Source organism: Pleurodeles waltl, chromosome 9, assembly GCF_031143425.1.
Source record: "Pleurodeles waltl isolate 20211129_DDA chromosome 9, aPleWal1.hap1.20221129, whole genome shotgun sequence".
NCBI lineage: Eukaryota > Metazoa > Chordata > Amphibia > Caudata > Salamandridae > Pleurodeles > Pleurodeles waltl.
This window is the reverse complement of record NC_090448.1, coordinates 1,096,176,126-1,096,464,483: the sequence shown is the minus strand read 5'-3', so window position 1 is coordinate 1,096,464,483 and position 288,358 is coordinate 1,096,176,126. Positions and strand designations below refer to the sequence as shown.

At 44.5% G+C, this 288,358-nt stretch overlaps 1 protein-coding gene across 1 annotated transcript; it reads left to right on the top strand.

Moving 5' to 3' along the window:
• The first annotated feature begins 53,811 nt into the window (after positions 1–53,811).
• On the top strand, positions 53,812–192,119 carry LOC138258786 (carbohydrate sulfotransferase 9-like). The gene is made up of 3 exons (XM_069206027.1): positions 53,812–54,261; positions 174,954–175,129; positions 190,696–192,119. The coding sequence occupies exons 2-3, from the start codon at positions 175,021–175,023 to the stop codon at positions 191,505–191,507; spliced, it is 921 nt and encodes a 306-aa protein (XP_069062128.1). The 5' UTR covers positions 53,812–54,261; positions 174,954–175,020; the 3' UTR covers positions 191,508–192,119.
• The last annotated feature ends 96,239 nt before the right edge of the window (positions 192,120–288,358 follow it).

Below are 288,358 nucleotides of genomic sequence, written 5' to 3'. Positions count from 1 at the left end.
AATGTGCTCTCATTTTGAGTGGCTGTATTCTACTTGCAGCATTAACTCCTGTGCTTACTTTGAGCGGGTGGTTGCCGATCGGGAATACCAGCGCTTTTTTTTTAGGCCCGGCACTTATTTCTCTCCACATCAGACATTTCAAGAGAACAACTAAGGGAAAAACAAACAAGAATTTTCAATGCAACAGGTCTCGCATTTGCTCGAGTTTAAACTATTAGCGTTGTGAACTCCTAACTGGACTTTTCTTGCCACACAAATAAATAGAAAAAAAAAATGCAGTGTGATCGCGCTGGGGTTTACATAGCGCGATCGCCCTGCGTTTCTTTTCATTTGTGTGGCAAGAAAAGTCCGGTTAGGAGTTTACAAAGCTAATAGCTCTAACTCGAGCAAATGCGAGACCAGTTGCATTGAAAATGCTTGTTGTGACTTTGTCTCTGCACAAACACATTGCAAATCTGGCCCCAATTTCCCGTTAAGAATGTTTGCCTGCCAAATTATTAAAAAAAGATTTTTTATAAGAAACATTATTATGGAAGGAATCTCGACTGTCCCATTCACTTCAGAGAAGGCTCCTTGGAAGGTGGGAAACATGGGCAACTGAGCACCTTGCCCATGACTTAAAACCTCTTTGCACAGAGAGAGAGAGAGAGGGGAGACAAATACAGAAATGAGGTTGTGTGACAAGTGAAGTAAATGAAGAGAGTTACTGGTACGTCAGATGGAAACTTGCATTGGCAAAGCAAATAGGTCTTGTCTATGCGAGATCTTTTGGCTTTGACAATGTTTTTTAGCCATGTTGTAAAGCTGCATGGTGGCAGCTATGAAGCATGCCAAAAGTAAAAGAAAACCACTATGACGCTATGAACATTCAAGGTAATGCATGAACTTTGAACAGGATGGCTCATAAACAGAGATTGCCTCCCTCTGTTTCCGATCTGTTCTATCTAAAGTTCATGCATTAACTCAGTGCAATTCTATGTTTGAACTTTACACATGACAAACGCAAAAGAAACTTTTATTTTTTCTGTGCAGAGCAATTATGATATGGTCCTTTGTTCTCCAATTATACAATTGGGGCAAAGTGATTATTTTGTGTGTGCCCACGCCTTAAAAGGTCTCTGGTAAGGTCATCTATGTATGGTACTGGGCTCTGGAATGGCCATTTGGTTTGTTTTGTCAAAGTTATGTGTGTATTTTAGCCCCAGAGTGACATGGGAGCTAAAGGTCTAGAATGAGATGCATTGGCAGAGCAATGTTGGCATCTCAGTTCTGCAGAGGTTGAAAAATGCTGGTAGAAATTGAGCATTGACAGAACTAATGGCTAGCGTGAGCACTGGGTTACTTTCGGTACTGCTGAATATTTCGTCTGATTTAAATGGCAAGAGAATAGAGGGGGCATGTCAAATAACAACAAAGAAATGAAATCTCACATCATTTGCATATGTTCATCATCATAAAGCAAAAAGATTTGAGAGTAAGTAGTCTAGCGATAAATTGTCACTTTGCATCTATGATTCCTGATTTGCTCACCCGGATTTCCTGACTTGTGGGGTGTTATAAAGAATGGACAAAGAAGAAAGACTTCTTTCTAGTACTCTGGGCAAGGAGGATAGATAGTCTGTGCGCAGTCTAGCAGTTAGTTTGCTTATCTCTGACCAAGGGTCGACCTCACCAAATTTTCAATGTGACATTGAAGATTATTAGCACTATAGCTTTATAGCCCACTGTAGCGGGCTTTGGCAGCCATTAAAGACCCGCTCCAGCGTTAAAGGCCCGAGACGATATTTTTAAAAAGTGTGCAGGACTTTCATGCTGTTATAGCCTGTCTATGGAGGGCTATAAGGCTATTAGAACATTCCACCACTAGAGGGCAGAATGTTCTAATAAATAAAACAAAGGCCTCAAGGAGCTCGAGGGGCTTGAAAGCTCCCCAGACTCAGTGAGGCCATTGTTCATAGCAACAGCTGTGAACAAAAAAATTGGAATGTTGTAGCTCCGGGCTTCTACCAGCCATTAGAAGCCCAGAGCACTCCATTGAGCTCCCAATATTCCAATGTTGTAATATAATGAAAATTGTCTGTGAGTATCGTGGCCATTTGGTAGCATTTTTCTAAAACAATTGTCTTGGAGAAAAACACCTGTTCCCAAAACTATCTAGTGGAGGGTCAGGCTTGCTCCACAACATATGAAATATTGCAATACATCATTGGTAGCCATTTTAAAAATATTTTGCACAATCTGTTTTTCTCAAAATTGTTTTCTGAGGGAACATTACCCTCCCCCTCTGCTGGAGAGCTTTGGGCTCACTTGCTTGTCCTCTTGTGACACTATAATTTAGTGGCACACCTGACTGCATACAGCTGGGGTTATCTCAGTTGAGGTATGTAAGTCACAACTTACAAACATATGCTTGTATAATTAAAGCTTCCAGCAATGTTCATTTATTGGAACAATAAGTTGCTTTACAAACACGGTTATATCTTATAACGTAAAGCGATTTGGCCTCGGCATTTGTAAGAAAGAAAAGAGAGAGAGAGAGAGAGAGAGAGAGAGAGAGAGAGAGAGAGAGAGAGAGAGAGAGAGAGAGAGAGAGAGAGAGAGAGAGAGAGAGAGAGAGAGAGAGAGAGAATGAGAATGAGAATGAGAATGAGAATGAGAATGAGAATGAATATTTTTGCCTGGGCTGCTTTTGGCTTCTCAGTTTGGCCTGCCTCCACTAGCCACATTCTCTAAAGATGCCGCCTAAGGGAACTAACTGAACTTGGATGGAAATCAAGTCAAGAGTACAAGAGTAGAAGGGAGAGACACAGAAGCAAGCAGCTGGTCGCCATGGTATTATTGGACTTGTTATCGGCAGGCTTACCGGTTCAGGCCTGCTTCTAAGGACACCAGATCAGCCACGCCCCATCAATCCCCACATCTTCGTTTGCCAATTGAACAGGTAAAATGACCTAAAATGCAAGTCATTTGTGTGTGTGTGTTGTAAAAATGATGAAAAGATGGGCGCTGATTTTCTGGTCAGCTGATGCCCTCTGTACTACCTCCAGCCGCCGTGTTTTGTGTCTTCATCTTTTACATATACCTTTTCGGTTTAAAGTCACATTTGAACATAGTCACTTTTTATTTCACTGCAAAGTTTCACTGATAAAGTGTTGTGATTCTAGTTATTATGTTTTTTTCGCTCTCGCCCTGATGTTCAGTTTGTCATAGCTGGCTGATTACCTTGGCTTTAATTAATCAAGCGCTTTGTGTGCTTGTCGATGATAGTTTAACCACTTTTAGCTATTAAAAAACATCACTCTTTAGCTATCCATATTAAATGTTTTAGAATACATAGGCTGACAGCTTTTTCTGATGAATAAAGCAGTAGGTAAAGCATACCTATCTCCAGTAGAGGAGCATGTGTGATAGTTAAAATAACAACAGAACATATGCAAGTATTTTAACCTTTCTCAGTTTTGAAGAAACGCAGTACATTGTTAATATTTCCCGAGATGCATGTCTGCAGATATCTCCCGACTTCTTTGGGAAGTTAGAAAATATAAGAGGTTTTCAGCAGTTTCACGGGACTTGCAGATCGCTCATGGAAATTCACAGTTTGGGGTTTTGCACTCTTTATTTCCAAAAAAGTGATCAGGAGTCATTGGCTAGAAGTCTTTTACATCTTTTGTAAAATCTGGTACTCGAGTTTGCCGACTTCTCCTTTACAATGTCAGCCCCCTTAGTGCTCCTTATGTTCCCATAGCTACCAAGTTTCACAAACCTGCTAGTTACTGGATCGTTCAACAAACAATGAGAGAAAAACAGTAGCCACCGGTCATTGTGAAGACCCCCCTGCAGAAATGATAGTCACCTTTATTCCAACAGGGATACTGGCACAAGATGAGGAAAAAAGTATTCTTGCTTCAAAGATCATGAAAGACGATTGGCCCCGCGTTAGAGGCAAAACTGCTCTTATATTGGTGAATGTTCCTACCTTAAAGTGCAAAAATCCACAGCTGTCTCTGAATCGTCTTATGCTCATATATGCCACAATATGACGGCAGAAACAAGTTTCAGGCCGCCAAAAGCTCACATAGATCGTCTATGTGAATTCCCTGAATGCCTAAATGGCAGAGGGCTCTGACTTATGGAAAAGTTTTCTGTCTTCTTTTCATGTCCCTAGTATTGCGACAAGGCAGAAATCTATGCTCTCTTGAGGAGCTTGAGATCAGCAGACGGTCTCAGATGCTTACTACATTAAGAGCTGGTCCCACTAAGCACAAAGGATACAATATATGTGTGGTTTATGCTAATGGGTCTTTTTGGGTTGGGCCCAAATGAGAAATTCCAGAGAGGGAGCCCATCAGAAGGTCTTTGGCACGTGGTTTGCATTTCTTCAACCATTCTTGAAAACCACATCATTTGCAGGCATCTGCTGGATAGTGGATGAGGGGCTGTCCAGATGAATGGTGGCATTTTAAACCATGTTTTGGATAATTTAAGAAAGTGGTTCCCAACCTGTGGTCCGGGGACCCCTGGGGGTCCGCGAAGCCTTCTCAGGGTGTCCGCGAGAGCCTAGAAACTTAAAAAATATTAACAAATATTGACAAATTAGGTCCCCAGCTTCCAGTAATGACTCAGGCGGGGGTCCCCGGATTCCCATGATGATTCAGTGGGGGTCCCTGGGTTCCATTAATGTTAAAGTGGGGGTCCACAGAAATCAAAAGGTTGCGAACCACTGATTTAAGATATTATCTCACAAAATGCATGTAGTATGTTAGGTTTTTCGTGTCACCACAAAAAATATACAACAACCCAATTTTATATATTAGCCAATACCAACATGTTTTAACTAATAACGTGTTTTTCATTACATTAGTCTGCTCTCATGTAAATACCAGACTGTATTATCTGTCTTACGGCTTACTCCTGTTAGCAGTGTGGGTGCTTTCTAAGAGAAAGGGTGGTCAGGAACATAACACTCAGTGGAGTTCAAAATCAGAGTGTGGTAGAAGCCAAAGGGTTAGTGATTCTCATATAGACAAAGATATTTCTTTCAACTGGCCTAAAAAATAAAATTGAATTTACTAAACATAAATTCAACAAGATGCAGAAAGGAGGTGGGTGAACGCTAATACTGTATCACATCAAGTATTTATTCTGAAGAAAATATTAAGAAGTAGGAAACAAACTGTTGTAATACAACACGTCATTATCATGCTATGAATGTAAATTGGAATTTGCAGGCCAAAACCTTTTCGTGGATGGAATTAAAAAAAATAAATAATAACCTAGCTTCTTGCCAGGCACCCCAAAATGTAAGTCTTGCAGACCCCAATTAGAAGTAATATCGTACTGCAGAGAACCAAAGGACTAACTTTGCCTTCTCATCCCGAGATTGAAGTTTCACCTGAAGCAATCTTTATTTTCATTGCATTGCTTAGGGCTTCTGTGTCAAAGTGTATAGTTTATTTTTTTACAAAACGTTTTATTGATGGTGTTGTGTTCATAATTAGTTTTGTGGTACAGATTTGAATCACTTTCACCCTCTTTCTTCCATCCCTTTCTATTCCACGTAGGGTTGCCTAGGAATAGGGTACCACTTGGTAAACCTGTATGTAGTAGCATTAGCCCTCCTACCCTAAGACTCTTAGGGCAACTACTGAATCCGAGTCACCTGCTTGTTAGGATTGGGCTCTCCTTGGATCTAGATCACCTGCCTCTTAGGTTTCAGGCTTAGTATTAGCATTGACTCTAGGGCAACTGATAGCTTTCTCTTTCAGTTTAGGCAGGACATTTAGAGTGTTCAGCCTGGTTGTCGAGGTAAAAGGCAGTAGGTCAAGAGCGTTCATTGTTTGGATCTGGAAAGGGCCTAGGGCTGGAAATGCCGCCTCTCCATTTCCACCTTACCTGGTAAGCAGCCACTGAACACCACTAACCTCCATTAGGATATAGGCAATTACCACATCTGAGTAGAAACAACCAGCTACAACCACAGGGTGAGAATTTCTGTTACTGGGCAGCAGGGAATAATAACTCATACAGCCCTACTTCCTACCTCTGACCTCAAGATGGAGGACAGTAACTGCAGTCTTTTGACAGCCCTGCCAGTCTCATTCTGATACAATACGTCACCATATAATAATATACATCAATTGCCCAACTTTGGTGGCACTGAACCCTTCCGTGGCCGAGTTGTGCCAATACCCTAGGTACTGGTCAGTGCATGTCGGACAACAGGAAAACAGCTTACCCATTCCTGCAACTGGACCAGGAGGAAGCCCCTGCCAAGGAACTTCAGGAACACCCCTGACCTCTCGCCAGAGTGCCCTAATCATCCTGCAAGGCTCCCGGAAGAAGACTTATCTCCAGCTCCCAAGAGTTCCATTGTGCATAGCTTCTAAGACCTGCAACTGGCCCTCCATCCGGCCTCCCTGAGCTCTGCATCATGGAACCAGCTGTGTGCCACAGGTCCCTAACCCTTTGCAACCTTGACAGCCCAACCGCCAAGAGACTTTCCCACTCTGCTCCTGCCAGAACCAGGAGCCGCCAAAGGCTCTCCAGCTGGCACAAGGTGCTCGCCAACTGCATTGACCATCCTGCAAAAGTAGAGACTGGTAACTCAACTGTACGATTTTTAATGCATTTTTTAAATTTACTGCCTATTGATTCCTATGGTGTTTAATTACTCACGAAAGACTAACTTTGTTAAAATTTTGAAAAATCATAACTCAGAAAGTACTTAACCTATCTTAACCATTTTGGTCTTAAAAATTAAATAAACATCTGAAGTATATTCATAATGTCTGGTCTCGAGTTATTTATTGAGTGTATGTAGTGCATGATTGATACTGTGAGTGCAACAAATGCTTAGCACATCTCCTGGATTAGCTTAACTGCTCGGCCAGCTACTTGAAAAATTGGAGCATTAGGTGTTCTGATTTTTACCTCTGGAAACCAATGTATGGTTGCCTGGACCCCCTGCACAGTGTGCCTAGCTTTGCACACAACATAGAGGGCCAGCCTCCTACATCCATGAAGTTGGTGCCATAATAAGTGGGAATTGCTTGGTCAGTTTTTTGATCGCCAAATTTTCATAATGTAAATCAAAAAAGAGTAATTTAAAAAAAGGTGCATATTGGCACAAAGCATATATGCGGCAATAATGGATCTGAATAAAGCTCTGCATCACATAAGACCTACAAATACACATAATTGATTAAAATCATAGAATATATCCCCAAGCCATTTTTAGTCTGTAATGCCAACAAACACAGACTTAAATTAAGACAAATTAGAGATGTTTCACCTAACATATTCCCCACTTATTTGTAGACTGTAACACCAACAAACAGACAACCCCAAAACAAGAGTAGAATTGTTAGAAATGTGGTTTCTGGTTGGCTAGGGTATGCACCTAAGCCAGGCAGAACCCAACCACTCTAGTCAGGGCAAAGGAGTTACACGTCCAAGATAACCCCTGCTCACCCCCTTGGTAGCTTGGCACGAGCAGTCAGGCCTATCCCAGAGGCAATGTGTAAAGCATTTGCACAACACACACAACACACGTGATGCACTATCCCCACAAGGGAACACAACACCAAGTTATATGAAAATATACTGTATTGTACACAATGCAATTATTAGACCAAACACAACATGTCAGTAATATCCTGTTACCTTAGCAGTTGTCAGAACGTTACACATTAGTTACTCTGCAAAACCAGCAGTAGTCACATATAACACACAGGTTACTTAGTATTCTGCAATATAAGCAGTAGTCAGAGTCACATTACTAAATAAACCCACTTGTAATAAAAGTATCATAAATGCCTGTACCAAGAGCATTATACAACACATGGCAAGTAAAGAAAACATATTAGCATGTCATGCCCATAAAAGGAACATTTGCATACATATATGAAACATCATAAACATTGGCAGATACACATATGAACCATTGATGTCCATATAAGAAACAGAGGAAATATGTCTGTCCAAGGAAAGTACCTGCATTTATGAAGAAGGGCACTTCCAGTGCCACAAGTTATCTATAAGGGGCCCCCGGTGCTCAATTGCGTGAAGCACGGAGGCCTCACGATGCTGTGGGGGGAGAGGGGCAGCACACACCCTCTTGGATTTTTATGACAGGCCCCTCCTGGGGCCCCTGATCTCTGGGTCCCCCAGGCCTCAACTGGCCCTCCGGGGGGGATGGGCTAAAGCCAGCTGCATGACTGGGGAAGGAGGAGGGCACCGCAAACCCCCTCTGGTTTAATAACGGGCCCCTCCTGGTGCCTGCGATCTCTGTGGGCCCCTCTGGGCCTCCGCCTCTACTGTCCCTCTAATGAGGGGGAGGTCCAAAACCATGAAAAACGATTGGGGCCACTGATGCTCCATGCGCTCATTCTGGGGGCAACTCTGAAGAATAGGAGAGAAGGGGGAGCAACACGCACCCCCTCTGGTTTTATAACAGGCCCCTCCTGGGGTCCACAATCTCTGGGGGCCCTCCCTGGGCCTTCACTGGCCCTACCACAAGGGGAGGTGCACAACAGGGCCCCAAAAGAACAATAGGGGCCCCAGCGGCGCGGGGAGCCTTCCGATGAGGCTTATACCCTGCCCGCCCTTCACAACACAAAGATATGAAGCTCGGCCCCTCCTGGGGCCTGCGTTCTCCGGGGGTCTCCCCCTGGGCCTCATCCGGCCCTCCAAAAAACCACAACAAGGGGGCCCAGCCACTACTGGGGCCCCCGGGCAGAGTAACTGGAGCTTTGCGCTCATTTAGCATTGACCAGGGGGAAGGGGGACTCACCCTCACCTTCTCCCCGCGTCCTGCACTTTTGTGCAGCCCTGGTGGGCCCGGAGGGGCATCCGATGAGGCTCCTCTCCCTCCTGCGCCGTCAGCATCTCACTCGCCCGCACCTGACCTGGTGCACGAGTACACCACTGGCTCCTGGGCCGCTTCTGTGGTATCGGCCCTAGTGAGGGCCTTCTAGTGCCCGGGGGGGGCTCCTCGGAGCGCACCCCTCCCCGGGGGCACCGATAGGAATGCGCTCACTCCTTCTCTCAATTTTTTCGTGCCCCGGGGGCACAAGGCAGAGCGTAATTCCAATGTGCTCGTTCTCCAATGGCACCTGGGTCACGGCGGTGAATCTTTACATGGCAACACGCTTTTAAGCGCAAGAGACACACAAGGAAAGCGCTTTCAAAGCACTGAATGATGATTGCAGCAGAGCGCTCCTCCCAGCGCTTACACAACCTTCAGCAAAGTGCCTTCCAGGCACTATAAGGTGAAAAATGAAGCACTCCTCGTGCCTAAGTAGTTGCAGGGTTCCGGGGCCACAGCACCCCGCTCCTGGGGGACAGGGATCATGGAAAAGGCACACAGGTGACAGGGCTCAGCAGCAGGCCAGTGCAAGGGGGATGCAGGCAAGTGTCAGTTCCTCCACGTGACCAAGCAGGTCATAGGTCAGCACAGCAGAGGCAGTCCATGGCGGTTCCTGGTGAGTCTCTCCAGCAGCATTGTGTCCAGTTCCAGGTAAGTTCCAAAGTGTTTCCCCATTGTGGGAAAAATTCCCCTGTACTTATACTCAGTTTTACAGTGTGTCCACAAAAGAGGGGAGGGGAGGGGAGGCTCCAACCAGTTACAACTGGTTCTGGGAGTGCCCCCTCTCTCCTCCAGCACAGGCTCCAAATATCAGTTGGGGGTAAACAAACCTATTGTGCGAGGCCAGGGCACAACCTTTTCAAATGTAGGTGTGCCCCGCCTCTCCCTTCTCTCAGCCCAGGAAGAGTATTCAGTATGCAGATGCACCTCTGTGACACCTCCACCCTCCCTGTGTACAACCTGTCTGAAAAGTATGCACAAAGCCCAACTGTCACTCTGCCCAGACATGGATGGGAGTCAAGCTGCAAAACACCAGAGTCATAACCACAGAGAAAGGCTCACTTTCCAGGAGTGGCATTTCTGTAATAGTAATACAAAATACACCTACACCAGTAAGCAGCATTTGTTATAACCATTACAACCATACCAAACATGCATACTCTACCCCTCATAAATCAGACAATACCCCCTACATGTAAAGCAGGGCATTTCCAATGCAATCCTATGAGAAGGCAGCACACCAAGCAGTGAGACACCAATTTAGGCTGTTTGTCACTACCAGGACAGGCCACGCAACCTGGCACATGTCCCGCCTTCTACATACATGACACCCTGCCCACAGGGCTAGCTAGGGCCTACCTTAGGGGTAACTTACATGTAGTAAAAGGGGAGTTCTGGGCCTGGCAAGTAAATTTAGATGCCAGGCCCCTGGGGCAGAAAAGTGTGCACACAGGCCCTGCGCTAGCAGGCCTGAGACAGGTTTGAAAGGCTACTTCAGTGGATGGCGCATGCAGCCCTGCAGGCCTACTAGTAGCATTTAATTTACAGGCCCTGGGTATAGAGGTATCACTGTACAAGGGACTTACAGGTAAATTAAATACGCCAATTAGGCATAAGCCAATCATACCAACTTTAGATGGGAGAGCACCTGCACTTCAGCACTGATGAGCAGTGATAAAGAGCTCAGAGTCCTAGAGCCCACAGTGAGAGGTCAGAAAAAATAAGAGGAAGGGGGCAAAAAGTCAGGGGATGAACTTATCACAAGGGCCAGGTCCAACAAGAATCAAAAAAATGCACACATCCTCCCAGTGCGTCTGCAATAATGGAATAAAAGACAATGGAGCGTCTGTAAAGCACGTGTTGCTATTAGTGTGAAGTGCTTGTTCCCAATTTCAGATCCAAAATGCATATGTTACAAGGATATTGGGTGTTCAATGTTGATGAAGCATGTGCCACTTGTTTAAAGCATAAACCAAACACAGCAAACACTTGAGAGAAGTGGTCCTTTACATAAATGAGCAGTGGTAAACCCCAAAAAGTATACATTAGTTTAACTTTGTGCAGAGAACTGCATGTATGAAGCATGTGGAGAAACTGATAAAGCATAAACAAAACACAGTAAGCAAACTCTTGAGGAAAGTGATTAATTATATTGAAGCGCTGCAGCTGTGAATGTTGTGCCGGGGTAAGTAGAAAGTGCTCAGTGTAAGCAAACACTTGAGGGGATTGCTCGATTTAATAACGTGCCACGGTGAACCCCACAAAGCATATGCATAAATTAAAAGTAAATTGCCCAAAGTGTGACGACCCTGACCCGAGCGCCGCGCTAAGTGGAAAGTGCTTGGTCTGGTCAAACACTTCAGAAAAGTGCATGGTTACATGGAACTGCAGCAGCTGTGAATTGGGTGCCATGCTAAGTGGAAAGTGCTTTGTTAAAGAAAACATTTGAGGGAAGTGCTCAGTGTTATTACTGTGCAGCAGTGAACCTCAACAAGCATACACATGCATCAAAAGAAATTCACATAAAGTGCAGCATCCCTGAATCAAGTGCTGCGCTGAGTGGGAATTACTCGTTCAGAGCAATCACTTCAGGGTAAGTGGACAATTACATTGAAGCACGGAGTCCGCGATTCATCTGCTACGCTGAGTGGGAAGTGCTCCGTCCAAGAAAACTCTTGAGGGAAGTGTTCGATTTCATTAAGACGAGGCTGTGGTACCCAAAATGCATGCAACTACATTAAAGGTAAATCGCACAAAGCTCGGCATCCCTGAACCGAGTCCCACGCTAGTAAAGCATAAACAAACCACACAAACACTTGAGGGAAGTTCATGAAGCCCAGACTCATGAATGGTGTGACAAATGAAGAATGCCTGGAAGTGAACTCCTGTCAGGTGAAACCATAGAAGAAGTAACATGACATTTCAAAAACAGGGGCAGAAAATTATACATCAGAATACCAGCTAAGGCGGTAAACAATTAAAAGAAGAGTTCTGCCAAACAACAGACAAACAATCAAAGAGTAAGAGAACTGTACTTGCCCGTGCTCCCCAGCTTAGAACGGAAGTGATGTACCGGCTGTGCGAACCAGTTAGGAGGCAGTAAAGAAGAGCGACACCAGAGTCAACCCATGGTAAGCAGCAGGCGGGATCAAAGTTCTGCAGGTCTTGCAGACAGCGTATGCGGCTGCCTAAGCTTGCCCTAAATAGTTTAGGTGGTTCCCCTTCTTGGGAGATGACCAGAAACATGCAACATGTGAATAGCCCTTACAGGGAATTTTGGGCTGCTCCCTGAAGGAGCAATCAATAATAAATGAGTAGCTGTGGAGCCCTTATTTTATATAAAATGTTTGTGTTTTTTTGAAAAAACAATTCTGGGTGTCCTGTCCTACCCCAATACCCATTGCTTTTTTCCTAGAAGGCTGCTGAGGGGTGAGCCCCAATGCCCCGCAGCCACTGACTTCCTGCAAGCGGCCCTATTTCTCAGGGCCATGCAGGAGCTGGCCTTTTTTTTAAGGTGCTCCCCAGATCATTATTCTTGTTGGGGACAGAGAGAGGAGGAGAATAACTACAAAGGGGTTCCCTGATAAGATGAGCGTAGCTCGGACAGGGAAATAACTAATGTAGGAAAACACTACTAAACGAGCTACAACAATAAACCTGAAGAGATAATTGTCTTCAGGTATGGATCACTATGGATACGGATAATTATAACATGATATGCTGAAAACTAACAATGACACATAATTAAACAGGACAGCTGAACATGGATAGAGAATAACAAATGAGAATGTTCTGTCACAAAATTATATAGTTTTATTAAATAATTTTACAAAAGGTTAAACTACATGGAAGACTAACCTAGATATGAATCAATGAAAAACTGAATACCTAACTCAGACATACCACAGCGAGAGGAGCACCAGAGGCTCCTGCTGGTGACTTGCTACTGCAGGAGCCATCATTTTTTATTTGTTTTAGGTGAGGAGCCCCGGTGCCCACTGTTGCACCCCACAGCTAGTCACTCATTGAGTGCTGCGATGAAGTCCAGGGCTTCTGCATCCACGTTGACTCCCCTTCTGCACCCATCCTGTCATTGCTCCAGCCCCATTTTACCAGTTTTCTTTTGCTCCCACGAGGCGGGAGCAATTAGCTCCTTTTCCCTGCCTGAGAGCATGGGAAGGGAAATGTTTTGTGCTCCCACCAGGGGGGAGCAGCTTTGTGCTCCTGCCAGCTGGGAACACATTGCACTTTCCCTGCCTGAGAGCAATAGAAGTTTTCTGTAGTGGGTTTCCAGGTGACACCGTCCCTGACTGGGCCTTGGGGTTCCCAGGACAGTTGATAGCTCTGAGAGGGGTAACACGAGGCCCCTGAGAGCCCACTCCAAAAGCCAAATTTGTTTTTTTTGGGGAAAATAGTGCTGTAGAACAAAGCATCTGTTTTTTCCCTGCTAATGGCATCAACAAAGGGTTTGTGTTGCTAAAATCACCATCTTCCCTGCCTTCAGGAATGGGCAGACTTGATTCAGAAAACCAAATTTTTCAACGCAGTTTTGGCATTTTCCTGGAACATAGCCCGTTTTTCCTATTTTTTGTGCTTTCAACCTCATTCCAGTTAGTGGTAGAAATGGTTATGAAACCAATGATGGATTCTGGAAAGCTATACATTTCTGTAAACTAGACAAAATTCTGAATTCAGCCAAGATCATTTGTGTAGATCCTTTAAGGTCTTCCCAAATAAAGTAACAAGTGAAATGAAAAAAAATATTGAAATTGAGTTGAAAAAAAAAAGCAATTTGTGACTACGGGCTAGATACATCAAAGGATTTTGCATTCGCAAGCGGTGCAAATCGCTATAATCCACTGTTTGCGAATGCAAAATCGCCTTTCACGATGTATGAAAGGCATTCGCAGTGCAAATTTAAGGAATCGCTAAAATAGCGATTTCTTTAAATTGCAAGAAGATAAGGTGATTCGCACACTGTGATTCGCAAATACCGCATCGCAATTCAATGTATCAAGCATTCGCAAATTCCGATTAGTAGCGAAATGGGTTTTTGCATGTGCAGTTTACCGCAAATTGAAATCAGGTGGTAAACAGGTGCAACCTATATAAAGAGGCCCAGAATGCATCAGTCCTTTTCAATAATGGCTGCACTCTACATCCTGGCGAGGAGGATGAGGATCCTGGCAGGTTTGAGGAGAGGATGGAGGAGACAGGAGCACATTTTTAGAGTGCGTATTACCCCATTTGAACAGACAGAGGAGGAGATTTTTGATAAGTACAGGTTACACTCAGCCATAATACTTGACTTGATAGCTGATTTACAACCCCTACTGCAGCAAAACACACACAGAACCAATGCCATACCCACTCATGTGCAGGTATTATGCTCCCTGCACCTCTTAGCCTCAGGAAGCTATCAAGGGGTCATAGCACCAGCTGGAGGTGTCTCTCAAAGTGTGCTTTCACGCTTATTCAATGCATTCCTAAATGCTATGCTAACAAAAATCCATCTGCACATAAACTTCCCTAACACCCCACAGGATTTGGAGAAAAAATGTGATTTCGACCAGGAAGCCCAATTTGCACATGTCATTGGCTGCACTGATGGGACACCATCTGCCACAGAGTATGTTTATTGGAACAGAAAGAGTACACATTCCATGAACATACAAGTCATATGCAATGCCTTCAATGTAATAACGAATCGTGTGGCCAGAAATCCAGGTAGCACACATGATTCCTACATCTTTAGGCACAGTGGAATGCACACAAGACTTCTTGCTGGGGAGTTTGGCAAAGGATACCTACTTGGTAATGTAACAGTTAATGATGCATAACGTCTGTGTGATGTCACAGATAATAACTTATTTTACTTCCCTGACATTCTAGAAGACAGTGCATATGCAGTGCGGTCCTTCCTCTTAACACCCTATCTCAATCCTGCCACACCAAGTGAAAGGTGGTACAATGCAGCACACAGGAGGACACGTAGCACTATAGAAAGGACCTTCGGCCAGCTGAAGAGTCGTTTCAGATGTCTGCACAAAAGTGGGAGCACACTGCAATACAGTCCGGAAAACACCCGCAAAATCATGGCCACATGTGCTATGTTGCACAACATCGTAACAATGAGAGGCATACCAGTGGAACCCACAGAGCCTGACTCCCTGTGAGGCTGACAATCCCTTGCCACCCCTTCACCCAGCAGAGGGAACCAGTGCAGCAGAGGGCAGACAAAGATGTGCTGAGATCACGCGCAACTATTTCTGATGTAAGTAATGACAACACCACGTCTACTTTCATTTATTGCTGGAGGTAGGGCATTTATTGCCTTGACTTCCGGTAATATATGTGTGAATAGGACATAGGTATACAGTATAAACAATCAGGTCCCAGTTACAGTGTGACACTATTAACATCATAGTATCACTGCATTGCTACATGATATGCAAGTACCCTATACTTCTCCACATTACTTTTTATGTCCACGCACTCCACTTGAACGCTCAGTGGTCTCAGTGGCACCTCTTGTTGCCAGTTCAGAGACAGTACCGTGTCTGGAACTGCGACGCCTAGGATCCATCACAGGGACTGTGACACTGCTAAGGCTAAAGAGTGTCTTACGATTCCCACCACCCAGTTCGCTGTTTGTAGCACTCCGGGCTGTCTGCATTGTCTCCAATACATTGATGATTTGCACCAATCCTCGTACAATGTCCGGACTGCAATGTGCCATCTCCACTTGCATACCCACAGCACGTCGTGACACCAAAGCAGTTGTGGTAGTGAGACGATTGACAGATCTGCTGAACCCATCCAACCTGTCCATCAATTGGTGATGGCGCCTACTGTGGGTGACATGCTCCTGCTGCATTACAGTGCAGAGTTCCCTAATGGCATTTGTCATCTCCCATACTTGTTCTTCTGCAGCTTGCTGTCCCTCATGCAGCTTGCACATGTTGTTAATGAGAAACTCCAACTGCTTGTGCATTGAACCCGTGTTGTTATTGATAGACATCAACTGCCTGTGCATTGATCATATGTTGAGATCGATTGACACCAACTGCCTGTGTATCGATCTCATGTGTTTACATTGCAGGCACTGCACTTTCAGCATGAATGCCTCAAGGCCACCAAAAAGTGATGGGCCCTCACCTTTCTCTGTGCACTGTCTGCCTTCTTCGTGACGCCTCCTGAGGGGAGTGGACTGACTCTGGGACAGGGACTGCTGCCTGTCGGTGCTTCTACCTTCTGGAGGTGGTGTGGGTACTTCTTCCGGCAATTCATCGGAGTCCAGAGTAAACTCAGGGAGGGGTAGCACTCTTGCCCTCTGTCTAGTTGGCGCTTGTATGATGGACTCACTGGTGTTTGAATCGGACTGTGGCTGACTTTCGTCATTCCTCCCATTCCCACTTTCTTCTGCATTAGGGCACGGACATCTGCAACAACAATGTGCAGCATGTCATTCTTGGATTTGTACTCTCACAGTTACTTAAATGATAAACATTTACCCTGGCATAGTATCTCTAATTGTCTATTGTGTCATTTACTGTTGGGTTTTACACTATCTTGCTATTTATGTAGTAGATGCACTTTAGGGGGTATGGACTACCACTCCCATAAGGCATTGTTGTGTTGTATATAATATGTGGCATGTACTACTTATCACTGTGCAAAGTGCCATTGCAATTTTCTAAGGGGCATTTGTACATTCACATATGGTGATTCAAAGCAGTACTGCCCTTACCTTTGCTGGTGCCAGGTGTGCCTGAGGTGTCAATGTTAGTGACACCCCTAACAGCTTCAGGCAGCAGTGTTGACTCCACCATGTCTTCCAGGGGGGTGGATGTGTCTGGGTGTGTGGTCCTCCTCCAGTGCTCCTTGCTTCCCTCAGCCTGCTTGCTACCCACTCTTTGGCACGTGAACGCAAGTCATACCAGCGCTTGCGTATCTCCACGATGGAACACTGCGCAACAACCATCGCACATATTTTGGTCTGGATGTCAGTCCACGTTTTTCTCTTCTCACTTTCTGGGACCTGTATTTAGTGTTTTCCAAATAACTGGTCATGTTTCTTGATCACGTCTTCTACGAGCACCTCCAATTCCTGCTCACTGGATTTCAGTTTGCGCTTCCTCTCTCCTTTGTCCTTCCATTCCCATCAGTGGCCACTGTATTTTCTGCTCCTGACTGACTCTCCTGACTGCCACCCTGGTGCTGTGCTTGGTCTTTCTGCCTGTTCCTGTGGCTCAGGCTTCTGGAAACAGCATGCACTCACTCACTTCCTGATTGCGATGTCATCAATCTGTTCCAGATCACAAAAATCGCAATTAGCAATTTCAATACCGATTCGCTATTTTACTGAATCGCTATTTGCTACTCGCTATTTCCGATTGCGAATTTTAAGAAATCGCAAATAATTTTGCGATGGTTTTGTTACATCGCATTTTGCGAATCCCAGTTAGCGATTCGCTAAAAATCGCTATTTGGTATTTGCTAATGCGAACTTTGACATATCTAGCCCTATGTTTTTATCTGTAACTTCTTTCATCTATGGCAGATTTTTAAAAGCAATATACCGTTAAGTCTGCTAGACCATTTGGTTGCTGAGATATATAGGGCTTGTAGGTTCACCAAGAATCTAAGATACCCAGGGCCAATAACTGAGCTGCACCTTGCTATGGTTTTTCATTGTGTACCGGTTATACAGCAATTCATTTGGTAAAATATAAAGAGTGAAAATAGCTGTTAGACTTTTCATCCTTGGCGTGGTCTCCCTTAACTTTTTGCCTCTGTTCCCCAGGTTATTGATGTGTGCTGGACTCTGATTTTGCTGTTTTTATTACTCTGGGCACTTTACCACTGCTAACCAGTGCTAAAGTGCAAGTGATCCTGTTTAAAATGTGTATGCAATTGGTTTTCCATGATTGGCATATTTGTTTTACTGTTAAGTCCCTAGTAAAGTGCACTAGAGGTGCCCAGGACCTGTAAATCAAATGTTACTAGTGGGCCTGCAGCACTGGTTGTGCCACCCACGCAAGTAACCCTGTAATCATGTTTCAGACCTGCCACTGCAGTGTCTGTGTGTGTAAATGTGCACTGTAAATTCGACTTGGCAAGTGCACCCACTTGCCAGGCCTAAACCTTCCCTTTTCTTACATGTAAGGCACCCCTTAGGTAGGCCCTAGGTCGCCCCAAGGGCAGGGTGCAGTGTATGGTTAAGGTAGGACATATAGTAATGTGTTTTATATGTCCTGACAGTGAAATACTGTTAAATTTGTTTTTCACTGTTGCAAGGCCTGTCCCTCTCATAGGTTAACGTGGGGGCTACCTTTAAATCTGATTAAAGTGTAGATTCCCTTTGGGAACGGATGGACATGTGGAGTTTGGGGTCTCTGAGCTCACAATTTAAAAATACATCTTTTAGTAAAGTTGATTTTAAGATTGTGCGTTTGAAAATGCCACTTTTAGAAAGTAAGCATTTTCTTGCTTATACCATTTCTGTGACTCTGTCTGTTTGTGGATTCCCTGTCTGGGTCAGTTTGACAGTTGGGCTGGTTGCACCTCACACTAGACAGTGACACAAAAGGAGCTGGGGTGTAGTCTGCATTTTCTGACGAGCTATCTGTGCTAGGTGGGAGGGGAGGAGTGGTCACTTACACCTGAAAGGGCTGTGCCTGTCCTCACACAATGCAGTCTCTGACCCCCTGGTGAGTGTCTGGGGCCTGGCCTGGGCAAGGCAGGATTTCACATTCAGAAGAGACTTTACTTTGAAGTAGGCCTACTTCAAAGGAGAAATTGGGTATAAGAAGGGCACCCAAAACCACAGACTTTAGAAACACTTCTGGAACCAAGAGGAACCTCTGCCTGGAGAAGAGCTGAATAGCTGAGGAAGAAGTGCTGCCCTGCCTGTGACTGTGCTTTGTGGAGCTTTCCTGCAGTGCTGCTTCTGCCAGAGTAAGAGGGCAAAGACTGGACTTTGTGTGCCTTCCATCTTGTGAAGAAATGTCCAAGGGCTTGATTTAGAGCTTGCCTCCTGTTGTTTGTCTCAGGGACAGCAAAGACTTCTCTCTGCCAGCACCTGGAGTCTCTAGAGAGACTCCTGCTCTGACAAGTGGTGCCCTATCCAGTCCCTGGGCCCTTGAAAGGAAAGCTGGTTGGAATCCAAGGAAATCGACTTCGGACGACTTCGGACCGCCGCCGCTGCTGAATCCGGTGACACTGCCTGCACCCGACGCTGTGACCCTCGCTGGAACGCGACGCTCTTCGCAGGCCCGACGCCGCTGCAGCCTCGCTGAAGTCCATGACTCCGTGGAAGTCACCGCACCACGTCGTGACCGACGCCGCTCGAAGTGCGCAGATTCAACGTTTCGCACAGACGCCGCGATCCCCGACTTCGCGCATCGGCTTGTTTTCACTCTTCACCAAAGGTACTGTACTTGGGGGGTCTACGCGACTCCGTGTCCGGCGCCGCTGGCGTCGGCTTGTTGGGAACGACTCCGTCACAACGCCGTGTTAACACCTCATCGAAGCATTTTTGTTTCTAAGTGCTATTTTTGAGTTTAATCTTTAAAAATTCTTAACTTGACTTGTGTATGTTGGATTTTTGTCATTTTGGTCTTGTTTTGTTTAGATAAATATTTCCTATTGTTCTAAACTGGTGTTGTGTCATTTTGTAGTGTTTTCATTAAGTTACTGTGTGTGTTGGTACAAATACTTTACACCTAGCACTCTGAAGTTAAGCCTACTGCTCTGCCAAGCTACCAAGGGGGTAAGAAGGGGTTAGCTGAGGGTGATTCTCTTTTACCCTGACTAGAGTGAGGGTCCTTGCTTGAACAGGGGGTAACCTGACTGTCAACCAAAGACCCCATTTCTAACAATAGGTATCAAGGAAATCTATGTAATTCTGAAATAGGAACAAGATATGGAGTTTAGAAGCAGTGGTATTTTCACATCTCTTGACTTCGCATGAATTTGAGGGTACCCATACTAGCATGCGTATTAGAGGGCATTTCTCAAAATGACTTCCTTCTTACACACTGTCTCACATTTGCAAGCCACAAATGCAGAGAAAGACAATTGATAATAACACTTGTTCTACTATTCTTTGCTTCCTTATGACTCTTGATAAAAATGGTACCTCACTTATGTGGGTAGGCCTAGTGCTGATGACAGGAAATGGCTCAAAACGCAATGTGGACACATTTTTCCACTAAAAATTGACCATCTTTTTGCAATGGGCCTAGCTGTGGCTTTTGGGCTCTAGGTCAGCCAACACCTTGAGAAACTTAGCAAACCTGTATGTTTTTGAAAACTAGACACTGAGGGGAATCCAGGATGGGGTGACTTGTATTGCTCCCACCAGGTTATGTTACCCACAATCCCTTGCAAACCTCAAAATTCATCTTAAAAAACATTTTCCTCACATTTCTGTGATGAAAAGTTCTGGAATCTAAAGAGGAGCCACAAATGTACTTCCACCCAGCATTTCCCTAAGTCTCCTGATACAAATGTTACTTCACTTATGTGGGTAGGCTTGTGCCTGCGGCAGAAAATGGCCCACACAACATGGACACATCACATTTTCCCACCCACAACTGACCTTCTTTTTGAACTGTGTGAGCTGTGGATTGTGGGTCCTAGGTCAGTCAGCACCTAGGGATATGTAGAAACCCTGTATGTTTTTAAAAACTAGACACCCAGGGGAATCGAGGATGGGGTGATTTGTATTGCTCACACCAGGTTATGTTACCCAGAATCCTTTGCAAACCTCAAAATGTGTCTTAAAACACATTTACCTCACATTTCTGTGATGGAACGTTCTGGAATATGAAGGTAGCCAGAAACTTACTACCACCCAGCGTTCCCCTAGATTACCTGATTAAAAATGCGACCCAAAACTTTTTGTGGACATATCACAAAACAACGTGTTTTGCAGAGGGGCACCTGCGTTTTTGATCCTATGCTCGGCAGCCATTTAGGAAAATTTACGAAACCCAGACATTCATGAAAACTAGATACCTGGGGAGTCCATGGAGGTGTAGCTTGCATGGACCCCCCAAAGTTGTCTTATTCATAATCCCCTGCAAACCTCAAATTATGCTAACAAATAATGTTTTCCTCACTTTTCTGTGTGGGATCACCATGTCAATGCAAGTTTCCTACCACCCAGAATTATACTCAGTCTCCCGATAAATATGATGCCTCACTTGTGTAGGTGGGCCAAGTACCTGCCATAGGGAAGGGCCAAAAAGTGTAGAAATTGAGGGGGAACCAAAGCTGGTCCAAAAGGACAGTTTTTTAATACGTTTTTAGGCTGACTTTGCTTTGGGCACCCACACAAATGGGGCAGAGTTTTTATCAGAACAGATGGGGCAATGATGGGTGGTAGAACTTTTGTTTCATACTACCCACCCATCCTTCCTGCGGATTCCGGAAGTTTCCATCAAAGAAATATAGGGGAAATTGTGATTTCAAGCAAAATTGGAGGTTTGCAGGGCATTGTGGGTAAGACAATGGTGTGGGGTGCATGTGAAGCACACCACACTGGACTCCCCCAGATGTTTAGTTTTCAGAAGTGTCTGGGTCTGGTAGGTTTTTCTAGGCGTCAGCGTACCCAAGTCCATAAAGTGTAGCCGCTCACCATTGCAAGTGGGAAGATATAGCCCTCTTGGCCCATATGTAAAAACAAAACCCGAAAGAGTCAAATGTCCTCTTGATTGCCAATGGGATGAGATGCTTTAGTCTACGGGGGGCAGAAAGACTGTTGAACCTTCAGCTGGGGTGACGGCATAACCATGCCCTTGGTGGTGGACAGCCTCTATCCCTCTATTTTAAAAAAGTGCTTCCCTGGTGTCTAGTTGGCTTTCTGCCTGGCTTCCGGGGCAGATCGGGGGTAATAATCCCCATCTGCTACCAGGGGGGCAGAAAGGCTGTGCCCATTTATTTTGAGAGGGGGCATTGCCATGCCCATTCTGGGCAGCTCCTACCCCACCAAAAAAAATCAGTGGTGCATACTGGTCTTTCTGGCATCCCGGGGGGGGGGGTGAGAAAAGGGCTTATTGCCCCATCTACCCCCCAGGGTGGGCAGAAAGACTGTGTTGACTTTTTTGGGGAGGGATGGGGGCATTGCAAAGGCCATTCTCATCAGCCCCCCTACAGATGAACAACAGAAATCCATGGTGCCTAGTGGACAATCTGCCTTTTGGGGGGGTCAGAAAGACTGTGCTGATTGGGTAGGCATTGCCGTGCCCATTCTGGACAGCCCTCACCCCTAGATGTATTAGAAAAAGAGCTGTGGTGCCTAGTGGGCTTTCTTGCCCTCACCAAGGTTTCGGAAAGACTGATTGTTGGAAAATGGGTTATTGGTAAGGGCAGGTAGGTACCTACACCTAGCAACAAGCCACTAACCTCCACCTAGGTACAGTTAGGTCTCAATAAATTAATCCCAGCTCAACCCTTGGTAGCTTGGCAACGAGCGTCAAGGCTTAACTTAGGAGACAGTGTGTAAAGCATTCAAATATCACAAAACAGTATTCAAATAAAACACAGGAACAGTTTAAAAATCCAAAACCAATTTATAAAAATAGTTTATATTTTTATCTTTTAAATGACACAAAAACGAATAAAATTGGTTCAGGGGAACCGGAGATATGAATTTTTAAAGTATTATTATTTTTCTAGCGCTTAGAAACAAAAAGCGCCAATCGGGTCATCTGGTTGCACCAGGACCGGGGCAAAGTCAAAGTTTCAGGCTGACCGCGATGGAGCCCTGCTCGGCTACAAGTCGCGGGAGGCCTCGGTTAAAAAGTTACCTTCTGACTTAGTCTTTATTTTGAAGTTTTTCTTCACCGGGACGAACCTGCCAGTTGAATCCGACCTCCTGGAGCCCTTGTCCGGATACGCGAAGTGGGTTTCCTCGGTGGTGATTTTTACCTTCGGACTTAGTCGTTTTTTCGAGATGAAAATCCTTCGACCGGGGTAAACCTGGATCTTGATCCGACGTCCGTGGAGCCCTTCTCGGATACGATGGCTGGGAGGTCCCGGTCAACTTTTTACCTTCGGACTTAGTCTCTTTTTTGGAGGTTTTTCTTTACTGGGACGAACCACGAAGTCAGGCCGGGTCGCGGTTGAGGCAAGCCGGCTAGAATTTCCGCGGCGGGTCGGTCCTTCTCTGGAGCTTTTTTAAAAAATTCTCAAATCTTTTCCAAACTTCTGGGGCTTCACCCAGATGTTCTTTTAAGGTTCTTTTGGGGTCCACAGCTCACCCCAAGGGTCCAGAAGTTCTGTGATGGTCCTTGGGGGGTGCGGACTTCAACTCCCAGAATGCACCTGGCGCAAACTCCTTTTTGGCCACTGGACAGTGGTCAGCTGGTCGCTTTCTTCAGGAGTTGGTGCAGGGGACTCTGGTTTAGCAATTTTTCACCTGTAGCAAACAGGGAGTCCCTCCTTGAACCAGTTGAAGCCAGGCAAAGTCCTTCTTGTGGTGAAGCCCAAGTGTGCAGCTGGTGCAGTCCTTCTGAGTGCAGGTTCCAGGTGAAGGCCAGGGGTCCAGCAGGGCAGTCCTTCTTCTCGTTTAGTTCTTTCTTCTTGAAATTTGGTGGGGATCTGAGGTGTGGGTGCAGGTCTGCCAGTTTTATCCTTGCTCCTGGGTGAAAAGCAGGGGGGTCCTGGTTCTCCAATCAGGGACAGGGTCGTCCCCCTGTGATGACCACTTCCTGGGAAGTGTGGCAAAAATCCATCCCAGAAGGCAACAGTCTCTAAAAATCCAACATGGATGAATCTGATTTTTGGAGGTTACATCTGGCTGAGCCCACCCACTGGTGTGGCTAAAAATCATAAACATCCTCCTCTCCTGCCCTCTCCTAATCTAATCAAGGGGGCACCTAATTGTCTGGGGTTGCAGGATGTGGGGGTGTTGCTGGGTGCTCCAAATATCCTTCTCTGCCTTTGAAGACCAGTTTGGCCGCCCTCCCCCTTCCTGCCTCACCATCTGCTGAGGGGAGATTCTCTCCCCCAAGCACATTCCTTTGTGTGAAGCCAGGCCACTTCACACCTCATCAAGGCAGCCTGGCAGAAGCTGCTGCAGGCTGGCCAATCAGAGCACAGCAGCAAAAACAATGCAGAGCTGAAATTGGCAACTTTTTAGGTAAAGTCTAAACTTTTTACCTAAACAAGTTATATTAAATCCCACAACTGGAAGTTGTGGGATTTATTACAACAATTAATTTGATACCAAATTCTTGGTATGTAACATTTAAGGAGACTTTAAAATTTAAAATAAAGTCTGCCCATTCTAGCCTATGAAGGCCATTTACTTCAGTGAGGGGAAAACGAATTTGGCTGTTTTTACCTCACCAGGGCTTATAAATCTATTTTTATTAAGTCCCTGCTTATAGTTACATGGCACCCAGCCCTAGGGGCACATAGGGCACACCTTAGGGGTGACTTATATGTAAAAATAAGGTAGTTTAAGACTTTGGAAGTACCTTTAATTCCAAAGTCGAATTTGCATATAACTTTAATTTAAAAGCAGCCAGCAAGGCAGGCTTGCTTTTAAAATGACACTGGGCACCTCAGCAGTGCACCTAGGTGTGCACCACCAATGCTGTGGTCCCTAAACCTACATGCCCTACCATATACTAGGGACTTATAGGTAGGTTAACTTAGCCAATTATAATTAGCCTAATTTGCATATCTATTTTACACAGATCACAGGCCCTGGGACTGGTTATCAGTACCCAGGGCACCATCAGAGTAAGGAAAACACCAGCATAAAGGGGAAAATGGGGGCAAAAAGTTAGGGGGCCTCTGCAATCAGCCCTGTTTTCTCACACTGATTATAGCCAAAAAATTAAGGGGAGAGCAAAAGCCCTTGCTCAAGGGCTTTTGCCTCCCCGCCCATTGTATCTAATGGTTTGACCCCTGCTTAGGGATCACCCTCCTGCAGCGATCCCCAGGCAGGGGTACACTAGGGAGGGCTACCATTGGAAAAGGGAAATTCCACCCATTGCAATTATATCCTTCAACCTCTGCCTAGGTGCTGAAAGTCAGTGAAGGTGAAATGAGCCAGTCGGCTCATTTCACTGTCATTTTTAGTGCAATGACGTCAGCATGCTGTTTGTGCTGATCCTCATTTCACTGAAAACCCAAAACAGTCTCAGGAGCTCGGGAAGCTATCCCCCAGCTCCAGAGGCTGTTTTGCCAGAAAGCAAATCCTTCCAGTGCCTGCACTAGAGGGATATCCTGTGCCCCATGTGTGGATGGCAGGGTGCCGTCCTATGCTCATGAACCCTGTGGCGGATGACGGCTACCAGATGTCCTCTGCATAGAAGAAGTTAATTGCTTAAAAACTACTGAAGAGATTTCCAGCAACTCACAAAAGCACTCTTTCTGGACCAAGATCTAGCTATCTGCCTAATTGATTGTAAACCCATTCATTCATTTTGGTTGCAGCTGCGTTTAAAGTACCTATAGAAAAATGAATGGGGAAATTTTGTTTTGGGAAAGCCTCTTTTTCTTGGCCTCACTTGACGGATCTACTTGGAACTAGTTCCAAGTATATATATATCTAAAACTCAGGGCCATATTTATACTTTTTGACGCAAAGCTGCGCCGTCGCAGTTTTGCGTCCAAAAAATTTGCGCCGGCTAACGACATTTCGATGCGCCGTGCGGGCGTCAAATTTATACTTTGACGCACGGCGGCGCAACCAACAGGTGGGAGTCATTATTTCGTGACGCACACAGCGGCGTCAAGTCTTAAAGGAAACCCACGTTAACGCAACGCAAATGACTGTGGGTCGATTTACGACAGCGCAACCCGGAAAGCGCTGTTTATCTTAACGCAATAGCGTCAAATTTACCCGCGAACACTGCCCTTTCAGCAGAGGAGAGCCAAAATGGATCCCAGATGGCACAACAGACCCCAGGAAGATGACAGCAGACCAGGAACCAGCCAGGATGATCCATACAGGAACCAGGACATTTTCAGAAAAAAAAGAAAGTGTCGCTTCAGTGCAGAGGAGCAGGAAATCCTGGTTAAAGAGGTGACGGAACACCAGCACCAATTGTTCCTCACCTCTAAATTGCCTATCAGTAGGAGAGAGGCCATATGGCAAAAAATTGTGGACAAGATCAACAGTGTGGCTGAAGAACGCAGAACAGTCACCGAGTGTAAGAAACGCTGGCATGACTGCAAACGTAGGACAAAAGAAAAAATGGCCAGGAACAGGAAGGCAGCACTGCAGACTGGAGGGGGGAGTCCAGTACACCAGGAGGCCCTGGACCACATGGAGGAGATGGTCGCAGCCGTCATCCCTGAGGAGATCGTCACAGGGATTCAAGGACAGGACAGCGCAGACTACCACGACACAACGCACATGCAGGGTAAGTCGCATGGGGAATTATAATGCAATAATGATACATGCAACCTGGGGGGGGGGAATACCTACTACACAATGCATGTAAGTCAGCATATACTGTATATGAAGTGGCATGGGTAAAGGGGCACGGCAGGGGGGCATGGCCAGCACAGACTGAAGCTGGGGCACGACAAAATCCAGCACCAACAACAGTCCCATGGGGCCGTCCTGTAATTACAACAATGGAGCCAAGGGAAAGCAGCGACAGGTGGGAAGGCCTCTATGTCAAACTTAGATCCAGGCACTCGTCAGTCAAAATGTATCCTACATCAACTAGGTCCCTATCAGTAATCCAGTAGCCAAAACAACAACTGCAATGTAACTGCGACAACAGTTGACAATAACACCTCTGATCTCTGTGCAGCTATAGTAGCAAATGGCAGGAACCTCCCCATGGAACATACATACCTAAATTAGGGGGTGAGGATGACATCTGCAACTATTTATAGAAATAAGACAAAGGCCCCAGTACACTCAAATGCCAATGCCCATACTTGACACATACATCAGCCAAAGTAAACAGCAATAGGAGCCACACAGCACTAAGGACACACACATGCTGCATACGTCAGGGTCCCTCACGTGCCTGGCTAACAAGGCCACATCACTAATGTCATACTGCTCAGACAACAACATTGAGGAGGGGACACATGCAACTGGTCACTGAAACACACCTGCACAATCTGAGAACCAAATAGGACTTTGATACGATAAACAGGGCAATCCAATTAAACACACATTACCCAACATCATCTCGAAACATCAACAATGTTTACATCCATACCACATCCTAACATTGCCATGCATAGGATATGCCACATTACATGTACATTTAGGTCAATGCGAATAAAAAGTGTTTGGGGCAGGTCCTGAGAGGCAAGTGTGCTGCCAGGGCATTCACAACACCCACAGCCAGTCAAAGTGTAGTGTGGTAAGTTTTACGTATACTTTGCGCATTAGCTTCAGGCTTTATGCCTTTGTGCACCTTGCCCTGAATGTACTTTTACTCATTTGCTAACAGCTTAGAGCCTCTGTGCACTTTGCACTAAATGCTTTTTATTAGGCTTCGTATCAGTTATTTTGCAAATAGCCAGTTCTACGGTTTTGTTTTTCAGTCATATCACACTGTTTTGCCTACTTCAGCACTGCAGTTCTCCAGAACATATTCACTCTGTGCTCCAGTCAAGGATACAGTCTGGTACATTGCCGATAGACGTGGTAGGAGTTCAGATTTGGCATTCCTGCGTAGGGACACTTTGTCATCACGATGACATGTTACTTATAAAATCACTTCCTTGTCCCAATACACGCAAGAGGGAGTTTCCGAACAGAGAACCACAACTAGACGCTGGCTGCCTTGCTGCAGATGCTGAACCAGATCACAGGCCATTGCTCAGATATGAGGGCTGATGTCTCCCCAGTGATTCAGACAGGCAAGCTCGAAGCTTAACATGCTGTGCTCCAAATAGAACAAGCAGAGGGAGAGTGGAAACAGTTAGGCACCATGATAGCTTTGTTCAAATGTTTTACTCTCCTGGTGACTATTTCAATTCTACCATGTTGTATTGTTTTGGTTATTGTGGCTCACACCTAATTATCTAAAAGTCAGTTGTTTTATGAAATCATCATATAAAACAAATACTGTCTTTGTCATTTGTATATGAGATCATACTGGAAAAGAGAGAATTGGTTTGGATCTGAGTGACCACGACTTCCCTGAGAAGTTCCAAAGATGTCATGCGCTCGGCTATCTAATCATTTCTTTGCCGTGGGAGACATGAGGCACTGCTAGTTAGCCAGAGCAAAAAGAAAGAATTAGGGTGACAGAGTAATTTACAAGTGGGTCAGACTCAGTCCCCCACACTGTCGCGTGGGCTCTCATTATCTGAAATGAGACTACTGGGTTTCTAGGCGGCAGGATCTATAACTGTCTGGGGGACTGAGTCTGACCCACGTGTAAAGAAATATGTTGCCCTAAATCCGGTTTTGCTCCGGCTAACTAGCAGTGCCTCATTTCTCCCTCGGGGAAGAGATGATTGGGCAGCCGAGCGCATGACATCTTTGGAACTTCTCAGGGAAGTCGTGGTCACTCAGATCCAGACAAAACTCTCTCATTTACAATATGATCTCATATACAAATGACAAAGACAGTATACGTTTTATAATGCTTTAATAAAACGACTGTATTTTAGAGAATAAGGCATGAGCCGCGATAACCAGAACCATACAACACAGTAGGATTGAGATAGTTACCAGGAGAGTAAAACACAAAAATAAAGCAATCATTGTGTATTAGAATTTCTACTCTCCCTCTGCTTAATTTATTTAGAGCACAGCATGTTAAGTGTCTAACTTGCCTATCGGTATCACTGCGGAGACATTAGTCTTCATACCTGAGCAAAGGCCTGTGATCTTGGTTCAGTATCTGCAACGAGGCAATCAGCATCTAGTTGTGGTTCCCTGGTAGGAATCTCCCTCTGCCGTGTATTGGGACAGAGAAGTTATTTTATAACCTATATGTCAAAGTGATCACCAAATACGCAGAAATACCAAGTCTAAACTTCAACCACGTCTATCGGCAATGTGCCAGACTATATCCTTGACTGAAGCACAGAGTGAGTGTGTTATGAAGAACATCAGTGCTGAAGTATGCAAAACAGTGTGATATGAATAAAAAACAACACAGTAGAACTGGCTATCTGAAAATAACAGTACTTAAAAAAATAAAAGCACGCAGAGCAAAGTGCACAGAGGCTCTAGGCTACTAGCAAATGAAATAAAATACATCTAGGGTAAAATGCACAAAGGCCTAATGCCCAAAGCTAACGCATAAAACCAACCATACTACACCCTCCCCTTGTCGGTAGCAAGTGGTTCTAAAAACATAATAATATGCCCTAAATATAAGTGAATTTTGAAATTACAGATCCATTTCGACAAGTTCAGAGAACAAAAAACTTTTAATTTTTTATTAATAAGCCTAATAGAATATCAATTTAGTAGTGATTGAAAAAAATCCAATTGTTCAAATAGAAGCAATAGAGAGAAGGAATTCCTCCACTTCGACGTATGTTAAGATCGGAAGATTTACGCCACAAAGAATCATGGAGCAGGTATGTTCCAAAGTTCCAAAACCATTCAGTGCGGCACCCCGTGTAGGGTCAATGATCGAGACAAACCCATCTTCCTCCTGGAAGGGAATCTCATAAACTGCCTCACGAAGCAAACGCAACCGAAGTGCACAAGTCTGGGAATGAGCCCTAATCGGGAACATCAACAGATCAAGATCGACCACCTGAGAGCGCTGCAGTGAGAGACAGAGAGCTGGTGCATGTTCAAACGAGCACCAAAGGCACCGAAACACGGGTTGCACACAGTCCAAGACCGGTCTGAATGAAAGAGACCAGTCACACTCCAGGTTGCCCAAGAGTGTTGCTCCAAAATGCTGCATCATGCGTTCACGACACAGCTGTGCTGATGGGAGCAGCAATAGTGGATCTCGTTGCGGTGGGACAGCCATTGCGAAGGAAGAGCAACAGCAGCAAAACTCCAGCCAATATAGCCAAAGTAATTGGGAAACCCCCAAAAACGCTTCCGAAAATCGAATGTATAGCCGCAGGTATCAAACCGAATATAGAGGAGAAGGTGTGAGCGAAACCAACACCAACGGCCTGGTAAAAATGTGCAATACCAGTAGCTCTGGATGCATTAAATATACGTCCCACAAGTTCACCGAAGTGACTCGGAAAGTTAGTATTCAAAAGGGACTGTATTTCTGCCGATGACCTTGCCACTTGAAGTGCGTAGGTCTCGCTAGCAGATGTAAGGGCTACATGCTTTTGAAACAATAAAGCTTTCAGTCGACTCAACTTGTCGAAATTAACCTTGGAAGTAGCAATATGAGGCCAGATGTCCGCTACCTCCCTAATTTGAGTGGGGGGATACAACACATTCCCGCAGCATGTAACGGCCTTGCTGACAACGACAATGTAAACTATTCCGGGACGCAAGCCACAGCAGCGCTCGCTGTTGAGAACAATGTAACTGCCGTTAGAAAGCACCTGGAAAGTGTTTTTAATCACGGGGACTGGAACTCCCTTCAGATAACAAGCTAAGTTAGCAATCGAAGCATTACAAGCTCCGTGCAGTGACAGCTGTTTACAAACCATGGAATGGCTGACAGAAGCTTCGCATTCGCTTCCACTAAGAAAAACCTCCTTCAAACCATTGACACATCTGTACTGAAAGGGAAGGTCCCACACCTCATGTATATAACTGTCTCCCAATAGTTCATATCTACCCACCGGAATATGTTTCAAACATGATGTAAATTGTAGAGTGGAAATAGGCATATTGATAACTCCATGTATCAACCATTCAGCTGACGGAATCTCAGCCACCGTAAAAGGCAGTTTTTCCAATTTTTCAATATTTAACATAACATAAGTCGCTTCCTTTTTAGCCATCAGTTGTTGTTGACGAGTCAAATTAAACGAGATAAAAATCTCCTTGGCGCGAATATGCTGCCATGGAACGCGACCTGCCTTCAAGGTCTGAAGAGTCCAACCCAGCTGCATGATGGACCGTGTTTGACTCTGCCCATGATATAAAGAAGACATATCTGATTTAATAATGTCGATAGCAGAGGAAACAATGTTGTCAATCGTGTAAACTCGGTCAGACAGCGTATGCATGCCATTGTCAACAACAGACAAAGCTTTCATCAAATTTTCTTGATCAATCTGCCGTAATCGGGCCGCAGCTTCCTGTTGTGAAAGTTTCCAAATCTCATTATAAACCTCATATATGAACCTCTTCTTTCGTGGCACCCTGGGACCTGACAAGAAATCTTGTAAATCAGTATCATTAGACAGTAACGTGAGGTGTAACTTAACTGCATCCAGCGTGGACGTCTTCAACCATTGCTGACAAAGCTTTCCCACGCTGTATGTAGTTATAATATCAGCATGCTCTGGTGAAACATAGCGAGGGTCTGCCCTACTAGTCCTGAACCCCCCTGAAGAGGTGACAAAACGTTGATGACACTCATTAGTGTCTACAGGCCATAGTAACCACCCGCCGGGATGCAACAATGAAGTGTTAAGCATACCATTCTGGACCCAATGTGTAAATTCACCAAAAGTAGCGTTCACATAGTGCTGCCAATTCTTTAATTTAGAAGGGACCGGTATTCCAGGCAAATTCAACTCTCTAATTGTAGCCAAGCCTAGACAACTAGTTTGTTGTACTGTGTCATTGAGGAAAATCATTTGCACAGGGATTATGCACGCCCTAAATAATGTGTCCCTGCCTTGCATTTGCCAATTTTTTGTTCCCCAAACACTTTTTAGATCAATAGTCCTAAACCAATATTCATATCCTTCGACCGAAAGTTTTGAAACAAACATATTGGAATATATCAATTTAGTATCGGTCAACAACATTTGCTTATTAGAATATGGAGTAACTTTGAAATAGTAAGACTTAGCATTACGTTGATCATGCCCAGAAAAATATGCAAATTTATCATAATAAGTTTTCGAACTTCCTTGTGGAGGAGTTGAACAATGTTCCCATTGCACATAATTAAAAATGGACTTAGGGCTACTAGCTTTGTGAATAAAATAGTGTCCATAATAGTTGTAGCAAAACATGTCACCATGATTATCTCTAAACTGGTAAGCATCTTCATCATCATAAACAGTATAATACTGCAAGTCTGATAACATCGAATCTACTGTCTTCACATCCCAATCATCAGAGACAATGCCTGGGATAACAATATCATTCATTGACAACTTGAGGACATACGGTATTTGAATTAATTCAGTCGGACCATATATATCAAACATTACTTTATCCCACACAATCCCGTCCGGAACCGGTATCGCAGAAATGTTTACATTGGAAAGATCTCTTCGAACCATGTGAGATGAAAAATGTGGTTTTAGCACAGTCTTGACGTGTTCAATGTCAGAACGATCAGGAAGAAAATGACCATGTATTACTAGAAAAAAGGTAACTACAAACCCCAACCATAAAAATATAGTCATGAAGGCCATAAAAAACCACAAATAGTTCCAAGGAAAAACAAAATAATTGTATTTGAGCCAGGACAGTAGCTTACGGGGACCTCGGACCGAAGACACGGTGGACACAGAGTCGGACATTACATCCTCAGTGTTATTAAAGCAGCCAGAGGCAGTTCTTGCAAAAGGTGCAACTGTGAATATAGAAGCAGATGGAGGCTCCCGCCGAGGTACACTATAAACCACATGTTCAGCAACATCAGTTGAACGAACAGCAACCTGATCGCAAGATTCCAAATTAATCGTTGTCTGTGGAACAATCGCAAGATCATCTTCCACCCTCCCCATGCACGGAGAGGTAACAGTATCGGTGTAAATCACCTGCAGCGGGACTTCTTCCCCAGTAGTGAGAGGGATTCCGGAACAACTGGGTGTCCCTCTTGGTCTGCTGTGCAGAATCGGCCACATGTTGTAACTTGACATTATCAATAGAAACACAACGATTTCCTTTGGCCCCTCGCAGCGGTGGTAAAATCACAGTTCTTGTGCCGCTTACCCCTAACACCGGTACTGGTGCTCGATAAGAAGGACCAAATTCTTTCCTTACTGCGACCTTTTCACGCACTAGATCCCCAATCCTGGGTATCCAACCAGTAGGTGTTACTGGCTCGTCCTTAATTCCTGAGGAGGCAGCATTCGCAGAAGAGTTATCTTCACGGAATTGTTGTAAATCCTGCAAAACAGTGACACGATCATTTATGTCAAAGGGCGTATCTGCCGCCTCCACACCAGGACCATCTAGATCAGGAACATACATTCGTGTTCCAAACAGGCACTCATATGAAGTACGACCCCCCAGTGACCTTCTAGGCAAGTTATTAAGTGCTCTTTGTACTCCATAAAGGTGGGCTAGCCAACTACGACCCGTACCTATAACTCTGGCCGTTAAGGATTGCTTTAAATCACGATTTAATCGCTCCACGACAGAATTTCCCGCGGGATGAAATGGAGACGAAAATTGGAGCTGGACCCCCAACGAAGCCATAGCGTCCCTGAATGCCTTAGAGGCAAAAGCAGGGCCCTGGTCCGAATGAAAAGCCACAACTGCAAATGTATCGACAAAGATGCGCAAATCTTTAATAACAGTTCGAGCGTCAGCCGAGCGTTGTGGCCAGACCCACACAAATCTGGAGCATGAATCTACAGCAACCAACATATATTTGTATGCACTATCTGGTGTCAGTGGACCACAGTGATCTAAGTACACGCACTGTAAAGGTTTATTTGAAATCAGAAGGGGCGTCTGCTGCGGGCGTTTAGCCGACGAAGCTTTAATTTGTTGACAAATGTCACAACAAAGGACATACTGCTTTGTCTCCTTATATAGACCAGGCCACCAATAACGGGCCTGTAACAGTGAAATTGTGGCTGCCACACCAGCATGTGCAGATGCCGCCCCCTCATGTGCTGCAGATATTAATCGAGATCTCTCAATTTTATTTGGTATTTCACGTACACCAACGCCTGGGATTTGAACAACAGCGTTCAGTGTACTATTTAAGCAGTAACTATATTTGGAAGGAAATCCTTTAGGAAACGGCTTGCCATCAGCAGAAGCTTTTATGGCAGCCGAAATCTCTGTGTCTGGTTTTGAACTTGAACGAGTTACAGCGGCCACAGTAGCTACAGCCACTGCTGATTTCGCGGCTTCATCTGCCATTGTATTCCCAGCAACGTGTATTCCAACACGCTGGTGCCCAAGTGTATGCACAACATGGACATTAGGAAGCGTCTCCTTTAGATCCGCAACCTTACCCCACAACAATTTATGTTTAATGGTGTTGCCTTTAGAATCTCTAAACCCATTCATTTTCCAATAGTGTAGATATTCATTGAAAGACTGCACACAATAGTAGGAGTCACAGACTAACAAGGTCAACATCGTTGGCTCTGCATGCTCCAATGCTAACAATAGAGCTTTGAGCTCAGCCAGCTGTGCCGTACAATCTCCCAAGGTTTTAGTGTAAGTATGTCGGGGGCAGAATATGTCCCCCTCCATCGCGCCACTCACCACTGCACATGCAGCAGAATACTGTTGATTAGTCCCCACCGCTGGCTGTGCAGAGCCATCAGTATACATGACCACCTGGTACTGGTCAATAGGCAATGTGCCAGCAGGGACTGGGTATTCTATTTCATATTGTAGAAATTCTTGAGTCTGCAGTTTTGGGTCAAATACATAATCTACATCAGAGGCCGTTAAAGACGTAGCCCATTGCATCCATCGCGGGTGTAAAGCTTTCGAATTAGGAACACTCGCTTTAGTAACAGCCTCTAGGGCCGGTACTGGGGAAACAACAATTATGCGTTGGCCCTGGGCAAGCGGTCTTTCTTTAATCACAGCCATCTGTACTGCAGTGAGTATTTTTTCGGTTTGTGCAAAGCGTTGTTCTGCAGAAGAATACAAGTGAGACTTGTATGCTACCGGGACTGTCTCACCTTCATTAAAAGTGACATACGTAAAACCCAAAGCCCCAGGTATTACCCTGATCACTAAATGTGTCTTATTGTCCCGTGTATGTAAGTGTTTTACTGATAAAAGATCAGTCTGTAATCCTCGTAATATTTGTGTATGCTCAGTCGTCCAAAATCTACTTGAAAAATTTGTACGAATCAATTCGTACAAGGGTTTGATACGCATTGCATATTCAGGAATGTACGTTCTGCCAAAATTCAGAAACCCCAACAATGACTGGAGTTTCCGAACCGTATTTGGAGGCTGCAATAGAGCACACTTCTCCAGAAAATGTGGCGCTAAGCTCTTGCCCTCACTTGATAACTCATATCCCAGGAAAATGACACTGAGGAAGGCAATGTGTGATTTTTTAAAATTAAATTTATATGCAATATCTGCAAACCCCACAACAATGCGCGATACACGCCTTAGATGTTGTAGAATCTCATCGTCCGTCAGATATATTGTCATCAACATATGATAACGCTTCAGGGTCCAACCCGTGCAGTATTTCTGTCACACGAGCTGAAAACAGTCCTGGGCTGTTTTTATACCCCTGAGGCAAATGACAAAAAATTTTCTGGGAGCCAAACGCACTGAAACTGGTATAGTCCCGACTTTCGGGTGCTATATTTTGGCAGAAAAACCCATTCGAGATATCCAATGTAGTTTTGTATTTTTTACGCACTATATTGTTCATAAGCGCTGCACTATGTGAATTTTGTATCGCATATGTGCGTGAATGACTATTCAAATGTCTGTAATCCACCACTATCCTATATGAATGGTCCGGTTTAGAAACTGGAAATAAGGGATTATTCATCGGCGAGACACAGGGCTGAATTACACCCTGGTATTCTAATTCTATCAGAATTTGCCTAACCGATGCCCTAGCCTCAAATTTGATAGGATACTGCGGTTGTGGCTGAGGTTCGCCCTTTACTGGAATTACATGATAAGGTGATTGTTTATCCCACCCCACGTTATTTCTATACAAGGCGGGGGCTTGTGCCAGAGCCTATAATTTACTATAGGACTCCGCTAGTTCTCTTGGAACAAGTGGTGAGAAGGAAGGTTTAATAACATCCTCCCCAACCGAACAGTCGCGAACAAAGTCAGGTGGCCAATCCTGTTCGGCCAGTAGAACATCATATGATTTTACCATATGGTCCCAAAAAATGGCATGTACAATGCGGTCAATGTCCCCTTCTAATCTCAGAGTCACTAAATATAGTCTATCAGGATCAGAGACCCGCATATCCGCCGTTTCGACTTGTATGAAGTCATCAGTTGCTTTCACCTCCAGATGCTCTTGAAGACTCCAGCGAACTATTGTGACCTCTGCCGCGCTGTCTAACAGTGCTAATGCCCATGTCTTGTTCATCAAGAGAACTCTCTTCTTGAGTGGCATGTCTAACAGAGACTGCTGCCACTTTCTTCTTTTTAAACTGTTGTTTTTGTTGCAGCGGTTTCTCTTCTTGTTTAACAGAAACCTCCGCTGAGCGTTGTGAATCCTGTCTCGGTTTCACGTACTCCGTTCGTCGCTCTGACCGCCCGCCTCTCTCACTTCTCTTCTCTGAGGAGTCCTGAAAGGAACGAGATTGGCGTGTATCAGTATTTTGATATCTATCAGGTGTTTTCAAATTATCCCTATTCCTGAGATTATACCTATTCTGCGGGGTCTCCGGTTGCGGAGACTGTCCCTCATTTTGTTTAGGTTGCTGTTTCTTCTCCCAGCGCTTTTTTGTACCCTCAGATTGCTGTTGTTTAGCATTATCTTTACTATTTTTATTCTGCAACTGAGGTTTTTGCGGTCTAGCTCCTAGGCTATCGCGACCGATACTAGAATAGGTTTCTGCTATTATTCTCGGAAGTTCCCTCTCTTGATTAATCTGTGGAACCTCCCGAAGACGCATTCGCACTGCTAGCGCTACTGCCTCTCCCTTAAGATTACTCAAAATAATAGAAGAAACTGTGGCAAAATTGCCTAACAACTGCATACCCAAATCCAAGGCTGGTGCAGCTCCATATTCATCTTGAATTTGTTTAAGTACGTCCGGTAAATTAGCTAATGTCGGCGTACCATGTGCCGTTGTATAGAGCGCGGCAAAAACCGTGCCCCATGTATTACAAAGGTCCATCGGAGGAACCATCCCATACGGCAAACACATCGTTAATATTCTATGTTTATCCTGAGGGCCCGTATGGGGAAACACTGCTTCCAGCGTATTGATTTTTTGCGCCAGCCAAAATGGAGTTTCCTCTCGCTTAGCTGGTATCTTACGCATAACTGAATGCACAGTGGCCGGATTAATACCCGGAACCATTGCCTGTGGGTGTGCTGGAGCAGCTCGCACTGCATTTGTATTCAAGCTTTGCATTACAAACTGAACTAATCTTCTATATATATTTGTTAACTCTCCATATAAACGACGGACATCAACCACTGCCAAATTACCAACCGCAGGATATGGTGTATAAGTGGCCAATAAAGGCCAGGTTGGACCATCATTACTTAATGGACCTAGCCTAACTTGTGCCACGGTGTGGGGGAGGGCGCCATCAAGCCAATTATGGTGTTCTTGATAAGAGAGAGGTATCTCTAAATATGCATATGCCCTGTATTGTCCAGGGGCATTCGCAACTGTATATTCATGAAACGTATTCGTACCCCCATCAACTGCTGGAAAAACGACCCAAGAATAAAAAAGTTCTGATCTATAGGCTGCATGAGCATCCACCACAAAGGTGACTGGACCCCCTTGGACAGTTAGTCCATTTGCCAGCAAGTGTCCTGTGAGTGGGTGACGCATATTGATAGCTATATTAACTACAACAGGGTTCGCCATTTGTCACAAATAGCTCGAGATCAAAAAAGGGCACACCAATATCGGGGTTTTTTCCTTTCAAAGTTCAAGCTTGAACAACCAACCACTTTCGTGATGGCGGAAACCCTCAGCCCACGGACGTCTCCGTTTACGGAACCGAGGAGCCAAATTATATATGAGATCGAGAGAGTCAGTCAGACCTAAACATTAGAGCCAGACCAAAACGTAGGCGGCGCCATGTCGCGTGGGCTCTCATTATCTGAAATGAGACTACTGGATTTCTAGGCGGCAGGATCTATAACTGTGTGGGGGACTGAGTCTGACCCACGTGTAAAGAAATATGTTGCCCTAAATCCGGTTTTGCTCCGGCTAACTAGCAGTGCCTCATTTCTCCCTCGGGGAAGAGATGATTGGGCAGCCGAGCCCATGACATCTTTGGAACTTCTCAGGGAAGTCGTGGTCACTCAGATCCAGACAAAACTCTCTCATTTACAATATGATCTCATATACAAATGACAAAGACAGTATAAGTTTTATAATGCTTTAATAAAACGACTGTATTTTAGAGACTAAGGCATGAGCCGCGATAACCAGAACCATACAACACAGTAGGATTGAGATAGTTACCAGGAGAGTAAAACACAAAAATAAAGCAATCATTGTGTATTAGAATTTCTACTCTCCCTCTGCTTAATTTATTTAGAGCACAGCATGTTAAGTGTCTAACTTGCCTATCGGTATCACTGCGGAGACATTAGGCTTCATACCTGAGCAAAGGCCTGTGATCTTGGTTCAGTATCTGCAACGAGGCAATCAGCATCTAGTTGTGGTTCCCTGGTAGGAATCTCCCTCTGCCGTGTATTGGGACAGAGAAGTTATTTCATAACCTATATGTCAAAGTGATTACCAAATACACAGAAATACCAAGTCTAAACTTCAACCACGTCTATCGGCAATGTACCAGACTATATCCTTGACTGAAGCACAGAGTGAGTGTGTTATGAAGAACATCAGTGCTGAAGTATGCAAAACAGTGTGATATGAATAAAAAACAACACAGTAGAACTGGCTATCTGAAAATAACAGTACTTAAAAAAAAAAAGCACGCAGAGCAAAGTGCACAGAGGCTCTAGGCTACTAGCAAATGAAATAAAATACATCTAGGGCAAAATGCACAAAGGCCTAATGCCCAAAGCTAACGCATAAAACCAACCATACTACAACACCATTAGCTATCCTGCTGCCTACAAATCTAGTAATCTCATGTAGGATAATGAGAGCCCACGCGACAAAATGTCTCTCCATAAGAATAGATATACACGGAGGGACGAGTAGGACAAAAAGATGGCTATTCCCAAATTGGTACAAAGCAACACCTAGAGGCAATTAGGCAGACAAGTCTGATAACTCTATATCATACATGTGACACACAGGTGGGCCATAGGCCTATAACAATGCCCATATGAAGGACAGCAGATACCAATACCAAACCAGAGCACAAAGTTAAGTCATCCAAAGGCTTGCATCTTATGGCAAAATTGTCACAACACAGACACACTAATTGTACCCTGTTTCATTGCAGAGGAACATGGATCTCCTGCCGATATGCCTGTCCCTGATTTCCCTGATGACATGGATGACGAGCTCATAAATATTTCACAGGAGACCATCCAAAAGGTCCTTGAAAGCCTCCAGACCCCACCTTCAGTCACAAGGAGGAGCACAGAAGAAGCAGCCATCACAGAAGAACCACCCACCACCCCAATTCTAAGACCTGCCAGCTCCAACACAGCTGAGGACTCTGACGACACTGGCACCAGCTTTGAAAGAACTGTAGTTGGGGTACAGCGGGAGCTGGCCAAGGAGGTGCGGGTGGGGATGCAAAACATGGCAGCCAGCCTTGAGGGGTGCGTTCGTGCATGATGTCATTTGCAGATCAGGCAGCTGCTACGCAAGCCCAAACATCTCTCTTGCAGGAACTTGAAAAAACACTGAAGGAAATCAGCACAGCTGTCATCCAGTTGACACAACAACTACAACTGCAATCCAGTCAACGTGTACACGAATGCAACATTGAACCCCTCAGGGCCGACCTGGCTGCCTACCATCGTGATGTGGCTGCCATTCTCAAAAACCAGCAGGCCCTCCTTGCTGCAGTACTGCCCTTAATAACTCCACAGGGAGCAGCCCCCGGGATGTCTGCCTCCACGGCTTCTAACACTGAGGTGTGTGTTGCCCCTTCACAACCAAGAACAACAAGGACAAACCAGGCAACACACACATCAGAAGAAGAAGACATGGAACAGATCACATTCTCACGGAAGAGTACCCGGAAGCACTAGTCCCTGCACCATGGCCTACTTTGACCAAGGTCCTACGTTTTGTCAAATGCCAGTCTCACTACAACTACACTCAATGACTGTTCTGCAATCCACTGTATGACTTGTCAGCATTGCCAGTGAATGTCTCTCTCCTATTATTTGCCAATTCCTGTCCCTCTGCACTGTCTGTGACATCACCCCAGCATGTCAGGAGCATCATCCACACCCCTTCTGTAGGATCACCATGTAAGAATGCACCAGAACGGACCCAGCAAACATGGACAATGGACATTTTGCACTACAGCACCTATAAATAAATAGCACTTGCACACCTATTATGTCTCTGTGTTATTTCACAGTTCAACTGTGCAGTACATAACTCCAAAGTGCCTGTGTGGCAACCATGTAGCTTGTCAATACAACTGTCCTGACATCATGTAGTCTGATACATCTGTGCAGTGGCCAGGATTGCATCATAGCCTTACCATACTGAGGAGAATAACTGATGAAGGGACTAACCACACACAATCATGCTGTGTTGGACAGAATGATGCACCATCTATAGCAATTCTAGTCAACTAATGGTGGCTGAGATATGTAGGCACCATGCAATACTAAAACATGAAATTATGCTGCAAAATGTAAGCAAATATAAACAAATAACACTGCATCAATCACCCTTAATGAGTATACTTCCATGAAGGAAAGTCATGCAGAATTAGTACACACATGATGTAGGTCAGCAATGAAGGCAACAAGACAAGAGTGTTAACAACACCTCATCTACAAAGATCTCCCTGAACATCACACTGCAGTCCGACCTATGAAATTACCCACAATAACAAGTCTGGAAGCACACTTTGTGAAGTAGAATACATACTCACCAACACAAAACCTTGGTGATCGATGCAAACTACCAATGGTGGGTCTCCCAAATGGTGGATACTTACCAAGTTATCACACGGGTAGCTGGCATGTTAAACCTCCATTTTCTGGGGATGGCTAGCATAGGACACTAATGTCATACAAAAACATTCACCTACACTGATGTCAAGGCCATGATAAAGTAGCACCTAACGCATCATGTAAAGTTTATTACTATTTATTCACACAAGAGGCAACTAAGGGAAAAGTAATACCTACACTAATCTAACCTGACTACTACTAACCCACAACTGTCCCTAACTAACCTAAGCTAAACTTACTCTACACATATAACAAAATGATCTAAACATCAACCCCCCACCCACCATTATGAGACAGGACACATGCAGGACAACACTTACTAACCTACACACATACTATACTATCCTAAACAATAATTTATTTATTATTATTTTTTTTTATTATTATTATTATTATTTTTTTAAACAAACAGGAATCCCAACATTGACCCCCACCCACCCACACAAAAAATAAAGGTAGAAAGAATAAGGACCCCCCACCCTCTTCCCTAACACTAACTAAGCTAACTACCTATACTAACCTAATACTAATCCGCAAAACCCAACTATCAGTACAAAATAGGAAAGAGGAGAGAGGGGAGGGGTAAAAGTTAAACAAGGCAAATGTCCTAGAGGTTGGCCCTCCGTAGGGTCCGCCTGATGGAGCTAACCCTTTTTTTAATATACGCCACATCCTGGCTTAGCTTGTCCACCTTAGTAAACAACTTGTCCAATTTCCGGCTCAATGCCAGGAATGCGGCTGGGTCCACAGGAGGGGCTGATGCTGTCTGTGTGCCCGCCGAGGTGGATCTTGTGCTAGCTGTTGAATGCCCACTGGACTGTCCTGGTTGTTGAACATGGCTGGGTCCAGGTCTTGATGAGGAGCCAGGGTCAACTGTGCCCGACGTTGCTGGGGCCACTTGGGGAGACCTGGTGGATGTGGTGGTGGTGGCTGTTGTGGCCAATGTAGGCCCACCCTGTGGTGAGACCCACCATGCCCCGGAGGCCCGATCTGATTGATGTTTTCGGGCCATCCTCCTGTACCCCGACTGCACCTGCAGGATGTGCCGGTATCGCATGGCTCGCCTCTCAAATTGGTGTCTATCTGCGGCACTCATGTTTGCAGCTGTGAAGAGAAATGGCAATTATTTACCTTTGGAATTGCATTGGGTGGAATAGCACAATGGGTTATTTGTACATTACTTGTACTGTATTTGTTACAGCAATTGTCACAACATAGTTCACTTAAAGTCTCTGAGGAAGTACATGTGAAGCATGCATACATAAGGGCATCTCACACCTAGCATATTCATGTCTCTACATGATGGATGACATCAGCCTAAACTACTCATCCAAATAATGCCTAATGCAGCTGACATTATGGCTGAACCTCTTCCGCATACTGACTTCACTACATATGTCACTCTATGTGCTAACTATCACAACCCTCACTCAATGCCATTTGTAATTTGTTGTTTGCAAATATTGAACCCATGGGCCATAACCGAATGTGTACACTAGAGGCCAGATGTAGGAAGACGGCAAATTGCGACTTGCAATTTGCTATGCAGAACGGTGTCTCAGACACCGTCTGCGAGTCGCTATGGGGTCGCAAAGACCCACCTCATTAATATTAATGAGGTGGGTCCCAATTTGCGCCCCCATAGCGACTATGGGCACTCACGGGCATGGAGGCCTGCTGGGAACAGCAGACCTCCATGTCCGTGACTGCTTTTTAATAAAGCAGGTGTTTTTTTTCCAAGTGTAGCCCATTTTCCTTAAAGGAAAACGAGCTGCACTTAGAAAAAAAAGCCAAAACCTTTCGTTTCGGATTTTTTCAGGGCAGGTAGTGGTCCCTTGGACCACTGCCTGCTCTGAAAAAATATTTTTGGGTCCACTCACAAAGGGGAAGGGGTCCTATGGGGACCCCTTCCAGTTTGCAAGTGGGTTACCATCCACTTCAAGTGGATGGTAACTGCGACTCCCTTTGCTACCGCGTACTCGGTCGCATATGGAATTGCATACCACTGCGAGTTGCAAATAGGACGGGAACACCCCTTCCTATTTGGGAGTCGGAAATGCATTTTGCGAGTCGGTTCCGACTCACAAAATGCAGTTCTGCATAGCAAACACATGTTTGCGACTCGCAAACGGCGATTTTCGGCGTTTGCTACTTGAAAACTGTTTGCTACATCTGGCCCTAGGTTCTAAACAAAGTTGCAAAAGGTCACAAGTACGTGTAACATACTGGTTGCTACAGTCCTAGGTACCCTATTCCCAATCACATGGCAGTCTTTGAGGGTGGGGTGGGAAGAACAACCAACAATCCCAGGTTCAATGCACACCCAGGAGTGTATAGAAAGGTCAACAAGTATGTGCCTCCACACACAACACCAATGAAGGGCTAGCAACACGTTGGAGTCAGCCAAACATTGTCATATCCAAGGTCCACACATGTCAAAATGCTCTGACTCAGGCCAACATCACATACTATCAGTGAGGCATGTTTTACAACACACACAGAGGAGCAAGAACACCCATGATCATGAGTCGACTGAACACCTAGGCCATTGCACTCTAGTCACACACACTTCTAGTTCAACTTGTGGAAGTACATGCCCCCGGAAGATCCAACCTACAGTGTACACAGTGCATCCTCAACTAGGAAGCTGCATATTTCATACAAGCCATTTGCCAAAGCTATCTGGGAGAATGTCAGTCTGATATGCAGGCTCAGTTCAAGCCAAGTCCAGGAGCAACTCTTACATTAACCAGTGTATTCCTCATGACTCATCCCATTCCCCATAGCGGGCCGACTGGAATGACCTACAGCCCCTAAATCTGAGAGATGGCTAAGTATTGGTCTACAGAAACAGAAGTGATATTTGAAATCCCACTAAAGCAACAATGCCAATGAACGGACAGCCCATCAAATCATGAATTCTGTTGAACACACAGTAGTCCATCATGCATCACCAGCAAACAATAAAAATAGCACTCAGGCCACACTCACTGTAGGTATCGGGGTCCTCAAAATGTGCCACCTCTCCCACGGTGTACGCTGCTGGTCCACCTGTAAAGCATGAAAGGAAGAATACACTCAGACTCCGTGCACTGACAAATAATTGCAGTTACTATGACACTGTGTGAATATGACATGGTAATGATACACTTTCCCACATGCTCATACTGCATGGATGGATTTTCAATCAACATTAACATTGGATGAGTCTCCTGCTACAGTTACACACCCTACTACACACATGCAGTGGCCAGGACAGTCATGTGTTGTCAAAGATACACCTCCATTAGTATGCCCCTACAATAATGGCTTGCATTCATCTCATAATGTGCATCCCAGAGAGACATCCAAAAGCTGGTTACTTGAGGACTTCATGACTCCTCAAAATCAAACAGGCTAGGTGGACATTTTCAACACACAGCAACCAGACACACATGTGACATATGTGTGGACAACATAGCTAACTTCATGTGACGTGAAGGCACCACACATTTATAGCATCATCATGGGTTTACAATTTTCTGTCTAGCTATGGCGTCCACATATGTAGGTATGTTGTTTCAACATAACTTTCTCACGGGCCAATATGACCTGTAGAGTTCAAATAGAGGCATTAACGTGTCGCTTGTCTGACACAAAGGCAACACTACATTACATACAGCTACAGGCATCCGGTATGTGTTGAAAACATGAGCCATCTGACAGCTTGCATTGGTCTTCCTACACATTGTGCAACAAATACACATTAGGTTTCCCTAGCATTACACACAGTCAGCTACTTATCTAGCAGATTGGGTAACAATCATCACATGTCCCCACACACATTTCATTTATTCACATGTAATTGATTTGTACTCACCAACGTGGCCACCAATCCTGATTCCCAGGTGGTCCAGCAGGTCCTGCTCCCTGGATATGAGATCAGCCTAGCGGTGCTTTAGTTGATGCTCATTCCTAATGCTCCCGTACACCCGGACCAGGTGATGGCGCACCTTCCTCCACCGGACTTTTACGTGCCTCCGTGTGATACCCCTGTATCACACGGCCCCCAGCCTCCAGCATGAGTGGGAGGAAATGGCAAACAAGCCAAATGAATCCCCCCAATTCCTCCTCACCCATCCTGGCAAGCCGAGGCCTACCTGACATATTAACTAATTGAAAGGTGAAAAATGAGACAAATAAGTAAAAGTGGGAAATGGGGAAAAGTAGAGTAGTGAAGGAAAAATAAAACTTAAGAAAAATAGCCCAACTAACCCCAAAGTTAAACTACCCAGAACAGACTCCCACAGACAATACAAACAAAAACAGGATCGGACAAAAGTATACTAAACAGACTAAGACAATATTAGACAACAAGACTATGATAACAAAAACACAAAATACAAGGTACACAGGACACAAAAGCAGTTAAACACAGGACTACACTTTTCACACAACCACACAGTCTAGATAAATCTGAGACTGCAAAGTGAAAGTGAAAGTTAACTCACAGTACAGATTTTGTAAACAGGATATCCTATTACATCACTTCCTGCATAAAATGGCCGCCGTTTTTATTTTCCCATTATGCGTCATATTTTCACGCATACACATTGTGCGTCATATTTTTTTACGCATAACATTGCACATAATGCAGAGTCAAAATTAATTTCTTCATTGTTCCCTTACATTATTGTGAGGCTGAGTTTACAGTTCTAGTGTAGAATTATAATTTTCATATCATATTTTTTGACTCTGCATTCTGTGCACTCCTGTACGTGAAAAAATTATGACGCCCATGCTGTATGCGTGGAAATTTGACGCTTTTTTAAATTATGTCTTCATTTTTTAAAGTTGGGGAAGGAAATTTGTCATGACCAAACGGTGCTATGTGATACACATTTGTGGTTAGCTATGACACATGTCCCTTATTGGATGTATAGAAGGCATTCACACTGTAATATTTATGATACCTCAAAAAATGTATAAACCATATTTGTACACATATTTTGGGTAATTGCTGATGGCTATTTTGAAATGATGAATGGCATACCATGATGTATTCCTTCTCAAAAATGTGTCCACATTTATCATGGTAATGCATTTATCGATAGTCCAAACAGTGAGTGCAATAGTCACTTACAGTTTTTATGGTGCTAACCATGTCCTATTATGATTGTGTGTATCTGATTTGTGTTTGACTTTTGACATGTAGGCCACACATGCGCCTTATGAATGTGTTTAGTTCACAAGTACATGATTCTTGTATATTTGGGGGGCGGTAGAGGTGGACTTAGGCCCCCAGCACCCTAGGGTTTCCCCTTCCAGATTTGCAAATTTATCCATGGCTTTCATTTATTCTGTTATGCAAAACCTGCAGCAGCAGGCTAATGTAAGGCCATAGGGTATGAATCACTGTTAGCCATTCATTCATCTCATTAGCCCATTTGACGTTTGCCCTTTTGATTATTTGGAGCAATCTGACATACCATTTTGCTATGACTATGTTGGCAACATCTCAGCGTTCCTCATGTGCTGATGACAAATAGGTTGTTGATGTATGTGGCCCTTTATGCATTACCTGGTTTAGTGGCATGTTACATTCTTCCTGCTAGGTTCGAACTGGGACACTACTGTGATGGGCTGCTTGCAAATATTTGGTTGATTGGATGACATATGTTTATATGTGTGTGCGAATGTGGATCCACTATCACCTGTCTGGGTGTATGTTGTCACTGTAACTTCAAGGTCTCCTCATGAGTTAGTGGCAGCTAATGTTGTTCCAATTGGGTATTGTTTATATCAAAAACTTGAGAGAAGCCATTGAGGACATGGTCACGTACACATGGATGGTCCCACCCTGTCACTGAACACGTGTAATGAGACTTTCAAATGATCTACATTTTTGGGCTGAGTGAGAGACTGTCTCAGGTGTCTGGATCAGGCATGTGTCATTGCCACATTTGTACTCCTGTTGGCCTCTGTGGATGGTAATGTATCAAGTAACATCCTACCCTCTGTGCAGACATTTGTGATTTTTTTTTTGTGTGATGAGTGTTATGTCATTATTGCTCAATGAGACAACATTCTTTTTCAGCAATTTCGAACTAAAGGTGGGCAGAAATGAATAGGCCAAAGCATGATGTGGTGTTTGTTATCTGTGTTTATTTACAATTGTGCAATAAGTGTTGTTATAAGAAATTATGAAAAAAAAATATTTACAAGCTGTTGGCACCTACGCACTCCTGCTGCCGTGTTTGGTTGTTCCCCCTCCTGTTGCAGGCCAGCATCCTCCTCTTCGTCGTCCTCAGGCATGTCTGGTTCAAGGAGGGGAATGCTCCTTTTTACACAAATATTGTGCAATATGGCACAACTGAGTATGATCTTACAGACCATCTCTGGGGAATAGAGTAGGCTACTGCCAGTTATGTCAAGGCAGCGGAACCTTGACTTTAGGATCCCAAAGGTCCACTCAACTATGCAGCGTGTCCTCTTGTGGGTGTCATTGTATGCCCGCTCTGCAGCAGTATTTGGGTTCCCAAATGGTGTCATTAGCCAAGGCTGGATGCCATACCCCTGATCAGCTGAAAGAGAAACACAGAATGGGATCAATTAGATGTAGGAGGCACTGTTGTACAGACCTTTGATGGCAGTAGTTGTCTTGTGTTGTCTGTGACTCTTTTGTGTACTAATGTGACAACCTATAGTTGTTGGAGAAAACTTTTGCATTGAGTTTTTTCCTTGGCTGAGCAAGTGTTTGTTAGCTAACCGTTTGTCAGCAGTATGTATTTGGTTTTTCAGTACTGTGTGCCCTCCCTAGCATTGTGACTTGTCATACACGTGTCCGTGTGTCTTCACTGGGGGTGAGATGATAGTTCCATGCAGAGTTAAAACATGAAAGTGTAGTTAGCACGTTCATATGACAGTACCCTGGACATCCCATCCCTTAAAACTTATGCAATGTATTAATGTACAGGTTATTGTGACACTTACAATTTGCAAGGTGACATTTAGGCAACCACACTCATTAATGTCTTCACATTAAGCTGTAGAGTAAATTCCAATGTGTGACAGGTTCAATGGTGACTTCAGAAACATGGCTAGTGATGTGAGGACCTCAGTGTGTTCCTGGCTAGGTTTTGCTATTGTGGTGTATGTGTTGTTTGTCCTAGAGGGTTGCTGTGCAGTGTGTATATAAGTTGGATTTTTGTACTTACCAACAAGTAGTCCATTGCCATACCGTCCATCCTGGAAGTGTTGGTTGATGGTAGAGTGACAGAAGATGAATGCGTCATGTACACTCCCAGGATATTTAGCCACAATGTTGCTGATCAATCCTTGGTGATCGACTATGGCCTGCACGTTGATTGAATGTGTGTGCTTCCTGTTGCGGTAGAGGTGTTCTGTTGCAGCAGGTGGCACAAGGCGTACGTGTGTGCAGTCAATTGCACCAAGGACGTGCGGGAAGCCACTGATGGCGTAGAACCCCTGTTTTGTTTCCTGCTGCTTCTGCAGTGTGTTAGGGAAGCAGATGTGGAGGGGTGTCAGGCGAATGATGGCATCCAGTACTTTTGGCAGGAATGCAGAGAATGATGGTTGGGATATTCCACCAACCAGGGCACCAGTTGTCTGAAACGAACCACTTGCCAGCAGGTGAAGTATGGCAAGCAGCTTTGTTTCTGTTGGTATGGTGTGGGGTGTCACCAAAGTGGGGGCCAACTGCTGTTCAATATTTCTCAGCAGCTGCTGAATGGCCTGCCAGTTCTACCAATACCTCTGGATGATGTCCTGTTCCCTGAGGCCATGCAGGGTTGTTCTTGGGTGGAATATCCTCTCCTGCCTTCTGTGCTGCCTTTGGGGTCCCTGCTGTTGTTGTTGTAGCTGCTGTTGTTGCTGCAGGGCTCTGCGTCTACGTGCACGCTGAATCAAAATCACCTCCATGTCTCCCTGTTGCTGCTCTGCTGCTCTGCTGTTTGTTCTGTGTGTTCTGATTAAATACAGGTGTTTTTGCCCCATTTTAACGCCTGCCCTGACCCAGGCGTTAAATTTTGACGAACATCAGACTTTGCGCCATTTTTTTGCACCGCATCCCGGCCGGGAGTCATTTTTGCCTGGAAGCATAAATACGGCGCACGGGTGTGGGCGTCGTTTTTTTGGATGGGAACGCCTACCCTGCATATCATTAACACAGGGCGGGTTGCCGCATCCAGAAAATGACGCACATTGCGGATTTTTGGCGTGCGCCGGCTCGGGCGTCAGGGTTTAAATATGGGGCAACGTTTGCGCTGATTGTGCGTCAAAACTTTTGACGCACATTCGGCGCAAACGGAGTATAAATATGCCGCTTAGTGCCAGTCGCCACTAGTTAGTTACAGTTATGATCTAGTTTATACACAAAAAACATGTTTTGTTTTGCTAACAACTTTGGCACAGCTTGATGAATCTTCACAAATGGTTTCAAGAAAATACAAAGCTCACTTTAGCGTTGTGTGGAAAGTTTTGGGGTGATCCATCAAGTAGGGGCAGAGAAAAAGGGGGGTCACAAAACGTGTTTTTCCCATTCATTTTTCCATAGGGATTTTGAATAGCGCCCAAGGTAGCTGTTGATTCAGAAAGTGCCCTGTTTTTTATATGGTGTAAATCTGTTCAGTAGTTTTAGAGAAATTAAAGAATCCCTGTAACCTTTTATATATATATATATATATATATATATATATATATATATATATATATATATATATATATGACCTGTGATCAAGGAAACTTTGTTTCCGAAACGCGTTGGGTTTACACGCCTATTAAATCCTAATTTCAGCTATCCTGTGTGACGGAGACTCATCTTTTCACGTTCGGGGGGAGTCAACTTGGTCCCCAAGTGTTCGGATGTTTATTCTTTGAGTTATTGGGGGTCGCGACCCCGTCTCCGTCTGCTGCGTTGTTCGCAAAGACGTTGCGATCCATTCCTTTATTTCATAAATATATACATATATATATATATATATATATATATATATATATATATATATATATATTTATAGATAGATAGATATTTTTTTATCTAGTATAAAATATCAGTAGGTAGTTATAGTTAGGATCTAGTTCCTATAGAAAAAGCTGTTTCTTGCTTGCCTATATCTTTGGTGCCGCTTGATGAATCTGCATTAAATTTTCCCAGAAAAATCAGCAATTAAGTGAGCTGTTATGTGAAAAATGTTGGGGTGATCTGTTAAAGCGGGGGGCAAGATTAAAGGGGGTGATGTTTAAAGCATTTTCAATGGTAATTCCTGTAAGATAAAAATTGAACAGTCATAGCGCAAAAAACACTGGATGGAATTACACCAAATATGGCCGAAAGATGGCTCTTTGTCCAGAGAGAGTCCGTTTTTGTTATTTGGTGTAAATCTGTTCAGCAGTTTTTGAGAAATTTAAGGAAATCCAAATATGTATATCTAGGGATGCAAAGGATTCATGACCCCATCCAATCTTGTGCTGAGATCTGATTGGCCTCCAACACTTCAAACCAGGCCATCTTGGAAAAAGAGAATACAAAAAAACAAAAGGGGGCAGGGTACTAATACCCGACCCCTAGCTCTGGTGTTGGGGTCCCAAAGGGACCCCCAGGGCTAAAAAGCATTTTTTTAAACTGTTTACTGATTAATCGCAATGGGGTTGCCAATCTATGGTAAATATTGAAAAAAAAACAATCTTGGGCTCCATCTCTTGTTTGTTTATAAAAAAGCCCCCGGATGGGCAAGGTCCCAGGGGCACTGATTACTTTTTAATAGGGAGGGGCTCCTGGCCCTTCCACAGACCCAGGGACCACCACCTCCCCAGGACAAATAATAAAACATGAGCCGGGCTGTGCACCACCCGCGCCCTAGGGACCACCACCCCCGGGACAAAAATGCCTTTCATATGTGGGGGAGGCCCGTTGGCCTTGGACACAGCCCCAGGGACCACCACCTTCCTGGGGCTACAATGAACAATGAGCAGGGGGAGTTATAGTTATCTTAGGGCACGAGTTATAGTTAGTTGAGGTAACTCTAACTATAACTATAACTGGTGAATTTCTATGGTTTTGTATGTTTATAATGTAAGCCTAACTCCTAACTGTAACATACCTGTAACTTTTGGTTTTTAAGTGTATATACATATATATATGTATATATATATATATATATATACATAGGCAGTCATAGTTAGCTCTGCTTTTCTATGTTTATCCTTCTCAGTTCCCTTCTGGAAAGTTTTGGGATGATCCGTCAAGCAGGGGCTGAGAAAAAAGGGGGGGTCCCAAAAAAGGCGAAATCCTCATGCGTATTCCATAAATTTCTTTCAGACGGGCTACAGCAAAAACTGCTGCACAGAATTACATCACATTTGGCAAGAAGCTAAATCTTGGTATACAGATTGTGCAATTTGTGATTTGGTGTAAATCCATTTAGAACTTTGTGAGAAATTAGGTTTAAAAAATAATATGGAGACAGTTGGATCTGGAAGAGTTTCAAGAGAGTTTCACAGGAGCGGCAATATAAAGTAGAGTGTTCTGATTGGCTCAGGGAGCTTTATTTCCATTGGGCCTTCTTGCTCCTGCGGGAACCAGATTCCAGGGAGAGCAAGCACTCTAATTGGCTGCTAGCAACATGAGAAAAATGTTGCTGGCAGTCATTGCAGGACTCTGGGACTTAGTCACCTATACTGAATTTTTTTTTAAATAGTACAGAAATACCCTCACCTCCTAGGTCCCATGGAGGGAACCAAGAGAGACCTACCCGGGTGTCAAAAAAGAAAAAAAAAACAGCAAAAAATACCATGATCCTGTGAGACTCTTGAGGGGTCGAACCTCCCCCATTCCCCCAAAAAGGTAGCTGGGCTGCATTTCTTGTTTATGCCCCAGGTAGTCCACCCTTGGGGCTGCATTCATGGAGGGGGTTCATCCACGATGGCTCAGTAGCTATATGCCGGGTAGACAACCCCCAGGATGCAACAGTTTCCTGTGTTTGCTTTTGCCTGGTGGGAGCATTTTTTTATTTCCCACCAAGCGGGAGCAAACACCAAGTCCACTTCTATGGGGTGGGAGCTTCAAAATTCTCCCGTTCACTGGGAAGCCGTTATGGCTTGGGAAGGGTGACGCATGGCTCCCAGCCTTTTATTTTTAGAATGGCCATGTGAAATTGTGCCCCAGGGCCTAATAAGGCTTGGGAGGGGAGCTGCATGGCACCCCCCCTTTAATAAAAAAAGGTCCTAGTGGTTGGAGTTCCAGGGTCAGGCCATATCGGCAACTTCTTCAGCTGTGCACAGCCGGGGATTGCATTTATAGTAATAACGATTACTTTATGTTAAAGAAAACCTTGGAAATTCACTGAAAAAAAGAAAGATTAAAGTAACATTATAGTTAGGTGAATATGTCAAGGACAACAATAACATTTTGAGCTAAAGAAAAACAGAAATTTAACAGTTATAAATAGAATTGCTAACTATAACTTACACCTCTCCCTTGCACTGTTACTACTTCTTGGTCCAGAAAGAGTGCTTTTTTGAGCGATTGGTGCTCAAAAACGTTGTATATTTCACGCTGCAGAGGATTTGAGGGGCTGACAGATCTCATGGTGAGAGGTGATTGGCTGCCAGCACATTCAACAAGCATTTGGTGGTAGCCATCTTAGGACCTAGGACTCAGTCCAAAGTTCTAGGAAAAAGGATTAAAAAAATAAGGGGCGAGGGTAGGTGTTCTCAGACCCCCTAGGCCTGGTCCCATAGGTACACTCAAGGGGCCAGAACATTTTGTAAAAGAAATGTTGCCATGAATTTGTAAAGGAAAATAAAAGTGTTCTATTAACAAAAAAAATAAAACACAGGGTGGACGGGGTGGTTGGTTTGTCTCAAAATACCTCTTTTGGGGAGGGGATTTGTGCCCCCGAGCCTCAAGGAGGCCCCAGGGACCCCATTAACTGAGGCCATAGTATAAAATGAGGTGAGGAGGGTGCGCAGCCCCCATCCTTGAGCATTAATGGACCTCGGGGTCCCCTTGCCCTGGAGCTGAATGTAATTAATAAGGTGAGGGGGTGTGCAAAGCCCCTCGTCAGCCTTAATTTTCCCAGGGACCTCATCTTCTTGGGCTTAAAGCCACAGAAAAGGGAACCCATAACCCCACTGGCGCCCTCGTTATGCTCTGCTAATTGCCCTGCATATTACATCGCTCATGAAATTGTCTAACACATCACTGATAATATCACTGCAACATTTGCAATGACATTATTAATTAATTTTTTATAATATTTAATAATTTTCTGCATTACAATAAGTGTATTTTTATTGTCCCCGATATTCTTTTTGGAAATAAATGTGTCAATCCATTTGTTAAAATAATTCGGAATGTATATCAGGGGATACCTCACCTTGTGGTATTTAAACAAATATATATAATTACTTTTTGATGTATTATTTGTATTATATCTTAATAAGAAAACGGTGCATGGCAGGGGTGCGTGTCTTACCTCGTGAGTTATAGTTACTTAAGATAACTTTACCTGGTGAATTTCAGTCTTTCTTTTTGGTTTAAAACGTTACCTTGTCACTGACATTTTCACCCAACATTAATGTTACTATATATATATATATATATATATATATACATATATATATATACACACACACACGCACAGACCAGACACATATGTATCTTCTGGTTAATACTAAACTGCCTGAACACGTTGAACGTGGCTTATTTCGCAAGTGGGGCGGCACGGTGAGTAGAAAAGGCGTGTGTAAGCAGCAGAATTATTGGTCCAGATGCTCGGGTCATAAATTCTAAAATGTTAGAAATGCTGGCTTGCACAAGACGTAGCGCACGCCTTCACTGAGAACAGGGGTAGACAAGTGCTGAGAATTGGTTACACTTTTCATTAAGGCTGTCCTAAAGAAATGTTAGGTTGTATGAGAATTCACTTGAAAAAACGAGTATGTAAGCAGGTCTAATCCTCACAAGGAGAGTGATGTTGTATGGCCTTGTTAAGAGAGTGAAGGTTTAATAACCTTGATTTCTCAGGTGTGTAACTTGGAATGAGACTCTCTCTTCTTTAGGGTTACTAACCTTTCAAGAGACACTGTCTGCCAGGCCGACCAGCGCCTCTGCAACGCTGGTAAGACGGAACACATACGTCACCTCTCGGGTGTGCCTGAGAGGGAACAGACTCCGCCCTGGCAGGCTCTTCAGACATCCTCAGGACGCGCTGGCGTTTCATCCGCCGCACCTGCCAGTTGCCTCCTTTCCTGGGGACCTCTCCTGCCTGCCGTTTCTTTGCTGTTTATTTCAACTACCGTTTCCTTGAGGTAAGGTTCCTTCATTTTCAGCATTACTTCGCCTGCCTCTGCCTGTACTTGCTATTTCCTCGTGGCTTATGGTTTTTTTTTTTTTTTTCCTAGTGACTGTAAATTATTTAATTAATGTATTGTTTCCTGAATATTTCTTTAAAACTGCCCTTTCTTTTCTTTTACTAATTATATTTTATGTTAATTAAGTTCTATTTTGCCTCACCTTGCGGGTTTTAAACAAATATATATAATTACTTTTTTGATGTATTATTTGTATTATATCTTTATGTTGTTTGATACTATTATTATTTCGAATAATACCTAAAGAAGGGGATAAACAACCCTGGATTCCACAATATTCCTTCACACTTATAAAACTAGCCACAACAGTATAATAATTGTTTAAAAACTAGTTTATTCATGTAAAGGTGTAATGATATTCTATTTAAATTAATTTCTCATGTTTAAATAAATATAAGTCTATGTTAGCATATAGTTGATGGTATCCTAATACTTACAAGGAAATGGTGAATGAGCAAATGGCTGAAGGTGTGACCAAGGAAACATCCAGGAAGAAAGACCATGGTCAAGGGAATGACTGAGAGAATGTTCCGACCTTCCGTCCTCCGTCAGACCTTTATATTTTAAGTCAGTTTTGAAATGTTTAGTTCATAACGTGTGTCAAAAAAATTGAACTTTCAACGGAGCTCATGGCTGATCCGACAGCTGTCGCGTCTCTTGATCGATATTCCAGGTAGATTTTGCATTCTGATTGGCTTATTAAAGTCCACCCCAAGCCTCTTGACGAATCGTAGACCTCCATAAGCCATGCAGCACGACATTCGGTCAGACTCAGTCTGTATATACAAGGGAGTAACTATTTAGAACAGATTATTGTTGCCTGGGGGAACAAAATATTTATGTTCTAACCATTCTCTATTCTACTATTTAATTGGTACTTTTTGTGTACCCAAAATGTCAAACATATATTTCCTAACAAAAACTGTAATTAATTATCCCGTTTGTTTAAAAACTGCCGTTAAACAGTTGATTGTTCTGACAAAATACATTGCTGACTGTCCTCCAAAATTACACGAGTACACCAGTTAAAAAAAAAAAAAAACACAATCATTAATAATTTCCTCTTACTGCAGGTTTTTATATTTCAGACCGCCAAGCCTGCCATCGAAAACTCACACCTGTCTTTTGGTTTCGCATTTGACTCAGCTTAGTTCTAGCATTTATGAATTTGTGGATGATATTTTAATGGAAGCGTGCAATTTCGCAAAATCTTCTAATGCTCGAAGTTCACCCATGCCAGTAAAAATCATTAAACATTAACGCGTGCGCCAGGTTTGTTCCTAGTATAAAATTCAGACGGGGAGACTCAGACAATTGACCAGGGCTGCCATAAAACTTTTTTGCGTCACTCTCGTCCAGGTGTACTATAAAGTTTCGAGAGCCTTCCGACGCAGTACATCTGAGGAGGCTCTTAAAGTCCCTCTAGTGACTTCTGGGCTGAAAAAACTAGGACAGCCATTTCCGTTCTCTGCTTCCTCCTACAAGAGGCATCAACTCTTCAGGGGCGCCGAATCATGTTCCCCCTGCTGCGTTCCAAAGCCTGAACCCGCCATCAAAGGATTCCCTCACCAGCACCCCAAATCACCAAACCAGGGGATACCCCACTCTTTTACCTTACTTCAGATTCAACTCGAAAGTGCCTCCAAGGTGTGATCTCCGAAGAATCACACATCTGAGACAAACAAGAGAAAATCCTCTGCATCCTATCATTTCAGTGCAGCTGGCAAGCAACACAAAGCTTCCTTCCATAGCAGTTCAGAGTTCATTATGGACGAGCGCAAAGCACTCCGTCCATTCTGTAATCTCTTTTTGGGCTTCAAATCATGCCCATGTCACGTCAGTCACTTACATTGGTTTGTGGGCTTGCCTTTTAAAATCCGTTTGCTTTCATTTGTAAAAGGCATGCATAAGTTATGCCTTTCCCGGTGTTTAGCCCACCTACACAGCACCGGTAAACTACTAAAAACATGCGAGGCTCGATGTTTTCATCCTGGGGTCTGGACTACTTTATCTGTTTATTTTCCACGCAGCACGATCGCGCTGCATTTTACATAGTAATCGAAAAACTCGTGAACAGCCAACTATCCCGATTCCTGGAAGACAGCAAGGCACTCAACACATCCCAATCCGGATTACAAAAACACCACAGCACTGAGACCGCACTCATCGCTGCCACAGACGACATCAGGACCATGCTCGACGAAGGAGAAACAGCAGCACTTATCCTCCAGGTCCTCTGCGCAGCCTTCGACACGGTTTGTCATCACACTCTCCACACATGCCTCCATAACGGCGGAATCCGCGACAAAGCACTCGACTGGATCTCATCATTTCTTTCAGGCAGAACCCAGAGAGTCTGCCTTCCACCGTTCATATCAGAAGCCTCCAATATTATCTGTGGCGTCCCCAAGGCTCATCTCTCAGCCCCACGCTCTTCAACGTGTACATGGCCCGACTCGCCAACATCGCACGAACACACCACATCAACATAATTTCCTACGCAGACGACACTCAGCTAATCTTCTCCCTCACAAAAGACCCTACAGCTGCAAAAAACAACCTCCACAACGGACTCCAAGCCATCGCCAGCTGGATGGAAGCAAATTAAATTAAACACAGACAAGACAGAGATCCTCATCTTCGGAGCCAACTCCTCATCATGGAACGACTCCTAGTGGCCCACCTCCCTAGGATCTGCCCCACCTCCCACCACCCACGCACGCAACCTGGGATTCATCTTGGATTCCACACTTAGCATGACTCAGCTGGTCAACGCCATCTTCTCTTCTTGCTACAACACCCTCCGGATGCTCCGAAAAATCTTCAAGTGGATTCCTGTCAAAACCAGGAAAACTGTCACCCACGCCCTGGTCAGCAGCAGACTGGACTATGGAAACGCCCTATATGGAGGAACAACAACCAAACTCCAAACAAAGCTGCAAAGAATCTAGAACGCATCCGCCCGACTCATTTTGGACGTCCCATGCCGCCACCACATCACCCCCCACCTCAGTGACTTACACTTGCCACCAATACCAAAGAGGATCACCTTTAAACTCCTCGTCCATGCACACAAGGCCCTCCACAAGAGAGGCCCAAACTACCTCAATGAAAGACTCACCTTCCACACCCCCACCCGCAACCTTCGCTCCGCCAGCCTCACCCTCGCCTCCGTTCCACCACCGGAGGAAGATCCTTATCCCACCTGGCCACCAAGACCTGGAACTCCCTACCGCTCCACCTTCACCAGACCCAACTCCTCTTAACTTTCAGGAAACATCTAAAAACATGGCTTTACGACCAGTAGCTCCCCCCCCAGCGCCTTGAGACCCTAACCGGTGATTAGTGCGCTTTATAAATCTTGTGATTGATTGCATTTCTTTTTTCTTTACAACGCTAATAGCTCTAACTTGAGCAAATGCGAGACCCGTTGCATTGAACATGCTTGTTTTTAAAGGGTGAGCACAAAGCCCTCCGTCCCATTCTGTAATCTATCTTTAGGCTTCAAATCACACCCATGTCACGTCAGTCACTTACATTGGCTCGTAGGCTTGCCTTTTAAAAACCGCTTGCTTTCATTTGTGCATACGTCATGCCTTTCCCGGTGATTAGCCCACATTCACAGCACGGGTAAATTACTAAAAACGTACAAGGCTTGATTTTTTCAGCATGCTATCTGGACTACTTTATCCGTTTATTTTCCACGCAGTGCCATCGCGCTGCATTTTACATAGTGCGATAGTGCTGCGTTTTATTTCTCCTTTACAACGCTTATAGCTCTAACTCGAGCTAATGCGAGACCCGTTGCATTGAAAATGCTTGTCTGTAATGAAGTCAATACTAAGGTCAGACTTTCTATGAATATATATTTACAGCCGTCACCCACCCTCAAAAGAAAGTGAGGTGTCGAGTGGGCCCCTTCCAGGGCATAGACAAGTTACATGATTTTAGAGGAGTTTCAATGAAAATATATTCGCAGGTCTGATACAATTTTAAACCAGAACTCCAGAAGAAAGAACGTGTCTGCTACTTTATTACATACCATGCGCATAGAGAAAGCTCATATCCCCTATGTGGTCAAATCACCTGCCATGACATTACCCAGAAAATACAGTAAATTTAATCAAGTGTCAGCCAATTAGATTTTTTGACCACCACGTGGTACCACTGGTAGGTGTTTTTCAATCGAGATTCATGTGGTTTACAAGTAATCCACAATATAAAGTAATCCAGGACGGAAATGAACTCAAATGTTATTAGTGAAGAATGTTAGCTGCTTGGTTGCACTGATTTCAGGAAACAGGTTAAATTTCGCTAATAACACATTTGGATAACCTCCTTTTAGTTCATCTCAATTGCAAGTGGTATCACTTGTCACATAGGTAATCGATGAAAAATGCAAAAGCAGTTGAAAATGGAGATTGGGCAGATGAAGAGGGAAAAGGGGATGAGAGGAGTGGGAGGGAAAACACAGATGGCAACCAAGTATGGGAAATGTACGATAACCAGAAGGGAGAGCAAAAATACAGATGTTAGGAGGTGTGCAATTTAGTGTTACGCCAGAGCGCCAACTTTGGAACAGGTAAATCAGGTTCAAGTCCTGGTGACAGTTCTACAAAATCATGTGATTCTGATGGATACAACTACCTGTGGATTCCTCACCTAATGAATACTCCCATGGCGCCAGCATTCGACGGAAATCTTCTTACTAGTCTCTGCACGTCGACGAGGACGTCATTCTAGCCCACGCGACGCCGTCTGACGTCATACAGGCAATAAGAGGTCCTCGCCGACGTGCCGATGACAGTTCCCTTTTTTCCGTGCATTCGAAACGGTTATCTTCGAGGGAGCTACTGTTACCTTCGTGGTTACAGTGTATTGTCTGCTGCGTAGTCTTCTCTGCGGTAATAATGTCTCAGAGGAAGTCGGGTTTCAAGCCCTGTCGAGAGTGTGGGGGCAAGATGTCAGTTACAGATCCTCACTCCGACTGTCTATGGTGTTTGAGCTCCGACCACGACGTCTCGACTTGCGATTCATGTCAACACATGAATCCGAAGGCCCTCAAAGAGCGTGAGGCCAAGTTATTCATGGCAAAGTCAAAGAAGAAGGAGAAACATCATAAGAAGTCTTCTTCGCCAAGGTCTCACCGGCGTCATCGAGACTCCCGGCGCCGTAGAGACTCACGACGTCATTCCAGCAAGGAGTCTCGTTCGAGGTCATCTTCGGCTCGGCGTCGGAGGACTTGGGAGGTCAGCCCCACGGTCACGCCGCATCCATCGACGCCGTTGCCCTCTCCGGCGTCACCGACTTCGCCTGGTCAGGCGTCGGTGATTGAGGTGGTGCAGCCTCTTGTGTTTTCTCCGGCGTCGCAGACGTCGAGGCCGGCGTCGGGGTTGCCCTCGATCCAGGCACCCCAGTATCCGGCTTTTCCCACTCCTGGAGCCGATAGTACCGCGTTTCTTAATGCGATGTATACCATCTTTCAGCAGATGGCTCCAGGAGCTGCTCTGGCTGGTCCTTCGGGGCCCTTGGCCTTTTCGTTGGGTGATCCTGCGCCTCTTCGGCCGGCACCCTTTATGCCCTTTCTCCCTTTTGGGAATGTGGGCTCGGCGCCGGTGCCGGCGTCGGTGGCCGCTCCGGTGGCTTCGGATGTTTCGGCCCCGGAGGTTGCCCTTCCGTCGAAGTCAGGATTTTGCCCTGTGACTCCGGTTGGTCCATCGGCTCCAAGACCTCGTCCTCCGGCTCCTGCCTCGGCGCCGAAGCTGCCTGTGGCGCCGGACGCGGCGTCAGATGCTTCTGGAGATCGGCGCCGTTCTTCGACGTCGGCGGAGGCCATGTCGACTCCGCGTATCGAGGAGAGACTTCATTCGAGGAGGCGTGCTCTCCGTCTTTTAGAAGAGCAGGAGTACCAGCGAGTCTTAGAGGAGGGAGAGATTGAGGACTCTGGAGACGGACTACATGGTCTGGATACAGCCAGTGGGCTGGACACTTCCCCTGAGTGGGACCTTTCATCTCCAGGGGAATATACGGAGGAGGCTGCTTCCTTTCCTGCTGTGGTGAGGAAGGCAGCGAGCTTTTTGGACCTGCCTTTGCCGGTGGCAGAGGCGAAGCAGAATTTGCTGACAGAGGTATTGCATCCGGCCTCTGCTGCAGCTGAGCCTCTCTTGCCATTTAATGAGGCTTTGCTGGATCCGGTGTTGGAGGTGTGGAAGAAGCCGGTGTCTTCCTCGGCCGTTCATAGGGCTGTGGCCAGGAGGTATCGAGCTGCACCATCTGACCCTGGCTTTCTCTCTAGACACCCTACGCCGGAGAGCTTGGTGGTGCAAGCCTCCTGTTCCTCAAAGTCAGCGCCTGGTTCCTTCCCGACTGTGCCTGGAGACAGAGACTCCAAGAAACTGGATGCGCAGTCCAAGAAAATATTTTCGTCATGCAGTTTGGCGTTGAAGGCCACCAACGCAACGTGCATTCTGGGGAGGTACATCCATGCTCTGATGGATGATATTTCGTCTTCATTTACGGAGCTCCCCCAGGGTCTCTTGGATGTGGTCTCGGACGCCCAGGCTGCCGCGACCCAGATTATCCAGTCTGGGCTGGACACGACCGACTCGGTGGCCAGGGCGATGGGCACGGCTGTGGTGGCAAGAAGACAGGCCTGGCTCCGAAACTCAGGGTTTTCTGCGGATGTGCAGTCGACCCTGCTGGACCTCCCGTTTGATGGGGACAAACTGTTTGGAGCCAAGGCTGATTCGGCCTTGGAACGTTTTAAGGAAAGCAGGGCCACGGCTAAGTCGTTAGGACTGCAAGCTCCTTCTTCCTCTGCCTCTTCTAGATTTTTCAGGAGGTTTCGGGGATTTGGGCGTGGCTCTTCTTCCTCTTCCTTTCGGGGGAGGTTCCAGCAACCCGCCTCTTCCCTCCCCTATAGGTCATTTAGAGGGAGGGGGAGGGGTGGAGCCTCTCAACAGCACTCTGCCTCTTCCTCGTCCTCTGGAGGGGTGCAGCAGGGGAAGCAGCCTTAGGCTTCCACCGTTTCCCACTCACTCCTCTCCTGTAGGGGGAAGATTACAGCATTTTCTCCACAAGTGGAAGTCTATCACAACGGACACTTGGGTTCTCGGCATTGTGGGGAAAGGCTACGCCCTTCCCTTTCGGGAGTTCCCGCCCCTCATCCCGCCCCGCCCATCTTATTGTTCAGAAGAACACCTCCTGTTGCTAGAACAGGAGGTTCAAGTCCTCCTTTCAAAGGGCGCGGTAGAGTTGGTCCCAGAGCAGGAAAAGGGTCGAGGTTGTTACTCAAGATACTTCCTGATTCCCAAAAAGGATGGTCAGTTGAGACCAATCCTGGATCTGAGGATCTTGAATTGGTTCCTCAAACAGGAAAAGTTCAAGATGCTGACCCTAGCACAGGTGCTTTTGGCGTTGAACAAGGAAGATTGGATGATGTCTGTCGACTTGCAGGATGCTTACTTTCATATCCCGATACTCAAGTCGCACAGGAAGTATCTCCGGTTTGTGGTAGGGTCGCAGCACTATCAGTTTGCGGTCCTCCCGTTTGGTCTTACTTCAGCACCTCGAGTCTTCACAAAGGTGATGTCAGTGGTTGTGGCGGAGCTCAGAAGGAAGGGGATAGCAGTATTCCCTTACTTGGACGACTGGTTGATCAAAGCCAAGTCCCCGGAGCTTGTGTCGCATCATCTGCAGTCAACAACCCAGTTGTTGTTCGGCCTGGGCTTTTAGGTGAACGTGCCCAAATATCACCTGGAGCCCTCTCAGCGCCTCCTGTTCATAGGGGCAGTACTGGATACAACATTGAGTCGAGCCTTTCCTCCGCCTCAGCGGATTCAAGATATTCAGGAATTGGTTCCAATGTTTCGAAATGGAGCGGTAGTTCCAGTCCTCAAGGTCCTTCGTCTGCTCGGTCTGTTCGCCTCCTGCATTCTGTTGGTCACGCATGCTCGCTGGCACATGAGGGCTCTTCAGTGGTGCCTCCGAAGGCAGTGGTCTCAACACAAGGGAGATTTAGAAGGTACTGTCAAGATCTCCAGAGATGCTGCTTTGGAATTTAAGTGGTGGATTGCGGGCAACAATCTTTCACAGGGAAAGCCGTTCGCGCAGTCGCCACCAGTGGCCACGGTCATAACGGATGCTTCCACCCTAGGATGGGGAGCTCATCTGGGGGATCTGGAGATCAAAGGGCTTTGGTCTCCAGAGGAACAGGTGTTTCATATCAATCTGTTGGAGTTACGGGCTGTACGTCTGGCTCTCAAGGCCTTCCTCCCATCCCTTCGTGGTCAGTCGGTACAGGTCCTGACGGACAATACTACCACGATGTGGTACATAAACAAACAGGGAGGAGTAGGGTCGTACCTTCTCTGCAGAGAAGCTCTTCGGCTATGGTCCTGGGCAAAGGACCATCAGATTTGCTTGGTGGCAAATCATCTGGCCGGGGTCTTGAATGTACGTGCGGACAGTCTCAGTCGCCAATTCTCGGCAGACCACGAGTGGCGTCTCCATCCAGATCAAGTCTGTTTAATCTTCCAGATGTGGGGGTTTCCTCGGATAGATCTGATTGCCACTCGGGAGAACGCGCATTGCCCGTTATTCTGCAGCCTCCAGTATCCGATGCAGGGAGCGTTGGGGGACGCGTTTCAGATAACCTGGTGCGACCAGTTGCTTTACGCGTTTCCCCCCATACCCTTGATTCCTCGAGTGTTGAGGAAAATTCGCCAAGACCGGGCCCAAGTCATCTTACTAGCTCCGGATTGGCCAAGGAGGGTATGGTACTCCGACCTTCTCCAACTCTCACTGTGCCCTCCGCTCCGTCTCCCTCTCAGGGCAGATCTCCTCTTGCAGTCGCAGGGGCAGGTTTTACACCCCAACCTCCAGAGTCTGCACCTACATGCTTGGAGATTGAACGGGGCAACCTGAGTTCCTTCTCTCTCCCGCCTGATGTAGTGGATGTTATCTTAGCGGCCAGGCGACACTCCACTAAATCTATCTACGCTAATAGGTGGTCTAAATTTGTTATGTGGTGTGGAGAGAGACAGATTGATCCCTTACATGCTCATCTGTCACATGTTTTGTCTTTTGCACTGTCTCTAGCACAGAAAGGTTGTGCAGTGGCTACCATTAAGGGTTATTTATCGGCCTTGTCAGCCTTCATTTGTCTTCCAGACCAACCATCGTTATTTAAATCCCCTATTGTTCTCAGATTCTTGAAAGGTCTTCTGAATCAATATCCTCCAAAACCATTTGTTATGCCTCAATGGGATTTGTCCTTGGTCCTGACTTTCCTTATGGGGTCCCCTTTTGAGCCTATGCATTCTTGCCCCTTAAGGTATTTGGTTATTAAAACAGTATTCCTGGTAGCTATAACATCTGCAAGGAGAGTGAGTGAGTTGCAGGCCTTATCGGTTAAACCCCCTTATATAACGTTTTATGGGGATAAGGTGGTGTTGAGGACCAAGGCTGCTTTCCTTCCGAAGGTTGTTTCACCCTTCCATTTGGCTCAGACAATCACTTTGTCCACGTTTTATCCTCCGCCTCATCCTTCAAAGGAGGAAGAAAGACTACATCGCCTGGACCCAAAAAGGGCGTTGAGCTTCTATATCGAAAGAATGAAGGATATTAGGCTGGAGGATCAGCTGTTTGTCGGATACGTGGGCAAGAGGAGAGGAAAGGCAGTCCACAAGAGAACACTCTCCAGGTGGGTTGTTCTTTGCATTAAAATCTGTTACTCTTTGGCAAAGAAGGATCCGCCTGAGGGCATTAGAGCTCACTCCACCAGAGCTAAGTCGGCCTCTTCGGCCTTGGCCAGGGGTGATCCTGTGGTCGACATCTGCAAGGCCGCAACTTGGTCGTCCCTTCACACTTTTGTGAAACATTACTGTTTGGACTCTGAGGTCAGAAGGGACGGTCATTTTGCACGGTCAGTGCTGCAGGATTTCTTGGTTTGACCATTTAGGCACCCACCGCCGGGCGTGGTACTGCTTTGGGACTCTATTCATTAGGTGAGGAATCCACAGGTAGTTGTATCCATCAGAAGAACGAGTTACTTACCTTCGGTAATGACTTTTCTGGTGGATACATTAGCTACCTGTGGATTCCTCACGGTCCCACCCGCCTCCCCGTTGCCCTTTTGGTCTCTCCAAGCAATCCTTGAGTGTGCTCCTTTTGGTCTTCAAAGTTGCAATACATTTTGCATATATGATATTTGTATATATGTGCATATTTATATATAAATCTATATATATTATGTATATACATGATTCGTATGTATAAATATATTTATTTGTTTAAAAAAAAAAAAAAAAAAAGAAGGTTATAATAAATCTACAGCTATTTTATTGCAATGTTTCGTGATTTACAATATTAAGAGATGTTGCTTTGCTCTTTCATTACATTGGGTTATTATTATTCTCATGCACGTAAAAAATGTTGGTACTGTCATCGGCACGTCGGCGAGGACCTCTTATTGCCTGTATGACGTCAGACGGCGTCGCGTGGGCTAGAGTGACGTCCTCGTCGACGTGCAGAGACTAGTAAGAAGATTTCCGTCAAATGCTGGCGCCATGGGAGTATTCATTAGGTGAGGAATCCACAGGTAGCTAATGTATCCACCAGAAAAGTCGTTACCGAAGGTAAGTAACTTGTTCTTCTGGGCTAATCACCTAATCTCCCTGTGCCTAAAAATATGAATCTGACCTTGAGTAATGTAACTGGTGCTCATGTAGATTTGTCAGTGCCCTTGGGGCGAGTTTGCGGTCAATAAAACTTCAAGTAACTAAATACATAAAAAGAATCTAGGATGTAAGACATGCACATTGTTACGGGTATGGGGGAGATGGGCGTCAAAATGGTTAGAAGCAGGAGTTTCACCTTGCAACATTTACAGCGGGTGACAGGAAAGTAGTATAGTTGACAGAAGACTGGATAGTGGAACGATACGGGCAAAAAGTGGATGGTGGAAGAAGACTGGATGGAGTAGTGGGTGAGACAGCTAAATATACAGGAGATCGAAGGGGATTGGACAGGGAAAGTGAGTGATTGAAGGCTGTGAAACGGCAACTATGGGTATTGGGGAGTGGAGATCCAACGAGTTCCACAGAGGTGTCCTCATGCAAGGTGGATCACAAGGAGCATCCTCATGCAGATGAGGCCAACACGAGCAACAGTCTTGAATGAGACATAGAAATAAATTTGACATTTATTATAAGTAAAAAAGACTCAAATGCCAATATTAAGATATAATAAGGCATTTCACAAATATACAGATAGTCTGACAAGAGGTTTACTCAGGTCGTGTTGCTAGAACGTGTGAACAATAATGGCTGTTAGTAGCCTGACCCCACAATTATCAGCCAGAACCATAGGTGAGGGTGCATAACAAGGTAGTCTACAATGGCAAGCAATGCTGGTGTGGCGTGGAATTGCTTGTTATTTATGAGGACAGACTCCCAAATAAGGGGGGATCAATTTTTGGAAAGTCCATACCAAATGTCCACTATGCACTGCTAATCGCCTCCCACTGCTTAAGGCATCCATGTTTATGAGGTAGTCCCAGAGGAACAAACATTGGCAAAGCCAATAGGTCTGGCTATTTTAAAGGTCAAAGTGCTTCTCCTTTGATTGGCGAGTTCGTGTGTTGGTTGTGTGGCTGTGTGATTTTGTCATTGCAAAAATAAGGTGGGGGAATGAATGGATGGATAGATGAATGAGAGAACGACGTTGCTGTGTGTTTGCATGTGTGCATGTTTGAGTACTGAGTGCATGGATGGATGAAAGCCTGGATTAAAGGGTGAGTGAGTGCATGGCTGGACGCAGAGAAGTTATAACAATCTTATAAGCTGAAACTCCCGAGACCATTAGACTGTTTAACAATATGGTGCATCTGTAATCTGGTTACTCTAGGTGTGAACCCTGGATCTCAATCAACTGTGATTAGATATGTTCTCACACATTGCCCATATCTGGACAGTAAGCAGACGTGCTAACACAATGTACCAGATTCAATAAAATACACCACAATACAGAGCCATATTTACAATATATGGCCTGCTGCTTCTCTCTTCACCTGCACTGGTCACAAACAGGCTGCCTGGCACACAACTTTGCACCATGGTGCAGAGGTGAATGTGAGGTTTAGCATAGATTTTGTACTAGAAGTATCCCTTAAAGCACACAATTCTATACAATTTTAAAAATATTTCACACATTGGATGCATGCTGTACAGTTGTGTGAACTGTTTGGAGAAATACATATATTTCTTCAACTTTAGGCCTTCCTCAAGGAGACATTTGTGTACACAAAGCCTGGTGTGACAATTTTAGTAAGCTGGGGATTTGCATGAAAAATATGGGTACTTCCACTGGAATGCCCAAGAACAAACCAAGTAAATCCCCTTTGACGCAGAGTGGTGCAAAGCAGCACACATCACTAATCATTTGTCCAGCTCATAAAGGGTCCGGACTGGAAAGTAAATGCCCTTTTCAAGACTTATGCACTGCTTTGTATGACTTTGCAGTGGTGCCAAGCCTTGATTAATCTGCCCAAAGTATCTGAATGACACTGAGTAGAAGTGTATTATTAAACTGCCCGGTGGCACCTGAAAATATCTATGACCTTATCTGAGTCTCTAAGCCAGTGACGTGTGAACGTCTTCCCTCGTATGCCAAACGTCACAGGATAAAAAATGCCAATAACAAATGATGTAAATGCTGAAATTCAAAGTGGTGTGCCAAGCTTTTGTTGCCATTTGCTTACACGCTGTATTCTCACAGTATGAAGTCCTCAAATAAGTTCGCCATTTCTTGAAGATGGTAAGTATGGCTGAATTTCTTTGCAAACCTGGTAACAACAGGTAAGAGTATGCAACCTTGCAATACCAATGCTCTATAAATATTAGATTGCCTGCTCAAATGTTACATACAAAACACCGAAGAGGGTTGGTAGATCAAAGAGATCATTCATATGTGCTTTTCAAACACAGTAACACAAGTGTGCAACAGTACTGACAACAACTATTCACAAAAGTATTTCTGAAAATGTTTAAATCTTTAATTGGATAGCAATCACCTCAAATTTCCTAGTGAAGTGTTAGCTTAATTTTGCACATGGAATTTTAGAAAATGGCAAAGTCATTACTCCACTCTTGCAATAAAAAAGGATGGACGATTTAGTGTTCCAATGATCCTTTCTGTTCTTTAAGACGTGTTTTCCAAATTGGAGATAGCAGATAGTATATTGGCTATGTCTGGTTTGACTGCAATGCTACCAAAAGCACAATTTCTGCCAGTGATGTACATGTGCATTGCTATAAACAGTAGTGTCTGTCTTACTATTATTTACTAGTACTTTAATTTCTCATTGTCGAAGAGAGTGATTTTGTAATGGAAAACAACATACACTTTTTTGCAGACTGGACCACTAAGACGTCTATGACGTTGTGTATATTAGGAGCGTTCACAGGTAGCTGTTGCTTGGTGGACTGCATGTAGGGATCTGCCAGACCTGTCCAAAAATAAAATAAAAGTCAAAGTAATGTTTCTAAACATAAAAAATAATGAAATAAAATCGGAGAAAACACTGACCCACAACCTCTATTTTTGAAAGGGATTTCTTTTAGGGTGGATGTGCACATGTGCAGGAGAAAAATACCATTAGTGACAGTGGGGAAAGCCAAGTGACAGAAGTGGGCTCACCCACTGTCCTATGCTGTATAGTGTGGTGGGTGAAAGCAGAATGTGAATGGCAGTTTAACATACTAGTAGGTGAATACCATTGGCCTAAAGCCCATTTTTAGACTTGGCTGTTCTGCAGGGTCATCCCCGGACATTTTTCCTTCCTCCTTCAATTTTTGCTGGCTTCATATTTGTTGGCTTTAGGACTCTGCATACCTTACAACTGCTAACCAGTGCTATAGTATGTGTCCTCTCTCATCGAAACATGGCAGAACTGGCTTATACTCAATTGGCATATTTAGTTACTTATAAGTCTCTAGTAAAGTGGCATTACCTGTGCCCAGGGCCTGTAAATTAAATGCTACTAGTGAGCCTGCACCACTGGTTGTGCCACCCACTTAAGTAAACATGGCTCAGGCCTGCCATTGCAAAGCTTTTGTATGTAGTTTTCAACTGTCATTTCCACTTGGCAAGATAAACCCTTTGCCACCCCAGACCTTCATTTTTAATACATATGTCACCCATAGTATAGGCCCTTGACAGCCCAGAATGCAAGGTCGAATGTATTTAAAATGTTGGACATGTACGTTTAAGTCTTACATGTCCTGGTAGTGAAAGACTACTGCTGCAAGGCCACCTCTCCCTTAGGGGAACATTGCAGTTAACTTATTATTACATTTTATAAGTGTATTTTCGGAATGGGAACAGGTCACCCCTTCATGTTTGATGTCTCTGGAATCACAATTTAAAATCCTAACTCACGGGTGAAGTCAGATGTTAACTTGCAGTCCTGAAAATGCCACTTTTAGAATGTTGTCATTTTCTTGCCTTAGCCACTTGGTGCCTGCAGCTTGTCTCTGGGTCAAATGGGAGGGTGACAGTTGGACTTTGTGTATTTCTCCTAGACAGCCACACACAGTGGGGAGCTTAAGTGTGACTGGATGGGACGTCAGTGGGAGGATGAGAGGGAGGGGATGGACGCAGCCCCACTTACACTTAAATAGGCTGTGTTCTATCTCCACACAAAGGGGTGAATAGCACCTATAGTTAGTCTGGACCCAGGGCCAGGAAGGCAGATCACCTGTGTAAATCAAACCCAAACCCAAATCTCTAAAAGCTTCTCCCCACTTCCCAACTGGGTATTAATGCTGGACCTCAGACACCACCACTTCAGTCACTTCAGGACCTGTAGGTACTGCGCCAAGAAGGACTGCTGTGATGCTGAAAGGACTGACACTCTGGTGAACTGCTACACTGAAAGAACTGTTGTCCTGCTGTGCTGTCCTGATGGCCTCTTGCCTGGATGAGAGGAACCTGCATCTCCTGAACACAGAACACAGAGTGACTCCAAGGGCTAGTTTGCTGGCCTTCTGATCTGAAGCCTCAGAGACACAACAGGCTTCCAATTGCCTTGCATCTGTACCTGCACTCTGTCACCTGTGAGTCTACCCTGCTAAGTGGCGCCACCCCAGTCCTGGACCTTTGAAAGTAGGCTTAAGGTGCACTGTCAGCCTCTGTGGTTTCAGTGGAGCTGATACATCTCCTCTGCTGTATGGCACAAACCCAAGTAGAACCAGTGCACCTACACTGCTGTGTGTATTGGCCTCGTCTCAAAGACCCACATCACCACCACAGCTCGCATGGCCTTCATGACCCCCGCGCTTTGATACATCTTTGGCACAGGCCTTCACATCCCTCATCATCAGCAGCCTCAATGACAATGTTGGACTCCACATCGCAGCCTTGCAGCTCTCTGTTACCATTGCATTGCCCTGACTGTGTGCCATATTCTTGATGCCAGACTTTTCATCGCAAGCCTTTTGACTAGATTCACGATGATGACACAGGCCCTCACATCACTACCTTGTCGCATTTCAGAACTGAGGCATCGCTTTGGCTGTGTGACGCATCGTCAAAGTGGACCTCCGCAAACCAGGATTTAAGGTACTTTGTTCAGTGGGTCTCTGTAACTGGCCCATGCTCCATTGCAGTCGGCCTGAACTTGTGCCTCTGTCCCTGTGTGTCAGTTAGCGCAGTGTTATTTTTGGCACCATTTTCACTAAAATATTTAAACTTGAATATCTATGGTTGTACTAATTGTATTTTTGTTGCTTGGTCTTGTTTTATTTATTAAAGAAGGTTCTTTTTTTCTAACTTGGTTTGGGGTCCTTTTTTAGTTTTGTTGTCACTTTATTACTTTTTGAAGTGATGCACAAATACTTTACAGCAGAGGTCTTCAAACTATAGGGCCTCAAGTGGTCCCGGGGGGGAGGGGGCAGATGCTGGCCAAAAGAAGCATTATACAGATAACACTTTTTGTTTTAAGCAGAAGCATGTTATTGCTTTTTTAAAAAGGTAACAGTACTTAACTGCAATGTTTAAATAGGTGTAGACATATTTAAACATTGCCATCTTTATAAAATAATTGTAAAAAATTCTGAGGAGGGGCAATGATTTTTATTTTTCAACTGGGGGGGGCGCGGCATTAAAAAGTTTGTAGACACCTGCTTTACACATTGCCTCTAAGTTAAGTCGGACTGCGCTGTGCCAAGCTAGCAGAGCGTTAAGCACAGATTCACTTAGGGGTTAACGTGTGGCTTACCATGACAATGTTTTGTGGTTACTGCTTAACCAGCGCTCAAATCCCAGATAACCAACAACCCAATTTCTCACACGACTCTATGTATGTATGTATGTATGTATGTATGTTTGTGTGTATTTTTTAAGATTTTGTTTTTCCAGAACACCAAACCCAAAAATGCAATCTTTTTCATTTAGCAGAGCATCGGAGAAAGGTTGTTTGCTATAGCAGTGTGTTATGTATACTACAAAAACAGTAATGGATGTAAATTAACCGCTTCTGTGCCTTGGACGAGGTCACCTCGTCCAAGGCTACAGTTCCCGTGTGCCTTGGACGAGGTCACCCTGTCCAAGTCACAGGAACTTGGGGGAGCGCTAGCGCGCCCCCCCGTGCAAAAAGGTCGGGATGGAAGGGGAAGCCCTTCCCCTTCCACCCCGACCCCCCCCACAGAGCTTCCAGCGCGATTGAAAGAGAAATGCTCAGCATTTCTCTTTCAATCACGTGGGGGAGGCCCGGAGGGGATTCAAAGGGAAGGAAATGTATTTCCTTCCCTTTGAAGTCTCTCCCAGGGTTTCAAAAGCCGGATTGCAAGCAATCTGGCTTTTGAAACCCCACTAGACACCAGGGATTTTTTTTCTGAAAGTGACATAAGGGAGCGACCCCTTGGGCAAGGGTCGCTCCCGGGGGGGGGGGCATTTTTTTGGGAAGGCCTTTTCTGCCCCCCCTGGGGGAGAGAAACCTCTCGGGCACCAGGGATAATTTTTTTTTTTATTTGTTTTGTTTTTTGTATTTTTAGGTGGGGAGCGACCCCTTAGGCAAGGGTCGCTTCCCCTAGGGGGCAAATTATATTTAGGCCATTTCTGCCCCCCTTGGGGGCAGATTGGCCTATTTTGATGAGGCCAATCTGCCCCCAAGGGGGGCAGAAACCACTAGACACCAGGGAGTTTTTTATGTTTTCGTAAATTTCACGCAAGGGGAGGGGAAAATTTTATTTAGGCCATTTCTGCCCCCTTTGGGGGCAGATTGGCAGTTTTTTGCTACGCCAATCTGCCCCCAAGGGGGGCAGAAACCAATAGGCGCCAGTGATTTTATTTTTGGCGCCAATGTCATGCAGGAGGAGCGACCCCGTAGGCAAGGGTTGCTCCCGTGTTGTGGAGGGGTTGGGGGGGCAAATTTATTTTAGGCCATTTCTGCCCCCAGGGGGGGGAGAAACCTCTAGGCGCCAGGGCACATTTTTTTTTGTGTGTTTTTTTTTTTCGTTTGTTTGTTTTTTTAGCGATGGGGAGCGACCCATTAGGCAAGGGTCGCTCCCCTGGGGGGCAAATTGTATTCAGACCATTTCTGCCCCCCTTTGGGGCAGATTGGCCGATTTTAGGTCAGAAACCACTAGGCACCGGGGATTGTTTTTTTTGGCGCCAATGTCACGCAGGGGGAGCGACCCCGTAGGCAAGGGTCGCTCCCGGGTGGGGCGGGGGTTGGGGTAGAAAATTTATTTTAGGCCATTTCTGCCCCCCTGGGGGCAGATCGGCCTATTATTTGGCCGATCTGCCCCCAGGGGGGGCAGAAACCACTAGGCGCCAGGGCAAAATTTTTTTTTGATTTTTTTTTTTGTTTGTTAGTTTTTTTACAGATGGGGAGCGACCCATTAGGCAAGGGTCGTTCCCCTGGGGGGCAAATTGTACTTAGACCATTTCTGCCCCCCTTGGGGGCAGATTGGCCGATTTTAGGTCAATCTGCCCCCAAGGGGGCAGAAACCACTAGGCACCGGGGATTGTTTTTTTTTGGCGCCAATGTCACGCAGGGGGAGCGACCCCGTAGGCAAGGGTCGCTCCTGGGGGGGGGGGCGGGGTTGAGGGGGCAAATTTATGTTAGCCCATTTCTGACCCCCCAGGGGGCAGAAACCTCTAGGCGCCAGGAAAAAAAAAAAATATTTTTTTTTGTTTGTTTGTTTTTTTAGAGATGGGGAGCGACCCATTAGGCAAGGGTCGCTCCCCTGGGGGGCAAATCGTATTTAGACCATTTCTGCCCCCCTTGGGGGCAGATTGGCCGATTTTAGGTCAGAAACCACTAGGCACCGGGGATTTGTTTTTTTGGCGCCAATGTCACGCAGGGGGAGCGACCCTGTAGGCAAGGGTCGCTGCCGGGGTGGGGGGGGGGGTGGGGGTTGGGGGGGCAAATTTATTTTAGGCCATTTCTGCCCCCGTGGGGCCGGCTGAGCTAGAGACCAAAATCTACAGGTAGGCACTTTGCAAAAAACTCCTCTGTTTTCTTTAAAAAAATGTGATGTGTCCACGTTGCGTTTTGGGGCATTTCCTGTCGCGGATGCTAAGCCTTCCCACACCAGTGAGGTATCATTTTTATTGGGAGACTTGGGGGAACGCTGGGTGGAAGGAAGTCTGTGGCTCCTCTCTGATTCCAGAACTTTCTGTCACCAAAATGTGAGGAAAGTGTGGTGGAGGGGGTGGGGGGGCAAATTTATTTTAGGCCATTTCTGCCCCCAGGGGGGGAGAAACCTCTAGGCGCCAGGGCACATTTTTTTTTGTGTGTTTTTTTTTTTCGTTTGTTTGTTTTTTTAGCGATGGGGAGCGACCCATTAGGCAAGGGTCGCTCCCCTGGGGGGCAAATTGTATTCAGACCATTTCTCCCCCCCTTTGGGGCAGATTGGCCGATTTTAGGTCAGAAACCACTAGGCACCGGGGATTGTTTTTTTTGGCGCCAATGTCACGCAGGGGGAGCGACCCCGTAGGCAAGGGTCGCTCCCGGGTGGGGCGGGGGTTGGGGTAGAAAATTTATTTTAGGCCATTTCTGCCCCCCTGGGGGCAGATCGGCCTATTATTTGGCCGATCTGCCCCCAGGGGGGGCAGAAACCACTAGGCGCCAGGGCAAAAAAAATTTTTGATTTTTTTTTTTGTTTGTTTGTTTTTTTACAGATGGGGAGCGACCCATTAGGCAAGGGTTGTTCCCCTGGGGGGCAAATTGTACTTAGACCATTTCTGCCCCCCTTGGGGGCAGATTGGCCGATTTTAGGTCAATCTGCCCCCAAGGGGGCAGAAACCACTAGGCACCGGGGATTGTTTTTTTTTGGCGCCAATGTCACGCAGGGGGAGCGACCCCGTAGGCAAGGGTCGCTCCTGGGGGGGGGCGGGGTTGAGGGGGCAAATTTATGTTAGCCCATTTCTGACCCCCCAGGGGGCAGAAACCTCTAGGCGCCAGGAAAAAAAATATATATATTTTTTTGTTTGTTTGTTTTTTTAGAGATGGGGAGCGACCCATTAGGCAAGGGTCGCTCCCCTGGGGGGCAAATCGTATTTAGACCATTTCTGCCCCCCTTGGGGGCAGATTGGCCGATTTTAGGTCAGAAACCACTAGGCACCGGGGATTTGTTTTTTTGGCGCCAATGTCACGCAGGGGGAGCGACCCTGTAGGCAAGGGTCGCTGCCGGGGTGGGGGGGGGGTGGGGGTTGGGGGGGCAAATTTATTTTAGGCCATTTCTGCCCCCCGTGGGGCCGGCTGAGCTAGAGACCAAAATCTACAGGTAGGCACTTTGCAAAAAACTCCTCTGTTTTCTTTAAAAAAATGTGATGTGTCCACGTTGCGTTTTGGGGCATTTCCTGTCGCGGATGCTAAGCCTTCCCACACAAGTGAGGTATCATTTTTATTGGGAGACTTGGGGGAACGCTGGGTGGAAGGAAGTCTGTGGCTCCTCTCTGATTCCAGAACTTTCTGTCACCAAAATGTGAGGAAAATGTGTTTTTGTAGCCACATTTTGAGGTTTGCAAAGAATTCTGGGTAACAGAACCTGGTCAGAGCCCCACAAGTCACCCCATCTTGGATTCCCCTAGGTCTCTAGTTTTCAAAAATGCACAGGTTTGGTAGGTTTCCCTAGGTGCCGGCTGAGCTAGAGGCCAAAATCTACAGGTAGGCACTTTGCAAAAAACACCTCTGTTTTCTTTCAAAAAATGTGATGTGTCCACGTTGCGTTTTGGGGCATTTCCTGTCACGGGCGCTAGGCCTACCCACACAAGTGAGGTATCATTTTTATCAGGAGACTTGGGAAAACGCTGGGTGGTAGGAAATTTGTGGCTCCTCTCTGATTCCAGAACTTTCTGTCACCAAAATATGAGGAAAATGTGTTTTTTTAGCCACATTTTGAGGTTTGCAAAGGATTCTGGGAAACAGAACCTGGTCAGAGCCCACAAGTCACCCCATCTTGGATTCCCCTAGGTCTCTAGTTTTCACAAATGCATAGGTTTGGTAGGTTTCCCTAGGTGCCGGCTGAGCTAGAGACCAAAATCTACAGGTAGGCACTTTGCAAAAAACACCTCTGTTTTCTTTAAAAAAATGTGATGTGTCCACGTTGTGTTTTGCACATTTCCTGTCGCGGATGCTAGGCCTTCCCACACAAGTGAGGTATCATTTTTATTGGGAGACTTGGGGGAACGCTGGGTGGAAGGAAATCTGTGGCTCCTCTCTGATTCCAGAACTTTCTGTCACCAAAATGTGAGGAAAATGTGTTTTTGTAGCCACATTTTGAGGTTTGCAAAGACTTCTGGGTAACAGAACCTGGTCAGAGCCCCACAAGTCACTCGATCTTGGATTCCCCTAGGTCTCTAGTTTTAAAAAATGCACAGGTTTGGTAGGTTTCCCTAGGTGCCGGCTGAGCTAGAGGCCAAAATCTACAGGTAGGCACTTTGCAAAAAACACCTCTGTTTTCTTTAAAAAAATGTGATGTGTGCACGTTGCGTTTTGGGGCGTTTCCTGTCGCGGGCGCTAGGCCTACCCACACAAGTGAGGTATCATTTTCAGCGGGAGACTTGGGGGAACATAGATTAACAAAACAAGTGTTATTGCCTCTTGTCTTTCTCTACATTTTTTCCTTCCAAATATAAGAGAGTGTGTAAAAAAGACATCTATTTGAGAAATGCCCTGTAATTCACATGCTAGTATAGTCACCCCGGAATTCAGAGATGTGCAAATAACCACTGCTCCTCAACACCTTATCTTGTGCCCATTTTGGAAATACAAAGGTTTTCTTGATAGCTATTTTTGACTCTTAATATTTCAGCAAATGAATTGCTGTATACCCGGTATAGAATGAAAACGCACTGCAGTGTGCAGCTCATTTATTGTCTCTGGGTACCTTGGGTTCTTGATGAACCTACAAGCCCTATATATCCCCGCAACCAGAGGAGTCCAGCAGACGTAACGGTATATTGCTTTCGAAAATCTGACTTTGCAGGAAAAAGTTACAGAGTAAAATGTAGAGAAAAATTGCTGTTTTTTTCACCTCAATTTCAATATTTTACTTTTTCAGTTGTTATTTTCTGTAGGAAACTCTTGTAGGATCTACACAAATGATCCCTTGCTGAATTAAGAAGTTTGTCTACTTTTCAGAAATGTTTAAGTTTCTGGGATCCAGCATTGGTTTCACGCCCACTTCTGTCACTGACTGGAAGGAGACTGAAAGCACAAAAAATTGTAAAAATGGGGTATGTCCCAGTAAAATGCCAAATTTGTGTTGAAAAATTGGGTTTTCTGATTCAAGTCTGCCTGTTCCCGAAAGCTGGTAAGCTGGTAATTTTAGCACTGCAAACCCTTTGTTGATGCCATTTTCAGGGAAAAAACCACAAGCCTTCTTCTGCAGCCACTTTTTCCCAATTATTTTTAAAAAACCGAAATTTTCACTGTGTTTTGGCTAATTTCTTGGCCTCCTTCAGGGGAACCCACAAAGTCTGGGTACCTCTAGAATCCCTAGGATGTTGGAAAAAAAGGACGCAAATTTGGCTTGGCTAGCTTATGTGGACAAAAGTTATGAGGGCCTAAGTGCAAACTGCCCCAAATAGCCAAAAAAAGGCCTGGCACAGGAGGGGGAAAAGGCCTGGCAGCGAAGGGGTTAAATAACATGCCACACAAAATGAAGAGGTTTGCCGCAAAAATTTCATTTTCATGATGCAAAATGTCAATTTCTTTGCCACAATATCTTGGCTGGTCTGATCTATGAGCACCAGAATAGGGTTTTGTTGCTCGAGGTCATTCGCCATGACAGAGCCTGCTAAGGGTGACTAAAGCAAAACATAGTTATTACACAGCCAGCCTGAAAATCAGTAAGCCTTAAAAGGAAATACAAGGAAGTAAGACTTGGCTAAGCACCAAGTCTATAAAATAATACCACACAGAGCTCGACTGCCCAGTCCTACATTTCAGAAAGGATCTGCTACACTTCTCTTCAAGCAGCGATTCATCCACTCATCTAAAGTCTATAAGAGTTCAAGCTTTGCTTTGTCCCCCAGGCCAACCAGAAGAGAACACATTCCTCTCTACACACGTTCCTGAATCCTTCCTCTGTTATGCGTTTAGAGTTCTGCTGCTTGCCAACCAGATGTGCGCTTTCTAAGTACTGATAGATGCCTGGAAGTGTCAAATGAAACCACCTTCATTAGTGTAATTGGATCCATTGGTGGGAAAAATAGCCAAAGGCATGTTCATTGCACTTGCGTAATACTCGTAAACACACTCAGGGGTAAATGCATAAAAATGCAGGGAGCTGTAAGAACAGTCAGTAGCTTACACACTTGCTTTTTCCTCTCAATACAGGCAAAGCTGGCATAACATTAGGGAAGAAGTTCTGTAAAAATGCACCTTACTGGCACAGGAACCTGCAATGCAATGCAGAAGGGTGGAGCCATAAATAACATTGGCCATCACTAACCTTATGTAAAACATGAAGAGATTTTGATTTTCTATTGTTCTCTATATCAGTTGTGTGATTTATCAAGGTCGGGACGGACCAGGTGGGTCCCTGCATCGGAGAGTGCCTCAAATGCTACTCTGGTGTCGAGCAACAAAACAACATAGATACTACTGGTCTGCAGTTAATGCGGGGATGGCACAGCAGAAACCAGGAGCGTGAATGGCACTGATTTGAAAAGCAAGTCGAAGCCTTCACAAGTTAATGCAAATTTCTTTGCCTGACAGTGCATGCAACTTTAGGGTGACTGAGATCAGAGACAAGCCCACCTTACCTGGCCCTCAAGTAGCCCTACGTTTGAGGTGGATGTGCAAATTTGCTTAAGCAAAATGTCTCCACTCACAATAAAGAGTGGCAGTAGCTGAAGTGGACTGTGTTACTCACCCAAGCTGTATGCTGTGGTGGGCGGAAGCTAAATGTGAATGACATACCAACAGACCAATGGATGAAGAGGTCTGACTGAAAGCCCTTCTTTGTAAGTATGTATATATTTTTCCTCCCAAAATATTAATAAATATAATGATATATATATATTTTTATTAATATTTTGGGAGGAAAAAAATAAGCTCTCTGTGGAATCTCTGACTCCATCCCTGTCTGTGATGTATGCATGCAATGGCTTTCATTATGACAAATCCAGTGGTGCTCCATTTGTGGGAAAACCAAGGGCCAGATGTACAAGGCCCTTGTGCCACAGGAGCATCACTTTTTTGTGATGCTCAGGTGGCGCTGTGCAGTGTGCCACATTTATAAGGCAGTGCTAAGCCAATTTTTAATGCCACCTTGTAAATATGGACTCCTCCAACCCAGTTTTCTGCATCAGTGTGGCGTGCAGTGGGTGTTGCTGTGGCCGTTCCACTATAACACTCATTGCTTTTGATGCTGCTCCAGATGTACATTAAGGGCCTGATTCTAACTTTGGAGGACGGTGTTAAACCGTCCCAAAAGTGGCGGATATACCACCTACCGTATTACGAGTCCATTATATCCTATGGAACTCGTAATACGGTAGGTGGTATATCCGCCACTTTTGGGACGGTTTAACACCGTCCTCCAAAGTTAGAATCAGGCCCTAAGTCTGAAATCTGTGGCAGTGCCAAAATCTAACCTCACCCCAAGGGTGACGTTAGCTTGGTAACACGAGGAGAAATATTTCATTCTGCATCGTTTCTGCTTTTTCCATGTGTGCTGCATCCTGCAGCACACATAGAAATGGTAAAAATCCATGAATGATTGTTCATGTGTAGGACACCTTCCTGCACATAAACAATCATTCATAAGTGACGAGACGGTACTTCAATGTGTGCTGAAGATTGCAGCACCCATAGAAGTGCCAAATTGCAACTGCAGATTGTTTGTGGGCAGGAAAGAACACCTTCTTGCACATAAACAGAGACACTCTTGCACTATGGTGTTGGAGTTTGTTGACAAGGATGGGGAATCAGCAGTAACAGCTTTGAGGAACTTTGTCAGAGATATCTTTTATTGTGTGTGTGAAAGTTTGGTTGGACCAAACCTTTGAGAAGGTTTTTGATTCCTGTGATGACATTTCAATGTTGAATTAAATATAATCTGTCCAAGTGTTGATGATGTAGGTGAAAGCAGCTGGAGTGTATGACCTATTATGTGAGTTGATTCTCATATGGTTTGAATGAAAACTAACACTTAAAGGCAATCAACCATTTATGTGGCTGGTTTATTTGGGACATATACCAACAGCTTGAAGTCACCCAACAGCATGATGTTGTTAGGTAATGCTTTTTTTGCTATTGTGGGGACTGTTTGTAGTATATGAGAGAGGTAATAATTGATGGTTTGTAGCAGGGGAACACACTGGTCCACAGCTTGCATCTGCTATTTTTAAGCACTTAAGAGATTCAGAAGAAGTGGGCAGAAGATGTGAGGCAGAAGACCAAAATCCAGAAAGTCCACTGCGTAAGATGGGAACCAGGTCTCAGTTATCTTAATCCTTTAATTTTGTACTTATATTTTGTCAATGTGGGCCTTACATTGATTATGCTAATCTTAAGTTTCTCACGGCTTGGCGTAGCCACATTTGTTTGTTCAGCCTGGGCGCTGAATTGATTCTTTGCTGAGTATCCACATGAAGGTTGGTCTTGGGTTCTTGCTGCTTTAGATGTAGGTAGACTGGAGCATCTGAAGTATGTTCATAGTCAGCTCACTGTATTAGCTGGCATCAGATATGCTGAAATTTGTAGAAGGCAACATCTTTAGTTCTTCCTTACTTGTAATTCCAGCTTTAAAAAATCCTTAATAACTTAGGTAATGCAGATAGTAAGGGATTCCCCTGCCTCTGGGGGGCCTCATTGTACACAGAAGCCTTTGTCTATGCCAGGAATATGTCAGTAGGCTCCTGCTTGGTAATATCTTTACCCATAATATCATGGAATTGTTAGAAATGGGGTCTTAGGTTGGCAGTAAGTTGGCACTCTGTCCAAGCAAGGACCCTCACTCTAATCAGGGAAATGGAGATACACACTTAGGATAACCCATGGTCACCGCCTTGGTAGCTTGGCACAAGCGGTCAGGCTTATCTCAAAGGCAATGTGTAACGGATTTTACCAACACACACAGTAATACAGAGAAAACAGTACAAAATGGACACCACACCAGTGTAGAAGAATAGGGAATATTTATCTGAATCAAACAAGACCAAAACAACAAAAAAGAGTCTTACTCCATAGAATACAATGAAATGTTGATCTTACAGAAAGTACCTGGTTTGCATAAAAAAATAAAGCCGCACTTGCGTCAGAAAAGTCAGCAATGCATCGATTCTTTACTCACAAGTGAGGCTGTGCATTGTTTCTTCTCCGGTCGGGTTCTCGATGTGTCAATTTCCGGACGGGCATCTCGGATCCATGCAGGCTTGCATTGATCTTTGACGCCCAGCGATGATGTGTGAGAAATCCAGCTGTACGGTGTTGGAAAACCATGCTGCGTGGGGTTAGCATCGTTATCAGCAGCCGCAAGAAGGTGTTGTGTCGTTTCTCCAGCTGCGATGCGTCTATCTCCCAGCCGTGATGCAGGTGAAGCATCGATTTTAGCCACAAGGCTGGTGGCGTGCTGTTTTTCAGCGATGTTGCAGGTGGTGGGTTGAACTTTTCCCTGCATGTTGTTCTGTTCATGGATTTCAGTCTTGGTTCTGCCAACTTCACCTTTCAAGGGCCCAGAGACTAGATGGGGCACCACTTAGCAGGGCAGGAGTCTCAGCAGAGTCCAGGTGTTGGGAGAGAAGGTCTTTGATGGCCCTGAGACTTTAAAACAGAAGGCAAGCATGGGGCTACCTAGGGCCTACCTCAGGTGTGCCTTACATGTATAAAACGGGAAGATATAGGCTTGGCAAGTGGGTACACGAATTAGCAGTGCAAGACTGCACACACAAACACTGCAGGGGCAGGTCTGAGACAGGTTTACAGGGCTAATCATATGGGTGGCACAATCAGTGCTGCAGGCTCACTAGTAGCATTTGATTTACAGGCCCTGGGCACCTCTAGTGCACTTTTCTAGGGACTTATATAATTCAAATATGCCATACATGGAAAAGCCAAATATGTATACAATTTCACATAGGGAGCACTTGCAATTTAGCACTGGTCAGAAGGGGTACAGCAAAAAGTCCAACACACACAAGCAACCTGGGAAGCAGAGGCAAAAAGTTAGGGGAGACTACGCCAAGGATGCCAGGTCTAACAAGAATCTTATGCCTGAAAGCCACAGCTGGGTGCACTTGGTGGAACTGGGCCCAGCTAGGTATTGGGTATATACCACCTCCTCAAGTATCCTCTTCCATCGGCAAGCAGCAGGGCTCACTAGAAAATCCATGACAATACTTACTGGCCTTTAATAAGCCACTACCACCATTCAATGAACGTGCACAATTCTGGCCTTCTACCTACCTTTAGTTAACCACTCAAGAATGGCCCAACCAGGAAAAGACACTGGCACACAGGAAAGGCTCCCTCCCAGTTCACCAACCAATGTAGTCCACTCTACACTTGTTCCAGAGAGCTACCCCTCCTTGCCATTCATGTCTTTTTTTTATGTCCTTATTGATGGTGCTTCCACTTTGCTGTATATTGGCCTACAGTAACAGGCTACTTTGATTCAAAACGGGAAATGGTCGAAACTCCACATTTGCCATTTGAACACCTATTTTTCCTGGAGCTCATATCGCTATGACTCATACCATCTCATCTATTTGTGTTCCTCTCTGGTGTTCCCAGTCGTGATCTCCCTCAACTTTCATCCTTTGTCCTCACTGTGAAACTTGCTTCTGGCCATGGGCCTATATGGTATCTTACCTCAGACAGACTTTCTGGCCTCGAAGCAACACTGTTATTGCTCCTGGTGGACTATTGCTTTGGATTGGAAAAATCAGTGGAGACCCGAGCACTGGTAGAGGGCAGCCATCTTACCTGTGCCATGAATTAAAACATTTATAAATAATACTAAAACACGTTTCAGAATTTTTATTCTGCGCTGAAACTTTCTTGCCGGGATTCGAGGAGGAGGAGGTGGGCAGCAGCTGTGTGCTGCCATCAATCAGGGCAGGAGTCCTTTAAAAACTCGCAAGCGCTCCCGCTCCGCGGGACGCGCTGAAACTTTCTTGCCGGGATTCGAGGAGGAGGAGGTGGGCAGCAGCTGTGTGCTGCCATCAATCAGGGCAGGAGCCCTTTAAAAACTCGCAAGCGCTCCCGCTCCGCGGGACGCGCTGAAACTTTCTTGCCGGGATTCGAGGAGGAGGAGGTGGGCAGCAGCTGTGTGCTGCCATCAATCAGGGCAGGAGCCCTTTAAAAACTCGCAAGCGCTCCCGCTCCGCGGGACGCGCTGAAACTTTCTTGCCGGGATTCGAGGAGGAGGAGGTGGGCAGCAGCTGTGTGCTGCCATCAATCAGGGCAGGAGCCCTTTAAAACCTCGCAAGCGCTCCCGCTCCGCGGGACGCGCTGAAACTTTCTTGCCGGGATTCGAGGAGGAGGAGGTGGGCAGCAGCTGTGTGCTGCCATCAATCAGGGCAGGAGCCCTTTAAAACCTCGCAAGCGCTCCCGCTCCGCGGGACGCGCTGAAACTTTCTTGCCGGGATTCGAGGAGGAGGAGGTGGGCAGCAGCTGTGTGCTGCCATCAATCAGGGCAGGAGCCCTTTAAAACCTCGCAAGCGCTCCCGCTCCGCGGGACGCGCGCGGGCGGCGCCCGGGCGAAGCCCGGGCCAAGGGCGGGGCCGTCCTTGCCCGTCATTGCCAGGAAGAGGCAGGGCAGGGCCACCCCCCTGACATTTACTTTAAACTGTGGTCCCAGATAACCACTTTCTATTTGACTGCCCGAAGGACAAACTCAAGCCTATTTACACTGTGGTGGGGTAGCTTTCCCCCAAAGCTCTAGGCCTCTACCTAGTTAGTGGTCAATTTCCAATATTAACCTGCCTTTGCTCGCCCCGCTGTGATTTTACTTGATTCTCCCACTAAATCCAAGACCCCTGGTTCTTAGCAAAATGGGTCGACGACGCGGGGGGGGGTTGGATGGGAAATTGCACTCTAACCAAACCCTGGACGGCTTTTTACAAAAGGCCGTTGGGGAACTTGAAAGAGAAATAGAACTAGTACAACGTCGTCTTGCTGTCCCTCCTTCTGCATCCATTAGCTCAGCCCATGATAGCCCAGTCTCACAGCCCCACCCGCGACTAGAGCTCCAGTCTGCCCCGATTATCCATTCCCCTTCTCCGTCCAAAATTTTTCAAGAGATCCAAGATGATACTCCAATTGCACCTGCCATTTGTGCCGCATCAATTTCATTGGCCCAGTGTCCCCCCATAGAAGGTTCCCTTACTTTAACTGAATCTAATACCAAAGGGAAAAGGAAGCGTAGGGAACCTGTCCTCAAAAATAAACGATCTAGAACCTTGAGTCCCTCCAATCTGGCCCAATCTTCTATTAATGAAATGGCATCAATCTCCTTACACAATACCAATAACTCCCATGCAAACGACTTTATTAGGGATCTCATAAGAGATGAGCTCTCTAAACTACTTCTTCCTATCTCCAACCGTCTCCAAAGAATTGAGGACAAACTTGAAAGTCTTACGAGCAGTCAGCTACCAACAATTTCTTTACCTGTAGAAATTCATCCTAATCATGACTCTACTGTTGCCATTAGTCACACAGGCCAAATTCCCAAAACTTTTCCTCCTACTCTAAATCACGTCTGGCCTAGTCCTGCTAAAACCCCCAGCATCCTGACGAACAAACCCCATATGGCCTTAGCTCCCTTATTAAAAGGAACCGCCTCATGGAACAATCCAGCAACTAATTCACGAGACGGCCCCCCCTTTAGGGAATCCTCACAGCCAGCATACCAGAAGAAGAATAAGAGTTGGGACTCTCAAGAACCCAAAGTGCTTCATTTACCACCTGAATCATGCCCTTATGTTCTTATTATATCAAATGTTCCTGAACTCAAACCTTATTTTTCCGAATCCTTCACCGAACTCAAAAATAAGGTTATCCACTGGTTGCATGTGAATGCGGGGTTTGCTTTTTCCATGTCATCTTCAATACTGATGGTGAGAAGGGTGGGTGGGCCCTGGGTGGGTGGGCCCTCTAGCGAAGATCGGTTTTGGGGATTGTATTGTCATTAATTTTAATTCTCCCGATCTAGTCCAACGACTTTCTCTTAATGCCAACAGACTTTACCCTACAATTGGCAAAACTTCTCTTTGCAGGTTACAAGTGTTCTATCCTCCTTCTATGTCGTCCCGGAGTACTCAATCACCACCATTACACGGGGCCGGCTCGGCCTCTCACACACTGCCTACCCCTGTAATTGGTTCTAGACGTCCTCTATCCTCCCTCTCCGAGGCAGACTGACTAGGAGATGCCTTTCAGGATGCGGTTTTGTCTAACTGCGAAGCTGAGTCCATTTGCCCTATTGGTCTTAACATCTCGGCCGATTTTGTTGTCCCGGGTTCACCCAATAGTTTAATATGCCAAGCATCTGAGGAATGCATTTCTAATCAGTCAAACGCTCCCTATACCTTGGGTCACATCTGCATGGCCAACCCATCAAATCCTAACACTATTGAGGATATACCCAGCGAGGTTTTAAAGACTCAGAGTGAGAAACCTTCTGATCTTAATCCACCCGAGGGAAGCACCATGGTCCTTGACAGTCCCTCCCCTAGTACTCCATATGCCCAGAATAGAGTTGGGTCCTCATGCCCACAGGATCTCGATAAGGTGCTCAGCTGGAATATAGCTGGATTGGAAAGTAAATTACACAGCCCAGGTTGGGGTAACCTTATTGATGATCACTTGATTTGTCTTTTTCAAGAAACATGGGCATTAGAACCCAAATACAGACTCGGTTTTAAAAGCTTCTGGGTTCCGGCCCGTAAGTCATCTTCTGGGAGACCTTCGGGAGGGTTGCTCGTGTGGCTAAATATTTCTCTCAGGTGCAAGATAGAAGAATTAGACACTGGTTGCCCGGACTTGCAAGCCCTATTGTTAATGATTTCTGAAGAAAAACCCCTCCTTTTAATTAATATCTATAACAGGAATGTGAGTCCCCACTCTGAGTCTGACGTTCTCTCAAACTTGGACTATGTTCTTAAAAGTAATTCCCCATCTTTTGTTTTAATTGGTGGAGATTTTAATGTTACCTTCGAACCTAATCCTTTAGTCCAAGGAATCTGTAAAGAAGAGGATGCCCATTGGGGCATCCCCCAGTTAGTCTCCAACAAAAAACCAAGATTGAACAAATCTGCACGCTTTTTGGCTGACATCGCACTAGCTCATGGCCTCCGAGCCTGTAATGGCCGCTCACACTCGGATGCTATTTTGCGACCCACTTTTAGGCGCGGAGTACATAGCAGTCGCATTGACTACATACTTCTTGATATCCGTCTTTGGTGTTACATGGTAGATATGAGGGTAGATGAGCAGCCTGTGAGCGACCACGATCCCCTGATTCTATCAACCAGAGGTCTTTTTCCTTCGTTTATAGTGCCTCACTCTAGGTCCAACGTGTCCCAACTGGCCCTAACCAATAATAGACGCAATCTAAAATGGGAATCTGTTATCTCCTCCCCTAATCATTTAGCATCTATCTACAGTTTGCTTGTGAATCAAATGGAGTGTATGATCCGGTTAGATGAGTCCGAGGAGGGCGATAGCCTTCTTACAGCCCACACTGATCTGTTCCAATCTTTAAAACAATTTTTTACAAAAGAGTCTGTTAACAATTCCAATAAAAAACACAATGCCCCTTGGTTCAATAATTCCTGCAGATCAGCACAACTAGCTCTCCTGGATGCAATTAAAGAAGGCCATGCTGCGACGTTGAGAATAGCCAGGGCCGCTTATAAGAAGGAATGTTCAAAGGCACGCAGAAGTTGGGAGGAGGCCAGATGGGCCACTATCCTGGTTTCAGCCTCATCTAATAATACTTCCAAGTTTTGGAAACTAATAGCTGATAATGACAGTGACTCTCCAGCCGCGCCTGGCTCTACAATCCTCTCAGCAACTTGGGTAGAGCATTTTGGGCAACTTTATGGAGGTCCACCAGATGTTTCTCTGTGGCCCCCCAATGATTCATCAAACCAAGAGATCATTCCAATTTCTTTTTCTCTTTCCGAAACTAGAGCTGCAATAGACTCCCTGAAATGGGGGAAGGCGCCTGGCCCAGATAAAATTCCAGGTGATCTATATAAATCTAGACCTGATATATGGGCTCCCTACCTCAATTTTATCTGCAATACTATTGCAGCAGGCGCTCCAGTTCCATCTACTTGGAAAGGGGCAGAAATTGTACCGATCTTCAAAAAAGGAAATCCAAACATTCCGGCTAACTACCGTCCAATTAGTCTCCTCGATAACTTCCAAAAAATTTATGCTAAACATCTTCTGTCCCACCTTGAGGAATGGATTATTGAGTCTAAAGCCCTTTCTGATTTACAAGCGGGCTTCAGACCCGCTGTGAGCACAGTTGACCAAGCTCTAAGATTTATGTCAATAAAATGGAAGAATGTTGACCTGGGGGGGGGCAACCTTTACGTGGTCTTTATAGACCTAAGAGCTGCATTTGACCTGATCCCCAGGAATCTGCTGTGGTCATCATTATTAAACATGGGAGTGCCATTTGGCCTCCTGAAACTCATAGCCCAGTTGCACCAAAATACCTTTGCCCAAATCAGGTGTGGACAAGGGGGCGAGCTGACTGACCCTGTAGCTATCAAAAAAGGAGTTAGACAAGGTTGTGTTTTGGCACCTACTCTTTTTCTGCTCTACATCAATAATTGCATCCACTACCTAGAGAACTGCATAAATGATTCTCCAAAACTAGGTGGGAAAAAAATCCCCTGCCTGCTTTATGCAGATGATACGATCCTACTATCAAAATCACCAATGGGAATTCAACACCTAATTAACCAGTTCTGTGCTTACTGTAGTGATTATGGTTTAGATGTAAATATTAAGAAAACTAAATTTATGATATTCACTACCTCTAAAAAACGACTGCGTACTAATATTGAGATGAATTCGACCCCATTGGAGAAAGTTGAAGAGTTTGATTATTTGGGTTTCAGACTATCTACATCGGGTAAATGGAAGGCAGCTATTGACAAGGGGGCTCTGATCATAAGCCAAAGAGGTGGGGCCTTAGTCCGCAGATCTAGAAAGGCACCGAGCCCCCCTCTGAACATTCTTGCGGAGATTTATAATGTTCAAATCAGAGCAGCAGCCCTATATGGAGCGGAACTTTGGGGGTCCCACAAAAACCTGGACATTCTGCAAACTAAGGAAAATATCTTCCTTAGGCAGGTGTCCAGGCTAGGTACGGGCACTCCAATGACCCCTTTAAGGCTTGACCTTGGTTTAAATGGCATTAAAACTATAGCGGCCTTAAGACCCCTTTCCTACTGGATTCGTCTATGGAAATCTGCTGAACTAGAACCATATAAGCTGGCTGTAAGAGAGTTGATAGCCGCCCCTAAGGCACTGGAGAGAATCCCTTGGCTGAAAGAGATGAAAACTGCCTGGGACAAAATGGGTCTTCCCCATTATTGGAATCACCCGGATCAAATCTCTGACAAGGCTAGGAGATTTGTTACGAACAGATATTGGGAGAAAGTTAACGAAGATTCCCTGCACCAAAAGAGGGCGGGTAGGTTAACTATGGATTTTCTCCAAATTAAGCATGAACCCTGGGCTGAGATTTTCCTGAACCTCCCTATCCCTCCGTATGCCCGTGCTCTATACCTGCAGTTAAGATATGGCACATTGCCTACCAATGGTTTTACGGCCCATTGGCCATCTAACATCGCTACAAATGATAGGTGTATCTTCTGTCAACTTTGCAAAGAAACATCAGAGCATGTATTATTCTTCTGCCCTTTGTACAAGACACCAAGAAAGAGGTGGATTATTCCCCTCTGTAAAAACATGTCATTTCAGGACAGAGTAACAGCCATTAGAATCTGTACGCATGATTCTTCTCCCAGGGTTGCCATTCCAGTTACCAAATATTTATCGGAGGCCTGGTACATCCGTCGCAAGTTCATAGCATCCAAAGGCTCCTGAGCCATTTCTATATTTGTTTTCAGAAGGATTTTAATCTTCTTTTTTTATCCTTTTTGTATTGTTTTTAGTTGGAAATTTCCATTATGAATTTGTTGCTTTCTCTATGACTACCAAGACTGCACAAGCCCATATAGCCTTCTCATATAGTTATCCTGTTGTTTTCTTTGATTGGTACTTTGATAATGTCGTCTTTTAGTCCAATCAGACTATCTTTTGTCTTTTTTGTCTTTTGGTTGTGCATACTGGTCCTCCAGACAAAAAAGTCTTATACTTCAGTTTTTAGCCCTGTCCCCTTTTTTACTATATTTATTCATGTTTTATTTTATTGTATTTATATATTTGATGAAATGCTTTGTTTTGTTATTCTTATTGTTACACTGTTTTGATGTCTATTGGTTTTACATTGTTACCATGTTTTTATTACATCCCTTTTTAAGTATGATTGTTATTATTATTTTAAATGGTCTAGATTTCTAGACCGAATGAACTTAATAATAAAATATTCTGCTAACTACAACTTTTTGAAACTATTAAGCTACTGTTTAACTAATTCCAACTTTATGTATATTTAGGAGAAATCGCTCAACATATCTCAACGGGAAATATATGTAACTGTCAAAAACATTTTTAGAAATCATATTTTCCATTGTCAATTAATTAAAACCATTGGAATATGTAGAATGGTGAACACAGCATAAATCTAAAAGCACAAGAGTTCGTTTAAAGTACAGAAACTAAATACAGTGTTCATCCCAGGGACGGACGAAAATTAATACAAGGCATCAGTGTTGCTCCCAAAGATGAAATGTAAACATTCTTAAACACAACACCCCAAAATCTAACAAAATTTCTAAATTTACCCCAAAACACACTATTAAAAACAGTAATCTCGCAAATATATACTTTTGGAGTCACAATCAGACAGATGTCTATTAAATGCCATAAGGTCTCTATAACATTCATGCAGTGTCTGCCTAGCTCAATGGTTGATCTAGTCCATCCCTCTTTCTGAAATTCACACATGGCATTTGTCAAAAACAAAGCCAAATTGACAATAGATTTTGTGTAGGGTGGGATATTTTTGGTGTGGCTGAGGTCGGCTGATGGAATGTGAAGATAAAACCTTCATATCATGCTTTCCTTGTTAAAAGGCCTTATAATCTCTATAAAAAGAAATAGATTTTAACGGATCCAACCGTGATGTTTTAAATGAGGAATACGTGGTAATTTACATCCAGCCACCTTCGAGTTTTATTTACATAATCACATCTGACAGATGTTGTTTTCAACTCAGCTCATATAAGTGGGTTCATTGGCCCATGAGGGCAGCCCCACTAGAATTATGTTGCAGGGAGGACCACATTATGTGGCAGGGTTGATTAAATTATGGAGCAAGAAAAGGCAAATGATGCGACCTAATATGGTACATTTTATAATAGCAACACTTCATAATTTTGTTTTGTTCATATATTAAAAGTGTCTGGGCAAAGGTTTTACCTCATTAGTACCAATTTGACATCCAGAGTAATAACCAACTGAAGGATGATCAGTAAACCTTTGCATAGGGCTGTCGACTGAGTGAGGACACAGACCTCCATGATTTTAGTAACTTCTGATCAGTTTGAGCTAGATTTGTTTTTTGCTCAAATCTGCAGATTATCCTGAGGATGATTGATTATGTGGCAATTGCTATAAAGCCATTACTGTGCAGAAATGTCTATGGTTCCAGAATTGTATAAGTTCAGACGTCTTGCATCAGGAGTACTCTTTATGTGGACCGGAGCTACATATTTGTCCGCAAGGCTTATGTATGTTAAAGAAAATGAAACTCAAGTCTCATTTGAGACTGCCACAATTTGGTTCCGAAAACGTCTTTTGTATTCTCTGCCAGGGGCGGCTCCTCTGTTAGGGCGGAGGAGCGTTTACCCTCCCACTAGCGGCAGCAGCCGCAAGCCTTTTACTAAAAAACAATGATAAACTATGTTTATTATCGATTTTAGTAAAAGGGGTGGGCCACGTGGAGCCCCTCAGAGCGCATGTGTGTTTAGCCAGCTTTATTTCCCTATTTCCCCCCAGCCCCCTGCCCCCTGCGTGGCGCCCTCCCCTTCTGCGTGCCGCGAGCCGTCAATGTTCACTGCACTGGGCAACATCCAGCAAGCATGACAGTGTTTTGGGGAAACTTTCATACTTTCATGGTCGTTTGTCAAGGTCAACATGATTTTACTTTTAATTACTTTTAACTTTGGTGACACTTGCTAAAGCAGAAATCAGGCTGTATTTTAGTCATAGCAGGGTAGATAGTCTACCCTAGGCTGACGAACCAAACCGACCCTGCTTTAAAGAAAACTTCACTAGAAATACGCCATAGACAATGTAAATTAAGCATATAATAATCAATTAGTACATCAATAACCACACCAGTTTATTAAGAAGTTAAACATTTATTTCCCCACAGTAACAATGCTAGAGTCATGAAAATAATTCTCAAACTCAAATGATACATGTATAGAAACAACAAAGGCTGATTTAGTTGGCGCATGAATCTAAGCTTAAACAATGCAAATAAACATAATGGTGGTCATTCTGACCCTGGCAGTCTTTGACCGCCAGGGCGGAGGACCGCGGGAGAACCGCCGACAGGCCGGCGGTGCTCCAATGGGGATTCCGACCGCGGCGGTAAAGCCGCGGTCGGACCGGCACCACTGGCGGGGTCCCACCAGTGTACCGCCGCCCCATTGAATCCTCCGCGGCGGCGCAGCTTGCTGCACCGCCGCGGGGATTCCGACCCCCCCTACCGCCATCCAGATCCCGGCGGTCGGACCGCCGAGATCCGGATGGCGGTAGGGGGGGTCGCGGGGCCCCTGGGGGCCCCTGCAGTGCCCATGCCACTGGCATGGGCATTGCAGGGGCCCCCGTAAGAGGGCCCCTACATGTATTTCACTGTCTGCTGCGCAGACAGTGAAATACGCGACGGGTGCAACTGCACCCGTCGCACAGCTTCCACTCCGCCGGCTCGATTCCGAGCCGGCTTCATCGTGGAAGCCTCTTTCCCGCTGGGCTGGCTGGCGGTCTGAAGGCGACCGCCCGCCAGCCCAGCGGGAAAGTCAGAATTACCGCCGCGGTCTTTCGACCGCGGAACGGTAACCTGACGGCGGGACTTTGGCGGGCGGCCTCCGCCGCCCGCCAAGGTCAGAATGAGGGCCAATATCTCAATGGTTATACAACCATAGCAATAGAATCTGAGCAAGAGAAATTGAATACATTGAAGTAACAAACAAAAGGAAATCAATGAACATGCATGAACGCGAGAGTAGTCCCTCCCTAAACACTAATTAGCATCAACATGTTGACCTTCATGTAAAAGAACTTAGTAACACGAATTTGGAAAACATCTAGCTAAGGCGCTAGCAAAAATCGCAGCAGTATTATGATATTAGCAGTTGGTACCTGAGAAACAAAGACAAATAACAATGCACACTTAGGGCCATATTTATACTTTTTGACGCAAAGCTGCGCCGGCGCAGCTTTGCGACAAAAATGTTAACGCCAGCTAACGCCATTTCGATGCGCCATGCGGGCGTCAAATTTATACTTGGACGCACGGTGGCGCAACCAACAGGTGAGAGTCATTATTTTGTGACGCACACAGTGGCGTCAAGTCGTAAAGAAAACCAACGTTTACGCGACGCACATCACTGTGGGTCGATTTACGACAGCGCAACCCGGAAAGCGCTGTTTTTTTTTTACGCAATAGCGTCAAATTTACCCGCGAACACTGCCCTTTCAGCAGAGGAGAGCCAAAATGGATCCCAGATGCCACAACAGACCCCAGGAAGATGACAGCAGACCAGGAACCAGCCAGGAGGACCCATACCGGAACCAGGACATTTTCAGAAAAAAAAGAAAGTGTTGCTTCAGTGCAGAGGAGCAGGAAATCCTGGTTTAAGAGGTGACGGAACACCAGCACCAATTGTTCATCACCTCTAAATTGCCAATCAGTAGGAGAGAGGCCATATGGCAAAAAATTGTGGACAAGATCAACAGTGTGGCTGAAGAACGCAGAACAGTCACCGAGTGTAAGAAACGCTGGCATGACTTCAAACGTAGGACAAAAGAAAAAATGGCCAGGAACAGGAAGGCAGCACTGCAGACTGGAGGGGGGAGTCCAGCACACCAGGAGGCCCTGGACCACATGGAGGACGTGGTCGCAGCCGTCATCCCTGAGGAGATCGTCACAGGGATTCAAGGACAGGACAGCGCAGACTATCACGACACAACGCACATGCAGGGTAAGTCGCATGGGGAATTAAAATGCAATAATGATACATGCAACCGGGGGGGAATACCTACTACACAATGCATGTAACTCAGTATATATATGAAGTGGCATGGGTAAAGGGGCATGGCAGGGGGGCATGCCCAGCACAGACTGAAGTTGGGGCACGACAAAATACAGCACCAACAACAGTCCCATGGGGCCATACTGTAATTACAACAATAGAGCCAAGGGAAAGCAGCGACAGGTGGGAAGGCCACTATGTCAAACTCACATCCAGGCACTCGTCAGTCAAAATGTATCCTACATCAACTAGGTCCCTATCAGTAATCCAGTAGCCAAAACAACAACTGCAATGTAACTGCGACAACAGTTGACAATAACACCTCTGATCTCTGTGCAGCTATAGTAGAAAATGGCAGGAACCTCCCCATGGAACATACATACCTAAATTAGGGGGTGAGGATGACATCTGCAACTATTTATACAGGGAGTGCAGAATTATTAGGCAAATGAGTATTTTGACCATATCATCCTCTTTATGCATGTTGTCTTACTCCAAGCTGTATAGGCTCGAAAGCCTACTACCAATTAAGCATATTAGGTGATGTGCATCTCTGTAATGAGAAGGGGTGTGGTCTAATGACATCAACACCCTATATCAGGTGTGCATAATTATTAGGCAACTTCCTTTCCTTTGGCAAAATGGGTCAAAAGAAGGACTTGACAGGCTCAGAAAAGTCAAAAATAGTGAGATATCTTGCAGAGGGATGCAGCACTCTTAAAATTGCAAAGCTTCTGAAGCGTGATCATCGAACAATCAAACGTTTCATTCAAAATAGTCAACAGGGTCGCAAGAAGCGTGTGGAAAAACCAAGGCGCAAAATAACTGCCCATGAACTGAGAAAAGTCAAGCGTGCAGCTGCCACAATGCCACTTGCCACCAGTTTGGCCATATTTCAGAGCTGCAACATCACTGGAGTGCCCAAAAGCACAAGGTGTGCAATACTCAGAGACATGGCCAAGGTAAGAAAGGCTGAAAGACGACCACCACTGAACAAGACACACAAGCTGAAACGTCAAGACTGGGCCAATAAATATCTCAAGACTGATTTTTCTAAGGTTTTATGGACTGATGAAATGAGAGTGAGTCTTGATGGGCCAGATGGATGGGCCCGTGGCTGGATTGGTAAAGGGCAGAGAGCTCCAGTCCGACTCAGACGCCAGCAAGGTGGAGGTGGAGTACTGGTTTGGGCTGGTATCATCAAAGATGAGCTTGTGGGGCCTTTTTGGGTTGAGGATGGAGTCAAGCTCAACTCCCAGTCCTACTGCCAGTTCCTGGAAGACACCTTCTTCAAGCAGTGGTACAGGAAGAAGTCTGCATCCTTCAAGAAAAACATGATTTTCATGCAGGACAATGCTCCATCACACGCGTCCAAGTACTCCACAGCGTGGCTGGCAAGAAAGGGTATAAAAGAAGGAAATCTAATGACATGGCCTCCTTGTTCACCTGATCTGAACCCCATTGAGAACCTGTGGTCCATCATCAAATGTGAGATTTACAAGGAGGGAAAACAGTACACCTCTCTGAACAGTGTCTGGGAGGCTGTGGTTGCTGCTGCACGCAATGTTGATGGTGAACAGATCAAAACACTGACAGAATCCATGGATGGCAGGCTTTTGAGTGTCCTTGCAAAGAAAGGTGGCTATATTGGTCACTGATTTGTTTTTGTTTTGTTTTTGAATGTCAGAAATGTATATTTGTGAATGTTGAGATGTTATATTGGTTTCACTGGTAATAATAAATAATTGAAATGGGTATATATTTTTTTTTGTTAAGTTGCCTAATAATTATGCACAGTAATAGTCACCTGCACGCACAGATATCCCCCTAACATAGCTAAAACTAAAAACAAACTAAAAACTACTTCCAAAAATATTCAGCTTTGATATTAATGAGTTTTTTGGGTTCATTGAGAACATGGTTGTTGTTCAATAATAAAATTAATCCTCAAAAATACAACTTGCCTAATAATTCTGCACTCCCTGTAGAAATAAGACAAAGGCACCAGTACACTCAAATGCCAATGCCCATACTTGACACATACATCAGCCAAAGTAAACAGCAATAGGAGCCACACAGCACTGAGGACACACACATGCTGCATACGTCAGGGTCCCTCACGTGCCTGGCTAACAAGGCTACATCACTAATGTCATACTGCTCAGACAACAACATTGAGGAGGGGACACATGCAACTGGTCACTGAAACACACCTGCACAGTCTGACAACCAAATAGGACTTTGATACGATATACAGGGCAATCCAATTAAACACACATTACCCAACATCATCTAGAAACATCAACAATGTTTACATCCATACCACATCCTAACATTGCCATGCATAGGATATGCCACATTACATGTACATTTAGGTCAATGTGAATAAAAAGTGTTTGGGGCAGGTCCTGAGAGGCAAGTGTGCTGCCAGGGCATTCACAACACCCAGAGCCAGTCAAAGTGTAGTGTGGTAAGTTTTACGTATACTTTGCGCATTAGCTTCAGGCTTTAGGCCTTTGTGCACCCTGCCCTGAATGTACTTTTACTCATTTGCTTACATCTAAGAGCCTCTGAGCATTTTGCACTAAATGCTTTTTATTAGGCTTCGTATCAGTTAATTTTGCAAATAGCCAGTTCTACGGTGTTGATTTTTTAGTCAAATCACACTGTTTTGCCTACTTCAGCACTGCAGTTTGCCAGAACATATTCACTCTGTGCTCCAGTCAAGGATACAGTCTGGTACATTGCTGATAGACGTGGTAGGAGTTAAGATTTGGCATTCATGCGTAGGGACACGCAAGAGGGAGTTTCCGAACAGGGAACCACAACTAGACGCTGCCTGCCTTGCTGCAGATGCTGAACCAGATCACAGGCCATTGCTCTGATATGAGGGCTGATGTCTCCCCAGTGATTCAGACAGGCAAGCTCGAAGCTTAACATGCTGTGCTCTAAATAGAACAAGCAGAGGGAGAGTAGAAACAGTTAGGCACCATGATAGCTTCGTTCAAATGTTTTACTCTCCTGGTGACTATTTCAATTCTACCATGTTGTATTGTTTGGGTTATTGTGGCTCACACCTAATTGTCTAAAAGTCAGTTGTTTTATGAAATCATCATATAAAACAAATACTGTCTTTGTCATTTGTGTATGAAATAATACTGGAAAAGAGAGAATTGGTTTGGATCTGAGTGACCACGACTTCCCTGAGAAGTTCCAAAGATGTCATGCGCTCGGCTGTCTAATCATTTCTTTGCCGTGGGAGACATGAGGCACTGCTAGTTAGCCAGAGCAAAAAGAAAGAATCAGGGTTACAGAGTTATTTACAAGTGGGTCAGACTCAGTCCCCCACACCATTAGCTATCCTGCTGCCTAGAAAGCCAGTAATCTCATGTAAGATAATGAGAGCCCATGCAACAAAATGTCTCTCCATAAGAATAGATATACACGGAGGGACGCGTAGGACAAAAAGATGGCTATTCCCAAATTGGTACAAAGCAACACCTAGAGGCAATTAGGCAGACAAGTCCGATAACTCTATATCATACATGTGACACACAGGTGGGCCATAGACCTATAACAATGCCCATATGAAGGACAGCAGATACCAAGACCAAACCAGAGCACAAAGTTAAGTCATCCAAAGGCTTGCATCTTATTGCAAAATTGTCACAACACAGACACACTAATTGTACCCTGTTTCATTGCGGGGGAACATGGATCTCCTGCTGATATGCCTGTCCCTGATTTCCCTGATGACATGGATGACGAGCCCATAAATATTTCCCAGGAGACCATCCAAAAGGTCCTTGAAACCCTCCAGACCCCACCTTCAGTCACAAGGAGGAGCACAGAAGAAGCAGCCATCACAGAAGAACCACCCACCACCCCAATTGTAAGACCTGCCAGCTCCAACACAGCTGAGGACTCTGACGACACTGGCACCAGCTTTGAAAGAACTGTAGTTGGGGTACAGCGGGAGCTGGCCAAGGAGGTGCGGGTGGGGATGCAAAACATGGCAGCCAGCCTTGAGGGGGTGCGGTTGTGCATGACGTCATTTGCAGATCAGGCAGCTGCTACGCAAGCCCGAACATCTCTCTTGCAGGAACTTGCCAAAACACTGAAGGAAATCAGCACAGCTGTCATCCAGTTGACACAACACCTACAACTGCAATCCAGTCAACGTGTGCACGAATGCAACATTGAACCCCTCAGGGCCGACCTGGCTGCCTACCATCGTGATGTGGCTGCCATTCTCAAAAACCAGCAGGCCCTCCTTGCTGCAGTACTGCCCTTAATAACTCCACAGCGAGCAGCCCCCGGGATGTCTGCCTCCACGTCTTCTAACACTGAGGTGTGTGTTGCCCCTTCACAACCAACAACAACAAGGACAAACCAGGCAACACACACATCAGAAGAAGAAGACATGGAACAGATCACATTCTCACGGAAGAGTACCCGGAAGCACTAGTCCCTGCACCATGGCCTACTTTGACCAAGGTCCTACGTTTTGTCAAATGCCAGTCTCACTACAACTACACTCAATGACTGTTCTGCAATCCACTGCATGACTTGTCACCATTGGCAGTGAATGTCTCTCTCCTACTATTTGCCAATTCCTGTCCCTCTGCACTGTCTGTGACATCACCCCAGCATGTCAGGAGCATCATCCACACCCCTTCTGTAGGATCACCATGTAAGAATGCACCAGAACGGACCCAGCAAACATGGACAATGGACATTTTGCACTACAGCACCTATAAATAAATAGCACTTGCACACCTAATATGTCTCTGTGTTAATTCACACTTCAACTGTGCAGTACATAACTCCAAAGTGCCTGTGTGGCAATCATGTCGATTGTCAATACAACTGTCCTGACATCATGTAGTCTGATACATCTGTGCAGTGGCCAGGATTGCATCATAGCCTTACCATACTGAGGAGAATAACTGATGAAGGGACTAACCACACACAATCATGCTGTGTTGGACAGAATGATGCACCATCTATAGCAATTCTAGTCAACTAATGGTGGCTGAGATATGTAGGCACCATGCAATACTAAAACATGAAATTATGCTGCAAAATGTAAGCAAACATAAACAAATAACACTGCATCAATCACCCTTTCTGAGTATACTTCCATGAAGGAAAGTCATGCAGAATTAGTACACACATGATGTAGGTCAGCAATGAAGGCAACAAGACAAGAGTGTTAACAACACCTCATCTACAAAGATCTCCCTGAACATCACACTGCAGTCCGACCTATGAAATTACCCACAATAACAAGTCTGGAAGCACACTTTGTGAAGTAGAATACATACTCACCAACACAAAACCTTGGTGATCGATGCAAACTACCAATGGTGGGTCTCCCAAATGGTGGATACTTACCAAGTTATCACACGGGTAGCTGGCATGTTAAACCTCCATTTTCTGGGGATGGCTAGCATAGGACACTAATGTCATACAAAAACATTCACCTACACTGATGTCAAGGCCATGATAAAGTAGCACCTAACGCATCATGTAAAGTTTATTACTATTTATTCACACAAGAGGCAACTAAGGGAAAAGTAATACCTACACTAATCTAACCTGACTACTACTAACCCACAACTGTCCCTAACTAACCTAAGCTAAACTTACTCTACACATATAACGAAACGATCTAAACATCAACCCCCCACCCACCATTATGAGACAGGACACATGCAGGACAACACTTACTAACCTACACACATACTATACTATCCTAAACAATCATATATTTTTTTGTATTTTTTTTTTTGTTTTTTTTTTTTAAACAAACAGGAATCCCAACTTTGACCCCCACCCACCCACCCACACAAAAATTAAAGATAGAAAGAATAAGGACCCCCCACCCTCTTCCCTAACACTAACTAACCTAATTACCTATACTAACCTAATACTAATCCCCAAAACCCAACTATCAGTACAAAATAGGAAAGAGGAGAGAGGGGAGGGGTAAAAGTTAAACAAGGCAAATGTCCTAGAGGTTGGCCCTCCGTAGGGTCCGCCTGATGGAGCTAACCCTTTTTTTAATATACGCCACATCCTGGCTTAGCTTGTCCACCTTAGTAAACACCTTGTCCAATTTCCGGCTCAATGCCAGGAATGCGGCTGGGTCCACAGGAGGGGCTGATGCTGTTTGTGTGCCGGCCGAGGTGAAGCTTGTACCAGCAGTTGAATGCCCACTGGACTGTCCTGGTTGTAGAACATGGCTGGGTCCAGGTCTTGAGGATGAGCCAGGGTCCACTGTTCCCGACGTTGCTGGGGCCACTTGGGGAGACCTGGTGTATGTGGTGTTGGTGGCTGTTGTGGGCAATGTAGGCCCACCGTGTGGTGAGGCCCACCATGCCCCGGAGGCCCGATCTGATTGATATTTTCGGGCCATCCTCCGGTACCCCGACTGCACCTGCAGGATGTGCCTGTATCGCATGGCACGCCTCTCAAATTGGTGTCTATCTGCGGCACTCATGTTTGCAGCTGTGAAGAGAAATGGCAAATATTTACCTTTGGAATTGCATTGGGTGGAATAGCACAATGGGTTATTTGTACATTACTTGTAATGTATTTGTTGCAGCAATTGTCACAACATAGTTCACTTAAAGGCTAAGAGGAAGTACATGTGAAGCCTGCATACATAAGGGCATCTCACACCTAGCATATCCATGTCTCTACATGATGGATGACATCACCCTAAACTACTCATCCAAATAATGCCTAATGCATCTGACATTATGGCTGAACCTCTTCCGCATACTGACTTCACTACATATGTCCCTCTATGTGCTAACTATCACAACCCTCACTCAATGCCATTCTTAATTTGTTGTTTGCTAATATTGAACCCATGGGCCATAACCGAATGTGTACACTAGGGGCCAGATGTAGGAAGACGGAAAATTGCGACTTGCAATTTGCTATGCAGAACGGTGTCTCCGACACCGTCTGCGAGTCGCTATGGGGTCGCAAAGACCCACCTCATTAACATCAATGAGGTGGGTCCCAATTTGCGCCCCCTTAGCGACTATGGGCACTCACGGGGATGGAGGCCTGCTGGGAACAGCAGATCTCCATGTCCGTGACTGCTTTTAAATAAAGCAGGTTTATTTTTCCCAAGTGTAGCCCGTTGACCTTAAAGGAAAACGAGCTGCACTTAGAAAAAAAACCAAAAACTTCAGTTTCGGATTTTTTCAGGGCAGGTAGTGGTCCCTTGGACCACTGCGTGCTCGGAAAAATTTTTTTTGAGTCCACTCAAAGGGGATGGGTTCCTATGGGGACCCCTTCCAGTTTGCGAGTGGGTTACCATCCACTTCAAGTGGATGGTAACTGCGACTCCCTTTGCGACCACGTACTCGGTCACAAATGGAATTGCATACCACTGCGAGTCGCAAATAGGAAGGGAACATCCCTTCCTATTTGCGAGTCGGAAATGCATTTTGCGAGTCGGTTCCGAATCACAAAATACATTTCTGCATAGCAAACAGACGTTTGCGACTCACAAAGGGCAATTTATGCCGTTTGCAACTTGAAAACTGTTTGCTACATCTGGCCCTAGGTTCTAAACAAAGTTGCAAAAGGTCACAAGTACGTGTAACATACTGGTTGCTACAGTCCTAGGTACCCTATTCCCAATCACATGGCAGTCTTTGAGGGTGGGGTGGGAAGAACAACCAACAATCCCATGTTCAATGCACACCCAGGAGTGTATAGAAAGGTCAACAAGTATGTGCCTTCACACACAACACCAATGAAGGGCTAGCAACACGTTGGAGTCAGCCAAACATTGTCATATCCAAGGTCCACACATGTCAAAATGCTCTGACTCAGGCCAACATCACATACTATCAGTGAGGCATGTTTTACAACACACACAGAGGAGCAAGAACACCCATGATCATGAGTCGACTGAACACCTAGGCCATTGCACTCTAGTCACACACACTTCTAGTTCAACTAGTGGAAGTACATGCCCCCGGAAGACCCAACCTACAGTGTACACAGTCCATCCTCAACTAGGAAGCTGCACATTTCATAAAAGCCATTTGCCAAAGCTATCTGGGAGAATGTCAGTCTGATATGCAGACTCAGTTCAAGCCAAGTCCCAGAGCAACTCTTACATTAACCAGTGTATTCCACATGACTCATCCCATTCCCCATAGCGGCCCAACTGGAATGACCTACAGCCCCTAAATCTGAGAGATGGCTAAGTATTGGTCAACCGAAACAGAAGTGATATTTGAAATCCCACTAAAGCAACAATGACAATGAACAGCCAGCGCATCAAATCATGAATTCTGTTGAACACACAGTAGTCCATCATGCATCACTAGCAAACAATAAATATAGCACTCAGGCCACACTCACTGTAGGTATCGGGGTCCTCAAAATGTGCCACTTCTCCCACTGTGTATGTGCTGGTCCACCTGTAAAGCATGAAAGGAAGAATATACTCAGACTCGGTGCTCTGACAAATAATTGCAGTTACTATGACACTGTGTGAATATGACATGGTAATGATACACTTTCCCACATGCTCATACTGCATGGATGAATTTTTATTCAACATTAACATTGGATGAGTCTCCTGCTACAGTTACACACCCTACTACACACATGCAGTGGCCAGGACAGTCATGTGTTGTCAAAGATACCCCTCCATTAGTATGCCCCAACAATAATGGCTTGCATACATCTCATCATGTGCATCCCAGAGGGACATCCAAAAGCTGGTTACTTGAGGACTGCATGACCCCTCACAATCAAACAGGCTAGGTGGACATTTTCAACACACAGCAACCAGACACACATGTGACATATGTGTGGACAACATAGCTGACTTCATGTGACGTGAAGGCACCACACATTTATAGCATCATCATGGGTTTACAATTTTCTGTCTAGCTATGGCGTCAACATATGTAGGTATGTTGTTTCTACATGACTTTCTCACTGGCCAATATGACCTGTAGGGTTAAAATAGAGGCATTAACGTGTCGCTTGTCTGACACAAAGGCAATACAACATTACATACAGCTACAGGCATCCGGTATGTGTTGAAAACATGAGCCATCTGACTGCTAGCATTGGACTTCCTACACATTGTGCAACAAATACACATTAGGTTTCCCTAGCATTATACACAGTCAGCTACTTATCTAGCAGATTGGGTAACAATCATCACATGTCCCCACACAGATTTCATTTATTCACATGTAATTGATTTGTACTCACCAACATGGCCACCAATCCTGATTCCCAGGTGGTCCAGCAGGTCCTGCTCCATGGATATGAGATCAGCCCAGCGGTGCTTCAGTTGATGCTCATTCCTCATGCTCCCGGACCAGGTGATGGCGCACCTTCCCCCACCGGACTTTCCGTGCCTCCGTGTGACACCCCTGAATCACACGGCCCCCAGCCTCCAGCATGAGTGGGAGGAAATGGCAAACGAGCCAAATGAATCCCCCCAATTCCTCCTCACCCATCCTGGCAAGCCGAGGCCTACCTGACATATTTACTAATTTAAAGGAGAAAAATTAGATAGACAAGTAAAAGTGGGAAATTGGGAAAGGTAGAGTAGTGAAGGAAAAAGAAAACTTAAGAAAAATAGCGCAACTAACCCCAAAGTTAAACTACCCAGAACAGACTCCCACAGACAATACAAACAAAAACAGGATTGGACAAAAGTACACTAAACAGACTAAGACAATATTAGACAACAAGACTTTGATCACAAAAAGACAAAATACAAGGTACACAGGACACAAAAGCAGTTAAACACAGGACTACACTTTTCACACAACCACACAGTCTAGATAAATCTGAGACTGCAAAGTGAAAGTGAAAGTTAACTCACAGTACAGATTTTGTAAACAGGATATCCTATTACATCACTTCCTGCATAAAATGGCCACCGTTTTTATTTTCCCGTTATGCGTCATATTTTCACGCATACACATTGTGCGTCATATTTTTTGACGCATAACATTGCACATAATGCAGAGTCAAAATTAATTTCTTCATTGTTCCCTTACATTATTGTGAGGCTGAGTTTACAGTTCTAGTGTAGAATTAATAAATTAATAAGGTACATGACATGTCCACCATATTGTCCATGTTGCGTCAAATTTCCACGCATACAGCATGGGCGTCATAATTTTTCCACGTACAGGAGTGCACAGAATGCAGAGTCAAAAAATATGATGTGAAAATTAATAAATTAATAAGGTACATGACATGTCCAACATATTGTCCATGTTGCGTCACATTTCCACGCATACAGTATGGGCGTCATAATTTTTCCACGTACAGGAGTGCACAGAATGCAGAGTCAAAAAATATGATATGAAAATTAATAAATTAATAAGGTACATGACATGTCCAACATATTGTCCATGTTGTGTCACATTTCCATGCATACAGCATGGGTGTCATAATTTTTCCACGTACAGGAGTGCACAGAATGCAGAGTCAAAAAATATGATATGAAAATTAATAAATTAATAAGGTACATGACATGTCCACCATATTGTCCATGTTGCGTCAAATTTCTACGCATACAGCATGGGCGTCATCATTTTTCCACGTACAGGAGTGCACAGGATGCAGAGTCAAAAAATATGATATGAAAATTATGATTTCATGGCAAAATATGAGAATTTTTTTTTTAAATTTATATTTAACTCTGCATCCTGTGCACTCCTGTACGTGAAAAAATTATGACGCCCATGCTGTATGCGTGGAAATGTGACGCAACATGGACAATATGGTGGACATGTCATGTACCTTATTAATTTATTAATTTTCATATCATATTTTTTGACTCTGCATCCTGTGCACTCCTGTACATGGAAAAATTATGACGCCCATGCTGTATGCGTGGAAATGTGACGCAACATGGACAATATTTTGGACATGTCATGTACCTTATTAATTTATTATTTTTCATATCATATTTTTTGACTCTGCATCCTGTGCACTCCTGTACGTTGAAAAATTATGATGCCCATGCTGTATGCGTGGAAATGTGACGCAACATGGACAATATGGTGGACATGTCATGTACCTTATTAATTTATTAATTTTCATATCATATTTTTTGACTCTGCATCCTGTGCACTCCTGTACGTGGAAAAATTATGACGCCCATGCTGTATGCATGGAAATGTGACGCAACATGGACAATATGGTGGACATGTCATGTACCTTATTAATTTATTAATTTTCATATCATATTTTTTGACTCTGCATCCTGTGCACTCCTGTACGTGAAAAAATTATGACGCCCATGCTGTATGCGTGGAAATTTGACGCATTATTAAATTATGTCTTCATTTTTTAAAGTTGGGGAAGGAAATTTGTCATGGCCAAACGGTGCTATGTGATACACATTTGTGGTTAGCTATGACACATGTCCCTTATTGGATGTATAGAAGGCATTCACACTGTAATAATTATGATACCTTCAAAAAATGTATTAACTATATTTGTACACATATTTTGGGTAATTGCTGATGGCTATTTTGAAATGATGAATGGCATACCATGATGTATTCCTTCTCAAAAATGTGTCCACAATTATCATGGTAATGCATTTATCTATATTCCAAACAGGGAGTGCAATAGTCACTTACAGTTTTTATGGGGCTAACCATGTCCTATTATGATTTTGTGTATCTGATTTGTGTTTGACTTTTTACATGTAGGCCACACATGCGCCTTATGCATGTGTTTAGTTCACAAGTACATGATTCTTGTATATTTGGGGGGCGGTAGAGGTGGACTTAGGCCCCCAGCACCCTAGGCATTGCCCTTCCAGATTTGCTAATTTATCCATGGCTTTCATTTATTCTGTTATGCAAAACCTGCAGCAGCAGGCTAATGTAAGGCCATAGGGTATGAATCACTGTTAGCCATTCATTCATCTCATTTGCCCATTTGACGTTTGCACTATTGTTGATTTGGAGCAATCTGACATACCATTTTGCAATGACTATGTTTGCAAAATCTCAGCGTTCCTCATGTGCTGATGACAAATAGGTTGTTGATGTATGTGGTCCTTTATGCATTACCTGGTTTAGTGGCATGTTACATTTTGCCTGCTAGGTTCGAACTGGGACACTACTGTGATGGGCAGCTTGCAAATATTTGGTTGATTGGATGACATATGTTTATATGTGTGTGCGAATGTGGATCCACTATCACCTGTCTGGGTGTATGTTGTCACTGTAACTTCAAGGTCTCCTCATGAGTTAGTGGCAGCTAATGTTGTTCCAATTGGGTATTGTTTATATCAAAAACTTGAGAGAAGCCATTGAGGACATGGTCACGTACACATGGATGGTCCCACCCTGTCACTGAACACATGTAATGAGACTTTCAAATGATCTACATTTTTGGTCTGAGTGAGAGACTGTCTCGGGTGTCTGGATCAGGCATGTGTAATTGCCACATTTGTACTCCTGTTGGCCTCGGTGGATGGTAATGTATCATGTAACATCCTACCCTCTGTGCAGACATTTGTGATGTTTTCTTTTTTGTGTGATGAGTGTTATGTCATTATTGCTCAATGAGACGACATTCTTCTTCAGCAATTTCGAACTAAAGGTGGGCAGAAATGAATAGGCCAAAGCATGATGTGGTGTTTGTTATCTGTGTTTATTTACAATTGTGCAATAAGTGTTGATATAAGAAATTATGAAAAAAAATTATTGACAAGCTGTTGGCGCCTACGCACTCCTGCTGCCGTGTTTGGTTGTTCCCCCTCCTGTTGCAGGCCAGCATCCTCCTCTTCGTCATCTTCAGGCATGTCTGGGTTTGGTTCAAGGAGGGGAATGTTCCTTTTTACACAAATGTTGTGCAATATGGCACAAGTGAGTATGATCTTACAGACCATCTCTGGGGAATAGAGTAGGCTACCGCCAGTGATGTCAAGGCAGCAGAACCTTGACTTTAGGATCCCAAAGGTCCGCTCAACAATGCTGCGTGTCCTCTTATGGGCGTCGTTGTATCCCCGCTCTGCAGCAGTAGTGGGGTTCCCAAATGGTGTCATTAACCAAGGCTGGATGCCATACCCCTGATCAGCTGAAATAGAAACACAGAATGGGATCCATTGGATGTAGAAAGCACTCTTGTACAGACCTTTGATTGCAGTAGTTGTCTTGTGTTGTCTGTGACTCTTTTGTGTACTAATGTGACAACCTATACTTGTAGGGTAAAAGTTTTGCATTGAGTTTTTTCCTTGGCTGAGCAAGTGTTTGTTAGCTAGCGGTTTGTCAGCAGTCTGTATTTTTTTTCAATAACAGTGTGCCCTCCCTTGCATTGTGACTTGTGATAAAGGTGTCCGTGTGTCTTCACTGGGGGTGAGATGACAATTCCATGCAGAGTTAAAACATGAAAGTGTAGTTGAAACGTTCATATGAAAGTACCCTGGACACCCCATACCTTAAGACTTATGCAATGTGTTAATGTACAGGTTATTGTGACACTTCCAATTTGCAAGGTGACATTTAGGCAACCACACTCATTAATGTCTTCACATTAAGCTGTGGAGTACATTCCAATGTGCGACAGGTTCAATGGTGACTTCTGACACATGGCTAGTGATGTGAGTACCTCAGTGTGTTCCTGGCTAGGTGTTGCTAATGTGGTGTATGTGTTGTTTGTCCTAGAGGGTTGCTGTGCAGTGTGTATATGAGTTTGATTTTTGTCCTTACCAACAAGTAGTCCATTGCCATACCGTCCATCCTGGAAGTGTTGGTTGATGGTGCAGTGACGGAAGATGAATGCGTCATGTACACTCCCAGGATATTTAGCCACGATGTTGCTGATCAATCCCTGGTGATCGACTATGGCCTGCACGTTGATTGAATATGTGTGCTTCCTGTTGCGGTAGAAGTGTTCAGTCGCAGCAGGTGGCACAAGGCGTACGTGTGTGCAGTCGATTGCACCAAGGACGTGTGGGAAGCCACTGATGGCGTAGAACCCCTGTTTAGTTTCCTGCTGCTTCTGCAGTGTGTTAGGGAAGCAGATGTGGCGGGGTGTCAGGCGAATGATGGCATCCAGTACTTTTGGCAGGAATGCAGAGAATGATGGTTGGGATATTCCACCAACCAGGGCACCAGTTGTCTGAAACGAGCCACTTGCCAGCAGGTGAAGTACAGCAAGCAGCTTTGTTTCTGTTGGTATGGTGCGGGGTGTCACCAAAGTGGGGGCCAACTGCTGTTCGATATTTCTCAGCAGCTGCTGAATGGCCTGCCAGTTCAACCGGTACCTCTGTATGATGTTGTGTTCCCTGAGGCCATGCAGGGTTGTTCTTGGGCGGAATATCCTCTCCTGCCTTCTGCGCTGTCTTTGGGGTCCCTGCTGTTGTTGTTGTGGCTGCTGTTGTTGCTGCAGGGCTCTGCGTCTACGTGCACGCTGAAGAAAAATCACCTCCATGTCTCCCTGTTGCTGCTCTGCTGCTCTGCTGCTCTGCTGTTTGTTCTGTGTGTTCTGATTAAATACAGGTGTGTTTCCCCCATTTTAACGCCTGTCCTGACCCAGGCGTTAAATTTTGACGCACATCGGGTTTTGCGTCATTTTTTTGCTCCACCTACCGGCCGGGAGTCCTTATTGCCCGGAAGCATAAATACGACGCGCGGCCGTGTGCGTCGTTTTTTGGACGGGAACGCCTACCCTGCATATCATTAACGCAGGGCGGGGTGCCGCTTCCAGAAAACGGCGCACACTGCGGATTTTTCACGTGCGCGGCCTCGGGCGTCAGGGTTTAAATATGGGGCTACGTTTGCGCTGATTGTGCGTCAAACTTTTTGACGCACATTCGGCGCAAACGGAGTATAAATATGCCCCTTAATACATTTACCCAATCAGTAAGTATTAGACTTTTCATCCTTGGCGTGGTCTCCCTTAACTTTTTGCCTCTGTTTCCCAGATTGTTGATGTGTGCTGGACTCTGTTTGTGCTGTTTTTGTTACTCTGGGCACTTAGTCACTGCTAACCAGTGCTAAAGTGCAAGTGCTCCTATACAAAATGTGTATGTAATTGGTTCATCCATGATTGGCATATTTGATTTACTAGTAAGACCCTAGTACAGTGCACTAGAGGTGCCCAGGGCCTGTAAATCAAATGCTACTAGTGGGCCTGCACCACTGGTTGTGCCACCCACATTAGTAGCTCTGTAAACATGGCTAAGACCTGCCACTGCAGTGTCTGTGTGTGCAGTTTTAAACAGTAAATTCGACTTGGCAAGTGTACCCACTTGCCAGGCCTAAACATTCCCTTTTCTTACATGTAAGGCACCCTTAAGGTAGGCCCTAGGTAGCTCCAAAGGCAGGGTGCAGTGTATTTTTAGGGTAGAACATATAGTAATGTGTTTTTTACAGTGAAATATTGCTTAATTCGTTTTTCATTGTTGCAAGGCCTGTCCCTCTCATAGGGTAACTTGGGGGCTACCTTTAAATATGATTAAAGTGTAGATTCCCTTTTGGAGCGGATAGACATGTGGAGTTTGGGGTCTCTGAGCTCACAATTTAAAAATACATCTTTTAGGAAAGTTGATTTTAAGACTTTTAGAAAGTGGGCATTTTCTTGCTTAAACCATTTCTGTGACTCTGCCTTTTTGTGGATTCCCTTTCTGGGTCAGTTTGTCAGTTAGGCTGGTTGCACCTCTCACTAGACAGTGACACAAAGGTAGTTGGGATGTAGCCTGCATATTTTGATGAGCCATCTGTGCTTGGAGGGAGGGGAGGAGTGGTCACTCACACCTGAAAGGGCTGTGCCTGCCCTCACACAATACAGTCTCCAACCCCCTGGTGTGTGTCTGGGGCCTGGCCTGGGCAAGGCAGGATTTCACAAACAAGAGAGGCTTTCCTTTGAAGTAGGCCTACTTCAAAGGGTAAAATGGGTATAAGAAGAGCACCCAAAACGACAGACTTTAGAACAGTTCTGGAACCTCTGCCTGAAGAGCTGAGGAAGAAAAGCTGCCCTGCCTGTGACTGTGCTTTGTGGAGCCCTCCGGCAGTTGCTGCTTCTGCCTGTGCTAGAGGACAACGACTGGACTTTGTGTTGCCTTCCTTCTTGAGAAGATCTCCAAGGGCTTGATTTAGAGCTTGCCTCCTGTTGTTTGAAGCCTCAGGGACAGCAAATAATTCTCTCTGCCAGCACCTGGAGCCTCCGGAGAAACTCCTACTCTGCCAAGTGGTGCCTATCCAGTTCCTGGGACCCTGAGAAGAGAAGAGAAGCTGGCAGCCCAAGAGTGAGAAATCCACACACAGACTGCTTTGCACGGAAAAGATTGACGCAGCTCCAATCTGCCGCCGGCTTTGTGGCTGAAAATCAAAGCTTGCCTGCAACACAACCGGAAGATCGATGCATGCGGCTAGAGAAACGACGTGCAGCATCGCTAACGGAGATCGCAACCTGCGCTGCGTGTTTTTCGGATCATTGTGCAGCTAAATTTGTGACGCAAACACCGCTGGGCATGTAAGAACAATGGAAGGCCTGCCCGGACCCGGGAGTGCTGACCGGATCGATGCAACACTCTGCTACGGAGAGAGGAACCTGACTAAAGGAAAAACAACACATGTTATCGCTACTGAGTAAAATCGACGCATTGCAAGCCCTTTTTGACGCACACTTGCCCGTGCAGGGTTATTTTTGATGCACCCAAGGTACATTTTCACTCTAATAGCGTTAGCGTTGTGTTTAAAATTACATGAATACTCTTTTTGCATTCTTAGTGATAACTTGACTTGTGTATTGTGGATTTTTGTCATTTTGGTCTTGTTTTGTTTAGATAAATATTTTCTATTTTTCTAAACCTGTGTTGTGTCATTTTGTAGTGTTTTCATTTCATTACTGTGTGTGTTGTTACAAATACTTTACACCTAGCACTCTGAAGTTAAGCCTACTGCTTGTGCTAAGCTACCAAGGGGGTCAGCGGGGGGTTAGCTGAGGGTGATTCTCTTTTGCCCTGACTAGAGTGAGTGTCCTTACTTGGACAGGGGTTAACCTGACTGCCAACCAAAGACTGCATTTCTAACACTAAGGTATACAGCAACAACGTCTACTTCATCAAGGGGGACAGCAACACCAGACATCAAGATTGAAACAGGAACAGAGTGAGGGTTATGGTTTAGATTTTGGACTTTAAGACTACTAAACCGGCAAAGCATTTGTTCCGTAAGAAACTGATGGCGTACACTCAGAAAATAATAAACACCAACATCTTAGTAGACTAATTGGCACAGTACGAAATGTCAAAGTGACAGATCATAGAATGTAGGATCTGTGGAACTCAGGATATGCGAAAATCCGTAAGAAGAATCAACTCCCAACCAATGGTGACTGTACATTAAATTAAACTTGTTAACCACACTGATTGGTTTAGAAAATCAGATGAGGAAATTATGTCCAATCAGAACACTAACAAATATAAAAATTATGTAAAATGTTAATAAGCCTTTCTATTTGCTTTTATTTAATTGACGAAACTCAAACTAAAACATTTTTAGCTTGTTCATTTTTTTCTTCCGTTACATCTGTAGACTTAGGCCCGTATTTATACTTTTTGACGCAAAACTGCGCTAACGCAGTTTTGCGTCAAAAAAATTAGCGCCGGCTAACGCCATTCTGAAGCGCCATGCGGGCGTCGTATTTATTCAATGACGTTAGCCGGCGTTAGCCGCCGGCGCTGCCTGGTGTGCGTGAAAAAAAACGACGTACACCAGGCAGCGCCGGCGTAGGGGAAAATGGAGCTTGGGCGTCAAAAAATGGGGCAAGTCAGACTGAGGCAAATTTTTCGCCTCAACCCGATTTGCGTCATTTGTTTCGACGCCCAACCCCCATTGAAATGACTCCTGTCTTAGCAAAGACAGGAGTCATGCCCCCTTGCCCAATGGCCATGCCCAGGGGACTTATGTCCCCTGGGCATGGTCATTGGGCATAGTGGCATGTAGGGGGGCACAAATCAGGCCCCCCTATGCCACAAAAAAAAAAATATATAATACTTACCTGAACTTACCTTAATGTCCCTGGGGTGGGTCCCTCCATCCTTGGGCGTCCTCCTGGGGTGGGCAAGGGTGGCAGGGGGTGTCCCTGGGGGCATGGGAGGACACCTGTGGGCTCATTCTGAGTCCACAGGTCCCTTAACGCCTGCCCTGACCCATGCGTTAAAAAACGGCGCTAGCGCGGGTACACGTCATTTTTTTTGACCCGCCCACTCCCGGGCGTCATTTTTGCCCGGGAGTATAAATACGACGCATATGCATCGGAGTCATTTTTTTAGACGGGAACGCATACCTTGCATATCATTAACGCAAGGAAGGTGTTCACGCTAAAAAATGACGCAAACTCCATGAACTTTGACGCTAGACGCGTCTAACGCCAAAGTATAAATATGGAGTTAGTTTTGCGTCGAATTTGCGTAAAAAAAAAACTACGCAAATTCGGCGCAAACGGAGTATAAATATGCCCCATATTGTTCAACCTCTTCAATTACGTTGTCACCGGATAGTGATTTCAAATTATGGAAACATTTCTCATCACGCCATTCCTCTCCTCGAGGAAAAGAACATAGCTTAGAAACATAACTACAAACAAAATATACAAATACAATGAATAAAGTCTGTTAGGCCACAGAAATACAGCTAAAAAACAGAACACACTAGAAACATTTTTATACAGATAACGTTGCACAGTGACCTTGCATTTGCTTCAGCCCAGCAGAGGCCACTAAATACACATTTCATTCTGACATTTATTTTAACAAAGAAACACGCTCTTAAAGAGACCAAATCATTTTATCAATTTTACTTGACATAAGAAAACAATTATAGGCCTTACGTTTGATGGTAGCCATTAAGTTGGTCACAATTTTCAAGTTAATATAAAATGAATACATAATGATTGATATATTGAAACACAAGTATGATTACATATGTGAAAAATATTAGTTTAAAATGTACACTCCTACAATCCCTCCTCTGATGACTATATATGTCATCACACAAAAACCCCAAATAAATGTATTTATTTCATTTCAAAATTCAGAATTTAGGGCCAGATGTATGACATTTTTTTGCACTCGCAAACGTTGTGAATTGCAAAATTCGTCCGTTTGTGAGTGCAAAAAAGTGGTCTGCGATGGCTGAAAGGCATTCGCAGACCAAAAATAAGAATTTGCAAAAATTGCGATTCCTTGCTTTGCGACCTGGTTTTGCGAATCACAATTTGCGATTCGGTATTTCCAGTAGGAAATTGCGAGGAACAAATTGCGAGTCGCAAAATCCAAGTCGCAAAGAGATGCATCAAAAAATCGCAAATTGAATTTTCCCCATAAAGTTTTTTGATCTGAACACCTACCCTCCTCTGATTCTTTTCAAATCTTTTTCTTTTGATCATTTGAAATAATGTATATATTCCCCAAATTACAATTAGACAAAACACAGTAATTGAAATTCATTTAACTAAGTTTAATATAATACCTTCACCTGGGATGCCAACCCAATTTCACACTGAAGCAATTCCCTTGCTAGCCTTTTCCCAAATAGTAGTGTCAATTAATTTCGTTAGTTCTGTTTTGTCCTTTGTTAAATTGTTAATTAAACCTCTAACTAACTTACTATTGTGGGGAATGTATGAACAACAGTGACGCGGACCAAGTAATTTACTAACGCCCCCCTTTTTTGTTAAGAGAATGTCTAACACAAAGTGGTTCTGAAGAAACTCTTGTTGCAGCCATTTCAGTATCTAGGAGTAAAATAGCTCCTGAGTGCTCCATTAACATGTTATCTACAACTGTAGACAATTTCTGTATTTTTATTGAATTCAGAACAGCTCCCACTAAAGGAATTATTGTTCAAAATATGTCTCCTACAGTGCTGGAAATTGATTCCTGCTTGTCTCTTGGTTGATTTTTGTAAATTTAGGAAAATTATTTAAGTCATCCAGTTGGTAAATTTTCAGAAAGACTATTCCCAAATTTCATGCACCATACCATCCTCTAGGAAGACAGTAATAAGCATTTTTCCCACAAACATAGTAGACACCAGGCACAGGACGATCTTGACCATTCAGCTTAAAGGTTCATTTACTCCCAAATGAAAACACATCTACATTCACATGTTCCCACATATACTCTATCTACATTAGACTGCGGCCTGTACATACAAAGCTTGCCTACATGCAATGCATTTAAAATCAGCTTCCCTTGTTTAATAATGTCAGTGTATACATGATCAGTTCTAGGACTTCGAAGAACTAAACCCTTATCTATTTTAGCTTTAATTGCTCTTCTCCTATTATCTGTGTTATCTAGAAAACTCTTCTCTACAGGTGTAAGTAAACAGGTAAGATTGTTACGATGTGTGAATGCAGTCCCAAGGTTTAATGTAGGTTCTAAGAAACCCTTTACTATCTCTATGTTGTGATCCCTAGCTATCTTACTAAGATCTTAAAAATAGGCACAAAGGAAAATACAATATCTAAATTCGACTACAAATATTGACTATATTCTTATTTATAGAATTGTGTCAGTAAAATTCTACAACTTATGGCATAAGTAAGCCATACAATATGATAGGCAATTCCCTCTTCAACAGAGGCTGGAATCTGTGTACAGACATAGCAATCTTTTGCATCCATTACATCAACATACTCACGCAATAAGCGATAGAAGACATTAGAAGAAAGTTATTTCTCTTCGTGTAAGTATTTCTCATCTATTTTAAATCTATCTATCTTTGAAAGAGCTGTAGGTGATTTTGAAGGAGTAACAGTGTAGGGTTAGCTATGGTATGGTTGGCTTCATTTGAATCAAAGACAAGCACACTCACAATCAATAACAAACATACTATTGCACAAACAATTGCCAAGCCAATACCTATACCTTTACAACGACTGTTATTAGTGTGTTGATTACTAAAGTTTCCCATGGTCTGTAAAGAATCAAAAAGTAAGAGCAAAAAACAAAATATGACTATACAGCAAAAATCAAAATAAAAAACAAAAACAAAAGACAAAAATTTCTAAAATCTTCGACTTGCAATCTTCAAATTCAAACCCTCCTAACTTTAGCACTTTTTTTTTTTTACAAAAGTTCATTCACACTATCAGGACCCTTTATCAAAGTTTGGTAGAAATTGACAAAATCAGTTTAGCAGCCCATCAAGTTAAGATATCAAAGTCTTTTCCAGGTACTATTTCAACAAAGTCTTTTCACCCTTGTTTTTCAAAATTCAATTTTCCCCAAAAATGTTCATCAATTTTCTTCACGTACCAAAATATAAACCTGGAATGTCTCTGTCAAAAGAAACATTTTAAAACTCTTCTTGCCATTCATTTGTAGTCTGCCTGTCTTCCGCCTGCTGGCGCCTGGAGCTAGGCGCCTCTCTCTGGCTCACCTCCCGTTCTGTTCCGGATCCTGCAGTAGCCCTGCGGCCCTGTGGTCCTATGTGCAAAGTCGTGCAACTTTGACTTGGAGGAGAGCAGATTGGGGGCAGTTGGTGGCCCTGAGTTGTGGGGAGAATTGGAGTATTGGGCGATAATTCTCGGGGTTGGTACAGTTGCTGCCCTTAAAGATCGGGTGAATAATGGCCCCCTTCCAGGGTTTGGAATCACTTTGAGCTCCACAGGCTTTGTTAAAGGGCTGAGAACACCTGTAAATATTTGATCACTTACCACGATTATAGACAAATGTAAAAAGAAATAAAAAACTGTACTTATGTTTAGTGGATTTTAAATCCACTTTCGATTCGGTACAACGCAGCCAGTTATGGGCAAAATTAACCTCCTGCGTCATACCAGCGAAGTTATTAAAAGCAAAAAGCACTAAAGATGCTATACAGAGATACATGGTTTATAGTGAAAATTGGGGATTGCTCCTTCCTATCAAGGAAAATTGGGACAGAACATGGCCTAAAACAAGGCTGCGTGCTTGCGCCTTACCTCTTTAACCTCTTTGTATCGGACTTGTCCTCCCTGTTAGATGAGGTGAATTCTCACCCTCCAAAGATTGGTGACTTATTCTTTTCAAACTTGCTCTATGCTGATGATGTAGTCCGTTTAAGTTATACCAAAGTTGGTCTACAACGTCTGATAGTGAAATTGTCAGAATTCGCAGGAATAAACAGATTGGAAATAAATAAGAAGAAGTAAAAGACCATGGAAATAAGCAACAGAATACACAGATCTCAGAAGTGGTTCCTCCAAGGCCAAATACTTGAACAAGTTAAAACGTACATGTACTTTGGGGTTCTATTTGATGAGAAGATGTCCTTTTCTCCCCAGAAACTTGACCTAACCTGAAAAGGAAACAGCCTGCTATTCGCTTTCTGTACCCTACTAAGTTTGCTTCATGGCCCTAGCTACAGACCACTGCTACAAGTGATTACCGCCAAACTAATCCCAAGTGTCACCTATGGTAGAGAAGCTTTGGGAGATAGGGACACTATTATTCTGAATGGGATAGTTGGGAAAGTCTTTGGAGCTCTTTTCCATTTCCCAAGAAAAGCCTCTCAGGCCCAAATTATGCTGGAGTATGGTTACTCGAACCAAGTAATAACAAGACAGGGTGCGTACATTAAAATCTGGAAACACGTACAACAAGCTTAGGGAAATGGGCTAAGTCAAGCACTCTGAAAAGAGATTAGTATGAACCCGAGAGCCCCATCACAGCTATATTTAGACCAGGCCCTTGATGATCTGGGGACCCGCTCATTGTGGGAGAAGTCTCTTTTAAATTAACCATTATTCGCACTGTGAAAAGAAAATCTCTAGCTGTGGACAAGAGTCTTTTTGCTGGTAGATCTCATGCGTGGGTTATAAAAAACGAGTACAAAACTCTAAAACGTCAGTCATATCTGCACTTGGGCTGGTCAAAAAAAGAAAAAATTATTTACCAAATATCGATTTGGTCTTTTTCCAGGGGCCTAAGCTCTGCTCCACGGGTAGGCTTTGACATTAATTCTCCTTGCCTTTCATGTGGAAGCGGAGTCAAGAACCTACTACATTTGATTGGTATAAGTCAAGGGCTAAGGCAAGAATGTAGAAAATATCTTAAGGTTACCTTTAACCAGAGAGTCATACGCACATGCAGGCAAGCAGTGATTGCCAGTTTCAATTCCTCGGACACCATGCTGAATACTAATTAAATTTTTTAGTCAGGCTTCAAAAAAGTTGGACGTCCAAAACAATTTAATTCCAGTTGAGGGTGCAATAATGAGTTCGTGTATTGGCAATTCATATATTTTGTCTACATTTTAGGCTCAGGAGTAACGTGGTTTTAGTGGATGTATAGTTCTCCTTTATTATTTGGGCTTCATTTAATACTTTTTTGGTTAAGTCTGGATGCCCTCTCACAAATCAATCCTGCGGTTTTATGATGAAAAGATAAGCAATGGCTGCTTTTATAATTATATTTATCACTGGATATGGCAACAGAATTTTATACATGTGTAAAGAATTTTATTAATTAACACAAGGGCTTGTATAGATAACATTTTGAAATGAGTTATGGTTCTTTTATATGAATTGTGCATTAAGCTTGTGTATGTAGTATGAACGATGCAACAGTTTTGATTAACCAAGCATTTAAATAAAGAGAAGTACTCAGTGTTACCATTCATTTGTGGTTGCATATGCCCATTCAGGACCAGAATAACTTTTATTGGCAACTCTTTTTCTTTTCAATCTTTGACCACTATAAGCTTCTCCTTCACTCAGATCTTCTTCTCCGTTTAATCTGTTTTCTTCTTGAAATGGTGGTACTATGTTGATCTTCCCTACTTCTGAGCTTTTCTCTGTCCAGTTATCACCTTTCAGTGGCTTTTTCATGAATACTCTTTTCAGACTGGAACTCAAACTCTTCTCCTTTGATGTTCCCTCAACTGGTTCAGGAGGAGTCAAACACTTTTGGCTTATATCTGTCTCAACTCCTTTTCCATTGGCGTCAGTCACTTGTTCAGTCTTGTTTGTCAGACCATCTGCTTCTGAGGACACCCTTATCTGAGCAGGTCTTCTCTTGACCGGTACTCTCTCCTGTTCTCCTTGAACCAGATCTTTTATTGTTTCAGTTGAAGATGGTGCATCCTAATCCAGGATACTCTCCACTTCGTCTGACACAGTGGTGGGTAATTCAACTGGAGGTATTCCAGGTGCTTAGGTTCAGGTAATCTCAACAGCTCTTCTTCTTGCTCTGGTGGATGATTCACTTTCCAAGTATGACTTGCATGAATCCAGTTCACAAGTGCTGCACACTTCACAGCTATAATCGTGAAAACTATCACCTGATAGGGTCCTTTCCACCTTGGCTCCAAACACGATTTCCTCACGTGCTTACCAATAAAGACCCAATGACCAGCTTTAAAGTTGTGTCCTTGACCTTGAGACAATTGAAGTGGGGTAGCTTCCACCTGATTAGAGAAAGATCGTACCACATCAGCTAGACCCTTGCAGTAGTCTAATACCGTATCATCTGTAATGTTCACAAGTGCATTTGTAGATACAGCTGGTAATCTCATGAGGATGTCATGGGGCGACAGTCCGGTTTTTCTGTCATGGGTGCTTCCCATTGACATTAGAACCAACAGTAAAGCATCTGGTCATTTCAAATTTGTTGACGCACACATCTTGAATTTAGAGTGCCATTCATTTGCTTTACAAGTCCTGAGGCTTCTGGGCGATAACTACAATGGAGTTTCCGTTCAATGTTTAAAGCTGAACGTAGCACTTTAATCACTTCATTGCTGAAGTGGCTTCCCCTATCTGATTCGAAATAGATCGGGAAACCGAAACGTGGTATTCTTCGCTACTGTAAGGCTAGCATTTCTCCTTGTAGGATAAACCTCAATCCAGTGCCTGAAAATACATACAATCACCAACACATACTTCAAACCAGCACACGCAGGCATCTCAATGAAATCCATTTGCATTCTGCTAAATGGTCCTCCTGCCATGCCAATGTGGCCCATATTGACCACTATCGTTTTGCCAACATTCATCTGTTGACAAATAATGCATCTGTGGCAAATTGTTTTGGCAACCTGTATACATTTTGAATTGAACCAATGTTGTTTGAAACTGCGGACCATGGCATCTCTCGCTATGTGAGCTTGTCCATAGTACTATCTAGCAATTTGTGTCAGTAAACTGTTTGGCAGAACTACCTACCCTTCTCCTGTCATCCAGACATCATCATCTCTCTAAACACATTTTAACTTCAGCCATTCTTGGCGTTCCTCTTTAGGGACATTATCTTGAATGGCTCTTCCAAAGTATCAGCAATTTGCATAGTAAAATTCGCTTAGACTTCATAATTTTCAGGTAATAATTCCCAGTTTCCTTTGAAGGATTGCCATTCAAGGCGCAAAACTTTGCGACTTGATCTGCATATGCATTTCCCAGTGACACATAATCTTGTGATCTCTGATGTGCACTGCATTTCACCTTAGCAACATTCTTGGGTATTTGAATGGCTTGTAATAACTCATGAACTCTCACCATTACTTATTGGTGAACCAGAAGAAGTTAGGAAACCTCTCTGTGACCAAATCTGGCCAACGTCATGCACAATACTGAATCCATATTGACTATCCGTGTAAATTGTCACTTTCATCTGCTTTGAAATATGGCAGGTTCTAGCAGGAACTACCAGTTCTGCTACTTGTGCAGAAAACAGTCCATGAAGCCATGAAGCTTCCAGTATGCCAGTGATAATACATACTGCATATCCTGCTCTCAATATGCCCACATTATCTCTCAGGAAGGAACCATCAACAAAAATTATTTGATCATTTTCATCCAGGCAGGTATCTCTAATGGCTGCTCTGAATTGTGTGCATAACTCTGTAATTTCCAAACAATCATGGTCTGTATCAAGCAAGGTTGCTGGGTAAAGCACTGTACATCTCTTGATTGACACAGTTGGAGTCCCCAAGATTGCTGTCTCATATCTGGTCAGCCTTGAACTGGTCAGAATCTGTGTCTTGGAACGTGTAAGCAAAATCTCTATTGAGTGAGGTACCATTATAGTAAGGGGATTACCCATTACTATGCTTTCACTCTGAGCGATACTCTGCTCAACTGCTGCAAACAACCGCAAACAACCAGGTAAAGCTGCTGCAACCGGATCAAAAGTAGCTGAAAAATATGCCACTGGGTGATTTACACCACCATATGTCTGAGTCAAAACGGACAAAGAATATGCATCACGTTCATGACAAAACAACAGAAAACTCTCAGTGTAGTCAGGCATACCTAAAGCTTGACACAAACTTTCTTTAAGATCAGAAAATGCTTTTATACAAGCTGCATCCAATATTATAAGATTAGAAAAAGCTTTATGAGTCAGCTTCTGTAATGGCTTTGAAAGAACTGAAAAATTCTGAATCTACTGATGACAGTAACCAACCATTCCTAGAAACATCCTCACATCTTTTTTTGTACTTGGTACTTTCGCTCTCAATATTCTCCTAGTTCCTTTCTCAATTAGATGACCCAAATACTTCACCTCTTTTTGACAATAGTGCAATTTAGTAGGGGACACTTTATGTCGATTGTCTCAAAGGAAATTCAACAAAGCAATCATATCATATTTGCACCCTTCTTTTGTCTTTGGTGAGATCAACAAGTCATCAATGTATTGCACCAATGTCGATTGGTATGGTATCACCAATGACTCCAAATTCTTTTTCAAGATCTGATTGAAAACGGATGGTGATTCTGAAAACCCTTGTGGAATTCTACACCAACAGTTGACATTGCTCAAAAATTTAAAACAAAATATATATCTGCTGTCCTCATGAAGAGGCATGGAAAAAAACACTTGATTTAGGTCTAACACAGTAAACCATTCAGCATCGCATGGGATCTGAAACCTAATCGCAGCTGGATTTGGCACAATTGGACAACATTTAATCACAATGTCATTTATTTTCCTCAAATCCTGTACAAGACAAATATTTCCACCTGGTTTCCGTAAACCCATTATTGGTGAATTACATGGGCTACTCAACACTTCTTTTAGAATTCCTTTTTCCACAAACTGCTCTATCGAGGTTTTTACACCTTAGAAGCTTCAATCGTTATTGGATATTGTGGAGTCTGAGGGAAAGCTACATTTGGCTTTACTAATACTCTTACTGGTTCTACTCCATTAATCAACCCAATGTCCTTTCTTGAAAGATCCCGAACATTAGACTTAAACAGTGTTTTGCAAATCAACAGGAAGATCTTTCACTTCAAAAACTGGAAAGAAACTAATCAAAGGAGCGTTTTCTGGCTCATCAAACTAACCAACGGATGTTCCTCGGACACCGACTCATTGCTGACAGTAAGTGTTGGGTCTTCTTCATCATCATTGTTTGCCTGAATTTCAATTCATTCATCTGAACAGGTACTTGAACATCTTGTTTTGCACAATAAATCTCTTCCCAGTAATGACACTGGACTGGAATCACACACCACATATTTGTGTAAACCTTTAAAATTACCAATTTTAACCAAAACTGGCTCTGTAATGGGGTTCGTCAAATATTGATTTGCAACTCCCACAATTTGAATTGTCTTTCCTGATAAGGGCAAATCTGGAACCTCTGCAGATCTTACTGTTGAGCGTGTAGCTCCTGTATCTGTAGCTCCTGTATCAACCAGAAAAGAAACTTTGTGACCAGGCACTTTTCCCTTAACATAAGGACCTTTCTGATCCTCTTCTAATGAAGCAGCCATCATACATTCCTTCTCATCTGAATTATCCGACAGACCATCGTTTATTCCATTCTCACTATGTAAGGGAAATTGTTGAACTGCATTAGTACTGTTACTATGATTTATTTTCTGACCTGTGACCACCTGAGAAAGCATCACATGTTGCTGATCCATAGGACTCTGTGGTATTTGCAATTGTCTAGGTATTTGAATTTGTTGTGCAGGCACCATTTGCACTTGTGGCTGCATCTGCTGTACCTGAGGTTATTGTACTTGTTATACCTGTGGCTATACACTTTGTACATGCCGCGTGGGTTGTAAAGGTTGAACACCCTGCATCGGATTTACATTATTCTGGAAATTTTGAATCTAACCTCTCATCTTGGACCTCTCTTATTCTGAAAAGCATTGACACCACTCATTTGTTGAACAACTGTCTTTTCCAATGCTCGATTCCTCTGCAAACCTGACAGGGTAACATTCTTCTTCCCTGCGGCTCTCCTTGCATTATCACAGAATTTGAATCCACACCTTGGTTAACAATCTGAAGTGTCATTCCACCACAACCTCTACTTCTGTTTCCATTCTGAAACGTACCCTGATTCTGGAACATGCCATTTCTCTGCTGTTGTTGAGGCTGAAACCTCCCCTGAATACCTGTCTGTGCAGCTTTGATCTGCATCACCATCGCATTCTCTTTCAACTTTTTATGTTTCAGTTCAATCTCATCACTACAGTATTTCACATAATGCAACACCTTATCAATTGGCTTTCCTTGCCAGAAAATCAAATGATTCTTAATCATCTGGCTCAATCCTTCAACACTTGTCTGCTGGTACCATTCCACTGGTTTCTCCCTCAACCTGGGATAGTAATTTGTAAATGTCAAGATATCACTTTTGCTCAAAGGGACATGAACAAAATTCCCTCCTGGAATCTCTCTCATTGGTAAAACCTTTACTGGCTCTTTTATCTGTGATACATCTACAAGAGGAGTATCTGAACCTTTTCTCTGTCTTTCTCTTTTCTTGACCCATCTGTCTTCCAATTTTTCTAAGGCTCTCCAAATTTGTACTCTCTCAAGTAATTCTCTAAGATGTGTCTTCATCCTTTCAGACCTCATGTGTTCAAATTCTTCAGCTTCTAGATTAAGGGCCAGATGTAGCAAAAAAAAATGTTGTGACTTGCAAATTGCGAGTCATACCGACTCGCAAATTGCAACTCCCAAAATTGTATGCAGAAAGGTGTCTCAGACACCTTCTGCGACTCGCTATGGGGTCGCAAAGACCCACCTCATGAATATTAATGAGGTGGGTCGCAAATTGCGACCCCATAGCGAGCCCCTGCACTCACAGGGATGGTGGCCTGCTGGAGACAGGAGACCTCCATGTCTGTGACTGCTTTTTTTAATAAAGCAGTTTTTTTTTTAAATTGCAGCCCGTTTTCCTTAAAGGAAAACAAGTTGCAATTCAAAAAAATAATGAAACCATTTGGTTTCATTTTTTCAGTTTTTCAGAAAACATATTTTCAGCGACATTCACATTCGAATGCGTTACCACCCACTTCAAGTGGGTGGTAACTGCGAGTTGGTTTACGACCGCATTCGCGGTCACAAAGCAACTCAGCATGTCGATGCGGTCGCAAATAGGAAGGGAACACCCCTTCCTATTTGCGAGTCGCATCCTCAAATTGCGAGTCAGTTCAGCCTTTTGCATGCCGCAAACTGCGTTTTTCGCAGTTTGCGACATGCAAAAGGCTTCCTACATCTGGCCCTTAATCTATAACTTCTCTTTAGGCATTTTGTTTTTGTAAGATCTATCTCATATTTGTCTGCTACTTCTTGTAATGGTTGATGTACTTCAGCTGCTCTCTCTGTGATTAATGGACTCAAATATCTCAACTGGGCTTCAGTATAGGATTCAAGTCTGTTTATTCCCATTGTTTCTTCCAGAAGCTCACCCACTTCCACTGACAATCTCATTTTACTTATGTACTCTTTTTCCTTAAACTGACTCTCTGGAACATTTTTAAACACTCTCTCGAATGTTTGAAACACTTAATTCTTCCAACCACATTGTTAATTGCTGTGCAGTCAAACCATGTAATGAAATATTACCAGGTTGTACACTGTGTAACTGTTGTTGCATTGGGCTCACACGTTGAGGTTTTAAAGGTTTTAAATCAGGACCTTTACCTAATCCAGTCAGTTTCATTTTGATTTTGAACTCTTTGATTTTCAGTACTCTTTTTACCCTGAGCATATAAAGACACAAGTGGACCAAATGTAATTGGTACTGAAATTGCATCTGGGCTCCTGGTTTCTACATTCTGAGAATTTTCTACTCCTGCATTCTACATTCAAGGCAGTAACATCGGAGTGGGTTCTGTCTGAACCAATTTTAGCTCCAGTAAATTCTGATCTGAAGATACTACTAAATTAGTAGTTGTGTTCATAATCGGCACATCTGGATAAATCTCAGGAATATTAATCTCTGGCAGCTGTCTAATGTCTGTTGACTCATTGAAGCTGCTGTGCATTGATATTTGCACTGAAGGACTAGTCTGAACTGAGCTCTGACTCGCTTAAGGAATAACCTGTATGGAACTCTCAGTCATGTTATGGTTATTCTGTACTGGACTCTGTGTTACTGCAACTGATATCGGTGCAGTAGGATTTGTACCTGTAGTACTCGAGCCTTCTTGAACCACATAAGGTGGCAAACAATTTCTCAAAATCTGTGTAATAAACTCATCTTCGTCCAATTCCTCATCATTAATCAGAGACCTTTTAGGCTCTTTTGATGTCTGCTCTTTGACTGCTGAAGAAGAACTATTTTTAGATTTCTTTAAAACCTCCTTACTGTCTTCAGTCATTGCTGGAAAAAAACTAACACCTTGTAAGGTATTGAGTCTCCACTGTCTCTGCTCACTATTCCATTGAGCTTCTGCTAGTGACTTCTCTGCTCTTCTCATCTTTCTCTCAAATTTTAATGATTGTTGCTGTCTAGCTACTAGCTCCCAAATCACTAATGCTTCAAACTGATCTGGTCTTGGTGGAGGTCTTAGACCATACATCACCTGTCTCAAATTCTCCAAAATTCTCAAATTAAATGTACCATTTTCAGGAAACGCTAAACAACCTTCCTTATTTGTAACCTTAACCCAATGTTGTCACCAAAGACGTTCCAGTGCCTTTTTCTTCAATTATGATGTATGCCGGAGTACTTTCTGGCGGACAAATTTCTCCTTGCCTAGCCGGAATATATTAACCTCCTCCAAGGGCACTTTTTAAAGCTTTGAAGAACTTCACTTTCACAAAATCTATTTAAAAAATCAATGATCATTAAGTGACTACAACCCCAAAATTCGTCTTCCTCCTCCACCAATTGTGCTTCACTGTTGTCTACCAATCCGTGTGCGACTATCCCAGCGCAGCGGCTTGTCCTCTTAAACTCAAAAACACTCAAAACTAATGCAAAATAATTGCAAGCACTTCTTCAAAACCCATAATAAAACAAATGTGTCTATTTAATATAGGCAGGGAAATGCAATCACTTCAGGAACCTTATAAATTTCACTGACGGCTTTCGCTCTTGCAGCTATTCTTCCTTCTCACTTCGCCAAAATCGCAAGCAAAATTCGACCCACAAATTTTACTGTCAACTAATCAATAGATACTGTCCTGGTGCACATAGAACTCCCCAAATCTCAGTTGAAAATTCCAAACATTCAACTTAACTCACAAACTCGATTTACCAACCACGCCCGATTGGCCTACTAAATAGACAAATTACAACAAAATTCAAGTGTCTCCATATACTTTTAATATACTCCGGAGTCTTAGACCTACCCTGTGAGGTCCGTCTTATCAAAAACCACGTGAACAATTGTTTTCGAGCACCAAGTGCCACACAAATGCGAAGTTCGCCGACTTCCCTACTCTCGCACTTTAGAGTATGCCAACTCTTTCATTATCCTCTTCTGGATTATGCCAACTGCCACAAATCTCACAAACAACTCAATTAACTTCAAAATTAGCTAAAGCTGTGCAAGAGCATAACCTATACCCACTCAATCTAACAACAGAACACTGAGAACATTCACTTTCAACCTAAGACAACTGCGAGAACCGGGGAAAGTCACTTTAAGCATTCAGAAAATCTTTTTATCAAAATTGAACAGCATCTTCAAAAAAAATAATCAGATACTAACCATCCTCTGCTACCAAAACTGCTAAAGCAGAAATCTTGACTATATTGTAGTCATAGCAGACTAGACAGCGAATTTCCTACTCTAGGCCGATGAACTGACCCGAACCTGCTTTGAAGAAAACACCACTAGAAATACACCAGAGAGAATGTAAATTAAGCATATAATAATCAATTAGTACGTAAATAACCACACCAGTTTTTTAAGAAGTTAAAGATTTATTTTCCTACATTAATAATGCTAGAGTCACAAAAATAATTCTCAAACTCAAATGATACATGTATAGAAACAACAAAGGCTGATTTAATCGGTGCATTAATCTAAGCTTAAACAATGCAAATAAACAATATCTCAATGGCTATTATACAAAACCATAGCAATACTGTTGGACCTGGCCCTTTTACAGGGTCATTCCCCAGACTTTTTGCCTTTTGCCTCCTTATTTTTCTGACTTTTTTGGCTGACGGTTTGACTCAGAGCACCTTTTCACTGCTAACCAGTGCTAAAGTGCATGTGCTCTCCCTTACAAAATTGGTATGATTGGTTTATACCTAATTGGCATATTTAATTTACCTATATGTCCCTTGTTAAGTGGTATCCCTATACCCAGGGCTTGTAAATTAAATGCTACTAGTGGGCCTGCAGTGCTGTTTGCGCCACCCACTGAAGTAGCCTGTCAAACCTATCTAAGGCCTGCTAGCGCAGGGCCTGTGTGCGCAGTTTTCTGCCACAGGGACCTGGCATCTAAATTTACTTGCCAGGCCCAGAACTCCCCTTTACTACATGTAAGTCACCCCTCAGGTACGCCCTAGCTAGCCCTATGGGCAGAGTGCCATGTATGTAGAAGGCAGGACATGTGCCAGGTTGTGTGGCCTATCCTGCTAGTGACAAACAGCCTAACTCACTGCTGTGAGTGCTGCCTTCTCATAGGATTGCATTGGAAATGCCCTGCCTTATGTGTAAGGGGTATTGTCTGATTTATGAGGGGTAGCGTAGGGCTGTTTGGTATGGTTGTGATAGTGATGAGAAATGCTGCTTACTGGTGTAGTTGTATTTTTTATTACTATCACAGAAATGCCACTTCTAGAAAGTGCCCATTTATCTGTGCTTATGACTTTGGGGTTTTGCAGCTTGCCTCCAATCCACGTCTGGGCAGACTGACAGTTGGGGCTTTGTGCATACTTTTCAGACAGCCTGAACACAAGGAGGGTGGAGTTGTCACAGAGGTGCATCTACATATTGTATAGCCTTCCTGGGCTGAGAGAAGGGAGAGGCGGGGCACACCTGCATTTGTAAAGGCTGTGCCCTGGCCTTGCACAATAGGGTCGTTTACCCCCCACTGATGTTTGGAGCCTGTGCTGGAGGAGTGAAAGGGCACTCGCAGAGGCAGTTGTAACTGGTTGGAACCCCCTCTCCTCCCCATTGCAAACCACACTGTAAACCTAGAATAAGTACAGGGGAATTGTCCCCACAATTTGGACATCACTTTGGACATTCTTGGAGGAAATGCCACTGCTTGCACCCCCTTGTTGTGCTGACCTGCTGCTGGGTTCACCAGCCCTGTGCCCTCTTCCTCATTTCTTGTCTCCAGAGGCAGGGTGCTGTGGCCTCTGACCTCTGCAACTCCCTCCAGCATGGGGAGTGCTACTCTGACTGGCTAAAGCTCTGTGGAAGCGATCCTGTGTGACTTGGCGCTTTTTAAAGCGCTCCCAGGCAACCAGAGATCACCGCTGCAGCCCGGGGTCACCGTGGGGCCCCTCGCACTCTTCAGGAAGTGCTCTCTGTGCCCAAATCACCACCGCGGCCAGGGCCAAAACACAAGGCATTTGCGCTTTTAAAAGCACCTTTTGAGGCCCACAAATTCACCGCCACAGCCTGGACGTCTTCTGTGCCCAAAGAGCGAGGATCGCGCTCCCTTCAGTGCACCTGGGGCACAACCAAAAGCAAAGCGGACAAACGTGCTCCTGTCGGCGCCCCCGGGGCATGGTCCGCTCCTTGGAGCACCGCTGGGGTACCAGCTGACTCCAATTCTCCAGGAATCACTGCCACAGCCTGGGAACCTCCTTACACACTTGCGCACCACATCGGGTGCGGGCGAGTGTCTTTTTGGGCTTCAGGAGGGGGCGGAGCTTCAAAAGCCTCACGAACAGGACTCAAGGGAAGGCGCGGGGAGCACCCCCTTCCCTCAGTCTCTGCCTGAGAAGCAGGACGCTCCTTTTCCTTTAAAACCGGCATTTTGTTTCTCCTAAAACAGGGAAGGGAGACCTCGACGGAAGCACCCTTCTCTTCGACCCCTTACTATTTGATTGGGCCTCGCACGGCCACCACCCCGTGGACAGGGTGTGAGGAGGCCGAGGCTGGCCCCCACTAAAAGTGCAGGCCCGAGAGGGGCCCATTTACCGTGAGGAGAGGGTGCCGACCACACATCTCCCTGAGGAGCACCGCGTGGCCCCCGTTGTGCACACAGGAGTGCCAGGGGCTCCCCTATGCTCCTCCTTTAGGCACAGGGAGTGCCTCTTCTTCAGGACACTAGGTACTTCCTAGAAGATATTGGCTCCAGGAGCCTAGTATAGACCTTGGGGGTTTATAGGTTTCCTCCCTGCTTTCCTGCCATTACATATATGTGCTGATGTTCCTTTTATGGGCATGACATGCTGATATGTATTTTGTATGACTTGTGATATGTTTTCTAATGTTCCTTTTATGGGTATTTATGAGGTATTCATGACAATTGCACAGAATTCTTACTGTAATTCCTGACTACTGCTTATGTTGCAGAATACTTACATGCTCTAATGTGACAACTGCATATTCTTGCAGAGTATTAGTAACTTGTGTAACGTTCTGACAACTGCTAAGGTAGCAGGGTATTACTTACGTGTAATGTTGGTCTAATGATGTTTTGTGGAATACAGTTTATTTCTACATAGCTCAGTGTTGTGTTTACTTTGTGGTGTACATTTTGCGTCAAATGTGTTCTGTTTGTTGTGCAAACGGTTTACACAGTCCCTCCGGGTTAGAACTGACTGCTCGTGCCAAGCTACCAATGGGATGAGCAGGGGTTATCTTGGATGTGTAACTCCCTTGCCCTGACTAGAGTGGGTGGGTTCTGCCTGGCTTAGGTGTATACCCTAGCCAACCAGAAACCCCATTTCTAACAAATAGAATCTGAGCAAGATAAATTGAATACATTGAAGTAACAAAGAAAGGAAATCAATGACCATTCATGAACATGAGAGTAATACCTCCCTAAACACTAATTAGCATCAACATGTTGGACTTCATGTAAAAGAATTTAGTAACATCAATTTAGCAAACATCTAGTTAAGGCGCTATCAAAAATAGCAGCAGTATTGTGATATTAGCAGTTGGTACCTGAAACACAAAAGACAAATAACAATACACATTTCATACATTTACCCAATCACTAAGGTATTCTGCAACAACGTATGCTTCATCAGAGGGACAGCAACATCAGACATCAGAATTGAAACAGGAACAAAGTGAGGGATATGGTTTAGAATTTGGACTTTAAGATTACTAAACCATCAAAGCATTTGTTCAGTAAGGAACTGACAGAGTAAACTCAGAAAATAATAAACAACAGCATGTCAGTAGACCAACTGGCAAAATACGGAATGTCAAAGTAACAGATCATAAAAAGTAGGATCTCTAAACCTCAGGATACGTGAAAATCCAAGAAGAATCAACTCCCAACCAAGGGGGACTGAACATTAAACTAAACTGATTGGTTTAGAAAATAAGATGAGAAAATTATGTCCAATCAGAACACTAACAAATATCAAAATTATATAAAATGTTAACTCTAAGCCTTTCTATTTGCTGTTATTCCATTGATGAAACTCAATCTAATACATTTGTAGCTTGTTCATTCTTTTCTTCCGTTGCATCTTTAGACTTATTGTTCAAACTCTTCAATTACGTTGTCCCCGGATAGTGACTACAATTTATGGAAACATTCCTCATCAGGCCATTTCTCTCCTTGAGGAAAATAACGTAGGTTAGAAACATAACTTCAAACAAAATATACGAATACAATGAATTAAGTTTGTTAGGCCATGGAAATGCAGGTAGAAAACAGAACACACTAAAAACATTTTATACAGATAACATTGCACAGTGACCTTGCATTTGCTTCAGCCCAACCGAGGCCACTAAATACTCATTTAATTCTGACATTTATTTTAGCAAAGAAACACGCTGTTAAAGAGATGGACTAATTTTATCAATTTTACTTGACATAAGAAAACAGTTATAGGCCTTACGTTTGATGGTGGCTATTAAGTTGGTCACAATTTTCAAGTTAATATAAAATTAATACATAATGATTTATATGTCGAAACATAAGTATGATTACATATGTGAAAAATATAAGTGTACAATTTACGCTCCTACACACTAAAGGAGCTACTCATGTTTTTTGTAATAGTAAGAAAACGCAAACGTTTGCTACAGACATTTTGGTTAAATTGCAGCAAGATGGAATTGATGACCGCCTCTCCTCTCCTGGTCTACGCCGTTCAAATATTTCTAGTTTGTAGCACATTCCATTTTTTTGCATTCAAAGTGCGACCCACCTACCTTGTTTAGCTTGCAGCCACATTTTTCAAAGGTGACCCTCAATTTATTAACTTTGCAGTATTCCTTCAAGGTGTTTAATAGTCCTTTGGGCCTATCCTGTACTATTGAAAGCGATGGTATGGTCAGTATGTTGTAGTGTCACAACCTCGTTGCCCCCTAGTGTGGTCAGATGACTATTGACCTTGTTCATAAAGAAGCCCAAGTTTGGTACCTATAAATTGCCTAGGCTAAGTGCTAAAACGCACCCTTTTTCAGTACCTCATTTGTGTTGATTTTGCAAGGAAGGGCCATGCCTAGATAAAACCTAATTCGTGTACTAGAATATATAGGTTCTTTATGTTTTTTTTTAACCAAAATCAAGATAGATGGTTTTACTTGAGTGCTACATTACACTACCATTTCTTTAGGTCCAAGGAACTTAAGTTATTCACCTGGGATCACGGGATGTTGAGTTGAGACATGGACTCAAATGTGATTCCCCAGTTAAAAAGTCAACAGATCTGGCCATGAGTCCACCTCTCCTCCCATATCTCGCACTTGGACCACGAAAGAAAGCTATAAATTGGCCTGGAGAGCTCTGAAACAAGGATACATGTGAACTTTGATAGAATGTATTCTGCAGTACACTAGGGCCTGAATTTAAGAAAAAAGGCGCTTCACCCAATGCAGCGCCACTTTTATTCCACCCCTTAGCGTCCCCTCTACCACTACCATGTGTTTGTTGTTTTTCATATACTGCACACCACGGCGCAGGGTTGGGGCAATAACTTCAACATTTTTGACGCTATTGATGTACTGTGCAGGATTGGCACCAAACTGTTGGTGCTAATCCTGCAGAGTTTAGTTAAGTTTAGGAGTTTGTAAAGTGCAGGGTTACTCGAAGGCCTCCCAGCACTAGAGCGGAAGCAGAACAACAAGGAGACAACTTATGCTGTGAACAGAAGGGTCTTCAAGTTCTTGCAAAAGGGAATTTCTTGACTATCCTGACGGAGCTCCAAGGGAAAGGAATTCCAGAGAGCTGAGGCTCTAAATGCTAAAGATCGACCTCTCCATCTTGCTTTCTTAATCCGTGGGACATTTGTTAGGGAGGCCATCGAGGATCTAAGAGCCCTTTGAGGAATGTAAGGTGTTGCAATCTGTTTTAAGGAAAGCCGGACCCTTATTATGTTGAGCTCTGTGCAAAGTGCGGAGGGCCTTGAAGTTGATCCGATGTTCCTCAGGCAGCCAGTGAAAGGGAAAGAGGGAAACTAGAGCAGGTTTTGCAGATAGATGTCTGGGGATCTTCATGAGTAGGCAAGCTGCTGCATTCTGCACCACCTGAAGCCTTTTTAGTACATATTGAGGTGACTTCAGATAGAGGATATTTCCATAGTCCAGGTGTGAATTGATGAGAGCTTGAGTGATTAGTCTTTTTGCTTGAAATGGAAGTATCTTAAAGTCTTTTCTAAGAAGTCTCAATAGGCTAAAACAGGTGGCTACCAGCTTTTTATATTGATAGTCCATAGTAAGGTGGGAGTCCAGCCAGACACCCAAGGACTTTATGTTGTCTCTTGGTGGAGGCAGGCCTTCCAGCCCATTAGGGAGCAAAAAGGGGGATCTGAGAGGGCCATATTTACCCACCAGCATGACTTTTGTTTTTGGGGTCCTTTGAGAACAATGGTATGCCACCTTTTAACGCCTGCTCAGTGCAGGTCTTAAAAATAGCCATTAAAAATGGCGCAGTGGAATCTCTAAGATTCCACTGCGGCATTTCTGCGGTCTCCCTAGTGGATGAAGGTCCCCCTTGCATACATTATGCCTGGGGCAGGCATAATGTGGCTCAAGGGATTACAAAGTGGTGCAATGCATGCATTGCGTCACTTTGTAAATATGGCACTGCGAATTTGGCCTCGCTGGGCCAAATAAACTTCATGAAAAATTATGCTAATGTTGCACAAGGAGGCGCTAGGTCCTCTTAAATCTGTACCTAAGAGAGCATGTCTACTGCCAGAGGTGGCATAAACTGATGGTAAACCTGTGTGATACCAAGGCACTAGTTTGTTTGCAACCAACCCAAAACTCTTCCAACTGCCCCTTAGATGAGTGTTTGGCCTTTATGTCCTGCAGGGCTACTATGAGGTGATAACGGAATGGATTAGAGGGGGGTTCTTGATTAAAGATTATGTGTAGTATGGCCTCCTTGCAGGATTAGAGCAGTATGCAAATAACAAAAACAATTATTGAACAATGGAATTAGACAATTTAGCAAGTAATCAGGATCTTCCCTGAACCCAACAACTGGTATGCCAACAGGCCCTAGTGTGATATTTAATTGGCATCCCATGATTATAGTCAGTACCTGGATTGGAACATATTTATGGGGTGCAATTAGGGCTATAATTTATGGGCAGCTCAATTATAGGGTCACTTTTTTACAACATATTATTGCTCAATATGTTTGCAACAATCTGTATTATTGTCTTGTTCCTCTTAGCCTTAAAGGGCTATAGCAACCCCTAAAACAAGTACAAAAAGATACAGCATATAAAGAAAGCATTGGCAAAGCCTAAAGGTCTCCCCTATGCAAGAGCTCTGGCTTTGCAAATGTGTTCTAGCCATGTTGTACACTGGTGGGGCTGCTGTTCAACATGACTAAAAGTTAATGGCATAGAAGAGAGGGGCATGGACTGTTGTAGAGTGGAATAGCGAAGAGTGGACTAGAATATTGTACAGTGGAGTGGCATAGAGTGTTGTGTATTGGAGTGACATAGTATGGACTCATGTAGAGTGGCATACAACGGAGTGGCATAGAGTGGATTAGTGTAGAGTGCATTGATGTAGAATTTTGTGGATTATAGTGGTAAAGAGTGCAGTAGGGTAGAGTGCAGTGGCACAGAAAAAAGCTGTGTACAATGCAGTGTCATAGTATTCAGTGGTATGGATTAGTGTGCTGCATATTAGCATAATAGAGAGCTTTGGCATAGAGTGCAGTGGTGTAGAGTGGAGTGTTGCGGGGTAAGGTGGCATAGAGTATAGTAGGGTAGAATATAGTTGCATACAGTGCAGTGGTGTGGAGTAGAGTGGCAGAGAGTGCAGTAATGTAGGGTGGTTCAGAGTGTGGTGGTGTAGGTTGCAGAGGCATAGAGTGCAGTGATGACGAGTGCAGTAGGGTAGAGTGCAGTAATGTAAAGTAGAGTGGCATAGAGTACCTAGGCATAGAGTGCTTTAGTGTAGAGTAGAGTGGTGTAGAGTTCAATGGCGAAGAGTGCCATGTTTCAGAGTAGAGTGTTGTAGAGTGTCTTAGAGTAGAGAGCAGTGGCATAGAGTGCAGTGGTTTAGGGTAGAATGGTTTAGAGTGCAGTGACATAGAGTGGAGTGGCGAAGAATGAAGCAGAGTGGCATAGAGTGAAGTGGCATAGAATGGGGTGGTGCAGAGTATAATGGCGTTGAGTAAAGTTTTGTAGAGTACAGTGATATAGTGTGCAGTGGTCCAGAGTTGATTAGATTGTCATACAGTGGATTGGTGTAGAATGCAATGGCGTAGAGTTGAGTGGTACAGAGTAGAGGGCATTGGCATAGAGTGCAATGATATAGATTGCGGAGTTGAAGAGTAGTGTAGAGTAGATTGCTGTAGAGTGAAGTTGTGCAGAGTAGAGAGGAATGGACTATACAAAAGTGGTATAGAGTGCAGTGGCACTGGTGGAGAGTAGCGTGGCATAGAGTACACTGGCATATAGTAGAGTGGTGCAGACTAGTAGGGTAAAGAGGTGTAGAGTGAAGTGACATAGAGTGCAGTGGTGTAGACTGGAGTGGTGCAAAATGGATTAGAGTACAGGGGCGTAGTGCAGTGGTGTGAAGTGGCGTAAAATGGAGTGGTGCAGAGTAGAGGACAGTAGCGTTGAGAGGTACAAAGTAGACTGGGGTGGCATAGAATGGAGTATGCATGGTGTGAGAGAAAGAAATGTTAAGTTTATGTGGACCGTAGACCACTAAACGGAGCCTTATTCAAACATATCACAACTTCTTATACACAATATATATATAGATACTAAAAATACCCAATAAAATACATTTGATCCATTCATAACATTCAAAATATTAATAACATTCATAAATCTGAATATCACAATAATAACGTATCCCTGCATACATCTTATTTGCAATACATCTATTCTAAAAATATCCATAAAATTAATGTTGCAATTATTTAAAAAAAATTAATGCTAAGCATCTGAAAGTCTCAATAATAATTAATCATAAAATGCATTCGCAGTAGCCACCCCTATACACAAGAGAAATACAAACTTTAAGAATTCCGATTGTTGGAGAGATCATTTCCTTCCCCTCTGCTTATTCCAGCTGTTAAAATAAGCCTGCTGAACTGGTGATTTCTAAAAAGGGCATCTCACACAATATTTTTATGGCATCTAGCCTTGTGCGTAATCCGTATTTAATTAACGTAGGCCATATAAAATATCACCTAATTTTAACAAAATGAAGTAAATCTATTAAAATATGCTTACTGGAGCTTTTGGTTTTCACCTCACACTCACAAAGGTGTTCTCTATCCATCATTCTCCCACTATTCTAGAAATAGTAAAATCCATGAATTAACCTCTCCTGGAGTTTCAAGATCTCTGTGCGCCATATTGGATTTGGGAGCTCTGAGATATGGGAGATGTTTGTGACTTCTTAAGAGGAATTTCGTAAATATAGTGTTGAGCTCTTTGTGTTAAGGTACCTTAAATCCTTATATCTGGACTCAATGGTGACCTTTCCTTAGTACCTTTGTGATATAATTATTTAACATCTCATTACTAAAATTCTCCAAGGCTAATGAGAGAGCCAAATCATTTAGCCTGTGCCTAGCATCTCTTGCCCAACGCAATGCACTGCTGCAGATTTCTTTCTTACAGAGCAAGGATACTTTGTCTTTTGAGGATGCTCACAAGCTTTGCCAAAATTGTACAGTTGTATTGGCAGAGATATTATTCCAAGGTGTTAAACCAAATTCAACAGAAATGGCTTGTGTCCTCAAGGATGGGGGGAGAGGGAAAAGATTTTTAAACACCTGCCTTCCATTTTATTCCAATCGCGAGCTAAGACTTAAAATTTCTGTATCATAGAGCTTTTGAGGGGATACTTTAGCTTTTAAGTTCCAATCACTGGGATTAAAGATGGGCCACCAAATTCTCTCTTAAACTTCTTTAAACCTCCATAGATGTACAAGCTCTAACTTTGAAGGAGTTTAGATGAGTGTTCCACAGCAGATTATTCAAAAACATCATGCCTAGGTAGTTGAAGGTTGAGGCCTCTTCCACTGACATGTCCTTGATATACCATTTATGAGTTTTAGTTTTCCTCCTATTTACTAAAACATTTGTTTTTATCTCTCCATTTCTTATCAAGTCATTTGATTTGCAATAACTATTAAAAGCTTGCAGTTTACTTTGCAGAACCACTTGGGTCACATCTAGAACAACAAGGTCATCTGCACGTAGTAGGCATGAAATATAATGACTGCCCATCTTTGGAGAAAAAGAGAGCATCATATTTAAATAAGCGAGTATGTATGGTGTGATAGCTCACTGCCTTGACAGAAAACACATTTTCAATTAAAATGACTGTAACCGGGCCGTCACAGCCACGGCTACAATTCAAGCCCCTGAACCGTCCAAGTGGTGCCCAGGGGGTATGCGTCAGGATGCCAACAACCCTGAAGTAATTCCGAACCCGGATATCCGGGTTGAAACAGTGTCGGAACAGGGAGATAAAGGGCCACTGTGGAGAGAGGAGGCACGCAACTCCAGGGAGCCGGAGGGGAGGAGGGACACGAAGCCGGAGGACGAAAAAGACGATTCCGAGACGCAGCTGCAGAAAGACCTGAATACGGAGAGGCCGACCAAACCCGACAGGATACACGGGCGGACCCGCCACGTCGTCCCCAGAGGGGCGTTGCTATCCCAGGTACGATCGTGCCTCTGTGTTAACTATTTCCCACTGTGGGCCCGGAGTGGGAGTGAAAGGGGTTTTGCAGGGGAGGGACCAGGAGGAAGGGGACTCAGGGGAAACTGACGAGAGTGCATGTAAATATTAACAACCCACGGGAAAGAATTGTGATATAAAACAACCCAGTGACGGAACTAGAGGACTATACCTAATTTGATAAGTACACCAAGAACACTTGGGATTGTGGTGCATTTACCAGCTCTGACCCGCTCACCTATCACCCCTGCACGGTTCAAACCAACCCCATTTGACCTCACTTCCCCGCCTACTAACCGTATCGTGGGAGTAATCCCAGAAAACCCACACTTACCTATTTTTTCGGTTTTCCTTGGGGACGACCAGCAACGACGGGAACTGAGACATCCAGCTTCATCTCGGCTATAGCCCAACCCTTTGTCCCGATGTCCGGATGCGACGAACCTGTATGAAGGAAAAGAGAACCAAGTATTATTCTGGCAACCAGTGAGAAGAAGACCTTGGGACGTCCCCGAAGGGCATAAATAGACAGAAAAAGTATTAAAATCATGTTCAGAAGAATAATAAAGAACACTTACGCATGATACCTTGTTTACTGGATCCTTAATAAATCGCCCTAACCAAGTCCTAAGTCGAGCCCACCACAATGACCATCACATTTGCAGAGACATATTGTTTTATTAATAAAACTTTACAGCACACAAATGAAAATGTGTGGAAATGGCATGATCTAGTGCACTGATTTGTTTTGATCATGTTAAAGTATTTGTTTCCAACACACTTTTGAATTAACAAAATTGTGCTTCATTTGTGCTTTCTTAATTCTGATATATTCTGAAATACTTGCACAGTTCATTTAGTTGTTGTTTGTGCGAGAAAAAACCCTTTCCTACCCCCAGTTTACAGAAGGATTGTCACATCAATCCTCTCACTTTGAAATCAGAGAAAGAAAAGTAAACACTAAGCTACTGCAGAAGACAGAGTCTAACATTTGAACTCTATCTCTGAATGCACAGCAAAAGTGACAAGATAAAAACAAGTTTTACATGCCTATTTACAGAAAGGAGCACTCATGGAAGAATACAAGGTGAGGCAGTGTGATAAAGCTTTGCTGCCTGGGAGGGACAAACCCATGTTGGACAGTCTAAAACAAATAAAGCCAGCAAATAGAAAGCCAATAGGTTTTGCCAATTGTCCATGTCATGGCACTTTTTAAAAAAAAACTAAGTCATATTGCACAGCAGCTCAACTGCTCTGCAATATGTAAAAATAAAAACATTGACAAAGCCAAGAGAATTCATATAGGCGAAACCCATTGGCTTTGCCAAAGCGTGTTTGAAAGATAGTGTGTAGAATGGACCCCTGCCGGGACTGGAGCAGTATGCAGAGGGAAATAAAACTTATTACATAACAAGAATGTAATTAATTGCCTAGTAATCAATATCTTCTCTGAAAAAGGCAAGGAGACTCCATCCAGCCCTGGAATGCCAGTTAACCTGCATCTCATAATTAGAGTCACCATCTGGTTTAGAACAAATATTTGGCTGCCATCCGGGCTATACTTTAAGGGCAGCTCCATTATAGCTGCATTTTCTGCAGTGTATAACTGCTGATGATGTTTTTCTGAGTACCTGGAGAAATCTGTATTCTGGCCTTGATCAAACCATCTATGTAAGCCCAAACACTTTGTGAGTCATTAGCTGGCATACTAGAATCTGATTATACGATTGTTTGTTGTCATTTTCTCCTCACAAGCCTCTTTCTTGCATTTTTCCTTAGTGTGTGCATCTCGATGGCTAGATATTTTTCCCCTTTGATCCGAGGACATGGTATTTTTGGTGCAATTATTTAGGGAAAAAAACACTTAGGGCAATTAAATCAATTTAACAAACATTTTAGGAGGGAAAACAACCAGAAGGCACATTAAATTAACATGGTTAAGGGAATAAACGTAATTAGCTGATGGTAATTTTAAAGTAGAGTAAGAGGTAATTTCCAAAACAAATAGAAAGTCAGGCGCGAAATCAAGAGTATAATCTTCCATCATTTTTTTTAACAAATCTTTTTATTGTTAAATGGTTCTCACCAAAGAACAACCTTGGGAAAAGCAGGTAGAAATCTCCCACCACTAATTACAAAGGGTCTAATTATGACTAGTGGTAGGACTGAGTTAGCTGCCAAAGCTGCGATGAAGAGGCTGCTGTTATACCGGTGGCCTCCCCCCAGTCGTTATACGATGTTTTTACCGGGCTGACTGACAGAAACATCATATTACCAGGTTTCCGCCGGTCAGACCGGCGAAAACAGTGGCATTGCATTGGCTTTGGTTCCCTTCAGGGAACCGAGGCCAATGTTGTGTGCACACCAGCACCCTCGGAATGTACACAGTCTGCAGTGCAGACAGGGTGCATTCCGAGGGTGCTGGTAGGGGGGCCTGGGCCCCCCTTTTGGCCATCCAGCACTGACTTAAACCCTGCCATGAAAAGGCTGGCGGAAGGAAAAGTTGTGATCAGCACGGCGGTGCAGAACTTGGCGCTGCCGTGGCTGACCATGACTCTTACAACTACTACCCCGTCTGGAACTATGTTCCTGGCAGTGGCGGTGGTCCTGCCAGGGTCATAGTCTGGCAGTCAGACTGCCAGGAGTGCGGCGGGGTCCGACAGCCACCACAAGCCTGGCTGTCTTAAGACTGCCAGACTCGCAATGAGGCCCAAAGTAATTATTTATCCCAAAGTAAAGACATAGAACCCATCATTGGCTTTTGAAGTTGTAATGTGATTATTAAACTCTCTTTATTGTCCTTAATACCTACCTGAACCAGTAATAACTAATTTGGTTACACCCAAACCTCGTTTCCTATTAGTGGAATTTTTGTTTACCATTGAGTCCCAGTTGCCGCTTATTTCAAATACAGTGTGTTTGTCCAGAGATATGGCCCTAGTTGTGAGTTGTACCTCTTTTCACAATTTCATTTGTGACCTGTCAGTGTAATACCATTGGATGCTCTTTAACTGATAGGTTCCCAGGTCATGACCCAATTTTACAAACTGGTCATCTTAGTTTGCAGTATGTTTTATTTTAACTGTCTGAAGAACGAGGTCACTTTCGATATCTGTGCAAGACAATTAAATCATAAACCATTGTTAACATGGATTGGGAAATAAAAGTATAACAGGTCATACTGGAATTATGCCATTCTGTGTTGCTGGCATGTTCTGTATAATTACGAGTTTCCTACATTTGCCACATAATTTACCATCTGCTGTTTAATAGGCAGGTTTAACAAAAATGTTTCTAGCTCAGACGGATTACTCAAAACCTGTAACATGTGTTGCAATGCAGTGGAAAGCTCTTTCGAAAGGTTGACTAGTCACCTTTCAGTTGCTAGTGCTGTGTTTTGGTGTTAAGCTATTACTAAGGAGGTGAAACCTTTTCCCATATGGTTGTATGACATACCATTTCCATGCATGACTTTACCATAGGTTTTTACCACACATGTCTTTACCACGCGTATGCCTTTCCCACGTTGGTAGCATAAATAAGGTAAGTGAAACACCTCTCTCTCGCTCTCAATAAATATATGTGTGTGTGCATGTGTGTGTGTATATATACATATATATATGTTCGATGGCATGTGTAGCTGCAGATACACATGCTGTGCATTATCCTGCCATCTAGTGTTGGGCTCGGAGTGTTACAAGTTGTTATTCTTCGAAGAAGTCTTTTCGAGTCACGGGACCGAGTGACTCCTCCCTTTCGGCTCCATTGCGCATGGGTGTCGACTCCATCTTAGATTGTTTCTTTCTGCCATCGGGTTCGGACGTGTTCCTCTTCGCTCCGTAATTCGAATCGGGGAAACTTAGAAAATCATCAAAATTAGTTGGTATTGTTTGCATTCGGGACTGGTTTAGTATCATCACATCGGCACCGACAACAAGACCGCTTCGGCGGCCCTTCGGGGCTTCCGCACTTAACCAAGGCCTGGTCGGCCCGACCACACCCGTCACACCCGTCGACAAAGAACTAATGGACCGGACCCCTTTCCGTTTCTGTCCGAAGCATCGGGTCTGTAACCTGTGTTTATCTACCGAACACAGAGAGGATACTTGTGAGGCCTGCAGAGCGTTTCGATCCAAGAAGACCTTAAGAGATCAACTCGCAGGACGGTTACAGATGGTGTCGAAACAGTCACAACATCTCGACGCCGAAGAAGAAGAGATGCGGATAGCCATCCAGGGTTCAGACTCGGATGAATCAGACGGGGATCGACCACCGACGGCGGCACAAAAAGTGAGTACACTTGCCCCGTCCCACACCCAAGGTCAGGTCAAGAAACAAAAGGCCTCGGGGACGCCACTGCCAGAAGGCCATGGCTCAACCCACAGAAGAGACGGTGACCAAGTAACATCAGCACCGAAAAAGGCCAAATTAGTGCTGAAGACTTCCGACTCCGGTCGAGAAACCGGCACCGAAAAGAGTTGGCATCGAATAATCGAGTCGAGTAAACCTCGAAAAAGCCACTCGGAACCGAAACCGACAATCTCCATCGGGGTTTCGATACCGAAAAAAACGGCTTCGGAGCCGAAAAAGACGTCCTACACGGAAGAGCAGGGGCTCTCTCTACAGCTCAAAGAAAAGCACAGATTTGAGCAGGAACTGGATTTAGAAGAGCATGATCAAACTCAGCAAAGGCTAGAAATCCAGAAACACACAGGGAAGATACAAGCCATCCCTCCGCTCAAGTCCAAAAGAAAACTGGCTTTTCACGAGACTGAGATGCAACCAAAAGCCAAAGTGGTTAGAGAAAGGTCACCACCCCCACAATTCTCACCACAAACGTCCCCACTTCAATCACCACAGTTGTCACCAGTGGGTACACCAATGGCACAGTCACCCACACATACTGGGATGACTCAAGACTATGCGGACCCCTGGGATCTTTACGACCCACCAATTTCGGACAACAGTCCAGAGTGTTATCCGACAAAACCTTCGCCGCCAGAGGACAGTACGTCCTACATGCAGGTACTGGCCAGAGCAGCAACATTTCACAATGTAACAATGCACTCAGAACCAGTGGAAGATGACTTCCTGTTTAACACTCTGGCATCCCCGCATGCATCGTATCAAAGTCTGCCAATGTTACCGGGCATGCTTAAACATGCACAACAGGTTTTCCAAGAACCAGTAAAAGGGAGAGCCATCACGCCAAGGGTCGAGAAGAAATATAAACCACCCCGTCAGACCCTGTGTTTATTACACAACAGCTCGCTCCGGACTCAGTGGTTGTGGGGGCTGCAAGAAAACGGGCTAATTCGCAGTCATCAGGGGATGCGCCACCCCCGATAAGGAAAGTCATAAATTCGACGCGGCAGGGAAAAGAGTGGCATCGCAAGCAGCCAATCAGTGGCACATTGCCAACTCACAAGCCCTCCTTGCCAGCTACGACCGAGCACACTGGGACGAGATACAAGACATCTTCCAGCACCTTCCCAAAGAGCATCAAAAACGTGCCCAACAAGTGGTTGAAAAAGACAGGCCATTTCAAACAACCAGATCCGCTCTGCACTAGACTCTGCTGATACAGCAGCACGAACTGTAAATTCAGCAGTAACAATTAGAAGGCATGCATGGCTGCGAAGTTCTGGGTTTAAACCAGAGATACAGCAGGCGGTATTGAATATGCCGTTTAATCAACACCAACTATTCGGCCCGGAAGTGGATACCGCAATAGAAAAAATGAAAAAGGACACGGACACGGCCAAAGCCATGGGCGCGCTCTACTCCTCTCAATACAGGGGAACATTTAGGAAACCACAATTTAGGGGAGGGTTTAGACAGCAACCCTCAGAACCATCCACCCCCCAAACAAAACCCACTTACCAGTCTCAGTACCAGAGAGTGGGGTTTCGTGGTTCCTATAGGGACAGTTCCCAAGAGGAAGAGGGAAATTCCAGCCTGCCAAGCGGACCCCTGGTAGCAAGCAGTCACTTCGATGTCACACTTCCCCAACACATATCACCAGTGGGGGGGGGATTAACAAAATACCACCACAATTGGACACACATTACCACAGACATGTGGGTTCTATCAATTATCCAGCATGGTTACTGCATAGAGTTCACAAGATTCCTTCCAGATGTTCCCCCAAGAACGCAAAGAATGTCAATACAACACTTAGACCTATTACAAATAGAGGTCCACGCACTACTAGCAAAAGAAGCCATAAAACTGGCACCTTATCTCCAGAGAGGAACAGGGGTTTACTCCCTGTATTTCCTCATCCCAAAGAAAGACAAAACGTTAAGGCCTATTTTAGATCTCAGAACACTGAATCTCTTCATCAAATCAGATCATTTCCACATGGTAACACTACAGGATGTAGTCCCTTTACTAAAACAAGGGGAATACATGACAACACTGGATCTAAAAGATGTGTATTTTCACATACCCATCCATCCATCTCACAGGAAATACCTCACGTTTGTAATACAAGGTAAACATTACCAATTCAAAGTGTTGCCATTCGGAATAACAACGGCCCCCAGGGTATTTACAAAATGCCTAGCTGTAGTAGCAGCTTATATAAGGAGAAATCACATGCACGTATTCCCGTATCTAGACGATTGGCTAATAAAAGCCAACACTCAACAACAATGTCAAATTCACACGCATTATGTAATAGATACTCTGCACAAACTAGGGTTTTCTATAAATTACCAAAAATCACATTTACAACCATCCCAAATACAACAATACTTGGGAGCAACACTCAACACACAAAGAGCAATTGCCACTCCAAGTCCACAAAGAGTCCAGTCATTTCAAAATATAAAATCAAGCATGCAACCAAACCAACAATACAAGGTCAGGTTTGTGATGAAACTACTAGGCATGATGTCCTCATGCATAGCTATTGTCCCAAACGCAAGACTACACATGCGGCCCTTACAACAGTGCCTAGCAAAACAATGAACGCAGGCATGTGGTCAACTCCAAGATCTAGTGTTGATAGACCGCCAAACACACGCTTCCCTTCAATGGAGGAACCCTGTAAATTTAAACAAAGGACGGCCTTTTCAAGACCCAGTACCTCACGCCTTATCACAACAGACGCCTCCATGATTGGGTGGGGAGCACACCTCAACAATCACAGCATACAAGGTCAATGGGACAGTCAACAAAAACAACTTCACATAAATCACTTAGAACTGCTAGCAGTCTTTCTAGCACTAAAAGCCTTTCAGCCCCTTCTAGCCCACAAACATATTCTTTGCAAGACAGACAATATGACAACAATGTATTATTTAAACCAACAGGGGGGGACGCACTCGTCACAACTGTGTATCCTAGCGCAAACAATTTGGCATTGGGCAATTCACAACAATATTCGCCTGATAGCACAATACATACCAGGCATTCAGAATCATTTAGCCGACAATCTCAGTCGAGATCACCAACAGTCTCACGAATGGGAAATACATCCCCAAATTCTGAAAGATCACTTCTACCGCTGGGGGAAACCAAACATAGATCTGTTTGCAACAAAAGAAAATGCAAAATGCCAAATCTTTGCGTCCAGCTACCCACACCCTCAGTCCAAGGGCAATGCTCTATGGATCAGCTGGTGAGGGATATTTGCTTACGCTTTTCCCCCTCTCCAGCTCATTCCTTTTCTGGTCAACAAACTGGGTCAAAACAAACTCAAACTAATACTCATAGGACCAACGTGGGCTCGCCAACCGTGGTACACCACCCTGTTGGACTTCTCGGTAGTACCGCACATCAAACTACCAAACAGACCAGATCTGTTAACACAACACAAACAACAGATCAGGCACCCGAATCCAGCATCGCTCAACCTAGCAATCTGGCTCCTGAAATCTTAGAATTCGGATATCTAAACCTCTCAAAAGAGTGTATGGAGGTCATTAAACAAGCAAGAAAACCCACAACAAGGCATTCTTATGCTAATAAATGGAAAAGGTTTGTTTTCTACTGCCAGACTAATCAAATTACGCCTCTAAATGCCTCCGTACAAAACATTGTAAGTTATTTACTACACTTACAAAAATCAAATCTTGCTTTTTCTTCCATTAAAATCCATCTCACTGCAATATCTGCTTATTTGCAGATTACACATACAAAATCGCTTTTTAGAATCCTAGTTATCAAAGCCTTTATGGAGGGACTAAAAAGCATCATACCCCCCAAGGACACCACCAGTACCTTCGTGGAAACTTAATATTGTACTAACACGACTCATGGGTCCACCATTTGAACCCATGCATTCTTATCAAATCCAATTCTTGACTTGGAAAGTAACCTTTCTAATAGCCATCACATCTCTACGAAGAGTTAGCGAAATACAGGCATTTACTATCCAAGAACCCTTTATACAAATACATAAACATAAAGGTGGTCATTCCAACCCTGGCGGTCCATGACCGCCGGGTTGGAGGACCGCGGGAGCACCGCCGCCAGGCCGGCGGTGCTCCAATAGGCATTCCGACCGCGGCGGTAAAGCCGCGGTCGGACCGGCAACACTGGCGGTCACCCGCCAGTGTACCGCCGCCCATTGGAATCCTCCAAGGCGATGGAGATTTGGAGGATTCCTCCAAGGCGATGGGATTCCGACCCCCCCTACCGCCATCCAGTTCCCGGCGGTCCGCCCGCCGGGAACCGGATGGCGGTAGGGGGGGTCGCGGGGCCCCTGGGGGCCCCTGCAGTGCCCATGCCACTGGCATGGGCACTGCAGGGGCCCCCGTAAGAGGGCCCCTAAATGTATTTCACTGTCTGCTGCGCAGACAGTGAAATACGCGACGGGTGCAACTGCACCCGTCGCACAGCTTTTACTCCGCCGGCTCGATTCCGAGCCGGCTTCATCGTGGAAGCCTCTTTCCCGCTGGGCTGGCGGGCGGCCTGAAGGCGGCCGCCCGCCAGCCCAGCGGGAATGTCAGAATTACCGCCGCGGTCTTTCGACCGCGGAACGGTAACCTGACGGCGGGACTTTGGCGGGCGGCCTCCGCCGCCCGCCAAGGTCAGAATGAGGGCCAAAGTGTTTCTCCGTACAAATTCACTATTTTTACCAAAAGTCATATCACCGTTTCATCTAAACCAAACTGTGGAACTCCCAGTCTTCTTTCCACAACCAGAATCAGTAGCAGAAAGGGCATTGCATACATTAGACATTAAAAGAGCGCTAATGTATTACATTGACAGAACGAAACAATTTAGAAAAACAAAACAATTGTTCGTAGCTTTCCAAAAACCTCATGCAGGTAACCCTATATCCAAACAGGGCATTGCCAGATGGATAGTCAAATGTATTCAGACCTGTTACCTTAAAGCTAAAAGAGAATTACCCATTACTCCAAGGGCACATTCCACTAGAAAAAAAAGGCGCCACAATGGCTTTTCTTGGTAATATACCAATGACAGAGATTTGTAAGGCAGCCACATGGTCTACGCCCCATACATTTACGAAGCATTACTGTGTAGATGTGTTAGCAACACAACAAGCTACAGTAGGACAGGCTGTACTAAGAACATTATTTCAGACAACTTCAACTCCTACAGGCTAACCACCGCTTTTGGGGAGATTACTGCTTTGTAGTCTATGCACAGCATGTGTATCTGCAGCTACACTTGCCATCGAACGGAAAATGTCACCTACCCAGTGTACATCTGTTCGTGGCATGTTGCGCTGCAGATTCACATGTGCCCTCCTGCCTCCCCGGGAGCCTGTAGCCGTTTTTAGTTGCATGTAAATTATAAATATGTAAATAAATATTCCTTTAATACACACTATGTACATACATTTCTACTCCATTGCATGGGCACCTCTAGCATCCTTACTTTACCAACTCCTACCTCACCCTTTGCGGGGAAAACAATCTAAGATGGAGTCGACGCCCATGCGCAATGGAGCCGAAAGGGAGGAGTCTCTCGGTCCCGTGACTCGAAAAGACTTCTTCGAAGAAAAACAACTCGTAACACTCCGAGCCCAACACTAGATGGCAGGATAATGCACAGCATGTGAATCTGCAGTGCAACATGCCACGAACAGATGTACACTGGGTAAGTGACATTTTCCATATATATATATTATATTTAATTTGAATTTGTGTTGGGCTGTAGCCCCAGCCCACCACTTCATTAATTGCCCTTATCACCATATTACCATATGCCCCACCCCTAAACAGTAAGCATTCTCTTACTACCCCTACTGCCTTATGCCCCTACTGACCCCTAAACCCTAAAATACCTATACCACCCTATAGCCCTATCCACTTTAAACCCTAAAAACACTTTGCAACCCAATAGCCTTACCCATCCCTAAACACTAAAAATACCCTTACCACCCTGTAGTACTACCCACCCTTGAACCCTAAAAATTTAGGGCCAGATGTAGCAAAGCTTTAGCGAGTCGCAAACGGCGAAAATCGCCGTTTGCGAGTCGCTAAAGCCACTTTGCTATGTTGAAATGCATTTTGCGAGTCGGAACCGACTCGCAAAATGCATTTCCGAGTCGCAAATAGGAAGGGGTGTTCCCTTCCTATTTGCGAGTCGCAATGGTATGCATTTTCATTTGCGACCGCGATTGCGGTCGCAAATGAAAGCGCAGTTACCATCCACTTGAAGTGGATGGTAACCCAGGCGCAAACGGGAAGGGGTCCCCATGGAACCCCTTCACCTTTGTGTCTGGCACAAAAAATAATTTTTCAGAGCAGGCAGTGGTCCAATGGACCACTACCTGCCCTGAAAAATACCGAAACTAAAGGTTGCGTTTTTTTTTTCAAAGTGCAACTCGTTTTCCTTTAAGGAAAACGGGTTGCACTTTGAAAAAAAAAAAACTGTTTTATTTAAAAGCAGTCACGGACATGGTGGTCTGCTGTTCCCAGCAGTCCACCATCCGCGTGAGTGCCCTGAATCGCTATGGGGTCGCAAATTGCGACCCACCTTATTAATATTAATGAGGTGGATCTTTGCGACCCCATAGCGACTCGCATAAGGTGTCTGAGACACCTTTCTGCATTTCCTTTTGCGAGGTGCAAATTGCGAGTCGCTGGGACTCGCAATTTGCACCTCGCAAAAGGAAACCTACCTACATCTGGCCCTTAATTACTACCCTTAACTATACTTGCCATTTGCGGTAAACTTATGCATGGTAAAAGCAACAAACATTGCATGCATGGAAAAGGTATGCTTATTAAAGGCATGCATGATAAAGGCTGCATGGTAAAAACATAGATGTGAAGGACGTTTCCCTTTGCAGACACTGTTAATATGCAGAAGTGACAAAATAATAATGTAATACTATCACAAAAATGCCACTTCACCCCCTTCCTTGATGCATATTTTGGTTAATCCTGCCACAAATTTTAGCCCTCCCCAGTCGCATAATGCATTGAACCTGGGTACAATCTAGCACTACGTCCCTGAAAATCGATGGGTGGGTGTATTCCATTGGTTTGTGAGTAACAAACTTTTCTTTCAAAAGTTACAATCCAAAAGTGTGTAATCCCTCTAAAAGGCGCACATCCACTTTTTTATGACTATTAGTTGGTGCAAGTATACAAGGAATATGCCAGTAAAAATTCTGTTCAGAGATCCACTTATTATCTGAGCAACTAATTGCAAGGGTACATCATTTTGATTTTAATGGCTAAAATATGGCATACTTTAACACTGAATTACAGATAAATGAAAACAACAATAAAGATAAAAACTTCTTCGAGGGTTGATGTTTCAGTATAACCGAGACTGCAACGAAGTAAGCATTAGAAATAATGGGCCTCATTACAACCCTGGTGGTCTAATGACTGCCAGGGTCGCAGTGGTGGTCAGACTGCTGCCAATGCGGGGTCCGAGTGCCATGTTACCGCAGCGGTCGATCTGCCAGCACAGCCAGATTTCGTCTACACAACAGTCTGGTGGTGCTGAAGGTCCTAATCTGCCAGGGCAGTGCTGCAAGCAGTGCTGTCATGGAAATTACAACCCCCTTCTCTGCCAGTGATTTCATGGCAGCAACCCCGCCATGGAAAGGCTGGTAGAGACAGGGTGCCTGATGGGGGCCCATGCACTGCCCATGCACTTGGCATGAGCAGTGCAGAAGCCCCCCAGCCAGCACTGTTGCGATGTTCACTGTCTGCTTTGCATGCTGTAGGCTGCTTCCCGCTGGGTCAGCCGGCTGCCCGCTGGCCCAGCAGGAAACTCGTAATGGGCCCGGCAGGAAGGCCACCTACCCATTGGGACTTTGGCGGATGGCCTTTTCCGTCCGCCAAAGTCATATTAAGCTCCATTGTATTTCACCAAAAGTAGACAAAAAAACAGGCTTAGGATTTTACATTTATTACATTATGTAAAAGTATAATTTATTGTCTTTGCCCTCATCCAAGCCTCTTTAAAAATTCACAGACATTTCACCAATCACTTACATCATCTTCGAATTTATTATCTGTTTGTACCCTTACATATGGGTTTCCTTCAGCCACTGGCCATTCTCGAATGTCTATATGCCATGTTTTGTACTTAACCCTTTTCCTGCATCTTGTCTATTGATATGCACTTTTTTGTCTACAGGAGACCCACTTCCACCATTATTTTTCAAACAAGAATTCTTTTTCGAACAATGGTGCAGTCTCCAGATGAACTGTATTGGGGATGCTGTTATTATATTTCCTTTGCACTTTCATGGGCCCTGGGCAAAAAAAATGTTGGTGCTCCAGTTCAGAGCAACTTAGAGTGTTCTTAACTATTTTCGACTAATTTAATCCTATATGATGCCGAACGTTCACACAAATATAGTCGAAATAGAGCCATAGAAGTAGACAGAGAAGGGAGAGAGACTATGACTTCCTAAATGCCAAAATGGCAAAGGACTCTGGCGTCCTTTTTATTTCCCTGGTATTTAGGCAAGGCAGAGAGCAAAGCTACCTTGAGGCCAGCCTTTCCCAGTGCTTCTTTCACCAGGTGCTGGATTTGAAGGGCTACCCTGGTCCCAATAACCACAAAGGGGAGATTTCCCAATTTATCAAACTTTCACATACAACTCCAAGCCACCTTGCTGCCCTGCACAAAAGGGCAGGAAGGGACACCTTACTGGAGAAAAGCAATCCTTAGAGGCATTTCCTCTTTCTATGTGTATTGCAGAATGCAGTACACATAGAAATGGGAAAAAACAAGGGGAAATAAAGATGTTTCTACTCGGTACGCCTCACCTGGGGAAGCATGGCATTTTGACGCATTCCCAGGTCTACAGGTAATGGGAATGCTTCAGAATCCATGGGTGGATGCGTGGGAACACCCACGCTTTACACATGGAATGCCTCCCTGAGACAGAGTAATGCAACGCGGGGATTTGCACTGCATTTCCTGTCTCTATATATTTATCAAGCCACGCGGGACGCTCAAGGAGGCCTTGTGTGGCTTGATAAATCTAAGTACTTGTGTTGCCCTTGCACCCACTTGCGTAGTGCACGGGTGATCCAACTCAATATGCCCAAAAATTTACAACATTGTGGTGATTCATGCTAGTGGCTGTTCGTGGGTCAGGCCCAAGTGAAAAACATGACTAGCTCTATTCAACACCTTCCTGAAACCTACTGCATTTTAAGGCGTGTGCTGAATATTGGATGAGGGTCTCTCTAGATTCATGGTAACATTTTAATTCCTTATATACAATTTGTGAAACATTATTCAACAAAATTCATGTAAAATGTGTTAATGTGTGAGTTTCACCACAGTACATGCAACTTCCAAATATCATGCAATATTGGCCACCACAGTGATAAAAGTATATTTTAAATGAGTTGAAAGGGGTTTTCCTTACGGTGATCTGCTCTCACTTAAATATCAGAAGCCCTTGCCTTTCCTAGTGCTCACTCATGTTACCACTGTGATTGCTTTTTACGGGAAAAGTTAGTGTAGTAGGAGCAAAATGTTTAGGCATTCCTGACAAAGCATCCATACACCTTTTAACTGATTTTTTAGAAGATGAATTGAATATACTACATATACATTGAAGATACACCTTCTTAAAGAACACTACATTGCCTTTTTAGATTAGGTTTGTTCTAAAGAAATTTCGCATACATAAATTCAACAAGATGGATAATAAAAAGGAAGATATTTCTTCTTCTAGATTACACCAACAACTATTAGAAAATATCATGTGCTGTGAACAAGCAGTTGTAATACAACATTGTCAAACTACTAAAGTGATTGAGGGTGTGTACTATGAAAATGTGAATCCACACACCATAATAAAGGAACTAAGTAATTCTACTTTTGGTTTTATAATCTTCTTCATGAAATCAACAACTCAGATTTGTCATAGCCATTTAATGGCCCTATATTAAAAAATCTCCAATGTTCACTGATGATCAGGAGGCAATTGAAACGCTAATTTAACCCACAGAGGTCAGACAGGCTATATACAGTTGACAAATGAAAATTCCCAGCCAACGGAGTTTTGTGGGAGGTTGTAAGTAATTGGGTTATTGGTTGGGGGGAGGAGGCAAAACCCTTCTCAAGGAACAACCACAATCCTTGTCAGAGTGATCCACAAAAGCTAATCAAATTAACCTGTGTTTACCTCTCTGGTAGCTTGGCACGAAAGCAGTCTAGCCTAACTTAGAGGCAATGTGTTAAGTATTTATACAGAACACAAACAATAATTAACTCCAAACACAATACAAATAATCCCACACCAATCAAGAAAAATTGTTTCTATTTTAATAAATAAAATGATACCAGACAATGAAAATCCAATGAGTAGAACTGGGTAAACAAGTAAAAGTAATTAAAATTAGTAGAGAGAAAGAGGAAGGAAAAGACAGAGTTGTGCAGTGTTTAAAAATAGAATTTAGCAAAACAAGGGACCAAAATAGGCGTGGTCACAGCGTGAGGAAAAGTGTGAAGTGGAGGGGTGGGGAGTGGAGGAATTATGGGGAGCGTGGTGTGGTAGGAGGCTGCAGGTACTATGGTCTATGTCACATTCAGACCTTAGTTATTGTAAGCGAATAGTGTCTTTTTTGACAAGTGTTGCATAGAGGGTACACTGTTCTATATAGTTTCACCTAGATATAATGTTACTTTAACCTTTGTTTCTCTACTAAATCTATATAAGTATATATTACCTACTGGCTCTTGCCAGTAGGTAGTTATAGTTACAACCTAGTTCTCATAGGAACATGCTGTTTGGTTTGCTTATAGCTTTGGTGCTATTTGACAAATGTTCATGACATTTACCAAACTAAGGCCCTCATTACAACATTGGCGGTAAATCCCGCCTACCACCATGCAGAAGACCGCCAACACACCGCAGCGGCCACGGACTTCCGCTACAGTTATTACGACCCACAGCTCGGAATCCGCCAAAATCCAGACACCTACATAAGTCCGCAACACCAAAGGTCAGTGATAAACTGGCGATAACAAAACCTCCACCGTCACGCCAACAGGAATACGCCCACACTATCACGACCCACGAATCCACGCATTGGTCTTTCAACCGCGGTAAACCATTGGCGGTACACAGCACCGCGCTCAAAATACACACACATTTACAAAACACAACTACATTGGACAATTTGAAATACACACACCTGATACACATACATACACCACTCCCACACACCCAATACAATATAAAACACACACCCACATCACCCACAATCCCTTATGACCAGAATTGCAACAGAAGGCCAGAGAGAGACACCACCATCAACAAACTAGCATCCACAGGCACTCAACACCATCACTCACACAACATCCACACACCTCACACAACATACACAAACACATCCCCTCACACATCACAACACACACCACCTCACACATCACCCACAACACCCCATCATTTCCTTTTGTCATTGCGTTCTTCCAGGGGGGTTTCAGGGGGTGTAAATGTAATGTTTCAGCATGTATTGGTGCGTGTGTTGTTGTGAGTGAGAGTGGGGGTGTTGCGTGTTGCGTGTGTGTGTCACTCTCTTTTCCCTCCCCCCTCCCCTGTGTTGTAGGTGCAGTACTCACCGTGGTCGTCGCCGCCGTTGGTCGTGCTCCTGGTAGAGGAGCAGGAAGACTATAACAGGGAGTATTTGGAGTTCAGGCTCCATGGCGTCCGGGTTCCTCGTGGGGTGTGTAGAGGTGAGTGTTTTCCCTTCCAAGTCCTGTTTCTGCCATGTTTTTGTTTGCATTGAATCCACCCCGGAAAAGGTGGCGGATTGGCCTGTCATAATAGTGTGGGCGGTACATTGTCTTCCGCCTATCTGTTGGTGGTGACCGCGATGCTGTTTGTTTCTACCGCAGTGGCGGTAGGAGTGTTAAAGTGGCTGTCTATGTTGGCGGTTTCCTCCATGGTCATGATTCAATTTTTTTTACCGCCAGGGTTGTAATGAGGGCCTAAGAGCCCTACTTTGTTTAGTTATGAATGGAAAGTTTTGGGGTGATCCGTCAAGCAGGGGCTGAGAAAAAGGGGGCAGGTCAAAAAATGTTTGTTTCCCATCTTATTTCCATAGAGATATTGGACACAACTACAGCCCGAACCGCTGAACGGAAATACACCAAATTTGGAAGAAAGCTACATCTTGGTCTAGATAGGTCTCTTTTTGTGATTTGGTGTAAATCTGTTCAGTATTTTGGAGATATTAAAGGAAAAATAAATATATATATCTAGGAATGCAAATCCTTTGCAGATTCGACAAACCACATGCTAAGATCTGATTGGCTGCCAGCACTTAAACCAGGAAGTGCTGACAGCCATGTTGGAACTCTGAGTCAGCCAAGCTCCAAGAGAAAACAAGAAAAAAACAGAAGGGGCAGGGTAATAATACCCTTCCCCTAGGCTGGGGGCAGAGGTCCCACAGGGAGACCACCAGAGACCAAAAATGTTTTTCTCTTTGAATCTGAGGCAACATTTTTAGAAAAGGCCCAGCTCTCCTCGAGCTGCTACATCTCTCTTGCACCTGTCTTCTCCTAGCTTTTTTACCTGCTTTCTTGAGTACCTTCTCCTTGCTTTTCCCTAATTTTCACTGCAGCCTTCTTGCTTTTCCCCCTGTTTTTGACTGCCTTCTCCTTGTTTATCCCTCATTTTCACTGCTTTCTCCTAGCTTTATCCCTCACTTTTTTGTGTGCTTTCTCTTTGCTTTTCCCTTGTTCTCACAGCTTTCTCCTTGCTGTTTACCCATTTTTTGGGGTGACTCCTCCTTGCCTTTCCCTAGTTTCCACTGCATTCTCCTTGCTTTTCGCTTCATTTTTGTGTGCCTTCTCATTGCTTTTCCTCAGTTTTTACTGCTTTCTCCTTGCTTTTTGCACTGTTTTTTTTAATGCCTTCTCCTTGCTTTTCCCTTGTGGCATGGTGTTGGATGCACATGGAGAGTTGGCTACAGGGCCTGGCTGCAGGTCTGGCCCTGCGGCCAACTCACTGCTGCGTTAACAAAAACATCGGAGTTTACTGAAAAAACCCAAAGATTAAGAGGACGTTATAGTTAGGAATTAGCATTCTAAAAACCTTAGCAATTCACTAAAAAACAAAGGTTACAGGGACATCGTAGTTAGGATCAGAATTTACATTCACCAAATGATAGAAATTCAGCAGTTATAGTTATCTCAAGAAACTATAACTCGTGCCCTATCGTAACTATAACTCACGCCCCTGCTGAATTTCTATGGTTTTAGTTGTGTAAATTTGATTTGGATCCTAACTATCACGTCCCTGTAACGTTTGTTTTTATAGTGAGTTTCACTTTAACACATCTGCCCGCCATTCGCAGCTTTATTCTCAATAATTTTACTGCAAATGTTACATTGATAATATCAATGAGGTCATCAAAGATGTTATGAGTGATGTAATATGTGGGATAATTTGCAGTGTATGGCAAGGGTGCAAGTTATAGTTACCCTAGGGCATGAGTTTCAGTTACTTGAGCTGACCATACCTATAACTGATGAATTTATATGGTTTTGTGTGAGTAAATTCAGATCCTAACTATAACGTCCCTATAACCCTTGTTTGTTGTTTTTCAGTGAATTTCTATGTTTTTTGAACGTGCAGCTAGGCCTTGCAGCCAACCCGCTATGACTACACAACCCAGTGCCATGCACGGCTTTCTGCTGTGCACAGCGGGGTTGGACGCAGGGTCTGACCTGCACCCAGGTACTGCGGCCAACCCCATATACCCACCCAACCTAGCATGCATAAGTCTCTAAGTCGGTCTGTGAGTGTCTGCATGGGTGTGTGAGTGTCTGAGTTAGTCTGTGAGTTGGTGCCTTAGTGTCTGAGTGGGTCTGTGAGTGGATCCCTGAATGGGTGTGAGTGGGTCTGTGAGTGGGTGCCTGAGTGTCTAAATGGGTCTGTGAATGAGTGTGTGAGTACCTAAGTAGGTCTGTGAGTGGGTGCATGAGTCTCTGAGAGCATCTGTGAGTGAGTTCATGAGTTTCTGAGTGGGTCTGTTAGTGAGCTCATGAGTCTTTGAGTGGGTGTATGAGTGGGTACATGAGCCTGAGTGGGTCTGTGAGTGGGTGCATGAATGTCTGAGAGGGTCTGTGAGTGGACGTATGTATGTCTGAGTAGGTCTTCGATTGGGTGCATGAGTACCTAAGTGGGCCTGTGAGTGGGTGCTTGAGTGTCTGAGTGGGTCTGTGATTGAGTACAGGAGTCTTTGAGTAGGCCTGTGAGTGGGTTGCATGAGTGTCTGAGTGAGTGTCTGAGTGTGTCTGTGAGTGGATGTGTGGGTGTCTGTGTGAGTGTGTCAGCTGTGTGAGTGACACAGCTACAAAGGGCCCTCACCTGCCCTTTTATCTAACAAGAGTCCACAGCTTTGCACACAATATTTACCCAAGTGCAGTTCTTTTTGCCTCCTTGGGTAAATGTCCAGTATGTATTCTACACTACAGCTGTGTAATGAAGCACAAGGAAATGTTACCAGTGATCGTGTGTGCTTTTAGGCAACATGATTGTTTCTGGTGCGTCTTTCTCTAGAACTCTGTGATAACATGAATCCTCCTATAGAGAGGCAAACAAGACTACAAAGAAGTAAATCTCCACCAAACCAGGGTTCTTCCTCTTATCTATATGATGTATGTGCTTCTTTGTTTTGTGGAGATTCCCTCATATTCCTTGGCATCAAGAATGTGCCACCAAAATCGGTGTGAAACACACTGGGGGGCCCTGTGGTAAGCTGTCCATCATCCTGGCAAAAGGACGGGAAGACATGTGCATACTACTTAGGAGGACAGTGCGGGGCCAAGTGGGAACAGGTTCCAGGGGATTTGCACATTTGTTTATATGTAGCAAATTAAAAGGAAAACCACGTACTCTGGTTTCACCAGGAGAGGACAAGAAAGAACCCACTTATCATAGTCACATACAGATTGCGCTCAAATAGATCAGCGATGCATTCACCTCCACAAAGGATTTCAGATAGTTTTGCAATGTGGAATCACTGAGTAAAAACACTTAATAGAGGAGGGGGGGGGCTGCATACATATATGAAGTGCCCCAGGGTTGTGGCAGACTCCAGGACCGTGGAGGGGCTGTGTGGGTCCCTCAGCATTTATTTATTGAGATTTGCCCCAGGGAAGTGGCGGTCCCTGGGGCTACAATGACTCCTAGGAGAGGGGACCCATACGCCTCCCTCCATTTTTTAGCCTTCAGTGTCTACGAGACCTGGCCCACCTGGGGGCAAATGAAAGGAAGAGCATGGGAGACTGTGCTCTTTAAAAAAAAAAATGTTGGAAAATCCACGGATCCAGCAGCAGGTTTTTCTGAGATTTTTTTTTAATGCTTTTAATCCATGACAGTGTCCTTTCGGGACCTCTGCCCCAAGGCTAGGGGCTCAGGGTGTCCATACCCTGGCTCTTTTTTCTTTTCTTTTTTTACTTTTTTTCAGCCGAGTCCCAAAATGGCTGCCAACACTTCCTTGATGAAGTGATGGCAGCCAATCAGATATCAGCTCGGGGACAGTTGGATCCATGGAAGATACGCATCCTTAGATATCTATATTTTTTAAACTCTAATATCTCAAAAACTAGTGAACGGATTTACACCAAATCACAAAAGCTCACTTTCAGGACCAAGAGCTAGCTTTCTCCCAAATTTGGTTTAGTCCAGTCTCGAGGTTCAGGCTGGAGTTGTGTTCAAAATCCCTATGGGAAAATGCATTTTGGGACCCCACTTTTTCATTGCCACTGCTTGATGGATCACCCCAAAACTTTCAAGACCTCACCTGAACTGTCTAAAGTATATGTTTTACACCGTCTGGGAAAGGCTGGTGGAATAGGTGACTTGGGACCCCCTAGGGGCCCCTGCACTGCCCATGCACTTATCATGGGCAGAGCAGGGGCCCCCATGCACAGCCCGCTGTGCTTTTCACTGCCCAAATTACACTGCACCTACCGCACTGTCACTTTGGCGCTGGCCCTGTTTCCCGCTGTTTCTGCCGGCCCAGCGGGAACATCATTATAGGGCCAGCGCTGGTGGTCTTCCATTGACAATCAGCGTGGTTGACGGCGGGGTATCCCGCAGTCATCATAATGAGGGCCATAGGGCCTGATTTAGATCTTTCCGGATGGGGTTACTTTGTCACAAATGTGGCAGATATCCTGGATGCCGTATCACGATTAGGTTATATCCTATGGCAATCATAATACGACAGATGGAATTACCATCACATTTGTGACAGAGTAACCAGTCCACCAAGATCCAAATCAGGCCCTTAATCCAGACCTTCTGCTGTTTGAAGATATAGGGGGCCATTATGACTTTGGTGGATGGAAAAGCCTGTCTGCCGAAGTCCTGACGGGCAGGTTGTTGCCAGTGCGGCCTTCCCGTGGGCCCCATTAAGAGTTTCCCGCTGGGTCAGTGGGCGGAAACAGTGCTTCTGGCCACTGTCCCAGTGGGAAATGGTCTACAGCATTGTCTCCAGCTCATAACATAGCTGGCAGCAAAGCTGTAGTGTGTAGGGAGCACCAGCACCCGTCACGATGTTCACTGTCTGCAACAGATGTCAAAGTTATTTTCATGTAAAAACATATAAAGGGCTAATGGTCATTACATTCAGGAAGTAGCTACATGTTCTAGTATCATAAGGAGCTGGCCTGAACTGTTGATGCTGTTGGGATCCGTTCATGTAGCTGTTCAGTTTTTAGATTGCTTATGTGCAACATTTCCATAGTTTCAATGTATAGAATGAGTGACATTCAACTGAAATGTATGACATTTGCAGACTGGGAGCCTGTGCAGGCTCTCACCAGAGCCCTGTGTGCATGTGTGTTTGGCCGGGCCGAGACGACCGGCCAAACATACAAGCGTAGTGAGGGGAGTGCTCTGCCGAAAACTAGAATCTTGCAATGTCTGAGACTGGAAAAAAGAGAAAATCAGATTATTTGGATTAAGACTATCCATTTTGTATATGTAAATGAACTTTTGTACATTTGGGGGAGGTAAGAACATAATGGGGAAATATGGTTGAATAGAATGATCCTTGTAATAACAGTCTATGGATTTTATTGTGTTTGAGTCTGATGTGAGAATGGTAAGAATGTGATGTTTTGTGGGTGTATCCAGAAGGGAGTATGAGACGTAGGTCCTACAGGTATACAATATGTAATGCAATGAGGTGTAATTATGGATAAATAAAATGTTGTAATTAAAAAATATTTTTCTATTACACTGTTGATTATATGATTCATGCTTTACTCATTGTTATATATAAGAAATAAAGGATTCTGTGAGTGTGGAACCAAATTTAGGAGTCAGATGATTGTTTTGATGTTTTGTACCATGCATTTAGCCACCACATCTGGCTGATCAATGCTTGTGCAAATTTGAGCACAAACTGAAGTGGTGCATGGTCCGAGATACCCCTTGGGAGAATCTCGATGTGGGTGAGGTGGCGGCAATCCATTGCTGGCAAGAAAATAAGGTCTATCTGGGATTGTGTATAGTGCACTGCCGATGTATGAGTAAACTGGCGGTGCCGTGGGTGGCAAAATCTCCATATATCCCATTGCCCCAGGGACGCCAGCCAATACGATAGGCCGGAGGCCACGGGCCTTAAGTATTTCAAAGGGTATGGGAGACCACAGGGCCCATCTTCCTGAGCCTCACTGACCCTGGGGCCCCCATTCTTCAGGCCTCCTCTTTAAATAGGTGGGTGCCCTAGTGCCAACCAAGGACACCTACCATGCACAACAATGGGAGCTCCAGGGGAGCCCTAGGTCCCCATGGTCCCAGCCATCTCCCCGCATGGTGCCATAGCTGGCATTGCTCTTGCCTAGGAGCTATTTATGCTCAGGGCGGGACCAATATGTTGATCTGTTTCCATGCCTGCATCACAAGCATTTTTAAAGCTCCCGTCCACTGGGAGGAGACTTTGTGTTTACTCCCATTTGAGCAAACACATATTTTCCTGCCTGCACTGAGGTGGGCAGAGAAACTGCTGTGCTCAGGGTGTGGGCTCCTCAGCACACAGCAAGTGAGCGGCCCCATGGGATGGGGTGCATGGGTCATTGAAGTCTCTGGGAAACGTTTATTGGCCCAAGGCAGTGGTTCCCAATCTGTGCGCTGCGGCTCCCTGGTGCGCCGCCAAAACTAGCCAGGGAACCACTGGTAGGTGCTTCGAATTGGTAACTTTCATCATGGTATTGTAAACAGAAAAAGGACCCTGCATTAATTACTGTGACCAGCGGAGGGCTCCAAGGTACCATTAATAATATCCCTATGACAAAAGAACAAAAATAGTTTCCAATAAATGATTTTCAGCAACCTGAACAACAGAATAAAGAAGACAAACTGTAACTGGTGTAGGATCAGGTAAATAGACAGACATGAGACTCCAGAGCGCCCAGCCTCTGTGACTATTCTGAATGTTGGAACAATGAAACCAGAGTTCATTTCTCTGGCACTGACAAAGCAAGACGGATACCAGAAAGACATAATGTATGAAGGTGTCTGAGAAGAAAAGAGAATATCCAAGAAAAACTGAAACATAATAACTGACCCATTCTAGCACAGGAAGGAGATGTCAGAAGTAGCCGCCAGATGGGTTACATGCTTTCACCAGTTTTGTCAAGGGAGGAGAAGTGGCCTAGCAGTTAGAGCTGTTGACTTTAGAACTAGGGAACCAGGCTGGAGTCGAGGCGTCGGCTACCATCCTTTGATTCTGTGCAAATTAGTTAATCTCATCAGTGCCTATTTAAAAATAAAGCCTGACCCTATGTAGTGTCATCTGGCGCTCTTCTAAAGCTCTCTAATGCCCTCATCAGTTTCATCCCAATTATTTTCCAGGCTACAAATGGTAGTACTCCCGAGGCTGGGGTTACATTCCCCCACCCGCCAAAAAAAAGTAACATAATGGGAGCCGTGGCCAACACGGCCAATAGGTCAAAGGAGCCGGGATCGAAACAGTTTGGGAACCACTGGCCCTAGGAATCGAGTCCCTGGTGCTTTTGAAGGTATGGGGAAGGGGGTGAGTGGGGCTCTACCCTTTTGGGCATATTTCAGTCCTGGGGGTGTACTCCCCATGGCCTGTAATAGTTGCAAAGGTGGGGGGGGGGGGATGCCCCCTCCCCTTTATTGAACAACTGAACAACCACCATTTCGTTTTGTTTTTTTATCCATGGGAGTCCATCAGGATTGCAACAAATATTGCCATTTCTTTTCACTTTTGACACCTTCATTAGGTCTAAGAGGGCAGGGTAACATGACACTGACCCTTATATATTTTCTTATAAAGTTCAAGACAGATGTTGGACCAGGCCCTCTCTGCAGGGCCATCCCCAAACTGTTTGACTTAATAACTCCATGTTTTGCTGAATTTGTTTTTGGTGGCCTTAGGACTCTATGGACCTTACCACTGCTAACCAGCGCTAAAGTGCCTACGCTTTCTACTCTAAACATGGTGGAATTGGCTTATACCCAGTTGTCATATTTAATATACTCATAAGTCCCTAGTAAAGCAGCACTAAATGTGCTCAGGGTCTGTAAATGAAATGCTGCTAGAGGGTCTGCAGCGCTGTGTGTTCCATCCACTTAAGTAGCACTTAACATGTCTCAGGCCTGCCTTTGTGGAGCCTGTGTGTGCAGTTTAAATTGGCATTTCAACGTAGCAAAATACACCTCTTGCTAGGCCCAGACCCCCTTTTTTTAGAACATATAAATCACTCCATGGCTAGGCCCTGGACAGCCCAGAGGACAGGGTGCTATATTTTTAAAAAGTAGGACATGTACTTTTAAGTTTTACCTGAAAAACTCTTACATTCATTTTCCAGTACTGAAAGGCCTCTCTCTTCTGTAGGATAACATTTGAGTTGCCTTATTACATTTTATAAGTGGAATGTCTAAATCGGAAGAGATGATTGATTCAGGTTTGATGTCTCTGGAATCCGAATTTATAATCCTAGTTTATGTGGTGAAGACAGATTTTAAATTACAATTCATAAAATGCCACCTTTAAAAAGTTGGCATTTCTTTGCTTAAGCCATTTGGTACCTGCATCCTGTTTCTAGTCACATGACTAGGTGTAGCTGACAGCTGGGCTTTGTGTATTCCTCCTAGACAGCCACACACAATGGAAGCTTAGGTACAGCCACACTTACAGTTGAATAGGCTGTTCCTTCAGACAAAGGGCTGCCTACCCCCTGTGGTTAGTCTGGAGCCAGGACAGGGATGGAAAGGCATCTGTGCACTTCAATGGCATGCCTACAGAAGCTTCTCCCTATTCCAATGGGGATCGGCAGACATGATGTCAATAAATGGAAAGTGAAAGTAAATATCAACTCATTTCCTTTCACTTCCATCATTGCATAGGTGCATACCTCAGCCCCCAAGTACTGAGTACCGATTTCAATAGGAGAGGTACCTTTAGAAAGGAGAGAAGCTTCCCTTTCCATGGTATTCCTCCATAGTGGATCCCTGCTTGGCAGCTGCCACAGGTGGGCAATCCCAAAGCAGAGATCCACCCACTAGGCAACATATATATCTTTGGAGGTGGGGAGCAGCCCCCATGGCAATGAGGTAGTGCTGCAGGCACAATAACCTTTCTGCATCCCTAGAGGGCAGAAAAGAGGTCTTGAACCCCAATCTGCCCCTCAGGTGGGCAGAAATCCCACTAGACTCCCAGGGATACCATTCATTGACAAATATTGAGGAGTAGAGTTGGCCCTATGACACCTCTGGCCAAGTCCCTACCCCGTAAAATACAATAAAACTCTTTCTGCACCCTGGGGCAAATATGGACAGTTTTGCCACCAAATCTGACCCCAGGGGGCAGAAACTTTACTAGACCCCAGGGATTGTTTGTGCAATATTGAGGGATGGAGGCTGCCTCCCAAAACATACCAGGCTGAGCCCCCGCCCCTCAACAAATGGCAACACAGTCTTTCTGTCTACCTGGGGGTGAATCTGGGTGAATCTGGGGGATATTACTCCCTAATCTTCCTCCAGGGGCCAGAAATCCCAATAGGTCCCAGGTAAGCTATTATGTGACAGAAATGAGGGGTGGGCTTGTCCGCTGACACATCTGGCCCAGTCCCCAAAAATGCCACAAGTCTTTCTCCCCCCTGGGGCGACTTTGGGCAATGTTTCCACCCAATTAGCCCCCAGGGAGATAGAGAACTCACTAGAATTCAGGGCTTTTTTGGGCAATATTAATGGTTGGGGCTGCTCTCCCACACATCAGGGACAGCCCCCACTCACCACAAACAGTAATATATTCTTTCTGGGGGTGAATAGGGAAGTTTACTGCCCAATATGCTGCAAATAGACCCGAGAGAATGTTTTGTATGGCAAATATTGAGGGGTGGGTGTGGTCCTCACACACATCAGACTGAGCCCCCATCCCAAAAAGGTTAAAAAAAAGTATTTATTTTCCCTGAAGGGAAAATTTGAGGATTTGCTTCTAATCAGCCACCTGGATGGTGGGGTGGGGGCAGAAAGTCAGCTATTTTGTATATGCCATATAAAAAAGGAGGTTGGGTCACCCGCAATCTGCCACATGGGGTTCCAAAAAATAGTTGTGCGAATTCTAGACTCGGGACAAGGCACAATGCGTGGGTGAGATGTTGTAATTAAAGATTCCTTCTTTGTAAGTAGGAGTCACGTAGCCGTTTAATGTAGAACAGGTAGTAGGTTTAATGATTAAGTTACAGGTTACATAGTGATGTACCCCACCAGGAGCAGCATCCTTTCTGCTCAGCCCACTTTCTCTAACTGCCAACCAAACCCCAGTCACACATCAGCATTCCAGGACATCATACTCTGGCTGAGCAGAGCAGAGAACAAAGGCAGTGTGCCAGAACGCATCATAAGCCTAGCATACCCTTTTTTATTTTGGGTCCTATTTTTCCACTGGTGTCTAGTGGCCTTTCTTTCCACTGGGCTCAGGTTTTGGGTGTTTTAGTCCATCCCCAGGAGAGTAGAAAGACTGATGTATCTGTTCTGGAGTGGGTGCACTGTGTGATGCCTGTGTGAACCACCCTGCACCCTCTTTCATTATTTTTTTAGCCTATTTTCCCCTGGTGTCTATTAGCTTCTCTGTCCCATGGGGAGCAGATTTTTGATGAACACTCTCCCCGGGTGGGGAGGGGGGCAAAAAGTCTGATACTCCCTGTTAGAAATGGGGTCTTTGGTTTGCAGTCAGGTTAGCCCCTGTCCAAGCAAGGACCCTTACTCTAGTCAGGGTAAGTCACAGACAATCCAATTATCCTGTGCCCACCCTCTGGTAGCTTGGCACTGAGCAGTCAGGCTTAACTTAGAAGGCAATGTGTAAGGTATTTGTGCAATAAATCATGCAATAACACAGTATAGCATCACAAAAATACACCACACAGTGTTTAGAAAAATATATAATATTTATCTGATAAACTGCAGGTCAAAACAATTAAAATGCAATAAGTATTTGTTGAGATATCACTGTAAAAGTGATATGAAGTGTCTTTAGTCTTTTAAAAGCAAAAATTGTCTCTTTCAAGCACAAAGTACCTGGTTTGCGTTCAAAATCTCCGCAAAGAACCGAAGAGGAGGAGATGCGTGGAAAACAGCGAGGTGTGCGTCGATTTCCACGGCAGCACACAGGGCGATGCGTTGGTTAGATTGCACGCAGGGACGGCTGTGAGTCGATTTCCGGCACTCGTTGTGGATCCTCTTTGGGTTGCGGGGTTTTTGGATGCCCCGGGGATGATGCGTGGCTTTCCAGCGCTGACAGGACGAAGTCACAGGGGCTGCGTCGATCCGGTGGACATTTTTACCACTCAGCAGGCGCTGCATCAATTCCTCTCTGGAAGTCGGGCTGTGTCATTCCGGCTCGACTGTGCATCAATCTAGTGGGCTGGTCACTATGCGGGCGCTGCGTCGATCTTCTCATTGCGAAGTTGGGCTGCGTCATTCCGGTTCGGCGTGCAGTGAATTTTTCACCACAGTGCAGGCTGTGTGTCGTTTCTGGCAGGCCATGTGTTGATTTTCGCCACACAAGGAGTCCTTCTTGTAGAGATAAAGTCTTTTTGATCCTGAGACTTCAGGGAACAGCAGGCAAGCTCTATCCAAGCCCTTCAAGAGCACTTCTCACCACAGCCAGAGAGCAACAGGGCAGCAGGGCAACAGCAAGGCAACAGTCTTTCACAGAAAGCAGTCAGGTGAGTCCTTTGGGCAGCCAGGCAGTTCTTCTTGGCAGGATGCAGGTTCTGATTCAGGTTCTCTTCTCCAGGAAGTGTCTGTGTCTTGTCAAGAAGTGTCTAAATTGGTAGGGTCAGAGACCCTGCTCAAATACCCAAATGTGCATTTGAAGTGGGGAGACTTCAAAGAGTGGCTTAGAAGTGCACAAGGTCCCTTTTCAGTTCCATCCTGTCTGCCAGGGTCCCAGTGGGGGGTGTGGCAGTCCTTTGTGTGAGGGCAGGCTACTGTCCTTTGACATGTAAGTGTCAAGCCCTCCACCCTCCCAGCCCAGGAAGACCTATTCAAAATGCAGATATATGCAAGTGAGGCTGAGTATCCTGTGTTTGGGGTGTTTCTGAGTGAATGCACAAGGGAGCAGTCAACTAAACCTAGCCAGACGTGGATTGGAAGGCACAGAATGATTTAAGTGTAGATAAATGCTCACTTTCTAAAAGTAGCATTTCTAAAATAGTAACATAAAATCCAACTTCACCACTAAGCAGGATTTGGTATCACCATTCTAGCCATACTAAATATGACCTGGCTACTCCTTTCAGATGAGGATCTACCACTCAAACAGTATATGAGGGTAGCCCCATTGCTATCCTATGAAAGGAGCAGGCCTCACCGCAGTCTAAAAACAAATTTAGGTGTTTTACACTACCTGGACATGAAAACTACACAGGTACATGTCCTGCCTTTTGCCTACACCGCACCCTGCCCTATGGGTTACCTAGGGCTTACCTTACTGGTGACATATGTAGAAAAAGGGGAGTTTAAGGCTTGGCAAGTACTTTTAAATGCCAAGTCGAATTGGCAGTGAAACTGCATACACAGGCACTGCAGAGGCAGGCCAGAGACATGGTTACGGGCTACTTATGTGGGTGGTACAACCAGTGCTGCAGCCCACTAGTAGTATTTAATTTACAGGCGCTAGGATGATGTATGCACTTGATTAGGGACTTACAAAAGAAATTAAATAAGCCAATTGGGTATGAGCCAATGTCACAATTTTAAGGAGAGTGCATATGCACTTAAGCACTGATTAGCAGTGGTAAAGTGCACAGAGCCCTAAAGCCAGCACAAATGAGGTCAGAAGAATAGGAGGAGGAAGGCAGATATTTTGGGGGTGACCCTGCAGAAAGGCAATTTCCAACACTCCCCAGTGGGCAGAAAGACTGATGCTCCTGTTCTCAAGTGGAGTGTAGCGTGATGCCTGGGTGAACTGCACCCACACACAGATTTTACGTTTTTGGGGTCTGTGTTTCCTCTGGTGTCTAGTGGTCTTTCTGCCCCCCCCAACATCCCCCTCCCGGGGGCAGATTTTGGGTAAACACCCTCAATCTATCCCCATGGTAGCAAAAAGATTGATACATTCGTTATGAGGCATGAGCTCTGCGAGATGGATGTGTGAACCACCGCACCCCCTTTTTCATTCTTTGGGCCTATTTTCTACAATGGTGTCCAATGGCCTTTCTGTCCCACTGGGGCAAGGTTTTGAGTAAATGCCCTCAGTCCACCCCCAGAGGGGCAGTAAGACTGGTACACCTATTCTGGGCTTGGAGCACACTCTGATGCCTGTGTGAGCCACCTCCTCACCCTTTTATTTTGGGCTAAAAGAAAGGGTGTAAGGGTGGATCACCCAGGTAGCATGCTGTGCTCCTATCCCAGAGTAGGTGCATCGAACTTTCTGCCCCGCCATGGATTGATTGAAGGTGATTACACAAAATCTGCTTAACGGGGACAGAAAGGACACTAGATACCAGGGGGTAAAACAGGTACAAAAAATAAATGTGCATGAGTGGGTCTGCTTAAGGTGTTTATCTAAAATCTGCACCCAAGGAACAGAAAGACCAGTAGACACCAGCAATTTCAACATGGCCCAAAAGCAAACAAAAGGCTGAGGTGACCTACTCTGGCATCAAGCAGAGGACTCTGTACCCAGAATGGGCAAAAATAGTTTTTGCCCCATGGGACTAAAGTATCCTCATCTCTACAGCAAGAGGAGAAATTCTGATTCTTTTTCATATGGGTAGCACAGTCTGGCTAAGTCCCAAAATCATCCTACTTCCATGCTGAATGGCTGCATGACTGAACTTTTCAGCCTCAGGTCAGGTGCCACCTTGGGAAACATACTAAAACCAAGGCATTATTGAAAACTAGACAACTCTGATATAAACTTCTTGAAATCACCTTATCATGGTCCACAAAATTCATACCGCCCAGCATTTGTCCACTTGTCATGATTAAAACACTACCCTCACTGGGGTGGCTGGCCCTAGCGCCTGTGATATGAAAGGCCCCCATATGCCATATGGAGAAGTCAGCAAAATAGGTAGTTTCAGTGTTTGGGCCCACACTGGGCAGCCATACAGGTAAACCTACCAAACTTACAAACTTTTGAAAACTGGACATCTGGCAGAGTCCAAGGTAGTGCACCACGCCTGGATCCCATGACGTTTTCTTGCCACAATGTGCAAATCTGAAATGATTACTACAATCACACATTTGTCTTGCATTCCTTTGACTTAAACTTCCAGAAACCTCAGAGAACCACAAAAATCCCACCACTAAGTGTTCCCCCACATGTTCCAATATAAAATCCATCCTACTTTTGTAATTGGGCCTGGTACACCCAATACGTACAAATCAAACCAGGGTCAATGAGAGTTGTTCCACAAGACTGCTATTGACCTTGGTATAAAGCATGCCTGTTGAGAGCACTAAGCCCAGTCACACAGGCGGCAGCATTTTTATCAGGAAAAGTGGAGAAACGTTGTGTGGTAGGAATTTTGTGAGTTCCCGTTCATTTTGAAAGTTTACGTCATAGAAAGGCAAGGCAGTTTTAGGCAAAGTTCAAGGACTTCAGAGCATTGTAGGTAAGAAAACTGTGTGGGGTTCACGCAAGGCACACCACCCTTGACTCCCCGGGGTGTCTAGTTTTCAGAAATTCCTCGGTGAGGGGTGTCGATCCACTGCCAAAAAATCACTGCAACCCCATTACAAATCAGATCATTTTCATGACAGGAACTGGCGATGTCTCAGCATTATATTTTGGGCTTTTCTTGTCGGAGATACTAGGCCCACCCACACCCGTGAGGTTCCATTTTATCTGAAGACTTGGGAAAATGGTAGGTTGGGAATTTGGGCTCCCTGCAGATTCCAGAACTTTCCATCACAGGAATGTGAGGAAAATGTGTTTTTAGTCAAATTGTGAGATGGTAGGGAAACCCAGTTACAGCCATGGAAGTCACTCCACAATACACAGCTACCCAATTGCCAAAAAGGCTCAGTTTTCAGTGGAAAAATGTGATGTGTCCATGTTTCATTTTGGGGCCTTTCCTCTCGTAGGCACTAGGCCTAACCATACAAATGTGGTACCATTTTTATCAGGAGACTTTGGGGGGGGAATTGTAAGTGGTAGGAAACACAAACTGGAAGTATGTTGAAAGCACAAAAAGTATGGAAAATGAGCGAACTCTTTGGAAAATGCCAAAACTGTGGTGAATAATTCGTTTTTTGGATTTCGCTCCTAATCTCCATATGGGGTGTCAATTTCAGAAATATATGAGAAATACATAAGTTTCCTTGACACCCATTTTTCATTCTATATTTTATCATATGACTTGCTGAATATCTGAGACACAATGAAAAACCATTGTAAGGGCAGTTCAATTGTTGACTCTGGGTACCTTGGACTCTTGGACAAACTACAAACCCTATATATCCCCATAATCAGAAGGGTCTAGTGGATGAAATGGTGTACTTCATTTGTAAATCAGCCATCGTGACAAGAAGTTACATATGAAAATGTCATAAATGCCCTTTTTACTACTCATTTTTAATATTTCTTTATTTCAATAGTTAGGGCCTAATTTTAGAGTTTGGTAGAGGGATTACTCCATTACAAATGTGACAGATATCCTGTCTGCTGTACTACAATGTCTATAGGATATAATGGAATCGTAATGTGGCAAATGGGTTATCTGTCATGTTTGTGATGAAGAAACCTCATCTGCCAAACTCGAAATCAGGCCCTTAGTTTCCTTGGGAAAACCTTGAGGAATCTACAAAAATAATACCTTGCTGATTCAGAATTCAGACTACTTTTTTAGAAATCTATTGCTTTCAGAATTCACCCACAGGTTTCACATCGATTTTCAACACAAACTGGAACTATGTTGAAAGCACGAACATTAGGAAAAATGGGCCATTTCTGTGGAAAATGCCAAAACTGTGGTAAAAAATAGGTATTTCGATTCAGCTCTGTAAGTTCCTGAAAACTAGGAAGATGGTGACCTTAGCATAGTAACCCTCTTGTTGATGCCATTTTTAGTAAAATAAACTGAGTTTTTTTCCCATTTTTCCCCAAAAAACAAACTTTTGCAATATTGTCGCTATTTTCTCATTCCCTTTAAGGAGAATCCACAAACCCTGGGTACCTTTCTAATCCTTGGAATGTTGGAAGAAAAAGATGCAAAGTTGTCATGGATACCTTATGTGGAAAAAAAGTTAAGGAGGCCTAAGTGCCAACTAACCCAAATAGCCAAAAAAAGGGCTTAGCATTCTAGGTGGAAAAGGCCTAGCAGTGAAAAGATTGCAATATAATTTTGATATATATTTTTTTTAATTTAGGATTATGATTTTCTCTAAGAAGGGTAGTATTTTTTATTGATCAGTCATTTTAATATGTTTTAAAAATATTTTGATGTTTGAGACATATCTACATATATATATATATATATATATATATATATATAATATATATAGATATATATATATACATATATATTTACACACACACACACACAAACACATACATCTCTAAATCCCCAATACCATTTGCTGGCCACAAAAAGGAAGCAACACTCCAAATAGCTGCACCTATGATTTATTGCGCAAAACAATGACACATTTTGGCTGCAAGACTTTATCAATTTAAGTGAAGGCCTTAATCCCCTTTGAAATATGCTGACAACATTCTTAGGGGTTTGTAATCTATTCCTTTGTTATTTATGAAGATTGGGACATTACATTGTAGCATGCTGTATATTCTTTTGCCTTGTTTGCTAATGTTAGGGGCAATTTGGCTAACAGATTGCTCCATTGGTAGTTATTGTAGCTTTGCACTTTTTGCAATGTTTCTATTAATTTCTAGAGTGTAGGTTGGGTTCCACCTCTTGTGTATGGGAAAATATTGTGCCATCCTTCCATTGTGAGGTTTGTTTTAGCTTCATGCGCCAAGGTGTTGTCATAGACATTCCACATGGTATTTGAAATCTGGGTGGCATCTGTGCTGGGAGCGATGCAGTCTGCCAACACAAATGTCTTCGAAACAATCCATTAGGGGCTTAGTTTGTCTTCATTTCTTTGGTAGTAAAGGCTTTCTATTAGTAAATAGTAGAGGTTGGCTACCTCTGTGACAAGGAAATATGCCAGTGACATCATTTATTTTACTTAAAATGCAAATTGACTGTTTATGCAATATTTTACCCTTAGTGCAGATTTTTAGAAGTGTCTTCACACGTTATGATTGAAATGACAGTAACAGCCTTGTATGGCTGTGTGAGGGTAAATTGTTATAATGGTTTGAATCATGGTTTGTTGAAAGTCTATGATTATTTTGGGGGTTAGTAGTTATTTGTTTTTTGTTTATTGTTATGTAAGTGGTCAAGGTAAGTGCTGCTTTCTTTACTTTGTAGTAGGCATATATAAAGGTATATTTGTATTTTGATATCCTTCATGTATGGTGTATATTTGAGTGGAGGGTTTGGGATACATTTTGGCGGTCCCATCCATCATTCATGTTTGACATTGGCTAGGTTTTAGTACTTTACAGTCTGTGAAGAATATTAGGATGTTTTTCTTATTATTGAGATTGTCAAGCAAAAGGAAAGGATCTTCATTGTGGGTCATTGTTAAATGTTCAGGTATTGCTGTGTTGATATCTTCTAGGGGCAGGAGTAGTATCGCCTGAAACAATTCCTGAGAACTATTGCTTGCCTCTCTTATGTCTTATAATACTCCTTTACGTCTATTTCTGTCACTTTTGGGGGATGGTTGTACTCTATTAGGTGAATTACAACTTATTTTTTTGTTGTTCCCCTCCCATAGCATGCATTAGAACAATCTTTAGAACATTTCAAGTTCATACTTTCTGTTGATTAACTGTCTTGGCTGTAGGTGTAACCCATGGCATTTAGTAACAGTTTTTTTCTTTCTGAGAGGTGATATACTATGTTGACTCAGTCACTGTATCTGAAAGTAGTGTAATAGTATAAATCTATACAATCATTTAAAGTTGGGACGTTTATTATATAGATCTGAAAGTATGCAATCACTTCGAATTTGTATACTTGCATGTAAGTTCTGTTAATGTTTGATACAGCTTTGCAGCTTTTCTGTTCATATTCTAATATGAAATGGGTGTGTTCTGCGGAATAAAAATTTTTTAATATAATTTTAAATTTCCAATTGGTGGTAGTCTGAACTCAGCACCACCATGCTAATCGCAACCCAACTTACCACCAGCCTTTCCGTGTCCGGGACCCTGCCATGGAAAGGCTTGTGGTCAGCCAGTGCTGGGGGCCCACCTGCTCAGCATCATCGGAATGTGCACTGCCTGCTTGTGCACATTCTGAGGGTGCTGGGGGGCTACCTGGAGCCAATACCGTAGCACAGTTTCTGCCAGTCAGCCCGATGTGAATGTCGTAGTACAATGTCCCGTCGGGCTTACCGGTGGGAATATTGTAATACAATAGAGGTGGCCACCGGCATGATGGTGGCATCCACCCCATGGCTTTGGCGGTCCTGTGGTGGGACCGCCAAAGTGGTAATGAGGCCCTTAGTTTCAGTTTGAATATTGTACTTTGGCTATATCATTCTATGATTAACGCTAAATTAGGTATTTATTTTAATGTATAATATATGGTTTATAGATTTGAACATAAATATATATGTGTATATATATATGTCTGTGTGTGTGTGTGTATACATATATGGTGCTGTTTAAATGTTTGTATTAGTATGATTTAAGCATGCAGCACACATGGAAAGAGCAAAAAATGAGGAGAAATAAAAGTATTTCTCCTTGTTGTGCCACTCTAACACCACCCCTGAGGAAGTGTTAGTTTTTGGAGCTACCCCAGGTTTATGTTCCTTGTAACTATGGGGCTGAGTCAAAAAGTAATGGGTGTTGCGTGGGTACACCCACAGCAACACCCATTGCATGCTTCTTTCTGAAGAAAACTGCGTTGGGGGTAGCACACATTTACAAGGCCGAGTTAAGCCAAGAAAAGTGGCTTACTGCCACCTCGCAAATATGGAGCAGGGCACAGTGCCACCTGATCATAGCAAAAAGTGATGCTCCGGTATCGTAAGGAGCTTGTAAATAATCCCGTACATTTTCTCTTCATGTGTTGTGTCCTAGCCTGCCTTGCCCCAGCTCAGCCACTCGAGCCAGGGGGCAGGCCTTAGACCCAATTATCCGATCTCCATCTGAAAAATTAAGAAAACATGACAGACAGCCCTGCTGACATCCCTAACGTGATGATGCCTGGACCAGGGTGGGGTTGCCTCAGTGCTTAATTTGTAAATAAAGAGGTGCCGGTGCTCAAAGCCCTTCTCTTAAACACGTGGCTGCTGTAATTAAATCTGCCAGCACTGAATACAGAGGCAGCATAATCCTGAAGCCATCTCGGGCCTCTTCAATCCATTTACGGCCACCCCAGCCCCTTCAGCTCATCCTGCAACTTTCTACTTTCTCCCTTTATGACGCTTTTTAGTTTTTCCTTCTTCCGTCTTTCCTATATGTGTCTTTTGCTCGCAGCAAATGCTTGAGGCATAAGAATAAGCCCCGGCCCTCACAAATAAGTGCCGGTGCTCAGCACCGGAAACAACAAGCACAAATTAAGCACTGGATTGCCTGTGAAGACAAACTAGGCTCCCACCCTGAAGTACAGGTATATTTATTTTTAATAGTTATCGTTCCCCACTACTGACAGAAGAAACATTTTATAGCCCCTGCTCTGTGAAGCAAGTGACGGTGATGAGCACCAGAAATCTCTGGCACAAATTAACCACTGCCTTCCCTCACACCTCTCCTACTTGTTATGACAATGCTTCCTCCTCCTTGATTTCTTTGCACCTCTGTCTCTCAGATCACTCAATCTCTTAAAATTTGCTGCTCACCTCCTACTCTGAAACTCAAATTTGTTAAACTATATCTCTACCTCTTTCACCCAGTTTTATTGCCTCCCCGGCCTTTCATTCTCCCCTCCCTCCATGTATTTGTTTACTTTCAACCTGCACACCTCCCATTCTCTAATATCTCTGTTGCCCCTTCTCCCTCTCACATCTTATCTTACCTTTGACCACTAAATATCTCTCTTCAGTTCATCTCTTATTTCCTACTTTATTCCTCTCATTCTCTCACTATCATCACTCAATGAAACTTCCATCACAATCTCTGCAGCTAATCTTCTTGCTTCTGTTCCCCCTGTTTACCATCTACCGCCACCTTTACCCCTCTCTCTCATTTTCAAACTTCTATCACACTTTTTCCTTCACTGCTACCTCTTTCTTTCCCATTCACTTTCTAATTTCTCATTTTGTGTCTTACATTTATCACTTCCAATTTTCCTTTCAGCTCACTCAACTCTTGCTGCTTCCCTTACTCCTTCCTCTCTTAAATTCCATATTTTACTCTTGTGCCATCTCTCACATTCGATAACTTCACTCCATGCCCATCCATTCTATACCTCATACCACTTTGCAATCCATATATCTCTCCTTTTCGTGTTTCACCCACTCTTGGCCAGTCTCCGACCCACGGGTTCCCACTCATGCTCTGTGCCATTGTTCAGCCTCTGGTCTTACTTTCTTTATTCTTTCTGGCCCTTAATTCTTTCTTTGCAACTCCTTTGTTTGTTTTTCTAGTCAGTTCCTTTCCATATTGTATTTGTCTGTCCCTTTTATTTTACTTTCTTATTTCTTCCTCATCTTGCATTTCTAGGTTATCACCCCCTTTCATATATATTGTGGGGTTTTCCATTTTTATCACCTGCTTAATTTCTCATGTGTAATCACATTCCCTTCATTCTGTCCCTTAGAGGTGTTTTCCAAGCTTTTTCTTTCCTCTACCACTCTTATTTTCTTTCCCCATTTGTTGTCTCTCTTTGCCACCACTTCATTGTTCCTTCCCCTTGACAATGTCTTTGCTTCCCTCACCCTTATTTGAACTCTTTTTTCTTTGTCTTTTTCCATCACCCTACTGCGTCCTAACTCTTACACCCTCAGTTCTGTCACCTCCTTTGCCTCACTGGGTTATTCATGACCCTCTGTCTAAGTACAAAGGATTCTTTTCAAATCTTGCAATAGAGTGCAATAGCGAAAGCAGCAATAGAGCAAGCTTCTCGCTCATAGGACAGGTACAGCATTGAGAGGGGCAGTCCGGGTTTCTCACTCTCACAGAAGGATGGTAAGATTTCCTCATGGAGGTAATGCACAGGCAGCATCGGGGTGAGTCTTAATGCAGAGGAGATATAGCACACAGAGCTGCACTACAAGCTTCTCTGCTGCAAATCAGCCATAGCAGAGGCAGCTGTGCAAGCTTCCTTTACACAAAGAAGAGGCACACAGCGAGCAACAGAGCTGCAAACCTTCCTCACACAAAAAGGTGCAGGATGGACATTAGCATCTAAATCACTCTCACGTCAGTGCGTTACAGTGAGCAGCGGGGCAAGCCATCTTAGCAAATCAGGTTCAGCATGTGCAGCAAGCTTCTCCCTAATACAAAAATGAGCAGCAGCTGTAGAGGTCTTCTCATAACGGATAAAGCGCCAGATACAGAAGTACTCCAAACATCCTTCACAATTGTGATAATCCATGGGAAACAAGAAGAAATGACAGTCAACTTCACATGAGAAGTACAGTAGGGGCAGTAGCTGTGCAAGCATCTCTCACCTAAACAGCTGGAATACCATGGCAGCAGAACAAGCCTATTTTTAAAAATAGGTGATGCGATATGAAAAGATATGTGTGCACAGCTGCCAGCATGTTACATGTGACACCTTCAGTCATTCTTGTCATTGTATCCAACAACAATGTGCAAACAGGGATCTCTAATCCCATGTTAAATAGCTAAATACAAACCTACAAGTTCCAGAATGCACAGTGTTGTTGAAAAAAAAGATAGGGCCAGCTCGAGGTTTCTCATATGATGGTTGTAAAGCGTGGATGTAGGCGAAAATGTACACAACACCCTGTCAGACTTGCCAGGCACCAGGATCATAAAATGTGATGAAATATACTACCTTGGTGTGCCATCAAGTGCCTTTAGGTTGTACATTTAAGAAGCGTTTGTTAAACCTGTAGCTCTGCTTTGAAAGTTATATAGGTGTTTGAGATTTCTGCGTGATCAAATATGCTTTCTAAAGATACTTTATTTTTATTTTACTAATGGTTCCAATTCCCATTATGGTGCATACCTGATGCATACCTGTCTTCCATTTCACTAACATTTGTTTCGTATCTATATATTATTTTTCACCAATTCAGGTCATTTAATCTTTATATCCTATGGGATTTTTATTTCGGAGGATGGGATATCCATCTCTGTTGTGACCGAGTTATCCCTCTGCTAGACTCTAAATCAGGCCCTTAGTTTGAAGACTTCATAGTGATCAGGGTAAAGGGTAACTGAGGTGACTCTGCATCATGGAGCACTGCAAGGGCCATTGGCACTGTGTCTCACTGTCTGATTCTGAGCAAGGCCATAGAAACACCCAGGGCTGGCTTTCGCTTAGTGGCACCCGGTATGACATTCTTTGTTGGTGCCTTGCTCCACCTCCTTCTCCACGGATTCCCTCGCTACCACCCTCCATTGGTGACCTTTGTCTCTCCATAAGTCCAGTGTATCATGTGAGAGCACACTTTATACCACACACACATAGCACACAGAGACAGTGAATCATACAAATGTGTAAACCAATGTTTAGGAAATGTTACATAAGGCAGTGCAAGATGTAAGGGGCAGTAATCACATCATTCATGCTGTTACACATCATTTGTTAAGCATCCTTTATCTCAAGAAACACAAACTCAGAACACAATGGTTGGGGTTGTCTTTGCCAGTAAGAATATTTTACTACTGAAAGGAACACTTTTTAGAAATGTTAGAATGACAGAACATTGAGGAAAAATAAGGTTCTGAACCTATGCCTTGCAGTTTGTATAGAGCTCTTTGATGACAGTTCATAGCTAGGTGGGCTACATTCCCAGGGTTGTATCTTCTCTGTGACAAAAGCAGTTCATTACTGAGCAATCAACATACAATACCAATCTGCAATCTGCCTGTTACACCTTGTGCCTTGCAGCATGTTAATTAATCCTAAAAGGCGTTAGTTGCTGAGCGATGAACATAAGATACCAATCTGTGATCTGCTTGTTACACCTTGTGCTTTGCTTATTAATCCTCTGTGCTACTTTAGGATACGTCAAAAACACGACTAGACACAAACAGATCTTTCTAGCAAGTACTTTATTACCCAGAGTTATCTTGCTTTCATTGTTATGCCCTGAACATTTGAGGCACACATGGATCTCTGCAGGCCGCACTGACGTGTTCTTGACAGCGGCTGCTACCACATATCTAAAGGGGAGCGGTGGCTGCGGGGGGTGGGGACGGGGGAAATAATATATATTGTTTCTAAAACGTACATTGTCGATAGCCGCCGCTGCTGCCTGCAGCTTTGCTCTTCTTCTCTCTGGTGTCCCAGAAGTCCCTGGGACACCAGAACAGGCTCCCCATGCAACCCTGGTGCTGCTCTCATGCTAAACCTAGCATGAGAGCAGTGCCAGGATTCATCTGAGCGGCTTTTTCTGCTGCTCTGACACTGCCTGGGAGTCTGTGCAGTTTCGGCAACATGGCTATGTAACACAGCCGGGTTGGAGAAACCTAAATTTGCATGTGTGTTTGGCCGGCCTATGATGGCCAGACAAGCATACATACGCACTTAAGTGCGCAGATTCCACACCCCCTCACCCTCTCCAATGGCCCTGCCCCGCCACTCCCTTCACATGCTGGACGAGCTGACCCACCAGCTGAAAAAATAAAACAATAGTGAAATATTGTTTTATTTTTTCAACTGCTGGCTTAGGGGGTACGACGCTCCTTCGCCATTGCCAAAGAGCCGTTCCTGGTTCTTCACCCATTCATTCCCTACTTCCCAGCGCAGAATTTCCTTGGTGCAGTAATTTGAGCGCAAGCACAGCATATTTTGCACAAACTGGGTATGTGATTTTGCACATTTAAGAGATACGTTTACTCTCACACGGAAAAATCCCTAGTGATGCAGGTTGCTTACATAGCATCCTGAGATTTTAAAACTCAAAACTTGTTTCAAAATCATAGAGTGTAACAACTGGTAACGAATTGTCCGTTATTCTCCATTAGGCTATCACCAAAACTTAGAAATATCAAGGTTGTTGAATAATGAAATCTTCAGACTAACAAGGCTATGTTTTCCAGTTTGCAGAACCTTGTGATCGGTCCAGAAGAGTGTTGCTAATCACTTGTCCATGTTGTGACTATCGCGATGGGGAGTCTCCTCAAAAAGCTGTCCATTCTCTTTCCTGTTCTGCTGTGTTCCTCGCTTGTGTACTACATTCCTCTGAAACGGCCGGTCAGCCGTCCAAGTGCTTTTGGTGAGTATTTTCAATTATGCTACAGGGCTGAATATATGATGTTCTTTAACACATCACTTAATTGTCTCAAACTGTAAAAATCAAGCTATCAGTATGAAAATGCATTTTGCTAGTGTTTTCATTAGTGTAGATAAAGTTGTATTTGATTGTCTGCTTAATTGTGCAACTGTTTTATTAGGACATTTAAATTCCATTGTATTATGCAGTGATTTCATTTGTTTTTAGTCAGAAAATAAACAAATTGTGCTACTTGTGGTAATTTCTTCTATATTGGTGTTCTTAGGGTATCAGTTAGAAATTGCTGGTAACTGACATCTGCCAAAAGTTTGTAGATGTCCAGTCCACCCTATTCCAGCCTCCCCTATTTAGACTGAATATGGACATACACTCCAAATAGAGAGGGCTGGATATCTGACAATTGTTGGGAAAATACCTCATCCAAGAAGCTCGTAATAACCCCTTAAATTTGTAACAATACAGATAAATTCTTAACACTAGTGAACTATTCATGACCATGAAGGGAATGCACAAAACAATACATCTCATGGTGATATCCGTTGCAAAGACACAACCAACATAGTGAATCACGTCCACTACTGAGAAAATAATTTTTTGTCCTTCTAACCAGGGGTGGCTCCTACATGAGGGCGGAGGAGAGTCGCCCCCCCGGCAGCAGTGACAGCTGCAAAACTTTTACCAAACAACGATAATAAACTTTGTTTCTTATCGTTGTTTGGTAAAATGGCGGGGCCATGGGGGTGACGAGCACTCCCCCTCAGAGCGCATGTGTGTTTGGCTGGCCATCTAGGGCCAAACACACATGCGCCGTAGGCTCTCTCCAGCCCAGCAACACAGAGACGCGTGCAGCAGTTAAGATACGTTTATTTTTTTTAATTTAAATTTTAATTTACCCCACCCCTCTCCTGTGCTCCCCCACCCCTTCTACTTGCCGCGAGCTGTTCCTGCTTTTAACTCAAATCAGTCCTTCCCATAACTAACGCTGTTTAGCTGAAATGGAATGAGACTCAACCAGTATACTGATAGTGAAGGTTCCTGGACTAAATGATTTTACTTACGATCCATAAAGCCTGCTTATTATGTGTAAGTCCCTGATTCCATGTTCGTCGGAATCAAGGTGCTATTTATGGCCCTCATATACAATATTATTATTATTATTAATAATAATAATAATAATCATAAAAATAATAATGCCATTTCTAAAGCGCATGGCTACTTCATGTGAAGTGGCCCAGCGCTGGGAGGCTAAAAATAAAATGAATGATGACACCCGACAATAAGTTATTTATTGCTTGCAATAAATAGCGCCTATTCAGATTTAATGGGGAATAACAGGCAGATTTTGGTGCTTAGTGCACCAGAATCTGCATAAACAGTAAATACTGTAAACATTTCACCTGTTAAAATTTTGATAGTCTTTGTCTGTTGAAAGTTAACAAAGGGTGAGACTTTTAACACACTCAGTAATTAGTTGATAAATAACACCCAACTTGGAATTTCAAACCTGTGCAAACAGGAGTTTGCAATGTGGTCGGAAGACATCAGAAAACAGGAAAACCGAAAAACACTGACCCGCTTATAAGCACAGCTTTTGTCAGAACTTGTGACTTAGTTGTGGTGTCCATTGGCTGCATCGATTCCTTGGAGTAAGTGTGACTATTGAACGGTGCCCCACTTCATCCCCAGTTTTGGAGTAAGGAAATTCTGTATTTCCGAGGTGTTACAGTGCAACTGATATGATAGCCTGTAAGAGGCTGGCCTAGTTTGTATTAGGTACATTGGGTACTTACACCTTATACCAGGTCCAGTTATCCCTTATTAGTGAAATGTAGTAGTGTTCTAGCAGCTTAGGCTGATAGAGGTAGCTATAGCAGAGCAGCTTAGGCTGAAGTAGGAGACATGTAAAGCTCCTGCAATACCACTTATAGTTACACAGTGCTCATACACAAGTAAAGACAATACTCAGTGTTACCAAAAATAAAGGTAGTTTATTTGGGTGACACAGTACCAAAAATATCTTAGAGGCAATACTCCTTCTGGAGGTAAGTATTATACACAATATATACACTAGACACCAAAATAAGGTAAGTAATAAGACATAGGATAGTGCAAACAATAGGAAATGCTATAGAATGCAATGGGAGAAAATAGGTCAAGGGGCAACACAAACCATATACTAAGAAAGTGGAATGCGAACCACAAATTCCCCCCTAGACACATGTAGTGTGTAGGGAATCACTGGGAGAGTAAGAATATAGTAATGGTAAGTAAATTACCCCACCCCTGAGCCCAGAAAAGCAGGAGTAAAGTACTGCAAGTTTCCTTAGGACACACTACAAGTCATGATTAGAGTTATTGCAAGAACCAAGCAAGACTGCAAACAACAAATGGTGGATTCCTGGACCTGAAGACCTGCAAAGGAAGGAGACCAAGTCCAGAAGTTGAAAGAAGTTCCAGGAAGGATAGGAGCCCCTGCCAACCCAGAAGAGGGTTCAAAAGAAGAGTCCCTGGTTGGACAAAGACTGCAGAAATGCACCCAAGGAAGATGTCAGGGGGTTCCTGCATGATGCACTGGATGTCCCATGAAGAGAAGTTGGATGCAGGCGAGTTTTGGTGCTGGATTTCTCCAACAAGCCTTGGTTCCGGCAAAGTCACGTTTTGTGTCAAAATGGCACTATCTGGACCCAGGAGGAACCTGGGGGCCTCAACTCTGTGTGAGGAGGTAGAGGGGGTTCTCAGCACTTTAGAGAGCCCTCAGTACACCAGATAGCACCCATGGGAGTCCCAGAACATGGGGACAAAGGAGGTGCAAAATGCAGTTGGGGCAGCACTACAAAGGACAGTCCCACGCTGCCAGAGAACAACTCAGCGAGTTGAGCGTCGCAGGATTGAGTGCTGGGGACCTGGGCCAGGCTGTGTACAAAGGAATTTAGCAAAGAGTGCACAGAGGCCTCAGGAGGTGAAGAAGACGTAGTGCACAGGGGTACTGTCGTTCTCAGGGAAGGCAAGGTCTTACCTCCTCCAAATTGGGACAGCAGGACCTCAGGACAGTCTGTGTTGATGGGGTCCACCCTCTGTGTCTCTGTATTCCAAGGATCATGCCAGTTGCCAGGAGAGGAGTCCAAGAGAACCAGTCGTCAACTTAGAAGGTGCCTGCTTTAGCAGGGAAGTCACTCTGCCACTCCTCAGGAGATTTCTTCAGTCCTTCTGGTGCAGGATGAAGACGGGGAGACCCCAGAGCTTGCACACTGTGGAAACTGTTGCAGTTGCTGGCTGGAGCAGAAGTGCAGAGGAAAAGTAGCCCTTCTGGATACTTTGTTGCTGTTACATCGGTTTCTGGAGCAGTCTGCGGTCGATCCGAGGTCAGAGGATGAAGTAATAGTTGCAGAGGATTCCTGATGGAAACTTGCAAGCAGAATCTGAAGAGAAACCCAGAGGAGAGTGTGAGAAAGTAGCCTCTTTCTAGCCTTGTTACCCCCACTTTTGGCCTGTTTGTGAGTGTATGTCAGGGTGTTTTCACTGTCTCACTGGGATCCTGCTAGCCAGGGCCCAGTGCTCATAGTGAAAACCCTATGTTTTCAGTATGTTTGTTATGTGTCACTGGGACCCTGCTAGTCAGGACCCCAGTGCTCATAAGTTTGTGGCCTATATGTGTGTGTTCCCTGTGTGGTGCCTAACTGTCTCACTGAGGCTCTGCTAACCAGAACCTCAGTGGTTATGCTCTCTCTGTACAAATTGTCACTAACAGGCTAGTGACCAATTTTACCAATTTACATTGGCTTACTGGAACACCCTTATAATTCCCTAGTATATGGTACTGAGGTACCCAGGGTATTGGGGTTCCAGGAGATCCCTATGGGCTGCAGCATTTCTTTTGCCACCCATAGGGAGCTCTGACAATTCTTACACAGGCCTGCCACTGCAGCCTGAGTGAAATAACGTCCACGTTATTTCACAGCCATTTTACACTGCACTTAAGTAACTTATAAGTCACCTATATGTCTAACCTTTACCTGGTAAAGGTTAGGTGCAAAGTTACTTAGTGTGAGGGCACCCTGGCACTAGCCAAGGTGCCCCCACATTGTTCAGAGCCAATTCCCTGAACTTTGTGAGTGCGGGGACACCATTACACGCGTGCACTACATATAGGTCACTACCTATATGTAGCTTCACAATGGTAACTCCGAATATGGCCATGTAACATGTCTAAGATCATGGAATTGCCCCCTCTATGCCATCCTGGCATTGTTGGCACAATCCCATGATCCCAGTGGTCTGTAGCACAGACCCTGGTACTGCCAAACTGCCTTTCCTGGGGTTTCACTGCAGCTGCTGCTGCTGCCAACCCCTCAGACAGGTTTCTGCCCCCCTGGGGTCAAGCCAGGCTTGTCCCAAGATGGCAGAACAAAGGACTTCCTCTGAGAGAGGGTGTTACACCCTCTCCCTTTGGAAAATGGTGTGAAGGCAGGGGAGGAGTAGCCTCCCCCAGCCTCTGGAAATGCTTTCTTGGGCACAGATGTGCCCAATTCTGCATAAGCCAGTCTACACCGGTTCAGGGACCCCTTAGCCCCTGCTCTGGCGGGAAACTGGACAAAGGAAAGGGGAGTGACCACTCCCCTGACCTGCACCTCCCCTGGGAGGTGTCCAGAGCTCCTCCAGTGTGCTCCAGACCTCTGCCATCTTGGAAACAGAGGTGCTGCCAGCACACTGGACTGCTCTGAGTGGCCAGTGCCACCAGGTGACGTCAGAGACTCCTTCTGATAGGCTCCTTCAGGTGTTAGTAGCATATCCTCTCTCCTAGGTAGCCAAACCCTCTTTTCTGGCTATTTAGGGTCTCTGTCTCTGGGGAAACTTTAGATAACGAATGCAAGAGCTCATCAGAGTTCCTCTGCATCTCTCTCTTCACCTTCTGATAAGGAATCGACTGCTGACCGCGCTGGAAGCCTGCAAAACTGCAACAAAGTAGCTAAGACGACTACTGCAACTCTGTAACGCTGATCCTGCCGCCTTCTCGACTGTTTTCCTGCTTGTGCATGCTGTGGGGGTAGTCTGCCTCCTCTCTGCACCAGAAGCTCCGAAGAAATCTCCCGTGGGTCGACGGAATCTTCCCCCTGCAACCGCAGGCACCAAAAAGCTGCATTACCGGTCCCTTGGGTCTCCTCTCAGCACAATGAGCGAGGTCCCTCAAATCCAGCAACTCTGTCCAAGTGACCCCCACAGTCCAGTGACTCTTCAGTCCAAGTTTGGTGGAGGTAAGTCCTTGCCTCACCTCGCTAGACTGCATTGCTGGGAACCGTGACTTTTGCAGCTACTCCGGCCCCTGTGCACTTACGGCGGAAATCCTTTGTGCACAGCCAAGCCTGGGTCCTCGGCACTCTAACCTGCATTGCACGACTTTCTAAGTTGGTCTCCGGCGACGTGGGACTCCTTTGTGCAACTTCGGAGAGCACTGTTTCACACATCCTTGTAGTGCCTGTTTCTGGCACTTCTCCGGGTGCTACCTGCTTCAGAGAGGACTCTTTGTCTTGCTCGAAGTCCCCTCTCTCTCCTGTTCCAATATGCGACCTCCTGGTCCCTCCTGGGCCTCAGCAGCGTCCGAAATTGCTAACCACACGATTTGCAGCTAGCAAGGCTTGTTGGCGTTCTTTCGGCGGGAAAATACTTCTGCACGACTCCCCACGGCGAGAGAGATCCGTCCACAAAAGGGGAAGTCTCTAGCCCTTTTCATTCCTGCAGAAACCACAGCTTCTTCTGTCCAGTTGAAGCTTCTTTGCACCCGCAGCTGGCATTTCCTGGGCATCTGCCCATCTCCGACTTGCTTGTGACTTTTGGACTTGGTCCCCTTGTTCCACAGGTACCCTAGATTGGAAATCCACAGTTGTTGCATTGTTGGTTGGTGTCTTTCCTGCATTATTCCTCTATCACGACTCTTTGTCTTTTGGGGAACTTTAGTGCACTTTGCACTCACTTTTCAGGGTCTTGGGGAGGGCTAATTTTCTAACTCTCACTATTTTCTAATAGTCCCAGCGACCCTCTACAAGGTCACATAGGTTTGGGGTCCATTCGTGGTTCACATTCCACTTTTGGAGTATATGGTTTGTGTTGCCCCTATCCCTATGTGTCCCCATTGCAGCCTATTGTAACTATACATTGTTTGCACTGTTTTCTAAGACTATACTGCATATTTTTGGTATTGTGTACATATAACTTGTGTATAATTACTATCCTCATACTGAGGGTACTCACTGAGATACTTTGGCATATTGTCATAAAAATAAAGTACCTTTATTTTTAGTATATCTGTGTATTGTGTTTTCTTATGATATTGTGCAAGTGACACTTGTGGTACTGTAGTAGCTTCACACGTCTCCTAGTTCAGCCTAAGCTGCTCTGCTAAGCTACCATTATCTATCAGCCTAAGCTGCTAGACACCCTATACACTAATAAGGGATAACTGGGCCTGGTGCAAGGTGCAAGTACCCCTTGGTACTCACTACAAGCCAGTCCAGCCTCCTACATTGGTTGTGCAGCGGTGGGATAAGTGCTTTGAGACTACTTACCACTCTTGTCATTGTACTTTTCATAAGAGAAAATTATACAAAACAAGTTCAGTGTGTGTACACATAGCTAAAAAGTTTTGCATTTCCTCTTTTCACTCTTTTCTAAAGTGCTGAAAAGTACTTCTAAACTTTCAAAAAGTTCTTAAAAGTTTACAAAGTTTTTTTTCTGTCTTTCTAAAAAGTTCTGAAAACTTTTTTCTCTTTTTCTATCACTTTAACTCTCTCTAAAAATGTCTGGCACAGGCCAAAATGTTGATCTGTCCAAACTTGCATATGACCACCTTAGCTGGAAAGGAGCAAGGAGTCTCTGTGTAGAGAGAGGTTTGAGTGTAGGGAAGAATCCTTCCTTAGAACTGTTACTTAACATGCTTAGAGAACAAGATAAGGCTAAAAGTGCCCCATCTGTTGAAAAAGTAGCTAATGGTTCACAATCTGATTCAGGGTCTCCCCCAGGAAAAGGTTCAGGAAAGAAACTTCTTAGCCTGCCCATTACAAGACAGTCTAGCATAGTTGGTACTGAGGTGGAGTCACATCATACAGATGATGTGCTCTCACATTACACTGTCAGCCAAGCTGTTAGGGTGCCCTCTGTAAGGGACAGGTCTCCTTCTGTCCATTCTCACCATACTTCTGTTTCTAGGAATGTCCCTCCCACCCACCCTGATGACAGAATGTTAGGGAGCTCAATAGATTGAGAGTGGAACAATCCAGACTGAAGCTTAAACAGCAACAGCTGGATTTAGATAGACCATCTTTAGAAGTAGAGAAGGAAAGACAGAAATTGGGTTTTGAAACCCATGGTGGCAGCAGCAGTATTCCCCATAGTCATCCTGTAAAAGAGCATGATTCCAGGAATCTGCACAAGATAGTTCCCCCTTATAAGGAGGGGGATGACATTAACAAGTGGTTTGCTGCACTTGAGAGGGCCTGTGTTGTACAGGATGTCCCTCAAAGGCAGTGGGCTGCTATCCTATGGCTATCATTTAGTGGAAAAGGTAGGGATAGGCTCCTTACTGTGAAAGAAAGTGATGCCAATAATTTCCAAGTTCTTAAGAATGCACTCCTGGATGGTTATGGCTTAACCACTGAACAATACAGGATAAAGTTCAGAGAGACCAAAAAGGAGTCTTCACAAGACTGGGTTGATTTCATTGACCATTCAGTGAAGGCCTTGGAGGGGTGGTTACATGGCAGTAAAGTTACTGATTATGACAGCCTGTATAACTTGATCCTGAGAGAGCATATTCTTAATAATTGTGTGTCTGATTTGTTGCACCAGTACCTGGTAGACTCTGATCTGACCTCTCCCCAAGAATTGGGAAAGAAGGCAGACAAATGGGTCAGAACAAGGGTGAACAGAAAAGTTCATACAGGGGGTGACAAAGATGGCAATAAGAAGAAAGATGGTGAAAAATCTCAAGATAAGCATGGGGATAAGGGTAAAACCAAAGATCCTTCTTCAAATCTTAAACACTCTTCAGAGGGTGGGGATAAAACAAATTCTTCCTCTTCTTCTCAACCCACACACATTAAAAAGCCTTGGTGCTTTGTGTGTAAAAACAAAGGCCATAGGCCAGGGGATAAGTCCTGTCCAGGTAAACCCCCTGAGCCTACCACCACTAATACATCAAGCTCTAGTGCCCCTAGCAGTAGTGGTACTAGTGGTGGGACTGCTGGCAACAGTCAAGTTAAGGGTGTAGTTGGGTTCACTTATGGGTCCATAGTAGAAACTGGGGTAGTCAGTCCCAAGACAGTTTCTGTCACACCTAGTGGCATTGGCCTTGCCACACTGGCTGCTTGTCCCCTTACAATGGATAAGTACAGGCAGACAGTTTCAATAAATGGTGTTGAGGCCTTGGCCTACAGGGACACAGGTGCCAGTATCACTTTGGTGACTGAAAACCTAGTGCACCCTGATCAACACATCATTGGACAACAGTATAAAATTATTGATGTCCATAACTCCACTAAGTTTCTTCCCTTAGCTATAATTCAGTTTAGTTGGGGTGGAGTTACTGGCCCTAAGCAGGTGGTGGTATCACCTAGCTTACCTGTAGACTGTCTCTTAGGTAATGACCTAGAGGCCTCAGGTTGGGCTGATGTAGAGTTTTATGCCCATGCAGCCATGTTGGGCATCCCAGAGGAATTGTTCCCTCTCATTTCAATTGAAATGAAAAAGCAAAGGCGAGAAGGCCTGACAACTCAGGATCCCTCTCCATCAACAGGTAAAAAGGGTATCACAGTATCCCCTAACCACCCTACCATTCAGGATACCATTCCTGTGGTGGGAGAAACCTCTCCTGGGGTGGCACCTGTTCCAAGGGAATCATCAGTTGGCAAAACTGTACTCCCTGAGGTGGAAGTACCTCTCTGTGGGATAACTAACATTGGTGAGAAAAAGAGCACCATTTTAGTTAACATGGAGCATCCCTCCAACCCTCCCAGAGAAACTTTAGTGCAGAAACCCTGCACTGCCTCACAACACTTAGGACAGCATCCCCGCCCTAGTGTGGAGCTCATAGGACAGCATCCCTGCCCTGCTCCACCTCAAGAGAAACAGCATCCCTGTTCTCTCTTCCAGCCATATGGGCAAAGTTTTTGCCCAGCTATGGCTTTACTGAGACAGCATCCCTGTCTGGCATTTCCATCACTACAAATAGGTTCAGTGGACAATTCCCACTGCTCTAAACTAAAACTTACTGATAGAAACTCTGAAAATACATCTTCACATTGTTGCTTAGCTAAAAAACTTCAAACAGGGTGGTTTACATCCCCACAGGGAAGTAACCATATAGTGGATGATAAAGGGAGTAACCAGTCTATTGCAGAGCTACTCTCTACTTATCACCACTTAGACAATAAAGTCTCAACTGGCCAAGGTTAGCCTTATTGTCCTTCGTTTGTGGGGGGGTTGTGTGAGAAAGTAGCCTCTTTCTAGCCTTGTTACCCCCACTTTTGGCCTGTTTGTGAGTGTATGTCAGGGTGTTTTCACTGTCTCACTGGGATCCTGCTAGCCAGGGCCCAGTGCTCATAGTGAAAACCCTATGTTTTCAGTATGTTTGTTATGTGTCACTGGGACCCTGCTAGTCAGGACCCCAGTGCTCATAAGTTTGTGGCCTATATGTGTGTGTTCCCTGTGTGGTGCCTAACTGTCTCACTGAGGCTCTGCTAACCAGAACCTCAGTGGTTATGCTCTCTCTGTACAAATTGTCACTAACAGGCTAGTGACCAATTTTACCAATTTACATTGGCTTACTGGAACACCCTTATAATTCCCTAGTATATGGTACTGAGGTACCCAGGGTATTGGGGTTCCAGGAGATCCCTATGGGCTGCAGCATTTCTTTTGCCACCCATAGGGAGCTCTGACAATTCTTACACAGGCCTGCCACTGCAGCCTGAGTGAAATAACGTCCACGTTATTTCACAGCCATTTTACACTGCACTTAAGTAACTTATAAGTCACCTATATGTCTAACCTTTACCTGGTAAAGGTTAGGTGCAAAGTTACTTAGTGTGAGGGCACCCTGGCACTAGCCAAGGTGCCCCCACATTGTTCAGAGCCAATTCCCTGAACTTTGTGAGTGCGGGGACACCATTACACGCGTGCACTACATATAGGTCACTACCTATATGTAGCTTCACAATGGTAACTCCGAATATGGCCATGTAACATGTCTAAGATCATGGAATTGCCCCCTCTATGCCATCCTGGCATTGTTGGCACAATCCCATGATCCCAGTGGTCTGTAGCACAGACCCTGGTACTGCCAAACTGCCTTTCCTGGGGTTTCACTGCAGCTGCTGCTGCTGCCAACCCCTCAGACAGGTTTCTGCCCCCCTGGGGTCAAGCCAGGCTTGTCCCAGGATGGCAGAACAAAGGACTTCCTCTGAGAGAGGGTGTTACACCCTCTCCCTTTGGAAAATGGTGTGAAGGCAGGGGAGGAGTAGCCTCCCCCAGCCTCTGGAAATGCTTTCTTGGGCACAGATGTGCCCAATTCTGCATAAGCCAGTCTACACCGGTTCAGGGACCCCTTAGCCCCTGCTCTGGCGGAAAACTGGACAAAGGAAAGGGGAGTGACCACTCCCCTGACTTGCACCTCCCCTGGGAGGTGTCCAGAGCTCCTCCAGTGTGCTCCAGACCTCTGCCATCTTGGAAACAGAGGTGCTGCCAGCACACTGGACTGCTCTGAGTGGCCAGTGCCACCAGGTGACGTCAGAGACTCCTTCTGATAGGCTCCTTCAGGTGTTAGTAGCCTATCCTCTCTCCTAGGTAGCCAAACCCTCTTTTCTGGCTATTTAGGGTCTCTGTCTCTGGGGAAACTTTAGATAACGAATGCAAGAGCTCATCAGAGTTCCTCTGCATTTCTCTCTTCACCTTCTGATAAGGAATCGACTGCTGACCGCGCTGGAAGCCTGCAAAACTGCAACAAAGTAGCTAAGACGACTACTGCAACTCTGTAACGCTGATCCTGCCGCCTTCTCGACTGTTTTCCTGCTTGTGCATGCTGTGGGGGTAGTCTGCCTCCTCTCTGCACCAGAAGCTCCGAAGAAATCTCCTGTGGGTCGACGGAATCTTCCTCCTGCAACCGCAGGCACCAAAAAGCTGCATTACCTGTCCCTTGGGTCTCCTCTCAGCATGACGAGCGAGGTCCCTCGAATCCAGCAACTCTGTCCAAGTGACCCCCACAGTCCAGTGACTCTTCAGTCCAAGTTTGGTGGAGGTAAGTCCTTGCCTCACCTCGCTAGACTGCATTGCTGGGAACCGCGACTTTTGCAGCTACTCCGGCCCCTGTGCACTTACGGCGGAAATCCTTTGTGCACATCCAAGCCTGGGTCCTCGGCACTCTAACCTGCATTGCACGACTTTCTAAGTTGGTCTCCGGCGACGTGGGACTTCTTTGTGCAACTTTGGTGAGCACCGTTTCACGCATCCTCGTAGGGCCTGTTTCTGGCATTTCTCTGGGTGCTACCTGCTTCAGAGAGGGCTCCTTGTCTTGCTCGACGTCCCCTCTCTCTCCTGGTCCAATTTGCGACCTCCTGGTCCCTCCTGGGCCTCAGCAGCATCCGAAAACGCTAACCGCACGATTTGCATCTAGCAAGGCTTGTTGGCGTTTTTTCGGCGGGAAAACACTTCTGCACAACTCTCCACGGCAAGAGAGATCTGTCCACCAAAGGGGAAGTCTCTAGTCCTTTTCGTTCTTGCAGAAACCTCAGCTTCTTCTGTCCAGTAGAAGCTTCTTTGCACCCACAGATGGCATTTCCTGGGCATCTGCCCATCTCCGACTTGCTTGTGACTTTTGGACTTGGTCCCCTTGTTCCACAGGTACCCTAGATTGGAAATCCACAGTTGTTGCATTGTTGGTTGGTGTCTTTCCTGCATTATTCCTCTATCACAACTCTTTGTCTTTTGGGGAACTTTAGTGCACTTTGCACTCACTTTTCAGGGTCTTGGGGAGGGCTAATTTTCTAACTCTCACTATTTTCTAATAGTCCCAGCGACCCTCTACAAGGTCACATAGGTTTGGGGTCCATTCGTGGTTCACATTCCACTTTTGGAGTATATGGTTTGTGTTGCCCCTATCCCTATGTGTCCCCATTGCAGCCTATTGTAACTATACATTGTTTGCACTGTTTTCTAAGACTATACTGCATATTTTTGGTATTGTGTACATATAACTTGTGTATAATTACTATCCTCATACTGAGGGTACTCACTGAGATACTTTGGCATATTGTCATAAAAATAAAGTACCTTTATTTTTAGTATATCTGTGTATTGTGTTTTCTTATGATATTGTGCAAGTGACACTTGTGGTACTGTAGTAGCTTCACACGTCTCCTAGTTCAGCCTAAGCTGCTCTGCTAAGCTACCATTATCTATCAGCCTAAGCTGCTAGACACCCTATACACTAATAAGGGATAACTGGGCCTGGTGCAAGGTGCAAGTACCCCTTGGTACTCACTACAAGCCAGTCCAGCCTCCTACAGAGAGACCCTAAATAGCCCTGAGAGGGTGATTGGCTACCTTATCAGGTATGGACCTATCAGGAGGGGTCTCTGATGTCACCTGCTATCACTGGCCACTCAGAGGCCTCCAGAGTGTCCCCACACCTTGGAAAACAAGATGGCTGAAGTCTGGGACACACTGGGGGAGCTCTGGGCACCATCTCTGGGGTGGTGATGGACAGGGGAGTGGTCACTCCCCTTTCGTTTGTCCAGTTTCACACCAGAGCAGGGACTGCGGGTCCCAGAACCGGTGTAGACTGGCTTATGCAAGGAGGTCAACATCTGTGCCCTTCAAAGTAATTCCAGAGGCTGGGGGAGGCTACCCCTCCCCAGCCTGTAACACCTATTTCTAAAGGGAGCTGGTATAACACCCTGCTCCCAAAGGACATGCTTTGGTCTGCATTCCTGGAACTGAACTGCTCAGACCCCAGAAGGGCAGAACCCTGTCTGTGAGGTGGCAGCAGCTGTAGTTGCATTGCAAGCCTCAAAGAGCTGGTTTGGCAGTGCTGGGGGTCCATGGTGGAGCCCCAGGATGCATTCAATTGGCTCCCCAATACCTGATTTGGAATGGGGGGACAATTCCATGATCTTAGACACCTTACATGGCCATATTCGGAGTTACCATTGTAAAGCTACATATAGGTATTGACCTAAATGTAGTGCACGCGTGTAATGATGTCCCCGCACTCACAAAGTTCCCGGAATTGGCCCTGAACTATGTGGGGGCACCTTTGCTAGGGCAAGGGTGTCCTCACACTTAGTAACTTTGCACCTATCCTTCAGTAAATGAGGGTTAGACACATAGGTGACTTATATGTTTCTTAAGTGCAGTGAAAATGGCTGTGAAATAGTGTGTGCACTATTTCACGCAGGCTGCAGTGGCAGTCCTGTGAAAGGGTTTGTCTGAGCTCCTTATGGGTGGCAAATGCTGCAGCTCATAAGGATCTCCTGGAACCCCAATTCCCTGGGTACCTAGGTACTATGACTAGGGACTTATAAGGTGGGGTCCAGTGTGCCAATTGAAATTGGTAAATGAAGTCACTAGCCTATAGTGGCAAATTTAAAAACAGAGAGAGCATAAGCACTGAGGTTCTGGTCAGCAGAGCCTCAGTGACACAGTCAAGCACTATACACAACACACATTAGGCCATAAACTATGAGCACTGGGGTCCTGACCAGCAGGATCCCAATGAGACAGGCCAGCACATACTGACATTACCGGTAAAAATGGGGGTAACATGCCAAGAAAGATGGTACTTTCCTACATAGCCATACTACTTCTGACTTAGCAGTATGGAGGTAATAAGCAAAAAGATGAATGTGTGAAGGGATCTGATACCCTGATGAAGGCCTTTATACCCTATGTGGCTGAGACAAGGATCAAAACATGTTGGTTTGAATGAGAGAGGGGTCTAGGACACAAATATCCATAATCTACCCTCATTTAGTTTTAACCCTGTCTGGGGGGCCTGTTAAATAAAAGGCTCAGAAGGTACCCACATAGACAGTTGTAGATAATTAGGATATTCACAGCAGTTCCCTAGGGAAAGAAAGTAGTATCTGTTCTGATAATAGAACAGACAGATAAATCTCTCCGCCCAGGATGTTGGTCTGCACCTGGACGTAGTAGCATGCCCAGTGATGAAGCATGCCACTATCTAGTGGGTGTGGGCAACAATTTTAACACCTAAGGGTCCCCAGGTGATAAAGAAGGCTGGAAGTTTCAGGTTGTTAAATAATCCTCTGTGCCTCTGCATGTTAGGCTGGTGCCTCCTTCTCCTACATTGCTGTGTGGAGGAACTGGACTGGAGAAGGACAAGACATCTAGTCTATCCCTGTGCTGATTAACTCTGTTTTTCTACATAACTCAAAACTAATGTTCCTAAGCCTGCCTATAAACTCAGCCAGCAACCCCATCCTGACCTATTTCACCTGGGTACACCACGTTGCTTGTTGGGAAATCTCAGACTCACACCCCACTAACATTATTGAGTAAGCTATGCCCCTGCTCACATTTTATGGCAATACTTATTTGCTTTGCTAATGTATGTTTTTCCCCCTCCCTCACTTCCTGCAATTCCCTTCTCCCCTGTCCAATTTCTTTAATTGCTGCCCTTTCTCCCAATGTCTTTTCTACTTTAAGATCTCTCTCTCTCGTCCATCATCTCTCTTATTGCCATTTTCTTCTACTGTGCTCTGTCTTCTTTATCAAGTTTCTCTGTTGCACATACCTATTTCTCTATACACGGCCCTCCACTTCTGTTTTTTGCTATCTCACTACCGCTCTGTCTCCACACATCTGGCACACTTCAATTACCATTCCCTCCTCTCCTAACTCTACTGTAACTCAGCAGCATCCCAGCACTTCAAGCGCTGCACATTTAGCTTTAATCTTCGTAACAACAGATATGCCAGTGTGTGCCATGTAATTCCTGTCTGTACTTCAACAAAAATCCACTATTTTCAAGGGACAGGATTATGCTAAAATAACTTGTCTTGTCGAAAGCACAGAAGTCTTCGGTATTTTTGCTTCTGCTGCTATTGGCACCGCTTCCCAGGGGGCCATCAGTTTGCAACCAATGTTCCTGCAAGGGCAGACAGTTTGGCTTCTGATAAGTTGGAGCCTTTACTTCATGAAGCTGAGGAAGTGCCACCATATACTTTCCTTTGTGTACCCCTTTCTAATTCCATTGAGGGTCTCCCATGGATTCTGTTACATTCTTTTCATTTGAACAAAGTAATTTCTATTTATGTAAGTAGCTCTTCAAAAGTCCATTCTTGTCTTTTGATCATTTGAAAATATTGACATAGAATAATACATTGGCTTTTTATGTCACTTATTGTTTTTAAGTAGAACAGTATGGGCATTCCTATGATGCCCCCTCTAGTTTCTCACTTTTTTCTATTCATGAATAATAAGAGGTATTGTGACGTGTATTACATTGACGTAATCTTTAATGTAATCCTTACTTTTTGCAGAATATGAAGAAAGTTGGCTAGAGGTTCAGAAAGAGCGGAAACTCCTTTTAAAGTACATGTGCGAGAAGTACAAACTCGGCCGGAATTCTAGCATTCCAGATCCAAGTGTTGCCAATATGATGTATGTAGAACACAGACATAAATTAATCTACTGTGAGGTGCCCAAGGTTGGTTGCTCCAGCTGGAAACGGATCATTCTTCTCCTCAAGACAAACATGACCAACAATTACTTTGAGTTGTCGAATGAGGTTGTTCACTCCAGAAAATCATTTCAAATATTGAACTCCTACCCGTTGGAGAAACAGCAGCAGCTGCTCAAAAGTTACACCAAGTTGATGTTCGCCCGACATCCCTTTGAGCGACTTGTTTCTGCTTACCGTGACAAGTTCCTCCGCTATCGGGAAAGTGAATACTATACAAAAACAATGGCACAATGGATTAAATCAACAGTCAACAAATCTAAAAATTCAACTGGACCTGTCACCTTCCTGGAATTTGTCCACTTTGTCTTGGGTGAGAATCCTAAAAACAGTGACATTCACTGGAGACCAATGTCCTCCCTCTGTGATCCTTGTAATATTCATTATGACATCATAGGCAAATTTCAGAACTTGAAAGAAGATTCTGATCAAGTGCTTAGGAGCATTGGGGCTCCCAAAGATTTCCGTTACCCTTTTGTTAAAGAACCCTCAACACAAACGAGCAGCAACATTAAAAAGACATATTTCAGTAATCTGAGCACTGAAGACCTGCTGGGCCTTATGAACAGATACCACATGGACTTCATGCTGTTCGGCTATCCAGTATTCTAAAAGAAGAAGCACTTCCAGAACAATGTTACTTTGTTATTAAGTTTTATTTTCCATCATTTAAGAGGTACTGATGACCATTAACTTCTGGAACAGAAAGCTAGGCATAGTAGTTGCTAATGCACCAAGCCAACTAAAAAACCATGTTCTCACAGTCACCATTAAGTCAGTGAGGGCTTAAGCGCAATAATGACTGGATTCAGTGGTCCTTTGTATATGAACCTCTGGAAACTATGGGCTGATTTAGAGTTTGGCTGGGGGGTGGACTCTGTCACAAATGTGATGGAACTCCCATCCACTGTTTTATAATTACATTATCCCCCCCATATTGGAAAATAATTATATGATACAGAATTTTTACAGATTGTTAGGATGACCATCTTCAGATCTTCTTCAATACTCTGTGCTAATACGTTAACAGATTAAGGTGGTCATTCTGACCCTGGTGGTCTTTGACCGCCAGGGCGGAGGACCGCGGGAGCACCGCCGACAGGCCGGCGGTGCTCCAATGGGGATTCCGACCGCGGCGGTAAAGCCGCGGTCGGACCGGCACCACTGGCGGGGTCCCGCCAGTGTACCGCGGCCCCATTGAATCCTCCGCGGCGGCGCAGCTTGCTGCACCGCCGCGGGGATTCCGACCCCCCCTACCGCCATCCAGATCCCGGCGGTCGGACCGCCGAGATCCGGATGGCGGTAGGGGGGGTCGAGGGCCCCTGGGGGCCCCTGCAGTGCCCATGCCACTGGCATGGGCATTGCAGGGGCCCCCGTAAGAGGGCCCCTACATGTATTTCACTGTCTGCTGCGCAGACAGTGAAATACGCGACGGGTGCAACTGCACCCGTCGCACAGCTTCCACTCCGCCGGCTCGATTCCGAGCCGGCTTCATCGTGGAAGCCTCTTTCCCGCTGGGCTGGCTGGCGGTCTGAAGGCGACCGCCCGCCAGCCCAGCGGGAAAGTCAGAATTACCGCCGCGGTCTTTCGACCGCGGAACGGTAACCTGACGGCGGGACTTTGGCGGGCGGCCTCCGCCGCCCGCCAAGGTCAGAATGAGGGCCTAAATATCCAAAAGGAGAAGGACATATTATTGAAGCAAATTTGCTTTTTCTTGATGGCTAATCCAGATCTTTCACCTTTTTTCTGGGCTCTGGGTTTGCTGTTTTTTCATCTCTGCGCGTTACCCATGCTAATCAGGAGCTAAGAGCATGGGTCTCCCTTTAAACATGGTTGAATTAGGTTACCCTTGACCGACATATTTTACATGCCTATGCGTGCCTAATATATGAAATACAAGGAGAGACAACCTGTGCCTTGTCCTCCAGTGTTGTCCAAGGCAGGGAGAAGTGTTTCCTGTTGCTGTTTGCCCTCTTCAGAGCTGGAGGTCAGGAATCCTGCAAGGACATTAAAATTGCACCCCTTCAGGATAAAAAGTTGGCCAGGGCTGCTGAGGAGAAAAGGGCACTTAGCTTTAAGATAGACGTCATCTGGCTGGGCATCTAAGTCCAGTGATCTTGTTGGAAGTAACTGAGAACTGCCTAGGAAAGGCAAACATAGGGGCCACAACCCAAAGGATCTAGTGCCTAGATATTTGGTGGAGCATGACACTAATAAGTGGTTTGCGGCTTATCCGGTGGCCTTAAGTATGCACAGACTCCGAGATGAGAGCTGGGGGACTAGCCTGTGGCAGCACATGCCGATTGTTGGGAGAGATAACTGTTGGTTTTAGATGCATCTGACCAGGTTAAGTACACCTCCATAAAAGAGGCCATCACATTCAAATTTGATTTTAACCTCAGCACAGTACAGTTGTGGCTGGTGACTTTTGAAAGAGGTGTGTGTGTCTGTTGGGGGGAGGATAAGTCGGCTTCGAACTTCACTGAGTAAGCAAAGCAAGTGGCACCAATGGATCTAAGGAGGTTTCAGGCTGAGGGTCAATGTCTGCACATTCATTGTGCAGGTACATTTATGCTCATGCTATGCTATACATTACCATAAACCCACACCATAACTCTGAAAGTTTGGGAAGAGCAATATTGAACTGCTTAAATAGGTATATGATGGAAATCTTTTATCATAATAAACCCAGTCATTACATGCCTAGGGTAGTGTCCTTCCACTTGCATATTCTTTGCATATCAGTTACAAGTATAGTGGGACCAGCTTGTTCATATTCTAATACCCTAAAAGATGGTGTAAATATTAAATCTTAAGCACATAGACTATACCAGCTATAACTAGGAAACGTCTGTGACATGTTTATGATTTGAAATGCACAAAGCCCTTGACTGAAATGTAAGAAGGCTGTCCTTACCTCTGAAATTAACTCTTTTCCTTGACTCTGCTATAGAGTTCTACAAGAATCGTGTTTCCTTCTGCAGTGTGCACAATATTTTCTGGTCCTGGGAAGGAAATGCCTTAGGAAAATAAAGACGTTCTGTACCTGCGCACTATAAACTATTTCTGTTTTCCACACTGTTTGTTGTAATTAGGGAAGTCCGAGTGAGCTATTTAAAACACCCACTTTGTACTTCCTTTGTCCTACAGCTGCAAATTCATTGTCTATAGTGCCTATTTAATGAAGCATTAATCTGAGGCAAGTAAACCAAAGCCTGCAGGAGTACTTAGGAACACACACAGCTCAGCTGTCTGCATGGTCCTTTAGCAGGTATCTTCCTGGCTCGCTCACACTAGCTGATGAAAACATCCCCGACAGCCAATAAAGAAAGTGGCTGGTTGTTGTGCACATTCATCATGCAAAATAAAGCCACAACTATAAATGTGTTCTTCCTGCTTCTGTGCTGTCTGGCTACACGTTGTTCGAACTTGAGGAGGTTGCTTTGTGCAAGATGCCAATGCTGTCACAGCTCATTAGAAGTAAATAGTATTGAATAGCATGAGAGATGCGTCGGGATTGGCAGGACGAAGGAACCCAGCACCCAAGCGAAGTAAGGAGAGCTGCATTTGCTGCCCCCCCATCAACACACAGTGGATTCAAACTTGCAATCCTGAAGTACGCATGTCAAACTGGCCGAGTCCAGAGACCTGTCAGTCTGTCATGCGCACTGTGATTACACAGCACCGAAGATCTCTGGGACATTAGCCACCTCCACCCAAGATAACAATACAAGTGATTGTAATTTCGTGGTGTGAAGGCCTGCCAAACATGAATTTTATATTTGCACCTAATATTTAAATGCACAATGAAGACTGCTTTATTTTCTAGATGGGTGGCGAACGAAGTAGTGCTTCAGTGCCCCCTTGCCCCTAAGGAGGAACTGCCTCTGGCAAAGTATCACCTGAAGTACAGGAATTCCCAGAAACTGTTACACCTGTCTTGGGAATATGTTGTGGTTTCTTTTCTAGGCACTGGATGATTGGGTGAAGGGTAGCAAAGTAAATGATTACGATGGGCTGTATAATTTGTTTGTGCACATCTCGAGTGACTGCTCACTAGACTCCATGCTCACTCTGCCAAGGGAGCTTGGAAAGGTAGCAGACCTCTGGCTCAACACCAGAATATCCAAAAAAGGTCCTTCTGAAGGAGTGACCAGACGAAGGGTGAGCCAGGCCCCCAACAGAAGGGAAAAAGGGAGAAAACCCTAAGATCTAAGCTTTTGATCAGGGATGAGAGTCCCAACTCACTTCAGGGAAGCAGGAAGGCGGGAACACAGGGAAAGGTGGGAGGAAAAACCCTGTGATAGGGGTAGGTGCTTTGACTATCATCAGCCCGGGTATAGGAAGGTAGATACCTTGTACTCCAGGAAGCCACTCACTAGCAGGCCCTCTATAGAGATAACTAGTTTTCTGTTTGGAAGAGATTATTCCCAGGTTAGAACATACCCTAGTGTTCTTTTGTTGGAAGGTGGATTCAGCAGGTAAGTTGGTGATTCCAGAGAGTTCCAGAAAGGACTTCCAGAGGGTCACAGTGAATGGGGTCCATCCACATCACTGCTCTGCGAAATACCTGTGCCAACTGAACTCTAGTGGTGGAAATGCTGGTCTCCTTAGAAGGGTAACTGCAGGGACAGGTCTGAAAGGTAAGAATTGTCAAGGTGTTAAGGGGTGTGACTGCCCCATGGCTATATTCTCCCTAAAGTGGAAGGGGTATTTGCCCAGAGTAAGGTAGTGGGTGTCACAGCTTGCCCTTATATTGTATCCTTTACAGAGAGCCCCCACTGGTGAGAAATGAACCGGTAGGGGCAGACACCCATGGTGCATTAAAAATACAGATTTCTGGGGATACTGTTACTAAACAGAAGTTACAGAGGCCCATGAGCGGAGCAAGGGGTAGAAGGTAAATCTCATCTACAGTGAGAGGACCAGATGGCTAAGGGTTACCTGCTCTGACAGGCGAGGACCCAAAAACTGGCACTGGAGAGGCCACTTCTGGCCTGGATGTGCTGTCTGCCCTGTCACAGTGAAGGGATTCAGGAGCTTTAGACCAGACAGACCCCTGCATGACACAACAGAGTGTGTCACCCTTGTTGTGGGATGTGCTGCAGTGCTGGACTGCCAGGCTAGTATTTAGTCACAGGGTATAGACCCTAAGGTGAAGGGCCAGTCAGTGTGTTACTCATGAGAAGGGGGAAGTAAGGAAATATGAGGGTGTCTGCAGCCTGAGGTTGTAACCCCCACTCTGAAAACTCTGGGAGGAAGATGCTACGTTGGCTCTCAGTAATCTTAAAGGGATTATGAAGTGACCAAGACCTGGACTATTGAAATATCCGTACTGGACACAGCTGATCTGAGCATGTTAATGAATATTATGGATCCGGGCTTTTGTACTTTTCTCACTAGGCTGCTTTATTTTTTAACTATTTTATGTCTTATAGGGCAATTTGTGTGGTTGGTGGGTGTTCAGGGGGCACAGGGTGGCTGTCTCTCCGGGCTGTTTTAGTCATCAGCAGCTTGAGGATGAGGAAGATTCCCCTCTGCCAGAGACTGGGATGGGGTAAGTTTTTGCAGCTGGCTGGGGCTAGTCGTGGGTGGGGATCATTGGTAAGACATGCAGGTAAAGCCCTCGTACATGGCAGGATGGGGGGGGGCAGAGGGGTAAAATTAGTGAATTAATCAGAGGTTGCATCATGAGTTGATACTACTGGAGGTGCCCATAGGCATCGCTTTTTGGTATGGGATGGTATAGTCCAGTTCGGAAGCTATGCAATAATGACTTGTTTATATTGTATGTTGTGGAATGTATCTGGCCTGAACTCCTCCAATAAACAACAGCTGTTATGGAGGGTGATCAACATTTATAGTCCACACAAAATATCATTAACAGAGACACATTTGACCTGCAAAGATTGCCACCTATTTAAACAGCTTGGATACAATGTTATTGTAAGTATGTCGCAAACTGCCCCTATCCCAGGGGTAGCTATTTTGGCAGTGAAAAGTTTAGAGTTCAAGGCTCTGAGGACTTCCTCTGATGCTAGGAGCAGATGGGTGATTGTTCAGCTCATAGTATTTGGCCAGAGATTCGTAATTTGTGCTGTTTATGGGCCAAATGTAGATGACCCAAGATGTTGAATACACTCTGTTTGGATCTATTAGACTGGGAGATTGTAACTGTGTGATTGACTACACTATAGATACAACTGATCACTCCGCTTCCCCCGTATGGTTAAGACCAAGGCATTAATCTTGGAACTTGCCCAGCTGCATGGACTCATGCATGTCTGGAGGACATTATATACTACTATACCATATTGCACGTTCTACTCATTTCCACATAGGCACAATTCTAGGGTCAATATGATTTTTATCGAAAGGGGCTTCCTTGTAGATGTGGAAATGAAGGTATGTCCTAAGGTCTTGTCTGACCATAATATATTGCTATTTACAAACCTATCAGGGGTGCGGGTGCGATGGTGTCAGTTTTTGTTTCCGTGACATTTGCTTACTAACCCTGATTACTGCAAACTCTCTCACCGGATTTTTGGGAGTAAACATGGCAAAGCTTCCCCACTTGTGGTGTGGGACACAGTGAAAGCTTATATTGGGGGTATTACAGCACAGTTTATTTGTATGCAAAATAGGGACATGCAAAATAGTGTCAATCAGCTTGGCCAGGCAATTTTGCAATTGGAAGTATCTCACGCATTGCCGATTAGATCTGGGAGTCCGAAGAGCAAGCCCTTCGTGTCCAATTTATTAATAGACAATGCCAGCAGGGTAAACACTTTAGGGAGAAGGTGGCTGCCAGTTGTTCCGAAAATAAGGCTTTCCAATACGAATATATGGAACAGGTTGGTCGAGTGTTGGCTCATCAAATCTCAGACAGAAAAGCCAGGTGTTTGATCAAGCGTATTAAAGACAGTGATGGATACTCTGTGCAAGCTATTGTTGAGCAGTTCTTTCTATTCTACCAAAAACTGTATAGCTAGACCCAAACGTCATGTTTTTCTGAGCTTATGGCCGATGTTCAGGGTAGTAGACTGCCAAACTTGGAGGAATCTCAGGCTTTATTATTGCAGATGGCTATTACTTCTGGGCAGAGAGAAGCTGCTCTCGCAGCTCTGCCCTCGGGCAGGTGGCAGGGGAGGATTCAATCCCGTTGGAGTGCTATAAAACATTCAAAGACATCATAATACCCCACTCTTAATGGTAGTGCAGTGTATCAACGAGGTTAGTAAAGTGCCTGATACTTGGAATATCACTAAAATCACTGTATTTTCAAAGAAGGGTAAAACTCCAGAAGAGATGTGCTCGTACCCACCCATATCTCTCATTAATGCTGACACAAAGATGTTCGCCGAGGTACTAGCCATCTGGCTTGCCCACGTCTTAGCATATTTAGTTTCAAAACAACAGCATGGCTTTATTCCAGGAAGAGATACCACTAGCCTTATTTATACTGCAATCGCTGCTTTCAATGTAGCGGAGAAAACAGGAACAAAGCTTGGCATGATTTTACTAGATGAAGAGAAGGCATTTGATCATCGTGTGGCCTTGGACTGTTGATAGGTGATGATGGGAGCCTTTGGGATCGGTGATTCATTTTGTAAATGGGTACAGTCCCTGTACAGATCCCCCTTTGCCAAACTTGTACATTTTAAAATCCAGCGGGGCACCCGGCAGGGGTGCCCACTCTCCCCTCTTTTATTCCCAGTGTATTTGGAGCCGTATTTACAACCATAGAAGAGGGATGCCAGGATTTGGCCTATGATCTCTGGAGACTGTGAACTAAAGGTCGGTGCAAGTGCCTCTTTACTGTTGCCCCACCTCAACCGGACTTGCTATTGTGTTTTCTTATATTGTGCACCCTTTTTTTTCTTTTTCCTCCATGGTACATGGTATGTATGTGATCTGAATAATTCTGACTTAATAAATAACTAAAACTAAAAAAGAAGACTGAAAATGAATGCTGCCAGTATGCTGACCTGTCTCAGTAATTCTGCTTTATCATGCACCCTGGTCCATTCTTCATTAGCTACTTAAGCAGGTTGAATTAGCCAGGGTGCTCCTTTCCACAATATTTTCAACCTGTTGCCTTGTGAGATGAACATTTCTTTATCCTTTGTTTAGCTGTAGCTCTTCACGCACTCTTCATCCTTCTGGACCATGGCCGAGGTAGGTTTTGGTACTAGAGGGGGTGCCGATCTATACCGTATCTCTACAAGGAATGCATAATTTATTTATATCTAGACATTAAACATTACGACTTGGAAACAGTCTCATAAAGGCACACTACAAGCCCACACCTTGCCAACCAAGCACATCTTACAGAGTGCATGCTAACAATCTGCTAAGTGGTTTGGCGCGTGGCCAGGGTTATGATGTGTCATATAAGTGTAACCACAATACATTCTAGTTATAGCAGAAATTATTTATACCTTGACAGTCACTTTAGTGTGGAGGGAGTATCTTTCTGTGGATTTTAGAAGTATTTGTTGCATTATTATATGCAACTGGGGGGATGTGGAGGGGTGAGAGTGAGTTGAACAAGAAGGCTGACTGGGAAGGATCTAGGAGGACTGGTGAAGTTAAGGAACTGCTGTCACGAACTCTGTGAACTGACCCTAAATGTACAAAATAACTGTATAGCAACTATACTACAAAAGTGTTTGTCAATTGATTTGACAAAACATGAGTTGTTAATTAGGGCATTTTCTCCTTTTAGCACCGTTTTTTTACCAAGATCGAGAATAGAAAATACACATGGGTGGCAGATTACTTATATCGCCTAACCCTGTACCCCCACAAAGGCAGGAAGCTCACTGTGATGTAAGTGTTTTGTTTATTTCATTGTGCATCACAGTCTAACGCGAGGCTTCACGAGATACAGCCTTCAACATGATCACATGCCTACTCTGCCTAAAATGAAATTTGCTCACAGAAAAACATTTGTCTGCTGGTTAGGGGTTGCTTGGAGGGCCACGGGCAGAAAAAAGAAAGTTAAATAATATAAGGGATAAAGAACTCCCTGCCATATGTTATTAGGCTATTACAAGTCACTGAAGAGTTCCATAACCATGTAGAGGATTAGGTCGAAGGCAGAGCTCCTTAAAGGTTATGGAACTCTGAGGTGACTTCCAATTGCCTTATCATGTATGGCAAGAAGTACTTTATCCCATATAATTCATGGTCACACCATCACCTTTCCTACAAGCCACTTAAAAATGTGATGCATAGCTCTTTCAGAAACAAAGAGCATGTATATAAACTTCAGCATCTTCAGCATACAAGGAGACTCTATCTTCCTGACCATGAGGTCAATTAAATCCCCTTACCTGGGCATCTTTTCACTTCTTTTGGGATAAAAGCTCTATTACTAGGGTGAACAATAGGGGCGAGAGTGGAGAGCCTTACTGCATGTCCCTGTCAATGGGAAATAGCACAGGGAGCACATCATTTACTCTTACCTTGGCCCAGGTAGCTGCATACTGTGTTTCCGCATACCACAAGAATCTGGGTCTGAGGTTCTTTGGAGGTAGCACTGCAAGAGTAAAGGACCAGTGTTCTGTGTCAAAAGCCTTCTCTCCATCCAACAGTATGACTCTACAGTTTCTGTGTAAATTCTGTTTGTGATCAAGTACAGCATTAAGGCCCCTCAAAGCTTTTGGCTCGACGGATCTATGGGGTGTCTGCAAGGGAGAGGGAAGCTGATCGGAGATGTCAGGTCAGTTGATGGAAGGTCAGGTGTTTATTGATGTATGCTGGTCCTTCTTTGTGCAGCGCCTTGTAGGCATGGTTCAGCATCTTGAACTGGCATCTCTTCTGAATCGGGAGCCAGTGTAGTTTCTTGAGATGGGGTGTGATATGGCTCCTTCTGGGGAGGTTGTATTTATGAGGGATATGGGGAGATATGCTCCACATTCCTCTAGAGGTCTATTTGGTTCAGTATTACTTGTGGCTCTTTGGAGGTCATGCCCAAGCAGAGTGTCCCCATGAGCCTCTTCAAATAAATCCTTCAGAAGGCTGGTCAAAAGTGACAAATATTTTTTTAAAAAATTCCAGGGGGATGCCTTTGGGCCTCTTGCTACTTGCAATGCTGTTATGACCTTTTGAAGTTCTTCTTCTGTTATGGGCTGATCCAATTGAGTCTGTGCTAGGTTAGTTAGGGCACACATGGTGAAATTTCTTCTTCTAGAATTCTTGTCTTCAACTACTGTGATGTGTGCTGTGTGTAAATGCATATGTAGTAAGTTGCAAATGGATTTGTGAGAGCTTCCAAGAAGTAACTAGAATCCTTCACGGGTGTTCAGTGAGGTGACTATAATGATCAACTGATTTTTGTTGGCCGGCCAGTATAACAATTTCCCAGTTCTGTCAACCTTTTTGTAAATTTTATCCAAGGTATCTATTCTTTCCCATCATACTTCACCATAGATTTTTTATATAATTCTAGCTGCTGTGGATGTCAGGACTGACACCCCCTGCCAGCTCTTGCTCCAGCCTGTCTTGGTCAAATCCTAGAGACCATTGTCCATCAACCACCATGGATTAAGGTGCCAGATTCCTTCACTGCCTTGACTCAGACAGGACAGTGTTCTATTGGGCAGCGATCTAATAACTCTTGGCTACATCCACAGTTCCACCGATAACGCCCACCTCTATGGCTGAAAAAAATAAATAATTCTTGAGTGTGACCTGTGCGAAGAATAGCATGTATAACATTTAATAGAGGGGTACATTCTGTGCCGTGTTTGGCAGTCTAGTTGATGTTTTGGGGTTAGCCATGTCAAGTTCAGTGTTCATCACAAAGTGAAAGTCACTTCCTATTACTGTTACTCCTACTGAGGCTTCAGCTAACAGTTGTGTGAGTGTGTTGTCTCTCAAAGGAAGTGACCATAAATGCTCTTGATTGTCTATGATGAACCACTGAAGGCTCCACTGATCATGACCTATCCAAAAAGAAAGGCAGTCTGAACACACTGTCTCATTAATCAGAATGTCTTCCTAAGGAGGGTTGCAACCCCTGAGAGCAGCAGGTGAACCCTGCATGATAAACCTGGGTGTAATTGCCTGCACAATGAACCTGGGTGTAATTTTGTCTGCCCAACAAACTGAAATCTATGCTGAATAAGTGATTTTTTTTTGCCATAACAGTATTTCTATATCCTTGATTCTATTAATGTATCAATTGGCTTTGCAAATTTAAATAGTGTTCTCTTTCTGAGAGTCACAGATCTTTTATCTTTTGTTACAGTGAAGTTATAGCTGAAGGTATTATTGTAATACACTTTAAGGTTCTAGTTGTTTCACTCGGTACAAGCTTTGCCAGCACATCCACAGCCATCAAGCCCAATGCAAGTGACCAGCCATCCCCAGCAAGCAGACACAGTCAGGATAGTCCCACATATACAGGCACCATCATGTACGACCTAGGAATGAGGGATCCGGGCACTCCTCTAGCAATTACTCCGGCTCTGTTTGCGGTTTAGTTTAATGTCAGACGGTTTCTGCAGTTTACTCCCTGAATACCTTTTGCAATGAGCAAAGGCAGTCAGCCCATAATCTCAATCAATGGCAGGCAAAAAAACAAGTGTGGCAGGCTACTTAGTGCAATACTTGAGATGTAACACAAGAGGTTACTTTAATTACTTTCAGCAGTAAGTTGGCTTATAGCACTCAGACCCCACTCTCTAAGTTTTTTTTGTTTTCATCTGTTTACATATCAGGGAAGGAAGTGGGGCGAAAATAACCCATTGTGGTCTATCCGGGGTTGCTGATATTCCATTCTCTAGCCTTGTGAGTGTAGTGTCGCACCAATGATATTACTGGGTTGCGAGCACTACAGTGGGAGCCTGATCTGGGAGGGTGTTTTGGATTCAATACCCCTGTGATACTGTGTGTTCAAGGTGACCCCGTGGTCACGTGTCTGTCAAGAATAAATATACAAGGCTGACAGGCATGGTCAGGGAAAGCTTCTGAGCCGTAGAGTAATCACGCACACAGTGTCTGTGTCCATTCATTTCCCTGGCAGCGTAATTACCGGCCAACATAACACTGGTAACACGGGTTGTCTTACCTGTTGTGCAGTGACAGCTGTGGTGGCCACCCACCTGCATCAGGTGTGCAGTGCTCATGCCGTGTGCTGTTAGCACTTCCTCGCCCATAGTGGTGTGCCAGTGCCGTGATGGGAGCCCACCCGATCATCGAAGTGGACTTCCCCCGATGGTTTGAGCCATGTCTGGAGGTACATGCTGCTTTCTGGAGATGCGGAGCACATAAGCAGGCTGCTGTTCGACAATTGAGATGCGTGCCTTCCGGAGTGTGTACGCCTGTGCCTGAATGGCTCCGCTCTCACCCACCATGTGGAGCCAAGTGCTAGAGCAGTGTTTGAGACGGCTGCTGGAGGTTGTATGAGCCCTCACCACACCAGGTGAAGCACTGCTGTCAAGGTGAGTGGCCTGCACGAGGGAGGAATGTATAATTATAAGACATTATACCCAGATCTGTGTCTCGGGGTGAGTGTTTGAAAAGTTTCAACACTCCGTCCATCATCCTTTTGTGTTGTGTAAGTTGCCCTAAGTGGTAAGGGTATGCCGAGACGTGGGTCCCTTGCTCACTGTGCCACTGGATTCAAGCTAGCCTGGCTGATGAAGGGTGATACCCTGAATCCGGTCCCAGGATGCTTGTTTCCGGTCCAGGGAGGACCTGGCCTGGCAGTTCGGGCTTGACTGCTCCCATGGGGGAACAGGGTCAAGACTGATTTGCACATGGCTGGGTGCAAACTGGGGTGGCATGGTGAGCAAAAGAACGATGGATTAAACCCAGATCTGTGACTGGCGGAAAAGTTTCAACACTCCATCCCTCATCCTTTTGTGTTGTAATAATTATAAGACAGAATACCAGGCCCGTGAGTGGAAATAGACAGTCACATATTACAGTAAACCACTGACATCATACTGCCACCACCTTCGGTATCAAGTAACAGAAGCCAGAGAAGCAACCTGAGACCTGGGGAAGTTTGCAGGGCATACAATCTACTGGTGTTTTGGACAACCCTCACAGAAATCTGCACATCATTGAAGCAATTGCTAGTACAGTCTCATCATGGCCACCATACTGTCTATTGAGCCTTTTATTGTTGAGGGTGCCCCGTCAACTCAGGCCCCAAGGTGGAAAGAATGGGAAAGAGTCCTGCTATTTTTTTGAAGCCACTAAAGTAGAAAACGTTCAGAAGAGAGCCGTGATTTTACATTTAGAGGGCAAGGACATACACCGCATATCCAAAACAATCGCAGAAGCCACACCCAAGACACACCCCACTTTGATTGCAGCTCTAAATGCTCATTTCGAACCCATGGCAAATACTGACTATGACAGGTTTGTGTTTCAAAATGCGAGACAGCAACTGGAAGAGTCCATTGCCACTTTTTACATGCAAGAGCTCACCTGCACTTGTACGTTCACGGAGGAGAATGAAGAAATCAGAGGGCAAATCATTCAAAGGTGCACTTCGGCAAAGCTGGGGGAACCCATCCTAGAAGAATCTGGGAGATCTCTGGCAGACATCCTTACAATGGGGCGGAACAAAGAGCCTTCAAAAGCACACGCATCCCACATGGAAGCAGCGCTGCAGAAACCAATCAAAGTCAAACTGGCTAATGTGGTCACGCCGGCACCAAACAGATACCCGAAGAATACTCTGATGATGAAAACGTGTGGTCACTGCGGAGGACCACCACACCAGCCGAATGATTGCCCAGCTAGAGGGAAAAGGTATGCAGGATATGGCAAAGTCAATCACTTTTCTAGTACAGGGTGAGTATCGCACCCCGTGGTCAATGCTGCTTTCGACACACAGGAAAGGGACAATGACATGGATGATGATGATGATGAAGAAGATCATACCTCTCCACTCCATCTTCACCATTAGTACAGCTGCCTAAATAGTACAAAGGTTACCCAAGTGCCATGTTCAAGTAGGAGGACACACCATTCTTGCCATCATGGACACAGGAGCATTGATTAACATAATGTCTTTGGACCACTACCAGGACCTGACACCATCCCCGCACCTTAAACTGGCAAAAGTCAAAGTGTTTGCCTATGGCCAAGACCGACCATTAGGTATGAAAGAAAGATTCAAGATGACTATACGTCATGGATCTAAGTCAGTCGAGGCTCAAGTCTATATCACAGAGGAGGGCTATGGCACCCTACTAGAATGCCAAACTGCAGAGGCTCTAGGCATCTTGACTGTTTCTTTTGGCATGTACCAAGATTCAATAAACAACATCCTGGATGCCTATCAACAAGTATACCATGGCATCAGCTGCCTGAAGAACAAAGAGATCAAGTTGCATATAGATAAGTCAGTGCAACCGGTTGCCCTTCACTATAGGTGCATCGCCTTCCACTTCAGGCTTCAAGTAGAAAGAGAGTTGGACAAGCTTGAATCAGCAGGAATAATTAAAAAGATGGAGGGTCCCACACCATGGGTGTTCCCGATTGTGGTAGCCAGAAAACCGAAACAACACGGCGAGGTGAGAATATACATGGACATGCAATTGCCCAATGCCACAATCAAGCTGGAACGATGCTCCCACAATAGACAATCTGATCGGTGAACTGAATGGAGTGAGTTGGTTCTCCGAATAAGATCTGTCGTTAGGGTACCACCAGCTCGTCCTTGCTGAAGAAGCTGACCATATTGCCACATTTTCAACCCATGTGGGCCTGAGGCACTACAAGAGACCGAGTTTTGGCATTTCCAGCAGTGCTGAGGTCTTCCAGAATACAATCCATGAGCTTCTGGCCGATCTCCCAGGTGCTGTCAATGTCAGCGACAACATTCTGATCCATGCGCAGACCATCCAAGAACACAACGTCCAGTTGCAGAGAGTCCTCCAGAATTCAGGAATCCGGCCTCATGCTCCACCGTGGAAAATGTGAGTTTCTGAAACAGAAGCAGAATTTCTTCGCCCATGTCTTCTCTTCAGAGAAAGTCATCTCTGACCCCAGCAACATCACAGCCATCAAGGAAGTCCCCGCACCCAAAACTGTGACAAAAGTCTGCAAATTCCTATTGATGATAAATTAAAGCGGGCGTTTCATAATGAATCTCAACACCCTGACGCATCTCCTAAGAGACCTGACAAAGTCTGCAGTGCTGTGGTCCTGGGGTCCAACTCAAGCAGCTGCTTCTCGTGCCACCAAAGAAGCTCTCTGAGTGGACAGGACTCTGAGGTACTTTGACCCGAAACTAGACACCACCATTATGGTCGATGCTGGCCGAAAAGGACTGAGCGCTGGTTTGATGCAAAGAGTGAAGGATGACGGGTGGACCCCTGTAGAGTATGCCAGCCAGTCTCTCACTGAGATGGAACAGAGGTACTCCCAGATAGAGAAGGAGGCGATTGTGATTCACTGGGGGTTTTGCCATTTTTACCTTTATGTCTATGGCCTTCCAGTTACCGTCACCACGGACCATAAGCCTCTCATTCCTTTCTTCAATGGCACAACATCCAAACTGTCCAGTGGATTGAAAAATGGATGCTTCAACTACAGGAGTACAACTGTTGAGTAGAACACCACCAAGGGTCAACCAACCCTGCAGACTATCTCTCTTAGGGCCAGATGTATGAAAAGATTTTGCACACGCAAACGGTGCGAATCGCAAAAATCGGCCGTTTGCGAGTGCAAAAACGTGGTCTGCGATGCATGAAAGGCATTCGCAGACCAAAAATTCGAAATCGCAAAATTCGCGATTTTTGCGAGTCGCATTTTGCGATTCGGTATTTCCAGTAGGAAATTGCGAGGTGCAAAATGCGAATCGCAAAATCCAAATCGCAAAAGATGCATAAAAAAATAGCAATTAGCGATTTTTCGCAGAAAGGCATTTTGCACATGCAAAATACCACTAAGTGAAAGCAGGTGGTAACCAGGTGCAACCTATATAAAGAGGCCCAGAATGCCTCAGACTCTCTACCACAATGGCTGCACTCTACGTCATGGCGAGGAGGATGAGGATCCTGGCAGGTTTGAGGAGAGGGAGGAGGAGACAGGAGCGCATTTTCAGAGTGCGCATTACACTTTTTGACCTGACAGAGGAGGAAATATATGAGAGGTATAGGTTGAACTCAGCCATGATACTTGACCTGATAGCTGAGCTACAACCCATACTGCAGCGCAGAACACTAAGGACACATAGTATCCCCACCCATGTGCAGGTATTATGCTCCTTACACCTACTCGCCTCAGGGAGCTATCAAGGGGTTATAGCAGCGGCTGGGGGGGGGGTCTCACAGAGCACCCTCTCCAGATTCTTCAATGCATTTATCAACGCCATGCTAAGCAAACTCCAACAGTACATCCGATTCCCCCACACCCCACAGGAAATACAGCAGACAAAAATTGACTTTTATCAGATAGCACAGTTCCCCCACGTCCTAGGTGCCATAGATGGCACACATGTGGCAATATGCCCACCTTCTGTCACAGAGTATGTGTACCGAAACCGTAAACACCAACATTCCATGAATATACAGGTGATATGCAATGCCTCCTACATCATAAATGATCTTGTGGCCAGGTACCCAGGGAACACACATGATTCATACATCTTTCGCCACAGCGGCATTCACACAAGACTGCTAGCTGGGGAGTTTGGTGAAGGATATCTACTAGGTAATGTCACTCTTTACAGTGGCGCATAGATAACAAACCCTTTTCAGATGGCTGAGGTACTCATCAAACCTTCTGTCCCTTTCAGGAGACAGTGCCTATGCAGTGCGCACCTACATGATGACGCCCTACCTCAATCCCACCACACCGGCAGAACGCAGATACAATGCAGCACACAGGGCAACCCGCAACGTGGTGGAGCGCACATTTGGCCTCCTGAAGAGTCGCTTCCGTTGCCTCCACAAGAGTGGAGGGGCACTACAGTACAGTCCAGAAACCACATGTAGAATAGTGGCTACTTGTGCAATCTTGCACAATATAGCTACAACCAGGGGCATACCTATAGAAATCAGTGACACTGAATCAGATGAGGATGACGATCCCATACCACCTCTACAGCCAGCAGACAGGACCAGTGCAGCAGAGGGACGGCAAAGGCATGCTGACATCACACACAACCATTTCAGACGTGAGTATGTATAACAAAACTCCACTGACAACTGTAACTGTAGTGATAGAAATATTTATTACCTTACGTCAGGTTATTAATTTTGATAAAAGAAGTAAAAAGGTGAATGAGAAAAAAAAAAATAAACAAATGAACTGAGTCCCACACTATTACTTCATAGTGGGGACACCAGAGTCAATGCGGCAAGAGTCACTTCCTCCTCCCTCGCACACCACTGGGGTGCCCAGTTGACTCACTGGCACCCTGAATGTCAGCCTCAGTGGCAGTGCTGCGCCTGGCACTGCGCCATCTGGTGTCTGAAGCAGGTACTTGCACACTACTGAGGCTCGAAGTGTCCTCCGTGTCCCCCAAGGCAACCTCACTGGGAGTGGCTGACCTCTGTCCCATTACTAGTTCTATCACATTGGTGATTTGGACAAGGCCCTGGACCACATCCCTGCTGGTGTGTGCAGCCTCCACCTGGGCCGCCACAGCACGACGGGCGATAAGGGCGGTGGAGTTGGCTATCCGATTTGAGGACCTGCAGTAGTTCGCAAACATGGTTCGGAAACGGTGATCATGTCTGCGTCGACTCACTCTTTCGTGTCTCCACTCCTCACACAGGTCACGCACTGCACTGGTCAGCTCCCTAGTGTCCTGGGAGGCCTGCACCTGTCCCTCACGCAGCTGGTTGATATTTTCGTTCAGGGTGTCAATTCTCCGATGCAGGCCAACCATGTGTCTGTTGTGGACTCTAAGGTTCCTGTCCAGACTCAGTATTCTCCTGTTTTGCAGGCGCTGTTGCTGCAACGTAGCAGCCTCAAGTCCACCAAACAGGGATGTACGCTCAGCTGCCTCCTGCAGTTGCTGTTGGGACACTGTGGCACTTCTACGATGCGCTAAATGACCCCTGTCCTCTGGTACCTGGCTGCGCCTCTCGGGCGCAGATGGTGTGCCTGGCCCCTCCTGCTGCACATCGGAGTCACCACTGAGGTCTGAAAGTGGCAATGGCCTGGGCCTATGGCGCACAGTTGAGACATTGATGGACCCACTGGTGTTGGTGTCAGAGGGCAGCTGTGTGTCCGTCTCCCCTACACACGCAGTTTCTGTGGCTGCTGTGCCAGGCCCACCTGCAACAACAATATGCAGCATGTCAGTTCTGTATGTTACATTCTCTGTCCAGAAATGGCAATAAAGCTATAGGTACTGCTCTACATGGTGTAGTGTGTGTTGTGTTACCTTGGGTGTCACTATGCTTGTTTACATTATCATGCCACTGTCTGTACTAGTTTGTGGACCACGACTCCCATAATGCATTGTTGTACTGCTACTAAGATGTGGAGTGGACTACTTCACACACTACTTCACATTACATGCTAATTCCTAAGGGGCTTTTATGCATGCACATATTGGGTTCACACGACAACATTGCACTTACCTTGGCTGGTACTTGGTTGAGCGGAGGTGTCTATATCTGTGACCCCTGTCACTGCTTCCGGTAGGAGTGTTGATTCCACCAGGTCCTCCAGTGGTGTGGCAGGTGGCTCGGTTGGTGGTCCTCCTCCTGTGCTCCTGGCCTCTGCAAGTCGCCTTGCCACCCTCTCCTTTGCCCGGGACCGCAGGTCATACCAGCGTTTCTTGATTTCTTCAATGGAGCGCTGTGCCACTCCAATTGCGCAGATTTTACTTTGGATCTCAAGCCAAAGTCTTCTCTTCTCACTCTCTGGCACCTGGAGGGATGATTTGCCAAACAGGCGGTCATGACTCCTCACCACCTCTTCTGTTAAGACCTCCAGCTCCTGCTCACTGAACTTCAGTTTGCGCTTCCTCCCCTGCTTCTCAGATCCTGGACCTTGGGGCTCCATTGTGGCTCAGGTGATGCTGCTCCTTCACAGTGCTGCTCAATGTGGCTGGGCTGCTCTCACTCAGGATGCTGGTTTGGGTGTGGCACCTGTAACTGCCTGGGATGACTCATTTCCTGCTGGTGATGTCATCAGGCTCCTCCAGGTGTGCATTCGAACTTTCTCTCATTTTGCGATTTTTTACCGAATCGCAAAAAAATCGCAAATTGCGAGAATGCAAATTGCGATTCGGTAAATGGGCCTCGCAAACCACAAATTGCGATTTTTAAGAAATCGCTAATTCCGAATCACAATTTTGTTACATGGCCAATTGCGACTCGGAAATAGCGATTTCTTAAAAATCGCATTTTGCGATTCGCAGACCCCAGTTTTCATACATCTGGCCCTTAGCACCCTCGGGCTCGAGAAAAGATCTCCGGCAAAGAGCCCCCCTTCGGGGGGAGCCCGTCAGACATTGCAGCGCCGGTCTGACGAGGAGCAACTCCGATGATGAAGCATGACAACTATTTGGATGTGTGAGGATTCTTGCTCCTAAAATGTAGGTCTCCTTTGTATCCTTTTGCCTATGTTTCCTTTGGAACAGTGTATCTTGTTTAATTTCATAGGATTACCAACGGGAGGGCATACACTGGACCTTCATTCCTCCCTATCCCTCTGTTTATTATTCGACTAGTGCAAGTAGTCTAAGGGAGACTGAGTGTGGCTCTGGCATTCACATGGGTCCCCCTGGTCAGGAGTGCAGAGTTTTAGCCAAAGGCATGGGCCGTTCACAAAGTTTCCCAGTCTGTTACCTCCTGGACAGAGCATCCCTCTTTTGCTTTGTTAAAGTAGGCAAAGTCTGGTTGTTGGCAACATGGGGCTTCTCTTGGTCCTTCTTCAAAGTTGGTCAATCAGATCTGAGGTTCTGGTGTCAGGGTTGTCCCTTAAATCCTTGATTTGGGGGAGCTAGGGGTTTGAAGGCTAGTGGCTAATGGGCATCTAGTTCATACAGCTAATCTACTATTGAGGTTGCCCCACCCCACAACCGGTGGGGTGGGGCACGTTCTGCTACCCAGAGCCCTGTATTCTGCCACTCATAAGATGGCAGAAGTCAAAATTTAGCGCACAGACTGGGCTGCTAACCCTAGAGCTGTGGTCAGCCTGCTTTGGGTGTGCACCGTCCTGCATATCTAATTTTCCATCTGGCCTTCAAGTACATTAAGAAAGTTACAAGCCCTTTTGGGATTTCTTATCTTCTGGGGGACTTACTTACTTCAAGTCGATGGCAACCATGTGCAATTTAAAAAAACACCCCAAAATGCTTTTTTAAATTGCAATAGAGCACACATATGCCCCTTCGGCATGTGTGTGCTCTACATATGCACCACAATTTTTTAATGCATTTTGGGGGGCCTTTTGCCAATAGCCATCCTTGCCCACTGTCACAAACGGCATGGGACTTCTTATTTGCCATTTCCTAATACCGATTGCTTCTTTGTAGAAATAGCGATTCCGAAATCAGTATTGTGGTACATACCATTTTGCATTTTCTAACTAACGATTTCTATGAAGTCGCTATTTAGGAAATGCAAAATTGCATCTATGTACATCTGGCCCTATGTCTGTATTACTCGTATCCCTTTTGTGATCAATGGGTTAATAGAGCGTGCCAATGATATGATAAAACAAGTCTTGACTGTTAGGGTGTCAAGTACAGGACTGAGTTGGCTACATAATATGTAAAGGGTCCATTAAACTATCTGCTAGAGTAGTAGTAGGGGGTCTCAGTTTATACGAGATACTCTTTGAAGTATCCAAGTATGTGGCTTACCTAGATATTCCTGGAAAGGTGACAAAATAACAGAAGTGTGACCTGAACCAGCCTTTTTGTTATTCACAAACTATGTGCAGAGTTTTATGACTCCACCCGGTCCATACTTATGTGTGTAAAGTTCTCCACACCCAGAGATTCTGCTATCAGGGCAGAGAATATAGGTAGTGCTGAATCACAAAACTCCAGATGTAGTTTGTGAATCCTGAAAAGTATAACATGTACACAAAAGTGTAAGCTTACCTTTGTGAATCAGGCCCCAAATGTCCAAGAGGTCAGTGCAAGCTGTCTAGTTTGAAATCATTCTACTCCATGACCAGTGAAGAGCAGGTCTTTGAAGCTGTTGATGGGTGAATCTCCAAAGTAGGTGAACTAGTTCAAGAAACGTTCACTGACAAACAATTATTTGGGCCATTTTACTGACACCCCATACCAGGTCTTGTAGTAAAAGAGCCACAAACTTTAATTTTGTTTCTGTTGTCTGGTTCAAAGAAAAACAGAAATGTGTTAATTGATCTTGCTAAATAGTAGGTTGTGGCCAAGTCTGTTCAGCAGGCTACCTCTGACACCAAGAAGCTTCCAGAGTAGAACTTCACAACCTCTCCCTAGTCTGAAGGAGCTACCCTAAGAAAACTACAGTAATGCTGATAAACTAACTTCCAAACCAGGTAACCACCAAGCCAGCTGTGTCTACAGCAAGTGACAGATTTCACAGAGAAACCCAATGCTGCAATTTTGACAAATCCAACAGCCTCAACTACTGTGTTTGATTTATTATTAACTCAGATTGAGGCAACATCAATTGAAATGATGCCCTTGCAAGAAATAACACTATATGAAGATGACTCAGATGATTTGCTGACTCACTCCACAGTCACTCATTAACACAGATTGCTTTCTGCTTACAATGCAGGGATCACAGGTCACCTCTAACAATGACTACAGACCCTATAGAACACTACAGCCAGACTTGTTCTGGATCTCTCTAGATGAACCCACATTATTCCCTTCCTCAGGGAACTCCACTGGCCCTCTGTACAGAAAAGAGGGCAGTTCAATCTCCTGACCCATGCACGAAAGACCTACACAACTGTGGACCTGTCTACTTGAACTGCCATCTGAACTTCCATCAGCCTACTAGACACCTCCACTCTGCTTCCATTTCTCTAACCATCAACCCCCGCAGATGACAGATGTGGAGATTGGCCCTTCTTGTAGCTAGCAACAAACACATGGAAGAAGTTACCCTTTCATCTCCAGACCTCCCCATCTCTTCCAGAGTTTTGAAAGTCCCTGAAGGCCCTGCTATTCGGCTAATCAATTGGACTCTGTCATGGACTAGTTACCCTGACAGGTGACAGGAAGCACTGTACAAATCTACTGATTGACTATTAGTTTTATGAAAACAGTCTATTACCACTGTGGTCTTAGTTCTGGATTGCTACTGGAGGGTTGTTTTTCTAATAAGGCTCATTATGCTAGCATACTTTTTCTAAATGGACATTGCATTCCTGCTAAAACTAAACCATTACCTGTAGTTTTAGAACTGCAACCATATTCGTCTTTGTCATAGACTACAAAAAGATCATCATGCTGTGAATATCACCCTGTATCCTGTATTTGATTTAATGGTTTGGCAAATAAATCCTTCTCAAACAATGAGTTGTTACAGATCCCCTGCAATGTATCTGTTTCAATAGTTGATGCAATAACACCTGTACCTTTTCAGATGATTGGGGCATTAAAATAGTTAAATGGACGATGTTAGACCTTAAAGCCTACACAACTCTTGGTAATGAGGATGCCTATGTAAATGCTGATAATTATAAAGAAATATATTACTACCATCATTTTGCCCATCACTACTTACACAGAACTAGTTATCCCCCAGAGTTATGCATTATAAACTGCAAGGCACTACTTTTAAATAGACACCCACATTTCTTGAAGATATTGCTTTATTGCAAAAGGGCTGGCAGGACAGATCCGTCAGCTTTGTATTATTGACAGAAGCCAAAGTGACTCAAAAAGAACCTTTTTACCAATTTTATGATTTCCTCCTGTGAGTTTATTAAAAATCTTGCTATACAAGGCTATGGCCCTCATTATGACATTGGTGGTAAGTCCCGCTTACTGCCATGCTGACTGCCTCCAACATACCGCCGGCGTGGCGGATTACCGCTACCCATATTATGACACACACATACCAATCCGCCACTATACAGCCATATACACAAGTCAGCTAGCCCAAAGGTCAGTGATAAACTGGCAGAAGCCAAACCCACACCGTTACGTCAACAGAACTACCCCACAGCATTTATGACCCACAAATCAACCACCGGACATTCAATGGCGTTAAAACCACTGGCGGTACATACCGCCGCTCTCAAAATACACATACTCAAACAAAACAACACTACATTGGACAATTCAAACTACACACACCTGACACACATACACACACACCACACCCACACACCCACGCCACTATCAAACACACACACACACTACCCACAACCCTTTACGACTAAAATAAATTGCCAACTGAGAGAGAGAGAGACACCAAGAGCACCCACAGAACCAGAGCCACATAATACCATCACCCATACACCATCCACGCACCTTACAGCACACACCCCAACACATCACCCCACACACCAGCACACACACCACTCACACTACACCTATGTCACCATAAAGACACCCCAGGCTCTCAGAGGAGGAGCTACAGGTTATGGTGGAGGAAATCATCCGAGTAGAGCCACAGCTATTCAGATCACAGGTGCAGCAGACATCCATTGCTAGGAAGATGGAGCTATGGCGTAGAATCGTGGCCAGGGTCAACGCCGTGGGACAGCACCCAAGAACAAGGGATGACATCAGGAAGAGGTGGAATGACCTACGGGGGAAGGTGCGTCCCATTGTAGCAGGACACCAGATAGCAGTACAGAGGACTGGTGGTGGACCCCTACGTCCTCCCCACAACTAACAGCTTGGGAGAAGCATGCAGTCTTGGCAGTCATGCATCCTGAGGGCCTGGCAGGAGTAGCAGGAGGACTGGACTCTGGTAAGTCAACTGTTTACTACTTTCACCCCCCCTACCTGCATGCCAACACATACCCCCCACCTCTACCCTCACCCCCATCACTTCACCACCTCACATACACCCCACCATCACAACCCACCCATCCCAATACCAAGCCCTGTATACAACATCAATGCACGGACCCCATCACAGACCTGCATGGACACCCATCACTAAAGCATGCACACTAGAGACAGTCACCTAGCCCACAAAATGACTACTCACACAAGTCAAAGCTGCCACGGCAATCACAACCATGGAGGGCAACACACCCATGCACAAGATGTCACATGCATAAATAATAACACTGCATTTACATCCCTACAGGTCCCCCACCCAACGTCACCGGAGAAGAGGTGCCAGCAACATCCAGTCCCCCCACAGAAGAGGCCCACAGTGATGACAGCAGCTCTGGACACCTGGATCTGGATGACCAACCTGGCCCATCAGGGATCTTCGGACAGTGGGTTACCCAGGCACAGTCCCATACCACCACAGAGCCTCCACCCTCAGGAAACACCAGCACAGCACCCACCCAGCAGGCCCATACCTCTGTCCCCAGGACACATCAATCAGCAGTGTGTCCTCCACTACAGGGACCCCAGGACACCCCACAAACACAAGACAATCAGGGACCTGGGGTCAGTGGCAGTGGGCACCCGGTTCAGGGGACAGAGGCACAGGACAACAGGGAAGCTAGGAGGACTGCTGTGCGACAGGGAGGTCAGGCCCAGGGAACTGACTCTCCAGGAGGCACTTGCAGGGATCCTGGGAGCACACCACCATTCCCAGGAGACGATGGGCCAGATACTGGACAAGTTGCAGAAGACCCAGTGGCTGCAGGAGGGACAGTACCTGTGGATCAGGGAGGACCTGAAGGGCATCAACACCACCCTGGTCACAATTGCAGGGGTGCTGGCAGACATGGCCAATACCATGAGGGAGGCAGTGGCACACCACCGGGCTCCTGCCACTAGCCACACCGATAAACAGCCCTCCACCGCCGCTGCCGCTAGTGGACAGGAGGAACCGCCACAGGAACAACAGGCCACCATTACCCCTCCCCCTGCAGAAGGAGAACCACCCTGCAAACGGTCCCTGTGATCCAGGCAGAAGCCAGAGAATATTGCCAAGACCCCGCCAGGAAATAGGACTCCCCTAATTGTCACCCTTGTATCCCACTCTGTCACCCTGTTTCCCTTGACCTGCCATTGCTCCACTTTAATGCCCCCTTGGACAATGCACCTGTGATACAAATAGACTGGACTCTATCCTGGACTTTCCTCCACCATCACCCCAGCCCATTGCACATACCCTTCTACTTATTGGCACTTAAATAAACACCATTAAAAAAAATACAAGTATGGAGTCTGGCAAATGATTGAACCATGTACTTGTTTAACAAACTTTAGACACTGCAATACAACTGTCTAAGAATGTACACATAGGAATGACCTGTAGTAGGCTGCAGTCAACACACCAGGTGCCATAGTGGGGCACAGATATCTGAAAATAAAGATGCCAGAGGGTACAGTAAGTGGCCATAGAATTGGGAGAATCTGCCTGCCATGTACAATGTCCAACACAAAACTGTCAATGTAAAGTGAAGTTACAGTGTCTTACCTGTGTGTCACTGGAAGTACTGTCTTATTATAGCTGTTCTGTTGTCCTCATCCTCTGCCTCCTCATCTTCACTGTCCACAGGGTCCACTGCTGCCACACGCCCATCTCCAGCCTCATCCTCCTGCAGAAAAGGAACCTGGCGTCTCAAGGCAAGGTTATTCAACATGCAGCATGCCACAATGATTTGGCAGACCTTCTTGGGTAAGTAGCACAGGGATCCACCAGTTAGATGGAGGCAACAAAACCTGGCCTTCAGGAGGCCAAAGGTCCTCTCAATAATCCTTCTTGTCCACCCATGTGCCTCATTGTAACGTTCCTCTGCCCTTGTCCTGGCATTCCTCACTGGGGTCAGTAGCCATGAGAGGCTGGGGTAACCAGAGTCACCTGCAAATATCGAGGGACACCTGTTAGACACACAATAATCCTTATGGCCAACACCATACCCATACACCAACATTGACTGGGTGGGAACCAGGGCTCACCTATTTGCCACACCCGGTGCCTCTTAAGTTGAGACATCACATTTGGGATGCTGCTATTCCGCAGGATAAAGGCATCATGCACAGACCCTGGATACTTTGCATTGACATGTGAGATGTACTGGTCCGCCAGGCACACTATTTGCACATTCATGGAGTGAAAGCTCTTTCGATTTCTGAACACCTGTTCATTTCTCCGTGGGGGACAAATGCAATATGTGTACCATCAATAGCCCCAATTATGTTGGGGCTATGTCCCATTGCATAGAAGTCAGCTTTCACTGTGGCCAAATGCTCCACCTGAGGGAAAACAATGTAGCTGCACATGTGTTTAATCAGGGCAGACAACACTCTGGTCAGCACTATTGAGAACATTGGCTGTGATATTCCTGCTGCCAAGCCCACTGTCACTTGGAAGGAGCCAGTTGCCAAGAAATGGAGCACAAATAGGACTTGCACAAGAGGGGGGATCCCGTGGGGTGACGGATATCAGATATCAGGTCAGGCTCCAGTTGGGCACACAGCTCTGTTGCCCTGTCCAGTCTATAGGTGAGGATAATGTGCCTGTCCCACATTGTTGCCAAGTCCACCAGGGGTCTGTAAACGGGGGGATGTCTCCATCTCCTATTCATCTGCAGCGGTTGTAATATAGGGGGCAAAACAGGAGCAGCTGGTCAGTATTCCACATTTCCAAACACTGCATGTTGTGACTGTAGCAGAATATTGTTGGATAGGCCCAAATGGTGCATATGTGTACTGTGACGCAGTTAGATGCCATGGCCTGCCCCCCCTGAAATGGCATCCGCCTATCCTGTGTGGATGGACATATGGAAATGAGGTAATTCCAGTGATGTTGTGCGCAGTTGCACGAGGCGGATGAGTACCGCCACGAAACTCCTCATTGGTTGTCATTGGGCCCTATGGGTTACAGCGGCCAATAGTGATGTACGCCGGCGGTGACGGTACGCACCGCCGTGGACGTGACTGCCATATTCTATCTGTTCACTCACATGCTACCTGACCTTCAACAGGAGAGGACCTACACTGCAAGTGCTGCTGTGACCTGTGTCTGGTACCTACCGTGGCTTGTGTCTCTGGGGAAAGGGCCCCTGCCTTCACCCCTGCGGAGTTGGAGAGACTGGTGGATGGGGTCCTACCCCAGTACCAAATGCTGCATGGGTCTCCAAATCAACAGGTGAGTACACTGTGAGTACAATGCATGGGGCATGAATGCATGGAGTGCTGTGCTTGAGGGCCTCGTGTGGGGGGGGGTTGGTGGAATGGTCCTGGGCAGCATGCTGCATGTATGGTGGGCAATGTCTGTGCGTAAGGGGATGTGAGGGCTATGGTGGGACATGAGTGTAACAGGCCGTACGGTCTGACTGATACCTTTTTCTATGTGTATTTTTCTGCAGGTCAGTGCCCATCAGAAAAAACGGTATATGGCGTGCCATTGCCAAGGATGTGCGGACCCTGGGGGTCTATGGCAGGCGGAGCACCCACTGTCGGAACGGTGGGAGGACCTGAGACGCTGGGCAAGGAAGACGGCGGAGGCCCAGCTGGGGATGGCCTCCAAACGAGAAAGGGGTGCCCGTCGAACCCTGACCCCCTGATGGCCTGCATGCTGGTGGTGGCCTATCCGGAGCTAGCTGGGCGCTTGAGGGCATCACAGCAGTCACAAGGGGGTGAGTACAGTTTCCCAATATACTACTTGCGTGTGGTGGGATGATCTTCAGGTGGGGGATGTGGACCTGTGGGTGCCCCTAGGCCAGGCTGGACATTGCAGGGTAGGTTCCATGTTGGGCAGGGTATGATGTACACCACCTCCTACCAAGCTAGTAGGCATCCACTACTGGGCAGGGGTTCTGTGGGTCTCAGGTATGCTATTGGCGTTAGGTATTCCGGTCCATGGCCTGGTGGCTAGCATTGTGACTGGTAGTTCATTGCCTAGTGTTGTCGCGTAGGCTCTAATTATTCTAATGAGGGTACTGGATTTTGAGCAGCAAGATCGGCCACGGTGTGGGAGACTGAGTCTGACCCACTGTGGGTGACACCTGTCGCTCTAAATCCTGGTTTTGCTCCGGCTAACTAGCAGTGCCTCATCTCTACCAGGTAATAGTGATGATTGGGCAGCCTAGCGCATGATGTATTAGGCTTCTCAGGGAAGTTGTGGTCACTCAGGTCGCATCCGGTTCTCTCATTTACAATTCAGTCTCATATATAAATGACAAACAGAAGTAGAATATGTTTTAATGATTGGTTTAATAAAATGACTGCATCTTAGATAGCAAAGGGTGAGCTGCAATGACCAGGACGACACAACATGATGGTATTAAAATGGTGACGAGAAGAGTGAAGCATAAGAATAACGCTATCATATTGTCACTATAATCGATGGATTATTTCCTATCTAAGTCATAATCTGAGCACAGCATGTTAAACTCTAATTTTGCCCTTCAGGTTCCCCCGGGGAGACATCAACCATCATACCTGAGCAAAGGCCTGTAGTCTGCGTTAGCATCTGTAGCGAAGCGTTCAGCAATCAGCATACAGTTGTGGTTTCCTGGCTGGAATCTCCCGCTTAACATAAAATGGGACTAGAAGTGTTTTTATAATAACACAGCTGATGTTCTAAGAAAATGTCCCTACGTACGGATGTGTATTTTCTTCGAATGTTGGAGGCTAAACTTCTACAACGTTCACCGGCAATGTACCAAACTGTAGCCTTGAATGAAGCACAGGGTGATCAAGAATGTCTTGTTTGAGAACACAGTGCTGGGCTAAGCAAAACAGTTAGATAGATAAAAAAACAAAACAAGACGGTAAAATGGTTATTGTAAAAATAACAATGCGAAGCCAAATAAAATATATCTAGGTTAAAGTGCACAGCGGCCTAGTGTGTTAAAATAACGTGCATGGAGCTATAACTAAAATGGCTACACAACACCCTCCCCTTGTTGGTTGAAAGTGGTTCAAAGCCAAAACTAAAATCTCATTGCTAAAAGCTCAACCTAAGATATATATAAAAAGCACGTCAATTTGGACAAGTTAAAAAGACACACAAGCATACTACGTGGCAATTTAAAACATGAGCACGTGACTTATAATCGAATCAAAAGGACAGGTCAAGTTATAAAAGTCCCAAACTAGGTACGAGTCATGGAGAACAGGAGATCTTCCACTTCGGCAGATGTCAAAGCCGGAAAGTCCTCGCAAAAAAGGATCAAGGAGCAGGTGTGTTCCATAGCCCCAGAGTCAACCAAGGCAGCATCCCGTGGAGTGCCCATTGATGAGTTGCCGACAACTTCCTCCAGGAAGGGAAACTCATAATTAGCTTCACGGAGCAAATGCAACCTCAATGCGCATGTCTGGTAATGAACCCTCAGCGAGAGCATCAACAGATAAGCATCTACTGTAGGCAAGCACTGCTGTGAAAGACAGACTTCCAGTGCATGTTCAAAAGAGCACTAGAGACACCGAAACACAGGCTGCACACAATGCAAAACTGGTCTGAATGACAAAGACCAGTCATACTCCAATTGCTCCAGGAGTGTTGCTCCAAAATACTGCATCATACGCTCAAGACACAGCTGCACTGATGGGAGCGCCGTCAGTTCTCCTCGTTGCGGCAGTACAGCCAGTGCGCATAAACAACAGCAAAAGCAGGATGCCAGCTAATCAAGCCAAAGTTATTGGAAATCCCCCAAAAATACTACAGAAAATTGAGTGGATAGCTGAAGGTATCAAACCGAATATGGAGAGGTGTAAACGAAACCAGAACCAACAGCTTTGAAAAAATGTGCTATTCCAGTTGTACTGGACGCATTAAATGTTCATCCCACAAGTTCACCAAAGTGTCTCGGAAAGTTCGTATTTAACAGGGACTGTATTTCTGCTGATGACCTTGCCACTTGAAGTGCGTAGTCCTCACGCGCAGATGTAAGGGCCACATGCTTTTGAAACAGTAAAGCCTTGAGTCTACTTAACTTGTCAAAATTCACATTGGAAGTAGCAATGTGAGGCCAAATATCAGCTACCTCCTTAAATTTAGCAGGGGGAAACAATACGTTCCCACAGCATGTAACGACCTTAGAGACCGAAACAACGTAAACTAATCCGGCCCGCATGCCACAACAGCCTTCACTATTGAGGAGGACATAGCTGCTGTTTGAAAGCACCTGGAATGTAGGTCTAATTAATGGGACTGGGATTCCCTTCCGATAACAAGCCAAGTTTGCAGCTAAGGCGTTACATGAACCATGCAAGGACAGCTGTTTACAGACCATTGAATGGCTGACTGAAGTCTCGCTTTCACTAACCGCTAAGAAAGACCTCTTTCATGCCACTGAAGCATTTGTACGAGAAGGGAAGCTCCCATACCTCATGAATGTAACTATCTCCCAGTTTTTCATATCTGCCTACGGGAATGTGTTTTAAACAGGAGGTGAATTGTAGTGTAGAAATAGGCAGATTAATGACCCCTTGTATTAACCACTCAGATGGTATTTCGACCACAGTAAAAGGCAAGTTTTCTAATTTCTCGATGTAAAGCATGACATAAGTTGCTTCCTTCTTAGCCATTGGTTGTTGTTGTTGCGTTAAATTAAAAAAATAAAATATCTCCCTTGCACTGACGTGCTGCCATGGGAAGCGACCCGCCTTCAATGTGTGAAGTGTCCAACCAAACTGCATAATGAGCAAAATGGGACCACAGCACACAGAGGTACAACACAATGAAGTAACATGGATTAGTATCCCTGGTAAGTTGATGAGGTTGAAGAAAAATGCGTAGGTAACCCAAGTTCATTGAAGAAGGTTTCTTTAATTGGAGGCACAGTTTGCTTCATACAGACAAAGTATTCATCAAACACAGCCAACACGTGTTTCGTCACACAGGTGACTTTTTCAAGGCTGCAAAACAGACATATAACATATTTGTGTGTAATTTTATCCATAACTGAGCACCACATCGGCACAATCAGTCAACAAGATATGAAGTAACAAACACAGAGTGAAGTTGCATAACCAGAAATGAACGCCCAAAGTGAGCGAAAAAGAGAGAAGGTAGTGTAGACATGGCAAAACAAAGTCCAAAGACAATGCTGATTGTATTAAATTAAAGGGACACCCTCAGTGAAAGGCCTTAAGTCAGAAAGAGAGAGGCCAGAGTCAAAGAAAGAATTAATAAAGAATGTGCTGTAGCCTGATGATATGGACCCGAAATAGCGGACGACTTCTCGGCTCCGCAACCGGACGGGGTGAGTGTTTCTGTACTTTTTTATCTCCTATGCGGCACTCACGCAGCGCAATATCGGCCTGTACCATATTTGTAGACCGGTCGTTTTTGACCTAGTGTTTTTTTGGACTGCCAGGTCGGGCCACACTGTGTGGGCTACCTTATCCCATACGGATTGGTTTTCAGTCCAGTTTACGGCATTATGCTCGCAATTCAAGCTTATATTATAAGACCGGGGGTGTATTACTTTGGGTTTACTTTACACCTCTTGATAGTGTTTACGTGGTCTACCCCCACCACTTGCCTGACGTCATATTGTTATTACTAAGTGCCACGCATGGTGCTCCTCGGGTTAGTTTGGGTGTTCAGACTTGTGCTACAGTCACAAAATTAGCATCAATTGCTGTTTGTTACACATGCTAACTTCCCTTTTCTTCTTTTCTCCTCTTTGTTAGGACGTGTGCACTTGGACTTATCAGGGCCCAAAGATTTTTCGGTTACTACTTCAGTTAAGATACTCCATGGTTGAGAGACGCTCTTATTAACAGTCTATTTTCAGGTAGCCTGGTACTTAGTTTTTGCACTTTTTCTAACACTCATCGGTAACTCGTTTTTTCAGTAGATATATACTTTCAGTGATTCCCAGTTTTGATTTACAGATCTTAACCCAATACTCTTTTTGATGGCTTACCAGTCTTACCTACCAGATCTGACGGTCTAGGTATAGTTATTATTCTACCATTTCCTAAATCACCTTATCTACTGTTTTGAACATGCTGTACCTTAGATACATTTGTCTGATCACCGTATACTTGGCATGCCAACATTTTCTGCTATTTCGGGTCCATATCATCAGGCTACAGCACATTCTTTATTAATTCTTTCTTTGACTCTGGCCTCTCTCCGTCTGACTTAAGGCTTTTCACTGAGGGTGTCCCTTTAATTTAATACAATCAGCATTGTCTTTGGACTTTGTTTTGCCATGTCTACACTACCTTCTCTCTTTTTCGCTCACTTTGGGCGTGCATTTCTGGTTATGCAACTTCACTCTGTGTTTGTTACTTCATATCTTGTTGACTGATTGTGCCGATGTGGTGCTCAGTTATGGGTAAAATTACAGACAAATATGTGATATGTCTGTTTTGCAGCCTTGAAAAAGTCACCTGTGTGACGAAACACGGGTTGGCTGTGTTTGATGAACACTTTGTCTGTATAAAGCAAACTTTGCCTCCAATTAAAGAAACCTTCTTCAATGAACTTGGGATACCTACGCATTTTTCTTCAACCTCATCAACTTACCAGGGATACTAATCCATATTACTTGATTGTGTTGTATCTCTGTGTGCTGTGGTCCCATTTTGCTTATTATGTTTGTGTATTTCTATGCACAATTTTGTGTCTACAGGGTAGTAAGGCACCTGACCAATGGCACCAGCCTTGACCTTGCTAACATTTGTTGCTCATAAATACTGTGTATACTCCCAGGAGTGCGGCACCTTTCACCCTTACTACCCCTTGATTCCAACTGCATAATGGACCTGATCTGACTTTGTCCATGGTGTAAAAAAGACATATCTGATTGTATAATGTCTATAGCAGAAAAGACAATATTATTTATGGTATATATCTGGTCGGACAAGGTGTTAATCCCATTATCTACAACAGCTAATGCCTTTTTTAGATTTTCCTGATCTATTTGCCTTAAACGGGCTGCAGCATCTTGTTGGGAAAGTTTCCAAATCTCATTATATACTGCATATAAGAAACGCTTCCTAGGTGGTGTTCTGGGGCCTGATAAGAAATCTTGTAAGTCAGTGGAGTTAGACAGGAGACTCAGGTGTTCTCTAACGCGTCTAGTGAGGATGATTTTAGCCACTGCTGGCATAATTTTCCCACACTATGGGGGTTATTACAACTTTGGAGGAGGTGTTAATCCGTCCCAAAAGTGACGGTAAAGTGACGGATATACCACCAGCAGTATTACGAGTCCATTATATCCTATGGAACTCGTAATACAGCTGGTGGTATATCCGTCATTTTACCGTCACTTTTGGGACGGATTAACACCTCCTCCAAAGTTTTAATAACCCCCTATATGTTGTAATTATACCCGCATGCTCTGATGATATATAGCAAGGGTCTGGCCTACTCGTCCTAAAACCCCCCCGAGGAGTTAATAAAACGTTGATGACACCCATTGGTATCTATTGGCCACAATAACCACCCGCCAGGACGTGTCAGTGAAGCATTAAATGTACCATTCTGGACCCACTCATCGAGCTCATTTTCAGTTGCATTTGTATATTTTTGCCATTTATAAAACTTTGCAGGGGCAGGTATACTGGGCATGTTTAGCTCCCTAATTTTAGCTGAGCTTAAACAACTTGTCTGTTGTACCGTTTCGGTTAAAAAGATTATTTGTGCAGGAATAAGGCATACTCTAAACAATGTTTCCTTTCCCTTAATTTCCCAATTTCCTGTTCACCACAGACTTTTCAGATCAAATGATTTAAACCAATATTCATAGCCTTCTATCGATAACCGGGAAACAAAGGATTCCGAATACATACATTTCGTATTGGTCAATAACATATGTATATCCTTAATAGGTAGTGCTTTAAAATAATATGACTCAGCATTCTTTTGATTGTGTCCAGAAATATATGCAAACTTTTCAGAATATGTTTTGGAACTCCCTTGTGGCGGAGTCGGGCAATGTTCCCATTGCGTGAAAATAAAAACAGTTTTGGGACTGCTTGCTCTATGTATGAAATGGTGCCCATAATAATTATAGCAAAACATATCACCATAATTTTCTTTAAATTGGTAAACATCTTCATTTTCAAAGACAGTATAATATTGCAGTTCAGTCATCATAGAATCAACTGTTTTCACATCCCAATCATCAGAAACAATGCCTGGTATTACTATATCATTCATTGATAATTTGAACACATACGGTATTTGAATAACTTCCGTGGGACCATATATATCAAACATTACTTTGCCTCAAACAATCCTATCAGGAATTGGCACTGCGGAAATGTTCACAAAGGATAAGTCTCTTCGGACTTTAAGTGATGAAAAATGTGGTTTCAAAACCTCCTCCACCAATTCAACTGTTGATCTTTCAGGAAGAAAAGGACCATGTATTAATAAGAAAAAGGTTATGACAAAACCAATCCAAAGTAGAAAGGCTAGGACAGTCAAAGAGAATCATAGATAGTTCCATGGAAAAATAAAACATTTTTCTTTAAGCTAGTTTGTTAGCTTACATGTATTTGACAAATCAGCTGTCGAAGAGGCGAATGAGTCTGAGAAATCATTGTTGAAGTCAGAAAAACAACCAGAGGCAGTTCGTGCAAATGGCGGAGCCGTTGTCAGTGGTGGAGTTGGTGTTTTCTGTGGTGGCACACTATAGATAGCACTATCCGTTTGTGTTGGAGTTGAGTTGACTTGGTCAAATGTTTCTAAATTAGTTGATGTTAGTGGAACTAATGCAAGATCATCTTCCACTCTCCCCAAGCTCGGAGAGGTGTTGGTGTGAACAACTTGTAGAGGAACTTCTTCGCCAGTAGTGAGAGGGATTCGGGAACTACTGGATGTTCCTCTTGGTCGGCTGTGCAAGATCGGCCACATGGTGTAGCTTGGCTTTGTCAATGGAGACAAAACGATTTTCTATGGCACCTGCCAACGGTGGTAGGATAACAGTTCTGGTACAGTGTATCCCTAGTACAGGGACTGGTGCTCAATAAGAAGGGATAAATTCCTTTTTTCACAGTGACTTTCTCATGTACAAGATCCACAACTCTGGGAATCCAGCTGGTAGATGTTACAGGCACATCCTTAGTTCCTGTGGAGTCGACACTGGTAGAAGAATTACCATCACGGAACTGTTGCAATTCCTGTAAGACAGTGACACGTTCATTTATGTCAAAAGGTGTTTCTGCTGCCTCCACCCCAGGACCATCAAGATCCAGAACATACATTCGAGTTCCGAACAGGCACTCATATGAAGTATGACCCCCCCAGGGACTTTCTAGGCAGATTATTTAGTGCTCTCTGGACTCAATACAGGTGGTTAAGCCATCTACGACCCGTACCTAGGACTCTGGCTGTTAAGGATTGCTTTAAATCACGGTTTAATTGCTCCACAACACCATTTCCCTTGGGATGAAATGGAGACGAGTACTGGAGTTGGACCCCCAACGAAGCCGTGGCGTCCCTGAATGCCCTTGAGGCGAAAGCAGGTCCCTGGTCTGAATGGAAAGCCGCAACTGCATATGTACCGATAAAGACTCGCAAATCTTTAATAACAGTCCGAGAATCAGCCGCGCATTGTGGCCACACCCATAAAAATCTGGAGCATGAATCAACAGCGACTAAAATATATTTGTATGCACTATCAGGTGTTAGGGGACCACAGTGGTCCAAGTACACACATTGTAACAGTGTGTTTGAAATTAAGAGGAGTGTCTGTGGCGGGCGCTTGGCAGTGGAAACTTTAATTTGTTGACAGATGTCACAACAATGGACATACTGCTAAGTCTCTTTGTAGAGACATGGCCACCAAAAACAGGCCTGCAAGGTCAAAATTGTAGCCGCCACACCAGCATGGGCAGACGCCACCCCTGTATGCGCTGCTTTAATCAGTTGTGATCTTATGTCTTTGTTGGGGATGTCTCGTACACCTACGCCTGGTATCGTAACCTCTGCGTTTAGCATACCTCCCATTCGATAATGATACTTGTTAGGAAATCCTTTAGGATAGGGCGTACTATCAGCCGTAGCTGTCACGGCAGCCCAAATGTCTGCGTCCGGTTTTGAACTCAAACGAGTCACTGCAGCTACAGCGGCCGCAGCCACTGCTGACTTTGCAGCTTCATCAGCCAGTGTATTTCCAACAACATGTATTCCAACGTGGTAGTGTCCAAGTGTGTGTACAACATGGACATTCAGTAGCGTCTCTTTCAGGTCAGCTACATTCCCCCACAGTAGTCTGTATTTAATGGTGTTGCCTTTGGAATCTCTGAACCCATTCTGGCGCCAATAATGCAGGTATTCATTAAAGGACTGGACACAATAATATGAATCACAAACAATCAGCATAGGCTGTGCAGGGTAAGTGTGTTCCAGTGCCATCAGCAGAGCTTTTGGCTCTGCCAATTGTGCTGTACAATCCCCTAGGGTTTGTGTAAAGGTATGTAGAGGAAAATATGTATCGCCCTCCATGTAGCCACTTATGACTGCGCAAGCAGCAGAATATTGATGTTTAGTTCCAATTGCAGGTTGTGCTGAGCCATCGGTGTACATGACTCCATGATATTGTTCAATAGCAATATATTTGCTGGAACTGGGTATTCTATTTCATATTGTAAGAATTTCTGGGTTTGTAGCTTTGGGTCAAAAATGTAGTCTACATCAGTGGCTGTAAGAGATATAGCCCATTGTATCCAACGTGGATGTAATGCTTTTGCATTTGGAACTCTAGCTTTTGTAACAGCCTCTAGGGCTGGGATTGGAGAAATGACAATAATGCGTTTTCCTTGGTCAAGAGGTCTTTCTTTAATGACAGCCATCTGTACAGCAGTGAGACTTTTCTCAGTGGGAGCAGAGCGTTGTTCTGCCGCTGAGTACAAGTGCGATTTGTATGCAATCAGGACTGTCTCACCTTCATTAAATGTCACATCGGTGAAACCGTTGGCCCCAGCTATTACTCTGATGGCCAAATGTGTTTTGTTGTCCGTCGTATGTAAATGTTGTGCTGCAAGCATATCTGTCTGCAACTCTTGAAGAATACGTGTATGTTCAATTGTCCAGAATTTACTTGAAAAATCAGGACGTATTAAGTCATATAAAGGTTTTATGCGTGTAGCATAATCTGGAATGTATGTTCTGCCAAAATTTAGGAAACCCAATAGTGATTGGAGTTTTTTAATCGTATTCCGTAGTTTTAACTGTGCGCATTTCTCTAAGAATTGTGGCGCTAGGCTCTTCCCTTCACTCACATCCTAAGAACAGGACGCCGAGGAAGGCTACTTTTGTTTTTTTTTAAATTAAATTTGTAGCCAAATTCAGCAAATCCTACATCAATGCGTGCTACCCATCTCAAATGTTGAAGTAATTCATCATCAGTGAGATTGATATCATCTACATAGGACAATGCTTCAGGGTCAATCTCGTGCAAAATAGCAGTGACCCGAGCTGTGAACAGTCCTGTGCCGTTCTTATACCCCTGAGGTAAACAACAGAATTTTTTCTGCGAGCCTAGTGCACTGAAACTTGTTAAGTCTCTACTCTCAGGAGCTATATTCTGGCAGAAAAATCCATTGGAAATGTCCAATGTTGTTTTGTATTTTTTACGCACTATGTTGCTCATTAGTGCAGTGCTATGCGAGTTTTGGATAGCATAGGTACGTGTATGTCTGTTTAAATGTCTGTAGTCTAAGACTATTCTATATGAATGGCCTGGTTTAGCTACGGGGAATAATGGATTATTCATTGGCGAGACAGAGGGTTCAATCACACCCTGGTATTCTAATTGCGTGAGTATTTCTCTCATTGGTGCTTTTGCTTCATGTTTTATCGGATACTGCGGTTGTGGCTGAGGTTCACTTTTAATTGGAATTACATGGTAGGGGGATTCTTTATCCCATCCTATGTGATTTCTGTATAATGCAGGTGCTTGTGCTAAAGCCCATTCAATTGAATAGGATTCAGCAAGTTCCTCTGGAACAAGGGGCGAGAAGGAAGGCTTAATGACTTCTTCTCCATATGGGAAGATACAGACAAAGTCAGGTGGCCAATCTTGTTCGGCCAACGAGAGATCATATACTTTTAATACGTGATCCCAAACAATTGCGTCTATTGTGTGTTCAATGTCTCCTTCTAATTGTAACGTTACTTTGTACACCCTATCAGGCGTGGAGACACACATATCTGCAGTCTCTACTTGTATAAAGTCATCAGTTGCTTTCACCTCCAAATGCTCTAGAAGATTCCGGCGAACTATTTTGCACCTCAGCCACCAATTCCATGGCCACAGAAGTGTCAACAGCTACTGCAGGTGGGAGAGGCTCCAGGGAACCAGGCAGCAGCACTGAAAGTGTGCCTGCATCAGGTGCATCAACGAAGGGCAAGGAGGTACCCCCCAGCTGCAAAAGGGAAGGGAAAGGATGCACCACCAGCTGCGAAAGGGAAGGACAAGGAAGCACCACCAGCTGCGAAAGGAAAGGGCAAGGAGGCACCGCCAGCTAGAAAAGTACCTTGACAGCTTAATAATGGAAGTGCCGTATTAGATCCTTTTAATCTAACTCTAACTCAAAAAAATGGGTAAAAAAGCCACTTATACTCTATTAGGCATAGAACTAATGGAAGAAGTCTTATTTTCTATAGCAGAAACCCCATCTATCCCATGGATCCTGCATTGAGTAATCACTTTCTGTATAGTAAAGAGATAAAAAAGTTCAACCAACAACATGGAATTCATTATCCAAAGGAAACAAATCCAGTGTAACCATGGCATTCTATCTTGACGTTGAATGAATGTCGGTACTGAGTGAGTACAAGCGCTTCTAAAGTGAAACTGGTCTACTGGTGCATAAAAAGCCTGCAAGAGACAGTGCTTGAACTACCATTGGAAGTGCCCCTTATGGCATTGATCAGCATGTAATAACTTCTGTGACCATTATAGTTACATCTAGCTTATTGTCAGACTTTGCATTTGCCAATTGTGAAATATGTACAATACGATGTACAAGTCTCAATCTTTGATTCAGCATCAACTGTCTTGGTACTAAAGACTCCTGATTTAATTGAAATTGTGGTTGTTTACACTGTGTATGCAAACTCTGCAAGGACTGCCGCAAAAAACTCCAGATACTATGAGGATTACAGGAGACCAGGACTGACTGGGAAAAAGTGACCAACATGCCTAATCATTTGCCAGATAAAAGAAAAGAAAGGAACTGTCGAGTTTTTTCAAGACAACATATCAAGAAATAAAAATTGGACAGTTTGTATGTGTTCATATGTTTATCTTTTGTAACTAGATTCATTAATTAGAAATCGAAAACATGGCTCGGTTTGCTTTTTATCAATCTGCATATTTGATGTCATGCTTTCAAAAATGTATTTATATCTCTCTAAAATGTTTTAATATATAATGCTATTATATGCTAAAGTTGATTCAAATGTCTTTTTATGACGTTTTATATAAGTTAACGTTTTATTCAAATATGTTCAGATGTGATTTTTACATGAAATTTTAGAAAAAATACTAAGTAGTATTTGATGTTGTTAATATTTCAAGTTACTCAAAATTAGTTAATCGAAACCCACAATCCGGGGATTACCTTAGTTTTTAGTCCATGCTTGCTGTCAGCTTTTTTTCACTTTTAATAGGAAGTGTGAAGTTCTTAGAGCACACACAAAAATGCTGATATGGTCATGGTCAACAACTCTGTAGTCTGACAAGGTTTTTGTTCATGTTAATGGATGCAGTCATTACAAAATGGCCCCATGCAGTGTAAGCTCATTTTGTACAAAGATGCATGCTTAATATCAACTCGTGGGTGAAACTGATGCATTTTATGACATGTTAGTTTAGTCTGACAGTAGGCTCAATGTCTTCAAAACCTCTTATATTTTGTAAATAAGAGATTAACTCAGTGTTCAAATGGTGTAAAAATTCCAGGATTGGACTATTGATTAGTAGAGGTCTTCTCACCAGAGCTATCGTGGGAGATCAAGACAGAATTGCGGAGTCCCCTGCTCTCAGTCAGAGATTTGATTCCAGGAGCTGTACTGAAGGTATTCTTCACCTAGGGGTTATGTTATGTTATGCCATGCTATGCCATGCAATGCTATGTTATGCTATGGTATGTCATGTTTTGTTGTGTTATGCTATGCTATGTTATCATATGATATGTTATGTTAACAGTGCTCAGTAGAGCGCAGGTTCACATGTAGTTTCTTGGCCCAAAGACTAAGAATGCAAAAGGAAATCAGTAGGCATACCTGCCTAGAAATAGTAAACCTATCTAAGCAGCCATGTTTTGAGATTTCTATTGGAGATTTTGAGCTGTTTCTGATAGCAGATAGTCTGAGAGAGAACTTTACAAAAATGGGTGCCTGAACTGAAAAACTCAGACCATTCATGTATTTCTTTCAGTATCTAGGAATCCTTAGGCAGTTGTTACTGAAAGATCCTAAGGTGCCGGAAGGTGTGTATTTCATGGTTTTCCAAAAAGCAAGGGACCGGGTCCTTAATTGTTTCAAGGATACTACAACAGATCTTGCAATGTATCCTCTGCTTAGCTGGCAACTAATAGACTAAGTTTAGTAGGGGTGTTGCATGAGAGTTCCAGGGTATTCAATATGGGACAAATGCCTCATTTTATACATCTTGAAGCCTATGGGCTACAGCATTTACTTATTGATTTAATAATTACCATGCATAGTTAATTAAAACCATGAAATGAAATAATCCAAGTTTACAAAGGGAATTCGGTCAATTAAAACCCTAAATACATAAATTAAGCATTCAGTAGAATATACAAGATTGACTAAAACGTATCCAATAATATTGTCTTTAAAAACACATAACATTGGTTCCAACAGTCCTGTCAGCCTCTAGCCTCTGATGCTGAAAGTGCATGACGTGTACAAGGGTGGCAGCATGTTAAAGCTGTGAGGTCCGAGATGACCTGTAAAGTTTCCTTAACACTACTGCACAGCCTTCATATGCTAGGGTCTGGTGCTCGTAATCCGGGTGGTCGACAGTCCAAAGTGGCAGGGAATCAAGACGGTGCAGAAGAAACTCACTTAAAAAAAAAAAGAAGAGTAACATGTAGACAGGAAAGGCTGCGGAGCCGAGGGAAGGTAGTTGTTTATAACTAGCCAAGAATCAGCACGCTTTGCCAACCCTATTTTATCTTCCAGCAAAGAAATTGGAGGTATTTGTTTATTTATTAGTCTTTTAAATTCGTTCTCTGAGCACACACCACCTCCCGGGTCAGCAGCTTGTAATGTCTGAAGGCAGGAATTCGAGATACATTCCTTAAAGTGGCACTCAACTCTCGCCAAACCAAATCGTCCAGTGTTCCCAGTTTTGAAACAATGACAACCTTCAAGAACGCATCTTGTCTCATCAAAGTCTGTTTTGAGAAGCCAAATACCAATCACACCTGCATTGTGTAAGCAAATTTTGGAAGATCAAAATAAGTCGACGTGTTTTAACAGTTCAGAGTCGCTTCCTCTCAGGACTTCACTCCTGTAGGACATCACGTGAACCAGTTTAGTGCTTACATTTTTTTAACAACGACCCAAACATTGGGCATTTCATAGATTTTGAAATAAACAAAAATGCATAGCTGAAGGACCCAGCGCTGGCCTTAATTTGGACCATCTGCTGATTCAATGACCCTCTGTTATGGAGGATGACCTGAAGATATTTGTAATAATTCTTGATTATTGCTGGTTTGCCTTTTATTCTTCTAATTCTAAGAACTTTGGTTTTATTCAAGTTGATCTCAATTTGGAAGTTGCTAGGCATGTAGTGCATTCAATAGTATTTCCACTCCAATGCTTGTGCTGCTTACTAGTGATGACGCAGAAAAAGAGGGTCCTACATATATTCATGTGTGTTGCATATTCGAATCATATAACATATAGTGTGATGTTAGTAAATGAAATAATGTACGAGGGAAAATGTGCCCTCGGGGTAGTTCGCCATCGTTGTAAACAAGCTTTATTAATCATGAAGTATTGAAAATGTAGTAATCCGTCATAATTGCAAATGTATGCCATGAATTCGTGTTTAAAACTGTTTTGCTTAGCTTAAATTTAGTAGAGGCTTTGGCCTAGTTGCCTGGTCTCAAATTCTAACTGCGTGGTTTTCGTTGAACTAATGAAACATATATTCTTGCTTGAAGTTGTATTTTTCCAGTAGAGACGAGTAATGCACTTATCTTCAAGGTTTCGTACTAGGCCAGTTTCATCCCCTTTGATACAAGGTCAGTCTCTGCAGGTGCGGACAATGAAGGTACAGATAGTAAAATAATTGGCAAACCATGTAACAATTTGTGTTCCAAGGCTCCAAGGACAGTCTATGCATAAATGAGCGCTAGTAAAAGACAATTTTCATTGGTCAATTTGAAGCCAACCTATGAACCCTCCAATGGAAGAACCTGCAGATTTTGGAATGTTTCTTACTTAAACCTACTGAACAAAGAGAAGTCAGCCATTTTCCTCGATGCCAGTTTGAAGCCTGATGCCAGACTCCATTTTGGACGACACCCTGATGCCCTCTTCTCTATCTGAGAGAAAGAGACTTTGAGAATTCTCACCCTAGAGACTTTAACTTTGATTTGTCCCGTCTTGCCCATGCAATATCTTTGCCCCATTCTCCTTGCCGCTGCAAGGAAACTTGCCCTTAACTTTGCCCTTTTTAACTTGCCCATGCTGATCGAACCGGTACCTGAGGGACGAAGACATTCTTGAATGCTGTTTGTATTTGGTAAATATGAAAGGATAAATGTATTATGCATTGTGTTTTTCCTTTTAGGTACCAACTGCTATTTTGATAGAGCCCAAGCTAGAAGTTTTCCAAATTTGTGTTGCCTAAATTCGTTTTGCATGAAGTCCCACATGCCAATGCTAATTAGAGGTTAGTTGAGGTATTCATTCGATGCACCATATCAATTTGAGATCTTGTTATGCTGACCAATGTATGAAATCAGTCAAATACTGTACAATTAGTCCTATTAGTGATTTGCATTGCCATAACTGAATGTATTATTGTTCAGATTTTGCGTAGATTGCGTTTCTTCCACCGTAATGGACAGCTAGTAATGTTCATATACATGTATCATTTGGTTTTGAGACAAGTATATATCGTGTTAGCTTTGTTAATATAGAGAAATAAATTCACTAACTTTTAATAAACTGGTGTGGTTATTCATGACTGAAAGGTCATGGTGCGCCGAAATACCAACTGTTATTGATTTCTGATGTACTATATTGATCTAATATTGAGTATCGATTGCTGATTATGGTAGTTATTGATTATTGATTTGAGCGACTCGACTATTCTCGGATGAGGAGAACCCGACTCGGTTAAAAGATTCACCGACCTCCAACGTGTCCAGGTACAGGTAATTTATAAGGGCTGGACGCGTTATCAGTAGATGGTAGCAGAGATTGATGGTTTGGCCCTTTGGGACCCCATCCGAATAATAGACAGAGTCAAGTTAGAATTTTCTTTGATAAAACAAGTTGGAGAGATGATGATGCCCTAAGTCCCCAATGACTTTCCCGGGATCTCGGAGCTTGCGAATGGAGGATACGGAGGTGTGAGAATGGTTCCGGCGTTTCTAGTGACGGTATGAGTGAAGTTAGGGTTTTGCGCTTGCACAGCTTATTGCCGCAGATTAATTGAGAAGTTTGTGAGGATTATAGGGGGGCCAGTTGAAGTTTTAGAGGAGTGTGACTCCAAAGTGTGAGAGTGGGGAAGTCGTCGAACTTCACGTGTGTGTAGCGCTTTGTGCAGAAAAATTGTCCACGTGGTTGTTGATGTTGAGACGGGCCCTGCGAGGTCAAGAGACTCCGGAGTATGTTGAAAAATGTATGAGACACTTAGTTGATGTTGTGATCTGGTCGGTTTAATAGGTTGATCGGGCGTGGTCAACGAGTCGGTATGAATATTGAGGAATGAGAGAAAATTTTGACTTTGAGATTTGACGAATTCTAAAGTGCACTAGAATAGTTCATTGATCAGTTGAGAGTAAAGTTTGCGGGTCAAATTTTGCTTGCGAAAGTGGGAAACCGAGAAAGATGGAATAACTGCCGAGGCTAGTGAAAAATCCCTAAGGTTTCTGAAGCGATTGTATTACCCTTCCTGTAGTAAACCGACAGATTTGTTTTCTTCCTTTGGTTAGTGCTCGCGTTATATTGCAAAAGTTAGTTCATGAGTGAAGTTGAATGAAAGGAGGACAAGCCGCAGGACTTTGTCAACCGCAGTGTGTGAGTGTGACGTCACTAGGAGCCGCGCTGGGATAGGTTGGTTGGTGAGAAGGGTCGCGCACGGATTGGACGCAGTCCGCAAAGCGCAACTGATAGGGGAAAGGCAAGCGAAGAGTGTTCCGGGAATTAAAGTCACTTATTGATTACACATTTTAAGAAAATAAGAGACGGAAAGATGAAATTTTTCAAAGCATTTAAGAGTGCCATGAGGGGAGATGTTTACATTAAAGCAAATGTAGGAGAAGAAACACCACCTGAGGGTACACCAGCTTACATTGTCATTGAAGAAAAGGGTGTAGCACCATGTCTTTGGTTAAAACAATGGTGCAAATTAACAGAGAAGCATGGGAGCGTAGCGTTCCCTATACATGGGTCGTTTAACCTAAGGGTTTTGGAAAATCTGAGATTTGCGCTATACGATATGAAAATACCTCCAAGACCAGCGCAGTTTGAGGCACTAGCAATTTGGGAGCTGATAGCTAGAAACCAACAACAAAAGAAGTTCGAGACCAGAATAAGAAAAGTAGAAAAGACACTAGCGGATGCTAGGTGGGACACCACACAAAAGGTTTGGAGATCAGATGTATTGCAGGGGATTAACTTATTTCCGGCAATTACTGAGGAAGAGGAGACAGAAGAAAGGAAAGCTACCTATAAGACAAACAGGGGTCAGTCCAGAGATAGAGAGAACAATAAGAACTCGAAAAGGGGAGACGAGTCAGACGATGAGGATTTCATTATACAATTGCTGAATGATCGCCCACCGCCATACGTGGAAAACGAAAAAGGCTCAGGCATTAGTACTGCCCCTCCAGAACCAGCACAGGGTAATGTAACACCAAACCTGAGAATATCTCAGAGGCCAAGCACCTCCGATATGCCTTTCCCACCACAAATACCACAGATTCAGAGAATGTATCCGGATGTGCCTACATTGAAACCTGCTGATAATTATCAGCCACAGGTTCAAAGGCACTGTTGTAATGAGCACAACATGACCTCTGATTCAATGGCGCAGGGAGGACAGAGTTATCAAAGACCGATGTTGATTCAAGGAGAATCAACACAGTTCTTGATGCCCCAAAAGCAGGCACAAGAAGGACTGAAGTACACTTGAGCAACAGAAAGTCAGTCAGGTATGCCAGCAATGATGAACCATAATGTAGGGATTAACATGCCACAGAATTCAGGGAATAGACAGAATCCAGACGCGATATCTCTGCCTATTACTGTAGGCCCACCAGTACCACTGTACATACAGGCAAATTCAAGCACATGTGATCAAGGGTTAATGATACAGAGTGGGACGGGGAGAAGATGCATAGAAACCACTCCAGAAACAACTCCGATAGCAGCACTGCCAAATGGATCTGGGTCCTTGTCGGAATTTAGTCCAATTCCAATTTGTGCTCCGTCAACCGTGGTAAGGTCACATCCTCCACTATTAGTACCGTTAACCTCTGAGACTGAAACATTACAGAAACCATCAGTAGCAGTTGATGTAACTGCTACGCTGATGGGACTGAACGCGCAACAGTTGACACAGTGGTTCAACAGCCTGAATTCCCCACAGAGTACCTCCAGCGGAAAGGGAGAAGAATACCTGAATAAAATAAGATTGGGCATGGAGGCAGATGAATTGGTAGAGGGAACAATGGGTCTGAACAGATTAGAGTCATACACAGAAGAAGAGCTGAGATACCTGTGCCCTAGAATTACAAGAGAAGTAAGCAACATACATAAGAAGTTACAAGAAATTGCAGACAGAAATGAGATCGACATAGGTAAGACTAAACACCTGAGCAGAAGGTACAGGTTAGATTTTGAGACAAAAGACTTCGAGCACATGAGATCCGCAGGGATGAAGACACACCTTAAAGAAATACTGCAGAGTGCACAGGTCTGGAGATGTTTAGACAAGTGGGAAAGCAGATGGGTTAAGAAAAAGGATAAAAAGAAAGAAAGTACTCCAGAACGGAATGAGAAAGCACAACAGAATGACGATCTGATAACTATGTTACCAATGAGAGAGACAGCAGGGGGAAAACTTGTACATGTACCATGGCACAGGTGTGATATTCAGTCCTTTACAGATGACTTTCCCAAATTGAGGGAGAAGCCGATTGAGTGGTACCAACAGACAGATAGATTTGTGAAACTCGCGAAATGTCTCTGGGAAGACCTGAATACTTTATTTGAGATTGTGGTTCCGGCAGATTTGTGGGAAGATTGTAAAAGGGCTGTAGGTTGGCCGACGAGTGAACCAGAAAGAGATAGGGATACAGGTGCGCCATCACCTACGGTAATGAGTTTGTACCACAAGGTGATCGAGCACTTGAAAACAAAAGTTGCGTCGAAAAATGTGGATTGGCAGAGGATTGACAGAACAGCCCAAGAGGTTAAGGAATCTATACATGCGTACAATGAGAGGTTGTTGAAAGCGTTCAAAAATTACAGTGGCACAGAGACAATTGAGGCAAAGGACATGCTCCATTTTGTGTTCAGATTTGTGGAAGGGTTGAGACCCGAAATCAGCCAGATGATTAAAACGCATTTGATTTGTTGGCAGTCAAAGTCGATCGATGAAGTGTTGAATTATGCAAAATACTGCAGTGATGAGATTGAGACAAAGCAGAAAAGATTGAAAGAAAAGGTGATGGTGATGCAGCTTAGAGCAGCTCAGACAGGTTTGCAAGGGTTGCAAGGTTTTCAACAACAGATGCCACAGCAGCAGCAGCAGGGAAATGCTATGTTTCAGCTGTAAATGAGAGGCAGAGGCCGAGGAGGTTTTGTGAATAATGGTCCTGATTTAAATACTGTTATGATTCCAAATGGTATACAGGCAATGAAAAAGGTGATGCCATGTCACACGTGCGGCATCGTCGGGCATTGGAAACGGGAGTGCCCAATGATGGTGCAGGAAGGTGTAGGTCAGCAAAACAGTGATGTCAATGCATTTCAGACCATGAGAGGACCGAAAATGAGAGGTCCGAACCCAAATTTTCAAAATAATATAAATCAGATGCAGGGTTTACAACCCATGCAACCGCAACAGGTGCAAATGCCCCGTGTACAAATGACACAGTTACAGCCAATGCAACAGCAGTTTCCTATGGTACCTAATCAGCAAATGCAAATACCCTTAGCACCAATGAATCAGCAGCAAGCAATGCTTCCTCAACAGGTCACGGGTCAAGGAATGAGTCAAAATGACACAGTACACCAATTCCCATTACACAGTGAGAATGGAATAAACGATATATGGGAGAGTGAAAGCTCAGATGAGGAGGGAAATTGTGTACTTGCAGCATCTTTGGAAGTTGATCAAAAGGGTCCGTATGTGGAGGGAAGAGTTATGGGTCATCGTGTTTCATTCTTGGTTGACACAGGAGCTACACGTTCCACTGTTAGGAGCATTGAAGTACCAAATTTGCCACTTTCAGGGAGAACAGTTCAAGTGGTGGGAGTAGCAAATAGGTACCTGACAAACCCGATTACAGATCCAGTCCAAGTCCAAATTGGCAACTATCGAGGGTCACATAAATTTGTGATTTGTGACTCAAGCCCAATATCGCTGCTAGGGAGAGACCTATTGTGCAAATTGGGGTGTTCAATTATGTGTTCAAACACTGGAATTAAAATTCAGACAAGTAGTGATGGGGAGGAAGAGGACAGTGTAGGAGGAGACGAAGTGGAAACTGCCGACGAAGAGTACCCCTTGATTACTCTTTATCCAATGATCACTGAAGCAGATATTCCTGCTGAGTTACGGGAAACAGTCGGAAAAGAAGTGTGGGACATGACAGGGAAAGAGGTGGGATTGGTGAAAGGAGTGGAACCTGTGAAAGTGACTGTAAAACCCAATGTAACCTTTCCCCAGACCCCACAGTACCATATGGCACAAGACACCCTCATGAAAGTCGCACAACTCATTGATGAGTTTGTGAAACAGGGAGTACTGAAAGAAGTGTTGAGCAGTCCATGTAATTCACCAATCATGGGACTGATAAAGCCAAGTGGAAAGGTCCGAATTGTTCAGGATTTGAGAAAAATAAATGACATAATAATAAAATGTTTCCCCGTAGTACCGAATCCAGCTGTGATAATGTTTCAAGTTCCTTGCGATGCTGAGTGGTTCTCAGTCGTCGATCTGTCACAAGCATTCTTTTCTGTGCCTCTTCATGAGGACAGCCAATTTCTCTTTTGTTTCAAATTTTTGGACAGAGTCTACAGTTGGTGTCGAATTCCTCAAAGGTTTTCGGAGTCACCATCAATATTCAATCAGATTCTAAAGAAAGATTTGGAAGCGTTAGAGTTGCCATTTGAGTCAACCCTAGTACAGTACATTGACGATTTACTGATCGCATCTAAGACAGAAAATGACTGCACAGTTGACACCATTGCCCTATTGAACCATTTGGGAAGCAATGGACATAAGGTGTCCCCTTCAAAGTTACAGTTCTGCCAGAAAAAGGTGAAATATTTGGGTCACCAAATAGAGAAAGGTTCATGAAGAATTATGAAGGAAAGAATAACAAGTGTACTTCAAATTAGTCCACCGAAGACGAGGAGGGAGGTGAGAAAATTTTGGGGAATGGTGAGCTACTGTCGCCAGTGGATTCCCAATTTCTCAACTCTAGCGAAACCTTTGCTGAAACTGACCCAGAAAGAGGCACTGGATGAAATTGAGCTGAAAGGAGATGAAATGGATGCTTTTATTGAATTAAAGGAATGCATGTGCAGGGCTCCAGCTTTAGGTATGCCTGATTACACGAAGCCTTTCACATTGTTTTGTCATGAACGTGATGCATGTTCCTTGTCTGTCTTGACCCAAGCCCATGGTGGCGTAAATAGACCAGTAGCATATTTTTCAGCTACTTTGGATCCGGTCGCAGCAGCACTGCCTGGGTGCCTGCATGCCGTAGCCGCAGTTGGTATCAGCCTCACTCAGAGTGAAGGAATAGTGATGGGACACCCTTTAACAGTCATGGTCCCTCACTCAGTCGAGATACTTTTGACACGGTCCCGAACACAGCACATGACTGGTGCTAGACTCACAAGGTACGAGACAATAATTCTGGGATCACCTAATGTGAAGCTGAAAAGGTGCACTTCGTTGAATCCAGCAACCTTGTTTCCCAGTGAAAATGCCGAAATTGAGAACGCTGAAGACATCGAGCACGACTGTCTTCAGGTGACTGAATTTTGCACCAAACCAAGACCTGATATCAAAGATACCCGATTGGAAGAAAATTATCAAGTTATTTTTGTTGATGGTTCATGTTTAAGAGATGCACTGGGAATACTGAAAGCAGGATATGCTGTATGTACTGTAACAGGTGTTCTGGAAGCATCATGGCTTCAAGGAGTTTACTCTGCACAAGTGGCAGAATTGGTAGCCCTTACTAGAGCTTGCCAACTTTCTGCATTAATGAAAGTCACCATTTACACTGACAGTCAGTACGGATTTGGAATAGTGCATGACTTTGGGCTATTGTGGTCACAGAGAGGATTCATGACCTCTTCAGGATCACCAGTGAAAAATGGTGAAAGAATAAAAGAATTGTTACATGCCATTCAATTACCAGGAGAAGTAGCAGTGGTAAAATGCAGTGCACACTCGAAGGGACAAGACTATGGGGGTCATTCTGACCCCGGCGGTCTTAGACCGCCGGGGCCAGGGTCGGCGGGAGCACCGCCGACAGGCCGGCGGTGCCCCGCAGGGCATTCTGACCGCGGCGGTAAAGCCGCGGTCAGACCGGCAACACTGGCGGTCTCCCGCCAGTGTACCGCCGCCCTATTGAATCCTCCAAGGCGGCGCAGCTAGCTGCGCCGCCGAGGGGATTCCGACCCCCCCTACCGCCATCCAGTTCCCGGCGGTCCGCCCGCCGGGAACCGGATGGCGGTAGGGGGGGTCGCGGGGCCCCTGGGGGCCCCTGCAGTGCCCATGCCACCGGCATGGGCACTGCAGGGGCCCCCGTAAGAGGGCCCCTACGAGTTTTTCACTGTCTGCTTGGCAGACAGTGAAATACGCGACGGGTGCAGTAGCACCCGTCGCACCTTCCTACTCCGCCGGCTCGATTACGAGCCGGCTTCATCGTGGGAAGGACGGTTTCCCCTGGGCTGGCGGGCGGCCTTTTGGAGGCCGCCCGCCAGCCCAGGGGAAACCTCAAAATACCCACCGCGGTCTTCCGACCGCGGTACGGGAGTTTGGCGGCTCCCGCCGGGCGCGCGGTGACCGCGCCCGGCGGGAGTCAGAATGACCCCCTATGTTTCCCTGGGAAATGGAGATGCGGATCAAGTCGCAAGGTTTTGCGCATTGAACTGTATATTGCTCAGAGATGAGTGGAACTTGATAAATGAGCCAGAACTTGAGCCAAGTGAAATCTTTGCCTTAAAAGTTATAGATACAATGGATGAATTGAAAACCTTACAGAATGATGTCAGTGAGGATGAAAAACTCTCATGGACCAAATCACAATGTGTAAAGAGACTAGATGATTTGTGGGTTTCAAATGAAGGGAAATTTGTTCTTCCAAACAGCCTTTTGACACAGATAGCCAGATTTTATCATGGACAGGCTCATCTTGGGAGGGATGCCATGATTAGACTGTTCAAAACTGATTGGTTTAACCCCAAATTTCGTCAAGTTGCTGAAGCAGTTTGCCATCGTTGCGTCATTTGCCAACAGATGAACGCAGGGAAGGGAACAGTAGTAAATTTGAGCCACATTGGAATAGCAGGGGGTCCCTTCAGCAGGATGCAAATGGACTTCATTGAGATGCCTGTGCATGGAGGCTTGAAGTATGTGTTGGTGGTTGTGTGCATTTTTAGTCACTGGATTGAAGCATACCCTACACGCAGAAATGACAGTCTCACAGTTGCAAAATTACTCTTGAGAGAGCTAATACCACGTTTCGGATTCCCGATCTCTTTAGAATCAGATAGGGGAAGTCACTTCAATAATGAAGTAATAAAATTACATTGTGCAGCGCTGAACATTGAGCAAAAGTTGCATTGTAGCTACCGCCCTGAAGCCTCAGGTCTAGTGGAGCAGATGAATGGCACATTGAAATCAAGAATGGCGAAAATATGTGCATCAACAAACTTAAAATGGCCTGACGCATTGCCTTTGGTGTTAATGTCAATGAGAAACACCCCTGACAGAAAGACTGGATTGTCCCCGCACGAGATTCTCATGGGCAGAGCCATGAGACTCCCTGCAGTTCCTGCGAATGCTCTTTTGAATATTACAGATGATATGGTGTTAGACTACTGCAAAGGTCTAGCTGATGTGGTTCGCTCTTTCTCTCACCAGGTGGAGGCAACCACCTTGCCACCGATCCAAGGTCCAGGACACGCCCTGAAAGCAGGTGACTGGGTCGTGATAAAGAAGCACGTGAGGAAGTCGTGTTTGGAACCCCGTTGGAAAGGACCTTTTCAAGTGATTCTGACAACTACCACCGCTGTGAAGTGTGCGGGAGTTCCCAACTGGATTCACGCCAGTCACACAAAGAGGGTGTCGTGTCCCACAGATGAGGAAGTTGAAGCGTTGAAATTACCCGTGTCTGATAACAAAGTGACAAGTGCCGAGACAGAGCAAAGAGGAACAAGAAGCGAACAAATAGAAATAGAGGAAGGAGAAATATTTTCTGAAGACGAAGCAGCCGATTCACTTGGGGAAGACCAAGGAGGAGCTTCAGAGAGTGACGAAGGTCCTGAAGGCGACAAAGAGCCTGAAAAAGCTGAAGGCAACAAAGAGCCTGAAGCAGGTAACGGTAACAAAGAGCTCGAGACAAGTAAAGAAGCAGGAGAGCCTGATCAGAGGAGGGCTTTCCCAGAAGCAGACGATACAGGAAAAGAAAAGGAGAACCTGATTGACCTCCCAGAGGGAGAAGATAAGACAGGACAGAACGAAGCTGTTCAAACTCCTTCGGAAGAACTCGCAGGTCCGTCAAGTGGACCCAGTGCGAAAAGAAGACAGAGCATATCACCAGTAAAATTAAGAACCAGAGAAACATTGACCGACAGTGAAGGGCCAAAGGTGAAAGAGAAAAGGAAGGAAGTGTCTGTCGAAGTATCAACACCAAGTGAGGAGGGAGATTTGGCCAAGGAAGAAAGTACCAGCGAAAGAGAGTCGAAAAGAGATGCAAAATTGAAGAGAAAGAGGATACCGAGCAAAAGGTATTCTGGTCCGGAGTGGGCGCATTTGGCCACTAACGATTGGTCAGACGAGTTCGTATCTCTCAGTCTCGAAAACGAAGAGACAGAACTTCAGTTTGGAAATAAAAACTTCATGGACTCTGTCGATTGAAGACATTGATAACCTGATTGACTTTTTTCAACCGGTTAAGACATTGCTAACTTGATTGACTTTGAAACCGATTTTGAGACAACGCTGCTAACCAATAAGAGACTAAGCTGCTAAAGAAAACTGTGTGAACATTGAACTCGTTCAGCTTTGTAAATATCTGCACATCCGCTTTGATAGAGTGTCCTCAACTTTCTGATTCTATACAGATCATGACTGGTTGCATTATACAGGGCCATAGAATGAAGTGTTGCAAATACATGTGTATAGGTTTAATAACCGCATGCGTACTAATCATTGTAGTGGTAGTTCTTGGAATGCATGGTAACAGTGAGAGTGAGACTAATGATGCTTCTACTTCTAAACCTATTATTATTACTGAGCTAACAACTTTAAAGAGACTCGAACAAGACGAGAGACACTTGCATGATAAGAAGGAACTTTCATCTAACGTTTTCTATCGCTTGCTGAGTGAGTATGTTGAGACCATGGATGCGAAAGATTGTTATGTGTGTACACAAATACCTACCTCAGTAGTGGAAGGGGTAACGTATCACAGCATGCCTCTTACATATGGAATTACCTGTAGTATTATAGCGTCTAGATTTTATGATCAAACGAACATTCATTATTTTTACACAAATTATGATGTCACTTTTGCGTATGTCCCCATAATTTTGCATCTGAGTAAAATATCTAAAGATTGGAATGCTAAATTAATGAGGGAATTTTTCGAACCAATGGCGCCTTTTCACACAGCTCACGCACATAGGGAAAACCTTATATGCTTGCTTTCACCAGTAGAAATTAATTTCTTAGATCGCACTGATGATAGGAGAAATGAAATGAAGGAGAAATTAAAAAGGGAATTACACCAAAGAACATCTGTAGATAATTATGCTTTTGCTGCTATATACACACAAGGGAAAATAGCTTTAGATACAATGCACGTAGGGAAATTTTGTATATATAGAGCTCAATCATATTATGACACAGTTTTTGTGGGAACGAGTGAATGCAAACATACGTACGCATTTAAACCTAAGTGGACGTTCATGCTGAATGGACAAGACCCAGTTATTCCTGGAATATATTACATTTGTGGACTCAGTGCCTATTATCGTCTTCCTAAAGGATGGTATGGGAGATGTTATTTGGGAATAGTGTTCCCAAAGGTTTATCAACTAGACGACTTAAAGAAATTTCCAAAGCTGTCAGAAACACATCATGTTCAGAAAAGAGAGACAGCTTCTGGCGTGGTAGGAGATATATTTGGAGCATTGATTCCTTCAGTGGGAGTCATATTGAATTGAATCAAAATACGAAAGTTGTCTACTATTGTGGATAACATGTTGACAAAATTTTCAGGAGCTATAATCCTGATGGATGCTGAACTTGCTGCAGAAAGAGCTATGACTCTTCAAAATCGGCTTGCCTTAGACATTCTTTTAGCAAAGGATGGCGGCGTTTGCAAAATGCTTGGTACACGTCACTGTTGTACATATATACCGGACAGCAGTGGGAAAATTAGAACAATGCTTACAAACTTAACCAAAGAAAGTGTAGATTTAAAGGAACTGAAAGAACCCGGAGTTTGGGAGAAAGTTGGAAAAGGATTTGCTTCAGTGGGAAATTGGCTCAGCAACGTTTGGAACGGATTATTATTAAAAATAATAAAGGGAATATTGATAGTATTAATTTGTATATTAGGCCCATGGGGAATATGGAAAGCTATAAAAATATTAAAAGCAAGGCGCGAAAGAAAAAGAGAAGAAAAAGAACAAGCCAAAATGGTAGAGATATATAGGGAAAAATCAAAAGGGACTAAAAGAAAAAGGGAATTGACTGAAGTACCAAATTACTATACAGAATTTTAATGGAATAAAATTTGTGGGTAGACTTGATGTGATGACATAATTAGTCATCAGAGGAGGGATTGATGACGCAGAAAAAGAGGGTCCTACATATATTCATGTGTGTTGCATATTCGAATCATATAACAAATAGTGTGATGTTAGTAAATTAAATAATGTACGAGGGAAAATGTGCCCTCGGGGTAGTTCGCCATCGTTGTAAACGAGCTTTATTAATCATGAAGTATTGAAAATGTAGTAATCCGTCATAATTGCAAATGTATGCCATGAATTCGTGTTTAAAACTGTTTTGCTTAGCTTAAATTTAGTAGAGGCTTTGGCCTAGTTGCCTGGTCTCAAATTCTAACTGCGTGGTTTTCGTTGAACTAATGAAACATATATTCTTGCTTGAAGTTGTATTTTTCCAGTAGAGACGAGTAATGCACTTATCTGCAAGGTTTCGTACTAGGCCGGTTTCATCCCCTTTGATACAAGGTCAGTCTCTGCAGGTGCGGACAATGAAGGTACAGATAGTAAAATAATTGGCAAACCATGTAACAATTTGTGTTCCAAGGCTCCAAGGACAGTCTATGCATAAATGAGCGCTAGTAAAAGACAATTTTCATTGGTCAATTTGAAGCCAACCTATGAACCCTCCAATGGAAGAACCTGCAGATTTTGGAATGTTTCTTACTTAAACCTACTGAACAAAGAGAAGTCAGCCATTTTCCTCGATGCCAGTTTGAAGCCTGATGCCAGACTCCATTTTGGACGACACCCTGATGCCCTCTTCTCTATCTGAGAGAAAGAGACTTTGAGAATTCTCACCCTAGAGACTTTAACTTTGATTTGTCCCGTCTTGCCCATGCAATATCTTTGCCCCATTCTCCTTGCCGCTGCAAGGAAACTTGCCCTTAACTTTGCCCTTTTTAACTTGCCCATGCTGATCGAACCGGTACCTGAGGGACGAAGACATTCTTGAATGCTGTTTGTATTTGGTAAATATGAAAGGATAAATGTATTATGCATTGTGTTTTTCCTTTTAGGTACCAACTGCTATTTTGATAGAGCCCAAGCTAGAAGTTTTCCAAATTTGTGTTGCCTAAATTAGTTTTGCATGAAGTCCCACATGCCAATGCTAATTAGAGGTTAGTTGAGGTATTCATTCGATGCACCATATCAATTTGAGATCTTGTTATGCTGACCAATGTATGAAATCAGTCAAATACAATTAGTCCTATTAGTGATTTGCATTGCCATAACTGAATGTATTATTGTTCAGATTTTGCGTAGATTGCGTTTCTTCCACCGTAATGGACAGCTAGTAATGTTCATATACATGTATCATTTGGTTTTGAGACAAGTATATATCGTGTTAGCTTTGTTAATATAGAGAAATAAATTCACTAACTTTTAATAAACTGGTGTGGTTATTCATGACTGAAAGGTCATGGTGCGCCGAAATACCAACTGTTATTGATTTCTGATGTACAATATTGATCTAATATTGAGTATCGATTGCTGATTATGGTAGTTATTGATTATTGATTTGAGCGACTCGACTATTCTCGGAGGAGGAGAGCCCGACTCGGTTAAAAGATTCACCGACCTCCAACGTGTCCAGGTACAGGTAATTTATAAGGGCTGGACGCGTTATCACTAGCAATAAATCTTCTGTATACAGGATGTCAGAAATAATGGTGAACAGAGTTCATGACATCCATTTACGCTACACTTTTAACGTTCAAGAGCACGAAGCAAATTCTCACGCCACTACGCGGTTCGCATGTGTGCGGCCATTTTGTTTTCTCTGAAACCGATGCATGGTGCTGGGCCTAACTTTAATCCACCCTTAATCTTTTTAATCCCACCCTTTTCTAAATTATCCACCCTTCATTTTCCTTTATTTCCTCAGTGTGTGTCTTTGTGTTTGTATATTTTATGTTTCTGCCATTTTTTGTGTGCTTTTTGTGACTTTATTGAATAGCTTGTTTTTTTTTAAAATTTCCCTTTAATTCTTATTTTTTTATTTCTTCATTACTTCCTTCTTTTTCTTCCCCTTTCTTTTTCCCACCCAGTACCATGGCAGAGCAGGGAGGCAGAAGGAGTGGTGGCACTGGTGCGGCTGCTAGCTGCTTACCTTGCGGATGTCAGTGCCACCAAGGTGTGCAGCCTGACTCATTTTTACTGAGGCGGAGATGGCTGCACTTCTATTCTTTGTGCAGTGCCACCTTCCCTCCATGCTGGTGGCAGGCCTGAGAGCGGCTATGGCCTCTGGGAGCGTTTACTGCTGTAGGGGAGGGGGCACCTTTGTGTGCCTTGGTACACTGGGTCCAGCGCACCCAGCAGCAGTTGACGCACCATTGGGTGGACATATTGGATTGCGAGCAGGACCTTGCTCGATGTTGAGGTGTCAGGGCTCAGTGAGTTATTTGTTTGTTGTGTGTCTTCCACAATGCAATTTTTTTCTAATAGCAGTGCTGCCTCTCAGAGGTAAGTTAAGTTTATGTTACAATAAATATTATGTGATCGAGTTTGAGCCAACCAGGTGCTCAGCGAGCATTTCCTGATTGTACCCATCGGCACGCATGTGGGCTGATTATTTAAGAAGCCATGGAGACTGAGACTCCTCTTGTCACCAAGAATAAGATGGTGGTAGTAGTAGTAAGTAATATCAGTGAGTTTGCATTTTCTTCTCTGCGTCTTTATTTCTGTAGTTTATGCAGTCTCTCCCGATCACTATTGCCCAGTGAGATGTAGTTTTTATCTATGCATTCAAAAAAAGTAGAGTGAGTTGGCCCATCAAAGGCGGTTGCGAAGCAAAGATCCTTTGTTGCAATATAGATGCATTAGTAGTGGTATGTAGCTTCAAATGTAGTATAGGTTTAGGAAATTTGGAGTTGGGCTTAGGTGTAGGAAATAAATAAGTCAACTTGAGTCAATACTAGTACTATAGGCAATCTGATTTAGAAAAGTACAATGTTACTGTATTTGCCTTTGTCTGTCAATATACTTTTGAGGAGTGTACCACTAATCTATTTTTTTTATCTTTTTTATTTCTTACCTTACCACCCAAGGGGAAGAAGAGGGCACAATCTCAGGTGTTTCCAGAAGACAAGGGTGCGAGTGCCACCTCCAGTGCAGCAGCTGGTGAATCTGCTGGCCCCAGTAAGTCTTCCTGTTCTATTATTTCTCTGACTTTCACCTCTACACATTTAATATAATTTGTATTTTATCTACTGTGCCTGTCTACCTTTTGTGTACTTATTTTCATTCTATGTAAGCTTTGTTATATTCTTGTTATCCCTGCATTTTTCTATTTTTCATGTTTGTATCTGATTCTCTATGTCTGTACTGGTATGTAGCTTTCTTCTGCTTTGTTACTAAGCTTAGCATTCTCTTCTCCCCTTATATATCTTGATGACTGGTACTGTGAGACTAGGAGGACAGATTTTTAGGACAGGTACTCTACTAAGAAGATTGCATGCCCAAGTCAGCTTTTCTACGCATGTTTGTCAGAGTTTTCTTTTCCTTGCTCATGCTCAAACAGTAAAACGAGTGAATGGCCAATGTGGTGCCCCCCCATGTTGTGTGTATGTATTATTCCTTTATACAGTAGTATAACATACCAGCACTTTAGATGACATGAAGCATGGATGGAAACTAGTATGAGGACATTGCCCTTGAATTTGCCAACTAGGACCTCACCAAATCACCTTAAGTCATCCTAAATTGACCAAATATTCCACCCGTTCATTTCACTTCAGTGATGTAGCAATGCCTTTCCATTATGAAACATTTGTGGTTGACTTGACTACCTGGCTTTTCTAACATAGTTAACCAACAATATTTCGAAAGTGAATGATAGAAAAAGAGAAATGTAGTGATCTATTGCAGTTGTATTTTATTAAATTAGTTCTTAAAAAATAACAAAGGGAGGCTTATCTGGCATCTAAAATGTGAAACATTTTTCCAGCTGCACTGACCACCAGTGCAGGAGCCAGCAGCAGCAGTGCACCAGATGCTGCAGTGGTCGGAGGGGAGAACCAGCGGCAGCAGGGAAGGGCGTTGGCAAGTCATATAGCTTGCTTGTTGACAACTAATAGTGAACTTACTGAAAGGGCATTGCTCGTGAACCTCCTGCTTTAGCAGCTACATCAGGGGTTGAGTTCCTAATGGCTTCTTCGGTCTGCAACTCAGCAGACAAATGCTCTTAATAAATGGATGCTACAAATGATAGGTTGATGGAAAATGGAACGAAGGATGGATGGATAAAAGAAAGGATGGGTGAAATGCATCAGCTGTTTCCCTTCAAGGGCGTCGGGGATCTGCCCCCTTTACATTCATGGTGAAAAATAATGCTTTGAAGCAATGCTGAATCTGCTTCCTTAAAAAAACTTGTAAACACAGTATATACATGTTGAATCATCTTGCTGGGGCTGCTCTACACTCTGAACTGACCGTATTCATTGCTGTGATGACAGTGAGGTGACGCTTTCTTAAACTTACTCCCCTGGGTGGGCCCAATGTCTAGAGTATTTGCTGGGCTGACAATCTCACAGCCCTGATGCCTGTGAGGTCATCAACTCGGCAAAGATACTGCATCAAGGTCCAGTTTCCACCCTCTGATGACGTGTAGGTAGAGTTAGCCCTGGGCTTTTCAGATTCAAGCCCTGCAGCGCTAGGCCTCCACATCAGTGAGGGACAGGAGACCATTGTCACCACACCCTTTTCTAACTCGTCACAGGGTGGGGTGGTACCAGACCTTGTGACGAGTCGGTAAAGGATGGGGTACAGACTGCTAGCGGAAGCCATGAAATCGAGTTTGTGCAGTGTGTCATCTGGACTTTTGAAGATACACTGCGCAGACTCGAGGTGCTGCTTCCCGCGCTATAGTTCATGCTGGATGCCATTTGAGCTCCAGTGTGTCCTTAGATGTATTGCCAGCAAGCAGACTCACAGGGACAGTGGAGCAAAGAGCAAGGTGCTGCGCATGTGCGTGTGTTTATGTGAATTAGTCAGCATCCTCGACTCGCCTGGCTTGAAGCTTTCCTCCATGTCACCAGGCGAGGCAACAAAAATGTCAGCTGGGTTTGGCCCATTTGGATAGTTTCATTTATTGAAAGGCCCGTTAAAATGAATGCCCGTTTTGTTGTTTGGAAAATAATTACCTCCTTTGTGCTGTTTCAAGGATTTTGGAAGACAGTGGCTATTTTTATTGAACTATTTAGGAAGGGCTTTCAGAGACACTCAACGAATTCCTATGTTGAACTCTAAGGTCACTGAGCCTGAGACCAATGACATAAATAAATAATTGCAATCATTTGGATAAATAATTGGGACACTCCAAAAAGCAGAATAATTATTTGCACTGTACCACTCTCTAATCGGCGAGGAGTTAAAATGGGAGGCTAGAGACGGTCCGTATATTTCAAACATTTCCCACATAGAGGTGTTACATCACTGTGAATATATTCACCGCAGTCCCTGTTGGCTTTACAGTCTAGCTGAAAAATGTGGAAGTAAGAGCTTTAGGGCAGGGGTGGCATGAAGTTCTTAATTTCGTATGAGTTCCTTATAATAGCCGCCAGTTTCAGCTTTTCACTGCCTATCTGTTCCAGCTACTAACCACTGACAGATTTTCACTTACTACCCACCAGAATGTTGTGGTCAACACTCCATGCCCCTTCAATACAGGGTCTCTCTGCTGGAATTAAGGCCCCATGCTGTAGTTGTAGTGGTTTTCTGGAGGAATCATAGCTGTGTCACAGAGGAAGGAATTTGCGCCAATTTGTAGTAAAAGTGTTTAATATATTTTTTCTTTGTTTCTAATTAGTGTTCGCTCCTCAACAAGGCAAAACAGCTAGTCTCTACTGTTTTTTTACATTTCTAGTGCTCAAGGTTTAACCTGCAGATACCTTTAGCCGCTTTGCATTCAGACACAGTATGTAAGGAAAATAACTGTGCTGCACTAAATTGCAAGCAGCGGGATAACGAATCACGTTCGTCTTTCTCCAATGGTGCAATCACGCACAACAAGTAAACTGTGTTTATTTCTGTCACTTAGCCTTATTTGTCAAATTCAATTCTGGGATGTAAATGGGCGAAGCAAAGTTTGGGATTTTATTTTGAGTTTGTGAAATAGTATTTGTCCTATTTTGTTTTCAATCACTCTGATTGCGATGTTGCGGTAATATCCGATTGAAAAGAAAACATGCATTTTTTTCTTCGAGCTGGGAATTATTGGATATACATGAGGCTTCTATAGCCGCTTCAAATTTTGTAGTTGATGTTCTTTGACTTTGAAAATAGTTTACTTTTGTTTCCTCCGAGAGCAGCTTGGGGTATGTCAGTATCCTGCCACCACCTTCTTGGATGAGTGTGCGCTTTCTGCGTGGGCAGAGCCGCACACTAGTTTGTGGACAGAAGTTGTGTGTGCTTGTTAAAATAAAAAGGTCTGCTTGCTGCATTTTCTACATGCTGAACAAGTTTAGCATAGGTACAATATAATGTGTGCATATTATCAATGTACAGATATTTTGATGGCGTGCCTGTATAATGTATATGGTTTGGACGGTCTGTGTGGCATATTGTGCATACACATTATGTGCCCAGTTTATGTGTAGATTGCCTATACAGTAAGGTGTGAATACATGCCGATTTTGCTAATTTTATTCAGTGCATATTGCATATGTGTCTATAATAGAGTGTAAGCATGCTCCAACACGCTGCACCATTTTATCTCATTCATGTTAAATAAGATTTGCACAGGAGATGGTGACTAGCTTCCCACAAAATGCCATGCCCTCGCCCTAATGTGACCCTCTTCTCCCCCCCACCCTGAACCAAGCCCAGCCCCACCGCTCTCAAACTTCACCAACCGCCACTGTTAAAATGGTATATGAGTGAAAGGATGTGTGGGTGAGTGAAAGGAAGCATACATGGGTGTTAGGAGATGCATTGGTGGATGACAGGATGGATGAAAAGGTATATAGGTGAAAGGATGCCTTGGTGGGTGAAGGATGGATGGGTAAAAGGATGCTCAGCAGGGTTTAAGGATAGGTGGATAGTAACGAACAATGTGTGGGCAAATTGTTGGATGGGTGAAAGGATGGTTGAAAGGGTGGATACTGGATAGGTTAGTGTATGGATGGGCGGGTGGATATATAGATGGATGGATTGGAATGGTGAAAGACTGGATGAGAGCGAATGTAAAGCTTAATTGGGTATCGAAGGGTGACTAGAACATTGAAAAGATACATGGATAATTTCTTGGATTAAGAAATAAGGGAGCACTTCTGGATAGGGATGTGTCTGTTCACCTACTTTCTGTTCACCTACTTTGCTTGGTTTTCTTGGTTATCAAAGCGTTGGTTATAAGAGAGGAGTATTTTGATTTTATGCCTAGTCCCTTAAATCACCATCAAACCTCCCTGCCCATTGTTCACCCATGCTGCTATGACGTAACTGTAGCATGGTTCAATTTGGCAATAAATAGTGTTGACTGTGCAATGTGCACCTTCTCAAGTTAATGCAGCATTTACAAAGTTGTCAATGCATTGCAAATTTATGACAAGGTGTGGTTCCCTTTCATCCTATTGCTCACTTGTCACCTCCTACTACTTCAGTCCTTTATTCTTTCCAAAGTTCTGTCCCAGCCACCCAAGAAAAAAAATAAAAAATCCCTTTTCGCATGCGCCACATTTATGTACAAGTGACTTATATTTCATGGCGTCCATGAAAGATTCATGCCAGTTCAAATTTTACTCTTTCGGCCTTTGCCAACTACAGTGAGGAATGTGTGGGTTAAAAAAATGGCACTGTGGCTCTTAATCAGCCACATCAAATTCCAATGGCCTTAGGGGGCATGCAATATACTGATAATGTGCTACTCTACTTTTTAAACAATTGTTTGCACAGAGCACTGTTTACAATTCATCATTTTCTGTTTTGTTCATGTTATAGCTACTCCTGGTGGACATCCTCCTATATGTCAGAAAATGGCAGCTCAGCTGAGGCAACAAAGGCTGGAGGTCATCCCCACAGAATACCAGTGGCTGGTGTCTCTTCAGGAGGAGGAAGAAGACAAGGCCCAGCTAGCTGCCAACATGCTTGCGGGTCTGAGCTCCTCCAACCATCCGCCAGCACCTCCAATTTCCCAGCAACACCGTCAGTGCCGCCGCCAGCTGGCAGCAGACCATCTGCATCCTGCCACTGTTGACCCCCTTACGCTCAGACCGCACGTTCCATTGCTTCATCCTCCAACACCTTACGCGCCTGGATGGCTAGGTGGCACAGATAGAGGCAACCCTCAATTATCTCCTGACCCACATGGAGAACACCCTCTTTTAAACTTTTTTATTTTTTTTGTTTTGGTTCAAGGGACACTTGTTGGTGGAGGGGGTGGGAAAGAGAGTTAGGAATGTTTTATTTCTCTTTGCAAATTTTATTTGGACTTTCATTGGACTTTGGACTTAGTTTTGTTGGGGGTGATTTATTTGTGGAGAGGGGTGGGCATGTGTGAGTGGAAAGGGTGGGTTTTATGAATGTAAATAGTAAAAGGAGAATAATTTATTTTACTTTATTTTTGCCTCAAAACGTTATTTTGGTGTTTGAGTTTGCACTGCTGTCTTTTATTGTAGCCTGTTTTTTACATCTGCTTAAAAAGTATATGTCAGTTGGTTACACCCTTGCTTTACTGCCTTGTGTAACTATATTGACCACTGGGGGTGATTGCCATTGCCTATTCTGCTTACAAAAACCTAGATCTTCTGTAGAAGTTAATTACTAACTAAACAAGTTCACTTCAATCCATAGTTTTCTTACCTGAATAGATGAAACGAGGGCTACTACCTCAATTTTTTACTGCAGGGTTTTCCCAAAGTGGCATCTTATGGTGGTGGTGGTAGTAGTAGCAGGCTAGCACTCTAATAGGGAAGACATGACAAGCAAGGTGCCACTCCCTCCTATGCGAAGTCCAACTGTAGGATTAATCAAAATGGCTATCCATCACTTTCAACTAGATTGAAAGAAAACAGAGAGTTAGTGGGTTATGTTATATCATAACTTTAGGAAGGCTGGAAACAGACTACAACAATGACAGTATGATTGATGACACACAACAAAGACCTGATATTATAATAAAAACTAGCAATATCAACTTCTGAGCAATGGGGTGCTAATATTTAATGAAAACTAAACTTAGGAAATGAAATCCTTGAGTCAGGAGAAGTGGGCACTGAGCCAGGAGCGGTCTGGACAAGGTTAAGAGATTATGCAACACACAACAAAAGGCCTGAAGGATGATGCTGACGATTGATGCGTGGGTGGATGTTGTAAAACAGAGGAACAGAATTGTAGTATTTTGTGTAGATTTGTGTTTGTTAACTAAAGTGACTGGTCTGGTCTCTGAAGAACCAGAAAGATTTTCTTCTTTTCTACGGTCACCGATGCAGGTGACTTTCGAGAAGTAGGTGGTGGTAGACTCAATGTGCGTCATGGGGCAGTAACTGTATGCTGTGATGTCTCCATCTGACTCTGAGACTTCTTGTGCCATTGTGAGGTCGCTGAGGTGGGTGATTCTGGCACACTGCTGGGGACAGGGCTGTTTTGCGTGAGGACTTGTAGCGGATGTTTATTGGCTATTCTCATCTTCATCATTACAACCACGTTCAGCAATTTTTGTTAAGGTACTCTTCCCACTGGATTGTGGTATGTTTTTTTCAGATGGTTCGTTTGGCCTCCAGTACCATAATGTGAGCCAGGCTTACCTCATTGAACACTCATGTGGTAATGGAGCATAATGCAATGTTCTCCTATTTTTTGCTAATCGTAAAAAAAAGTCCCAAACTGGGGAGAAGTACTTTCTTAGTGGACCACTGTCAATGCCTGAAGAACAGGAGGTAGATGGGTGTGTCACCAATCACATCTCTGCAGTGCATATTTTTACTGAGGTAGGTGTTGGTGCAGGTCTCAGCTGGGGCTTTACAAGTATGGGAGCTGGAGGTGGTACGTGTGGCACATCCAGAGCAGGTTGAATAGTAATGTCAGACTCCTCTGTGCTAACTTCCACAATGACTGGCTCATCGTTGTCATCCCCTGTAGGAAAGTAGCGTCTTTCTAGCATGATTACCCCCATTTTTGGTCTGTTTGTCAGTGTGTTTGACTGTGTCTACTGGGATCCTGCTAGCTAGGACCCCTGTAGTTATGCTCTCTCCCTCTAAATGTGGTTGTTAACACAGTATTCCACTCATAATTGGCATACTGGTGCCCCCTTATAAGTCCTCAGTATCTGGTACCTAGGTACCCAAGGCATTGGGTTCCAGGTGATACCTATGGGCTGCAACATTTCCTTTGCCAACCATAGGGAGCCCATGCAAAGGCTTCTACAGGACTACAATTGCAGCCTGTGTGAAAAGGTGCATGAACCCTTTTACTGCCATTTACATTGCACTAGGTCACTTATAAATAACCCCCATTGCAGGCCTTCCAGCCCTGAAGGTAGGGTGCAGAGTACCTGTGTGAGGGCACCCCTGCACTAGCAGAGGTACCCCCACGACCTCCAGGACCATTTCCCCAGAATTTGTGAGTGCGGGCACGCCATTTCACGTGTGCACTAGACATAGGTAACTACCTATGTCCAGCTTTACAATGTTAACTCCGAATATGGCCATGTTTGGTATCAAACATGTTGGAATCATACCCCAAGGCTTTTGTAAGCGTTGACTGTATGATTCCATGCACTCTGGGGGCTCCTTAGAGGACCCCTAGTACTGTCATTACAGCCTTTTGAGGTTTTCCAGGCACCCCCAGCTGCTGCCACCTCTCAGACATGGTTCTGCCCTCCTGTTGCTCAAGCAGCTCGAGCCAAGGAAGGCAGAACAAAGCATTTTCTTTGGCAGAGGGGTATTACGCCCTCTCCCTTTTGGAAATAGGTGCTATAGGCATGGGAGGGGTATCCTGCTAGAGCCTCTGAAAATGCTTCAAAGGACACAGAAGGTGCCCTTCTTGCATAATCCAGTCTACACCAGTTCAGGGAACCCCAGTCCCTGCTCTGGTGCGAAACTTAACAAAGGAAAGGGGAGTGACCACTCCCCTGTCCATCACCACCCCCGAAGAGGTGCTCAGAGCTCCTCCAGAGAGTCCCTGGGTTTTGCTATCTTGGATTCCAAGTTGGCAGGGAACTCTGGGAGCATCTGAGTGGCCAGTACCAGCAGGCGACGTCAGAGCCCTCCTCTGATAGGTGCTTACCTGTGTAGCTGACCAATCCCCCTTTCAGGGCTATTTAGGGTCTCTCTCTTTTGTGGTTCTTCAGATTCGGATTGCAAGACTCCAGCAGGAATCATCTGCAACCTTTTATTTCACCTTGTCACCGAAGAAACTGCATCTGGACCCTCCAGGAACTATACAAACTGCAACAAAGAAGCAAAGGCGACTTCTGCAACATTGTAACTTCAGCTCCTGCCAACAACTGCAACTGTTTCCAAGTCGTGCATCCTCTGAGGACTGCCTGTCTTCAATTTGCAGCAGAAGAACAAAGGAATCTCCCTTGAAGTGAAAGAGTCACTTTCCTGCTTCAGCAGGCACCCCTCTGCAGCAACGACTGGTGGCTTGGATCCCCTCTCCAGAAGAAGTGCATGGATCCAGCAACACACGTGGTGGACTGAAGTGGTCCTGACTTGTACAAATGTCCAACTGTTCAACTTTGGTGGAGGAAAGAGCTTGTCTCCCCACGCAAGACAGTACCCCCGTGCACCATGTGTTTTGCACTTGCCAAGGCTTGTTGGCATCCTTCTACAAAGTTCTTCATGCACCTTGTAGCTCTAGCCCCCAGTACTCTTTCCTGAGAAGCACAGCTTCCTGCGTGGTTCTCCGGCAGCATGGGAACCCTTTGTGTAGCGCTGCACCTTCTTTGTCCCCTTGTTGTGGGACTCCTGTGCATGCTGCCTATTCTTTTGAGGGCTCTCTGAGTAGCTGAGAGCCCCATCTGTCTCCCCTCCTGGGTTGAGGCCACCAAGTCCCTCCTGGTCCCAGGCTGCGCCATTTTCTGCTGTCACGTACGCTCTCATTATTCTAATGAGACTACTTGATTTTGAGCAGCAAGATCGTCCACGGTGTGGGAGACTGAGCCTGACCCACTGTGGGTGACACCTGTTGCTCTAAATCCGGGTTTTGCTCCGGCTAACTAGCAGTGCCTCATCTCTACCAGGGGATAGTGATGATTGGGCAGCCGAGCGCATGACATATTAGGCTTCTCAGGGAAGTCGTGGTCACTCAGGTCGCATCGGGTTCTCTCATTTACAATTCAGTCTCATATATAAATGGCAAACAGAAGCAGTATATTTTTTAATGATTGGTTTTATAAAACAACTGCATCTTAGACAGCAAAGTGTGAGTTGCAGTAACCAAGCCGACACAACATGACAGTATTAAATTGGTGACGAGAAGAGTGAAGCATAAGAATAACGCTATCATATTGTCACTATGATCGATGGATTGTTTCCTATCTAAGTCATAATCTGAGCTCAGCATGTTAAGCTCTAATTCTGCCTTTCAGGTTCCCACCGGGAGACATCAACCCTCATACCTGAGCAAAGGCCTGTAGTCTGCATTAGCATCTGTAGCGAAGCATTCAGCAATCAGCATACAGTCATGGTTCCCTGGCTGGCATCTCCAACTTAACGTATAATGGGACTAGGAAGTGTTTTTATATTAACACAGCTGATGTTCTATGAAAATGTCCCTGCGTAAGGATGTGTATTTTATACGAATGTTGGAGACTAAACTTCTACAACGTTCACTGGCAATGTACCAAACTGTAGCCTTGAATGAAGTACAGGGTGATCAAGAATGTCTTGTTTAGAATACAGTGCTGGGCTAAGCAAAACAGTTAGATAGATAAAAAATAAAACAAGACCGTAAAATGGTTATTGTGAAAATAACAATGCGAAGCCGAATAAATTATATCTAGTTTAAAGTGCACAGCGGCCTAGTGTGTTAAAATAACGTGCATGGAGCTATAACTAAAATGGCTACACAACACTGTTGTTCTTCACTGGTGGTTCTTCTTTTGCCCCTTCATCTGGGTTAGCAAGGGCTCCTGTTCTCCCTGGTCTCTTCAGTGCTTCTTGGAATTGGTCCCCTTCTTCCACAGGTATTCAGGCCCAGGAATTGATTGTTGGTGTTTTGTAGTCTCCTCTGGTTCTTGCAATATCTTCTTTCTCGTGTTCTTGTGTGTTCTAGGAAAGTCACTGTGATTTACTCCTACTTTCTTGGGCTCTGGGGTGGGTTCTATTACTTACCTTTGGTGTTTTCTAATACTCCCCGTGCCCCTCTACACACTACACTTGCCTAGGTGGGACACCAACGTTCGCATTCCACTTTCTTAGTATATGGTTTGTGTTCCCCCCTAGGCCCGTCTCTAACTATTGTGGTTTTCACTATTTGCAATGTTTTCTAACTGTTTTTACAGATATTTCTACATACTAGTGAATTTAATTTGTGTATTACTTGCCACCTAAGGGAGTATAGTCGCTATGGTATTTTTGGCATTTGTGTCACCAAAATAAAGTACCTTTATTTTTGTAACACTGAGTATTTTCTTTCGTATGTGAGTACTGTGTGACTACAATGGTATTGCATGAGCTTTGCATGTCTCCTAGTTAGGTCTTGGCTACTCATCCACACTACCCCTAGAGAGCCTGGCTTCTAGACACTGACTCCATTTCACTAATAAAGGATAACTGGACCTAGTATAAGGTGTAAGTACCGTTGGTACCAACTACAAACCAGGCCAGCCCCCTACATCCCCTTCCATGATTCTAAGGCTTTCAGGAACTTTTATTTTCCCTTGCATCTCCTGGTGTCTCCCGGGCTCTGCTAGGGTCCACGCCATGCCCCTATCTTCGTCATCAGAAATGATGCTTGGAGAAGATAGTGGAGTAGTATCCTTCCTTTTCCTTGCTGAAGATCTGGGAGGCAATGATTCTAAAAGAGGAGGTTTTTGCTCGGCAGTAAGCTTGACCTTCTGTCTTTCTCCAACTTCAGAAAGATCTACTATTGCTAGTTACGGATGCTGTTCACTTTGTTCAGTTTTCTGAAATGATTCAGGAATCATTTCTGGGGAAAGGGGCAAATCAAATTCAGTTTTACTGCTCGTCAGCATCTCCATGATTGCAGTGGCTGCCTCATTGACAGACATGGTCTCTGGCTTAGGTAGGGTGGTGCTCTTGATGCGGGAGTGCTGCTCCCAGGTTCCTTCCAGTAGGCTGGTGTGGCAGGCACACGTTTCCTGAAAAAGGTTGTGGTCAGCATGCCGCTGGTGGAAAGCTGCTTCTTGTTACTTACCACTTTTTTGGGAGCAAATTTCTTTGGGGCCGTCTTAAAGCTCTCAGTTGGCAGTGGTACTAGGCAGCATAAGCGGAAGAGATTGGAGGACTGAAGTCACTGTACAAGCCTTTATTTTGGCAGGACTGTGGGTGATGTCTCTTCTTCTCTTGTGCACCTAAAAGGAACCTAGCAACAAGAACATGTAGTTAGTGAAACATGGCATTGTTGCAGGTTAAAATAGTATGGACAAATACAATATTAGTGTGATTGGTCACAAACATTGTGAAGTCAAACCACACCATCATACCATAAAATTTCCTTTCAAACCAGACAACACAACATACAGATATAGCGCTTTGCTTTATCTCCATCTATTCTGAAGGAGATACCTGTAGTAGTCAGAGAGATGCATGGGTAAATGGAATAATCCTTAAAAATCCTATGGCAGGCAGGGTGGTCCAGGGGAAATGGAATAATCATTAAAAAAAATGAATGATGCTGCTGTAGTGTCTGGAGTGCACTGCAGCCAGGGTGTCCAGGAGGAAATGGAATTATATCTAAAGAAACTGAATGCTGTAGCGCGGCTGTGCACCAATGGTGGATGGATGAATGAATGAATGGATAGATCAAGGCAAATGCAAAAAAAACGAATTAATTAAAAAATAAAAATATAAGTGAATAATCTACAATAAAAAGATTAAAAAATGCAATAAAAATAAGAAATTAAAATTATAAATACATTTAAAAATTGAAATAATAAAACTAAAATACAAAATTAAATTGAAAAATGATAAATAATTGCTGATGTTTGTATGGGAGGACACGAAAAAATAAATATATTATTAGGCAAGGAAGTGTGAAATAAATTGCAAACAAATATGTAATAATATAAGCACTGTTCATCAAAATCATATTCTTAGTATACATACACTACAATGGTCCCCAAGCATAATATTAAACTGGTAACACATCCATCCATGCAAGCCTATGGCAAAGGCATACTGGCTGGATGCACAAAATGGCCACAAGCCACATGGTCAACCAACAAAGGCGAGCAAGGAGGCATGGGGAACAAAGAACACATGCAAGCCGATGGCAAAAGCTCACAGGCTGGATGCACAAAATTGCCGCCAGCCACATGGTCAAACAACAGCAGCAAGCAAGGAGGCATGGAGAACAAAGAGCACATGCAAGTCTATGGCAAAATCGCACTGGCTGGATGCACAAAATGGCTGCTAGTCACATGGTCAAACAACAACAGTGAGCAAGGAGGCATGGGGAATAAAGAGCACATGCAAGCCTATGGCAAAAACACACTGGCTGGATGCACAAATCTGGCCACCAACCACATGTAACAAGGTACCTCTGCACTTGGATTGAATAGCCTTTAATAAGCTCAGGGGAATACCCCACTTGGCCAACGTATGCCACAAAATATCTCTTTGAATGTGTCCATGAGGCTGGACAAAAGCCAGTTGTAGCCCAAGGGGCGGCTATAAGATCAAAGGACCACTTTTGCAGGTCCTGTAACAATAGGCTGACTAAGTACTTGGCCTCATTGCCCAAGAGGGCTATTAGACGATAATTGCCTAGTTGGCCTTTGTCACATCCCTTCAGGATGGGGTGGATTATTGATCCCTTCCAAGAATCTGGAGCTTCCCCACTACTCAATACCGCCTTGTAAACCAGACACAGCTTTACTGTACAGAGGTCTGTGTGGACTTTGAAGAAGGCCTGAGGAAGGCCATTTAGACCTGCAGCACCACTGGCTTTGCTTTCTTAATCAACTTCACTAGTTCTTTGTGATAGGTCAGGCGGGTGGCCAACTCTACATGGTTGCTTTGATCACCACAACTTTCATGTCTTCTTTTACAAAGGCCTGATGTTCCTTTGAGGGTCACGTTTTGGGCAGGTTTCCAATGGAAACAAAGAGTTTATCAGAGCTAGGGGAGGAATTTTAGGATTGTAAATCGGATACCTAAGTAGATTCAGTGATGTTGCCATTACAGGCCAGCACACTACCTTCCTCCAGCAAGTTCAATATTTTTCAAATTTAGTGTGGGCTCCTCTTTTTGCTGTTACACAACAATTTGGCCCAGAAGACATCCTGGTGTAGGTTTCTGGCCAGCCATCCTCTTTTTTATACTGTCATTAGAGTTATTTAACTATTTGCTGGAGATTTAGGGAACCCTGCTTAAGGCAGTGGACCTGTTTGGTCAAGTTCTTCTTCGTCTCCTTGAGTTGACCTGTAACCACCCTCTATTAAATGTTAGCACCCTTTGCTGCTCTCTAGGGAGTGACAAATTGGGACATGATTCTAATATTCTCTTTATCAGTTTATTCTAGTGGGACATTGAGTTATTCTCATTGAAATGAAGCTCTGCAGAACTGAGTACAAATTGTATGGGTGCAGAATCTTCATGCCATCTTAAACCCTTGAGATAATCTGCATAAGTGTCTTTATTCATAATGCTATCATTTGCAGGAGGATTGGAGTGCCAGCAAGGTAGATCATTTGTGGACTGTGGCCACTTTCAGGTGGCAATCGACACTGCAGTTGATTACCTTATTGAACAACACCAGACTGACCAATGTGTAGTCATTCATAGAATTTATTTTTCTGAAGAGTGAGTCCAAGTGGGTGGAATGTCTCCACTGAAACTGCCATTTAGCGCTCTCATACCTCAGACCAGAAGCAATTTATTTATATTTCTGATGGTGTCCTGTATACTGGAGTATTCATCATTTAAATCCCTTTGAAAAATATTCAAGTTAAAATCCCCATTTGTGCATTCGGATAGCTAATTCCTAGCTCATTGAACTCATTGTTTGCTGCAATTTTTCTGATTGCACCCTCTTTGCCCTGTGGCTTGGATTTAAATAAACTTTTATAATGATTAGAGGCAATTTTTTGACCAGAAGACCAACCGGACACTAGGAGAGCCCGGAGACCACCTTCTTGTGCATTAAGGGCCATATGTACGAACACATTGTCCCATAGACACAGAATCAGTAAAACCCTTTGGTACATCTGTCCCTAAGCTCTTAACGTTGAAGGATATATTGATGCTGAAGTACAGTGCTAGGGTAGGAATACCCGCCTAAGGAAGACTTCCATGCAGGGGTAAGAATTTTAAAGAAACTGCAAAGAGGGATTGAGACTTCTGCGCAGGTTTCCTGGGAAACAATTATATAATATCTATTGAGATATGTGCAAAAGTCTGCATCATGCAGCTTCTGATGGAGGCTAGCCATGTTCCAGGAGCAGATATTGAGGAAGGCTTTATGCTCATTTACCAGAGTTGAGTTTAAATACTCCTCAGGATCTTCAAATCGGGCAGAGGTGCAAGTGACTAAGAAGAAAGGAAGTCAAGCACAATCTTGGCTGGTGTTGATACTGTTTTTGTCCAGCATCTCGAACTATTGACAACATTGCAAGAATTTGGTCTGAGTTTATTGTTTCCAGTGGTCCGTTTGGCATTCATGGGGCTACAAAGGATGGGATAAGGCACTCATTTTGTTCAAATTAGTCCAAAACTTGTAATTGCTCCTAAAGGGCCATTGTGCACATCGTGATCCTCCCTAGTCCTGTTGATCAGGAGGATATACATGGCCACGTTAGGATGTGACATTTATTCTCCAGTCCCAGAGTTTGTATCTCTGACAAAAGATAGACTGCATGAGTGAACTTGAAACAAATATATTTAACATAGGCTCTGTACACTGCTTGCCCCTTGTGGGTAAAAATTGGGTTGACTCTATATCAGAAGAATTAATTTCCAGCAGTTCGTGAGGGCCTCTCAGCAGCCTGAGTACATTTCCATGATTGAGGAAATCATGCCTTTCTCTAGATTTATATTCCAGTTGAAAGAGGACCATGCTTGAACTTTTATATGGCTCTAGCAATTAAACTTTCTAAGAGCACTGACTGGCTCTGGTGGGAAAGTCTGCTTGTCTTCTGGTACTTCGCTCTTCTGTTAATAGTTCTTTGTATGGCAATTGCTGGAGAACATTGATTTGCTATCAGTGGTCTGCCGGACTTGGCCAACTGAGCTTATGGGAACTGAATGATCCTTACCTACAGCTGGGGATAGCTGACTCAAGTTCTTATTTGTTGGGTGGTTTTGAGCAGACACTCCTGCTACTGACCTCTTGGGAACTTGTCCCCTCTGCGTCATAAAGATGTCATGTCAAGATCCATAAAGGGTGGCTAAAGGGACTTCTTGCAATTGACGCAAAGGTCTAGATGGTGTTCGTCTTATAGAGCTGGATTTGCTGTTTTTCACTTAATTAGGTTGACATTTCCTCCTTTTCGTAGTAGTTGTACCGAGCACATCAGAGCCAGGACACTGTCTGCTTCTTCTCGACCGCATTGTCGGCTTTGTTATTGCACTGGCATCAATTGCAGTGCAATTATTAATTAACCAATGGGTACTCTGCGAGTGAATTCATAAAGGCCTCATTAATCTTTTAATGTGGGCCCAACCATAAACCAATTATGACTTCTAGGTAAGAGTTGTTAAGGGGACAACAAGGTGATTTCCCTTCAGTCTCCCTGCAATAAATACCTTTAAACAGCATCAAGTAATTGAGCTTCAGGATCAGGTTACGGTTGAATTAAGGGATAGGAGGCAATATTTTTTGGGACAGCGTCAAATGGTCTACTTTCAATACGTCCATAAATCTCATGAAGTTGGCAAAGCAAGAAATGAAATCCTTGTTGAGATTCCAGTGAAGACAACATGAAGTAATGAGAGGAGTGTAGCTTGGTTAGTAAGAAGAGGAGGTGAGGGAGGATGAGCTTCAGACTTTTCCAAAAATCATGCTGGCATATAATGTAAAAATTCATGATGCAGGGCCAGGGTGCAGGAGAGAGGTATAAGGGGCAGTAGAAAGGGAGAGGAATGCAGACTGGTAGGGATTATAAGTGATGAAAACACAGTATGTTGTAAACTTAGCAAACATTTTTAAGACTTTCAAAACAGAGAAAGGGAGTGTGTGCATTTTTGTCTGTGTGTATGTAACAATTCCTGGTGAAATACAATATACACCATATTTTCTCGTGTCATAGCTCATCAAGCATATCCCTGCAAATCTGCCTGTTCGCATACTTAGCCACCCAGTGAACAAACGAGTGTCCAACCATCCAAGTCACCATCTTATGTCTTCCCAGTCTGTTCAAATGGATTAGTGCAAAATCTGCAACCTCCACCCGCTCCAGCAAAACATTGTTGTCACCCTTTACCTCCTTACGTAGCGCTCATAACACCTCAACCTCCACCTACCTATCCTACAAATCTGAGACCAAGCCCATCCCAATCATGCTGCAGCTGTAGCTGCCCCAGTTCGCAAAGGAATGAGTCCCACAAGTAGCAGGTGTTGTACCTGGCCCTTTTTTGCAGGGTCATCCCCAAACATTTTGCCTCCTTCCTCCTATTTTTCCTGACATGTTTTTGTGGGCTTATGAACTCTGAGCACTTTACCACTGCTAACCAGTGCTAAAGTGCATATCATCTCTGTGTAAATTATACTGTTAGTTTGTTCATCCATGATTGGCATATTTGATTTACTAGTAAGTCCCTAGTACTAGAGGTGCACTAGAGGTGCCCAGGGCCTGTAAATCAAATGCTACTAGTGGACCTGCTGCACTGGTTGTACCACTTACATGAGTAGTCCTGCAATCATGTCTCAGACCTGCCACTGCAGTGTCTGTGTGTGCAGTTTTAAACTGCAAATTCGACTTGGCAAGTGTACCCACTTGCCAGGCCTAACCCTTCCCTTTTCCTACACATAAGACACCCCTAAGGTAGGCCCTAGGTAGCCCCATGGGCAGGGTGCAGTGTATGGTTAAGGAAGGACATATACTATTGTGTTTTATATGTCCTGACAGTAAAATACTGCCACATTTTGTTTTCACTGTTGCAAGGCCTATCTCTCTCATAGGTTAACCTGGGGGCTGCCTTTCAACATGATTAAAGCGTAGCTTCCCTTTGGGAGCAGATAGACATGTGGAGTTTGGGACCTCTGTACTCACAATTTAAGAATACATCTTTTAGAAAAGTTGATTTTGAGATTGTGTGTTGGAAAATACCACCTTTAGAACGTGGGCATTTTCTTGCTTGAACCATTTTTGTGACTCTGCCTGTTTGTGGATTCCCTGTCTGGGTTAGTTTCTCCAGACAGTGACACAAAGGGGGCTGGGCTGTAGCCTGTATATTCTGATGAGCCATCTGTGCCAGGAGGGAGGGGAAGAGTGGCCACTTGCACCTGAAAGGGCTGTGCCTGCCCTCACACAATGCAGTCTCCAACCCACTGGTGTGTGCTTGAGGCCTTGCCTGGGCAAGGCAGGATTTCACAAACAAGTGAGACTTTCCTTTGAAATAAGCCTACTTCAAAGGCCAGAATGGGTATGAGAAGAGGACCCAAAACCACAGACTTTAGACACTTCTTGGGGTAAACATTCTACTTCACTGACACTTCCTGGAGAAGGAACTTGCAACCAGAACCTGCATCCTGCCAAGAAGAACTGCCTGGCTGCCCAAAGGACTCACCTGTCTGCTTTTTGGGAAGGAATGCTGCTTTGCTATAGCCCTGCTGCCTTGCTGCTCTCTGGCTGTGGTGAAAAAGTGCCCTCCAAGGGCTTGGATAGGGCTCGCCTCCTGTTCCCTAAAGTCTCAGGACCAAAAAGATTTCATCTCTTCAAGAAGGATTCCTTGTGCGGCAAAAGTTGACGCGCAGCCTGCCAGAAATGACGCACAGCCTGCGCCGTGGTGAACATTTCACTGCACGCCGAACCGGAACAACGCAGCCCGACTTCGCAACGAGAAGATCGACGCAGCGCCAGCACAGCTACCGGAAATTTGACGCACGGCCCACTGGATCGACACACCACCGAGCCGGAACGACACAGCCCGACTTCCAGAGAGCGATCGACGCAGCACCTGTCGCGTGGTGGAAAATTCGACTCAACGCCCACCGGATCGATGCAGCTCCTGTGACTTCGTCCTGCCAGCGCAGGAAATCCACGCACCATCCCCGTGGCGTCTGAAAACCCCGCAACCCGAAGAGGATCCACGACCGGGCACCAGAAATCGACGCACAGCCGTCCCTGCGTGAAAACTAAATAACGCATCGCTGTGTGCGGCCTGAGAAATTGAGGCGCACCCCTTTGTTTCCACGCTTCTCTTCATCTGCGGTTCCTCTGCGGTTCTTTACGGAGATTATTCATGCAAACCAGGTACTTTGCGCTTTGAAGAGACTTTGTTTGTTTTAAAAAGACTTAAGACACTTTATATCACTTTCCAGTGATATCTCCACATTTTCTTACTGCATTTTAATCGTTTTGACCTGCATTTAACCAGATAAATATTATATATTTTTCTAAACACTGTGTGGTGTATTTTTGTGGTGCTACATGGTGTTACTGTATGATTTATTGCACAAATACTTTACACATTGCCTTCTAAGTTAAACCTAACTGCTCAGTGCCAAGCTACCAGAGGGTGGGCAAAGGATAATTTGGATTGTGTGTGACTTACCCTGACTAGAGTGAGGGTCCTTGCTTGGACGGGGGGTAACCTGACTGCCAACCAAAGACCTCATTTCTAACAGCAGGGTTCAGACCCAATCTCTTCAATCCCATGTGCGGCCCCAACAGCAACTGAAATTCAGTAGCCCCTGCCCCTCCCTCATGAGAAAAGATTGTCTGCTGCTTGCAACAAAGCCACTTCCGAAACTTGTGCCATTTGCTCACCCGACACGCCTTTCTGCCCACCGGATGCACCTCTCCGCCCACCTTCTTGCAATCATACCCACTCACCCCTCCCTGCCTTATCTACTGTGGACATCCTCAGCCAGATCCCCAATTGACTCTGACCAGAACATACCTCACTGTGCATTACCCCAGACTTGCGCCCAGACCCCAACAACTCAGACACCATGAACGCTCCAAAGAACATCCATATCATGCACAATCTGAACAATGCCACTTCAGATCTATCCTGTTAGAACAAAACACTCTGGTAAACGTATAAAGATTTCTACCCGTAACTCAAACGTGATAGGCTCACACAACCTCCCCCGTACCTCTCTCCCTGCCCCTTCAGAATCTTCTCCAATATGTCGTCCCTGGTTAAGTCAAACACCCAATACAACTTGTCATAAAAAGACACATCATCCAGTTTTCCCTCTATGGTCGTGGGTGATTAGCCTTGATCAACTGAAGAACAACAAAAAGTATCACTAGCCCTTTCCTGTTGCTGCGCTCCTGACTCATCTGACTCCCTGGGCACCCTTTAAAAGTCTCAAATTCATTCCAAGCAAGACTATAGCTCCTCCTTGTAGACTCCATTTAAGCCAAATCACTCCTAAGCCCCCCACACCCAAATGTCTGCAGGTAATGGTGCTTTGCTGTTCTCTGCTCCTGGTGCCAGACTGTGAAAACAGTAGCACTGTGAATGAGACAATGAACTAGCCATAGAGTTGTTCATGCCAGGCACATATTTAGCCTTGAAAACAATATTCAATTGTAGGCATGTGCATCTCAGCTGTCACAAACTTCTCAAGTCATGTACCTTCTGTCTGTTAACCAAGTCCACTACAGTCATGTTGTCCACATTAAACATCACCTTTCTGTTGGCCAACTCACCACCCCATAATGCCAATGCCACTATTAGTGGGAAAAAATTCCAAGAACGTGGTTGCATCCCAGTCAAAACCATGGTAGTGACAACTGCTTTACACACCACTGTCCATCTCAGTTAGGCCAAAACTGTGCCCTCTGCTGCATCAGAAAAAGGTTGTGCTCATCACACCACATTCCCCTCCAAAATTTCTCAACACTCCATTGATGTCGTCCTGAAAAATCCTCCACACACCCAGGTCAGCCATCACCGCCATGGAAATCCCTACTCTGTGATGGGGCAGCACCACCCCCGACATGGCCATGCCCAATCTCCTGCAAAAGTCCATCCTCCCTTACAACTCTGCATGCAAAACTGAGAAACTCTGAAATCTTCTGCACCGTCCTCAGCTCCAGTCTCCATTCCTAAATCACTTCTTCCAAAAAAACACTGAATCTCCTGCACCTTTGCCTACAATCTTGCAATCATGTTGTCAATGTTTAGTTCAATACCAAAGAGTTCAACACCATACTGGGGCCTACCATCTTTTCTGGAGTCAGAGGAACTCCCAAATCCGCTGCCAAAGACTCAAAATGCTTCAAGGCTTTGTGGCACTCACCTGTCCCTGCCTTGCTGGCAAAGAGGTAATCATTCAAATAGTGAACCACCTCCCAGTGCCAACTCTGCCTGGTAAATACAAACTGAACATTTCAAACAGTGCACAGGAAATGGCAAAGCTAATGGGCAGCACTCTGTCAATGTAGCTAGCCCCTTCGAATTGAATGCCCAACAGAGGAAAGTCCTCCGGATGTATGGGCAACAACCAAAACACCAAATTGATGTCACACTTCGCCAAGTCTGCTCCATGTCGGCACTGCGTGACCAACTTTATTGCACCGTCAACTGAAGAATACACCACAACCACCCTACTGTCACCTGAGGCAATAAAGTTGTTCACCAAAGCACCCACATATCGTGTTTCAGCCTGAATTCCCCTCCCAACCTCTTCTGCAGCACAACCAAAGGACGTACAATCAAGTCAGTCAAAGGCCAGCTGTAGAACTGGCCCAAAATTCCCCCTTCACCAACCACCTTCCAATGCTGCCTTGGCTGACCGCGAATTGTCAGCCCACCTGCTTCCCTATGGTACCCTGGTAGCCAACCTGAAAGCCGCCCATTAAGTCCCCATTCCTACTTCAATGCTGAGTCCCTATCTGGATAGATCATGAGCCATGACAGTAAATGCCCTAACTTAATTGGCATGGGAGCCTTTTACCCCAGAAGGACCTTGATGTCCCCTCCCTCTGGTAGCTTTCCACTGTTCCGAGTGGCTGCCCAGTGTGAAACACTGAGTAATGGGATGTCTACCCCCACATTTTGAACACTCATGTTCAAATTTGCAATAGTGTTTGGAGCATAAACCCTTGTTAAAGTTCCAGCAAGCCCCACTGCTGGCACCTGAGGGCCTCAGCAAGTTACTGACGCTTCTCTTTCTCTGCGGTTCCTCTGCTTGTTGGGCAGGGTTGAAAGGCCCTATATGTGATCAGAAGGCCACTTGCTGTGTGGGTTGATGCTACAGATTGTGTTGAAGACGTCCACTGTATCCATAATTCAGAATCCACATCACACCATGGCCTGTTGGGGTTCACTCTTACCTTGGTCCTAAACTCTTCATCATAACTGAGTCAAGCATACCCCACTGAAACACATTTGCACTTTCTATCTGATGTCCATATACATAAATAATGCATTGGCCCTGTCAGCATGCTTTTTGCAATATATGCTGGCATAAACCAAGAATACTGATGTCCAGTTCTCCATAATAATGGGCAGCCTGGGCTGCAGTGCAAGCTTACTCTCTTCCTCCTTAGAACCTTCTGTATCCTGAATGTCTCTTCAGAGAAGCTATAAAGATGTTTTCACATTCTTGTATCCATATCCTCTTTTTGGTCTCATCAGACACATGAGACCCATGTAGGGCAAACATTTTTTATGTGCATGGCCATCCTTAGTCTGCTCCTCCTACTTCTTGTCCTTTCCCCATTACTGCACCTGTTTGAACCCCGGTTCCATTGAATACCTTACTACTCTGTGATTCCTGCATCTTATCCGTCTCCTCCTTGGCATCCACTAGCTTCTCCCCAGCCCTCTCCACCACCCTGTCACCCACTCCTATAGGCTTACACACCCCCAGATCCATCACTCAGTGTGTCCCACACTGGGCACCAATTCTACTAACCTGAAGGAACACTGCTGTCTTTTCTCTTGTTCTTGCAGCCCCCCGCCGCAAGCCTCCATCTGCTGTCCAGTGATGCCACCATCGTATGCTCTTGACTTCTGTAAAACACCAACTGATGAGTCTGTTGCACCACCCTCCTTTTTCCCTTTCACCACGGGAAAGCTCACACTGTCTTGTTCATGCTATTCACCTTCCTCCCATTCATCAGTACCCTTGTCATAATTCAAATCCAACTCTTCCACACCAGCAAAGACTTCAGGCGTGTTATGGCAGCACACATCCCGACTCTTTCCATCCGACACAGCCTTGCCACAACGTGGGTACTTCAGCATATATGTGTTGCCGGTCAACCCCTTGGTGTAGGGAAGGCCACTATATACCCCCATGTCTTCTGACCAATGTCCAGGAGCAGTCATGCACCCCGTTGGTGCCTCCAGCTGTCTGCTAGTCTCACCTGCTGACATTGTCATTCTGGTAACCATCTGGCTGCACCAACCGGACGGTTCCACCACACTACCAAGCCCTCAAGCTACATGAGCTCCCCTGGTCCCTAACTCCTATGGCTCCTCATCTGGCACCCACAACCAACAACACCCCTCTGTGGCCTTCCTGCTCTGGCCCTACCTACCCAGATGTTGTCATGCCTCTTACCTTCTTAAATTGAATTCCCTGTCCTGCTGCTGCCTCTCTTTCTCTGCAAAGGCGATCCCAGTGCTCCTCTGTTTCCTCCATCAGCCTGCACTGCTCCCTTACACAGGTCTCCAAATAATCCCCCTGCCACTTGCTACCTGGTCCTAACCCCAGACCATCCGGCCTATGAAAAGAACCCTGTGACTGCATGTGGGAGGCCAGCCCCAACCCCACCCGCTTCAATGACTCCCCTTTTGCCCATGACGCCAACACATTAAAATCAATGCCCCCTGTCCCTGGCTCACTGGTGGAACTCTGCTTGTCCCCTTTTTAATGGCAGGCCATTTGCAGGCTCTGCTGGTGTCTCATGGCCCCTGGGTGCTGTCCTGGTAATCAGATCAAGCGGGGACCCAGTGTACTGCTGCCTGTCCTCTTGCCGAGCCACTGCATCCTCATTAGCAGCCTTCGACCGGCCTGAAAGTTCAGGCCTTGAACTTGCTCCTGCTATCTTAGAGGAAAACGGGATGCATTTCAAAAACAAAAGAAATGAAAAATGTTCTTTCCATGGGACCAGTGCCTGCTCTTAAAAATGCTTTTACAATCATGCACAAAGGGGAAGGGGTCCACAATACAGTTGCAAAACATTCATATGTACCACTGTGATTCATTATTAGGAAGGGGCGTCCTAAACCTGCCTCTTACTAATACCGAATTGTACACCCAAAGTGCGATTTGGTAACAGGTTACCAAAATACAATTTGGCCTTTGTACATTTATAAATGCCCTTTTGCTTTTGCACGTTTGCGAACGTAAAAAGGCTTTGTCCATCTGGCTCTTAGTTGGTAAAATGGAGCGAAGCTAAGGTTTGGGGCCAATTACAAACTTCTGGATTTCATGTTGATTCTCTGGTTTTCCATGTACTCAGAAAACCTAGCAGGTCATTATTACTTGGAGCATCCCAGCCATAGATGATGTGCCACTTTTCTTGCGCCCCCCACCGGCCCCTAACAACACCATGGTTGAGCCGTATTTACAATATGGCTCACCACAGCGGTCGTTAGCACAATAGCGTCAACATCTTTTATGCTATTGTAATACTCTACTACACTGCCGTCAAAAATGTTGACACTAGTGCAGAAAAGCACAGGGATGCCCATTGAATATAATGGATGTATCATTTTAACGGCTGCTCTGAGCAGGCGTTAAAAATGACAGGAAAAAATGGCGCAGTGAAATGTTGTAAATTTCACTGGGCGATTTTTTCGGGCCTCTGTGCCAGAACACACCCTTTGGATACATTATGCCTGACGCAGGCATAATGTGACGCAAAGGGTCGCAAAGTGGTGCAATTGAAGCACTGCACCGCTCTGTAAATTGAGCATTGCAGAAAAGCCACCTTAGCGCTGCTTTAGCATAAAAAAATAATGGTATGGCGGCGCTAGGGTGGTGCAAGTGGCTTGTAAATATGCCCCTGCCTTCTAGAAAGGCACACAGGTGGTAACATTTTCAAAAAGTCTTTGAATATGTGTGTACCAATGAAATCCCTGCTTTGGCGGTGTACCTGTTCCAAATATAGAGTGCGGCCACTCACCCCATGCTCTAAAGACGGTAAAGTGAACTTTAAAGTTTATTTTGTCCTCCAGCTGGAGCGGGTGGCAACAAATGAGACAATGAGTGATATGATCTGATTGCTGTAATCCGACACAAAGTCTTACACTTTGGGTTTAAAGCCTGACAACTGTCAAAGTATTTTTCCTTGCAGCTCGTCCATGGACCCAGATGCACTAGTCTGAGCTAGGGGACCCCAGGGCCATGGTGAACGCAATGCTGTGTGTCAGATGGATCTGTGGGGGATGCCTCTCAGTATCCTGAGGCACATGTTTTTTTTTTTCACCACCTCCCTGATTTGGTGTATAAAAGAACGTGTTTCTATGAATCCTCTTTTTGTTGTCTTTACTGCTAGGCAGCGTCAGTTCGCTCCTTGTTTCTTTAGCTAGCTGAATGACAACCTGTCACATGAAGGATCTCTCAAACAGTGACTTCAGTCTGTATGCTATTTAGTGAAAATGGTGTAAAGTAAAATTATGCCCCGCCCCCTGCAGAAAGGTATGAAAGGTAGTGTATCCGGTCTACCAAACTGACAGTTACTTGCTAGATTTAGAACTGTCTTGTTTCTGACAGTGGGAACCTTACTACGAAGGCCCAGCAAAATTGGGGTAGTCATGTAAGTTTTTCATAAATACGGCAGACGATCTGATGGGCTTTTTTCCTCTTCTAGACCACCAGGAAAGGCCTGGTGGTACCAATGAGAATAGAGGAAAAATGACTTCCACACCATGGAAGAACACTCTCAGGTTGCCAGGACTATTAGCTTTTTGTTTTACAAAAATAAACCACCCCTTTCGAAGTTCAATTTTATAAAGCAAAACCGTATGCTGAGGGGCCAAATAAGACGTTGCAGCCGCTCAGGAAATATTGAACGGCTTCAGAGAAGACGACTTTTTCGAATGACATAATTCAAGCCTAACCCCAGCGGACAAGAGGGACCTAATTATTAAACGAGCATTTTCAATGCAATGGGCCTCTCATTTGCTCGACTTAGAGCTATTAGAGTTGTAAAGTCCTAACCGGACTTTTATTGCCACATAAAAAAATGGAAAGTAATACTGTTGTACATAAGCAAACCGATTTAAAGTGCCATGCCATGAGCGTGAAGGAAAAGACGAAATGGAACAGAAGTTGCTCGCAATCAAAGGTATTGGCAACTGTGCCGCGAGACCGCGCTGCGTAAGAATTAAAAATAAAAAGTAGTCCAGAAATCATGCTGAAAAACATGGAGACTCATGTTTTCCGTAGTTGGCCGGTGTGCGCGATGAGGGCTAAACACCGGAAAAAACATGACCTATGCATGCCTTTTACAAATAAAATCAAGCAATTTTTAAAAGGCAAGCCCACGAACCAACGAAACTGATGGGTCTGGTTAAAAGCCTACAGAGAGATTACAGCAGGCTAGAGCACTTGCACACGCGACACTAAAAAACAGCAAAAAAGCAATAACAATACCATACCATCAGAAGGAACCTAACTGGAAATTTATCGAAGAAAACCATGCAGTTTTTACAAAAATAAGGACAACGTAGATGATAGATTATTTAAAAAAAGACAATAATAAAGCGAAAGCTAAAATAGTTTGGGTATCACAGAATATCAAAGAGAAGGGGTGTCTGCATTTATAGGGGCAGGAAGATCCAGGGCCCCTGCCCCAGTTTCAGCCACAAAAGAGTGAGCAGATGACTTACTTTAACGAAACCTTGGAATCTCCAAGTGAAAGAGACTCTGCCTTCTTGCTTCTGGGTAAATATTAATGAGGTGGGTCGCAATTTGCTCACAGGGATGGTGGCCTGCTGGAGACAGCAGACCACCATGCATGTGACTGCTTTTAAATGAAGCAGTTTTTTTTTTGTAATGCAGCCCGTTTTCCTTAAAGGAAAACGAGGTGCATTACAAAACGTTAAAAATTAAACGTTTTTGTTTCATTTTTTCAGAGCAGGTAGTGGTTCATAGGACCACTGAGTGCTCTGAATTTTTTTTTTCCATGCCATTCACAAAGGGGAAGGGGTCCCCTGGGGACCCCTTCCCTTTTGCGAATGGGTTACCACCAGTGTGACACTGGTGGTAACTGTGATTGCTTTGAAACCGCGTTCGCGGCCACAAAGCAATGCAGCATCGCGCTGTGATCGCAATTAGGAAGGGTGAACACCCCTTCCTAATTGCGACTCGCTGTCCCATTTTGCAAGTCGGTAACCAGGTTACCGACTCGCCAAATGGGGATTGGGCATCGAGATGTGGTTTTTGCACGTTGCAAACAGCAAAATTTGTTGTTTGCGACGTGCAAAAACTGCTACATCTGGCCCTATCTTACTACTATCTCGCGTTTTCAGTCATTCACAAACTCACTTCTCTCTCATCTATGCTCTCACTCACTTTACTATTACCTCACTCACTCGCTTACTCACTACACTTTCACTGACACGTTCGCTCACTGAATCCTTTTTTTATTATTCACTATCACCACTCACTCACTCATTCATGCACGCAGTCACCAACTCACTTACTTACTCGCTCCTGCACTCACTTACTTTATCACTCTGAAGTAACTCTGATTGTTTAAAATGGTTGTTTGGCATCTTGCCTTAACAAATACATTTACTTTATTACTCTGAAATAACTCTGATTGTTTAAAATGGTTGTTTAACATTTTTCCTTAACAAATAAATCCCTGAAGCCATCACACTGACTTCATTAGAGTCAGTCGTCCTGTGAACAGTTTGTACCCTGCGCTGTGTTGGTTATTTAACTGACAGGCGGTCGTGACAACATGTTGAAATCTGAATCAGCAGGAGTCATGGAGCGTATCTGGCAACTCAAGTGTAAATGTATAGCCTTCAAACTACAAACTCAATAACATACTGGGAACTCTTAGGATTCAGGCCAATCTGGTGTAAAGGCCTACAAAGCTTTCTTAGTTTAATCCATTTCTAAATAACTGTGTTTTCTTTGATCCCTCTGTGAAGAGGTTCACCTTGATACCCACTTAAGGGGTCCATAACAAGGTGCAAGAGTCCCAAAATTATTGGGGCCGGAATCACCGGTTCTGGAAGTAGTTGCACTCCTGCACCCTCTGATTACAGGGTTCAGACCATAAAATGAGGAATTATCAGGACAAAAACTGCAGGTTTTCCTCAGTTCTGAGTATTATTCAGAGAGGCATTTACCACCTACCTTGAGAAGGTTATGAATGAGAGTGAGGTGCCACAGCGGGCCACAGAGTGGCAGCTGTGGAGGTGGGGACGTCACCAGGAGAGAGGGGGAAGGGGCACTGGTTGGGAGCGTGTGCTATGCTCTCGTGTAGTGGGTGTGGGGGTTGGGTGGAAGCAGTGCTTAATTTGCAAAAGAAAAAAAATCTCCCAGGGTGTTCGTCAGGAGGCCACTGCAGCTTGCATCACCCATTACTATTGCCAGCGCTGTCAAAGACAGTACATATGCATCTGCTACTAACCATCACACTCCCTGAAGTGCTCCCAAAGCTCAATGAATGGCTTGAGTATCAGATATTCGTTATTTTTAATGTATATTGAATTAATAAACAAATGTTGTTCTACTCATTCCTAAATTACACAAACAGCGCCACCATGTGGCAGCTGTCAGAAGTGCTGGTGCCAGAAACCACCGGCTCAAATTAAGCATTGGGAGGAAGCCAGGTTGTGCCTCAGTACTGTATGCGGAAGCACTGGGCCTGTGGAAATGGCTGGACCACCACCTAGATAAAGAAGTTACAGGAAGGAGAGGGACTGTTCCTCTCCATCTTTTAGAAAAGAGCACCAGGAAGTACAGTATTGATTACACCGCTTGTAATATGAGTAGAGTAGGAGGAATGGGCCTACCTTTGAATCCCCAACACCTGACAATTAGGTCTTCATTTTGGATGACATGCATTTTGTACATCATCCTGGGTACAAATTGTGCATAGGGCAAATACTTTTAATGTGAGATATCTGGCCAAATGGACAAAGCTTTTTTCAGGTTGCAAACAGCCTGATTCGCAGAATCTGGCCATTTGCCATCGGATAAAAGCATTTTCCGATATATCAAAACCAATTTTGTGATTTGGTAGCCTACTACCGAATCGCGAAATAGTATTATGAAGGGGCGTGTTAAGGGCGTCCCTTCCGAATATCGACTCACAGTGGTATGTATGAATGTTTAGTGACTGAAATGCGGTTACAAAACATTCACTTTTTAACACCAAATTCAATATGGTGGTAACCCATTCGCAAACAGGGAGGGGTTCCCAAGGGACCTCTTCCCCTTTGTGAATGCATGCGAAAATGTCTACTGTCTACTCCTACAAAATGAAACTGAAACATTTATTTTTCTTTTTGAAACTCATCCCATTTTCCTTTTAGGAAAACAGGCTGCATTTAAAAAAATGCTTCTTTATTTAAAAGCCAACACAGACATGGTGGTCCGCTGACCACAGCAGCCAACTGTTTTACGCGGTTCCCAATGGCTCGCGAATTGAAACCTACCTCGACCTGTAACCTAGGTCAATTGTGACCCCATTAAGAATTGCTAAATGTGTCAAGGACACATTAGTACATAGGCGTTTGCAATTTCCTAATAGCTAATCATAAAGATTTGAAACAAAATTAAACCTAGGTACATGTGACCGAAAGTGTTTACCAGGTGCACTTCCTGGAATAGGGTATAAATTGGTTGCATTTTCTTTTTTCCGTTTTTAATGGTTATATGTATGAATGTCCTCTGCACATCACGGAGCTGCTCGATCTATGCTGTTTTTCATTTTTCACTGGAAAGGATCCTATCTTTTTTCTTTGCAAACACATTGTGGGGACCCTGACATTGAAGCACCACTCAGACTGCAATTGTTTCTGTTTCTTATCAGTGACCTCTTTTCGTGTCCCTGAGTTGGAGAACCCATTCCTTGGTCTCCCTACAAGGTGGTCTAAAGGGTATCCCTGATTGCTCCTCTTGGCCCATGCCTGAGCTGTTAACAGAACCTCTAAAGCTGGAGTACCGTAGGTGCACCCTTGGGAGATGCTTGCTGACCATTTGTAAATGAAGTCTAGTTGATTGGGGTAGACACTTATCATTTTGTTTAATGCTTGAAAAGATTGGGAATATTACATACATAGGATTACTCGTATCTGCCTGCAACAATGGTAGTTGCAAGATGGGATGCACAGCCCACAGAGGAAAACAAGATCGGCTTCATGGTCTAATTTTTTTTGTATCAGTTCTTTTCGTTCAGGGCTGTCTGGAAGGAAAACACACAAAAGAAGCCCCTTAGCAGCACAGTTTTAGTGGAAGCACTGTGATCCCTTCTTTTACAGTGCTGTGATTGTCACCAGTTAGCACTTGTGGCCTATACATGTTTGCAAATATTGATTGAAGCCAATTCAACATTCTAGAAATCCATTGCTAGTTTGCTGTGTGTTCATTTTCATGAGTGTTCCTGTGTTTCATGATCGTGAACATGGTAATTGCAGCCAGGTGAAGTGGTCAGATGCCTGCAAGTCCTGAAAAGAGGGGAGTACTGGGTGCTGAGACTTACTTCTTGGCACCCGGGGCAGGGGAAATCTAGAATGTGGATGGCTTCGAAGTTTGTCGGAATGAGGACTGTAAGGCACGTTTATATGTGCCTTGCATTTCTTTTTTACTTTTCTTTAGTGGTATCTTTTCTTGTGATGTGTTATTTGTGATTTGTTTTGGCCTTTTTGGGATTATCCAATTTGTTGGAAATTGGGGAAGCGCGGAATGAAAAGGGTGGCATCATGTACACTCCAAGTAAGCAGAGTGATCTTGATGTGGAAGGTGATTTTAGGGATGGTTTCTAATTACATAGATTCTGAGGATGCAGAAAGAACCCTTATTGTCCATTGTGCTGCTGAAGCGTCCGCTGGTGTAGTCCCTCATCTCACTGATGTGTTGGTGACAGTAGTGCCAGTGGAAGAGGAGGAGAAGTGGAAGGAGATGGTTTGGGATGAGGACGTGCAGGAGGATGCGCAGACGGAACACCAGGAAAAGGAGGTGCAGGAGGAGGAGTGGTAAAGCAGTCAAATGAGAAAACATAGCAGAGTGATGGAGAAAGCATAGTATCAGAGTACTAAAAGAGAAAGAAAATTAAAAGAAAGGATAGGAGGAGACCTCAGGATCTTGAGGTCAGTGGGCAAGAGAAGCACTCAAGAATTCAGTGGAGTAGCTAAAGTGCCTCAGACCCCAACACAAGCAAGGGAAATGAGCTCCTGTCACCTTTTTTAATAAAAAAAAGCTAGCTAGAATGTGTGTGCCAAGCCCCCACACAGCCCATACAGAAAGCCAAAACTGGGAAATAAAAACAGTACATATTATCACTGTCAATCACAATGGCCCTCAAAGGGGTCATAGCAGAGAGCAGGCACTTTGGCACCACTGCCCATGAGCTCGAAACCAAAGGGTCAGAGGAAAAAAACTATGAAGAAAGGAGAAAGAAGGAGGACGTTGCTGACCCCACATACACCCCTGCCCACCTTACTGCCATAGATTTTTTCATCACCAAATATTGGCCATGTGTCCACCTCTAAAAATAGTGCTGTACGGTATTCAAGCAATTTATGGAGTAGTCTCTGCAGTGGCTAAACTTCTCTGAAGGCCCTAGGGACTAAGGGCCATTAGAGAAATGGCTACATATCCTCCCAACCAATTTAGATGAATGGATATGTAGTAGTTTTTACTGTTCCTTACCGCCAGGTAAAACTTGACAGTATGGAAGACTAAGACAATTATAATGTGCCCACCGCCATGGGATAAGCCTCCCACGGCAAGGGCAGCATTACCTTTGTTCCTTTAAAAAATAAAATCCAGTTTTGGGATTTTCCTTTTCAAAAGAAAAAAAGAATGCTCTTTGCTACAGGGCTGTGTGCTTCGGATGCAGCCCAGGAGCAAACTGTAAAATGCATTGACAGGAACCACAGTTTCGGTGGTTCCTACCAATTCCTTTTTAAATGACTCTTGACGGTCATTTATAAATTAGGTAGGGGGCCTCTCCATCATGGGCAGGGAGTAAGTTACTCAGTCCCCATGGCGGACCCATGGGACATCCGCATAAAAATAAATCAGGCCCTAGCCTCTAGGACTACAAGCACATTTTTTGGCTTCCGAGATATACATGCAACAGACTGATATGACAGGAGTGGGGCCCCACACAGCAGAAACATGAATGTTTGGGCACAACTGCAAAATACTACTACAACATTTTAAATGCTACAGCAGGATCCTTTAAGCTAAAAACAATATACAGAGTGCAGCACACACCTTGGAGCAACCATGCATATAGAGTGGTCGAGACCTTAAATCTGGTGACTGAGAATTGGTCAACGGAAGGAATAAGCTGTGCCACCGTATGGAATGCAGATGGACCTGGCCCTTTCTGCAAGGCTATCCCCAAACCTTTTACCTTCTTCTCTCTATTTTTTCTGACCTGTTTTTGTTGGCTTTAGGACTCTGGGGACTTAAGCACTGCTAACCAGTGTGAAAGTGCATATGCTCTCTGTCTAAGATGTATTGGTGATTGGTCTCTCCATGATTGGCATATTTGATTTGCTAGTAAGTCCCCAGTACAGTGCCCAGTGTCTGCCCAGGGCCTGGAAATCAAATGTTATTAAACGGGCCCGCAGTACTGATTGTGCCACCCACAAACATCTCAGACCTGCCACCGCAGTGTCTGTGTGTGCAGTCTTAAACTGCCTTTTTAACCTGGCAAGTGTGCCTAAACCATCCCTTTTATTACCTGTAAGTTACCCCTTAGGTAGCCCCAAGGTAGCCCCATGGACAGGGTACAAGGTATTGTAAACGGAGGACATGTAATGGTGTGTTTTACATGTCCTGATAGTGAAATACTGCTAAATGATTTTTCACTATTGAAAGGACTGTGTTTTCCACAAGGTAACATGGGGATTGTGGGGAAATATCTTCTAAGTGTAATTTTCCATTGGGAGCGGATAGAGATGTGGAGGTTGGGGTCTCTGAACTCACATTGTAAAAATACATCTTTTGATGAAGTTGGCTTTTGAACGGTAAGTTTGAAAACGCCACTTTTAGAAAGTAGACATTTTTTTGCTTAACTGTTCTGTGCCTCTGTCTGTCTGCTTAATACAAGTCTGGGTCAAGATAACAGTTGGGCTGTTTGTGCATTCAATCTAGACAGTCACACAAAGGGAGTTGAGGTGTGCCTTGCATATCCTGGTGGCCCAACACCAGGCTCATGTGTCTTCCTGAGTTACAGTGGTTGGAGAAGCTGACACTTGCATCTGAATAGGGCTGTGCCTGTCCTCACACAAAGCAGTCTCCAACTCCCTGGAGTGTGTCTGGGACCAGGGCAGAGAAAGGTGGGGTCTTGTGCACTACAAAGACTTCCCTTTGAAGTTTGCCTACTTCATAGACAGAAAGGGGTACATGTACTGGACCTTCAACACCTCATAGTTAGAAGGAAGACTGGACCTGCTCCCTTCATCCAAGGCTACGCGAGTGTCTCTAATGGTCAGTTGGCTGACTTCCTGTCCAGGGTGCACTTGTGGCCTATACGTTTTTGCAAACATTGATTGAAGCCAATTCAACATTCTAGAAATCCATTGCTAGTTTGCTGTGTGTTCATTTTCATGAGTGTTCCCGTGTTTCATGATCGTGAACATGGTAATTGCAGCCAGGTGAAGTGGTCAGGTGCCTGCAAGTCCTGAAAAGAGGGGAGTACTGGGTGCTGAGACTTACTTCTTGGCACCCGGGGCAGGGGAAATCTAGAATGTGGATGGCTTTGAAGTTTGTCGGAATGAGGACTGTAAGGCACGTTTATATTTGCCTTGCATTTTTTTTTGTACTTTTCTTTAGTGGTATCTTTTCTTGTGATGTGTTATTTGTAATTTGTTTTGGCCTTTTTCGGATTATCCAATTTGATGGAAATTGGGGAAGCGTGGAATGAAAAAGGTGGCATCATGCACATTCCAAGTAAGTAGAGTGATCTTGATGTGGAAGGTGATTTTAGGGATGGTTTCTAATTACATAGATTCTGAGGATGCAGAAAGAACCCTTACTGTCCATTCTGCTGCTGAAGCTTCTGCTGGTGTAGTTTCTCATTTCACTGATGTGTTGGTGACAGAAGTGCCAGTGGAAGAGGAGAAGAAGCAGGTGGAGAGGGGTTGGGATGAGGACGTGCATGAGGATGCGCAGACGGAACACCAGGAAAAGGAGGTGCAGGAGGAGGAGTGGTAAAGAAGTCAAATGAGAAAACATGGCAGAGTGGTGGAGAAAGCATAGTATCAGAGTACTAAAAGAGAAAGAAAATTAAAAGAAAGGATAGGAGGAGACCTCAGGGTCTTGAGGTCAGTGGGCAAGATAAGCACTTTGAAATTTACTTTTGGCAGTAGATGGACCCCAAGGGCCTCATTTTCGAGGCCCTAGTGGCACACTGTGTCACCGGAGCATTATTTTTTTTAGGCTCTGGTGGCGCAGTGTGACGGCCCATATTTACAAGGCCACTCAAAGAACCTTGTGTGTCTTTTCATTGCCCAGTAAATATGGACTCCTTTCACGTGTATTGCTTGGGGTGTTGCCACGCGACACCCATGAAACCCGAAGAAATCTGACACATTCCCAGATTTACAAATCTGGGAATGCATCAGATTCCTACACCACCTCAGGGGAGATATGAGAGTAATGCAACAGAGAGAAGTATCTTTATTTCTCCCTGTTTTATCCTCTGTCTATATGCGCTGCATTCTCCAGCACACATAGACAGTGGAAACACCTCCTGTTATTGTTTTTGTGCAGGACGGTGACCCTTCCTGCACAAAAACAATCATCCCCACAAAGCAGTCACCCTTGCACCATGGTGCAAGGGTTCCTGCATTGGTGCGTGGCAGCAATTTGTGCACCAATACAGGGAAAAAGGACAGAAATACACCATATCTTCTAGATGCAGTGCATTTCTGCTCTTTCCCGGTGGTGCAGTGCAGCAAGGCATGGGTCTTGTAAATGAGGCCCCAAATGACAGATTCTAGTGACTGATGTCGTAAAATGAGGAGGCCCTATGGCTTTCAAGAGTATGCTACATGGAGATCTGAAAGAGAACAGTTAAAGGAAATCTAATAAAGGTTACTTCGCCTCACCAGGGTATAGAAAACTGATAGCAAAACAACAGAATCAAGAACAATTTACAGGCCTTAAACTAAGCATTTATCAAACAGAGAACAGCCAGAGTTTGTGAAATGAACAAGACCAGGCTGCCAGCCACAAAAAGATTTCAACAAATATCTACTTGGTTTGGGTAGAAGCAAGGTCAAATGTGGAGATTAATGCAATATCTGATAAGATCCTTCTGAAATTGATATTTATTTCCGATAGAATATGACATTACGAAATACTTTGCAAAGTGATATTTGCTGGTATTCACCCTGGGCTACAGAGGGATAGGCTTGGATCTGTAACCTGGCACTGCCAGGATTTTGCCTGGGGTGACAGGAGATAAGAGATGGCAAAGTCCTTTAATCTCAGGAAACCACTTCATCAGAGGTTGTTTATTGCCAACGGGTCTGTTTCTCAAAAGGTCAAGTTGATTAATACACAAACCCTAGATGTTTTAAAACAAAACTAGTGGCCCTTTTTATTTGGCAACAGTGAAATATACACTTTTTAAATATGTCAACCAAGCAAACTTACTACTTCTTTTAAAATGTTTTCATTTGGAGTGGATGCTGACTGAGCTCAATTACTCTCTTAAAAGTGAAAAAAATTAATTTGGCGTACAAAAGATTACAATTATGCCTCAATGTTCTTTCCATACTTAGATGCATGACACAATTTACTATAGGCTAATTCAGGCCCATAATAAAACCATGACATGCCCAAAGATATTGTAAAGTATGTCAGATGTGTTTTTATCAGTCCTTAAATTGAGCAGGTGGTTTCCTGTATTGGACAACAGCACTTATTTTTGAGTTCTGGTACCTAGGGGCAGGGCATTGGTCCGGTGGCGCAATGCCCTGCGCTGTATTTCCAAGGTGGCGTTAAGCCACTTTGTATGGCTTAATGCCACCTTGTAAATACGGCCCCTTCACACGCAGCACTTTGTGTGGAGGGGCATGCAATGGTGTGTTGCTGTGGGCGTGCCTCAGCAACAACCATTGCATTTTGGCTCTGCCTCAGATTTACGAGTTTTTGTAAACCTGAGGCAGTGCCAAAATCTAACACCACCCCAGGGTTTCTTTTTTCTTTTAATGTGTGCTGCATTCTATAGAACATATAGAAAGAGCGAAGCGCCATTTAAGATTGTTTTTGTGCAGGAAGGTCTTCCTTCCTGCACAAAAACAATCTCCCCCTCAACGCAGCCATCCTTGCACTATGGTGCATGGGTTCCTGCGTTGGCGCACAGCAGCAAATTTATCACCAGTGCAGAGGGAAAAAACAGGGGTGCGCTGTATTTTAGTAAATACGGCACACCCCTGCATTTTGAAAATGACTGTGCATGACCCTGCCAAGTTTGGCACAGCGCTCTGCACTGTCATTTTCTTTTAAATCTAGCCCTTAGTTTTCTGCATCGGGCATTTACTGCATGCAAAAGACACATACGGGAAAGGTGGAGGAAGAGAAAAATGAAAACGCGTCACAAATGGAGAAAGCAGAAAGCTGCAAGAGGTAGCTGGAGTGGCAGGGACTGGCTGTAAATGGATTAAAGAGGCCAGAGATGTCTTTAGGATTACGCTGCCTCAGCATTCAGTGCTCATATATTTAAATGCAGCAGTCGTGTGTTTCAAAGGAGAGTTCTGGGCACCGGCACTTTTTCTATTTACAAATTAAACACTGGTTTTATGTATCAATATGATGAGCTCGAAATATAAACACCAAGCACCTTAAGTGCACAGTTCCTTAAATTCCAATAATCTCTTTATTCATTTTTTTCATCAGTGCCTGACACGTATACATAGAGGGGAAGGTGGCTCTGCTTATTTGAGGGTATGAAATCTCTATTCATCTGGCAAAGTGTATTATTGCCAACAGTCTTAGTTATCAATGCAAAGTATGTGTCAAATAACGCGTGTCTTCCTTGTGCGTTTTGCACCTGTGCGTGCGCACTCATCCTGGGAAGGGAGAATTATTCTTGCAGATGCATCTACAAGTCTTATTAAAACTCACTCAGAACTGTGAGAGAGGAGGCAGTGGGGATGATTAACCGAGTCGGTGTCTCTTGCAGAAGAAAGAAACTTGTGGAAAGAGAATATAGATTCTGGAACATCTTTAACGTAATCTGCCAAGCAGTGGACGCCCGAGAGGATGTGGCGAAATGGTCAGCGCTGTCGACTACTCTGGAGATGGGAAATCAGATCGGAGTCTTGGCGTCGATAAAGCAACCTGTGATTCGGGGGCAAATCTCGTAATTCCTAGTGCTTAACAAAAATGAATGTGTCCTTGTGTCACGTAAAGTTCAAACGTATTTATATACCGCTTACTACCACTTCACGAGGCGTTCAATTCCTCATTTTAAAGCGATCCAACACCTTTGGGTCCAGCTCGCACTACATTACTCCCACTGAATCTCAGCCGTGACCTAACGCTATTGTAGAGCAAAGTTAAGCATCTACGTTGGAGCTGTGGGTTCTTTGTTGTTTCTGCAAGGAAAGCCTGAGGTGATCTCCGGTAAGCTAACAATGGGTTCCCGGGAGGGGAGGGGAGGAGGAACAAGGAGTCTTTGGGGAGGGTGGTACGGCCGGGACGTGGTTGGGCGTCCTGGGCGTCTTGTGGTTGGCTGGGAGGGGAAGTTATATATACGAACATTTTGCGCCTGCGGCCACCATTTTGGTAAAGGTGACCCGTGGCCAGAGCGCTTATTTCAGCAGGGTTGTTGGTTTTTTGTCAGTTGTTAGGCAGGCTTTAACTTTTTGAGGAGAATATAGTATGTAAAAAAAAATAATACAAAAGTAAATAAAAAGGAAAGAGGGAAGGAGTGCAGGAAATCAGGCATGGGAGAAGGGCAATATATACACAGTCATGTTGGTGTACGGGCAGTACAGTGAGGGGGGATTACCTCATGCAGGATGGCGGATGACAAAGTCCAAAAAAGCGTTGGCTCTCCTGGAGCAGGCTGGGCGCATGGACATAGTGCAGCCGGAGGCGTTGGGGCAACTGCGCCCAGCGCGCAGAGCGTCGGCTGGAGTTGCGGCATCGGTTATGGCACGATTAAGAAGGGTAAAAGAGGTAATGGTGGTTTCCAGAAGGGAAACACGCCCAGCCAGCCCATGCGGCAAGGTACTGGAGTGGGTGAGGACCCCCAAAGGGGGGGGGGAGCGACCACCGGGGGCAGGGTATATGGGGGAGCGGCACAACAGGGATGGTGGTGTGGTTACAGAACCGGGCACAGTTAAGCAGCACGCAAAAGGCAATATTGACTGGGATAGAGTTCACCAGGCCCAAGAAAGGGACCCCACGGTGCCAATTTCAAAGAAATGGCCCACCATTTTCCAGTGGAGTGGGAGTGATGAGGAGGGTGTCTCAGGGGTCGCAGTAGGGCAGGACGGGGAGGACCCCCCAGATAGTTTTGCTTTCAAGATGCCAAGGCGAGTTTACGGAACGCAGGCAGATAGGCAGGAGGGAGGGGTGTGGGAGGGACCAGATGACAGAGAAGGGGTTGGGGGAGATGCGGGGGTCATCAGAGGGGGTGTGTGAGGAGGCCTTTTTACAACCCGGCACATCGGACCTTTGTTGTTTTTGGATTTTGACGAGGCGGAACCAGGCGAGCAGGTCGCGGCTCGGGAACCCTGGCGGGAAGAGAAGGCGGGGCCGGGGGCGGCCTGCCGGATAGCATCACCGGGAGTGCAAAGAGGATGGCGCAAGGCTGCGGACGCTTTCGCTGGGCGGTGTGGTGGTACGGGTTTTGTGCCTGCTGGTAACGCCTCCCAGGGGGAGGAGCGTCCGGGACCATCAGGTACCCAGAGGGCGAGAGGGGGTTTTGCTGTCTGCTGCCCTCGGTGTGCAGATTTGGACAGGGAAATCAAGCCTGACCAGGAAGTGTGGAGGGCTGAAGTATCTGAGGGAAGTAGCGTTGAGGAAGAGAAGCTGGTGCAGGACGGTGCTGAGCAGGATTGGTGGGAGGGCGGTAAGGTTGGGGGGGTCGCTAATGTTGTCAGTCAGTCGTTGCAGAGTGGACAGCAGTTCCAGGTGCGGTCTGCTGGGCGAGGGAGAGCTGGACTTCGGTTGGAGAAGGGGACGGCTCAGGAATGGCCCCCATTATTATCTCCAGATAAGAGGTTAACAAGTTCAATGGTTTCAGTTGCGACTGAGGCGAGAGAGGATGCGGTGCGATTGTTGAAGGGCATGTACATGCAGGATGCAGGAGTGGCAACTGAGGATGAGGAAGGCAAAATCAGTTCAGGGGACGGACTTAAGATGGTGGGCACGACGAACGACCAGACGAATAGTGACAGCCAAAAGGTGGCGCAGACAAAAGACCCTGCGAAAGGGGAAAAGGAAGTCGAGCCGGCTCTTAAAAGGGTTAGGTTACCATACATGGGCACTGCAAAACCGCTGGGGGCTCATTTGATGCAGGCGACAACGACACAATTTGGAAACCGGGAGGTTCAGGTGAAAGAGGGCTCCAAAGAAGAGGAGTGGGAGCTTTCAAAGAGGCCTAAGGTACCTGTCAATATCGAAAACTGGACAGCGGCCTTCTTGATTTTTGCCAGCGTCTATTGTGAGTGTTTTCCGGAGAGGTCAGTGGTATTGTTTAAATACATAGACAGTATACGGAAGGCCCAGCTCAATTATGGTGGGCATGCCTGTTGGCAATATGATGACGAATTTAGGGCTCGCATGTCCGCCGACCAGGAGGTAAAGTGGGGGGAGACTGACTCCAATTTATGGCAGCACACTATGGGTCCGGCGAAGTTCGGAAAGACTGTTTTCACGGCCATTGGTCTGCCGATCACTTATCGGCCCTTTCGGAAGCGCCCCACCCAAGGGGTGGGGACCGGGGGATCTAACCAAGCTATCTTCTACGGGTACAGGACGATCCAGCGCGTGCTGGGACTACAACAAGGGTATATGTTCACCCGAATATTGTAAACTTCGCCACAAGTGTTCTAGGTGCAATGGCTGTCATCCCCTCATACTCTGCACATGGCAGCAAAGTGCCTCCACCTCTGGAGCAGCACAAGGACAGGCTGCTGTTGGGGGGCAGTCGTCGGGCAATGGAGGCAGGGATGGTCAGAGATTTAGACAAGGAGTTGCGGGAAAAAGCGCTTACTCCGGTTAATGTGGACAGACTAGAGATTCGCTTAGCGGGGTATGACAAACGGACTGACGCTGACTTGCTGATTCAGGGTTTCCAGCTTGGTTTTCGTCTGGGATATGCAGGTCTGCGGGTGCGGTGGTGGTACGGGGTAAAGAAGAGTTGGTGCGTCACAAGTTGTAGAAAGAAGTGATGGAAGGTCGCATGAATGGCCCTTTTTCAGATTGGCCGATGCAGAATCTCATTGTGTCTCCAATTGGGAAAGTGCCCAAAAAGGAGCATGGCAATTTAGGCTGATCCATAATCTGTTGTGGCCGGAGGGGTTGTCGGTTAATGATTTTATTCCAGATGACGTGGCCAAAGCATCTTACGCGTCAGTGGATGTAGCAATTGACATGGTG

Excerpts from the sequence above, each read along its gene's own strand:
- LOC138258786 (XM_069206027.1), top strand. The coding sequence starts at position 175,021 with ATGGGGAGTCTCCTCAAAAAGCTGTCCATTCTCTTTCCTGTTCTGCTG. Across the intron at positions 175,130-190,695 it reads CAGCCGTCCAAGTGCTTTTG|AATATGAAGAAAGTTGGCTA; the intron begins GTGAGTATTTTC and ends TACTTTTTGCAG.